The following is a 288,330-nucleotide window of genomic DNA, read 5'->3' as shown; positions in this document are numbered from 1 at the left end:
AGTTAAGGTGTATAAGACAATAAGAGGGATAGAGTGGGTAGCCACTAACTTTTTCAGGGTGGAAATTACTCATATAATGGGGCATAATTTTAAGGTATCTGCTCAAGCTTCCTGTCAGCTTGAACCAGTTTGGCCATCTCCTCTGATCTTTGTCAACAACAAAGAGTTTTCACCCAATGAACTGACGCCCACTGGCTGCTTTTTTTCCCCATCACCTTTCTTTGTTATTTGTAGAGACCAGTTTCTGAGACACAAGTTATCAGCAGTTTCTGAGATACTCAAACCACCCAGTCTGGCACCAAAAAAACATTCCACAATCAAAGTCACTTAGATCACAATCTTTCCCCATTCTGATATTTAGTCCGAACACACAACTAAACCTTTTCATCATGTCTGCATGCTTTTATACATTGAGTTGCAGCCACATGATTGACCGATAAAATATTTGCATAGAAGAACAGGTGTACAGTGACCACTGAGAAGGCTCTTTGTTCAAGCCATCAGGATAACCCTCTTTCAGCAGCAGAGGGCACCACTGAGACAGCCATGATTCATCAAGGGATTGAGATGAGGATCTGCAAAATAATAAAACCCTGGTTAAACCACACTTGCAGTATTATACACAAAATGCTGGAGATACTCAGCAGGCCAGGCAGCATCTATGGAACAAAAGTACAGTCGACATTTTGGGCCAAGACCCTTCGTCAGGACTACGTTCAGTATTGTGTTCAGTTCTGGTTGCCTCATCAATTTGTTTTGTCAGTGATGAGCCATGGCAGTCTGTCTGCTGAAGGTCCCCCATGGTGTTGATGGAGTAGAAATTCCAGGGTTAAGTCAAGATGTCAAAGGACCAGTGAAACTGAGCAACACACACAAAACACTGGTGGAACTCAGCAGGTCAGGCAGTATCTATGGAAATGAATAAACAGTCAGATGAGAGACGGATAGGAAGGTGGAAGACTGCAGAAGAAGAAAGTGGGGGTGGGGAAGTGACATTTGAAGCCCAGTGGCTGTGGGAGGGAGGATGAAGCAAGCAGCTGGGATGTAATGGGTGCAAAAGGGAAAGGGCCAGAGATGAAGGAATCTGACAGGAGAGGAGAGTGGACCATGAGATGAAGTGAATGAGTAGGGGCACCAGGAGGATGATAAACAGGTGAAGAGAAGTGGTAAGAGGAGAGTTGAGAATTGAAGAGGGGAGGGTGAGCAGGAATAATTACCGGAAGTAATGAATTCCACTGAAAGGTCTCTGCTTAAAATTATTTGTTATACAGTATTTCTAAGTGCAAAACAAAGTTCTTGGCTTATGTCAGTGACAATAATCTCAATTCTCATTGTGTGCTCCTGTACTTCCAGGTCAGGATATGTGACATGGAGGTGAGCTGGTTCCCATGTGCCTGCTGCCTTTGACTTCTACACGGGATGGACTTGGCTGCCACTGTTGGAGAAGACAGTGGGTGAAATGGCACCCTCCCTCCTGGCACACAGAGCAAAAGATACTGGTCCAGCAGCTCTCTCCCTTTCACAGGGTTGACCTGGGGCTGCTTGGAGCATCTTCTTGGTGCTGATGGTGAGACCAATGTTGTCACAAACAGTGGAAAACTTGTCAATCGTGTCCTGCACGTCGGACTGAGAGTGCAGTCATCAACGAATAGGAAGTCTTTCAGCACTGTCTCTTAGACGTTAGTAATGACCTGGAGCCTGCGCAGGTTGACCAGCTTGCCATCCATCCTGTATTTGATGTGGATTCCAGGATGCTGCCCTAAAATGCATCAATCAACATCACACTGAACATCTTGCTGACAAGTGTGGGCTCCAGCACACATCCCATTTGTGACTGAGAAAGCAACAGTACAGTCACCATCATCGGGTACATGGACTGTCGTGAAACTGCTCGACCATGGTGATGAAATTGCCAGGGCAACCAAACGTCGCCATAATCCCTCTCGGCTGACGGGGTCAAAGGCCTCGGTCAGATCGAAGGAAGTGGTGTCGAGCTGTCTGTTCTTCTCCTGGCATTTATGCTGTAGTTGTCTCATAGCAAAGATCAGATGGATAGTTCCTTTTCCTTTCCTTAAGCTGCGCTGCCTTTCTGGGAGATGACCTCACTCTAGATGAGCATTTATACTGTCTAGCAGGACTCCGGTTAAGATTTTCCTCGATACTGAGAGCTAACAGATGCCTCTGTGGTTGTCGCATACTTGGCAATTTTTCTTCATCTTTTACAGGTGTACAATGGACGCATCCTTCATTTCTTGCGGAATCTGAGCCTTCTCCGAGAAGGACTGGGGGAGCTCCGTCAGTTTGCAGGTGAAGAGTCAACCACCTGTTTTGCAGCCCTTCCTCTTTTTGGAAAAGAGTGCCCATCTCATGGTTGATGTCACCTTGATTGAGCCATGTTTATGGAGAATGGTCTGTTCCACACAGCTTCAAAAAGCTCTGCCCATCTGACCACAGTCTTGGCCTGCTCAGTGAAGAGTGTGGTGCCATTTGCACTTAGGAGTGGCGAGATCCAGGAAGGACAACAGCCATACAGTATTTTCATTGCATCGAAGAATCTCTTCGAGTCATGCCTTTTGCCGAAGACCTGAATCTTGTCAGCATCTTTGCACAGCCAAGTCTTGCAGCTTTCCGAATTTGACTTGAACTATTCTGCGCATATTGGCAAATGTTGTCTTCTTGGAGATGCAGGAAGGATCATTCTGATTGGCTTTGTGTAGCTTGTGCTTTTCCTGTAGGAGAGCTTTCACCTTTCTATCATTCTTGTCTAAACAGTCTTGGTTCTTCCTTGTTGTACGGCCAAAGACCTCGAAGGAGGCAGAGTGAACACGATTTCTGAAAGCAGCCCAGTCTTCTTCAATACATTCTCCAAGATGAACATTGGCGAGCTGTGACTGGAGGCTGTGAAGCAGGTGGTCTGCAGTAGTACCTGCTTTCAGCTTGCTGACATTGAGCTTACTGGCAAACTTCCTTGCCTGTGGACATCATTTGGGTTGGATGTGGATGTTAAGTTTGGAAAAAATTGGACGGTGGTCTGTCCAGCATTCTGCGCCACACAAGGCTTTCGTCACTCCGACATCGTTTCTGTCACATCTTCTGGTGATGACATAGTCAATCAAATGCCAGTGAGGATGCATTCAAGAGGTTTGGCAGGTGGAAGACTGTGTTGTCGATTAACAGGTCGTGTATGACACAACTTTTCAGAAGAAGCAGGCTGTTGCTGCTGCATTTGCCTGCCCCATTGTGCCCTTGGACTCCATCCCAGGTTATCGTGGTCTCTTCCCACTCGACCAATGAAATCGCCAAGGACAAGAAGCTTGGTACAGTTGCATTCAGGGGATCAAGCTCTCCACAGAACTTGTCTTTGGGTTGGTCATCGTCAGGCTGCAGACGCTGATCAGTGTGACATTGTGTTTCTTCCTCAGGGTCGGACTGGGATGTAATGGGTGCAAAAGGTAAAGGGCCAGAGATGAAGGAATCTGATAGGAGAGGAGAGTGGACCATGAGATGAAGTGAATGAGTAGGGGCACCAGGAGGATGATAAACAGGTGAAGAGAAGTGGTAAGAGGAGAGTTGGGAATTGAAGAGGGGAGGGTGAGCAGGAATAATTACCGGAAGTAATGAATTCCATCCCATTATCATCCTCAGGAGGTCGTTGCATTCTTTTGGCAGACCGGTAAGCTGGTGGACAAGGTGGTTCTTGATAAGAATTCCGACCTCTGCTTCATGACGTTCGGCGCTGCTGTGTCCACTCCAGAAGAATATGTAGACACGGGAGACTTCCGGTAAGATGGCGATTGTTTAGCTGCTCCGAACTTTTGTTCCATTACTGTCACTACCTTTGCACTAAATGTCTCCATTTTTTAAACCTTAGTTAGGAATTATTTCGGTATCTCTTACTTGCCTGTGAATATATCTAACTTACAATGTCTAGCAAGAGTTCTAAACCCGGGAGAAAAGAAGCTATGACCCCGTCGGACGAGACGCTGGTTGCGCTGGGAAAGCTCCGAGACGAAATCTTAAAGGAATTTAAAACCGCTTTCAAACAGTTAGAAGACAAACTGGATCGGATCAACGATAAAGTGGACAAACATGCTGAACACTTATCTCGCATCGATTCGACTTCTGAAGATTTAGAAAGTCGTGTTCGATACTTGGAGATTCTTTGTTCCAGCTTAGAGGAAAAATCTAATAAACTTCTTTCCAAAATGGTGGATCTCGAAAATCGTAGCAGACGCTGCAACATCAGAATTCTGAGATTACCAGAGGCGACTGAAAAGGGACCAACCGCGAAGTTTTTCGCCGAGTTTCTCTGTGAGTTATTTGGGAAAGATTTGCTTCCGAAGCCGCCCGAGCTCGAACGGGCCCACAGGGTTTATGTTCCCCCCGGAATTCTGGGTTCCCGTCCGCGACCAGTAGTCTTGTGTTTCCATCAATACCAGGTAAAACACAGTCTGATTGTGGAGGCACGTCGCAGAGGCTCTTTTTCTTTCCAGGATACAACCATTCGCTTTGTGGAAGATTTTTCACCCCAGACCTTAAAGATGCGCGCTGAGTTTAAAGGCGCAATGAAAGTGCTTTTTGATCGTGGTTTCAAACCTTCCCTTTGTAACCCTGCTGATCTACAAATCAAGCTTAATACCGGGGAATTCAAGTGGTTCAAATCAGCAAAGGAAGCTGAAGCGTTTGTGGCAAGTCTTCCGGCTATCCAGTCATCTTCGGAATCTGATCAGACCTCCTAAAATGGTGGATAAGTACTCCTCGTAGTAAAATTACTTTCTCTGGACTCGGAATTCACTTGAATCACTCAGACATTATTTATTGAAACTTTAAGGGCTGTTGACAATCTCTCCCGGGATTTGGTGTGTGTGTAACCTATCTTCATTCTTGTATAACTTTACCTACAGAGTTCTACAACTAATTCTAACTTGTTTTGGAGGTTCGAAGTCTTTAGTGAAGGCCTCCCTGTTTGTCGGTTCACAGTTCAACTGCTGATTTATTTTTCCTTTGCTTTAAATATTTATCTATTTTATCTTTTTCTTTTCTTCACCCCTTTTTTCTAATCTCTGAACTTTTCTCTCCCTTCTCTGTAAATGGTTGATAAATACTCGTCTTGAATTTATAATTTTCCCCTTCCCCTTTTTTCTTTTTCCTTCTTACCTTTTTTTCCCCTTTCTCTTACTTTATTCTTCTATAATTTTTCGCGGGTAGGTTAGTTTTGGTTTTCTTCCGATTTTCTCTGTATTAAGTTGTATATTTCTGCAGAAGGTGTTCTAATCTGTAGTTATGTTTTCTAGTGCATAAACTAGTTATTATTTGCTATAGTATTTATACGGAACTGTTGTTAATGACACAGATCTGGAAGTTGTATTTGGGTTAATTTTTTTGGTAGAGCTAGCTACTTGTTTTGGTAGCCGTCTAGTTTTAGGTTGTGCGGGTGGGGTGATTCTTCCAGTTCCAACATCTCTTTATTGCTTAGGACATGTTTATATTTTGACCTTATGAATCTATGTTTACATCTCTGCTCCCAGACTGCTATTGTACTGCTTGACTTTTTATATGCCTGCTGCCTTTTATGCATTAGTAATTGATAATGGCTAGTGCACTTAAATTCGTGAGCTGGAATGTAAAGGGACTGAACCACCCTGTTAAAAGGAGGAAGGTATTCTCACATATTAAACAACTCAAAGCTGACATTGCTTTCCTCCAAGAAACTCATATTCGTTGTTTTGATAACTCCCGGCTTCTGTCAAAGTGGGCGGGTCAGCATTTTCATTCATCCTTTGCCGCTAAAGCTAGGGGAGTTTCCATTCTTATTAACTCAAATATTCCTTTTGAACTCCATAATAAAATATCTGATACAAATGGCCATTTTATTATTGTTTCTGGTAAACTATATAACACTAAAGTTGCACTAGCAAACCTGTATGCCCCCAACTTTGATGATGTTAACTTTTTTGAACGGTTTTTTTCCTCACTACCAGACTTAAACTCATACTCTCTTATATTGGGTGGTGACTTCAACTGTTGGTTGGATCCAAAACTGGACCGATCGTCCTCTGTTACCAGATCACCTACTAAATCTGCCTTAGCTATTCAATCGTTTCTCTCTAATTTTGGTATCTCTGATATATGGCGTTTCCTCCATCCTACGGAGAGAGATTATTCTTTTTTCTCACATGTTCACCATACCTTCACTAGAATTGACTATTTCTTACTCGATAACCAACTTATCCCATTTGCCCACTCTTGTGACTATCAGAGTATACTGATCTCTGACCATGCCCCAATTACCCTCTCTCAGCTTTCCTGGTCTCCCTCAGAGGAACAAACACTGGTGGTTCGATTCAACTTTACTATCGGATGATGATTTCGTAAAATTTATTAAGGACCAGATAACCTTTTATTTTAACACTAATACATCACCTGAAGTGCCATCCCAGATTGTCTGGGATGCCATGAAAGCATATCTGAGGGGTCAAATAATCTCTTACACAGCAAATCTCAATAGAAGATCCCGTGCAGTTCGAGCAGACCTCATTAACCAGATTAAAGATTTGGATCAAATATATGCCCAAACTAAGAACCCTGAATTATACAAGAAGCGCGTTGAGCTCCAAACTAAATTTAACCTTCTGTCTACTCAACCTGTCGAACGCCAACTTCTCGAAAGCAAGAGCCGCTTTTACATTCATGGGGATAAGTCTGGTAAATTCCTAGCCAATCAGCTGAGGCGTTCCAAAGCCAAACAACATATTACAAAGATCCGGAAGGAGAACGGAGACTTTACATCGGATCATTTAGAAATTAATGACGCATTTAAAAATTTTTATTCTCGGCTTTATTCCTCTGAATCCCTGAATGACAATATCTCTGTGGATCAATTTTTACAGAATCTGAATATCCCCTCACTTTCATCTGATTTCAAAGCCAAACTCAATGCGCCTATATCACCAGAAGAAATATCTTTTGCAATTTCTGCACTGTCCTCAGGGAAATCTCCTGGACCTGATGGGTTCCCTGCGGAATTTTATAAATCATTCTCCTCACTTCTTTCTCCTCAGTTACTTTCAGTATTATCTGACTCGTTTAATTACGGCAAATTGCCACCCTCTTTCAATGAGGCATCTATTATTCTTCTTTTAAAAAAGGGCAAAGACCCAACAGAGTGTTCCTCGTACAGGCCGATCTCTCTGCTCAATGTTGATGTAAAGATCTTAGCTAAAGTGTTGGCTCATAGATTAGAAACCGTTATTCCCTCCATTATCTCTGATGACCAAACAGGCTTTATTAAAAACCGTCTCCCTTTTTTTAACATTCGGCGTCTATTTAATATTTTATACTCAGTTCCAACTGGGACTCCTGAATGTGTTATCTCCCTTGATGCGGAGAAAGCATTTGACCGTATAGAGTGGAACTACCTTTTTGCAGTCTTAGAAAAATTTGACCTCGGCCAAAGTTTCATCTCTTGGATCCAATTGCTGTACCTGTGTCCTACTGCTTCTGTTCTAACTAATTTTCAGAAATCCCAAGTATTTAATCTCAAACGTGGCACCCGTCAGAGATGCCCCTTAAGTCCCTTTCTCTTTGATTTGGCTATAGAACCTCTGGCGATAGCATTTCGGAATTGTCCTGAATTGACCGGGATTTGGAGAGGGGGTGTTGAGCATAAAGTTTCTCTCTATGCTGATGACTTATTACTCTTTCTCTCAAATCCATCTACATCCTTACCTCTAATATTTTCACTTCTTGACCAGTTTAGCCAGATCTCTGGCTATAAACTCAACTTACATAAGAGTGAACTTTTCCCAATTAATAAAGAAGCACAAGAACTAATATTTCGTGATCTCCCTTTTAAGGTAGTCCATAATCAATTTACTTATCTTGGAATTACAGTCACAAGGAAGTTTAAAGATCTCTTTCGCGAAAACTTTGTCAATCTTTCATATGCTATAAAACAGAGTCTGGTACAATGGTCACCTCTATCTATGTCCTTGGTAGGTTGTATTAATGTTGTTAAAATGTATGTTCTCCCCAAATTTTTATACTTATTTCAATCTATCCCAATTTTTATTCCTAAATCTTTTTTTGATTCCTTAGACTCTATTATTTTGTCATATCTGTGGCAGAATAAGTGCTCTAGAATTAATAAAATCCACCTCCAAAAATCTAAAAAAGAGGGTGGCTTATAACTTTCGCTTATATTACTGGGCAGCTAATATACGTTGTGCTGCCTTCTGGTCTTCCTTCCACGGTCAACCCGAGTGCCCTAACTGGGTGGCAATGGAGTTGAGCTCCACTAAAGAATTATCTATATCTGCACTTCTTGGCTCTGCACTCCCTAGCAGTCTGCGCAGATCAATAGCTAATCCTCTGGTCAGACACACTTTGTGTATATGGGCTCAGTTCAGGAAATGCTATGGTTTCCAGGGGTTTTCCGTTTCTAGCCCTGTCGCACATAATCACCTTTTTTTACCTACTACGTACGATTCAGCATTCCATGTTTGGTACAGGAAGGGCATTAGACATTTTGAAGATCTCTTCATTAATAATCGCTTCGCTTCTTTTCAGCAGCTCTCCGTTAAGTTCAACCTGCCTAACGCTCACTTTTTCAGATATCTCCAAATCCGACACTTTACTGCTCCTTTAATTCCTAACTTTCCTGAAATGCCTGCGAAAAATGCTATGGACCTATTTCTTTCCATTAATCCACTAGGTAAAGGTTTAATTTCAATTATCCGAGATAAACTAGCAGCCTTACGACGGGCCCCTGTGGATAAAATTAAAATGGCCTGGGAGCAGGATTTAAATATCTCCTTATCCGAGGAGAGCTGGGACTCAGTTCTCAAATCGGTCAACTCAACCTCCCTTTGTGCTCGCCATTGCCTCTTACAGTTTAAGATTGTTCATAGAGCCCATATGTCTAAATCTAAACTATCTCGATTCTACCCTGGCATTAGTCCGCTCTGTGATAAATGCAAGAGGGGCGTGGCCTCTCTCATCCACATGTACTGGTTCTGTCCTAGCTTGGAGAAATTCTGGAAAGATGTCTTCACTACATTATCGGGTATTCTGAATCAGCACCTAGAACCTAACCCCTAATTGCTCTGTTCGGTTTTTGGGGCGAGACAGATTTATGTCTGGGTCCGACCAAATGCCGAATACTATCCTTTGCCTCTCTCCTGGCTAGACGCTTGATCCTCCTTAGATGGAGAGATGTTGCCCCGCCCACACATGCGCAATGGCTTAACGACATTATGGCCTGCTTGGACCTCGAAAAAATTCATTATTCAGTTCTTAATTCGGATCTAAAGTTCCATAAGGTCTGGGGACCTTTTATCGAGTACTTTCATAACCTTCCTCTTGACTAGGGTTTTTTTTTTCCTTTTTTTTTCTTCTTTTCGGTCCCTTGCTTTCAGCTCCCTTTTTTTTCCTGGTAGTAGGCATTATTATCCTCTGTTACTAAGCGTATTCACAGTCTGGGAGTTTGACTGTCCTGACTTATACTCTCTATATTGTGTGGTGGTTGGTCTGGAGTTGTTGTTGTTTTCTTGTGTTGTGGGGATTGGGGAGGACACTAAGCTCACTTGTCGTTAATTTAGGTGCTTTTTTGTTAAATTCTCTTCGTTTGTAGCATATTGTTATTGTATGCATAATCTTGCACTGTATTAATGCTCCCCACTGGGAGTTGGGGTTTTTAATTTTGTAAAATGTTTTGAAAAACTAATAAAAAAAATTTTAAAAAAAGAATATGTAGCCACCACCTGCTTCTGTCAGTTGGCCTTCGTCGGCCAGGTGAGTCTCTGAGAAAGCTGCGATGTTCATTTTGTACCTCTCCAGTTCTCTTGCCACCAAAGCTTCTCTCAGGGTTGTCACCCCTGCTGCTTCTACCAGATCAAGTAGCTTCACCATGGTGTTGAACCATGAACCGAGGTCTAATCACTGCCATTGGATTCTCTGACTATTTTATTTTCACCATGCATCTCCAGCCCCTACACACCTCCAACCCCACCAGGAAGGCCTCAAAGCTCCTTGTTTCTTTCCGGACCCCAGGCCCAACCAGTTCACCTCCAACACCACTCTCCTCCATCTGGTGGAACTTGTTCTCACTCTTAATAATTTCTCCTTTGGCTCCTCCCACTTTCTTCAAACAAAATGTGTAGCCACGGATACTCGCATGGGTCCCAGCTATGCCTGCTTTTCTCTCAGCAATGTGGAACAGTCCATGTTATCAGCCTACACTGGTGTCGCTCGCTGACTTTTCCTGCACTACATCGACGTGCTGCTTCGTGCACCCATGCCGAGCACGTCAACACCATCAACTATGCCTCCAACTTAAACCCTGCCCTCAAATTCGCCTAGTCCATTTCTGACACTTCCCTCCCCTTTCTCAATCTCTCTGTGTCTATCTCTATCTCTGGTGCCTCTAAATGACTCTCAATTGTACCTCTCCCCACCCTATTACTCGTAAAAATGCAATCCCCTTCTTTTACTTCCTCTGACTCCGACTGATCTGCTCTCAAGCTGAGGCTTTTCATTCCAGAACGACAGACATGTCCTCCTTGTTCTGGGAGGGAGGTTTGCAAATGCATTTGTGGAGGGTTTGAACTGGATTTGCAGGGGGGTGGGAACCGAAGCGAAGAGGCAGAGGATGGGGCAGTTGGCACACAAGTAGAGACAGTTTGTGGGGAGCTTTTGAGGAAGGATAAGCTGATCCTGGAGCAAAGACGCACTCAACCAGATGGTTTGAGATGTGTTTATTTCAATACAAAGAGTATCAGAAACAAGGCAGATGAACTTAGAACTTATGATGTTGTGACTATTACACAGACTCAGATATCTCAGGAGCAAGAATTACCGCTGAGCTGAATGGGCTTCACACATTTCAAAAGACAGGTGGAGGAGTCCATTGATAATCAGTGATAGTTTTTTATAAACCACTCAATAGTAACAGGGACATCAAGGAGCAGATAGGGTGACAGATTCTGGAAAGGAGTAATAATAACGGGGATGTTGCGGTGAGAGATTTTAATTACCCAAATATTGATTGGCATCTCCCTAGAGTGGGGGGTTTAGATGGGGTAGATTTGTTAGGTGTGTTCAGGAAGGTTTCTTGACACAATATCTAGATAGGCCTACAAGAGGAGAGGCTGTACTTGATCTGGTATTGGGAAATGAACCTGGTCAGGTGTCAGGTCTCTCAATGGGAGAGCATTTTGGAGCTAGTGATCATAATTCTATCTCCTTTACCATAGCGCTGGAGAGGGATAGGAACAGACAAGTTAGGGAAACACTTAATTGGAGTAAGGGGAAATATGAGGCTAGCAGGCAGGAACTTGTAAGCATAAATTGGAATCAGATGTTCTCAGCGAAACGTATGCAAGAAATGTGGTAAATGTTCAGGGGATATTTGCGTGGAGTTCTGAGTAGGTACATTCCAATGAGACATGGAAAGGATGGTAGGGTACAAGATATGTGGTATACAAAGGCTGTTGTACATATAGTCAAGAAGAAAGAGCTTACAAAAGGTTCAAAAAACTAGGTAATGATATGAATCTAGAAGATTAGAAGGCTAGCAGGAAGGAGCTTAAGAATTAATTTAGGAGAGCCAGAAGGGGCCATGAGAAGGCCTTGGTGGACAGGATTAAGGAAAACCCCAAGACATTCTACAAGTATGTGAAGACCAAGAGGATAAGACCTGTGAGGATAGGACCGATCAAATGTGACAGTGGAAAAGTGTATATGGAACCGGAGGAAATAGCGGAGGTACTTAATGAATACTTTACTTCAGTATTCACTATGGAAAAGGATCTTGGCGATTGTAGGGATGACTTACAGTGGCTTGAAAAGCTTCAGAATGTAGATATTAAGAAAGGGAATGTGCTGGAGCTTTTAGAAAGCATCAAATTGGATATGTTCCTGGGATTGGATAGGAAGTACCCCAGGATACGTTACTGGGATTGGATAGGAAGTACCCCAGGCTACTGTGGGAAGCAAGGGAGGAGATTGCTGAGCCTCTGGCAATGATCTTTGCATCATCAATGGGGACAGGAGAGGTTCCAGAGGATTGGAGGGTTGCGGATGTTGTTCCCTTATTCAAGAAAAGGAGCAGAGATAGCCCAGGAAATTATAGACCAGTGAGTCTTACTTCAGTGGCTGGTAAGTTGATGGAGAAGATGCTGAAAAGCAGGATTTATTAACATTTGGAAAGGCATAATATGATTAGGAATAGTCAGCATGGCTTTGTCAAAGGCAGATCATGCCTTATGAGCCTGATTGAATTTTCTGAGGATGTTTCTAAACGCATTGATGAAGGAAGAGCAGTAGATGTAGTGTATATGGATTTAAGCAACACATTTGATAAGGTACTCCATGCAAGGCTTACTGAGAAAGTAAGGAGGCATTGGATCCAAGGGGGTATTGCTTTATGGATCCAGAACTGAAGGCAAAGAGCGGTTGTGTACGGGTCATATTCTGCATGGGTCGGTCACCAGTGGAGTGCCTCAGGGATCTGTTCTGGGACTTTGTGATTTTTATAAATGACCTGGATGAGGAAGTGGAGGGATGGGTTAGTAAATTTGCTGATGACACAAAGGTTGGGTGTGTTGTGGATGGTGTGGAGGGCTGTCAGAGGTTACAGCGGGACATTGATAAGGTGCAAAACTGGGCTGAGAAGTGGCAGATGGAGTTCAGCCCAGATAAGTGTGAGGTGGTTCATTTTGGTAGGTCAAATATGTTACATTGGTAAGGATGATACCTCTTACGACCTGCTTTGACTGAGCTGTTCTTAGCGGCCGTGAGACAGCGAGGTAGCGGGTGAAGCTTATCAGCGACAAGAAGCAGAGACTGGCAAGACTGGCATGGCAAGACTGGCATTTCCAGGAATGGGGCGAAAGGGCCTGGTGAGAGGTGAACCCTTGACCACAGAATTGAGAAGATCCTCCTCTCCGCATTCCGGCATGGCCAGAAACGCTGAACCACTGGTTTAACACATCTGCCTCCAGAGGACTGTGCTTTCGGCGTGATCGCTCCTCTGAGCTCGGGAGCGGGGCCTCGTTGGAGGGGTTGGTCAGCGAACCGTCCGAAGCCATCGTCCTTTCCCAGCTACTATAGGCTCCTTTTTAACCAATCACATGTAAGGGACACGCGGGAGGGCTTCCATTTTTTATCCAACGCCCTTGTGTGTGACACACTGTCACAAGACTTCTTAAGTCTACTCTGCCATTCAGTGTCAGGGCACATTAGTGCTGCCGCCACTTAGCTCCAGCTATACAAGTTCAATCCTACACTGGGGTTACCAGTGAGAAGTTGGCATGTCCTACCTGAGACAGTGGTTCTCCGCCATTTGCTCTGGCTTCCTCCCACTTCCCAATCCAGGCTTCAGGTTAACTGAGCCTCAGTAAATTGCCCCTCCATTTATAGTCGTAGAAAAGCACAGAAACAGGGTCTTCAGCCCATCTAGTCCGTGCTGGACTATTACCCTGCCTAGTCCCATCAACTTGCACTAGGAGCATGGCCCTCCATACCCCCACCATCCATGTACCTATCCAAATTTCTCTGAAATGTTGGAATCAGTCCCACATCCACCAGTTGTGCTGGAAGCTCGTTTCATGCTCTCATCACCCTGTGAGAGAAAAAGTTCCTTTCTTGTTCGTCTTAAATATTTCATCTTTCAACCTTAACTCGCAACCTCTAATTCTAGTCTTACCCAACCTGGCTGGAAAAACCAGCTTGTATTTAATTTATCTATACCCCTCATAATTTTGTCTGCTTGCTTAAGCCCATCACCCACACTGTGCCATAGGATGCTCACGTTGATCAAATCTCTCCTCATTCTCCTTTACACCAAGAACAATGCCTTAACGTATTCAAACTTTCCCTGCAACTCAGGTCCTCAATCCTGCCAACAACATTTTAATTTTTCTCTGCATTATTTCAATCTTATTGATATATTTTCTGTAGGTAGGTGACCAGAACTGAGCACAACACTGCAAATTAGGAAGGTAGAAAAGAGCAACAGAATTAACAGCACAGATATGGTTCCTTCAGCCCACCATGTAGTCTATGCCACTAATCCCACTTACCCTCACTATCTTTCTATGGGTGTGTCTAAGTGCCTCTCCAACATGATTCCACCACCAGCTCCTCTGGCAGTGAGTCCCAGAGATCAACCACCCAATGTAAATTACCTTCCCATCTGATCTCATTTAAGATCTTATCTCTCACTTTAAACTCTTGTCCTCTTATTTTGATACCCCTGCAATAGAAGGAATAATTTGTCTAACTGCTCTCTCTCTCTCTGCATCTTATAATCTTCATACCTCCTTCAGTCACCCATTAGCCTCCTTTGCTCTGGGGAAAATGAGCCCGGCCTATCCAATCTCTGCCCAGAACTGAAGCCCTCCAATCCAGGCAACATCCTGGTGAATCCCTTCTGCATCTTCTCGAGTGCTACCACATCCTTTCTAAGGTGTGGTGACCAGAAACTGCACACAATGCTCCAAGTGCGTGCTAACCCATGCTTTGTAAAGTTGCAACACAATGCCCAACACTTACATTCTTTCCCCCAACCAATCTACTACAAATCTAAGAATCTACTAAAGCAGTTTTATTAAGGTGGTAATCAGCAGTTATATACTCAGTGGCCACTTAATCAGGTATAGAAGTGTCCCTACTGAAGTGGACACCGAAGGGAAACCCAGTGTGCTCTTCTACTGCTGTTGCCCATCCACTTCAAGGTTTGACATGACCTGCATTCAGAGATGCTCTTCTGCACACCACTGTTGCCACACCTGGGTACTTGAGTTAGTGATGCCTTCTCGTCAGCTTGAACCAGTCTGGCCGTTCTGCTCTAACCTCTCTCACTATCTAGGCGTTCTTGCTCACAGTGCTGGATGATTCTTTTCGTTTCTTGCACCATTCTCTGTAAAGGAGTTTCTGAGATGCATAAACCACTTCAACTGTTCCTAACAATCATACCATGGTCAAAATCACTTAGATTACATTTCTTTCAAATTCTGGTGTTTGGTCTTAACTGAGCCTGGTGACTCTGTCTGCATGCCTTTATGTATTGAGTTGCTGCAATATGATTGACTGATTACATATATATAGCAATGAAGAGTACAGACATACCTAATAAACTGGCCACAGAGTGTGATTCCCTCTGGTCTGTATTGTGGACCTACAACAGCTAAAATTCAATAGTTATCATTTTCAATCAACAAACAAAAAACTCTTCAGCAACTTCTAACAGAAACGGCTTCTTCTCTGGATTCATACTTACAATGGAATTGGAATTGAATTGGTTTATTACTGTCACATGTTCTGAGGTATAGTAAGAAGCTCAAATTGCAAACTGTTCATGCAGATCAAATCATTCCCTGTACATTGTGGTAGTACAAGGTTAGGCGATAATTGTGAGCAAAAAGGTCATACAGCTACAGAGAAAGTGCACTGCAGGTCGCGATAAGGTGCAAGATCGTAACAAGGTAGGTCGTGAGGTCAAGAGTCCACCTTATCGTACCAGAAAACCATTCCATAATCTTATAACAGAGTGACCTGAGCTTGGTGGTGTGTGCTTTCAAACTTCTGTATGTTCTGCCTCACGGAAGAGGGGAGTAGAGGGAAGTAGGGTACTTGCTTTACAGGGGCAGCAAGTATAGACCGAGTCTGTGCATGATGTGTTGAACTGTGACCACAAATCTCTGCAGGGTCGGGAACTTTGTTGGATGCTGCCACCAGACGGGAGGTACAGACCATGAAAACTAACATTTCAAAGTTCAACGCAACTTCTTGCTTTTGCTATCAGGTTCTTGAACTGACCGGAGAAACCCTGAGACTACCTCAAACCATATTTATTTTTCACTATCCCAACCTTGCACTACATAGAACATGCAACCATACAGCACAGGAACAGGCCGTTAGGGCCACAAAGGACATACTAAGCAGTGTCATTGGACTGAGGAAACTCACATGTTGACAGGGAAAACGTAGAAAGTCCTTACAGATGGCACAGGAATTGAACTCCAATTTCTGGAATGCCCCAAGCCACACTAACAGCCATCCTTCAATGGCCAATATATCCTAGATTGTGGTGGGGGCAGCCCACAAGTGTTACCATGCTTCTGTCTCCAACAGTTCACTCTCCCTAACTAAACATCTCTGGAATGTGTGAGACCCTGAGGAATCCCACACGGTCACGGGCAGTACATACAGTGGCTATAAAAAGTATTCACTTCCCTTGGAAGTTTTCACGTTTTATTATTTCACAACAAAGGTTCAAAGGTACAATTTACTGTCAGAAAAAATGTATAGAATATACATCCTGAAATGCTTTTTCTTCACAACCATCCATGAAGACAGAGGAGTGCCCCAAAAATGAACACTGAATTACAGTGGATTTAATTTGGCTTTTTTGATACAGATCAACAGAAAATGATTCTTTTGTGACAAAGTGAAATCAGATCTCTACAGAGTGATCTAAATTACCATTGTCCCCGTGCCAAAGAAGTCTTCAGTGTCCTGCCTCAATGACCACCATCCCGTTGTATCATGAAGTGCTTCGAGAGGCTCGTCATCAGGCACATCAAGACCCTGCTGCCCCCTCACTAGACCCACTGCAGTTTGCGTACCGTCCCAACTGCTCAACAGACGACGCCATTGCCATCACCCTCCACCTGGCCCTCACCCACCTGGACAAAAAAGACACATACGTTTGAAAGCTGTTCATAGACTTCAGTTCAGCATTCATCACAATCATCCCTCAGAAACTGATTGGAAAGCTGAGCCTACTGGGCCTGAACACCTCCCTCTGCAACTGGATCCTAGACTTCCTGACTGGGAGACCTCATTCAGTCCGGATCGGGAGCAGCATTTCCAACACCATCACACTGAGCACGGGGGCCCCTCAGGGCTGTGTGCTCAGTCCACTGCTGTTCACTCTGCTGACCCACGACTGTGCTGCAACACACAGCTCGAACCACATCATCAAGTTCGCAGATGACACAACCGTGGTGGGTCTCATCAGCAAGAACGACGAGTCAGCTTACAGAGAGGAGGTGCAGCGGCTAATGGACTGGTGCAGAGCCAACAACCTGTCTCTGAATGTGAACAAAACAAAAGAGATGGTTGTTGACTTCAGGAGGGCACGGAGCAACCACTCCCCGCTGAACATCGACGGCTCCTCAGTAGAGATCGTTAAGAGCACCAAATTTCTTGGTGTTCACCTGGCGAAGAATCTCACCTAGTCCCTCAACACCAGCTCCATAGCCAAGAAATCCCAGCAGCATCTCTACTTTCTGCAAAGGCTGAGGAAAATCCATCTCCCCCCCACCCCCCCCATCCTCATCACATTCTACAGGGGTTGTATTGAGAGCATCCTGAGCAGCCGCATCACTGTCTGGTTCAGAAATTGCACTGTCTTGGATCGTAAGATCCTGCAGTGGATAGTGAGGTCAGCTGAGAAGATCATCGGGGTCTCTCTTCTTGCCATTACAGACATTTACACTACACGCTGCATCCGCAAGGACCCCACACACCCCTCATTAAAACTCTTCTTCCTCCTGCCATCTGGGAAAAGGCACCGAAGCATTCAGGCTCTCACGACCAGACTATGTAACAGTTTCTTCCCCCAAGCTATCAGACTCCTCAATACCCACAGTCTAGTTTGACACCACACACACACACACACACACACACACACACACACACACACACACACACACACACACACACACACACACACACACACACACACACACACACACACACACACACACACACACACACACACACACACCCCCCCCCCCCCCCCCCCGAACACCACTCCAGTCCCTTCGTAATTTTTGCTCATTCCTTTCTCAATTCCTGCTAAAACATTGTTTACATTTACATCATTTATGATTATATTGTAATTTTCCCTTTACTGTGCCTATTGTCTTGTTTATTAATTATTGTACTGTCTTGCACTGTTTTGTGCACTTTATGTAATCCCGTGTAAGTCTGAAGTCTAATGTAGTTTTGTGTTGTTTCATGTAGCTCCATGGTCCTGGATGAAGGTCGTTTCATTTTTACTGTGTACTGTACCAGCAGTTATGGTTGAAATGACAATAAAAGTGACTTAAACTTACTTACTCAAATTTAAACATTTAATTCCAAATATAAAGCACAAAATAATTGATTGCTTAAGTGTTCACCCCCTTTCTAAATACCACTTCAAATACTTCTCAAATATTGCTATGGAATGTGCCTCCACAAGCTCCGTATTAGCTATTCACCGTCCTCTCGGGAAAAAACTTTCTCCTCAGACCCGCTTTACATTTCTCCCTCTTTCACTTAACCCTGTGCCCCTCTGGTTTGAGATTCCCAATCCAGGATACAAAAAAATTATGTTCATCTTTGCCTCCCAGCGAATTTTGTGAGCCTCTATAAACCAGTTTTTGAGTAAAAACATGCTTCCCCTTTTGTAAATACGTCTTAAGAAATGGTGCGCATTACGAAGTTCTTTAGTGCTTAAAGCAGTGGTTCCCAACCTTTTCTATGCCCCACACCCCTAGGAAATGTTTGATTAGTGTTCGCACCCCCTACAAAAGTAATAACACATTTGAAGATGAAGAAGTCTAATGTCTAATTTTTGAACCACAAATTGAACCACATGCAATATTGCGGGTGAACAAATTGAACTTAAAAAAAAAGCTTTTAACTCAGTGCATAAAATGCAAATATAAATTGAGCAATTAGATTCTAATTTATTCAGAAAAAATTGTGAACAGTAAAATCAATCCCAATTGTGAACATAAAATTCAATGACTTCTTTGCTCCTGCTTCTCATTCATGATTTTGTCAAAACGTGGAACTTTCTTGCTGACTCCGATCTGCAGGTCTGCCTGTGGATTCTGGCGATTCCTAGATTTTGTCTTGATTGACCAAAGAGAACTGAATCCAGATTCACACAAGTATGTTGTTGCAAATGGAATGAGGACATGGAATGCTTTTCCACCAAGTCTTGGGAACATATCCAGTGCTGCACACCAAAACCCCTCCAAAGTCTTGCTTTCAGATTGCATTTCAAGAGCTCGATTTGTCTGCAAATCAATAAGATCTTCCTTCAGTTCTTCATCATCTGACATTTTCTCCAAATTGTAGGAATATGGATTCATGATCCATTCTTCTGAAATCTTCAGGTCTCCAGCAGCAAAATATCCATCAAACGATTCTGACAGCATTTCCAAATGAGCCACAATTTCTTCACGCACAGTAGGAGTTATGGATCCAGCATCATCAGCCATCTCTTCTAGTGAAGGAAAATTTGAGAGACTGCCTCTTTCCATCCTTCGACGCCAAAGACGTAACTTTTCTTTGAAGGCATTCAACTTTTCACAAGCCTTCAATATGTTTATCCCTTTTCCTTGTAGAGAAACACTCAGGTCATTCATCCGAGTGAAAATGTCAGCTAAGTAAGCCAGCATTTGGGTGAATTCTTGTGATTCCATTGCCCCAACCAGATCACAATCACACTTCTTCAGAAAAACTTCGATTTCTTCCCTCAGTTCAAAGAAGCGGGTTAAAGCTTGTCCTCTTGACAACCAACAGACTTCTGTGTGGAAAAGCAAAACTGAATGCTCACTTCCCAGATGTGATGGTTCAAAGCATGCCCCCTGATCCAGTTGATGATCTTCACACAAGTATCAAGGACTTTCTTCAAATTTGGAGGCAAAGTTTTTGATGCCAAAGCACGCTGATGAAGAAAACAATGGGTAACTTACAAGTCTGGAATCTCCTTTTTCATCAATGCAGAAAAGCCAGATTTATTTCCAAGCATTGCAGGTGCCCCGTCAGTGCACACAGAACCAATGACTTTGATATCTAAATCATGTTTGGCAAAGAAGTCTTTCACCAGCTGCATCACATCCTTTGTAGTTGTGTTTGTTTTCAGATCTTTACAAAACAGGAAGTCTTCCTTCACAGCACCATCATTGACATACCTCACTAATGTGATGAGTTGACTACAACTGGAGACATCAGTTGACTCATCCAACTGAATAGAGATTTTAAGAGGACTAGCTCTGACATCTGAGATGACTTGGTCCAAAATATCTTCACTCCAATCATTGATTCGGTTGTGAATGACATTATTTGATAGGGGCACCTGTTCAAATTTTTTTCTTGCTTCTTTGCCTTGGATAATTGTTGCCATTTCCAGTGCACATGGCTTGATGAGATCTTCCGCAATTGTATGGGGCTTCTTGGATTTGGCCACTTTACATGCCACTTGGTATGAAGCAAGAAGTAGTAGTTTTTCAACAGAAACAAAACCAAATTTTGGAAGAGTTCCTTGTGAATCAAAATGAGCTCTTTTGATTTTCAATGACCCAACATCATGTCCTTCAACATCAGCTCCACCATGCTTGTTCTTGAAGTGCTCTTGAAGCTTGGATGGCTTCAGATTTGAGTTGGAAAACACAACGCTACAAAGAATGCACTGGGGTTTTTGCAAGTCATCGTTTCCTGTTGTGCAAGTGAAACCAAAGCACACATAGTCATCATTCCATTTCCCTCTGTTTGACATGATGAAGGGTTAATGAAGGGTAAAGGGAAAAATATGAGCTAATATGGGAAAAACTATCTAAGTCGGGGATAACCGCTTTACTCAACCAGACACGCCTATAGCAAAGCATCGCGAGAAATACGCTTTTGAATATTATATTACGATATTATCTGCGGTTACGGCAAGATAAATTGTCAGGTGGAAATGCTAAAGGGACGCGACGCTCTACTGAATTTACACACCTATTCCCGATGATTACCGGAGATATGAACTCCATCAAAGTCCTCGGTGCCAACCATGATAGCTCCTCAACTAACACAATACAAAATTATCAACGGTTCAAGAAGAAAAACCTTTTAAGAGAAAAAAACCTTTGAAATTCAAAAACTTCTTTAATGCATTGAGACAAATACGAATGAATGACTTCAGCTGCTTTTTATCAAAATGCGGCTTTTTAAAATTTTATAATTGAATAATTTACCTACTGTCTGCGGGTATGGTTGATTCGGGATGTATAAAGACTTTGGCATTATGAGATGATTTTTAACTCTGAGATGTAACCTTCTAGCTAACATTGATGAGACTCCTCAACTCTGAGGTGTAAATCCCAGGTAACACTGATGAGAATCCTCAACGCTGACTCGGGCAGCGGGAGACTGGAGTGTGCTTGGGACAAACGTTACTACCACTTCTCAAGGCACACTGGCAGCTGGCCGAGTGATGACTCATGACTCGTCACTCAAGGACAAAAGCCACTCTTTGTCGCACCCCCTGAGATTCCATCTCGCACCCCAGGTTGGGAACCCCTGGCTTAAAGGAAGATGATCGATTTTAAAACGTCGACTGTACTTCTTCCTATGGATGCTGCCTAGCTGGCATTTTGTGTATGTCATTTGATTGTTATTGAAGTTATACAGGAATCTATTGTAAACAACAGTTTAACAGTAAACACAAAGTACACTGCAGATGCTGTGGTCAAAGCAACACGTACAAACAAGCTGGATGAACTCAGCAGGTGGGGCAGCATCCGTTGAAAGGAGCAGGCGACGTTTCGGGCCGAGACCCTTCGTCAGGACACAGGGTCTCGGCCCGAAACATTGACTGCTCCTTTCAACGGATGCTGCCCCACCTGCTGAGTTCATCCAGCTTGTTTGTACGTGTTTAGTTTAACAGTAAAAGGCTATGCAATCAAACGAAGTGATAGGCTCTGGTGAAAATTATATGGAAGTGTGTTAACCCGGACTTCGAACAGTCGGTACACCGGTTGCATTCAAACAAGCCGTTGTGTTTTTTGTACAACGAGGGAAGTTACTCGTGGTTATGTTACGAACGTGCCACAACTCTGAGGGGCCGAAGGGTACAAAGTAGCCCCCTCCTTTTTGAGAATCGCAAGATCGCTATTAATGCGGGTCTGGGACCCAGGAAATGAGAGGAGACACGCAGATTCCTCAAGGTTTGGAATGTGTCCTGGGCCTCCGAGAGACAAAGCCACGGATAACGGCCATTGTCTCTTGGAGACGGAATTGTGTATTGAGTACTGTACTATTCATTGAAGCCCTCAGGGAATGACCAGAGTGGGCTGGTTGAGGGATTGCATCATCCCAACCTGATTGACATCTGAGACCCCGTGAGGAAGGATAAAAGACGGTCTGGGGAACAACCCCTTTAGACGCACCAGGAGAAACGCTAGAAATCCAGTGACAGCGTTTAATAGCGACAGCTGGTGGGGCCCGTGTGCGTCCTTTTCCTTGGCCTAGGAATTGGCGGGCTTCCACGGAACGGCTTAGCTAAAAGGACCGACTACAAAAAACGGAACTCTCGAAGGATCGACATCATAAAAAGGACAAGCTGGCAAGTTCAAAAATCTCTCTCTTGGCTCCAATCAACGGCTGCAGCCTGAATGAGCTAGTGACTTTTATATTTCCATCGGACAATACATTTCCCCTAGACAACGATAGAGCTTATTTCTTATTGATTATTATTATACCCGCACTTTTAGAGTTAGTATTGACGACGTATATTATCTGTATGTTTGCATTGATATTATTTTTGTGTATGTTTACCAATAAATATTGTTAAAAATAGTACCATCAGACTTCAACGGACCTCTCTATCTTTACTGGTAAGTGACCCACTTACGGAGTTCGTAACAGTTATAATACAAATCACCTGGAATATACAAACAATGCCTTTACACCGAATTCGGATACTGCGATCAACTATGAATGGTTAAGAGAGAGATTTCTGCAGGAGTGGATTTAAGCACACTTTGTACAACAAGGGCGTTGGATAAAAAATGGAAGCCCTCCCGCGTGTCCCTTACATGTGATTGGTTAAAAAGGAGCCTATAGTAGCTGGGAAAGGACGATGGCTTCGGACGGTTCGCTGACCAACCCCTCCAACGAGGCCCCGCTCCCGAGCTCAGAGGGGCGATCACGCCGAAAGCACAGTCCTCTGGAGGCAGATGTGTTAAACCCGTGGTTCAGCGTTTCTGGCCATGCCGGAATGCGGAGAGGAGGATCTTCTCAATTCTGTGGTCAAGGGTTCACCTCTCACCAGGCCCTTTCGCCCCATTCCTGGAAATGCCGGTCTCGCCATGCGTGAAGCTTGGTTCTGACTGAAGCGTGAGAAATTTCAACCTCCCTCCCGATCAAAGAGGAGGGAAACTGAAGGGAGGAGCGAAAAGAAGCAGAACAGTTAACGCCCTCCGAGTCCGCAGCAGATTCAGTTCCTGTTGCTAAGACACTTCGCACTCGGTATTAGGACTGCGAGATATTATTAACCGTCAGCTCCAGTCCTAGAAGTAATCGAAAAAACGAGACTTTCTCCATCCGGAGTGAAGCTAAGAGAAGGAGGGAAGTTGGAAGGGTTTGAGACCGAACTTGCTTGGACATTAACAATCAAGCATTCACATTCTAGAAGAGCAGCAGCACCTGGGAGTTGTTCAAGAAACTGCGGAGTAAAAAGTAGATCAGCAGCCACCTCGCACAAGGGCAGAGAGGTGATCGTGGATTTACCACAGCTTCACTGCGCGTCTTTCCTCGGCTGAGCGGCGGCAAAAATGAACTGCACGGAAGACAAATTCTACGATTCGTCCGCATTTACGTCCACATATTTCGTTGTGATTTACAGTCTTCTCTTTATTATAGGGCTTCCGGAAAACATCGCAGCATGCTTTTATTTACTATACAACACAGCCAATAAAGGACTGACTGAAGTCAAAATCTACATGATCAATTTGACACTGGCAGACCTGATGTTCATCGTGTTTCTTCCATTCTGGGTCGATTATTACAACAACGGAAGAAACTGGAGATTATCCGACAGCGCGTGCGGTTTCTTGGGGTCTCTGTTTTACATCAACACCTACAGCACTCTCTGCTTCTTGACGCTGATAAGCTTCACCCGCTACCTCGCTGTCTCACGGCCGCTGAAAACAGCTCAGTCGAAGCAGGTCGTAAGAGGTATCATTGTTACCGCTGTAATATGGACAGGAACTGTCGGTTCTTCTATAAATACTTTGATCACCAGCAGTAACCACACCAATAGAAGAACTAACAACAACATAAGCTGTTTCGAACATTACTGCAGCAAGAATGAGTCGGTGCGAATAGGTTTATTGGCCATTCACTCGATTATGGTGCTGACTTTCGCTGCCCTCTTCGGTGTGGTGATTGCAAATTACATCCTCATCCTTCGAAAACTTTTGATTGAGAAGGTAGCGTTGAGATTGCCTCAAGGCAAGCTGAAGAAACGGGCTTCCCGAATGGTGCTGATGGTTCTAGTGATCTACATCCTTTGTTTTCTGCCATACCACTTGACCCAGCTGCCTTGGGTGCTTTTAGTTCTCAACTTCTGGAAATCCGACAATTTCAGCTTCAGGAAGGGATTCAATGACCTTCACCACGTTACTCTGGGTCTAATGTCCATGAACTGCGTTCTGGATCCTATTGTTTACTGTTTCCTGACCGAAGATTTCAAGCAATACCTGAGCGAGTTGATGGGCTGCCTCAGGAATATCTGTGTTCTGAAGAACAGGCAAAAATCTCAAACCATGCACAGTTGATCGCAGTATCCGAATTAGGTGTGAATGTATTGGTTGTATATTCTCAGTGATTTGTATTATATTGTTTTGCAAGTGACGACGAGTAACTTTCCTCGTTGTACAAAAAAAAACACAACGGCTTGTTTGCTTAATACCAGAGTGTACCGACCAGCTCGGGGGAAATCTGTACGAAGTACGGGTTAACACACTGTTTCATGTATTTTTTTTACCAGAGCCTATCACTTCCTTCGATCCCATGGCTTTTTACAGTTAATCTGCTGTTTACAATTGCTCTTTTTACATTCCTGTTTAACTTCAATAACAATGAAATAACATACTAGATTTTTTTGAAACCGATAGTCTTCCTTCAAGCACTAACAGACTTTGTAATGCATACAGTTCATAAAACGTACTTACGAAAGGGGAAGGGGTATGATTACTCAAAAGCGTTTTGTAGAGGCTTACGAAATTCTGGGGGGTGGGCAAAGATAAATATAGATAGATTTTGTTTAATCTCCTGGACTGGGGAATCTCGAACCAGAGGGGCACGGAGTTAAGGTGAAAGAGGGAGAAATGTAAAGCGGGTCTGAGGAGAAAGTTTTTTTTTCCCGAGAGGACGGAGAATAGCTAATACGGAGCTCGTGGAGGCACATTCCATAGCAATATTTGACTGGAACTTAGATAGGGAAATAGTCGCGGTAAACGGGCCTAATACAGATAATGGCAGACTAGACAGGCATTGTAGCTGGCACAGGTGAAGTTGTCCAAAGGGTCTGTTTCGCTGCCGTGTATTATATGAAACACAGCAGGATTACAGTCTGATGAGTGTGCCGACAGTGGTAGGGAAGTTATTGGAAAACCTCTGATTTTCTGCAATGGAGAGGCAGGAACTGAGCAGAGATAGACAGCATGGAGAGGAGAAAATCGGCAGATGCTGTTTGGATAGACAGCACGGTCTTGTTGTGTACGGGGGGGGGGGGGGTACTGCTTCCAAGTGTATCAGTCAGTTGCTCTCTGGCCATTGTCATGGTCAGTTGGTCTCAGTCAGTAGCAGTTGGGAATTTCTGTGTCTTTGAGCTATGGACACAGTATAGTCCACCCTTTTTTGATTTTGATTAACCCATGCCCATGGGAAACAGAACTAATGAGGAGAGCCATCTTACCCCAATGGAGTAGGATGATCATTCCAATAGTAAAGGAAAAGATCCATCCAGTGGCTTTTCCCCAGGAGCTCCAGATCCCACCCACTTTCAAAAGATGTACTAGTTGATAAGTTAACTGGCCTGTGTAAATTCTCTCCAGTAACAAGCTGCACCCTGTTCTGACCCGGAAATAATTCCTCAATGGCTCTACATCCTAGATTTCACTCCTTAGCAGCATCGTGGGATCCCCTGCCCCAAAGGACTGCAACTGGTCAAGAGGACAGCCCATCACCATTTTTTCCTAGGCAATAATGTTGGTCACGAATAATATTTAACAAATTTCTTCAGTTTTCACACAGATTAAAAGAACACAATGCTCCAAACTATACGAAATGAATATGTCTCATAATGAATGGGAAAAATTGTTAAAGCTTGCAATTTTCACAAGATTGGCAGAACATTTTGTCACAGACTTATTGCTGTTTAATGAAGAGCTGTGTGGCTCCAATTAAATATATCAATAGTTGTGAGTTATTTCAGGGTCAGGCACATTGCCTAATGAAGGCAAAAGATATAGAACTTTTGGCTCTTTCTTGTGTAATTTCTCCAGAGTTCCAGTATGTTAAAAGTTGGAAATTGCTGGCCAGCACTCTGACTATGTATGTGAGACATTACAATTACATTTTCTAAATATTTCTGACACTAATGAATTGTGACAAAACTTATTAATAATATTTTGATGTAAATAATAGCAATGTTATTTTTCTGCTCTTCAGGCTGAAAATAAATGTGGTGGAATTTATTTTAGTCTGCTAGTTTGAATCTTCTAGTGTCATTATTATTGGTAATAATTGCCTTCAGTCTATCTTACCTTCTTTACGTTCGGTGTCCACTTCATTAGACCATAAGATATAGGAGCAGAAGCATCAATCATGGGCTGATCTACTTCATCCAGTCATCCCCACACCCCTGCTTTCACCCCATATCCTTTGACACCCTCTTGTACCTAATTAAATGGCCACTGGGTGTATCTTCATGACGTTCTGCTGCTATAGCCCATCTACTTCAAGGTTTGACGTGATGTGCATTCAGAGATGCTCCTGCACATCACCGTTGTTACGCATCATTATCTTAGTTACTGTCACCTTCCTGTCAGCTTGAACCAGCCGTACCATTCTCTGTAAACTCTGCAGACTGTTGTGCATGAAAACCCCAGAAGATCTGCAGTTTCTGAGATACTCAAACCATTGGCGCCACAGTTGAAATCACTTGGTTCACATTTCTTCAACATTCTGGTGTTTGGTCTGAACAACAACTGAACCTCTTGACCATGTATGCATGCCTTTATGCATTGAGTTGCTGCCACATGATTGGCTGAATAGATACTTGCATTAACGAGCAAGTGTACTGATGCAGCTAATAAAATGGCCACAGGGTATACAACATTTATTTATTTCATGTCCTTGCCTTGCAACATTTCTTGTAGAATTCTGTATCTTGCTTGGCTGATTGTGTCTGATGTGTCTGTATCACTTCTCTGCTTGGCAGGTTATTTCCTTTGGTTCCTTTGCTGCTCAGTCCTGTTCTGGTAAAGTTAATAACCTCAAAGTGTCACTTTGAAACTTTTTTTAAAGGGTTCAAATGGAAAATAGTCTTGTTCCTCTCGCTGCGGATTGTAAGCTATCTGGAGCCCTCTCAAAATTAAGACATTACTCAATACTTAAACTCATACCCATTGACGGTGCTTTCTTCCAAGTTCACTGCTGAATGCATGCTGCTGTTATCATGAAAAGCTGTTTGCATCAACAGGAATCAATATCCCGAGAGCCATTACAGTTCTTAAAAATGGCCAGCAGCTTCCAGAGGGAGCGTGGGTTTATAGAATTGGGAAAATGTTCTTCAAGTTCACCTGAGGTAGGACGGAATACAGAATAGCTAATAAGATCACAAGTCACAGGAGTAAAATTTGGCCATTGGACTCATAGAGACTGCTCCACCATGCAGGCTTCATCTGCCTTCTAACCGTATACTTTCATTCCCTGACTAACTAAGAAGCTATCAACCTCTGCCTTAAATACAGCCGGTGAACTGGCCTCTACAACTACCAATGAACTGCACAGATTCACCACCCGCTGGCTCAAGAGATTCATCTTCATTTCTGTTTTAAGTAGATGTCCCTTTACTTTGAGACCGTATCTTTTGATCCTAGACTCCCTCCCCAAAGGATACATCCTCTTCACATCCACTCTATCTCGACATTTCAACATTTGATAATTTCAGTGAGATCCCCCACCCTTCATTCTTCTAAAATTCCAGCGAGTACAGGCCCAGACTGGGCAGAGGTCATGGTCGGATGGAAGGTGAGGGGCAGAAAATTCTGCAGATACGAGTGACTTTGAAGAGAGAGAGTACAGAAAGCAATGAAGGAGAATTGCATGAACACAGAGCAGGAGGAAGCTTAATGGCTAGTCAAATTCATGATATCCCACCAACCCAGTTGCACCTCAACAACCAGCAACCACTATTAATCATTCTTGATCGTACATTTGCCTCTTCTCACCTTCACGCATCTCCGCTTGTGTCATGCATAATTTGCTAGCTCTTAGACCCACCAACCCCTTAGCTTCTGAATTGCTGAGTGGAAGGTCTATATCCACAGATGAACTTTTAACTATTTTTTTGGCCAAAAAATCAACCCACTCATTCCCCTCAACACCTCTATGTGCAGGGACCTATAAGAAGCTGATATGAGCACCAATACTTTGAATGTGAAGTAAAGTTTGAAGAACTTCCAGCAGTAAATCTGGTCAACTGCTGGAATGACTTGTTTTATGACTACTTAAAACTGAAGAAGAATCTGAACAAATTATAACTTTGCAAGGACAGTATTCCTCCACCCACTGTAAGCCTGAAATGACGACAACCAGCTCTGCAATATATGCTGATAAATGGTTTGTAAGATGTTTCTTTATTGTTACCTGTAGTTCAGGCACGTAAACAGCCACACTGATATTTTCTGTTAAATTATCTTTTCATCCATCCATAAAATGGTTAACATATCACAATAATTTTCCTTAACATATTGATGAACCAACAGACTCTCAGGAATATCTCAATCCTTGAACTTCATTAAATCATGGAACCTGAAATCAACTGAAGACATTGGGAAAAAAACATGGTAGGGTTACCGAGAAAACTACAGTGGGCCATATTGCATAATCGAGCAAACCCATATTCCTAGTGTGAAAGAACACAGCCAGCCAAAACTAAAAACATTCTTCTTCTGATGTCCCAACAGTCTTCCAACACACTTATAACAGGGTGATCATTCTCTGCCCCTCAATTTAATCCAGTATGTTAACATCAACTTCAAACTCCACAACAGTAAGGGTAATTGTCCCAGTTCAACCAGTAAATCCAAAACAGGAAACGACCTTACTGCACACAACACAGTCTTAAAGCCTGTGCTTGTATCACATCCAAACATTTTAAAGGTAAAACTGAAGCTGATCCATAAGGCACACAACCATAATCAAATACAGATCTAATTAAACAAATATGATTGGTCAACAGAGATTTTCCTGCAGCACTCCAGGAATACGCATGTAGACACCTTAAGGATATTTAGTGTCCCTTTACATTTTTCAATTATCTTACTGATATGATGCTTCCATGTCAGCTTATTATCCAGCCACATGCCCAGAAACCTTACCAATGACACTTCTTCCAGAGTCTGACTATCTAACTTAAAATGAAGTGCAGGTCAATTGATCCTCTTTGTAAAACATACAACTTGTGTTTCAGCTACAGAAAGCTTAAAACCCCTCAGTTCAACCTTATTAACCACTAATTGCATCCTACATACAGTTTAATTGAAATTTCTACCTCTGATCCATAAAGCACCATCATCTGCCAAAAGTGATTTACCAACCCCAGTACCTATCTCGGAGAAAATATCATTAATCATAATATTAAATAACAGAGGACTACAAATACTGCCTTGTGGGTTCCCATTCTCTATCTCATAGAAGCTCGAATGTACCTTACCTACCCTTATTTGAAGACTGTCCCAATAAAAAACCTAAAGAATTATATAGCCTTCCTCACTCCTAATTTCCATAGTTTAATCAAAAGACTTGCCTCCATAACATATCATATGTTTTTTCTATATTAAAACGTACTGCTGTTACAATTTCTTTATTTACCTGTGTGTTTCTGATGTCATCTTCCAAACGTAAAACTGAATCCAATGTCATTCTACTCTTCTGAAATCTGCTCTGATAAAATGCTTTATCACCTCTGTATTCCAAAGTATAACTCAACCACTCTATTACCATACATTCCATAAGTTTACACAAATGGGACATTATTGGTCACAACTAGAAGATCCAATGGGGGTGGGGGTTCAGGCTTTAGAACAGGCACTTCCTCTGTCATTTTCCATGAGGAGAGAAGATGGTCTAAACTCCAAATATGATCCAAAAATTTTAATATCATCTCAAGAGAGATGTCAATCATATGTTTGAACATACAATAACATATTTCCTTTCGTTTCCTGAAGCAGCTTGACTTGTACTATTAACAGCTTTCTGAAATTCACACAAAGAAAACTCTACGTTACTAATACTATGATTGCTATAGCTAGCTTCCAACACATCAGGGTATTCACTTAGAACCTTAGCCCTACATTGTTTAGCCTCTTCACTTAAACTATCTTGATTATAAATTGCAGCAAATGACCGAGCCACCAACTCAACCTTCTCTATTTCAGTAATAATCATATTACCTTCTTTAATCAATACTGGAATGTCCTTAGCCCTATGAATTCCACCCCCACCCCCATATTTTAATCATTCCCCAAGTTCTCCAAATTTAGTATCCCTTCCAATTCCATCACAATTTTTCACAACCTTCACTACTTTCCTCACCGCGGCTTCTGCTCTTTTACACTGAATAAGGTCACTCGGAGACTGACTTCCCTAAACGCCTTATTTCTCTCCCCAATTGCCTCTGCACACTCCTAAGTCCACCATGGTACAACCTTTCTCCTATTAATGCCCCTTTTAAAAAGAATCACTTCCGCCGCAGTTTGCATAACATTTCATTCCACATCATCCTCAACATTCAGCCGACAGACTTTATCACATAAAGCCTTAAACTTCTCCACATTTGCTTTACCAAAATTCCACATCTTAAAGGTGCCCTTCTGTCACTAATACAAATCCACTCCCAAGCTTATAAATATAGGAAAATACTCACTCCCCAATGTTTCATCTCCCATGACATCTCACTCACTCACTCCAGCCAGAATGTTAGAAACTTAAGTTAAATCTATGGTAGTTTAAGGACAATTATGAACATTAAATCTTGTACCCCTCTCATCATTAAGACACACAAGATGTGAAATATCCAACATTTCTTCTACAATCAAACCATTACGATCATTCTGTGAACAACCCCATAGTGAACTATGTGCATTAAAATCCCCACACCATACGACCCTTAGTGAGCTAAAGCTACATATACTTTCCAACAAATCAATCGAAGGCTTTCCACAAGGGTTGTAATAACTTACCACTTTAATACCCCTACCTGTTGAAACAAATACTTCCAATACTCGTGTACTTCATTTACATCCACAACTCTAGGTCCTATCCCTTTCCTTATAAAATTTACAACACCACCCCTTCTACCAACTAATCTATCGTGCCTAATTACAGTATAACCTTACAAAGAAAAACTTAAATGTGTTAACAAGGATTAGTCAACACATTGTGGTGAACTACATATACCTGTCTGGACACGCCCCCCTGATGACTGCTCCTGTGGCTCCTCCCACTGACTGTGGCTCCTCCCACAGACCCCGGTATAAAGGCAATTGAGGCCTGAGCCCTGCCCTCTGTCTCCAGGATGTAGCATGGTGGTCAATTACTGCTTGTTCTTTCTTCCAGTCAATAAAAGCCGATATCTCGCCTCCCGTCTCAGAGAGTTATTGATGGTGCATCAATTTTATTGACTGGAAGTTTTAAAACATAGAAAGTATTTTATGTCCGGAAAAATTAGATTTGGACCCCCAAACTCCAGAAGCAGCTCTTGCCTTTGAACTCTGGCTTGCATGCTTCCAATCATACTTGGAGGAGGATTGTGCGACTGAGCCCGCTGTTATGCACAGAATTCTCCTCTCGAGGGTCACCCCGAAAGTTTACTCACTTATCAGGGACCTGCTGACCTACCAAGAGGCACTGGACGCCCTCAAAAGATAGTACCTGCGGCCGGTGAACACTGTCTACGCAAGATATCGCTTAGCGACGAGGTGGCAGTGACCCGACGAGACGAGCCCGGCATTTCTCCAAGCCCTCAGACGGTGCCTGGGCTTCCTTTCCTATTACGCCCAATGGGTCCCCCATTATGCAGACAAGGCCCACCCCCTGGTCAAGTCCACCGCATTTCCCCTCTCTGCCGAGGCCTGCACGGCCTTCAGCTGCATTAAAGGGGACATTGCCAAAGCAACGATGCATGTGGTGGACGAGACCATTCCCTTCCAAGTACAGAGTGACGCCTCTGATTTCGCGCTGGCTGCTACCCTCAATCAGGCAGGAAGGCTGTAAGTATTCTTTTCTCATACCCTTCAAGGCCCTGAAATTCAGCACTCCGCGGTGGAGAAAGAAGCCCAGGCCATAGTGGAAGCTATTAGGCACTGGAGGCACTATCTCGCCGGGAAAAGGTTCACCTTGCTGACTGACCAGCGCTCAGTTGCGTTCATGTTCAGCAACCAACAGTGGGGCAAAATCAAAAATGATAGAATTTTGCGGTGGAGAATAGAACTCTCCACCTACAACTATGATATTCTGTACCGGCCTGGAAGGCTCAATGAGCCCCCTGATGCCCTATCCCGGGGAGCATGTGCCAGCGCGCAGCTCGACCGGCTATACGCCCTCCATGCACATCTTTGCCACTCGGGGGTCACCCGATTTTACCGTTTCATGAAAGCCGGGAACCTGTCGTACTCCCTTGAGGACATCAGGACGATGACCAGGGACTGCCAAGTCTGCGCTGAGTGCAAACCGCACTTCTACCATCCTGAAAAGGCGCAACTTATCAAGGCCACCCGCCCCTTTGGGTGACTGAGTGTTGACTTTAAGGGCCCCCTTCCCTCCACCGACCGCAATGTCTACTTTCTCAACATTATCGACGAGTACTCGCGGTTCCCCTTTGCCATCCCCTGCCCCGACACCACTGCCACGTCCGTCATAAAAGCCCTGCACCAGCTCTTCACTCTGTTCGGATATCCCTGCTATATCCACAGTGATAGAGGGTCCTCCTTTATGAGTGATGAGCTGCGCCAGTACCTGCTGGCTAGGGGTATTGCTACTAGTAGGACCACGAGCTATAATCCCCGGGGAATTGGACAGGTGGAGAGGGAGAATGCCACGGTGTGGAAGGCCACACTTTTAGCCCTTAAGTCGAAAGGGTTGCCGGTCTCTCGATGGCAGGAGGTCCTCCCTGAGGCACTCCACTCTATCCGCTCCCTGTTATGTACGTCCACCAATGCCACCCCTCACGAGCGCCTATTCTCTTTTCCCAGGAAGTCTGCCACTGGGACCACCCTACCAGCTTGGCTGACATCCCCAGGGCCAGTGCTGCTCCGGAAACATGTGAGGAGAAATAAATACTCCCCGCTGGTCGAGAGGGTTCACCTTCTACATGCGAACCCCCAGTATGCCTACGTGGTCTTACCTGATGAGCAGGAGGACACGGTCTCCTTCCGCGACCTGGCGCCCGCAGGAGCAGCAGACCACTACCCTGAACACTCCACGGTAACTATGAACCCTGTACCCGAGGTGACACTGCGCACACCGAGCCCTACACAGACTCCTCACGACACTCCTATACCGGGCGTCTTGCACGCGCATATACCAGGCGCCTCGCACAAGCATGAGGGATCACTGACGCCTAGTGGGCTGACACCTCCAGTTAGGCCGGAACCAGCACAACCACCGTCTCTGGTGCAATCACAGCCGGTGCTACGTAGATCGCAGTGACAGATTCGACCACCTGATAGACTTAACCTGTAAATATACTTGTAAGAAACTTCGCCACATGGGGACTCTCTTTTAAAACAAAGGGGGCGGGGTGAATGTGGTGAACTACATATACCTGTCTGGACACGCCCCCCTGCTGACTGCTCCTGTGGCTCCTCCCACAGATCCCGGTATAAAGGCGATTGGGGCCTGAGCCCTGCCCTCAGTCTCCAGGATGTAGTATGGTGGTCAATTACTGCTTGTTCTTTCTTCCAGTCAATAAAAGCCGATATCTCGTCTCCCGTCTCAGAGAGTTATTGATGGTGCATCACACATATAACACCAGGTGGAGTTGATAAATCTGAGATAAAGTTCTCACGGTCTTGACCATTAGAAATCAGGCTTCTTGCATTCCACTGCAATATTCTTATGGCCATTGTGTTCCTTCATAAAGAGACTGAAATACAGATTCCCCACCCATCAGAGCTTCACTTACAGCTTCCCACATCACACCAGCTACACCAAGACACTTTTCAGCAGCTTTCACAATCATTGTAATTCTCTCAGTACAAGTAGATGTTTGAGCAGTACTATTTACCACATCTGTTATGAACATCACAAACTTCATTTTATCAACTAGTAAAGTATCTTTAGTGAGAGAAATTTGATGCCAACTGTTACGTACCCCGTAACAAACCAGCAGAAATGGAACACTCGTTGGAGTCTGTAATTACTAGAAACTAATAAAGTTTATTAGTAAATTAAGTAATACAGTACAGTAAATGCAAGGATATAAATGTAACAGGTTAGCAATGATAATATACTCATATACACAGAAATATGGGAATAGGAATCAGCCAAGCTCTATCGAAGTCTAGGGGCAAATGATCAGTCTTCAAGTGAAGCAGAGTTCAGTTCAGTTTAGTGTAGTTCAAGATAGTTGTTGTGGTACCGTTGGAGAGAGAGAGTGAGAGATACAGCTGAAATTTCAAGCAAACTTTCCGTTGTCTTCTTGTCCCGTTGTGGTCACCGACTGGGACCCCTCTGTTCCAGATGCGACCGTTCTTCCGTGGTGAACCTGTCACCCAGCCAAGGGTGGACACACACCGTGAGCCTCTGGCCGATTCCCACGAATCGGTCATCCAAACTCCCACCAACTTGTGGGGGCACAATGCTCTCTCCAGGGTCTCGTGGCGTGTCTGCCTGTGTCTTAGCAAACCCGCTATTTTATTCCCCTCCTGATGGGGTATCACCTGTCCATCAAACTTCACCACTTCTTGTTGTCTCAGCAGGAGTGTTAACGAGCAGTTCATGTTCAAAGCAAAATGTCCGTGGCAGTAGCAGTACAGATGCCAAAATACTGAATTATGTGTGTCTCTCTCTCTCTTATCTCTCTCTCTCTCTCTCTCTCTCTCGCTCTCTCTCGCGCGCTCTCTCTCGTTATCTCTCTCTCATTAGCATTTTGAATAGCTCTCCCTTATCTCTCTCTCTCATTAGCATTTTGGATGGCTCTCCCTTATCTCTCTCTTATTAGCAGCATCTGTTCTGCAGCTCTGCTTGGCTTCACACATAACACAACATATAGCCCCTGACTTCACATTCTGTTATTTGACTGGTACTTTGCAAAAATTTTGGTTTAACTTTTTGCAAGATACTCCTAACTGTACGTTAAACATCAGCTGTCTTCTTAAGCACTTCACATCCTGTATAAGGTGCACCATGTTCTCCTCCGCAGTTACAACCTTTCACAACCTTCATACTTACCTTCCCCACCACACTGACTACGTCTTAATCTCCCATGAAATACTGCTGCCACATGCCCAAACCTCTGACATTTGTAGCATCGAAGTGGGGTTGGAATACAAGCTCGTACATTATAACTAACATAATCCAAAGTAACTCTATCAGAGAGCTTTATTTCATCAAAACATATCAATACAGATTAACTATCCATCCTTACCCCATTTCTGACGACTTGCAATCTCTTTACCTCATTAACCTCGCCTCCCAATAAATTAGATTTAACCTCTTCTATTGAAATCTCCACTGGGCCATCCATTGTAACACCTCTATTTTCATGATGCAACAGAGACGCTAACGTTTTGCCAAGCAGAGTCTTCAATCATAATGCCTTCTCACACTATTAACACATTACCTCCTCTTAAAGTACAAGCACAATCTATATTCCCTATTTTAGCTCTGTAGTTATTGAATGAGATTGATAGAAGGAGGCTGTTTCAGGTCAGATTTAAACAATACCCTGAAAACTCACCCAAAATCCCACTCCACCCTTCCTTTCCATCACTTGAAATCATTCTAATACTATGATTTGACATGATTTGAGAGTTAGGGGGCAAAAGTTTAAGGGAAACACGAGGGGGTATTTCTTTACTCAGAGAGTGATAGCTGTGTGGAATGAGCTTCCTGTAGAAGTAGTAGAGGCCAGTTCAGTTGTGTCATTTAAGGTAAAATTGGATAGGTATATGGACAGGAAAGGAGTGGAGGGTTATGAGCTGAGTGCGGGTAGGTGGGACTAGGTGAGATTAAGAGTTCGGCACGGACTAGGAGGGCCGGAATGGCCTGTTTCCGTGCTGTGATTGTTATATGTTATATGGTTATGTTTCTTTATCTGTTTTCCAGATCTACATTCGACTTCATTCCAACTTCCTTCCACCAATCCACACTCACCAAGACCACCATTTCCAGTTCCTTTCCACACCCTCCCCCTACATGAACCTACACTATTTCCGAACATCACCATGCCATTCACAGCCAGCGCCACCAGCCTCCATTCCTCCAAGCCAACTTCACTACCACCCTGAATCCTTGATCCATGGCGGGTAATTTTCCAGCCTATAAACTGTTTAAAGGTATAGCAATCACACTAAGGTTGTTAAGTCATAGAGCTGATAAGAGTGTCATTCATCTTATCTTTGCAAGACTGGAGGTGAGAACTGCTGTGGAGATGCTGGGTTGGAAATGTTCGGATTGCATTGTAAGTAGCTGATAGGTGGAGGCATACCCCACCCTTTCTCTTAACCTCCTCCACACCAGTCTCTCCTCATTACTGAAACCTTCCTCAGGAAACATCCTGGTGTCGCTCCCCTGCACCCTCTCCTGACCAGGAATGCATGTGGTAATCCAGTCAACATCTGACCAATGTTCCATAAAGTTGGAACATATCCTGCCCGTTCACCTACTCAATGGCTCCACTAATGTGGGCCAGCTTCCCATAATCCTTGTTATAAAGTTATCTGCTTCACCACCATGTTCAAGGATCTTTGGACTAGAACGCCAAAGTCCCTCTGTTGCCGATAGTCTTAGGGCCCTACTATTTACGGTGTACATCCTAGTTTCATCAGCATCCCTAAAGTACACCGCTTTACATTTGTTCAATTAAACTCCATCTGTCATTTTTAGTCCATTTCAACAATACATTAATATCCTCCTGTAGCTTAAGATTCCAGCGAACACTGTCAACAACTCCACCAAAGCTCTACAGCATCTGTAAACTTACTGATCATGCCTCCTACACCTAAACCCAACTCATTATTTTGCCCAAAGCACCAGCAAGGGGCCCAGTACCAACCCTTGTGGGTCAATACTAGCCACAATAACAGCCCAGCCTTCCATGAAGTTTTCCTCAGAGCCTTCGATCTAGATATTCCTGCCTCTGCACCTTCTGCTAATGGAGGCAGTTTCTCTCTATTCACTCTCTCTTTCTGAGCTAAATCTGAAACTCTGAACCAATTCCACTACCACTGAACTAACTTTCAGGTAGTCTACAACTCATGTTCTCAAAATTTATTTATCTTTTAGTTATTTACTTTTCTCTGTGTTTATTTATTTATAAATGTGTCTGTGGCTGAGGGTGGGGTGGGGGGGGGGGGGTGGTCATACAGGTGCAGACACAGCCAGCCCTGAGACACCAGGCAAGGTCATTTGATTCCAAACAAATAGTTTATTGATCATTTCAGAATGCTTTCCACTTCATTCCCCTTTTCCTAACCATGATTCCCCTCTCCCTGCCCCTCCCCCACACACACATATATATATATATATATATATATATATATATGAGTGTGTGTGCCTCAGACTGTTGCATACCTTTTTATATCTTTTTCAAGCCATACCTGTTTTTATTCCTGTCTTTTTTTGATTCTTTAGATTCGATTTTTTCTTCCTATATATGGAAGAACAGAAAATCCCAATTAAATAAAGCCCACTTTCAAAAAACTAAAAATAATGGGGGCCTTGCTCTACCCAATTTTAGGTTATATTATTGGGCAATTAACATACAAAATCTTACATTCTGGTTATATTATATTAATCGTGAGAATTGCCCAATATGGGTCTTTTTGGAAGACAACTCTGTTACGAAATTTTCTGTTATTTCTCTTCTTGAATCCTCTCTTCCTTTATCTTTAAATAAATTAACTGACAGTTTGGTGGTTAAACACACTTTGAAGATCTGGTTACAGTTTAGAAGACATCTCAGTTTATTGAAATTTTCCCTTTCTAGTCCTATTTTTTCTAATTTCTTTTTTAAAGCATCTATGACTGATCTGTTTTTTAGAGAATGGGATAGATTAGGCATTAAACAATTTCAGGATTTGTTTGTTGGAGGGAATCTTTCGTCTTTTGAGCAGCTCTCGGTGAAATATAACCTATCAAATACCCACTTTTTTCGATATCTACAGATTAGAGATTTTTAAAGATCTAAACTACCGTACATATATTTCCTACCAGTCTGGATAAGAACACAATAGATGTAATTTTTAATTTAAAACCTTTTGATAATGGTTCAATATCTTATATTTATGGTCTGTTGTTGGGATTGAGAACGGCTCCTTTAGACAAAATTAAAAAAAGATTGGGAAAAGGATTTACAGACTTCATTATCTGATGAGACTTGGAGGGCTATTTTCAAAATGGTTAATTCTTCATCCTTAATGTGCTCGTTATTCCCTCCTACAATTTAAAGTGGTACATAGGGCTCATATGTCTAAAGTCAAGCTCTCTCATTTTTTTTGCAGATATATCTCCTTATTGTGACAAATGTAATAATGGAGAGGCTTCATTAATTCATATGTTTTGGTCATGTTCGAGCCTTGAAAAATATTGGAAAAGTATATTCCAAACTTTTTCTGTATTTTTTAAAGTTAATTTTAAGCCCAATCCTTTCACTGCCTTATTTGGTATCGTTGAGGAAAGAGCTATAATTTTGGAGCCTTCTCATTTGCAGGTACTGGCTTTTATTTCTCTTAAGGCTAGGAGGGCGATTTTGCTTAAATGGAAGGAGGTTGCCCCCCCCCCCCCCCACACACGCTCAATGGTTATGCGATATTATGTCATGTTTAAATTTAGAGAAGATTTGTTGTTTGATTTCTGATTCTAACCAAGATTTTCAAATGCTATGGAGACCCTTTCTATTTTAAAAATCTTTGAATTGTTATTGTTATTAAAAGATAGACCTGGGCTATTATAATAAAACACTATATGGTAAAGTACACTTTTTTTCTTTTGTTTTTTTTTACCAACCAGCTTTGTCTTGGTAGTGGGTGTAGATTTTTTATAATATGATTAACCGTATTATTGTATTTCATAATTCAATTTATTTTATTTGATTGATCATGGATAAGGGATATGTATCAGTGTGATTTATATATAGTGCATTTTGTGCTATCTTATCTTGATTTATAATAAGTATCCTTATGAATTCTGTATTTGTGGATATGAAATTTAATAAAAATATTGGAAAAAGAAAGAAAAGATCATTTCAGAATGCTTTCCACTCCCTTCCCCTTTCCCAACCATGATTCCTCTCCCTGCCCCTCCCCACCCTCCCCCACATGTATGTGCGTGACTCAGACTTTTACACAGTACTGTATATCATTTGTTCACACTGTATGAAAATTGTGCAAGTTTGCGCAAGTCTGTTAAGCCAAAAACTATGCCAACAGCAAAGAAAGTACGGAAAGCCATCCTTTAAGACTTGTAGAATGTGAACTGTAGAAAGCAGGTGGAGGCACTGCAGCAGCACACAAGCACAGTGGTTAGAATTGTGCTTTACAGGACCAGCGACCATCGATCGGAGTCCATTTCCTAACATGGACCCTACGGAGTTTGTACAATTCCTATAGAAATGTATTCACATCTCTTGGAAGTTTTCATGTTTTATAACATTGATTCACAGAGGATTTAATTTGGCTTTTTATTGCCACTGATCAGCAGAAAAAAACTCTTTCCTGTCAAAATAAAAGCCGATCTCTACAAAGTAAATTAATTACAAAATAAAACACAAAATAATAGATTGCATATTTACTCACACTCTTCAGTCAGTATTTAGAAGATGCACATTTGGGAGCAATTACAGCCTTGAGTCTGTGTGGATAGGTCTCTTATCAGCTTTGCACATCTGGACACTGCAATGTTCTCCCATTTTTCTTTATAAAACTACTCAAACTCCGTCAGATTAAATGGGGATCATGAGTAAACAGCCCTTTTCATCCAGCCACAAATTTCTCAATGGGATTGAGGCCTGGACTCTGACTTGGCCACTCTAGGACATTAACTTTGTTGTTTTTAAATCATTCCTGTGTAGCTTTGGCTTTATGCTTGGGTTCATTGTCTTGCTGGAAAACAAGTCTTCTCGCAAGTCATGGTTTTCTCGCAGACTGCATCAGGTTTTCTTCTGGATTTCCCTGTGTTTTGCTGCATTCATTTGTTACGTTCCCCAGTAACCGGGTAGTTTTCCAGCAAAGATAGATGGATCCACCGAAGCCTGATGCTACTATTTTCAAATGTTTTTATTTATAAAGGGGCACAAACGTATGGTTAATACAAAACATTCAGATCATATACGTCGTCACAACTCAATCTAAAGCATAGGTATAGTAATAATCAATCAGAAATAAGCTCTACAGTTGTCTAGGGGTAATGTAGATATATATTGTTTACTGGATATTCAAAAGTCTTTTTGCGGTCACTGCAGTTCCACCCGCTGCCGTTGTCGTGATGTCGCGTTGGTGCACTTTTGTTAGAAAGAGAGAGAGAGAATGAAACATTTACCCATCAGTTTTTCCAACCTGTAGGAGGTAGTCGGAAGTCTCGTTGGGGAATGGACTCTCATCTGTGGCTTCCCCTGTAGCTAGGCCGTTCTTCCCTGGTGATGTCGCCAATCCCAGGCAAGGGAAGGACGCACACGAACCCCACCACCGGCTGTCGCTCTCTAAACGCAGTCGCAGGAATTCTCGCGTATCTTCTGGTGCGTCTGGCGCCCCGCCTCAGCAGCCCACCTTTTATCTGGACTGGCAGGGTTGTAGATGTCCATCAGGGTGGGGGGCGAGGCAATCCTTCCCCCATCACCCATCTCACATTGCCCTGAGATTTTGCACGTAGGCCAGTTCCTTATCTCACAAAGGTGTCTCCCAAGACAATGGCTATGTCCGAGGTTTTTGTCTTGTTGAGCGACCAGCCCACTTCGCCCGAGGGCTTTACACGTGGTCTTCATGAGACAATAGTCAAAGAGTCGCTTTATTCTGCTTCCCGGGGAAACGTGGTCTTCAGCACGTCTCCCTCTCTCTCTTGGGTCATTTGACCCCCCCCCCTTGTCTAGGGCTCTTGCGAATCTCACAAAGGAGGGGGCTGGGGTCATAACACATTTTACACTATACTTTCACAAGCCTTCCAGGGCCTGCTGCAGTGAAACATCCCCACAGCATGATGCAGCCACCACCATGCTTCACTGTAGGGATGTTGTGTTTTTGATGATGTGCAGAGTTTGACTTATGCCAAACATAGCGTTTAGTTTGATGGCTAAAAAGTTCAATTTTGGTTTCATCAGACTATAGAACCTTCTTCCAGCTGACTTTAGAGTCTCCACATGCCTTCTGGCAAACTCCAGCCAAGATTTCATCTGAGTTTTTTCAACAGAGGCTTTCTCTTTGCCACACTCCTGTTAAGCTGTGACTGGTGAAGCACCCAGATAACAGTTGTTGTATGCACGGTCTCTCCCATCGCAGCCACTGAAGCTTGTAACCCCTCCAGAGTTGTCACAGGGCTCTTGGTGGCCTCCCTCACTAGACCCCTTCTTGCACGGTCACTCAGTTTTTGAGGACGGCCTGCTCTAGGCAGATTTACAGCTGTGCCATATTCTTTCCATTTCTTGATGATTGACTTACCTGTAATCCAAGGGATTCTCAGTGTCTTGGAAATTTTTTTGTAACCATCTCCTGACTTGTGCTTTTCAATAACCTCTTCATGGAGTCGCTTGGAGTGTACTTTCGTCTTCATGGTGTAGTTTTTGCCAGTGATGCACCATCAATAACTCTCGGAGACGGGAGGCGAACAACAGGCTTTTATTAGCTGCAAGAAACCACCACACAACATCCTGGAGACTGAGGGAGGAGCAGTGCCTTCAATCACCTTTATACAGGGGTCCGTGGGAGGAGCCACAGGAGCAGTCAGCAGAGGGGCGTGTCCAGACAGGTATACATTGTTCACCACAGCCAGGATACTGACTCACCAGCAGTTGTACCTTCCAAATATAGGTGTATTTAGATAGATAGATACTTTATTCATCCCCATGGGGAAATTCAACTTTTTTTCCAATGTCCCATACACTTGTTGTAGCAAAACTAATTACATACAATACTTAACTCAGTAAAAAAATATGATATGCATCTAAATCACTATCTCAAAAAGCATTAATAATAGCTTTTAAAAAGTTCTTAAGTCCTGGCAGTTGAATTGTAAAGCCTAATGGCATTGGGGAGTATTGACCTCTTCATCCTGTCTGAGGAGCATTGCATCGATAGTAACCTGTCACGTTGCCGCGGTTTTTACTACAACCGATTGAAACACCTTGACTGCACACAGGTCTCCAAAAAACAGATCTCCATTTAATTAATTATGTGGTTTCTCAAACCTATTGGCTGCATCAGTGATGATTTGGTGCGTCACATGAAGGGGGGTGGATATTTAAGCAATCTTTTTTTGTGCTTTATATTTGTAATTAATTAGGTTACTTTGTACAGATCTGCTTTCACTTTGACACAAAAGAATCTTTTACTGTTGATCTGTGTCAAAAAAGCCAAATTAAAGCCACTGTGATTCAATGTTGTAAAACAAAATATAAAACTTCTGGGGGGTGGGGGGGGGGGAGAGAGAATACTTTTTATAGCCACTGTACGTACTGCCCGCGACCATGTGGGATTCCTCAGGGTCTCCTCTCTATCACACATTCCAGAGACGTATAGTGAATTGTGGGCCTACTATGTTGATGCCAGAAGCATGGTAACACTTGTGGGAGGTCTTGGCTGTTGAGGGATGGCTGTTAGTGTGGCACTGTTATGGCTTGGGGCATTCCAGAGGTCGGAGTTCAATTCCCATGCCATCTGTAAGGAGTTTGTACGTTCTCCTTGTCAACAGGTGGGTTTCCTCAGGGTGCTCTGGTTTCCTCCCACAGTCCAAAGATACTGGTTAGTATGTTCATTTGTCATTGTAAAATGACACTAGCATGTCATCGGGAAACCTTGTCCTCTGGGTTTCTGCTGCAGCGACCTTCTCCCCCTCTACAGCCTGTTAACTGGAGCTTTGCTTCCAACTTCTCTCTTTCTAATGCCATACTTTAGAAGATTTCCCTTTTCGGACTCTGCGATGGGCTCACTGAACGGCCCTGATCATTCACTCTGCTGTGTCACTCACACAAACCCTATGTTCAGTGTCAAGTGAGGCTTCTCCATCCCAATATGAAGGAGCTGAGAGTCTTGGCTTCATGAAATCTCAGATTCTGACTTGCACTTCAGGGAAGCGTTTCGAATTGATTTCTCTCCTTCCCTCTTCTTCCATTCCTCACTCTGGCATCACCCACCTTACCTCTTCTCTTCTTCTCCTCACCAGCCTATCACCTTCCCTTTCTCCCATGGTCCACTCTTCCCTCCCAATCACATTCTGTCTTGTTCATCTTTTACCTTTCCCATTTATCATGTCCCAGGTTCTTCCTTCACTGCCCCCTCCCATCCATCTGGCTTTACCTATCACCTCCTAGCTTGAAATCCTCTCTCCTTCCCCCACCTTCATGTTCTGGTTCCTTTCCAGCCCTGAGGAAGGGTCTTCGCCTGAAGCATCAACTGCTTATTCATTTCCATAGACGCTGCTGGACTCGTTGAGTCCCTCCAGCATTCTGCGTGTGTTCATCCTGTTTGTGGCTTCATGTCTGAACTTGACATAGGGTAACTAAGGAAATGAGAACGTGGAACGCTGAGGTTAGCAGAAAACTAATCTGCAGCAGCCAGGAAGGCTGGATGCTTTTTACGTACAGACACTCTCCAGGTCACACAAGGGTTCCAAGAACTGACCATAACCTGAAGCTTCTGCAAATCGATTAAGGTTACAAAAGTTTCACTGCAAGTTCATTAGCTACAGACAAGAACAGATCTTCAGTTAAGCAGAGAAGGTTTGTAAGGATGTTGCTGGGACTAGAACATCTGGATTACAGGAAAAGGTTGACTGGGTTAGGTCCTTGTTCCTCAGAGCATAGAAGAATGAGTGGCAACCTTATAAAAAATGTTTAAAATTATAAGAGCCATAGCTAAGGTGGATGGTAAGAGTCTTTTCTTCAGGACAGGGGAGTCCAAAACTAGGGGCAGAGGTTTAAAGTGGAAGGGAAAAGATTTGAAAGGGACCTAAGAGACAACTTTTTCTTGCAGAGTACAGTACTGTACAACGGTCTTAGACACACATATGTAGCTAGGGCACCGAAGACTTTTGCATAGTAGTGTTGTAATTTTATGTATTGCATTGTACTGTTGCCGCAAAATAAAACAGATTTCATGACATATGAGTGATGATAAACCTGAGTCTGATATGGGTCTCTATTGTGGACTGAGAGTGGAAAGGGGACAGGGAGAGGGGAATCATGGTTGGGAAAAGGGGAAGGGAGAGGGCAGAGAGACATATATAGGCCTAAGACTTTTGCACGGGGCTGTACATGGAAAGAACTGCCAGAGAAAATGGTCGAGGCAGGTACACTAGTATCAGTTAAGAAGAATTAGGATAGGTACATGGAGGGGAGGGGCTTAGAGAGATATGGGCCAACTGCAGGATATTGGGACTAAATGGGATAGGCTGGATGGGCTGCAAGGCTTGCATCTGTGCTGTATTGCTCTATGACTCTAATCATAGACTGTAGCTAGAATTAATTGGTACAGACCTGTACTACAGATGCAAAATATACTGGACTCTGGAGGTCACTAGCCCAGAGGGTTTCAACATGTACAAGACTGGCAGGAGGGAAAACATAGGATCCCTTCCTAGGCAGCGTAGCTATATCCATTAACCCCTGCCCAGGGATATGGAGATCAGGGAAACATTGTGTGCAAACTACTTTGAACTACTGATGGAAGAGGAGGCTGAGCTTGTTTATAGTCTTAGGGCAGCATGGTAGCTTTACAATGCCAGTGGCTGGGGTTCAAGTCCTGCCACTGTCTGGAAGGAGTCTATACTTTCTCCCTGCGACCATGTGAGTTTCCTCTGGGTGCTCCGCTTTGCTCCCACATTTCACAGAGTCAGCGAGTTATGGGCGTGCTGGAAGCGTGGCTGCCCCCAGCACTTCATCAGTCTGTGTTGCTTGTTAATGCAAAATGGCACATTTCACTGTATGTCTCCATGCACATGTGACAAAAAAGCCAATCTCTATCTTTAGCTATGCTCTGGAAAGTACATCATGTACAAAATTCTTGCAACTATATCGTGCCTTTCTCATTTCCTTTAGGATACCTGACAAGTGATTAAAGATGTTCAAAGTGATGCCAGCACTGTCACGGATAAGACATGGCAACCAACCTGTACACAGAAAGATCCCACAGATAATGATGCTGCTGCCTCTGAATATCCTGTTCTGTGGTGATGACAGCTGCGCTTTGGAGAACTCCCTTTAACAGCTTTTCGCGAGAGGAAATAGGGAACATCTCATCTGACTGACCAAGTTTCTTAAGAGTCAGGCCGCGGTTTTCTGCGTCACTCCTTCTGGCACACTCTAAAGTGTTCTGCATTTCAAGATTCACACTGTTCGAGGAGAGCACACTGCACCCTCTTGAAGTTCAAAGCTCAGAGTAAATTTATTATCAAAGTGCATATTTGTTACCATATACTACCCGGAAATTCATTTTCTTGTAGGCATTCACAGTAAAACCAGGAAATATAATAGAACCAATAGAAAACAACACACAAAGACGGACAAACAACCATTGTGCAAAAGACAAACTGTACAAATATAAATAAGTAAATAAATATTACCGAGAACATGAGTTCTAGAGTCCTTGAAAGTGAGTCTCTAGGTTGTAGAATCAGTTCAGAGTTGAGGTGAGTTAAGCAGTTCACACTGGTTCAGGAGCCTGATGGTCGAAGGGTAGTAACTGTATCTGAACTTGCTAGTGTGGGACCCAAGGCTCTGATAACAAGGCCATTAAGACAACAGAAAAGACAAGACATCGAGAGGTGAAAGGAGGAGGTGGTGATCCACAATATTGAATGCAGAGCAGATACACAGCATCAGGCAAAGCTGGACAACAGTGAGCAGGATATATGATGGTCACATCATGGTCTTTGATGGCAATAACCATCATGGGCACCAGCCTACTTGCTACACACAGAAAGGTGCCAGAAAAAAAGATCAAGAAGGGTCCCACCCACCCTGGTTATGAACTCTTTGTCCCACTCTCATCAGGTAATGCTACACAACATCCACACCAGGGCCACTAGACTCAAAAACAGTTAGTTCCCCCAAGCTGCTCGACATCTCCTCCCACTAACTCACCCAACCACCCCTCACCACCACTACATGCATCAGCCATCTGATATATCAAACATCTGGGATTTAAACATGATATGATCAGGCACATAACGTGCAGTGGCATCAGAACTGGACTTCATGGCAGACGGTCCACAGTTCGAATCCGGCCGGGTCCCAAACTGAGCAGCAGCAGTATCTGTGTGGAAGGAAGGCCTGGCAATCTACTTCTGTATCTCGCCGCGAAAACCCTGTGGGCAACTGCTCTATCCACAGGGTCGCCATAAATCAATGGCAACTTGACTAGGGTGCTTAAGACTTTTGCACAGTACTGGGTTTGTCAATGTAGAGTTTATAAATCTGGCTGGAGCAGGAAGCAAAGGATATTGGGAATAGCGAGGGTGGAGCACCACGGGAGGGGTGGGGGATAGGCGGAAGAGGAGGAATGCCAGGCAAGGTCATTTGATTCCAAACAAATGGTTTATTGATCATTGCAGAATATCCTTCTGGTGCTTCCTGCTTCCTCCCAACTATGATTCCCCTCTCCCTGTCCCCTCCCTACACTCAATAGACCTATATCACAATCAAGTTTATCACTCACAGATGTCACTTTTTTTGTGGCAGAAGTGTAGTGCATACATAAAATGACTTAAGTGCTGTGCAGAAGTCTAAGGCACCCTAGCTCCATTTACATGCCCAAGACTTTTACACAGTTTACTGGGCTGATATTTACATTATTGTGTTTTTATGCTGCATCAAGCCCGGAATAACAATCATTTTGTTCTCCTTTGCACTTGTGTGCTGAGGACTGACATGAAACTATCCTGAATCTCTCTGGGGGCTTAGCAACACTGCCGTTCAAAATCATCATTGATCATATGCTGGGAAGGCACATTTGTATGGTATCTTTCTTGACAATGGAAGGTCCCAATATACTTTATTACTAAACAAACACTTCTGCGGTTTCCCCTCACATCACAGTGATCTAACAGCCTGCTTCAGTGCTTTCGGCACAGGCTCAACTTTGGGACAGTGTGTCTGTTCATGTCTTTACACAGAAAACAGATAACTGCACTTCACTGCATATGTTTATAAAACAAAGTTCTGCTCTCATTCAAAAACCAATGGACAAAAATCACTTTGTATTTCGTTGCCCCATTGTGCAGTTTAAAGGGCATATCCAGGTCATTTGGACAAAAGCCCTGAGATTACATGGCCTCAGCAACACTGTCTAACACTTAAAGACCATAGTTAGTATTCACGAAACCAATGTCTCAGCTTTAAACTCCTGATGAGAGCTGCAGTTAGTAGACTGAACAACATCAGAGCATGTAAACAGTTTGGAGCTAAAAACAGAAAGATGTTTGGCCTAACTTATGAACTTCTTAGCTTGTTCTTAGATGGTCTCACAAGGTGGGGGGCCATGCCAGCTTGTTCTACTACTTACTTCCTTGTAACGCATTCCCCCACCCCACATCATCATTAGCTCTCCCCCCACTGCAGACAATTCACCTTGTCTATTTAACCTACAAACATCGATGAGACATGGGAGGAAACCGGACAGATGGGGAGAACCTGCGCAGTATGGAGAGAACGTGCAGACTCCACACCAACAGCAGTGGAGCTCAGGATTGAACCTGGTTCATTGGAGCTGTAAGTGTGGCTACTTGCTGCCCGTAGTGTTGCCTTGAAAGGGCATTGGGCGGTAGAGGGGTTGAACTGAATAAACAAGGAATAGTAGAATCCAAACAAACTGTGAAAATATTTAGCATAGCCCATGATAGTCAAGGCAGATGACAATCTATAAACAAAAAAAACATGTTAAGCTAAAATGTTACTTAAGTTAAACAGCTGATAATTAAACCCAACTCAATTAATTCCATACAAACAACATCTTCATCATCTTGGACTTCTGCCTTCAAGGACTGACAATTCACATAACAAGTCTAGGCAGGCACAAGTTCGGCAAAGTAATATCCCTCCTGTCCTGGAAATGTGTCATCACTACATACAGTTAGAAACATCAAGAATTTTGTTATGATAACAAGGGGGGTTGATGGGAGCTCAGTATTTGATGTCACAGAAACATAGAAAACCTACAGCACAATACAGGCCCTTCGGCCCACAAAGCTGTGCTGAACATGTCAGTACCTTAGAACTACCTAGGCTTTACACATAGCCCTCTATTTTTCCAAGCTCCATGTAGCCATCTAGGAGTCTGTTAAAGGACCCTATCGTTTCCACCTCCACCACCATTGCAGTCCATTCCAGACACTCACCACTCTCTGCGTAAAAAACGTACCCCTGACATCTCCTCTGTACCTACTTCCAAGCACCTTAAAACTGTGGCCTCTCATGTTACCCACTTCAGCCCTAAGGAAAAGCCTCTGACTATCCACACAACCAATGCCTCTCATTATCTTGTACACCTCTATCAAGTCACCTCTCATCCTCCGTTGCTTCAGGAAGAAAAGGCCGAGTTCACTCAACTTGTTCTCATAAGGCATGCTCCCCAATCCAGGCAACATCCTCGTAAATCTCCTCTGCACCCTTTCTATGGCTTCCACATCCTTCCTGTAGTGAGGCGACCAGAACTGAGCACAGTACTCCAAGTGGGGTCTGACCAGGGTCCCATATAGCTGCAACATTACCTCTCGGCTCCTAAATTCAGTCCCACGATTGATAAAGGCCAATACACCGTATGCCTTCTTAACCACAGAGTCAACCTGCGTAACAGCTTTGAGTGTCCTATGGATTCAGACCCCCAAGATCCCTCTGATCCTCCACACTGCCCAGAGTCTTACCATTAATGCTATATTCTGCCATCATATTTGACCTACCAAAATGAACCACCTCACACTTATCTGCATTGAACTCCATTTGCCACTTCTCAGCCCAGTTTTGCATCCTATCACTGTCCCGCTGTAACCTCCGACAGCCCTCCACGTGATCCACAACACCTTCAACCTTTGTGTCATCAGCAAATTTACTAACCCATCCCTCCACTTCCTCATCCCACAGGGTTCTATACAGTCATCTATTCAGAGATTAACACCATAAGACATAGGAGCAGAATTAGGCCATTCAGCCCATCATGTCTGCTCTGCCATTCTATCATAGCTGATTTATTATCCAACCTTACCTCATTCTCCTACCTTCTCCCCATAACCTTTGATCCTTTAACTAATCAAGAACCTGTTAACCTCTGCAATGACTTGGCTTCACAATCATCTGTGGCAATCATTATCTCTGGCTAAGGAAATTCTTCCTCAATCTCTGTTCCAAATGGACGTCCTTCTATTCTGAGGCTGTACCCTCTGTGATTAACAGAATTTCTGCCATATAGATGGTGCATGCTCTGACAGCCCACTTTATCACTTGTCTGCCTTTGTTATCAACCTGTCTGATTTATTTCATTCATGTGGACCACTCTGCAACATAGAAATCTTGGTGAAAGACTCTGGAATAAATTATGCTGAACAGAACCAGAAAATCCACCATGTCACATTTCAGCTGATTCAGAGAGCTTTCTCCTGTAAACAAGTCCTCTGTTGGAACATGCCCAATCCTAAGAGTTCTGTCTCCTCATTCTTTAAGTAATATACTCCAGGTCTTGTCACAGTGTGAAGAAATATTTCTTTATTTCTTGCTCATCTTTTGAAAGTTTCTCTAAGCTTGTAACCATTTGCCACTGACCCACTTGGAGGAGAAAATGATTTCTCCCTATAGCACATTAAATCTTCTGTTAAATTCAGTGCTTTAAGGTAATACACCTAAGCTTCTCAACTCAACATGTAATTGAACCTACAGTCAGTGGCGACTCTATTAGGTACCTCTCTGTACCTAATAAAATGGGCACTGAGTGTATGTTCATGGTCTTCTGCTGCTGTAGCCCATCCAAGATTCAACATGCTGTGCATCCAGAGATGCTCTTCTGCACACCGCTGTTGTAACACATGGTTATTTGAGTTACTGTTGCCCTCCTGTCAGCTTGAACCAGTCTGGCCGATCTCCCCTGACCTCTCTCTTTAACGAGGCCTTTTTGCCCTCAGAACCGCAGCTCGCTGGATGTTTCTTTGTTTTTCACACCATTCTCTATAACTCGAGAGACTGATGTGTGTGAAAATCCCAGGAGATCAGCAGTTTCGGAGATACTCAAACCACCCAGTCTGGCACCAAAAAAACATTCCACGGTCAACGTTACTTAGATCACATTTCCTTCCCAACCTAATGTTTGGCCTGAAAACAACTGAACCTCTTGACCTGGTCTGCATCTTGAGTCACTGCCACATTGGATATCTGCATCAATGGGCAGGTGTACAGGTGTGCCACTGATCACGTGGTCTAAATCCTGAAACTCCTGTCCATACGTAAATGGGAAAGTCAGGAGAGTTGGGTCCTGCTTGCATGCCCAGAGCTTTGAAACAACATGTTTTGATAGTGAGACTGATCTATTGGGACTTGTGAACGGCTTGTGAAGAACGTAGTCTGAGTGCAGGTGTGGATCATGGACCCCGATGGGTTCCCTGGCACCTTGAAAGGGGTGAAAGAGACATGAGAACAGTCATTTTAAACTGTGTCGCAGAGGAACTGGCGGAAGTCGCCCAGGTCCGCAAAAGTCTCGGGCGCAATCTTGAGCTCCTCCCACTCCAGACTTAACACGATTTCTCATCAACACTCCTGTCTCACTCGGAATCAAAGGTTAATCTGCTTAGCACAGATCATGGAGCAGCTGCCAGATAAAACCTGACCCAGCTGAATGCTCTTTTGTATCTTTAAATGCCTTTGCTTTTAGTACACCTAATTGACAGAATGTTTTGATGGAAACACCAACCACCAGGTACAGAAAGGTCTCCAGAAAGTGGTGGATATGGCTCAGTCCATCACAGGTACAGCCCTCTGCATCAGTCAACACATTTACAAAGAGCGCTGCCACAGGAAAGCAGCACCCATCATCGTGGAGCAGTGCTCCCCCTGCCATTCAGACCAGGCTCTCTTCTCACTACTACTACTACACATCACCAAGCGCAGGGACTGTTAGGACCACCAGGCTGTTGAATTGACGTGGATAACATCACTCAGCTCAACTCTGAACTGACTTCGCTTTCAGGGACCCCACTACCCGTTTTCTCAGTATTATTCAATTATTTATTTAGGATTGGAACAACTTGTCTTCTTGTCGTTGCTTGTCAGTCTTTGTTTCCATACAGATTTTTTCTATAAATTCTATCGTATTTCTTTATTTAACTGTAGATACCTGCAACAAGATTAATCTCAAGCTAGTCATGGTGTCATACTGTATACGCACTTCAATTATAAATTTACTTTGAAGAGTTAAACATTCCACAAGATAAGATTGCTTAGTTTTAAGTCAAGACATCTTCCAGTCTGATGCAGACAACAGTTGGTGTGGGACTACCAAGAAGGGCCAAGTCAGGTCTGCAGATTAACAGGGTTGCAGTGTGAGAAACAGATGCAGAAAGTCTGCAAATACTCAGCGGGTCAGGCAGCACCTCTGGAGAGAGACAGATAATGTTTCCAGTCAACCCTGGCTGTAATTCTGAGTTGCAGCAAGTATGGGATAGAGAGAGAGATGATGAGGATTAATCTAAGGGAATTGGGGTGCAGGAATTCACATTAAAAGGGTTACTGGGCATGCTGAGAGAGCACAGGTACTTTTAGCTTTCTTAAGGGATACAGGGTTTTTTTTTATAGGTTATGCTGCATAAGCAGGAATAGGATGGCCAAAGAAGAAAGGAGAAAGTGTAGATTGGTGTGTGTGTGTGTGTGTGTGTGTGTGTGTGTGTGTGTGTGTGTGTGTGTGTGTGTGTGTGTGTGTGTGTGTGTGTGTGTGTGTGTGTGTGTGTGTGTGTGTGTGTGTGAGTGAGTGAGTGAGTGAGTGTGAGTGAGAGAGAGAGAGAGAGAGAGAGAGAGAGAGAGAGAGAGAGAGAGAGAGAGAGAGAGAGAGAGAGAGAGAGAGTGAGTGTGCGGGAGGGGGAGGCAGAGGGAGAGGGAGAGAATGGGTGAGTGAGTGAATGGGTGAAGGGATTTAGAATGTAAGTCTATGGTCTGATCCACACTCCGGAGCAGAACGTGGCGGTAATGCACCATTAAGCTGGGTGCCAACCGCCATAAAACAAGAAAGGAAGGAAGGAACCCTGGCTGTAGATAGGTGGCGAGAAGAGCAGAGTTGGTACTGGAGGAGCAGCCAGAGAAACACAGAAAACCTACAGCACCATACAGGCCCTATGGCCCACAAAGCTGTGGAGAACATGTCCTTACCTGAGAAATTACCTACGGTTACCCATAGCCCCCTATTTTTCTGAGCTCCATGTACTGTTATGCCTGCAGCCCCCTCCTCTGTGAGAATCGCAAGATCACTATTGGGTTGGGTCAGGGGACCCCAGAAATGAGAGAGAGATGTGCAGAATGCCTCGTTCCCCGGCAATTCAAAGCCACGGGACATGGCCATTGTCTCTTGGAGACACATTTGTGGATTGAGATGCTATGCTACGTGAATGCCCTCAGGCAAAAGTGGGCTGGGTGAGAAAGAGATTGCATCACCCCAACCTGATTGACATCTACAACCCTGCAAGTCAGGATAAAAGAGGGACTGTAGGAACAGCCCCTCAGACGCACCAGAAGAAACGCTAGCGATCCCGTAATAGCGGGAAGCCATTTGAAGGAGGCCACGTGCGTTCAGTTCCATTGCTTGGGACTGGTGGCTGGAACTACGGAAAACGGTTTTTAGCTAGCAACGGGGAAATCAACTCCCCCGACTCAAAGGACTGGCATCATAAAAGACCTGGGCAAGTTTAAAACCATCTCTCTTAAACCCAAAGAGCTGCAGCTTGAATGACAGTGACTTTTACATTTCCATCGGACAATACATTATCCCCTAGACAACGATAGAGCTATTTCTTATTGATTATTATTATACCCGCACTTTTAGAGTTAGTATTGACGAAGTATATTATCTGTATGTTTGCATTATTATGTTGTGTCTTTTTATCAATAAATACTGTTAAAAAAATAGTACCATCAGACTTCAACGGACCTCTCTATTTTTGCTGGTAAGTGACCCGGTTACGGGGTACGTAACAGTACCTATCCAGGAGTCTCTTAGAAGACCCTATCACATCTGACTCCACCACCATTGGTGGCATCCCATTCCATGTACTTACCACTCTCTGCGTAAAAAACTTGCCCCTGATATCTCCTCTGTACCTACTTCCAAGCACCTTAAAACTGTGGCCTCTCGTGCTAGCCATTTCAGCCCTGGGTAAAAGCCTCTGACTATCCACACAATCAATGCCTCTCATCATCTTGTACACCTCTATCAGGTCACCTCTCATCCTCCGTCGCTCCAAGGAAAAGAGGCCAAGTTCACTCAACCTATTCTCATAAGTTGTGCTCCACAATCCAGGCAACATCCTTGTAAATCTCCTCTGCACCCTTTCTATAGGTTCCACATCCTTCCTGTGGCGAGGCGACCAGAACTGAGCACAGTACTTCAAGTGGTGTCTGACCAAGGTTCTATATAGCTGTAACATTACCTCTTGGCTCCTAAACTCATCCCGCGACTGATGAAGGCCAATGCACCGTACGTCTTCTTAACCACAGAGTGCACAATGTGTGCAGGATAGTTTTTTTGCAACAATACATAGAAGTACCGACTAGAGATGGGGCAGTGTTGGATCTCCTGTTAGGGAATGCGATAGGTCAACTGACAGATGTATGTGTTGGGGAGCACTTCGGGTCCAGTGATCACAATAGCATTAGCTTCAATATAATTATGGAGAAGGACAGGACTGGACCTAGAGTTGAGATTTTTGATTGGAGAAAGGCTAACTTTGAGGAGATGCGAAGGGATTTAGAGAGAGTGGATTGGGTCAAGTTGTTTTATGGGAAGGATGTAATAGAGAAATGGAGGTCATTTAAGGGTGAAATTATGAGGGTACAGAATCTTTATGTTCCTGTTAGGTTGAAAGGAAAGGTTAAAGGTTTGAAAGCGCCATGGTTTTCAAGGGATATTAGAAACTTGGTTCGGAAAAAGAGGGATGTCTACAATAGATATAGGCAGCATGGAGTAAAGGAATTGCTCGAGGAATATAAAGAATGTAAAAGGAATCTTAAGAAAGAGATTAGAAAAGCTAAAAGAAGATACGAGTTTGGTTTGGCAAATAAGGTGGAAGTAAATCCGAAAGGTTTCTACAGTTATATTAAAAGCAAGAGGATAGTGAGGGATAAAATTGGTCCCTTAGAGAATCAGGGTGGTCAGCTATGTGTGGAGTCGAGGGAGATGGGAGAGATTTTGAACGATTTCTTCTCTTCGGTATTCACTAAGGAGAAGGATATTGAATTGTGTAAGGTGTGGGAAACAAGTAAGGAAGTTATGGAACCTATGACAATTAAAGAGGTGGAAGTACTGGCGCTTTTAAGAAATTTAAAAGTGGATAAATCTCCGGGTCCTGACAGGATATTCCCCAGGACCTTGAGGGAAGTTTGTGTAGAGATAGCAGGAGCTCTGACGGAGATCTTTCAGATGTCATTAGAAACGGGGATTGTGCCGGAGGATTGGCGTATTGCTCATGTGGTTCCATTGTTTAAAAAGGGTTCTAGAAGTAAGCCTAGCAATTATAGACCTGTCAGTTTGACATCAGTGGTGGGTAAATTAATGAAAAGTATTCTTAGAGATAGTATTTATAATTATCTGGATAGACAGGATCTGATTAGGAGTAGCCAGCATGGATTTGTGCGTGGAAGGTCATGTTTGACAAACCTTATTGAATTTTTTGAAGAAGTTACGAGGGAAAGGCAGTGGATGTAGTCTATATGGATTTCAGCAAGGCCTTTGACAAAGTTCCACATGGAAGGTTAGTTAAGAAGGTTCAGTCATTAGGTATTAATGCTGGAGTAATAAAATGGATTCAACAGTGGCTAGATGGGAGATGCCAGAGAGTAGTGGTGGATAATTGTTTATCGGGATGGAGGCCGGTGACTAGCGGGGTGCCTCAGGGATCTGTTTTGGGCCCAATGTTGTTTGTAATATACATAAATGATCTGGATGATGGGGTGGTAAATTGGATTAGTAAGTATGCCGATGATACTAAGGTAGGAGGTGTTGTGGATAATGAGGTGGGTTTTCAAAGCTTGCAGGGAGATTTATGCCTGTTAGAAGAATGGGCTGAACGTTGGCAGATGAAGTTTAATGCTGAGAAGTGTGAGGTTCTACATTTTGGCAGGAATAATCCAAATAGAACATACAGGGTAAATGGTAGGGCATTGAGGAATGCAGTGGAACAGAGAGATCTAGGAATAACAGTGCAGAGTTCCCTGAAGGTGGAGTCTCATGTAGATAGGGTGGTGAAGAAGGCTTTTGGAATGCTGGCCTTTATAAATCAGAGCATTGAGTACAGAAGTTGGGATGTAATGTTAAAATTGTACAAGGCATTGGTAAGGCCAAATTTGGAATATTGTGTACAGTATTGGTCACCGAATTATAGGAAAGATATCAATAAATTAGAGAGAGTACAGAGATGATTTACTAGGATGTTACCTGGGTTTCAGCACTTAAGTTACAGAGAAAGGCTGAACAAGTTAGGTCTCTATTCATTGGAGCGTAGAAGGTTGAGGGGGGATTTGATCGAGGTATTTAAAATTTTGAGAGGGATAGATAGAGTTGACGTGAATAGGCTGTTTCCATTGAGAGTAGGGGAGATTCAAACGAGAGGACATGATTTGAGAGTTAGGGGGCAAAAGTTTAAGGGAAACACGAGGTGGTATTTCTTTACTCAGAGAGTGATAGCTGTGTGGAATGAGCTTCCTGTAGAAGTAGTAGAGGCCAGTTCAGTTGTGTCATTTAAGGTAAAATTGGATAGGTATATGGACAGGAAAGGAGTGGAGGGTTATGGGCTGAGTGCGGGTAGGTGGGACTAGGTGAGATTAAGAGTTCGGCACGGACTAGGAGGGCCGAGATGGCCTGTTTCCGTGCTGTGATTGTTATATGGTTATATGGTTATACTCTATTCCTCTAGAAATGAATGCCAACATTGCATTCGCCTTCTTCACCACCGACTCAACCTGGAGGTTAACCTTAAGGGTATCCTGCACGAGGACTCCCAAGTCCCGTTGCATCTCAGAACTTTGAATTCTCTCCCCATTTAAATAATAGTCTGCCCGTTTATTTCTTCTACCAAAGTGCATGACCGTACACTTTCCGACATTGTAATTCATTTCGCACTTCTTTGCCCATTCCCCCAATCTATCCAAGTCTCTCTGCAGACTCTCTGTTTCCTCAGCACTACCGGCCCCTCCACCTATCTTGTATCATCAGCAAACTTAGCCACAAAGCCATCTATTCCATAATCCAAATCGTTGATATACAACGTAAAAAGAAGCGGCCCCAACACGGACCCCTGTGGAACACCACTGGTAACTGGCAGCCAACTAGAATGGGATCCCTTTATTCATGCTCTCTGTTTCCTGCCAATTAACCAATGCTCTACCCACGTATGTAACTTTCCTGTAATTCCATGGGCTCTTATCTTGTTTAGCAGCCTCATGTGCGGCACCTTGTCAAAGGTCTTCTGAAAATCCAAATACACAACATCCACTGCATCTCCCTTGTCTAGCCTACTTGTAATTTCCTCAAAAAATTGCACTAGGTTTGTCAGGCAGGATTTTCCTTTAAGGAAACCATGCTCAGTTCTGCCATCTTGTCATATGCCTCCAGGTACTCCGTAACCTCATCCTTGACAATCAACTCCAACAACTTCCCAACCACCGATGTCAAGCTAACAGATCTATAATTTCCTTTTTGCTTCCTTGCCCCCTTAAATAGCAGTGACATTTGCAATCTTTCAGTCCTCCGGAACCAGGCCAGAATCTATCGACTTTTGAAAGACCATTGCTAATGCCTCCGCAATCTTCACTTCTACTTCCTTCAGAACACGAGGGAGCATTTCATCTGGTCCAGGAGATTTATCTACCCTTAGACTATTCAGCTTCATGGGTACTTTCTCTGTCGTAATTGTGACTGTGCATATTTCTCTTCCCTGACACCCTTGAATGTCTGGTATATTGCTGATGTCTTCCTCAGTGAAGACAGATGCAAAATACTCATTTAGTTCCTCTGCCATCTCCTTATCTCCCATTACAATTTCTCCAGCATCATTTTCTATAGGTCATATATCTTTATATACTTGAAAAAGCTTTTAGCATCCTCTTTGCTAGCTTCCTTTCATAGTTCATCTTTTCCCTCTTAATGACCTTCTTAGTTTCCTTTTGTAAGCTTTTAAAAGCTTCCCAATCATCTGTCTTCCCACTAATTTTTGCTTCCTTGTATGCCCTCTGCTTTGCTTTTACTTTGGCTTTGATTTCTCGTCAGTCACGGTTGCATCCTTTTTCCATTCAAAAATTTCTTCTTCTTTGGAATATATCTGTCTTGCACCTTCCTCACTTCTCGCATAAACTCCAGCCACTGCTGCTCTGCTGTCCCTCCCGCTAGTGCCCCTTTCCAGTCAACCTTGGCCAGTTCCTCTCTCATGCCACTGTAATTTCCTTTACTCCACTGAAATACCGACACATCGGATTTCAGCTTCTCTTTCTCAAATTTCACAGTGAACTCAATCATGTTATGATCATTGCCTCCTAAGGGTTCCTTCACTTCCATCTCTCTAATCACCTCTGGTTCATTACACAATACCCAATCCAGTACAGCCGATCCCCTAGTGGGCTCAACAACAAGCTGTTCTAAAAAGCCATCTCGTAGACATTCTACAAATTCTCTCTCTTGAGATCCAGTGCTGATCTGATTTTCCCAATCCACTCGTATGTTAAAATCCCCTACAATTATCATAACACTGCCCTTCTGGCAAGCCTTTTCTATTTCCTGTTGTAATTTGTAGTCCACATCACTGCAGCTGTTTGGAGGCCTGTAGTTAACTGCCATCAGGGTCCTTTTACCCCTGCGATTTCTTAGCTCAACCCATAAAGATTCTGTACCTTCCGATCCTATGTCAACTCTTTCCAATGATTTCATTTCATTTCTTACCATTAAAGCCACGCCACTCTCTCTACCTACCTGCCTATCCTTCCAATACACCGTGTATCCTTGGACATTCAGCTCCCAGAGACATGCATCCTTTAGCCTCGTCTCAGTGATGGCCACAATATCATACCTGCCAATCTGTAACTGTACAACAAGATCATCCACCTTATTCCTTATGCTGTGTGCATTTAAGTATAACACCTTAAGTCCAGTATTTGGTACTTTTTGCATTGATTGTTCTGCAACTCATCCCAAAGACTGCAAATTTGCTCCATCATCTGCCTGTCCTTCCTGACATCCTTACTGCTCACTACCTTAGATCTGTTTCTGTTTTCCATCTCCTCTGCTCCATCATTCTGGTTCCCATCTCCCTGCTAAATTAGTTTAATCCCTCCCTAACAGCTCTATTAAACCTTCCCGCCAGGATATTGGTCCTCCTAGGATTCAAGTGTAACCCGTCCTTTTTGTACAGGTCACACCTGGCCCAAAAGAGGTCCCAATGATCCAGGACCTTGAATCCCTGCCCCCTGCTCCAATCCCTCAGCCACACATTTATCCTCCACCTCATTCCATTCCTACTCTCACTGTCACGTGGCACAGGCAGTAATCCTGAGATTACTACCTTTGCTGTCTTTCTTCTCAACTGCCTTCCAAACTCCCTATATTCTCCTTTCAGGACCTCTTCCCTTTTCCTACCAATGTCATTGGTACCTATATGTACCACGACCTCTGGCTCCTCACCCTCCCACTTCAGGATATCTTGGACGCGATCAGAAACATCCCGAACCCTGGCACCAGGGAGGCAAACTACCATCCGGGTCTCCTGATAGCGTCCACAGAATCGTCTATCTGACCCCCTAACTATCGAGTCCCCTATTACTACTGCCTTCCTCTTTCTTTCCCTACCCTTCTGAGCTACAAGGCCAGACTCTGTGCCGGAGGCACAGCCACTGTTGCTTTCCCCAGGTAGGCTGTTCCCCCCCCCCCCCCCCCAACAGTACTCAAACAGGAGTACTTATTGTCAAGGGGTACAGCCACTGGGGTACTCTTTAGTACCTGACTCTTCCCCTTCCCCCTCCTAACTGTGACCCAGTTGTCTGCCTCCCGTGGTCCCGGTGTGACCACCTGCCTGTAATTCCTCTGTCAACTCCTCACTCTCCCTGACCAGACGAAGGTCATCGAGCTGCAGCTCCAGTTCCCTAACACGGTCCCTTAGGAGCTGCAGCTCGGCGCACCTGGCGCAGATATGGACGTCCGGGAGGCTAGGAAACTCCAGGACCTCCCACATCCGACATCGAGAACAACAAGCTTCCCTCACACTCATACTTCCCCTTTCCTCAAATAACAGGAAAAATTGAAAACTAAACCTACCTTGCCTCGCCCGTTTCCACCTAAGCCTGTTGAGCCCAAGCCCTTAAGCCTTCACTCTGCTCCCCCCACTCCACTGCCTGCAAACGACACTGCCCGCTGTATAAGGCTGTGTCCTTTTAAAATCTTCCCCGCATCACTGCCCGCCGTCACACGCCTGCGCAGTCCTTCCTCTCTTAACTCCAATGAACATAAGAAAAAATCAAAATGGTTCCCGCCGCAATCCCGTTCTGATCCTCCGACTTCCTTCTCCTCCCTCTCACACTGTCTCCAAGCTTTCTATATTTGTGAGCCAACCGCCTCTTCCTCCGTCTCTTCAGTTCGGTTCCCACCCCCCCATCAATTCTAGTTTAAACTCTTCCCAATAGCCTTTGCAAACCTCTGAGGCAAGATATTGGTCCCCCTGGGATTCAAGTGCAACTCATCCTTTCAGTACAAGTTTCTCCTGCCCCAAAAGAGGTCCCAATGATCCAGAAATCTGAATCCCTGCCCCCTGCTCCAATCCCTCAGCCAAGCATTTATCCTCCACCTCATTCCATTCCTATACTCACTGTTGGTACATCTCATAAGGACTGGTGTGGAAGAATCACCAGCGGAATAGAATGGATATAGCCCAGGAACATAGAACAGTACAGCACATTACAGGCCCTTTGGCCCACAATGTTGTGCTGAATGTCAAAACCTGCCTCCCATATAACCCCCCACCTTAAATTCCTCCATATACCTGTCTAGTAGTCTCTTATATTTCACTAGTGTATCTGTCTCTACCACTGACTCAGGCAGTGCATTCCACGCACCAACCACTCTCTGAGTAAAAAACCTTCCTCTAATATCCCCCTTGAACTTCCCACCCCTTACCTTAAAGCCATGTCCTCTTGTACTGAGAAGTGGTGCCCTGGGGAAGAGGCGCTAGCTGTCCACTCTGTTTATTCCTCTTAATATCTTGTATACCTCTATCATGTCTCCTGTCATCCTCCTTCTCTCCAAAGAGTAAAGCCCCAGCTCCCTTAATCTTTGATCATAGTCTATGCTCTCTAAACCAGACAGCACCCTGGGTAAATGTCCTCTGTACCCTTTCCAATGCTTCCACATCCTTCCTATAGTGAGGCGACTAGAACTAGACACAGTACTCCAAGTGTGGCCTAACCAGAGTTTTATAGAGCTGCATCATTACCCTGTGACTCTTAAACTTTATCCCTCGACTTATGAAAGCTAACACTCCATAAGCTTTCTTAACTACCCTATCTACCTGTGAGGCAACTTTCAGGGATCTGTGGACAAATACCCCCAGATCCCTCTGCTTCTCCACACTACCAAGTATCCTGGCATTTACTTTGTACTTTGCCTTGGAGTTTCTCCTTCCAAAATGTACCACCTCACACTTCTCCGGGTTGAACTCCATCTGCCACTTCTCAGCCCACTTCTGCATCCTATCAATGTCTCTCTGCAATCTTCGACAATCCTCTACAATATCTACAACACCACCAACCTTTGTGTCATCTGCAAACTTGCCAACCCACCCTCCTACCCCCACATTCAGGTTGTTAATAAAAATCACGAAAAGTAGAGGTCCCAGAACAGATCCTTGTGGGACACCACTAGTCACAACCCTCCAATCTGAATGTACTCCCTCCACCATGACCCTCTGCCTTCTGCAGGCAAGCCAATTCTGAATCTACCTGGCCAAACTTCCCTGGATCCCATGCCTTCTGACTTTCTGAATAAGCTTACCATGTGGAATCTTGTCAAATGCCTTACTAAAATCCATGTAGATCACATCCACTGCACTACCCTCATCTATATGCCTGGTCACCTCCTCAAAGAACTCTATCAGGCTTGTTAGGCACGATCTGCCCTTCACAAAGCCATGCTGACTGTCCCTGATCAGACCATGATTCTCTAAATGCCCGTAGATCCTATCTCTAAGAATCTTTTCCAACAGCTTTCCCATCACAGATGTAAGACTCACTGGTCTATAATTACCTGGACTATCCCTACTACCTTTTTTGAACAAGGGGACAACATTCGCCTACGTCCAATCCACCAGTACCATTCCCATGGACAATGAGGACATAAAGATCCTAGCCAGAGGCTCAGCAATCTCTTCCCTCGCCTCGTGGAGCAGCCTGGGGAATATTCCATCAGGCCCCGGAGACTTATCCATCCTAATGTATTTTAACAACTCCAACACCTCCTCTCCCTTAATATCAACATGCTCCAGAACATCAACCTCACTCATATTGTCCTCACCGTCATCAAGTTCCCTCTCAGTGGTGAATACCAAAGAGAAGTGTTCATTGAGGACCTCGCTCACTTCCTCAGCCTCCAGGCACATCTTCCCACCTTTATCTCTAATCGGTCCTACCTTCACTCCTGTCATCCTTTTGTTCTTCACATAATTGTAGAATGCCTTGGGGTTTTCCTTTACCCTACTCGCCAAGGCCTTCTCATGCCCCCTTCTTGCTCTTCTCAGCCCCTTCTTAAGCTACCCAATATTCCTCAATAGACCCATCTGATCCTTGCTTCCTAAACCTCATGTATGCTGCCTTCTTCCACCTGACTAGATTTTCCACCTCACTTGTCACCCATGGTTCCTTCACCCTACCATTCTTTATCATCCTCACCGGGACAAATTTATCCCTAACATCCTGCAAGAGATCCCTAAACATCGACCACATGTCCATAGTACATTTCCCTGCAAAAACATCATCCCAAATCACATGCACAAGTTCTAGCCTTATAGCCTCATAATTTGCCCTTCCCCAATTAAAAATTTTCCTGTCCTCTCTAATTCTATCTTTTTCCATGATAATGCTAAAGGCCAGGGAGCGGTGATCACTGACTTCCAGATGCTCACCCACTGACAGAACTGTGACCTGACCCAGTTTGTTACCTAATACTAGATCTAGTATGGCATTCCCCTAGTTGGCCTGTCAACATACTGTGACAGGAATCCATCCTGGACACACTTAACAAAGTCTGCCCCATCTAAAACCCTGGAACTAATCAAGTGCCAATCAATATTAGGGAAGTTAAAGTCACCCATGATAACAACCCTGTTATTTTTGCACCTTTCCAAAATCTGCCTCCCAATCTGCTCCTCGGTATCTCTGCTGCTACCACCAGGGGGCCTATAGAATACCCCCAGTAGAGTAACTGCTCCTTTTCTGTTCCTGACTTCCACCCATACTAACTCAAAAGAGGATCCTGCTACATTACCCACTCTTTTCAGTAGCTGTAATAGTATCCCTGACCAGTAATGCCACCCCTCCTCCCCTTTTCCCCCCTCTCTATCCAGGAATATTGAGAATCCATTCCGGCCCTGGTGCCAGCCAAGTCTCCGTAATTGCCACTACATCATAATTCCATGTATGTATCCAAGCTCTCAGTTCATCACCTTTGTTCCTAATGCTTCTTGCATTGAAGTACACACACTTTAGCCCTTCTACCTTACTACCTTTACACCCTTTATTCTGCTTCTCTTTCCTCAAAGCCTCTCTATATGTTAGATCTGGCTTTACTCCATGCACTTCTTTCACTGCTCTATCGCTCTGGGTCCCATCCCCCTTGCAAATTAGTTTAAACCCTCCTGAACCATGCTAGCAAACCTACCTGCAAGGATATTGCTCCCCCTCGAGTTCAGGTGCAACCCATCTAATCTATCAGGTCCCACCTTCCCCAGAAGAGATCCCAATGATCCAAAAATCTAAAACTCTGTCCCCTGCACCAACTCCTCAGCCACACATTCAACTGCCATCTCCTCCAATTCTTACCATCACTATCACGTAGCACTGGCAGCAGAGTGGGAAGAGCTGTGTAGTGTGTCGGTGAATGGGCTTGGAGATGTAATGGATTTTGCTCTCTGGAGAAAGGAATCGGTCAGATTTCCATCATATACAACTGCACTCACTCAGAAGACTTGTTAATTGCAACCAGAAAACAAGTGGAGAATTGAGAACAGAGAAGTAACCCAAAGGATGAGGGGAAGGAGAGGGAGGGAGGGGGAGAGAGATATAATATTTCAGAAATATTGTAAATCTGTTTCATTAATAGATTTAATGAATCTGTTTGGTTATATAATTCATTGAAGGTTATATGTAAAAGTGTGTGAATGGCATACATCATTACACCGTGTCATATTTGAGTACTGCACGAAAGGAAAAATGTCAGGTTGCTGGAACAGGGATCCAACCGCAGACCCAGTACCGTGCACACAGTGATATTAACTGAGTAACAAATCCCGAGGTGCAAACAAAGTCGGCTTCAAAGTTCAGGCAGAGATCAAAACATTCAGAGAAATCCAAAAACCGGAATCAGGAAACAGGCAGAGTCGATGTTCAGAGACACAGAGTACAGATACAAATGCTGGCCAGGCTCAGAAAAATTCACTGGCACAATCTGGCAACAAACAGGTGAAAACACAGGACTGAAATACACGGAGCAATAAACAGAGAGGCAGATGATAGGTGGAACACAAGGAGACACAGGAGGCAGCAATACAGGTAATAATGAGAAACAGGTGAGGGACGGAGTACTCAGTGATACAGGGGCCGGAGTAGAGCAGGAACGGGGACAGGACCACATGGCAATACAAAACCACACACTGACAGCCAGGGGGAAACACACAAAAAGACAAAATTCAACTGGAGGTACTGACAGTACCACCCCCCCCCACCCCCCATGGACGCCTCCTGGTGGCATGGCAGGTAGAGCTGGGTGCTGGTGATGAAAGTCCCTGATGAGAGAGGGGTCCAGGATGTTACAGGCGGGGATCCAGCACGTCTCCTCAGGACAGTTCAAGGTATTGAAGGCCACGGCCCTGGCGATGAATGTCCAGCAGTCGATGCATCGTGAAGGCCTCTGACCCATCGATGAGCCGTGGGGGGGTGGGTTTGGGGACAGGGCTCGGTGTGGCACATGGAAGGTGGGATGAATGCGGCGGAGAGTGGAGGGGAGCTTGAGACAGGCGGCAGCAGGGCTGACGACTTTAGCGATGGGAAAGGAGCCGATGAAGTGGGGGGGGGGGGCAAGCTCGCAGTGATCCACCGTGTCAGGCAGGTCTCGGGTTGAAAGCCACACACGCTGTCCCTGGGCAGGAAACAGTGGAGGTTGGTAGCCAAGGCAGCACTTGAAGGTGGACAGACCAATGGATGAGGACGGATGAGAGTTTATGGCCCTGGGTAGCCAACATTCCTCCTTTCATAGGAACGTTGAGTGTGGGGCTAGTACCCCCATCAAGTAAAAACCCAGAGTTACAGGAACACCTTTGGAGAGGAAGAGTCAAAGATGGGCTCCACCTGAGGACAACTTGAAAGACTGGCCCAGGTCAGACTACTCTGGTGAGCTGTTGTCAGTAGTCTTTGCCTTCCACATTTGCTGATCCTATCTACCATATTATCATCCAGATCATTGATATAGATGACAAACAACAAAGGACACTGTGGGATCAGGTGGGACACTGTAGAGACAGTTGATACTGACCAGCAGAGTTTGGCTTTAAAAGATTGTCTCTCAGCTGTGGAATTACTGCAGGAAGGTCCTTTGGAAACTGACCACTGAGTACACGGGGTTAAGCTTGTCACGAAGGGTATTGGAGCTGGCAGTGTCAGCATTTAGTATGATACATCTCCATTCACAGGCTCTGTTCCAACTGTTTCGTCCCCAAGTCTTGTAAGGGAGATACAAATCCCGCAGAAACTTCCTACTTTTCAACATCAAGTACAACGTTAGATAGTCTGGCATTTGCCAGGTTTGAAATCTTTTTGCAACCAACTCAGCAGGTCATGCAGTATCTTTGGGAGGAAAGGAATTGTCAGGACTAATGTAGAGTTTCAGGCTGCAACAGATTGTGGGTACTGCTGAGGGAATCATCACAGTCCGTCCAGGACATATACAAGAAGCACAGAGTCCTCAGCATTATCAAGGACCCTTTCCATCCGTCACACAATCTCTTTGGTCACCTACCGTCAAGCAGAAGGAACCATTGTACAAGAACAGTTACACTGGCTTCTTTTCCACCAGGCTGTGAGACTTCTGAACACACTGCTGCCATTCAGTGCACATTATTTATGACAACGTCAATGACAGTACTACTCAAAGGTTTCAAAAGTACATTTAATGTCAGAGAAATGTATACAATATACATCCTGAAATTCTTCTTCTTTGCAACCACCCACGAAAACAGAGTACCCCAAAGAATGAACGACAGTTAAATGTTAGAACCCTAAAGCCCCCCCAGCTCCCCCCTCCCACATGTAAACAGCAGCAAAGCGATGACCCCCCCCCTCCCTCACCAGCAAAAAAAGAGCTTTGGCCGCCCCCCCACCGAGCACTCAAGCATGCAGCAAAGCGTCAATAAAGACACGAACTTGCAGTACCCCAAAGACTACTCGTTCAACATACCACAGGCTCTCTCTCTCCCTAATAAGGGAAAAAGAGGTGTCCCCGTTTCACAACGAGAGGGGAGACATAACAAACAACTCACTGATTTACGATGTTAAAAGTCTGTTGCGTCGCATTTTTCGAGCTCTGTGCCCAAAGAACTCGGGTCTCTGGGCACACAGCCGGCAGCCAGTTCGCTGCTTTCCATCTTCCGTCTCCCACGACATACGAGGCAGCAGCACCGACCTAGAGTCTCCCCGCCTCCAGAGCTGTGAAATCCCGAAAGCAGGCTAATCTTCTAGGCCGCGTCTTTGGTAATATTAAATAGCGGCCAGCCGTGAGACCCCGAGAGCAGGTCCCACTCCCAGAAAGAACTGAAGTTAGTGTGCAACTCCAGGTCAGGATCTTCAAAAGAATCCTGAAAGGGAAAAATAGAGATCTTAAAGATAGAAATAGAGCTGTTTCTGAAGAAGACGCAAATGAGTCGCCATTAAGCACCATCTCCTAAGCTCCTAATATATTGTATATTTAACTATATGTTATAAATGCAATTGTTATCAACTTGTACATTGACATAATAATTTTATTATCTGTTAATATTATTTTACATGCTCTACATAACTAACAAACTTACTTCCTTAAGCCCGTCACCCCTGATCTTTATGCATGCTACCATCTGTCTTTCACCCCCACCGAATCAGAATTATTATTACTGACATATGCCGTAACATCTGTTGTTCTGTGACAGCAGTAAGGTGCAAGACATGAAATAACCATCAGTTATAAAAGTAAACAATGCAAGTAATGAAGCTATTCAGGTTGAAGTAATAAATTGGATTAGACTTTGGCTTTGTGGGAGAAGCCAGAGAGGTCGCCTCTCTGACTGTAGGCCTGCGACTCGTGGTGGGCCAAAGGGATCAGTGCTGGGTCCTTTGTTGTTTGTCATCTATATCAATGATCTGGATGATAATGTGGTAGATAGGATCAGCAAATATGCAGCTGACACTGTAAAGGGAGGTTTCTTCTTTTTCTTTGTTACTGCGTAAGTTAATCAAAATGGCTTCTTTGTTTCGTTAAAAGTAGGACTGCTTCTTTGTTGCAAGAGAGTGCTGGAAGCTTGTTTGGGTTAAAATTTACTGATAACGAGAATTGTATTCCTTTGTTAATCAATTGGGATTATTGTTGTTCTTTCTTCTGAGTGTAAGCTATTGTTGGCGGGCTTCTGGGGAGATCAGTGCGAGGGGGTGAGAGAGAGAGAGGATGTGATGCTGTAAACTGGGCGAGGAACGGACCCCAAGCGGTGGTCCAAGGCCAGGAGGTACCCCGAGGAGAGGAGACGAAGATAGATGTGCTTGGTTGACCACCTCGGGTCAAAAATGAGAGGTGGAGTGGACAGTGAGGAAGGCTGTCAAAGTTTGTAGCAGAATCTGAACCTGCTGGAAAATACAGACAAGACTGAAATGTACCTCAGGAAGACACACCCGGGTAGAAGCAACTTTGTGAGTGTTAGGGCACAGTAGAGTGCGATTGAACAGAGGGATCTGGGAATACAGATCCATAATTGCTTGAAAGTGGCAGCGCAAGTAGATAGGATCGTAAAGGGAGCTTTTGGCTCATTGGCCTTCTTAAATCAAAGAATTGAGTACAGGAGTTGGGAATTGTATAAGACCGGATTCTTATACAATTTGGAATATTGTGTGCAGTTCAGGTCACCTACCTGTATAGGAAAGACATCAATAAGATTGAAAGAGTGCAAAGGAAGTTCCCAAGAAGGTTGTTGAGGACCTGTGCTACCTGGAAAGGCTGAAAAGGTGAAGACTTTCTCCGTGGAGCATAGGAAAATGAGAGGAGATTTGACAGAGGTATACAAAATTACGAGGGGTATAGATAGGGTAAATGCCAGCAGGCTTTTTCCACTGAGAATGTGTGAGGAAGAACTATAAGTCATGGGTTCAGGGTGAAATGTGAAACTTTTAAGGGGAAACATGAAGGGAACTTCTTCACTCAGAGGGTGGTGAGAGTACGGAATGAATTGCCAGTGGAAGTGGTGAATATGGGTTTGATGTCAACACTTAAGAGAAATTTGGATAGGTACTTGGATGGGATGGGTATGGAGGGTTGTGTGAGTAGGCAGCATAATAGTTCATCTCAGATTATATGAGCCAAAGTGTCTGACTCTGATATTCTGTGACTCCAGTTAGCATTCATGGGTTCGTTGTTCAGAAATCTGATGGCGGAGTGGAAGAATATGTTCCTTAAATCTTTATGACAGTGTGTCTTCAGGCTCTTGTATTGCCTCCCTGGGGTCAGTAATGAGAAGCCATCACGTTCTGGATGGTGAGGGTCTTTAATAACGGAAGCTGTCTGATTCAGGCACCGCTTCTTGTAGATGTCTTGATGCTAGACAGTGTTGTGGTCGTGATGGAGGTGGCTCAGTCTACAACCCTCTGTGGCCTCTTGTGATCCTGTTTATTGGAACCTCCGTACTGGGCTGTGAAATGTACATCTGCAGCAACTTGCTAGAGTCTTTGGTGACATAGCAAATCTTCTCAAACACCCAATGAAGTTTAGCCTTCTCCGTGATTGCATCCCTCTGCATCTTCACATTCGATGTAAAGTTTATTGTCATACAACCATCCACGTGTATACAGTGAAATGAAACAGCATTCCTCGAGGCCAAAGGTGCAAAACACAGTACATACTATATGGTGCCACACAGCACAGTCACAATCCAGCCCAAAGAGTCACAAAATAATATTAGCACAAATCCCCGAGTGGCATAGTCTAGAGACTGACAGAGTGCGAGGTGCATGTTTATGTAAGACAGTGTAATGTTACTATTATAACCAGCAGTCGTATGAAGTAAACGATGCACAGTGACCCATACAGGATGACAGTGTGTCTGAGAGTTGGGATGTGGGGGGAGGGGGTGACCGAGCAAGTGTTCTGGAACACCAGTCCGTGAGAAGAGGCTTCTCAACACATCAACAGTGTGTGAGGCTGTTGGGAACACTTCTGGCCAATTTGTAGCTGCGTCCTCTACTACCAAGAAAGTTGTGCCCATGAACGGTCCGGCAAAATCCACACGAATCCTCTGCCTGGGCAATGCGGGCCATTCCCAGGGATGGAGAGACGCCGCTCTCAGCGTCCTGAACAAAGTTTCAAGACAATGCTTTCATTTTGATCACGGACAGACGACCAGCAGGTATTGCACCTCCTCCAACGTTTCAGCTCTTGGCTTGGATGGTACAACTCTCATTCCCCACATAAGCCAAACCCTGTCAAGGGCAAGTTCAGCCTGGTGCTGGTAAAAATGGGGAACTGGAGTTTCTGCTGCGCTTTCCAGCCATTATGTAAACCTGAGACAGCATGGGATCTTTTCTGGATTCCCTGCGGATCATCTCTGCTGTAATAGGGATTGATATTCAGGGGAACACATCAAGAACACTGTCCTTTTTTAAATAAATTTTTCAGCTATTTTTCCATTCCAAGGGTAAACGGGACAATCCATCAGCATTTCAATGATTAGCTGTCCTCTGGAATTCCATCTTGTAACTGTCCTCCAGGAAAGAGAGCCCATCTCTGCATTTGTGCTGCTGCTCTTCGGGGGAATGAAAATGGACACCAGTGGCTGATGGAATGAGGGTAAACTCTCGACCGTACAAGTACTGGTTAAAACATTTTACCTTTCAAACCAGACTCAAGGTCTATCTATCAATCGTGCTTAACTTTTCTCTGCAGCAGTCAGGGAACGTGATGCAAAAGCTATGATGAGACGGAGTACAGGAGCGGGATATACCAGCCAGTGGAGTGGTGTCGTAGTGACTGCCTTGCTCTCAACGTCAGTAAGACCAAAGAACTCTTTGTGGACTTCAGAAAAGGTAAGATATAGGAACAAACACCAATCCTCATAGAGGGCTCAGAAGTGGAGAGAGTGAGCAATTTTAAGTTCCTGGGTGTCGAGTTGGATATGTTACCGGGATTGGATGAGATGTACCCCAGGCTGCTATGAGAGGTGAGGGGGGAGATTGCTGAGCCTCTGGCAATGATCTTTGCATCATCAATGGTGACGGGAGAAGTTCCGGAGGATTGGAGGGTTGCAGATGTTGTTCCTTTATTCAAGAAAGGGAGTAGAGATAGGCCAGGAAATTATAGACCAGTGAGTCTTACTTCAGTGGTTGGTAAGTTGATGGAGAAGATCCTGAGAGGCAGGATTTATGAACATTTGGAGAGGCATAATATGAATAGGAATAGTCAGCATGGCTTTGTCAAAGGCAGGTTATGACTTACTGAGTTTTTTGAGGATGTGACTAAACATTGATGAAGGTAGAGCAGTAGATGTAGTGTATATGGATTTTAACAAGGCATTTGATAAGGTACCCCATGCAAGGGTTATTGAGAAAGTAAGGAGGCATGGGATCCAAAGGGACCTTGCTTTGTGTACCCACAATTGGCTTGCCCACAGAAGGCAAAGAGTGGTTGTAGACGGGTCATATTCTGCATGGAGGTCAGTGACCAGTGGTGTGCCTCAGGGATCTGTTCTGGGACCTCTTTTCTCTGTGATTTTATAAATGACCTGGATGAGGAAGTAGAGGGATGGGTTAGTAAATTTGCTGGAGACACAAAGGTTGGAGGTGTTGTGGATAGTGTGGAGGGCTGTCAGAGGTTACAGCGAGACATTGATTGGATGCAAAACTGGGCTGAGAAGTGACATATGGAGTTCAACCCAGATAAGTGTGAGGTGGTTCATTTTGATAGGTCAAATATGATGGCAGAATATAGTATTAATGGTAAGACTCTTGGCAGTGTGGAGGATCAGAGGGATCTTGGGGTCCGACTCCATAGAACACTGAAAGCTGCTACGCAGGTTGACTCTGTAGTTAAGAAGGCATACGATGCATTGGCCTTCATCAACCGTGGGATTGAGTTCAAGAACCAAGAGGTAATGTTACAGCTATATAGGACCCTGGTCAGACCTCACTTGGAATACTGTGCTCAGTTCTGGTTACCTCACTATAAGAAGGATGTGGAATGTGGAAACCATAGAAAGGGTGCAGAGGAGATTTACAAGGACATTGCCTGGATTGGGGAGCATGCCTAATGAGAATAGGTTGAGTGAACTCGGCCTTTTCTCCTTGAAGCGATGGAGGATGAGAGGTGACCTGATAGAGGTGTATAAGATGATGAGAGGCATTGATTGTGAGGATAGTCAAAGGCTTTTTCCCAGGGCTGGAATGGCTAGCACAAGAGGGCACAGTTTTAAGGTGCTTGGAAGTAGGTACAGGAGAGGTGTCAGGGCAAGTTTTTTTTAAAAAACGCAGAGAGTGGTGAGTGTGTGGAATGGGCTGCCAGCAACAGTGGTGGAGGCGGATACAGTTGGGGCTTTTAAGAGACTTCTGGATAGGTATATGGAGCTTAGAAAAATAGAGGGCTATGTGTAACCCTAGGCAATTTCTGAAGTACATGTACGGCACAACATTGTGGGCTGAAGGGACTGTATTGTGCTGTCTATTTTCTTTGTTTCTATCTATGTTTATTAGGAGTTTGAGGAGATTTGGTATATCACCTAAAACACTTGCAAATTTCAATAGATGTATTGTGGAGAGCATTCTAATCGGCTGCATCACCATCTGGGCTACTGCATAGGACCGAAGTAAGCTGCAGAGAGTTGTAAACTTAGTCAGCTCCATCATGGGCACTAGCATCTGTAGCATCCAAGACATCTTCAAGAAGCAATGTCTCAGAAAGGCAGCATCCATTATTAAGGACCCCCATTGCCCAGGACATGCCCTCTTCTCATTGCTACTATCAGGAAGGAGGTACAGAAGCCTGAAGGCACACACTCAATGATTTAGGAACAGTTTCTTCCCTCCAGTTATCCAATTTCTGAATGGATATTTTACGATAATTCAGATTTTTTCTCTATTACGACGTATTGCATCGTATTGTTGCCACCCGGTTAACAAATTTCACAACATATCCCGGTGTTATGCTGATTCTCGGCCATTCACTTCCATCACTCATAACCTGTGACGTGACTGCACCTCTACCATCAGGTGAGGTGTCACAGGTAAGCTTCACTGGACAATAGGGATCCTAATGTGTCAGTCTGACATCACCATCTCCTCTATCTTTTGGAAAGCCAGCTCGGACTGTTCTGTCCATTGCCATTTCTTTCCAATCTGCAGTAATGAGCTCAAGGGGTGGACCACAGTAGCCAGGTTTGGCAGGAACTTGTTATAGCAATTGACAAATTTTTAAAAAAGGAGCACAACTGTGACATGCCCTTTGGCCTTGGGGCATTCACCACTACGTGAATTTTCTCAGCACACTTGTGTGTCAATGGTGTGACCATAGTAAGTAATGCTTAGTTTAAATAATTCACACTTGTGTCACGCTCTAACCTCATAATCTTCTAAACTTTTTAAGTGTCTTTTGATTTTGGAGATGTTTTCCAGGTAACACTGAGTGTCTGGGTAACTTTGCGTGTCTGGTCCATGGCTTTCTGCCAGAGTGCAGGTATAGACACTACTCCAAAGATAGGCTTATTATAATGAAAAAGCCCTTTGTGAGTGTTTGACTTTGTCTACCTCCATATGCAGGCAAGCCTCAACTTAGCCCACTTTGCTGAAGTGTTTTCCCCCAGGAAGGTTTGCAAAGGTATGGTCTATCCTGGGCAGAGGGTACTGACATTCTGTATCACTTATTGCATTAAATTGCTGCTGCTAAGTTAACAAATTTCACGACACATGCCAGTGTGAATAAATTTGATTCTGATTTACTTTCAATACTGGGTTGATGGTGACTTTAAAATCACCACAGGTCGTAGCACACCTATTCTTCTTGGCTACTGGGACCACTGGCTTGCCCATGGGCTCCCCCCAACCCTGGAAATAATTCCTTCAGCCTCCATTTGATCTAGCTTACTGGCTACTTTAACACAGATGGGCTCTGCAAAACTTCGGTGTGGCGTTTCCCTTTAATATTATTTTATCTTTGATATGTTTGAGTTTTCAACACCATAATTGAACACTGCTGTGGTATCATCCAGTGCCTTTCTTAATTTGCTTTCAATTGGATGCATTTCCAATCAAGCTGCCATTGTCTCAGCCAATCACAGACCCACAATGCTGGCCCTCCTGTGTTTACCACATACAAGCCCAATCTAGTTGTTACAAATGTCATTCCCACAGGAGTAATCATTTCACCAGTATAAGTTCTTAGTTGGATATCTGCAGGTTTCAGTTGTGTACATGCATCTACTGATGCTTCTAGACACATCTTCAGTGATGTTCCTGGAATCATCGGGTGTTTTGGGTCTTTCAACATCATACATCCTCCTCCAGGTGACCCAGCCGGGGCTGATCAGACCCCAGCTTGTGTCCAGATGGCTAGCTACTTATGACTCCATGGCTCCCCTCTCTTGAGCTACAGCCACCTTGAGGCCCTCTCTGCTGCATCGGTGGTACTGCGGATGGCTCTCCTCTTCCTCTCTCCCTCAATGCCCAAATTGCTTAAGGCTCTGGCTAACGAACGGGCTGCGAATCCCCTACAACCAACTTCCACTGGGAGACACCTCGCTCTCCATCCAGCCTGCTGGCAGTTGCTTAGTACCTTTGAAATGCTAATCAAATTCATTTTGTGTGATGACTGAAACAGCCAAACCATGTCCAATTCCATTTCAATTAATTTGCCATTTGCTTCTGGTGTAAGCCATATTGCTTGTCTCGTTAGTTTTCACATTATGAGTCTCAAGGCTACACAGTCTTGTCTCACTCTCATCACTATCAGATTTTTCATCAACACCATGTAGATTAATGCTCTTTTGAAACTGCAACTTGACTTTTTAAAAATCTGATTGTCTCTCCTGTGCAGTCCATTTATTTTTGTCAGCTAAACATGCCCTTTGAATGTGTCCTGCTGTGTTGCATTTTCTGCAAGTTTTGCCTATAAACCTCGTGTATGTGAGCCCTGCCACAATTTGTCCGGCCACGCAGGTTTCCGTTTAGACATTGCAATTTTCAGTATGGTCACTTTCATTCCCAACTGCTTCTCAATTGAGCCCTGCCCGGCGACCAACCCGGATATCGCAAGTTTGAGAGAATGGGATTTCAATCAGGTCCACTGACCAAGTAGGAAAAGGCAGAAGCGCATTGCGACAGCGTAATTGAGCTCTGATGCACGGCTAATTTGCATTTGGGATTGATCAGCAAGAGCAAATTAAAGGCAGGCGGAACAAGTGCAAAGGCCATTGTTGCCGTGGCTATCGTCTGAGTTAAGTGGTGATCTTGAGGATTTAGCTCTTCGAGGCTTCAGTCAGAGAAAGCAGTTTTTTCTCCTTCCCTTCTTTATATCTGCTCAGCTAGGACAGTAGAGATGCCAGGCAGGATAGCTGAATGACCCTGTTGTGGGATGTGGGAAGTCACGGAGACCTTCAGTGTCCCCAAGGACTACAACTGTGAGAAATGCATCCAGCTGCAGCTTCTAACGATCTGTGTTAAGGAGTTGGATGAGCCCTGGATCATTTGGGAGGCTGAGAGGGGTGATAGGACATACAGAGAAGTAGTTACACCCAAGGTGCCAGACACAGGAAGCTGGGTGACAGACAGGAAGAGGAAAGGGGTTAAGGAGCCAGTGCAGAGTACCACTGTGGCAATTCCCCTGAACACCTGCTATTCTACTTTGGATACTGCTGGGGGAGGGGGGGGGTTTGACCTAACAGAGGAGTCATAGTGGCCGGGTCCCTGGCACTAAGTCTCAGAAGGGAAGGGGGAAGAAGAGGTAAGCTGTGGTGATAGGGGATTTGTTAGTTAGGGGAACAGACAGGAGGTTCTGTGGGTGAGAATGAGATTCACGGATGGTATGTTGCCTCTGGGACTTCTCAGTTCCAGTCCTCAGCATTCTTAAGTGGGAGAGTGAACAGCTGGAGGCCATGGTCCATGTAGGTACCAATGTAGGACAAGTGAGAAGTTCTGCACTGGGAGTTCAGGGAGTTAGGTACTAAGTTAAAGGGTTGTGATCTCAGGGTTGCTACCTGTGCCACATACTAGTGAGGCCAGAAACAGGAAGATTATACAGTTTAGCACGTGGCTAAGCAGTTGGTGGAGGAGGGAGGGTATAAGATCTTTGGGTCATTGGGCTCTCTCCAGGGAAGGTGGGACCTGTACAGAATGGACATTTTGCACATGAACTGGAGGGGGACTAATACCCTAGCGAAAAGGTTTGTTAAAGCTACACATTAGGGTTTAAACTGGAGTTGCAGGGGGATGGGAACCAGAGTGTCAGAACAGTTAGTGGAGATGTTGGTAAGATCTCAGATAAAGTCAGGAATCCAAAGGTTGCGTATGGTGCGACTAATGTCCTGAGCTGTATATTTCAATGCAAGAAATATCATAGGAAAGACAGATGAGCTCAGGGTATGGATCAACACCTGGAATTATGATGTTGTAGCCATTAGTGAGACTTGGTTGCAGAAGAGATATGCCTGGCAACTCAAATCCTGGGTTTCTATTGTTTTCAACGTGACTGTAAGAAGAAAAGGTAAAGAGATGTGTGTAGTGAGCCTTGGTTTTCAAGAGATATTGAGGCAGTGGTTAAGAGGAAAAAAAGAGGTGCATTGCAGGTATGGGCAAGTAGGAACAAATGAGGTGTTTATAGAGTATAAGAAATGCAAGAGAGCACTTAGGAAAGCCACCAGGAGGGCTGCAAGAAGGCATGAAGTTGCTCTAGCAGACAAGGTGAAGGAGAATCCTACGGATTCTATAGGCAAGTTAAGAGCAGAAGGATTGCAAGGGACAAAATTGGTCCTCTGACAGACCAGAATGGTCATCCATGTGTGGAGCCAAAACAGATGGACGAGATCTTAAATGAATTCTTTGCATCTGTATTTACTCAGAAGACAGACACACAGTCGATAGAAGTGAGGCAAAGTGGTTTCAACTTCACGGACCCTCTGCAAATTAGAGGAGCTAGTTAGTGTTTGCTACGTTGAGGCAAATCAGGGTTCTGAGACGGGGTGGTCCCTCAGTCCCTACAGGAGACAAATGCAGAAATTGCCGGAACCCTAGCAGAGATACTTAAGTCTTCCTTAGCAACAGAAGAAGACTGGAGGATAGCCAATGTTGTTTCGCTGTTTAAAAAGGGCTCTAAAAATAAACCAGGAAATTGTGGGCTGGTGAGCCTGACTCCAGCCGTGGGAAAGTGATTGGATGGGATATACAAGTATTTGGATACGCATAGACTGATGAAGGGTGGCCAGCGTGGTATGTCATGTCTGACCAATCTTGTAGAGCTTTTGGAGGATGTTACCAAGAAAGTGGATGAAGTCACAGCAATCGATGTTACCTACATGAACTTTAGTAAGACACTTGACAAAGTCAAATGGGAAGCTGTTTCAAGAAGATTGGGCGTTCAGGATGAAGTAGTAAACTGAATTAGGCGTCGGCTTTGTAGAAGCCCGAGAATGGCCATAGAGGTTTGCATCTGGCTGGAGGCCTGTGACTATTGGAGTGCCGCAGGGATTTGTGCTGGGTCTGTTGTTATCTATATTCAATGATTTGGATGAAAATGTGGTTAACTGGATCGGCAATTTGCAGATGACACCAAGACTGGGGGTGTAATGGACAGTGAGAAAGGCTATCTGGCTTAAAGAGGGATCTGCATCAGCTGGAAAAATGGGCTGAGAAATGGTGGACGGAATTTAATGCAGACAAGTGAGAGGTTTTTTACTTTACTAGGACCAATCAGTGTAGGTCTTACACTGTGAACAGAGGGATCTGGGAACACAGGTACATAATTCATTGAAAGTGGTGTCACAGGTGGACAGGGTCACAAAGAAAGCTTTTGCCACTTTGTCCTTCATAAGTCAGACACTCAGCAGGCCAGGCAGCATCTTTGGGAAAGAGTAAACATTTGCTGTTTCGGGCCAAGACACTTCATTGGGACCGGAGAAAAAAGATGAGAAGTCAGATGAAGAAGGTGGGGGTGGGGGGGGAGGGGGAGGAGAGGAAGAAATACAAGGTAGTTGGGGGGGGGGGGAGAGACAATTACCATAAACTTGATGTTCATGCCAACAAGTTGGAGGCTTCCCAGACAGAGTACAAGATGTTGCTCCTCCAACCTGAGTGTGGCCTCATCATGGCAGTAGAGGCCATGGACTGGCATGTTGGGATGGGAATGGGAAATGGAATTGAAATGGGTGGGCACCAGGAGATGCCTCTTTTTCCAGTAGACGGAGGTAGGTGCTCAGCAAAGCAGTCTCCCAATCTATGTCAGGTCTCACTGACACACAGGAGGCTACACTGGGAGCACCGGACACAGAAGATGGGAGGTGGGACTTCACTTGCGTGTCTGTTGGGAGGTAACACTGTACCGGGGTGGTGGGGGGGAATGTGTCTCCACTTTGTATTTTACTGTTAGTGAGGTGTGCACATGTGACGTGGTAGAGTAATGATGTATGCCATTGACCTGCTTTTACAAATCATACAACCTGTAATGAGTTACATAACAGCAGAGGATGCTTAGTCAAGCAATATACTTACAGTATTACTTCAATGTTACTGCACAATTAAATACACAATACCCTCCCCTCCACCTCCATCCACATGCCTTCCCCCTACTCGCCCTCTTTCCTCACACCTACCCCCCCCCCCCCCCCATGTCGGCAGGTTCCCAATGCCAACCTCCGGTGATCTGTCGTAGTTTGTCACAGAATGGAGTTCGGTCATGTGATCCGGTTCCAGGCGGCCTTGTGGTCAGGTGACGCTCTGTCCCTCGTGGTTGAGTTCCTGTCTGCTCCACCATCACGTGACGCCCACTGTTGTCAGGTGCCGCGGATTTAGAGTCAGTTCCGTCACGTGATTGCATGGCTCTTTCGGCCCGTGGAGGGGAGGAGCAAGGGCACAGGCCTGTCATGTGACATGATCGTTCTGCAGTCATGTGACGTGATTTAGGGCCTCTGGTTCAGTCATGTGACGTGGACGGAGTGGAGGCCGTTGCGGAAGAGCTGCTGCGCTGTTGACGTGCGCTTTCTATTAATTGTGCCTACCGAACGGAGCTCCGGCTCTGACGGACGAGCATGTGGCGGCGAGCGGTTTGCCTGGGCTGGGCGGTCTTGCTGTGGCTGGCCCCGTGGATCGGCGTGCGGGCCGAGAGCTCCTTCACCTACCCGGAGCTGTGCGGGTGAGTGCGGCAGAGGCCGGCTCGGATCCCTCCCTCAGGCCCGGCAGGTCCGGGCAGGATGGGGAGCGAGTTGGCTTCGGGCAGCGGTGCTGCTTTCGCCAGCAGGATCGGTCGCGGGAAATGCCCCCCTCCATCACTCTCGGAGTGCACTCCTGTCAACAGGCCAGCGATACAGGGCAGAGAGACATCGCAATGCCCTCTCGAGAAGCAAGGGGGTTGAGGGTGATGGGAGGAGGAGATGCTGATGGTGTACTAGTGATGAGGTGATAGTAAGTTGTGGTTGGAGTTGCTTGGGGTAGGGTCTGAGGTGGAGAAGGTAACTCTGTTTAGGTGAAAAATACACAACTTCTGCTCCCCGAGCATCCAAAGTAACTAGAGTCCATTCTTGGGTAAAGAGGAGAAGGGCAGGTGGGGTGTGCAATCTGTGCTAGGAGACTGAGATGGACGCTAACGTGGATACCCTTGTAACCTGCTGCCTATATGAAGCAAAGCAGGCAGTAGGTTAGTAAAGGTAGACTGACAAAGTCACAGAGCAGTAAAAGCATTAAAAATACACTTATTGCAAAAAATATGCCTTTGCCCAGATTGCAGTGATTAATTTCAGTTATCAAGTTACAGAGTGTGTGTGATGGTATTGAGTATTTAAATGTCGTTCATGAGCTTGCCAATTTGGAGGATTGCTGGTTTGGAAGATTAGTTATGAAGAAAGACCTGACTTTTCTATTTTATGTGAAACTAGAATGTGAAGGAAGACTTAATTGTGTACGTTCAATTAGGAAGGTGAGACAAAGTGAAAGCTGAAGGGTCAAATCATCCACTGTTTATTCATTTCCATAGATGCTGCCTGACTTGAGTTCCTCCAGCATTTTTTTTTTGTGTTGGTCTGCATTTCCAGCATCTGCAGAATCTCTCGTGTTAGTCCTTTTTACTGTAATATAAAAAGTTGGTAACTAATGAGGTTTAAGATAGTCGGGAACAAGGGAATTTAGAATTACGTTGCAGAATGATGTGGGTCTGAGATCCTCCATAAGGATGGGTGGTGAGCAGAAAGCTTTCTGAAAACTTTCAGATGAGAATGTTACGCGCGTTGTAGATGGAATGAAATGAGCTGTTTTTGCACCTGCTGTGTATGTATCAGGCTCAATGGCTTCCTGGTATGATTCAATGCATTAATGGTGCATTGTAAAAGCTTGTTTTTTCTAATTGATCTTCCAACATTATGGCAGTACAAATCTTGTTGGCTGCAAAACCCTTTGGGTTGCCCTGAGTGTGGTATAAATTTCACACTTGATCATGTGCTTTCTACCTTCAAACTGCCTTGGCCTCCATTTCTGGGTCGTTCCTGCAAGGTGTTCCACTCAGTGCATGGCATCCATTTCTGGATGTGCATCTGCTTTACTGCACTTCTGATGTTGTACTATAGTGCACAAAACTTCAGGAGCATCAAGGGCAATGGTGTACGTTTCTCAGCTGGCTGGGCGAGTACCTGTGAAAGAATGCTCAGGTTGACCTCCAATCAAACCACATTTACTCAGGAGGCCCCGTGCCTGGGTGCTGCCTGACTTCAGCATTTCCACCATTCATTTTGAGTTTTTTCCTTCTGCAGTATTTTACTGGGAAGAAACTTTCTAAAATGCTAAACTCCCATGATCTACAAATTTTGGCCTATTCATGTTTTTCTGTTAAGATTAGGAATTTGAGGCTATTTTTATTTCCACAGTCTCTGGAAGCTTGTAGCATTGGCTTCAATACTGGCGTGCTTTAGTGTAAAATGGCCTTTTCAAGATTAGTTGACACTAAGTACACTGCAGATGCTGTAGTCAAAGCACCATGTACAAACAAGCTGAAGGAACTCAGCAGGTTGGGCAGCATCCGTGGAAAGATCAGTTGAGTCTTGTTTATAATCCTGTATTTTTCTAGAGTGCATCTCAATTTTATTTCCAGTGTTTTCCTAGTTGGGTGATCTGCATTGTGGAGTTTAGGATGCTAATGAGTTTATCTTTTCTTTAAAAACAATAAAGTCCAGTAAACAAAGAGCACCACAGAGTTATAATCTGAGCCAGGTTAATATTTAAGCAGAACACAATTGCTCACGCTGCAGTTGATTTCTTTTTGGGGAGTGACGTGCGTATTGAGTTCTCTCCACTTTCCTCCCTGATCCCTATAACCTGGTTGTCCAAATGGCAGGTTCCGTCTTGGACTCGAACGTTCGAGGCTGAGATTGCATTAAGACAACTCCTGCATTGTCCCTGGTAGTTTTTGTATTAGTAACATCTGAGTGTAGTTGCTGTTTCCTCATTTACAAAGTTCTGTGTCTTGTTAGTGTTATTGTTCCAATGGGTTTCGTGTTCCAGAGCTTCGATCTCTGTCCTTTGAGAAACTGACTGTCTGTGTCGGGAAGATCACCGAATGTTCATTGACAGGTTCAATATGCAAGTGTTGCTTGTACAAGTGGCTAAAAGCTTTGTTGGACACTCTTTGAGGAGTATTTTAAAGTTTGGAACTGTGTGAGAGGTTGGTGCTTGAGTTTCAGAAGACACTGCTTCCCTTGGTAGGTAGGACACTGACAGGTTACTTGAGAGGCCACAGCTGGAGGGGCGGGAAGGCAAACTGAAATCTTTCATTAGAAAATCGGTACAGGTTAACAAAGGGTGAGTGGGATATGGGCACGCTCACATTATGAAAGGTTGAGCGTAGGAAATGATACAAAATTGGGAGGCAGTATGGATGTGGAATAACTGGGGGGTGCCTCAGGTATGTGGGTGAGGACAGCAGAGATGAACCCTGTAGGAAGGAGAGCCATTGCTGATGACTCTCAGACCAGTTTCTTCAGCATGTATTGATCAGAAAGCCATTCCACCCTGCTGGAGAGTGAAGAGGTACTGGAGGATGCACACTCAAGCCTGCAGGCACGGTGGTGCCGCTAGAAAAAGCTGTGGCCTTGTCTAAGGTGCTCCTGGTTCAGCCCTGACTTCTGGCAGTCTCTGTGTGGAGTTTGCACATTCTCCTTCCACATCTCTGAACAGTATCGGATCTATTGCAGAAATATGACAAGTGTGCACGTGGCCGATGGCTACTGAATCCACTGGGCCTCCTATACGGGGGAGGCATTCTCTTTCATAGGTTCCAATGAAATTCCACCCCCCTCTGTTTTTCTAATTGTCAGTGAGTACAGGCCCAGAGTCATCAAATGCTCCTCATATGTCAACCTTTCATTCCCACGATCAATTACCTGAACCTTCTCTGGACTCTCTCCCTTTGACCAGTTGGGTGTCCTCCCACATTTCAAAGACGTACTGGTTAGTTGGTGAGTTGTGATTTGCTACGTTGACACAGGAAGTGTGGCGACACTTGGGGACTACGCAGCAAAATCCTTTTATTTGATGCGAAGCTGTATCTTTTGATGTACACGTGAGAAATAACGATTATCTTTAATAATTTTATTCCTGGTGGGGGAGGAACGTGGCCTGGGGGGGATTGTGAAAGACGGCTGCTGCCAGGCTGATCACCAGACAAGTCTAAAGACAATACCGAGAGGTCAAGGTGCATCTGCAATCCCACAATGCCTCCAAGCCTCTCCTTGCAGCGAGCTCTCTCAAGCTTTACTGATGAGGTTCTCCTGCAGTGCCAAACATTATTTTTTTAAAGGGTTGAAAGCAGGATCAGCTTTATTATCACAAGTATGTTGCAAAATTTGTTTTGGAGCAGCAGGGCAATGCAGAAAACACACTATAAATTATAATGCGAAAGAGTGGCTTATGGTTAATTGAGACACATTGGGACCAGTATGCTTTAGTTCAATAAAGCAGCTGAATGCTTGAAACCTCAGTAAGCAAAATAGCTCAGTCATCTTATTGCTTATTTCTCACCAATTATCAGTGACAAAAATCACTGCGCAAACACACAAGTGACGCTATTTAAAAAAAGGTTTCCTCTAAGCACGATGTGGCGTCTCGATGTCCACACAAGTACACGCGACTGACGGTAGTTAGAAACAATTTGGCAGCGGTCTCCTGTCCCAATTAAGTGGCAAGTAAGCGAAGGAAATCCCAGCTATTTTCATGATTTGATTTTGTTCTTTAAGAGCTGTCCCAAATAAGCAGCTACCCCTATTAACTAGAATCCACTGTATATCTAAAAACAATATTGTGCAAAAATAGAGCAAAATAGTAAGGTAGCAATCGTGGGTTTATTGTCCGTTCAGAAACTTGATGGGGGAAAGGAGGAAGCTGTTCCTAAACTTTGTGAGTGTTATTAGGCTCCTGTACCTCCTGGTAGCAATGAGAAGAGGGCTTGTCATGGGTGCTTGGGGCCCATGATGCAGCTGCCGCTTGTGGACCTCCGATGAGACTCAGCAGTGTATGATGAAACACTTGGCGGGTTCAGTCTCGAAAGGAGCTCTGTTTGATGGAGCACTTCACTGTAATTATCAGTATTGAACATCGAAGTAAATGGTGCGATGCAGTAAGTGCATATTACTGGGCTGCAGATTTCTGGGTCTAATATCAAGGAGCGTCGCGTACCTGTTACATGATATTTCCTGCTATTAGACCCAGATATCTGCAGTCCTGTGGTGTGCACTGCCCCCATCACATCATTTACTCTATTCAACACGTAAAGAACAATTGGATCTGCTGAGTGTCATGTGCAAATAGATAAGTGATGAGATACTGCCACGTGGTGCGAGGTCAAAGTAAATTTAATATGGTGGAGCATCTATGTCAACATTTCCTTGCAGGCATTACAACGAATACAAAGAAACAATAGAATCAGTGAAAAGCTGCACGCTAACAGAGATGGGCAAATAACCAATGTGAAAAAGACAACAAATTGGGCAAATACAAAAAGAAAAACAAAAGAATAATAAATAAGTAATTAATCATATTGAGAATGATTTATGTTGGAAGTGAGTCTATTGGTTGCAGAATCTTCTCAGTGTTGGGGTGAGTGACGTTATCCACTCTGGTTCAGGAGCCTGTTGGTTGAGGGTTAATAACTGTTCCTGAACCTGGTGGTGTGTGACTGACGGCTCCTGTGCTCTGTGTTGGCAGGAGCAATGCTATCAGGTTGTGATGTGTTGGGCAATTGTTATCGCACGTACAAGTACACGTACAGTGTGAGGTACAATTTAGAGCATTGTTGTAGTTTAGTACTGCAGTCTCAAAGATCTATCTTAATGAACTAGAATTCACCAGTTGCCTGTTTCCATAATGGATGCCCATGACATGCTTTTTCATATTTCGGTAGATTGTTGGAAGTTTTGTATTATATAAAGTAATGAGCTATTAAAGAATAGTATTGGGAGATCAGTAATAGTAGGTGATCATTTCTGTAATTGGGTCTCAGTCAGCTAACAGTCCTTTAATTTTTTTTCTCTCTGATATTTGTGACTAAGTACAGCGTTTTCTGAAGCATTTCTCAAATAATGAGTACAAACGTATCATGAACTTGTGTGGTTTATGAGTAGGTGTCAAGAGCGAGCAGTGGTTGTGACCAGTTCCTCTCTTATCATCATCGTGACTGAAACAGGCCCCTCGACCAAACTGAACTATTATTCTGCCTTGTCCCGTTGACTCACACGTAGACTCCAGCCCTCCGTCCCCCTTCCACCCATTTACTTAAACTTCTCTTAAATGTTGAAATTGAACCTGCATCCTCCACTTCCACCAACAGCTCCCTCTCTCATTCCACTTTTCACTCTTAACCCGTGACCTTACCCAACCTCAGTGGAAAAACCCTGCTTGCATTTACCCCTCATAATTTTTACTCTTCTATCAGATCTCCCCCCAATCTTCTACAATCTAGGGAATAAAGTTTCAACCTATTCAACCTTTCCCTGTAACCTAGATGTTCAAGTCCCGGCAACATCTTTATATTTTCTCTGTACTCTTTCAACTTAGAAAGCGCAAGTTTAAGTTTTAGTACATGCAGAATGCATGTGCTCCGCTCAGTGGTCTGGATGCAATCCCACAAGTAAAATTGCTAATGGAATCTGTGCTAAAGAGAGTTACAGCATTGTGTATAGTCAGACAGCTAAACTGGTAGGGTGCGTGGCAGCTTCCATTACATAAAGCAGGTTGTGCCGAGGGAGGTTACCTGATCTGTCGACGTGTGGAGAAGCTGCTGTCAGTGCCCAGTCAGAGTGTTAGATACGCTGCAGCCCAAACCCTGCATTTCAGTGCTGGCCCTCCGCACTGCTCGCCCAAGCCTCGTGGACGACCAGCTGCAGTTGGGGGGGGGGGTGAAGGTTCATTGTTGGGGAGGAACCCCTGGTGGAGGGTGGGTGTTGGTGCCTGATGTGGAGGTGTCATACAGCACTTGGGCTCTTCAGCCTACAGTTCCATGCCAGCCCATTGTCACCAATACAACTGGGATCATATGTGGGAAAGAAATGTGTAAAGCAAGCTGGACAGAGCAAGGGAAGATTTCTGCTTTTGTGCATCTACTGTCTATGCCCACCCTCCGATGGGCAGTGGTAAATCAGCTAAAATTTTAGAATAATTTTATCAGCTGCCAGAGGGTGGTGAATCTGTGGAATTCATTGCCACACACAGCTGTGAAAAGAGAGAAGGCAGGAGAAAGGAATTGAGAGAGAATAATAAATTGACCATGATGGAATGGCAGAGCAGACCCAATGTGCTGAATAGCTTAACGTTGCTGCTATGCCTTGTGGTTTGTCTATGCTTCGTTTAACGAGCTGTCTAATGCCCTGTAAATGTGGTTATCGCAATGCCTCTGGAAGTGAGTTCTATGCGAACTGGTTGCCGTTTCTTGTCTAACCAGTTCCACTTCCAACTCAGTTAACCACCTGTGTTGTATTGTCTTGTAGTTATGAGGAATTGAATGCTCGAGTCCTGTCGTAGTGTGATTGGCTGCTTCAGGAACTGTTAAATTCAGGGTCTGGAAACCTGCTGTTAATGTTGCATTGTCAGCTAAATACATTAGAAATAAGCAGAGTAAAGTTTAAACATTTTTAAAGAATATGTACCTTTGGCTCTTAGAGCCACACATCCCCCATCCCCCACAAACCATTAATCCCAGGATTTAACCTCAGCCTAATCACAGGACAATTTACAATTAACCTATCATCCAGTATGTCTTTGGACTGTGGGAGGAAACCAGAGCACCCAGAGGTGCCCTTGGCTAGCACGAGAAGGTACAGGTTTAAGGTGCTTGGAAGTGGGTACAGAGGAGATGTCAGTTTTTTATGCAGAGAGTGGTCAGCGTGTGGAATGGGCTGCCGGCGATGGTGGTGGAGGCGGATACGATAGGTACATGCAGCTTAGAAAAATAGAGGGCTATGGGTAACCCTAGGTAATTTCTCAGGTAAGTACATATTTGGCACAGCTTTGTGGGCCGAAGGGCCTGTATTGTGCTGTAGGTTTTCTATGTTTCTGTAAAACCCATGGGATCACAGAGAATGTACAGACAGTGGCGAGAATTGAACCGTGGTCACTGGTACTAATCACTACATTACTGTGCCGTCCAACTTTAGTACTGGCGAAAAGGGCCAAGTACTAGTTTGATAACTATTCCCATTGTTCTCTCTGCCTCCTTTGTAGTTAAAACAAAAAAGGGAAAGCCACTGACCTCAGCTATAAGTGGTTTCTGTCTCCAGTGTGGCTGTGCTGGAAGTAATGGAAGGTGAACACTCGAAGGCAAAGGCATTGTTGGCATTTATTTCAAGAAGACTTGAATATAATGGCTGAACAGTCAAAGCTTGAATATAAAAGCAAGATTGTAATGCTGTGGTCAGGTGTTGGTCAGATGCAGTTTCTGGGCCCTGCATCTAAAGAAAGTTTGTGCTGGCATTGGAGAGGGTCCAGAGGAGTTTCACAGGAATGAACTTGGAATGAAAGGGTTAATGTCTAATGAGCATTTCATTGCTCTGGGCTTGTACTTGCTGGAGTTTAGAAGAATCGTGGTTGGGGAGGGGGGGCTATCTCAATATTGAAAGAGTGAATATGGTGAGGATGTTTCATATTGTGGAGACATCTGGGACCAGAGGGCACAACCTCAAAAGAGGAGGAAATACCTTCAGAACAGAGGTGAGGAATTTCTTTTGACAGGGTGGTGAATCTGGGATTTATTGCCATGGATGGCTGTGGAGGCCTGGTCTTTGGGTATATTTGAAGTGGAGGTTGATAAGTTCTTGGTTAGACAAAGCTCCTGGGGAGAAGACAGGACAGTGGGGTTGAGAGGGTTAATAAATTGGTTATGATTGAATGGTGGAGCAGACTTGATGGACTGAATGAGCTAATTCTGTTCTTATGGATGTAAAAGTACTTCATGATTGATACATTTTTGAAGTGTAGCTGTTTTTTTTCTGTAAACAAATGCAGCAGCCAATTTCTGTCCTGCTAAGTCTCAAACAGATGTATTTGGTGGCGAGAATTAGTGGTGGATGCTTCTGTGGAGATCAAGACAAATCACACCCCAACTGTGCCAGGGAATTCTATCAGGTTAATCATTTACTACACTAAATGGTAAATCACCATGTGGAGATCAATGCTTAAGTCAACGAATCATGTTGATATTTGAAGTGTATAGGAAGAGTCACAAAGTGAACAGTTGACATTGAGTTTAACTCTAACGTAAGCCTTCTCCAACACCGTATTGAACTGATGGTTACCGTTGTCACTCCTGCTGAGGTGAGATGTTTGGAAGATGTAGCGCAATTGTGCAAAGCTGAAAGAAGGATTTTTGCATTTGTTCAGATCAGCTTGTTTTGCTGTAATTGCATTCTTTTAAAAAAAAAAAAAAGTTGATGTTTTCAATTTCTTTTTTGGTACGGGTGAACCTGAGATGACATGGAGAAATTGTGCATTATCATTGTTTTCTCTGTTTCAGGCATACCTGGGAGGCAGTTGACATGGAGAATGGAACATCTTACAAAATAAACCTCTGTAGCCCGTTACAATGTGGGCAGCCTAGTGCCATCTGTGCTTACAGTTCCTCAGAGAAAAGCAACTATTCAGTGGGTGAGTGTATCAGATGTACTTGGGCATTTTATCGCTACTTGTTGGTCTCCTTTTGTACAGATGCTCTTGTACAGCATCATTTCGCGTGCATACAATTCGTCTATGTATGTATAAAAGATAATCTTGTGTATATAGGGCCAGACTCAATAAGTGGTACATTGTTTTATAGGATTGGTTTTATAATTATATTTACTGTGTTTTTATTGTGTTTGTTTTTTGCTACACCAGACCTTGAGTAACAATCATTTCATTCTCTACACGTGTACCCTGGGCTTCTGCCTTGAAAATTCCAAGTGCAAAATAACTTACTTGCAATGTTTCTGGTCATGCAGGCATTGAAGTGAAGAACCAATATTTGTGCTTGGTGGTTTAATGCTAATTGATGTTGGAGAAATCGATTAAGGAATGGAAAATTGAATTACCAGTCAGATGAGTGACACATTAGGCTCCAGAGCGAGTGGTTGCTCCCGACCACTTCTGTTGTATCAGGTTACGTAGTGACTATGGCAATATGTCTGCCTGTCAGTTCCAAAGAGTTTTGAAATGGACTAGTTGGTAGTATTGTAAATTGAAATACAGGCTGTCTTGGGTTATGAATACCCAACTTCTGGACATTTGTACATATGAACATGCTCTTATGGTGTTAAGTTCAAAAGTCTGTATCAGTCTATGATGGGTTGGTCATTATTCAGTGCTATATACCTGTATACCTCGTTAATGAAAATATCTAACCAGCCAATCAACTAAGCACCAGAGCTAAGTGCCTTTGGAGCAACTCGTGTTGTGCTTTGTTCTGTTTGAACATTGAATACTGGGATTGCGGCAAGGTAAGTGCCTCAACAGATAATTGACAGGTATGAACTTGGTGATAAAGTGACCAAGTTTTTCAGTCTTCAGAAATCAATGAAGTTTTGTTGGACATTGGTAATATACAGTACAGTGTGTCTGATTCGTTGGTGAGTTCGATGAGCTGTGTGGCGACGGTTGTGTTGCAGAGCAGGCCCTCATTCATGCCTCGATTGCCTATTGTGGTCACCGAGGAAGGAGACTTCAGCTGGCTGTGTGCTGCTGGATTCCACGCTGGGTCCACACTAGAGGCTGGCTACTCCCATCAGTGCTGCCCTCCAGTATTTGCTCAGTGGGAGACGAGCTAAGTTGCATTCTGTGGCTGCACTGCACGATATGAGGAACTGCTACGGGTTTGATCTGCAGAAGTGTGCCTCCAGGACAACATCCATACACCATCAATCTACGGGCCATGACACTCAAAGACTTGGGCTAGATTATTACTTTCAAAATATTTTTGTAACTGTTTTTATATGTGCTGTGTATGACTGTTGGTTTTGTGTTTTTTTTTCCCCTTGACCCCAGAGGAATCGTTTTGTTTGGCTGTATTTATGTGTATGTTGAATGACAAGTAAACTTAATGTTGCAATTCTTAAGCTTGCATATGTTTCAAATTAACAAGTGGCTTTGGCTACAAAACTTTAAAAATTTCCTTTAAAAATGTTTTAATATGGTGAGTTACTTATGTCTGGCAGATTGAGTGGAAATCTCTTGCCTTAAGAGGAATAGATAGAGTGGACAGCCAACGCCTCTTCCCCAGGGCACCACTGTTCAATACAAGAGGACATGGCTTTAAGTTAAGGGGTGGGAAATTCAAGGGGGTTATTAGAGGAAGGTTTTTTTTTTTTAAGAGTGGTTGGTGCGTGGAATGCACTACCTGAGTCAGTGGTGGAGGCAGATACACTAGTGAAATTTAAGAGATTATTAGGTATATGGAGGAATTTGAGGTGGAGGATTATATAGGAGGCAGGGTTTAAGGGTTGGCACAACATTGTGGGCTGAAGGGCCTGTACTGTGCACTGGAGAGAGGCAGGCAAGAGTCTCCACAGTTACCTGTAGATTCCAGTTGGGCCATCAGTTAACCGGGGCAGCCATTTACTTGGACCAACTCTTAAAGAACACAAACTAATTGAGAAAATAGCTGGGATTCTTTTGGTTTATTTGGGACACTGTCACTTAATTGGAATGGGAGAATGTTGCTAACTAGTGCCAGTCTCATGCATATCATATAGCCATTAGATACTACACCAAGCTTAGTGAAGAGATTTTTAATTAGCGTCACTTGCGTGTGTTTGTGTTAAAAATCAGTGAATTTTTGTCACTGATAATTGGTGAGAAGTAGTAGTAAGACAATTCAGATCTGTTTTGCTCACTGTGGTTTCAAGCATTCAGGCTTGGAGTTGCCAGAAACAGCCGGGTGGGAAAATGAAATGATTTCACTAATTCAGTTAGTATATATGTAGGATTTGAAAGTATCAGCAATCATCCTGAATGTTCCAGTGAAAATGAGGATGTGATCATCAATAACATTGTATGAAGGCAGTTCATTAACTGCATTAGTTTTGTTCACTTAGTCAGTCAAAAGGACAAGTCAACGTAAACTGGTTAAATTCCTGTCGATAAGTTTTAGTGTTCTAATTTGTTCTGTATTTCATTTTATTACTTGATATGTTACTCAGTTTGCCTTTTATTTCCATAAAACTTCGGATTGGTACATCTACTTGATCAGCACCAGTGCATTTTGGTCCAATGTGTCCCAATTAACTGGAATCCTGTGTATTTATTTGAATTTTCTGCAGCAATATCATTGTTGCTTTGAGGCATTACCACTCCATTGTTCCAGGATTTGCCAAACATTTGACGTGGTATTTAAGATAATTTCTTGCCAGCGTCCAGCCTTGCCAGCCTACCCCACTTTAATGGCCACCCCCAGATAATGAACTTGCAGATCATGAATTGACTTTGTTCAATATTTAGAAAGCACATTCTGACAGCCATACCTCCACAGTATTGTAATGAGTAAAGCAAGGCAGCACTAATGAGCACGAGCACTTACTAAAGGATATCAGTGGTGAATAAGTTACTGGAGTGGTAAATCAAGATGTTTGAAGAGGTAACCAGGAAGATAGACAAGCGTGGGGTGCTGGGTGCTTTCCAGGTGGATTTTTAGCAAGGCCTTTGGCAAGGTGCTGCATAGCAAGCAAGTCTAGAAGATTATGTCCAATTGGATCCAAGGAGAGATGACTAAATGGGTTTGGTTATATTGGCTCAATGGTAGGAGGCAGAAGTGATGGTTGAAGATGGTTTGAGGTGTTGGTGCTGGGAACTTTGTTCATAATTTATATAAAAGATCTGGATCATAAAACATAGCAGAATTAGGCCATTTGGCCCATTGAGCCCGGTCTGACATTTGATCGTGTCTGATTTATTTTCCCCCTCAACCCCGCTCTCCTGTCTTCTCTCCACAACTTTTGATGTCCTTCCTACTCAAGAACCTATCAATCTCTGCTTTAAATATACCCAATGACTTGGTCTCAACAGTTGTCTGTGGTAATGAATTCCACGGATACATTATCCTCTGGCTAAAGAAATTCCTCCTCGGCTCTGTTGATCCTGAGGATGTGCCCTCTGCTCCAGCACTCCTTCACTAAAGGAAACATTCTCTGCTCATCCGTTCTCTCTAGGTCTTCCAATTTCCAATAGGTTTTAATGAAATCCCCCCCATTCTTCTAAACTGCAGTGCGTACAGGCCCAGAGCTGTTAAATGCTCCTCATACATTGACCCTTTGAGTAATGGAATCAGGTGACGCAGTTGGTTATTTCGTTTATAAGTGTGAGCTGAGTGGAACATTTGTCTGGACTGAAATTGGTTAAGGGTGCTTGTGGTAAGAATACATAAATGAGTTGACTGCTGTGTAGTGCTAACCAAAATTAATTATACCATCCCCTTCACAGAAAAAAGACCGCCTCAAAAGCAGTGATGTGACTGAGAGATGACTCAAAGGAAATCCAGTTTACCACAAAGATTAAGTTGCATCTGTTGTAAATTGCTTTTCGTTGAATTTATAGACTGAAATATAAAGCTCAAATGCTCAATAAAATTGGTTAAAACTACCTTAGAAATGCGTTCACTGTTGTAAAATAAAAGGTTAACTTGTACCCTGCTAAATGTCAGATTCTAGATAATCTCCATCTAGTAATGGTGATTGAAGGTATCACTGGTAAAATCAGCATTTGTGGCCATTCTGTACATATCCTTCATGAACAAGGCAACTCGAGTGAATCTGCAGATGCCGGAAATAAATAAAAAACACAAAATGCTGGCAGAATTCAGCAGGCCAGACAGCATCAGAGGAGGTAGTAATGATGTTTCGGGCCGAAAGCATTAATCAGAAGTGAAGTAACATGGGATGGTCGAGGGGGGATAAGAAGTGGGGGGAGGGATGAAGTAGAGAGCTGGGAAGTGATGGGCTGGAGGGAAATGGGCTAGGGGGAAGGTGGAGAATTATGGGAAATAAAAGAGAAAGAAAGGTAGGGCTGGGGGGAGATTATAGTGGGGGGGAGAAGAGAGAAAGAGAAACAGACTAAAATTATAGATAGGGATGGGGTGGGGGGGGCAGGGGTATCAACAGAGGTCTGTGAGTCGGATGTTCATGCCGGCAGGTAGGAGGCTACCTAGGCGGGAGATAAGGTATTGCTCCATCGACCTGTGTGTGGCCTCATCTTGACGGTAGAGGGAGGCCATGGACAGACATGTCGGAGTGGGAGTGGTCTGTGGAATTGAAGTGTGTGGCCACAGGGAGATCCCGCCACTACTGGAGGACTGAGCGCCGGTGTTCGGCGAAACGGTCTCCCAGTCTGCGGCGGGTCTCCCCAATGTATAAACGGCCACATTGGGAGCACCGGATACAGTATATCAGCCCAGTTGACTCGCAGGTGAAGTGGTGCCTCACCTGAAAGGACTGTCTGGGAACTAGGATGGTGGTGAGGGAGGAAGTGTGGGGGCAGGTGTAGCACTTCTTCTGTTTGCAGGGATAAGTGCTTAGAGGGCGGTCGGTGGGGAGGGATGGGGGGGATGAATGGATAAGGGAGTCGTGTAGGGAGCGATCCCTGCGTAAAGCCGAGAGTGGGGGGGAGGGGAAGATGTGGCTGTTGGTGGGATCCCGTAGGAGGTGGCGAAGTTGCGGAGGATTATATGTTGGATCTGTAGGCTGGTAGGGTGATAGGTGAGGAACGTTGGATCTGTAGGCTGATAGAGTGATAGGTGAGGAACGTTGGATCTGTAGGGTGATAGGTGAGGAACGTTGGATCTGTAGGCTGATAGAGTGATAGGTGAGGAATGTTGGATCTGTAGGCTGGTAGGGTGATAGGTGAGGAACGTTGGATCTGTAGGCTGGTAGGGTGATAGGTGAGGAACGTTGGATCTGTAGGCTGATAGAGTGATAGGTGAGGAACGTTGGATCTGTAGGCTGGTAGGGTGATAGGTGAGGAACGTTGGATCTGTAGGGTTGGATCCTCACCTATCCTCACCTTAAAATGAGTGGATGTTGGACTTTACCCTGAGGAGGGAGGAATGTCCTTGGATAGAGATATTAATTGTTAGCAGCCACAGACATCTTCCTTTATGCAAGGTATTACTCCAGTTATTAACTGATATCAGGTTTCCCTTCTCCCACCGTCAGTGCTGCCCTCACCCCGTTATTCTGCTCTCCTAACAGGGAATAGGGTTCCCTTCTCCTTGGTGTTATCCCACAAACTTCTGTATCGAGCGCATTATTCTCTCTAACTTCCATCATCTTCAACGGATCCTTCCACTGAATACATCTTTCCCTTCACTCCCCCATTTTTTCCATAGGGTTCTCTCTCTATGTGACACTCTTGCACCATTATTGTGCTTCGTCCTATCAACCTGCACCTGTACCATAGCCCTCCATACCCTTCCCAGTAATGTACCTATCCAAATTTCTCCGCATCTATTACATGCACTGGCAGCTCATTCCACACTCACCACTGAGAGTGAAGGAGTTCACACTCATGTTCCCCTTAAAGATTTCACTTTAACCCATGATGCTACTTTCAAGGAATTATGAATTTATAAGTCTTCTGTTCTACCACATCCTCCGTGCCCTACCTTTTCACTGTGCAAGTCCTACCCTGGTTGGTCCCCTCAAAGTGCAACATCTCACACTTGTCTGCATTAAATTCCACCTGTCATTTTCCAGCCCATTTTCCAGATGGCCCAGACATGCTGCAAGCTTTGATGGTCTTCCTTGCTTTTCACTACGCCCCCCAAACTTGCTGATCCAGTTTACCACATTATCATCCAGATTGTTGATGTAGATGACAAACAATAACAGACGCAGCATTGATCTTTGTGGTGTGCCTGTAGTCACATGCTTACAGTCAGAGAGGCGATCATCTATAACCATTCTCCAACTTCTGTGAAGTCAACATATAATCCAATTTACTACCTCATCTCGAATGCCAACTGATTGAATGTTTTCAGCCAATCTCCCACGCAAGAGCTTGCTAAAGGCCTTACTAAAGTCCACGTAGACAACATCCATTGACTTGCCTCCGTCAACTTTCCTGGCAACATGACTTACCACACACAAAGCCATGTTGACTATCCCTAATCAATCCCTGTCTATCCAAATTCTTGTATATTGATCCCTTGGAATACCTCCCTGTAATTTTCCCACTACTTCATGTTAGGATCACTGGCCTATAATTTCCTGACTTATTCTTGGAGCTTTTCTGAAACAACGGAACAAGATCAGCGATCCTTCAATCCTACCCCAATCGTAGCAAAGGATGTTTTAAATATCTCTGCTAGGGCCTCTGCATTTTCTGGACTAGCCTCCCACAGGGTTTGAGGGAACAAATTGTCAGACCCTGGGGATTTATCCACCCTAATTTGCCACAAGACACCAAACACCACCACTTCTGTAATCTGTATGGGGTCCACATCCCCCCCCCCCCCCGCTACATTGCCTCACATTTGTAGACTCTGTCTCCTGAGTGGATGCAAAAAAATCATTTAAGGTCTTCCCCATCTCTTTCAGCTCCATGCTTAGATGACCACTCTGATCTTCCAGATGACCAATTGTTGCCCCTTGCTATTCTTTTGCTCTTCATATATCTGTAGAAGCCCTGAGGCTTCTTCTTCACCTTGTCTGCTAGAGCAACCTTGTGTCTTTTAGCACTCCTGAGTTCCTTAAGCATTCTCTTGTATTTCTTGTTCTAAGTATCTCATTTGTTCCCCCTTTTGACCAGGGCTTTGATATTGCTGAAAAACCCAAATTCGTTACCTTTACCTGTTACATATTCTGGCAGGAACATACGGGTCCTGTACTCTCAAAAATTTCACTCTTGAAGGCTTTCCACTTCCTGAGTACACCTTTTCCAGAAAACAGCCTGTCCCAATCCCCACTTGCCAGATCCTTTCTGACACAATCAAAACTGGCCTTACTCCAGTTTTAAAATTTTAACCGGAGAACCAGACCTGTCCTTTTCTATAACCAACATGAAATTAATGGTATTATGATAACTAGATGCAAAGTGTTCCCCTACACAAACGTCACCTGCCTTGTCTCATTCCTTAGTAGTTCTAGTATCACACACTGTCCTGTTGGGATTTCTATGTACTGACTAAGAAAACTTTACTGAATGCATGAACAAACTCTTTCCCATCCAGCCCTTTTACAGTATGGGAGCCCTACTCAATATGTGGAAAGTTATAATGGCCTACAACCATTCAACCTTGTGTTTATTGCGACAGTCTGTGATCTCTCTACAAATTTGCTTCTCTGAATCCCATGGACTGTTGGGTGGTCTATAATGTAATCCCATTAACATGGTCATACCTTTCTTAATCCTCGCCTATGGAGCCACACTAGATGATCTGTATTTTCCCTTTAATCACTTTTGCTCGGTCATGTCTAAGACAATGGAACCCTGGACATTGAGATGCCAGTCCAGCCTTTCCTGCAACTAAGTCTCACTAATGGCTACAGCGTAAAAATTCAACGTGTTGATCCATGCCCGAAGCTCATTTTGTGTATTAAATAAGTGACAATGCCATTTGTTTTTTCCAAAGCTGTCACCAGCTCTTGCTTTACTAGTTTTCTCTTGCAGCAAGTAAATTATCTGCTCATCGTTGACCCTCTGAGTTAATTGTTCGTTATAAGACATAGCGGAAAGGTGCTCGATACCTCACCCAACTCCCTGAACTTGCTCTGCAGTAACTCATTATCCTTCCTAATCATGTCATTGGTACCAATGTCGGCCACAGCCTCTGGCTGCTCACCCTCCCACTTAAGAATGCTGTGTTCTCGACCTGAGATGTCCCTGACCCTGGCACACGAGAGGCGACAACCTTCCAGGAATCTCGTACTCATCCACACAACCTCCTTTCTGTTCCCAAACCAATAAATCCCCTGTGACTACAGCTTGCCTCTTCACCTTTCCTTTCTGAGCCATAGAGTCAGACTCAGTGCTGGAGATGTGACCGCTGTGGCTTCAGTCTGCTCGGTATTTTCCCAGCAGTATGCCTGCTGCTGAGGGGAATGGCCACAGGTGTACTCTGCACTGTTCCCCCTTTTTCCCCCTCCCAGTTACCTGTGCCTGACACCATGGTGTAGCTATCTGTATATCCTGTCTATCAAACCCTCAGCCTCCTGAATGGTCTGGAGTTTTTCCAGTTCCAGCTCCTACTCCTTTACACGGTCTGTTAAGCTGCAACTGGATGCAGTTGTAGCCAGGGACACTGGAGGTCTCCCTGCCTTCCCATATCCTGCAAGATGAGCATTCCAGTATCCTGCCTGGCATCTCCTCTGCTCTAAATATGCAATAAGAAATAAATAATGACAAATCTACCTGCAGCCTAGGCTCTCCTTGCAAAAGCATTGATAAGTCAAATCCTCAACTCCCACTCCAACACTGGCCCACTCACGCAATGGCCACTCCACTTAACCTAACTAATTTTACTGCCAAGTACCTAATTATGCACGGTCTGCCGTCTCCCCGGGTTGTGACGAGCTATCTTAAATTATTGCAAACAACCTGGAAAAGGTGCTGCCTCTGATTGAAGTAGTGGCTCCAAAGGTCTGGTGGTAGTTGAAGTCAGAGTGGTGTGCTGTGGGGAAATTGCAAGTAACAGTGTTCCCGTGTGCCGGCTGATGCCACCCTCGGTTAAGTAGGTAGTTTTGAAGAGGCCCTCTGAGTGATCACAATGCATTTTGCAGATGGTGCACGATGTCATTGCAGTAAGATGAACTTTAGTCTGACATCAATGAAATGGTCTGTTCTGTCTGAATTTGTTTCTGCTGTAAGGTTTGGCTGTGATAATGCCATTAAAAGTCAAAGGTAGGTGGTTAGATTGTAAACTTTATCCATGCCTTTGACTTTCAGGTCTGCTTACTTTGCCAAAATCTCCACCCCGTCCAAGATCCATGCAAGTCCAGCTCTGCAGTTGAGCATTCGGATTTTCATTCCTTTATCTTCATTGATTTTTCATTAGCATTAGAATTATTAACAATATTTTTGGAGAACTTTTAGAATTTAATTTTCATTGAAAATGTTAATGAAATGTAGCTTCAAAACTGTAATCTGCCACAGACCAGGAGTCACATCTTTATTGAAACGCTACACCAGGTACTTTGAGGAATGCCACAATACAGTGGATCGATTCGCAGCCGTTTCCACCTTCAGTCACAACCTGCCATTTACAATCAGTCCACGGTAGTGAAGCAAAATCTCGTCGAGCAGTTACCCTTCATAACCTCGTCCAGTCGTCCTGCTTAAGTGATTAGTTTACCCCCACCCCCCGCACAATCAATACAGCTAATCAGTCTAACTTATTTCAGGCCATCATAGTAGTTGTTCGGTGGCCTTTATCAAGAGTAGTGGTCACCAACCTTTTTAAGCCCAAGGTCCCCTGCCTTGGCCTTAGTGAAAGGCAAGATCGTCCCTACTAAATCAATTAGTTACACATGTGCACCAGGCAGAAAAGACTGGAAGTGAAACCCCGCAACCCAGAAGTAGAAATAACGTATGTACACCAGGGGTCACCACCCTTTCTCGCACCACGGACTGGTTTAATATAGACAGTATTCTTGTGGACCGGCTGCCGGGGGGCGAGGGGGGGTAGTGTTAAACACGACTGGATTACAGCGATACTCGAAGCAGGTTCCTTACGTCCAGTGTATTCCACAATTTAGTTTATGTGGCTATCAGCACTTAGCTTCTGTCCTGCTTGCTCATGTTTTTTTCTCTTTAAAAAAAACTCAGCGGGTTTGTCTTTAAGCTCAGGGTGCTGAAGCAGTTTTGAGGGCTTCATTTCCTCATTAGACAGTCTCCCGCCTGCCGCCAGACGCCTTGGCCAGGTTTGGCTGGTCGTGGGTGGGGTGAAAGGACAAGGTAAGGGCTGGCGGTCGCAGTCTGGGGAGACCGATTGACCGAGCGAGGAGTGCGACAGGGTGTGTGCCCGCACCCCCCCCCCCCCCCCAGTAGGATCTATTGGCCGACAAAAGTTTGGCTCGAGGGATGACTTTCAGTAGATCGCAGTGAGGTAGCTGCTCTGCTACTTACGAAACCCTGAGCCCGAATTAGGTTGTCTGTGAATATTTTAGCACCCGGTTCCCCACAAACATTGTGTGCTAAACAGGTTTAGAGGCAACGCCCATCTGTCCGTGCTCCAGGCCAGTAGCTACAGCACTTCTCGCCGGCCGCATGAGGTGGCCGATTACCCGAGGCCAACCAGTGATTGCTGGCTCAAGGGTATCACTGCATTTAGGCAACTGATGACCTCGAGTGCGTTCAAGTTCAACAGTGGGCGTAACAGAGAATGAGGAAAGGTGCAGCTGACATATCGTTTCCTCGCGTTGGGGACCACTGAAGTACACTGCGTAGTGTGTGGTGGGGGAGCTACACAAATGCGCGCTGGGCAGAAAGACCCCGCAACCCGGAAACCATCTCTCTACAGTATTTGTGTATTTATTTTTTCATTTTTTTGGTATCTACTGGGAAAGCCTCAAAGATTGACCAGTCGATCGCGATTAACGGGTTGGCGACCACTAATCTAGAGCTCCTTACACTAGAGTGCAATTGCATGTTCATTGTGTGCTGCACTAGTAGACCTCCTGGGCTTGAAGTATTCCAGTCGTGTGGAATCAAATTTCCTATAAAAAGCACAGAATTAATTTAATGCTCTGTTGATCCTGCCTGAGACTCTAACAAATCTCTTCAGATGTACTGTGGAGAACATTCTAGCTGGTTGCATCACTAACATTGATGGGCCACTGCACAGGATCGGAAAAAAGCTGCAGTGGGTTGCAAACTCAGCCAGCTTTGGGTGTGAGCCTTCCCACCTTTGAGGACATCTTCAAAAGGCAGCATCCATCATTCAGGACCCCCACCGTCCGGAGCGTTCCCTCTTCTCTCTACCACCAGCAGTGAGGTACAGGAGCCTAAAGACACACTCTGATTCAGTCAGCTTCTCCTCCTCCACTGTCAGTTTTCTGAATAGACATTGAGCCAATACATGAAAACTTACTCATTTTTTTCTCTCATTTTGCACCACTTATTTAGATTCTACTTTACATTGGAATTTACAGTATTTTATGTATTGCGGTGTATTGCCACAGAACAACAAATTTCATGTCAGTTTGTCTGTGATATGTAAACCTGTTTCTGATTCTGAGCAAGGGCCTGAACCCACTGTAATCTGCCTAACGCCGGAGCAGACACAATCTCACTGGCTCTGCACTCTGCTTTGGAGCACTTAGACAGTAGCAGTATGTATGTCAAACTACCGTTTGCTGCTTGGCTTTTAATTTAATCCCCTCAGTAATAATCATTAGGCTTGTAAAATGGGGCTCTACCTCTGATGTAGTGTTCACAGATTTGTACTGGGAGTGGTCTCCCAGTGAGGAAATTGAGGATCCAGTTATTGTTTTTATTTAGAGATACCGTGCAGAATAGACCCTTCGAAGTTTACAGTAAATTTATTATCAAAGTATATATATATATATGTCACCTTGTACTAAGATTTATCTTCTTACAGACATCCATAGTAAATATAAAGAAGCACAATAGAGTCGATGAAAAACCACATGGTAAAGACGTGCAAACAACCAATGTGCAAAAAACCCCCACCATCAAACTGCAAATACAAAGAGAAGAAAAAACAAAATAATAGTAAATAAGCCATAAATACTGAGAGCATGAGATGAGACCTTGTGGGATCAGTGTTGGGGTGAGTGAAGTTATCCCCTCTGGTTCATGAGCCTGATGATTGAGGAAGAATAATGTTCCTGAACCTGGTGGTGTGGGTCTTGAGGCTCCTGTACCACCTTCCTGATGGAGGCCCAATGATCTGCACTGCCCAGCAACCCACCTATTTAACACTAGGCTAATCACAAGGCAATTTACAATAATTGGTTAACTTACTGATTGGACCGTGGGAGGAAATCAGAGCACCCTGAGGAAACCCATGCAGACCGGTGGGGAGAACATACAAACTTACAGTGCTGGAATTGTCTCTGCAATGCCCTGAGTTGTAATAGTGTCGCACTACTGTGGCATTCCAGTTGTGGAGGGAGGTACAGAGGCCTAGGCTCAATATTGAGGGGAAGATATTGAACACTGAGCTGCAAATTGATAAACAGTATCTTGATACATATTTTATTTTCTACATGCTTTAATGCAGAGTGGAGAACCAGTGAGATTGTCATCACCTCATCAACAATTAACACTGGTCCACCTCGGATGCACACTTAGCTCACTGCTCTAATCACTTTTATTATTCCTATCTCTTCCCTCCCCTTCAGTCAGGGCCCCAAACAGTCCTTCCAGGTGATGCAACACCTCACCTGCGAATCTGTCTATTGTGTCGGGTGCTTTCTCTATATTGGTGAGACCCGTTGCAAATTGGGGGATCGCTTTGTTGAGCACCTCCGCTCCATCTGCCAAAAGCAGAACTTCTCGGTGGCCAAACATTTCAATTCCGACTCCCGTTCTGCCACGTCGGTCCACAGCCACCTCTTGTGCCACGATGAGGGCACCCTCGGGGTGGAGGAACAACACCTTGTATTCAGTCTGGGCAGCCTCCAACCTGATAGCATGAATATTGAGTTCTCATTTTCATTTAAAAAAAAAATCCCTCTCCCGTCCCCTAATGTTCTTGACTCTAGCCTCTTCTCACCTGCCTATCACCTCACCCTGGGTCCTCCCTCCTTCCCTTCCTGCTCTCCTCTCCAGCCCTTTACCTATCCAACCCACCTGCCCTCACCCATCACCTTCTTTCCCCTCCCCCTACTTTTTATTCTGGCATCTTTCCTCTTCCCTTTTCAGTCCCGAGGAAGGGTTTTGGTCTGAAACGTCAACTGTTTATTCATCTCTATAGATGCTGAAATCTTTCAGCATTTTGTGTGTGATGCTCGTGCAGGAGCCTGAAGAAACTTTACTTTCCCTCTGCCATCAGATTTCTGAACACTCCATGAACAACTACTTTGTTATTTCTATATTTTGTACTAATTACTCTGTAATTGATGCTTTTTTTTGTCTCTGCCCTGATGTGCTGCCACGGAACAGCAAATTTCACCCCAGTGGTAATAGACCTGATTCTGATCCTTTGTAGGTAACTTTGTACTAAAGACTGGGCTTGTGCATCACTTTGAGTACAACACTACCCAGAAGTGTTCTGAAAACAAGACTATCCAAAGCAGCATCAGTTTCCTATGTGGGAAGACCCTGGTGAGTATGTCATTTTCTTTGTCATCAGCTGTATAGTAACTTAAAACGAGTCAGTTTTTAAGCAGGAAGTTGCCAGTGACTTGAGCTTGAGGGTTTTAAAAGATTATGGGAATTGGCACATTTTGTAGTTGTTCTGGCAGAATCCATCCTTAAAAGTAACTATAGTATCAAATTGATTAAAACAAATCATAAGCATGAAATACTGTAGATGCTGGAAATCAAATTAACACAAGCAAAATGCTGGAGAGTTGATGTTTTGGACTGAGACCGTTTCAGTCCTGATGAAGGGCTCTGGCCTTCACTTAATTGTTCCTCTCCATAGATACTGCCTGACCTGCTGAGTTTCTCCAGCATTTTGTGTGTGTTTTAATGAAAGTACTTTTTTTTTCATTGAAGTGTTTCAGCTTGCTTCCCCCATTACTTCAGATGATTAGTTTGCCTGCATATTATCCAGGTGATCTGGAGACATTGCTGCTGTTTTGAGGTCATTTTCTTTAGGGTGTGGCATCTCTAGATATTCAATGACTTCCCTGAATTCTTTGAGAAACTGGGCAGGCTCTGTCACTTCACTGCTGTTGTGGTGATGGTGATTCTCAGACAGCCGTTGGATAAAGGGTTCTAGGATTTTGAATCTGTGACCTTGGCAGTGGTTTGTGTGTCAGGATGGTGTATAAACTGGAGGGGGAGCTTGCAGGTGAGAGAAACTGAGGGTCAGGAGGGTGCTGCTGCGTTTCTGAGTGTCTCTTGTAGATGGCATAGCCTACAGGTGTGGTTAAGAGGGGGATTTTGGTGTGGATAGGTGCTGATAAGGCAAGCTACTTTGACCTGCGCAGTGTTAGTATTCCTGAAGTTGCACTTCACAGGAAGTGGAGAGTCAAACGTTCTGCCTTTGGGTGGGTACAAAGGTGGAAAGTCCTCAGTGTAACATAGTGGCCTGGTCACTGTTTAAAGACCCAACTCGTGTCTGTATGAAGCTTCTGGTCAGCAGTGATCGCCAGGCTTGATGGAGTAAGAAATTTTTTTTAAAAAGCTGGAAACTAGAACTAAAAGCTGAAAATACTCAACTTTCAGTATCTGTGGGCAGAAACAACTAGTGTTTCAGGTTGAGCCTTGATGAAGGCAAAGATTATGTTTTTCTTCCCACTGACACCGCCTGGCCTATTGAGTATTTCTGGCATTTTCTGATTTTTATTTCGGCCTGCTGTGGTAGCGTAGTGTTTGGCGCAGTGCTGTTACAGCTCAGGGTGTCAGTTCCAGCGTTCTCTCTAAGAGTTCTGTATGTGTGTGGGTTTTAGATAGATAGATAGATAGATAGATACTTTATTCATCCCCATGGGGAAATTCAACATTTTTTTCCAATGTCCCATACACTTGTTGTAGCAAAAACTCATTACATACAATACTTAACTCAGTAATAATATGATATGCATCTAAATCACTAACTCAAAAAGCATTAATAATAGCTTTAAAAAAAGTTCTTAAGTCCTGGCAGTTGAATTGTAAAGCCTAATGGCATTGGGGAGTATTGACCTCTTCATCCTGTCTGAGGAGCATTGCATCGACAGTAACCTGTCGCTGAAACTGCTTCTCTGTCTCTGGATGGTGCTATGTAGAGGATGTTCAGGGTTTTCCATAATTGACCGTAGCCTACTCAGCGCCCTTCGCTCAGCTACCGATGTTAAACTCTCCAGTACTTTGCCCACGACAGAGCCCGCCTTCCTTATCAGCTTATTAAGACGTGAGGCTTATTAAGAGGTGAGAACCCCAGGTTCTCCGGTTTCTTCCCACAGTCCAAAGGTGTCCTGGTTGGTCATTGTAAATTGTCCTATGACTAGGCTGGGGTTAAATAGGTGGATTGTTGGCCGATGCAGCTCGTTGGGTGGCAAGGGTCTGTTCTGCAGTGTATCTCTAAGTCAATAATTTAATAAATTCACTATTGCTGGTTGTGCACTTGGCCATTCAATTGCCTGTACTCTTTCGAGGGCAAATGGAATTCCCAAGGCCCGAGTTGCCCAGACCTTTACTCACAAAGATATTATAGGTACTTCATTAGCTGATAATATGAAAAAAAATTTAAATTCCAAGTTGTTATATCCATTAGTGGCAGGCATTCTAATGTGCTTTATGAGGGATGGTTCACCTGATGAAGGGGATTTTCCATTTTCATCCATTGTTTGAAAAAAAAAGTCTTACATAGCAGTGAAGTTAAGAAAATTTTAGATAAATGATTATCTTTATTTTGGTTTCTAATTTATAACTTGTATATGATAAATTTTCTAGCTTTTGTTTTCAGCAGCCATTATGAAATATAAAGTGAGGGTTGTGTTAGCAATAATTTCAGTCAGGGCAATTTCTTTTCAATATAAGAGATCCACTTGGAATAGTTTGATTCAATTGGTAACGGATCCATTGTACAAGATCAGAAGATTAGCTGTTAGCTTTATTTGTCACGAGTATATTGAAACCTACAGTGATGTGTCATTTGCATCAAATCGAATGAATGAGTATTGCCCGCAAGTGTTGCTGTGCTTCCGGCACCAATGTAGCACACCCACAACTCATTAACCCCATCTTTGGAATGTGGGAGGAAACCAGAGCACCCAGAGGAAACCCACATGATCCCCGGGGGAATGTGCAGACTCCTTATAGACAGCAGTAGGAATCAAATCCCCGTTGGCAGTCACTGCCACTGTAAAGCAATAGCACTAACCACCACTGCTGTGCTGCCCTGCACGATTATCTGCAAAGGATATTGAATTGGTTTGTTCAGGGAAGATGAAAGCTACCATCCTATTCAGTACAGAGGGCTGGACTGGACTGGAGAGCCTTGGCAGAACATGAGTCCTCCCAATACCAAGCTACTTTTGGAAGATCAGTATTTGCCAAATTAGCATGAAGCAAATGATTTGATCTTGAAATAGCCACTTGTTATTTTGATGATGCCCAAGAGTTTAGCAGAAGAGAAGAGATGGGTAATTTCTTTAGCCAGAGAGTGGTGAATGTGTAGAGTTCTTTGTCACAGGCAGCTGTGGAGGCCGAGTCTTTGTGTATATTTAAGGCAGAGTTTGGTGATTCTTGATTGGTCAGGGCGTGAAGGTGTATGGGGAAAAAGGCAGGAGATTGGAGCTGAGAGGAAAAGTGAATCAGCGGCAATGAAACGGCAGAGCAGATTTCTTCTCCTGTATATTGTATTCTTATGGAATGGGTCATAACTAGGTGGAGGAAGGACTTTAATTCCCTAGGGACAGAGGCTTTTGCGGTGGAATGGAAGAGGTAATAAATTTAAGAACTCAAGGCAGAAGTAGGTTTGCTGGGTACTCTACTATCCAGCTGATGGTGGAGAGGTGGAGATGCGTCCCTACCAAAGGGGGTGTAAGGCACTCCTTCCCTCCACAAGCCTGGAGGTCACCCTTAGATAAGATGTGGCACGTGCTTCGTTTCTCCCCCCCCCCCACCATGATCAACCTCACACGAAGACAAGGGAGCAGGTGGTGGACATCACAAATCCACCACACAGACAATCTCTGAAGAGTATTGATAATGACTGGGGTCACCCGTCTTGTAAAGACACCGCCCAGAAGAAGGCTGTGGCAAGCCACTTGTGTAGGAAAAAATTTGCCAAGACTAATCATGGTCAAAAACTATGACCATCCATGTTACACAGCAAGGCACATAATGCGGCTGGACTCATCCCTGAGAGAGCTTGTGACCTTTGTCGTGCTTTCCTATCGTATGTGTCAGTAATAGTAGAGGCAGATATGGTACAATTTACAAGACTAGGGAAAAGGTGCAGGCTATTGAGAGATGTAGATCATGTGTAGATAGGAGGAATTAGGACTCATTAACTTGGAATGTGGAATGCTCTGCCCCTGAAGGCAGTGGAGGCCAAGTCTCTGGATGCATTCAAGAGAGAGTTAGATAGAGCTCTTATAGATAGCGGGGTCAAGGGATATGGGGAGAGGGCAGGAACGGGGTACTGATTGTGTATGATCAGCCATGATCACAGTGAATGGCGGTGCTGGCTAGAAGGGCCGAATGGACTACTGCACCTACTGTCTACTGTCTATTATTGTCTATTAATAAGGTTGGCACAACATGGTGTGCTGAAGGGTCTGTTCCTATGCCATACTGTCCTGTGTTCTATGTTGGGGGGAGTTTTATTTTAAAAAAAAAAGCAAATTTCTTTCCCAAAGTTTCTTTTGTAGGTATTAAGTCTACAACTATTACCTTTTTATGATGGCATCAATTTATGTTTTAGTTTCTAAGTAAAGAGCTGCTGGGTTATATAAATGTTCTGTCAGTGAGGATACTTGTAATTTTTTTTTAATGCATTGTCTCATTGAAACAGGGCAGCCCTGAATTTGTGACAACTTCTGAATGTGTGCACTACTTCGAATGGAAGAGTTTTGCAGCTTGTAAAAAGAGCATTTTCCACCCCAGAAAAGAGGTATGTTCAGCTTCTCTGCATTGGTCGTTCATTAATGAATGCTACAAGCTTAAATCTTCAAAGGGCCTACCATGGAAAAAATGGCACATTTTCTGAACAGTCCACAAACACTACCTTCTTTCTTTTTTGCGCTAATGCAAATACACAATTAAGTCCTAATGCAGGGTTTTGACACATAACATCGACAGTGTCTTTCCTCTCCCGGATGCTGCTTGACCTGCTGAATTCCTCCACTATGTCGTTGCCCAAATTAATGATGTATACTTTAATCTGAACATTAACATAGTTTGTGTTTAACTTGTGAAACATATTTGATTTCTCACAATAATTGTGACTTGCATTTGGAAGGTGTAAGAAATGAAAGTGTTTTGAAAGGGGTTTAAATCACCTTCAAAAGGAAGTTGTGTAGATGTTAGTATGTATCTTAATATTAACTTGTTAGCATTTTCTGAACCATTTCCTATGTCTGTCAATTCTGTAGTTGAAAAATAGCCCTGATTATTAGACCCAAGGATGAACTAATGATGGGTGTTGGCCCAAAACGTCAACTGTTTATTTCTCTCCATAGATGCTGCCCTACTTCTGAGTTCCTCTAGTATTTTGTGTGTTGCACTGGATTTCCAGCATCTGCAGATGTGTTCCAGTGTCCCTCAAGACCTGCTGACTTTAAGAACAGTCCTGCAGTCAGAAGTTTCTGTCCCTTGTGTGCTGATCTAATTATTCTTGGCCACTTTCGTCACAGCGAGTGTTCTGTTCACATTCCGAATGTGTGGAATCCAGCAACATGAGAACTTCCTTTCTGTTCTGGTCAAATCGTTGCACTGTTCTTTTAGCTGTTAAGGCCAGCATATAAGTGAGGATTTTAAAGAATTCTCACTCTTCAGGATTATCCAACTGCTTAACCAGTTTACTTCACCATTGATCAAGCCTAAACAATGTCTAAACAAGGGATTCTGCAGATGCTGGAACTCCAAAGTAACATACAGGGAGACATAGTGACAAGATGTTTGAAGGGTCTGAAACACGGCTCTTTACTCCTCTCCTAGACAATGTCTTTGTGATCTGGGCTGTGCCCTCGAGTGGCTTAATCCATTGTTAAATTTGTCCTCCCCAATATCTAACTGGCCTGGGAGGTCTTTGTTCCAGATGGTCTCGAGTGCTGTTGTTATTCAAAGCAAATGTGTTTGCATGTTAGAGCATCCGTAGCCACAGCTAACTTCCATGCACTGACAGGTCCAGATGGCAAAGCTTTCATGGCTTTCCTGCTTAGCCTTCTGACCTTGAATGTGGAGTACAATATATATTGTACATTAAAAGTTCAAAGTAAATTTATTATCAAAGTTCATATATATCACCATATACAATCCTGAGATTCATTTTCTCATGGGCATACTCAAAAAAGCCATAATAGAATAACAACTATAATAGAGTCAGTGAAAGCTGGCACCAATTTGTGTTCAATCAGTGTGCAAAAGATAACAAACTGTTCAAATACAAAAGTATATAATAAATAAGCAAAAAATATCGGTAACATGAGATGAAGAGTCCTGGAAACTGAGTCCATAGGTTGTGCGAACACTTCAATGATGATGTGAGTGAAGTTATCCCCTTGGGTTCAAGAGCTTGTTGGTTGAGGGGTAATGACTGTAATAACATGTACCTGGTTGTGTGGGTCCTGAGGCTCTTGTACCTTCTTGGACCACTGGACCATTGCTACACCACCATCAAGAATGCCTACCGTGCTATTCCACGCCCTCACTTCGGGAAGTCTGATCACCTGGCTGTACTTCTACCCCCTGAGTACAGGCAGAGACTGAAGACTGCAACACCAGCAGTGAGGACCAAGAAGGTTTGGACAAGGGAAGCACAGAAGCACCTACAGAACTGCTTTGAATCAGTGGACTGGACTGTATTCATGGATTCATCTTTGAACCTGGATGAGTATGCTGCAGTTGTTACTGACTTCATTAAAACCTGTGTGGATGAGTGTGTACCCACAAAGTCTTACTGTACATTCCCATGCCAGAAGCTGTAGATGAACCAGGAGGTACGTCGCCTGCGGAAGGCTAGATCTGTGGCATTCAAGTCCGGTGACCCAGGCCTGCACTAGAAAGCCAGGTATGATTTGCGGAGGGCTATTTCAAGGGCGAAGAGACAATTTCAAACGAGATTGGAGGTGACATCAGATACACGGCAATTCTGACAGAGTCTGCAAGGCATTACTTCCTGCAAAGCGAAACCCAATAGCATGAATGGCAGCGATGCTTCACTACCAGATGAACTCAATGCCTTCTATGCCCGCTTTGAAAGGGAGAACACAACTACAGCTGTGAAGATCCCTGCTTCACCTGATGATCCTGTAATCTCTGTCTCAGAGGCTGATGTTAGGCTGTCTTTAAAGAGGGTGAACTCTCGAAAGGTGGAAGATCCTGATGGAGTACCTGGTAAGGCTCTGAAAACCTGTGCCAACCAACTGGCGGGAGTATTCAAGGACATTTTCAACCTCTTACTGCTACGGGCCGAAGTTCAAAAAAGCAACAATTATACCAGTGCCTAAGAAGAATAATGTGAACTGTCTTAATGACTATCACCTGGTAGCACTCACATCTACAGTGATGAAATGCTTTGAGAGTTTGGTCATGACTAGACTGAACTCCTGCCTCAGCAAGGACCTGGACCCATTGCAATTTGCCTGTCACCACAATAGGTCAATGGCAGATGCAATCTCAATGGCTCTCCACACGGCTTTAGACCACCTGGACGACACAAACACCTATGTCAGGATGCTGCTTATTGACTATAGCTCAGCATTTAATACCGTCACTCCCACAATCTTGATTGAGAAGTTGCAGAACCTGGGCCTCTGTACCTTCCTCTGCATTTGATCCTCGACTTCCTAACCAGAAGACCACAGTCTGTGCAGATTGATGATAATTTATCTTCCTCGCTGACAATGAACACTGGCACACCTCAGAGGTGTGTGCTTAGTGCACTGCTGTACTCTCAATATACACATGACATGTTGAATTTCCCCATGGGGATGAATAAAGTATCTATCTATCTATCTATGACTGTGTGTCTAGGCATAGCTCAAATACCGTCTACAAATTTGCTGACAATACAACCACTGTTGGTAGAACCTCAGGTGGTGACGAGAGGGCGAACAAGAGTGAGATATGCCAGCTAGTGGAATGGTGCTGCAGCAACAACCTGGCACTCAACGTCAGTAAGACGAAAGAGCTGATTGTGGACTTCAGGAAGGGTAAGATGAAGGAACACAAACCAATCCTCATAGAGGGATCAGAAGTGAAGGGAGTGAGCAGTTTCAAATTCCTGGGTGTCAAGATCTCTAAGGATCTAACCTGGTCCCAACATATCGATGCAGTTATAAAGAAGGCAAGACAGCGGCTATACTTCATTAGGAGTTTGAAGAGATTTTTTTTAATGTCAACCGGTACACTCAGAAACTTCTATAGTTGTACCATGGAGAGCATTCTGATGGGTTGATGGGATGGAGGAGTTACTGCATAGGACCAAAAGAAGCTGCAGAAGGTTGTAAATCTAGTCAGCTCCATCTTGGGTACTATCCTACAAAGTACCCAGGCCATCTTCAGTGAGTGGTGTCTCAGAAGGCAGCGTCTGTTATTAAGGACCTCCAGCACCCAGGGCATGCCCTTTTCTCACTGTTACCATCAGGTAGGAGGTACAGAAGCCTGAAGACACACTCAGTGATTCAGGAACAGCCGATTCCTACCATTTATTTCCTAAATGGACATTGAATCTTTGGACACTACCTTACTTTTTTTTTTTTAATATACAGTACTGTATTTCTGTTTTTGCACGTTTTTTAATCTACTCTATACGTAATTGATTTACTTAATTTTTATTTTGTTATTTTTTTTCTCTCTTCTATATCATATACTGCATTGAACTGCTGCTGCTAAGTTAACAAACTTCATGACACATGCCGGTGATAGTAAACTTGATTCTGATTCTTCTTGAAGGTAGCAGCAAGACGAGAGCTTGTCCTATGTGGTGGGGTCCCTATGATGGATGCCGCTTTCCAGCTGCAGCATTTTGTGTAGATGTGCTCAATAGTGGGGAGAGTTTTACCCATGATGGAATGGGCTGTATCCACCACTACTTTTTGTTGGACTTGGCATTTGAGGGCATTGGTGTTTCCATACCAGGCTAAGATAAAACCAGTTAATATCTGGTTAATCCAAAATGGCACTTTCAAGCAAAATTAGCAATTACCCATGAAGCCTGAAATCAAAGTGCCCGTGGGAAGGCCTTTCAAATTAATGCGAATGTAACGTGACTGCTCTATTGGAATGGGGATTAAGGAAGACTTGAATATTATTGGACAGAAATAAACTCCACTACGCATTTAAAACTTTTGTCAAATTCTATACAGTGGCATGCAAAAGTTTGGGCACCCCAGTCAAAATTTCTGTTACTGTGAATAGCTAAGCAAGTAAAAGATGACCTGATTTCCAAAAGGCATGAAGTTAAAGATGACACATTTCTTTAATATTTTAAGCAAGACTACTTCTTTATTTCCATCTTTTAGTTTCAAAATTACAAAAAAGGAAAAGGCCCTGAAGCAAAAGTTTGGGCACCCTACATGGTCAGTACTTAGTAACACCCTCTTTGGCAAGTATCATAGCTTTTAAATGCTTTCTGTAGCCAGCTAAGAGTCTTTCAATTTTGTTTGGGGTATTTTTGCCCATTCTTCCTTGCAAAAGGCTTCTAGTTCTGTGAGATTCTTGGGCCGTCTTGCATGCACTGCTCTTTTGAGGTCTATCCACAGATTCTCGATGATGTTTAGGTCGGGGGACTGTGAGGGCTATGGCAAAACCTTCAGCTTGTGCCTCTTGAGGTAGTCCATTGTGGATTTTGAGGTGTGTTTAGGATCATTATCCTGTTGTAGAAGCCATCCTCTTTTCATTGTCAGCTTTTTTACAGACGGTGTGATGTTTGCTTCCAGAAGTTGCTGGTATTTAATTGAATTCATTCTTCCCTCTACCAGTGAAATGTTCCCCGTGCCACTGGCTGCAACACAAGCCCAAAGCATGATCGATCCACCCCTGTGTTTAACAGTTGGAGAGGTGTTCTTTTCATGAAATTCTGCACCCTTTTTTCTCCAAACATACCTTTGCTCATTGTGGCCAAAAAGTTCACAAGATCACAAGACAATGAGCAGAAGTAGGCCATTCTGTCCATCAAGTCTGCTCCCCCACTCCACCATCAGCTAAAATATTCTCCCATCTAGTTTCAATCTCCTCCTTAAACACCCTCAATGATTGGGCCTCCACAGCTGTATGTGGCAACGAATTCCATAAATCCACGACCCTCTGGCTGAAAAAATTTCTCCTCATCTCTGCTTTAAATGGGTACCGTCTAATTCTAAGACTGTGACCTCTTGTCCTGGACTTGCCTACTAAGGGAAATAGCCTTTCCACATCTACTCTGTCCAATCCTTTCAACATGCGAAATGTTTCTGAGGTCCCCTCTCATTCTTCTATACTTTAATGAACACAGTCCAAGATCCGACAAACACTCCTTATACGTTAGCCCCTGCATTCTGGGAATTATCCTCATAAATCTTCTCTGAACTCTCTCCAACATCAGTACATCCTTTCTTAGATGAGGGGCCCAAAACTGCACACAGTATTTCAAATGAGGTCTCACCAGTGCCCCATAGAACCTCATCAACACCTCCTTACTCTTATACACTCCTCCTCTTGAAATGAATGCTAACATAGCATTCGCTTTCCTTACTGCCGATCCAACCTGGTGGTTAACCTTCAGGGTATCCTGCACGAGGACCCTCAAGTCCCTTTGCACTTCCGATTTTTGAATTTTCTCCCTATCTAAATAATAATCTGCCCGATATTATTTCTTCTTCCAACATGTACAACCATACATTTTTCGACATTGTATCTCATCTGCCATTTCTTTGCCCACTCTCCTAAACTGACCAGATCTCTCTGCAACCTTTCCATTTCTTCAACACTTCCTGCTCCTCCACCTATCTTGGTATCATCTGCAAACTTAACCACAAAACCATTTAATCCATAATCTAAATCATCGATATACAGTTTAAAAAGAAGTGGCCCCAACACTGATCCCTGTGGAACACCACTGGTAACCGGCAACCAACCAGAATAGGATTCCTTGATTCCCACCCTTTGCTTTCTGTCTATCAGCCAATGCTCCACCCATTCCAATATCTTTCCTGTAATTCCATGGGCTCTCATCTTATTAAGCAGCCTCTTATGTGGCATTTTATCGATGGCCTTTTGAAAATCCAAATACACAACATCGACAGCCTCTCCCTTGTCAATCTTATTTGAGATTACCTCAAAAAATTCCAATTGGTTGGTGAGGCAGGATCTTCCCTTCATGCTGGCTTGGGCCTATCTTGTCATGCACCTCGAGGTATTTCATAATCTCGTCCTTGAGGATCAACTCCAATAACTTTCCAACTACCGATATCAGACTAATAGGTCCGTAATTTTCTCTTCGCTGCCTCCCTCCTTTCTTAAAACAGCAGAACTACATTTGCAACCTTCCAGTCCTCCGGAACTATGCCAAAGTCTATTGTTTCCTGGAAGATAATTTCCAATGTCTCCACAATCTCCAAAGCCACCTCCTTCAGAACCTGTGGGTGCACTTCATCCGGTCCGGGAGACTTATCTATCCTTAGTCCATTTAGCTTCCCAAGCACTTTCTCTCTAGAAATCTTGACTGTACCTAATTCTATTCCCTGAGACCTCTGGCTATCAGGTATGTTGCTGATGTCTTCCACTGTGAAGTCTGATGCAAAATACTCATTTAGTACCTTTGCCATCTTTGTTACCCATTATAATTTCTCTGGCATCATTTTCAATCGGTCCTATATCTACTCGTGTCACTCTTTTACTCTTTATATATTTAAAAAAACTTAGTATCCTTTTTTATAATAATTGCCAATTTCCTTTCATAATTCATCTTTCCTAATGACTTTCTTAGTTTCCTTCTGTAAGTTTTTAAAAGTCATCTTGTAAAAAAGCTGATGATGAAAAGAGGGTGGCTTCTACAACAGGATAATGCTCCTAAACACACCTCAAAATCCACAATGGACTACCTCAAGAGGCGCAAACTGAAGGTTTTGCCATGGCCCTCGCATTCCCCTGACCTAAACGTCATTGAAAATCTGTGGATAGACCTCAAAAGAACCAGTGCATGCAAGACGGCCCAAGAATCTCACAGAACCAGAAGCCTTTTGCAAGGAAGAATGGGCAAAAATACCCCAAACAAGAAATGAAAGACTCTTAAGGCCAATTTATATGCATCGAATCTATGCTATAGGTACAGTGTAGCCTGACATGCACCTCCCCAAAAACGTAACTGTGTCACGGCGACGCAGACTGCAACAACTGTGATTGGTCCACTTGGTAACATCGCATTTCCTCCTGCGCATTTCTGGTTGCTTTTGAGCGATGAACTAAGTTGTCAAATCTACCTGCCGACATCCGAAAATATTTGAAATGCATCTCCTTGTCCGTGTCAGTGGGTGGACAAGCACAGAAAATTCACCCTTCTCTGCCTCGATCCGTTCAATGGTCGTACACACCATCTCCTCCGACATCTCTCTTTTCTGCGTTGCAGTAATTTCAATAAAAGTAACTCTCGTTCAACGTTTATTAGCTCCAACTCCAATACGATGCACTCAGTTTCAGTCGCCATTGTTTGAAGAACATAAAGAAACTCAACACTGTGGCATTGAAACCCCGCTGCCAAATAGCGTTTTGGCGGTGAATTGCAGAGCGACACGGACACCAACGCACAAGTATAAATGCTCACAACGGTGTAGGCCTCTTGTGTAGGCTATGGTGTAGAGCCAACAAAGAAGTATAAATCAGCCTTTTGCTGGCTACAAAAAGCATTTACAAGCTGTGATACTTGCCAAAGCAGGGGGGTTACTAAGTACTGACTGTGCAGGGTGCCCAAACTTTTGCTTCAGGCCCTTTTCCTTTATTGTTATTTTGAAACTGTGAAAGATGGAAATAAAAAGTAATCTTGCTTAAAATATTAAAGAAATGGGTCATCTTTAACTTCATGCCTTTTGGAAATCAGGTCATCTTTTACTCGCTTAGCTATTCACAGGAACAGAAATTTTGACCAGGGGTGCCCAAACTTTTGCGTGCCACTGGACGTATATCTTTGCCAACTCCTTAGGGGTGCTGCAATTCTTACTTTGTAAATGCACCTGCATGCAGGTCCTCTGAAGTAATAACACCAAGGAATTTAAAGTTGCTGACCCATTCCACCTCCGATTCTCCAGTGAGGAATGGCTCACGGACCTCTGGTTTCCTTCTGGAGTCAATAATCAGCTCCTTGGTCTTGCTGACGTTGAGGGAGAGGTTGTTGTTATGGAACCACTCAGCCAGATTCTCATGCTCCCTCCCTAATGCTGATTTGTCACCACCTTTTCTTTGGCCTATGACAGTGGTGTCATCAGCACACTTGAAAATGGCATTGAAGCTGTGCTTAGCCTCACAGTCATAAGTAGAGCTGGGGGCTAAGCAGACAGCCTTGCATTGCATCTGTTGCTGATGGAGATTTTCAAGGAGAGGTTGCAGTGTAGATAATGTAATTTCCTTACATTTGGGAACGTAGTAATGCCTCATTTGACTAAAGCTGTTTCATTCTGTCAGTCACAGTAATGATTTAGTCGCCACTTACCTTTCCAATGGGAAACCAAGCATTAAGGAGGTAGGAAGGGCTGATTAAATACAGAAGTGATTGCACTTGTGGCTTCTGCCAATTAATACAATGGTGTCTGGCTTTTCTTGAAGTACAGAGATTATAAATTCACCTTTATCTTCTGCTCTGTACTTTGTTTCCACCACAGTAAGTGGGAAGCAACATTTTTACGTGTTGCTTTAAAAAAAAATCCGTAATGGGTATCTGTTTCTCCTATTTATTTATGTCCAATCATATTCAACTCTTCTTCAATCCCCATTCCAATACAGTAATCACATTACATTCACATTAATTTGAAGGGACTTCCCATGGGCACTTTGTTTCAGGCAGCATTGGTAATTGCTAATTTTGCTTGAAAGTGCGTTTTTGAGTTAAATGGTTATGTTCCTTTTAATTTAATGAACCATTTGCTCATACAAACAGGTGGCAGCATTTTTCATTTGTTTCAGCTCTAAGATTCCCCCCCCCAGTTTGTTTAGGTGTTAGGCAGGTGAGAAGAGTTAAGGGGCCAGAGGGGGGAATAGAATAAGAGGGGAGGGAGAGGGATTGTTTTTAATCGATATTCATGCCATCAGGTTGGAAGCTACCCAGGATATAAGGTGTTGCTCCTCCACCCTGAGAGTGGTCTCATTTTGGCACGAGGTAGGTCCATTCTTGAGCTGTGTGGACCTTTGTATGTGCCTTTTCTGATCAACTCTTACAAATGAAACATTTGATGAAAGACATTGCTGAGAAAAATGATATTCTGCAGATGCTGGAAATCCATAGTAAAACACAAAATGCTGGAGGAGCTCAGTAGGCCAGGCAGCATTTATAGGGAAGAATTTAGAGCTGACATTTCTGGCCAAAACCCTTAATAAAGCTGGGCTTTTCCCTCCCATTGCTTTATTCAGCCAGTACTTGGAATGTAGTTGACAAACTTGTAACTATGTGTGCTTTAAGTTGTCAGAAATTTAATATTTTCACTATGGAATTCTAATTTTTCAGCACATTCAGCATTTTTGAATACTGTAAGCACTCTTGTGTGAATTAAGCAAATTGTTGGTAATGGCCTTGACTTCAGCACTCAATATTGGAATCAAACGCTTGTCATTATTTATGGCAGTTCTGGGATTGACATCACTTAAACACTTGCTATTTGTTTATTCATGAGACAGGCATTTAAAATTTGCATCAGTGCTGACGATGCAGGTTTGATCTGTAAGATGTTTTGCAGCAGGTATTTGGGTAATCGTGTGCTCTATTGGAAGAGGGCTGCTCAGTATAGTCAATACTAATGGGCCTTTTAATGGTTTGCAAATCCCTAGATGTTATGCTTAATTGCATTGACTATTTTTTCCATTTTCCATTTTTAAAAATGTATGTATTCTTTAGGAATGAATACACTTCTCTCGAATTGCCACCCATTGATGAAAGGTTGCAGGAACCAGTGTGTTTAGCAGGTGGATGAAATATTTGTGAGAATGGGTATTTAACTGGCAATTTGTATAATTGACTACTGTTTGCTTGCTATCTATAATTCCATAGCTTTTCTAATCTTGTCTTCATTTTGATTATTAACTATTGCATTAAAATTTAAGGTTCCCTGTTACGTGTTTGATGAAGATGGAAAGAAACGGGATTTGACTCCACTGATAAAGCTCTCAGGAGGCTATTTGGTCGATTCTCCTGATGATGATGAAGATCTCTATATTAATATTTGTAGAGATATAAGTAAGTTTTCATGCCAGCTAATGAGCATGTATGTAATTAGCAATAATTTTGTGATGTTTTTGTATTGTCCCCAATTTCTAGGTGATGGGTTTACAATGGTCTCCCTTTTACTATTCCAAATCAATTAAGTTGGAAGGGTGGGCAGTATAAAGTGGGGGAGTGGTGGTCAGTGTGATTTTGGGAGTTGCTGTCAGAAAAGTAGTGAGATTTGTAGGCTAGAACATAGAAGAGTCCAACACAGGCCCTTTGGCCCACAGCTAAAACGCAAATCAAATGCACCCAAACACTAATCACTCCTACAGTGATTTGTGAACCCTGTAGAAGTTCCTCTTTTAGCAAAAATATGACTTAAAATGTGATCAGATCTTCATGTAAGCCCTAAAACTAGACAGAGAACCCAATTAAATAAATGACACAAAAATATACTTATTGAGAAAAATAATCCACTTTTACATGTTTTTGTTGGAAAAAGTATGTGAACCTCTGGGGTAACGCCTTCTACAAAAGCTATTTGGAGTCAGGTATTCTAATCAATGAGATGAAATTGGAGATGTGTGTTGTAGAGGTGCCCTGCTCTATATATAAAAAAAAGACACACAAGGTCAGGTTACTGACGGAACCTCCTCTTCTCAAGAAAGATCTGTTACGTGCACCATTTATTGATCGAAACAACTTTTGGAGGACCCTAGAAGAAGAATGGTAGAGATGCATGAAGCTGGAAAAGGCTAGAATAGCATTTCTAAAGACCTGAGTGTTCGTCAGTCCACAGCAGAGAAATTGTCTACAAATGGAGACAACTCAATACTGTTGCTACTCTCCCTAGGAGTGGGTATCCTGCAAAGATCACACCAAGAGCAGAACATGCAATGCTGAAAGAGGTGATAACCCAAGGACCTGCAGAAATCTATAGCACTTACTAAAGTCTCGGTTCATGTGTCTGCTAAAAGAAAAACACTGAACAAGAATGGTGTTCATGGAAGGACACTGTTAAGTACTCCCCGGCTTTGTTAGCATATGTTTAGTGTTTCAGTTTTTGTTTGTGTTCAATAAAAGTTAAAAAAAGCTTTTTTGAAAAAAAAGTACTCTTCGGGTTCGTGTTTTCTGGGGACTGTCATTTTAAAACGCCAGGAGAATGAGTCTGACTTTTGGATTTCTACTGACTGCAGAATTGCTTGGTTGCTATGATGAGCAGCTTGTGTTTACATCTACTCAACAGCGTGTTTTGAATAAGCAAAGTCAGGTGATTCTCTTAGAGTCAAGATGGATTTGGTCAATGGAAGACACCAGTGAGTCGGTCGCTGGTTTAAACTTTCAGTAGCCCAAAAGGGGTGAGTTAAGATCGATCCAGAGTATTGATAAATGACACTCACCAAGTTTTCTGCAACTAGAACAAGTTTGCAGGGAGAGAAGAGAAAGGTTTGGAACAGAAGAAACCTAGTTCCTAGTTGGAACAAAGAGATCACTGTTTGGACTCTCTAAGTAGCCCGTAAGGGTGAGTTGGTTTCCATTTGGCTACGGAAGTGTGATTGTCACTTAGTCAATCCACAGGAGTGGATTTCACCAAGTTTTCTGCAACTAGAACAAGTTTGCAGGAAGAGAAGAGAGAAGAGGAAGGTTTGGAACAGAAGAAACCTAGTTCCTAGTTGGAACAAAGAGATCACTGTTTGGACTCTCTCTTTAAGTACCCTGTAAGGGTAGTTTCCATTCAGCTATGGAAGTGTGATTGTCACTTAGTCAATCCACAGGAGTGGGTTCTCTGGTGAGGGGAAAACCTTTGTGATTACCACATGTGTGTTACTCTTTGTCTGGGTGTGGTAGTTCACTGAAGAAAGGCACCCCTCTGGCAAATCACTGTTGGAGTTATTTTGTATGTCGTGGAACTGGATAAGTGGCTATCACGTTGTGTGATTGGGGTAACCTTGTGGAATCTACCAGTGTGTTGACCCTTGCCTGGTGGTGGTTCCCTTGAAGATGGTCCCCTTTTTGTGATAAGCTACTGTTGGTGATAATCCATATGTGGATTCTGTTTGAGTATCCTGTGGCCACCACTTTGAGATGTCCCGTAGCTGAATTTGGGTGTGGTATCACTTGTGTTGAAAGGATATTCGTTGAAGATCACTGTCGGTGATACTTCGTGTGTGGAGTGGAACAACTTCGGAGATAAAACCTACTGCTATTGTTATTTTGCATTGCTGTCGTGGAATCTGTGGAATATCGATGTAATTGCCTTCTCACGACATACGCCTTTGGATTACAAATCACTCTCTTACCAACAACAGCAACCTTGTGCATTGAACTGAACTTTCTCACATACCATCATAAGACTGTATCATTTACCAGCTAAGCTTGAATGAGTTTTGGGAAACATATACACACCTATATATGCTTATATATGCCTAACATTGTTAATCCTTGGTATATCTGGTTTTAAGTTTACTATTATTGGTAGATACTAATAAATAGTGTTTTGCTTATATCAAAACCAGACTCCAGGTGTGTTCCATTTCTGCTGGTTCTTTTAACCCACCGTGGAGCAAACCACTGCTCTCCAAAAGAAAACCTTGCTGCACACCTCAAGTTTGCAAAAGGCCAGCGGGATGTCCTACAACGCTTCTGGGACAAAGTTCTTTGGACAGATGAGACAAAAGTTGAACTTTTTGGCAGAAATGCACATGCTCTGTTTGGAGAGAAAAGGGCACCGCACACCAACACCAATACAAACCTCATCCCATCTGTGAAGCATCATGGTTTGGGGCTGCTTTGCTGTCTCTGCCTCAGGGCCTGGACAGCTTGCAATCGTTGAGGGAACAATGAATTCAAAATTGTATCAAGTTATTTTACAGGAGAATATTTGGGTAGCAGTCTATCACCTGAAGCTTAATAGAAGACACTGATCCAAAAGATGAGAGTAAATCAACAACAGAATGGTTTAAAAAGAAGAAAATTTGTGTTTTGAAATGGTCATGTCGAAATCCTGACCTTAATCCTATAGAAATGTTGTGGAAGGACCTGAAGCAAGCAATTCATGCAAGGAAGCCCGCCAGCATCCCAGAGTTGAAGCAGTTTTGTAAGGAAGCATGGCCTAAAATTCCTCCAAGCTGATCTGTAGAACTGATCAACAGTCGCTGGAAATGTTTGGTTGAGGTTATTGCTGTACAAAGGGGTCACACCAGTTACTGAAAGCAAAGGTTTGCACACTTTTTTCCAACAAATACATGCACTATTGATCATTTTTTCAATAAATAAATGAACAAGTATGTATTTTTTTGTTTAATTGGGTTCTCTTTATCTAGTTTTAGGACTTGTGTTGAAGATCTGATCACATTTTGGGTCATACTTATGCAGAAATAGAGAATGTTCTACAGAGTTTACAAACTATCTAGCACCACAGTACCTACACAATGTCCATATCCCACTAATTTCCTCATGTCTATGTGCTTATCCAGATGTCTCTTAAAAGCCTCTAATGCAGTGGTCCCCAACCACTGCAGTGCAGCTGACTCGTATCGCTTCATACCGCCAAATCATACTGTTCCTTCGCGGCCCGGTGGTTGGGGACCACTGCTCTAATGTATTTGCCTCTACCACTGTACCAGATAGTGCATTCCAGGTGTCCACCTTACTCCTCACATTCCCCTTGAACCTAATCCCTCTCACATTTAGTACATGCCCTCTGCTATCAGACATCTTAACCCCTTCAGGTTCTGGCATTCCAGAGAAAACCCCAGTTACTGGAAGGTTGTCTGGCCTCTCATGATAACACATGCCTTCTAAATCAGGCAGCATTGTGGTAAAACTCTTCTGCACCCTCTCCAAAGCCTCAATATCTTTCCTACAGGGAGGCAACCAGAACTGACAGCTACAAGGGATGAGCCAAGATCAACACAATCTGGCAGAATTGAATAGAGAGTAAGAGGTTAAGGAATAGTGATGTGACCCAGTGAACAACGTTAGGAGCATTGTTTAATATTTACATAAAATAATGTAATTCAAAATTTTGTATTTTCAATGCCTGAATTAGGAAATGTAGTCGGTACTGAACATCGATTTACAACCCCATCCTATTACCACAATTTTTGGTTTACCGATGATGGACTCACTCCATTTATCTCCTTCCATCTGTCAAATGATTGCTTTTCTCACTTTGATGGCTAGAAGATCTATTTTGTTGAATTGGAAGGAAATTAATCCTCCCACGGTATTTCATTGGCTTTCTCAAACTATGTTATGTCTAAATTTAGAAAAAATTAGAAGGGCTATATTCGATACTTCTATTAAATTTGAAAAGATATGGAGACCATTTATTCAATATTTTCATATGATGTAATATGGCCCTGTGCCAAGCTTATTGGTTTTTTCAGCTTTAATCGTATGTATGTTGAGAGGATCGGAGTTGACAACATTGATGTTTATGTTTTCTCGTGAGAAACAGCCCTTTTTTTTTCTCTTTTTTTAAAGTTTTTTTTTGCTTTCTTTTTTTTCCTTAGATATTAGATTAGTAGGTTAGTAACTTTGCATATATTTTTTTTCTTTTTTTTATATATTATATATTATGAAATATCTAGATTTACCTTGTTCATATATATACTATATGGTTCATGTTTTGGGAAAACTTATTTATACTGTATTCATTGCTTATGTATTCCTTCATGTGTAATGGGAATTTGTATGTTTGTAATCCCTTTATTAATATATTAACTGTATTTTGTTCATAATATTTTTAATACTAATAAAAAGATTGAAAAAGAAAGAAAGGAAATGTAGTTAACAGTGGGGTTTGCAACAAAGGCAGTCATTACTAAACTTCCAGCATAAATGTATGATGGTAATTGAGTTTCGGGGGAAAGTGGGAAACAGAGTAACATGTAAAATGCTGGAGGAGCTCAGCAGACAACTGGTACCTATGGAGGGGAATAATCAGTTTTGGGTCGAGATCCTCCTTCAGGACTGGAAAGGAAGGAGAAAGAAGCCAGATTTACAAAAGTGGGGGAAGACAAAGGAGTACAAGCTGGCAGGTGATAGGTAAGACGAGGAGGGAGGGGCATGGAGTCAGAAGCTGGGGGTGATGGGTGGTAAAGGGCTGAAGAAAGAGGATAGTGAAGTGTGGAAGAAGGGGAAGGAGGGGGGTAACTGGCCGGTGGTGGGATAGGCAGGTGAGAAAAGGGATAAGAGGGGAGTAAGAATTGGGAATGGTAGAAAATGCATAAAAAAACTAATAAAAAAAATTGGGAATGGAAAAAGGGAGAAGAGGGAGGGGGAAGAAATTTCATTTTGGTGGAAGAATGAAACAGCATGCTTCATGTATGGAAAAGAGTGAGGAATCTGGGTGTACAGGAATAAATACACAAACACAAATAACAAAACTCTTTATGGACAACTTGAAGGAAAATAAAGCTGAGATGTTAGACATACAAAGTGCATTGATTAGATGTGGATACTGCTAACAGCCCTGATTTCTATACAGAGGCACGGAGCAGGTGCAGAGAAAAGTAAAATCATTATCGAAGTTCATACAGGTCACCATACACTACCTAGATTCTTGCAGTAAGGCAAAGAAATACAATAAAGCCAATGGAAAAACTACACACAAAGACCGACAAATGACCAAAGTACAAAAGACAAGCTCTGCAAATAAAATAAATGTATAACTGACACTGAGAACATGGGTTGTAGGGCCATTGAAAGTGAATCCATGGATTGTGGAAACAGTTCAGTGTTGAAGTGGGTGAAGTTATCCCTTCTGTTGAAGAGTAATAAAAGTGAAGGATACAGCCCAGTCCATCACAGTTCTATTTAAAAAGGAGTTCCCAACCTGCACCCCTTGCTTACTGGTATTGGTCCATGGCATAAGAAAGGTTAGGAACCTCTGATTTAGATGATACTATTGTATCTGCCTCGACTAGGTCCACTTACCGCCCTTTGCATGGGGAAAATGTTGCCTTTTAAATTCTCCCTCTCGCCCTCTGTGAAGCTTAATTAATGCATTGAGGGATATTGGTTGAGGCTAGTTGTAAGTGAGGAGATCTGTGGAGTATGATCAGGGGCTTGGGCCAGTTGCCTGAGTGTCCAGTTTCAATGCTGTCCTCACTTCAATACTTGGTAATATCTTGGAATTCTTTTTAATTGCCAGGGCCTTTGTCGGAGACTTCTGCGTGTGAACTAGGCAGTAGTGCCTGCTTATTGAAAGGATCTACTGCATTTGACGTTGGCCACCCAACAGATGCTTTGAAACTTGCTGGTAAAGACAGGTACGCAATATGACTTTAGAGTTCCCATTGTAACCCTGACTCCTTACTTTACAGCGCTTGCTTTAAAAAATATATTATTTTAAAGTACCACAAATTACAATTGTTTTCAAAATTATTCTTGAACCGTGTAAACATTTGTGCCCCAGTGAAATGCCTTGGAATGCTTCTCAAGCTCTTAAGTTATAAAGTTAGTCGGGAGTTGAAGGAAGTGGGAAGCATTTGAAGCTTTGGTCAGTATCTTATACAGGCAGTCATCAGGTTATGAACGAGTTCCATTCCAGAGTCCGTCTTTAAGTCGGACTTGTACGTAAGTCGGAACAAATACATCTGGTATTATTTAGCGTCAGTTAATCAAACGTTTGTCTTAGTATATAAGTATATATTTTACCTTTCTATGCATATAAAACACTTAAGAAACGTATGTATTCCAATAATTAAACCACTGCGTTGTTTAGTAATAATTGTAGCTTTCATCGGGGCAGGGCCTTTCACATGCTCTATTATTCTCACTTTATCCGTTAAAATTATTCCGATCATTGACCGACTGTAGCCTAAAGCTTTTCTAATGACTGATGACATTTCACCTCTTTCCAAATGCTTTATTATTTCCACTTTATTTTCAATCGCGATCGCTTCCCATCAACGGAACAGAAACACTACGGGCGGCGGGTCCCATCCTCCGCGGCTCCCGAGGTCTGCTGGGTCCTAAGGACCACCTCACTGATTTCCCCGGGTGCTAAACTGCACCGTACTGAGTCAGGTTAAATGGGACAAGTGGGGGCTGTGCTGGGTTTGGGTATTTGATCCTCCACAATATTCTGGGTGGGTATTTAAAGGCAGTGTTTTTTTTACGAGGTCGAGTTACGCACTCGACATCAACCCAGCACGGATGGTACAGGAGTCACTGGATGGACATCAACCTGGCATGGGAGCAGTCTGTTACTGGATCGAACTCGGGAACCTCCGTTCTCGAGCCCACTCCGATCTCACTGCGCCACCAGTCAACCCGAACGGAAGTGGGGGGGCGGGGGGGAGTCAGGGCGAATCTTGCTAAGACAAATTTAAGCCAAATACAAAGTTACACACTCGACACAGTGTCAACGGCAATGACTTAAAATGGCTGACGGCGTCGTGATCCGACGTAAAATGGCGGATGGCATTCTCCTTCCTCGGTTGGTAAGTATGAGTTGTCAGTAAGTCAGACATTCGTAACTCAGGGACTGCCTGTATTTTAAAACCTAAAGTACCACAAATTACAACCGTTTTCAAAATTCTTCTTGAACTGTGTAAACATTTGTGTCCCTGTGAAGTGCCTTGGAATGCTTCTCAAGCTCTTAAGTTGTAAAGTTAGTCGGGAGTTAAAGGAAGTGGGAAGCATTTGAAGCTTTGGTCAGTATCTTACATTTTAAAACCTAATGCTTTTAAATTTATCCAATGAGTTACTGACCTATTTAGACAGGAAGGGTTTCAGATTAAGTACTGAGACTACTATTGATCTGAATAAGCAAGTACAGGAATTTTGTTACGCTATCCAGTAGGGAGTATACTCAATTGCCCAACTCACTGGGCATCAAGCAACTCTGATGCGAGGTGTGCCTGCCCATCTGCTGCTCAGAGTTCATAGGTGTGAGGATTAGTGCAATGTCACCTGTATAAAAAGAAGCCTAACAATGCTTGCTGTGAAGCATTACTCTTCCATGAGCCTGATGTTGGAGAGATGGTGCCGACGTACTATATACCAGGAAAGTGTTGGTACCCAACAGGTTGAGAATTAGTGAAACGAGAGAGAAAATGCAAATTGAACCAAGTTGGATTAAAATCATTGGCTAATCTTTAAAGTCATGAGCCCTATGTCTAAATCTTTAAATTTTCAAGACATTTCTCCATGTACAAGCATAGTTCAAAAGGGTTGTAATGTTGTTCAATTTGTTTTTCAGGCTAGTACTTCATTATTCCAGAAGTTATTCTGGAGGTGAGAAGCCGCCAGAGTTTTGTGGAGAACATGAGCCAGCGGTGACCATTACTTTTATCTGTCCTCCTGGCAGAAGAGAGGTTAGTAAACAGGCTCAAATCTTTTTGTATCAAAAGAGAAATGAGCATCTTTCCATGGTGGGGAGATAAAAGAAAAAGAAGCTGCTTTCCTCCTGATCGCTGGGTTAATTGAAATAATTAATTATAGTGTTGCTGCCAGCTTATTGATTTTTGTTTGATTTTGGGCTCATTTCTTACCATTATAGTCTTTATCAGTAAAAAGTTTAATATCAGGTGAATTGAGGATACTGGATATTCTCACAATACCATCCATACAGATAATTTCATAACAAGTACATTGAGATAGTATAAGAAGAAAAGTAATAGACATAGAATATGCTGCTACAGTTGCAGAGAAAGTAGACAAGTTGCAAGGGCTATGATGAGGTCGATTGAGGTTAAGAATTCGTTCTTGAATTTTGATTCAGATTCTTTATCATAGAAGAGTCCATTCAAGAGTCATCAAAGCAGTCTGTGAGCTCGGTAGTGAATGCTCTGTAGCTTTTGTAACTTTTATCTGATGGAAAATAGGGGCGTGAGGGTGAGAAGAAAGAACATCCAGAATGGAAAGTCTTGTATGATGTTGGCTGCTTTTGGGGGTAGAGTTCATAGGGGAGGCTGGTTCTTGTGATGGACTAAGCTGTGCCCACAACTCTGCCATTCCATATGGTCCTAGGCAGATCAAAGGCTGTGGCAAGCTATGTTGTACCTGAGTAAATGTGCGTATTAAATCCTTGCTATTGGAAATGCCAAAGTTTGTGCATTTGAAACGATTACTGGAAAATCCAAAATCCACTTCTGCTTCAGTTCATGAGACAAACTGCCAGATTCTCAAAGAATTTTCCTCCTTGTGTTTTTGTGGTCTAATGGTTACATTTTTAAGGACGGCTGTAGCATAGGTGGAGCAAAGCCATTCTGAGAGTCGTGTGTATTTCTGTTGTCCTCCAGTTGTTCCCTTGGTCTTCTCACCCAGAAGCCTAGAGTGAGGGGATTGGTTTTGGTATAAGTAGCCAACCATTTCTTTTCACAGTGATCTAAATCTTTGTATTGCTTTTTCCCCACCAGGCAGTGGAATAGGCAATAAGATGCAAGAGCAGAATTAAACCATTCAGCCCATCGATTCTGCTCCACCTATCATGGCTGATTTATTACCCCTCTCAGTCCCATTCTCCTGCCTTCTCCTTGTAAATTCAACACCCAAACTTCAGACAGAACAAAAAGTATCTGGAGGACACTTTCCGCAGAGTTTTTAAAATTCTGATTCACTTAAGGTCATTAAGAATATTCAAGTCAGACATAGACTTTTGAAAGTTGAAGATTGAGCCATAGAATCAGTAATGATATTGAATGAGGAGAGGTTCATGGGCTTTGTGGCCTAGTGTTGTAATAGTTTGTCTATTCACAGGGGTTGTGGGGCCAGCAAGCTGGCTTTAATCACTAAAAATAATCAAGGGATGGTTATTCTTTCTTCCAGAAGAAGAATGTTGTACTTCAATTATGACAAAAATTAACTGAATATGTTGAATCCTAATGCCAATTTAACATTAACAAGAGATGATATTGGAACTGTAGACGAAGGCCAAACACCACATGGAAGAACTTCAACTATCTTCCACTTCATAGCTTTCAGGAAAGTAAAGATTAGCTTTATCTGTCATATGTAGGTCGGAACCTACAGTGAAATGTGTCGTTTTGCATCAATGGCCTATGCAGTCTGAAGATTGTGCTGGGGCAGCCCATGAGTCTGGCACCAACGTAGCGTGCCCACAATCTACTAACCCTCATCCGTACAAGCCAGAGCTATCTGCTGGAAACACATGCCACCATGAGGAGAATGGATATTATAGGCAGTGTCAGAAATTCAAAGTTTAAAGTAAATTTTATTAACGAGGTACACGTTTGTCACCATGTAAGCACTGAGATTCATTTTCCTGCGGGCATACTCAGCAAATCTATAGTAACGATAACAGGATCAATGAAAGATCAACCAAAATGCAAAAGATAACATACTGTGCAAATACAAATATAAATAAATAGCAATCGATAATGAGAGCCTGAGATAATGAGCTAGTCCTTAAAGTGAGGTCATTGGTTGTGGGATCACCTCAATGGATGGGCAAATGAGTGTAGTTACCCCATTTTGTTCAAGAGCCTGATGGTTGAGGATAGTAACTGTTCTGAACCTGGTGGTGTGAGTCCTGAGGCTCCTGTACCTTCTACCTGGTGGCAGTAACGAGAAGAGAGCATGACCTGGGTGGTGGGGATCCACAGAAGGTCGCTGATGATCGCCAACGCCATCTTAAAATGAGCCCCAATCAGTGGAGTAATTGTACTCGAGGTCAATGATAGAAAATGACGTAGTGGATGGGTGTGTGGAGGGGTGGGTCGGAGGGTGGGGGTGTGAAGGGGCGGGTCGGTGGGTGGGGAAATTAAAGGTTTTGAGTCTGCTGGTCTGGGTGTGGATGCTATGTAGCCTCCTCCATGATGGGAGTGGGACAAACAGTCTATGAGCAGGGTGGATGGGATCCTTCGTGATGTTACTGGTTCTTTTCTGGCACCTTGCTGTGTATATGTCCTTGATGCATAAGCTTAAGATTATTTAATTTAGGTACCAAGGTAGGCCCTTCCGGACCTGGAAGCCACACCACCCAGCAATTCTGATTTAAACCTAGCCCAATCCCAGGACAGTTTCCAGTGGCCATTTAACCGACTAGCCAGTACACATTTGGACTGTGGGAGGAAACCCACACATTCCATGGGGAAGACGTACAGAGACTCCTTACAGATGAGGCCAGAATTGATCTTTGTACTCTGATGTCTCAAGCCGTAACAGCGTTGTGTTAACCGCAACACTGTGCCCAAAGCGCTGCAAGCCAATGGGTGTTAAAAAGCAAATAGAAAGAGCGGAAAAAAAACCTAAGGAAAAGAGCATCGAGTTTTCTTACTCCAGACCAGTAATAACATTGACAACATTAACCAATCAGGTAGCCAAATTTAAGTAATATTATACCTGCCACTGGAAGATTTTCCTTGGAAAAGGGATTTTCACTGGGAGAACTCCCTGAACAATCACATGTTAAAAGTGTTTATGCAAAAAATGCAAACAAGTGCAGGAATGTTAAACTACAATAAAAATATCAATTCTGCGGCCCAATCCAATGGTATGGAGGATGTACTGTAGAATTTTATTTAAGCTTTATTCTAACAAAAATATGCTCTTATCTTAACAGGGTACAAGCCCCAAGATGATTTCCAGTGTTAACTGTCGCTATGAAATTGAATGGATGACAGAATACGTTTGCCCTACAGATTACCTGATAAGCCAGAATTGCAAGCTTAACAGTAACCAACATGACATCTCCATTGACCTGACTCCCCTTGCCAAACCTGGTGAGAAGATTGCCTGAGATAAATGTTTTTGTATTTTCACTCCCTGAGCATCAGAAATGATAGCATGTCCATGGATGTCCAGGATAGTTAAATACAAGTACACTCCGTGGCCACTTTTATAAGCTGCACCTGCTGGTTGCTGCAGATATCTAATCAGCCAATCATGTGGCAGCAACTCAGTGCATGAAAGCATGCAGACACGGTCAAGAGGTTCAGCTGTTGTTCAGGCCAAACATCAGAATGAGGAAGAAATGCGATTTAAGTGACTTTGATCAAGGAATAATTGTTGGTGGGGTGGTTTGAGTACCTGAGAAACTGCTGATCCCCTGGGATTTTCACAAAACAGTCTCTAGAGTTTACAGAGAATGGTGCGAGAAACAAAAAAACACCCGGTGAGTGGCAGTTCTGTAGGCGAAATCGCCTTGTTAACGAGAGAGGTCAGATAAGAATGGGCAGACTGCCTCAAGCTGACAGGAAAGTGACAATAACTCAATGACTACGTTACAACAGTGGTGCACAGAAGAGCACGGGCTACAGCAGAAGACCACAAACATCCACTCACTGGCCAGTTTATTAGGTACAAAGTGGCCACGGAGTGTATGCTCATTTATTGGTTGTTCTATAAAGAATGTTAAATAATTAAAAGAAATCCAACTACCAGAGGTTTCATCCGGAATGCTGTTGAAGTCGTTCTGCTGCTGTTTAATAATGCAGAATATTTGGTTAGATTAGCCCGTACTTAAGCATGAGGGAGGGGAAGATTTGAAAGAGCTTGTTAGTGTTGGTTGTGTATAATGAGCTTATGGGAATTGAAATGTACGAGCTCTGCTTGCCCAGGGAGGTTGTTACGTCTGTTTCGGTTCGCACTAATATCAGTCAGGTAGAGTTTATTATCACATGGGTGAGGTACAGGTGCAGAGAAAACCTGTGGCATTCTAACAGGCATGTAGATTCAGGCAACTCGAGTTGTATAAGATGATGAAGAAAAATTTATGTAAAACATGACATCAGTGCAAATAAACACAAGCAGGGCCAGTTATGTGTTCTCTTTTGAAGCCTAACAAATATTGATAGCCTGGATAGAGTGTACATGGGGAGGGTGCTTCCTTTCGTGGGGGAGTGTGGGACTAGAGTCTGGTGAATCTGTAGAACTTATTGCCACAAACGTCTTGGGAGGCCAATTCATTAGCTACACTTTTAAAGTAAAGGTTGATAGGTTCGTGATTAATCAGAGTTTGAGGAGGATAATAAAACTGCCTTGATGCTGTGGTGGAGCAGACTCGATGGGCTGAATGGCCTAATTCTGATCCAATGTCTTACTGTTTTTGCCCCATTTAGATGTGTATTTCCTGCCATCTGTGGGGGTGAATCACAGCTCAATATTTTCTGTTTTGCAAACAACATGGCTTTCTTTTTGTATGGGTTCACTTCGAATTGAACCCGAAAGAGTCTGATTAAGTCGTATGTTAAACTAAAATAGAATGAATCTTTCAATTAAAAGTTTGAGAGAGAAGCTAAAACACACAAAATGCTGATGGAACTTTGCAGGTCGTGTAGCGTCTATGGAAAAGATAAAGAGCCTCCTGTCCAGCTGAGATGCTTGAGCCTGATGAAGGATCTTGGCCCAAATTGTCACCTCTTTATTCCTTTCCATAGATGCTACCTGACCACACCCCCTTTCTCAACACGAGATTCTGCCGATGTGAACTCCAGCATTTTGTGTGTGTGTTGCTCTGGATTTCCAGCATCTGCCGAATCTCTTGTGTTGAGAAAGGGAGTGTGGTGTTTAACAGCAGAACAAAACTATGATAGAATAGCAGGTGGCACTGCTGCCTCTCAGTTTCTGGGACCTAAGTTCAATCCGAACTTCAAATCAGATTTAACGATGTTGTCCGTGTGAAGAATGCCATGTTAGTTTTCCCTATCCCTGATTTCATCCCTTGGTCAAGGTATATATTGATAGGTTTATTTGCTGCTGTAAATTGCCTCGCAGTGCAGGTGGCGTGAAGGTTTGTAGGTTAGTCATATAAAAGATGATTGCTTTCAGGAAGCTAAGAGAGGAAAATGGAACTAATAGTATGACTTTTCTGAAAGGCAGGACCGACCGGCAGGGGTCTCACTGTTGTTGGACAAACATGATTATCTTGGGAGCTGTCCATTGGGGTGGGGACGCCCCAGCAGAAAGGGTTCATACTGGTATGAGGGCGAAGTGGGTTTTAAAATAATTGACTAACTCTATGTATGAAGAAAATAGGGAAGGAAAGCATTACTTGGACTAAGCTAAGAATAGAGGTGGATCACCTGCAAATGGACAGGAATGGAAATGGATAGCTAAATAATGGCGGGGGGGGGGAATCTGTATTAAAACAGAGTGCAATGTTTATAATGGGGACCCAATACAACTGGGAATGGAGTTGTTGTCAGCCTTCTGTCCCCTTCCTTTCCAGTTTTGTTGTAGGTTCTTGATTAGTAACTGCATCAAAAGTTATGGGGAGAAGGCAGGAGTATGCAGTTGAGGGATAGTAAATCAGCCATGATGGAGCAGACATGATGGGCTGAATGGCCTAATTCTGCTCCTAAGTCTTATAGCTATGTGGATTGCTGTTAAAACTTGTCGTCGTAACTTAACTTTTTGCATGGTAATTGGCATTAAGGGAAAGAAATTTGTATCAGGACTCCAACGGTCATACAGCACAGTTAAAGGTCCTTTTGCCTGATTTGTCAGCACTGATGAAGCTGTCTTACTGAGCTGGACCCTGACCCACTTGCCTGCCTTCGGCCCATAAACCTTTCCCGCCCATTTACCTGTGTAAATATCTCTACCCACTTCTATAGCATCCTGTGGTAGCTTCTTCCATATTCAGTACTGTGCAAAAGTTTTAGGTGCGTGTGTATGTATATTTTGCACAGTACTGTAGTAATTTTATGTATTGCACTGACCGGCAGCCACAAATTTCATGACACGTGACTGATGATAAACCTGATTCTGATATGGTTCTCTAATGTGGACTGAGTGGGAAGGGGCAGGGAGAGGGGAATCATGGTTAGGAAAAGGGGAAGGGAGAGGAAGGGAGTGGGAAGCACCAGAGAGACATTCTGTAATGATCAATAAACCAATTAAATGGCCTAGCCTGGTGTCTTGGGGCTGGGTGTGTTTGCACTTGTGCCACCCTCTGCTCCAGCCTCCTTCTGTGCTACCTGCCCCACACCTTCCTGCGGTGCTCCACCCTTGCCATTCCCAACATACTTTTGCCGCCAGAATTACAGACTCTTTCTCTGCTTCAGTAGTACTGTGCAGAAGTCTTGGACACATATATAGCTAGGGTGCCTAAGACTTTTGCATAGTACCACTCACCTTCCCTCTCTGAAACCTGTGCCCTTGAATTCTGGACATCACTACCCTGGGAGAAAGACTGATTGTTCATTCTGTCTCTGCCCCTCTTTGTCTCATACATTCATGTGTAGTCCCGGTACAATCTTCTGCTGCTGTAGCCCATCAGCTTCAAAGTTTGATGTACACTTCTGTCCACTGCTGTTGTGTTGTGTGGTTATTTGAGTTGCTGTCACTGTCCTGTCAGCTTGAACCAGTCTGGCCATTCTCCTCTGACCTCTCATTATCAAGGTGTTTTCACCCACAGAACTGCCACTCACTGGGTTTTTTTTTGTTTTTTCAACCGTTCTCTGTAAACTCTGGAGACTGTTTTGCGTGAAAATCACAGGTTATAAGATACTCAAGCCACCCATTCTGTCACCAACAATAATTCTACAGTCAAAGTCACTTATATCACATTTCTTCCGCATTCTGATGTTTGATCTGCTCCTTTTGACCGTGCCTGCATGCTTTATGCATTGAGTTGCTGCCACTTAATTGGCTGATTAGATGTTTGCATTAACGAGCAGGCGTGCCTCATAAAGTGGCCATTGGCAGTATGCCCCTATCATGTCAGCTATGTTTCCTATACTTCCAGGGAAACACCCATGGGGTAACTTAAGCTCTATGTAGTCCCTGGGTTGGGCATCTCCTGCCTCCCCTTATCCTTTGCCTGTTCACTACACTCCCAACCCGTCACTTCCGTGTTGAAAGCCACAACTTATTGACAACTGATTTGCTACTTGCTTGAATAATTTTAAAGCTGTTACTTTAAATATTGCTCTTCCTGTGTTGGTTTTTTTTAGAATTTGGTTCGTATCTTGTTGTCCCCAAGAAGAGAGAGGGTGCCACTGAGGAATACCTCTATTACCTGAACGTGTGTGGAGAGACCAAGTCTGGAGGTTGTAGTGATGACAAGGGTTATATAGCATCTTGTCAATCCAAGAGAGATGGCAGTTTCCATAAGGTTGCTGGGCGTCTCAAACATCAGACACTTCGGTATGTATTTGTACTGTTTTATTAAATTGCTAGCTCATGCTGCACTTTAGGGTGTCAAACTGAATTCAGTACTTAACATTTCACAAGTAGTAAAGGGATGCTTCCATATTGATAAGTAACACCGTACTAGATTTCATTTTCTGTGCTGTTGCTGACTTTTCCTGAAGCGTTTTGCCCATGGAAAAATCATAAGAGTACAAAATAAAATCTAGTGTTGTGCATATGAGGCACCTTTAATGACTTAAGAACTTCTGAGATGCCTCGTACATACAGTGGCCGCTTCAGCGAGTTGTACAGGTGTACCTAATTTAAACATCTAATCTGCCAATCCTGTGGCAGCAACTCAATGCATAAAAGCATGCAGGCATGGTCTGGAGCGTCAGTTGTTGTGCAGACCAGATAACAGAATCGGAAAGAAACGTGACCTAAGTGACTGTGACTCTGGAGTAATTGTTGGTACCAGGTGCGGTGGTTTGAGCATCTCAAACTGCCCCTCCTGAGATTTTCACACAAAACAGTCTCCAGAGCAGGGGTTTGCAACTTTTTATTTTGCCGTGAACCCCAGGTTGCGAATCCCTGGTCTCTAGTTTACAGAGATTGATGAGGAGAAACAAACATCCATTGAGCGGCAATATTGAGGGTAAAAATGCCTTGTTGATGAATGAGGTCGGAGGATACTGGTTCAAGCTGACAGGAAAGTGGCAGGAACTCAAATAGCCATGCATTACAACAGAAGAGCATCTCTGAACACAACACGGCAAACCTTGAAGTGGATAGGCTACAGCAGCAGAAGACCATGAAAATCCCATCAGTGGCCTCTTTATTTGGTACAGGAAGCATTTAAGAAAGTGGCTGTATGTTCAATTTCGTCTTGCTGCTGGTAGTCATCAGCACTAAGCTTGAAACATTATGTCAACAATTGGGGCACGTGCTGAGACTAATTAAGCTCTTAAAGTTAGAATAGGTGGTTTAGATGTGTTGACAATGAAACATTGGGAGCCATATCTGTGGGTGTGCCTTGAACAAAACCTTGCAAGCAGTGTTTCGTGGGCATCCACTGTTCTTGATAGGTACTGCAGTTCAGTTACAGCGATCTGCAGGCTGTACCCTTATTACACCGGAAGTGTGTAACGAGAGGCAGTACCAGATGAAGTGTGTGAATGGATAACCAAAGTTTTAGGAAAGGTGAGGAAATAGCATTTAAAGAGAAGTAGAGCAGTCCAGGGAGGGAAGTTCAGACCTTGTTGCTTGACGTGGTTAAAAGCATACTCTATTTGCCATCAAATATGTATCAGTCATCTATCTGTTACGTTAAACTCGTCGTGTTTTTTTTTCTCACTCCTTTCTTGGAGAGGGGAGGACATTGTCCAGCCTGATTTGCTGAGCTTGGCCTTTGCATTTTTTTGTAGCTCACTCTCTGACTGAACCCAATCACTCAACTGAGCTGCTAACCTGAATTACAGCTCATCTCCATGGTGTCGGATTCTGGTGTTTTAATCTGAGGTTCTTTTCAAAATCATAAAACTTGTTACTTCATGATAATTTTATTAAGAGTTGATAGAACCATGAACAGTGGCAGTGACTGCTACTAGAAGAAGAGAGGATCTAAAGATGGTGCCTAGCATAAAACAGCTACTTCTATACCCAAAATAAGAAAATACTTATTCAATGCTGCAGTAAAATGGACCAATGAGAAAATACTCATTTACTTAATGAAAGAACATTGCTTCCAGAATTATACATTGTAAAATTTATTTGTATAAGGACTACTTAAAATACAAGCAGATATTTGTTAAACTGCAAAGAAAATGACAATTAAAATGAAACAGAGAGGTCCAACAGTGGTCACCCTGGTTTTACTCTGACAGAGGCATCATCCTCCTTACGCTTATAAGCTTTGGTCTCTTTTTGAGCTAACCTAAACCATTATCACAGCTTCTCTTCCCATAGATACAGTCTGACCTTAGAATTTCCAGGACTTTAAGATTTCCTGTGTTTTCCTTTAATTTTTCACTGACTCATTTCTGAAGTTTTCCATGTCTAGTTGCTTGACGTGACTGTGAAACAGTTGTTAGGGTAATTACCAGTGCTTGCCATTCTGGTCTTGCAGAGTGCATTGGATATAGGAGTAGAATCAGGCCATTCAGCCCATCAATCTGCTCCGCAACTCAACCATGGCTGATTTATTATCCCTCTCAGCCTCATTCTCCTGTCTTCTCCCCATAACCTTTGACACCCTGTCTAATCAAGAATCTGTTAACCGCTGCTTTAAATATATCCATTGACTTGGCCTCAGCAGCTGCTTGTGGCAATGATTTCCAAAGATTCTCCAAGCTCTGGCTAATGAAGTTCCTCCTCACCTCTGTTCTAAAGGGTCATCCCTCTACTCGGAGGCTGTGCCCTCTGGTCCCAGACTCCCCTGCCCATAGGAAATGCTCTCTCATGTCCGCTGTATCTCAGCCTTTAAGTTCCAATGAGATCCTCCCTCATTTTAAACTCCTGCGAGTGCAGGCGCCGACCTTTCAGAAGCTCCTCATACGTTAACCCTTTCATTTTTGGGATCATCGTGAACACTTTGGACCTTCGCCAGCATGTCCTTTCTTAGATATGGGGTGCAGAATTGCTGACATACATCAAATGTAGTCTGACCTTCGCCTCAGCATTACATCCTTTGCTATTCTAGTCCCCTCAAAATGAATGCCAATGTTTCAGTTTATTGCCCACCACTCTGGCATTTGTACGCAGACTCCCAGCTACTGCCCAGAGTGCAATCTCTTCTCTTAGGCTGTGCATGAATTTTGGGGGCCATTGGCTGCTGTTAGGCGTTTGTTTTCAGTTGAACATTAGTATTTGCTCAGATTACATCAGTTGCATCAAATTCAAATTGGAAAAGAAACAAATGACTGTCTTGAAATTGGCTGCTTATTTTCTCTGAATCCCCTTTCTTCCATTCAAGTAGTTTGTTTGGTTTGAATCTATCTTAGTCGTGTCACTTGTTGGCAGTATTGAAGTCCTTAACCTCACATGTTTGACATTTTGGCTATCCTTGCCCTCAACTGTTAATTTTTGCCCTGATGTTGGTACCTTCTTTTCTTGCAAAGTTCTGCAATTCTGCTGGGTACACTAAGTGTATCTCCTTCAATGGCTTCAAACACCCCACATTTTCTTTCTCTTAAGACTCAGCAAAGCAGAAATCACTCTTGACTGTGACCCTTAGACAGGCTAAGCTTGGGATATTTCCTGATTTCCCCACTTTGCAGTAAGACCAGGGCCTGCACCAGCTGAGCTACCTATCAGATAACATCGTAGATATTTTGCATCTTCTCCAGCAGCTTGAACCGAATGAAATTGAGAAGTCGTGGCATCCTGTTTACTGCACTTCTCATTTCTGCGCTTCTGAAGTCTGTGTTTGGGTTGCCTCTACTTCTAATCAGTGCATCATTCTTTGCTGTTGAGCGTAGTTCCTCCACAGAGTTTAGCATCTACTTGGACATCTCTCAAATAAGATCGAGGGACTGAGTGTATTAAATTTAAGCATTTTCAGAGCTTCATATTTCTCTGAGTTCAGTTCCGAAGCCACCTGAAAGAAGTTTGTACTTTCCTTGGCATGTGGGTTTCCTTCGGGTGCCTCAGTTTGCACCCACAGTCCAAAGACATTTCGCTTAGGTTAATTGGTTATTGTAAATTGTCTTGCGATTAGACTAAGGGTTAAGTAGGGGGATGGGCTGTGCATTGAGGCTCAATGGGCTGGTAGGGCATATTCTGCTCTATCTCTAAATAAATAAAAAAAACTTCAACCCTTTTCCCCCACCTGCCAATGTTAATTTTGATAATACGTTAAACACCATCAAAGAGTGGTTGAATCATTGAACATAGGGGATCAAATCTGGAGCTCTTTCCTAACCCTATCCTTCCCTCCTGTAAATCATCCCTCTAGTTTTGGGTGTGCCTCATTATAGTCCCAGGTGCAGGTCGAAGGGATTAGGCAGAATAACAGTGCTGGAAATAGATGCTAAATACATCACTACCTAATTTCTAGCCACAACATTCAAATCCCCTGAGTCAGAAGACTACAGCACGGAGCAGATGGGCTGAAAGGCTTGCTTCTGTGCTGTAATGCTCTGACTTTGGAGATTTGAATGTTGACTGGAAATAAGGCAGTGATGTACTTCACATCTGTTTACAGAGTGGTGCTTGGGAAAGGGTGCTCTATTGATGGAGACTGGTAGTTTGCTGTGAACTTGTAGAGCAGGAGAATGCATTCCATGTCACTGTTCACTTGTTGGGAAATAATTTCTCCGGAAATGGGCTATCTTCTGCTTCCTGGAAAATAGCCCAGTGTATTTGTACTTTGTCATCAATTTGGCAGGAAAGGTCATGAAGAAGTATCTCTAATGTCAATGGCCTATTTAAATTAGCAAATTAATTGGCAAACTTAATGTTGACTGAACTTAAAACTAGTGAAAATTGTCGTGAGAAATTATTGTCATTGGCAACATTTGTCACACCAATTAGTTTAAAGTATGCTCCAATTTGCCCATAAATGTGCAAGCGAGAGCCGTTGAGAAGATGGATTGAGAGAGTACGTTACTAATTTTGGTGCAGGCAGTTATGCTTGCTGAAGTTTGCTTAGACCTCACAGTTAATGATGCTGCACTTGAAATTAATAGTCCAAATTGAACTATGGGTGATTTGAGTGCCTCAGTCTCTTCACTCGGCTAAGAAGTCCTGTGATATTGTGGAGTGGTTACTACAATGCTGTGGCTTCTCGGGCACTTGGAGATAATAATCAGCTGATGCTAACTGGAGTTCAATTCCATATTTGATCAACGGGCCAATGTTTATCTTGGAACATCGCAATATTCTGCTAATTTTCATCATGATGTAGGAATTTGTAAACCAATTTACTACTGCCTTTCATACTTCTCAACAGTGGGAGATGTTTTTTTAATCTGTGCCAGAGGCTTATTTTTAAGCTGGTATGTAGCCTTTTGAATTTACCAAAGTCCCAAGTGTTTTTTAAGCAAAGTTTTACTGTGGCTGGTCACTAGTCCTTCTGGGCTTTTCTACCCATAACCTCCTCTTCTGTTCTTTCATTGTTGGGCCTCGGCCTTCGGCTGACTATAGAGCTTTTTATCCATTTCCTCAGGGGAGGATTAAGTTTTTAATTCAAGTGTCTATTTGTGTTTAATTTGAGTCCAACCGCAGTAGATTTTAGAACATAGAAGGTCACAGCACAGTAAAGGCCTTGCAGCCCATGATGTTCCGACCTTATAACCTACTCCAAGGTCAATCTAACCCATCCTTATGACATAGCCCTCCCATTTTTCCATCATTTGTGTGATTATCTAAGAGTCTCTTGTATGTCTCTAATGTAATTTCCTCTGGCTGAGTGTTCCACACACCCAGCCATTCCATTTATATATTTAAAAAAAACTTGCCTCTGACATCCTGTTTCATCTCCCCCCCCCCCCCCCCCGACCCACCATACCTCAGCCACCAGACTCATTATAATTATTAACCATCTCGTGTTATCTTTGAATGTAATGTGGAACATTTGATACGGTTTGTTGTTTTGTGCTTGTTACAAGTGTATCTCTGTATAAAACAGGTATTCAGATGGTGACCTGACATTGACGTTACCTGATGGGAATTCTTGTAGTTCAGGATTTCGGCGGATGACGATCATAAACTTCCACTGTAATGAATCAGCTGGTAAGGTTAATAATTTGTGTGGCGTTATAAACTTAAGAGAAAGCTACATCTAGCTCAAATTTGTACTAAGAGGGGTGGGGGTGTTGGTACCGGTCTTGTCCCGAAGCTACCACGTCCTAAATGAATTTCCAGTTTCAGTGATCGAACCGTGGAGAGCTGGCACAGTATCGCTGGCTTGCCTCAGCGCCAGAGACCGGCTTCAGCCCTGAACTCCCGTGCTGTTTTTGTGAAGTTTGCACGTGTTTCCTTTGGATGCTTTGTTGTCTCCTGTGTCACACAGATGTGCAATTCAGTAGATGAATTGGCCACTGTAAATTGTCCCTAGTGTGTAGGCAAGAGCAAGGAGCTGGAAGAATTGATGAAAATGTGGAGGTAATACAAACTGCAGAATGAACATAGGGCAGGTGATTGAAGATCAGCATGGACTTGTATCGTAATGTATCTTGACTCATTGTCTTGTGAAATTGATAATTATCAGTCGCTGCCTTCAACACTTTATTCTTAGCAACACGCTGGAGGAACTCAGCAGGTCGGGCAGCATCCGTGGAAACGAGCAGTCAACGTTTTGGGCCGAGACCCTTCATCAGGACTGAAGAAGGAGGGGGCAGGAGCCCTATAAAGAAGGTGGGAAGGAGAAGGCTGGTCGGTGCCAGGTGAAAAACCAGTAAGGGGGAGGGGATAGGCAGGAAAGGTGAAGGAGGAATGTAAGGGGAAAGCACTATGGGTAGTAGAAAGAGGCAGAACCATGAGGGAGGTGATAGGCAGCTGGAGGAGGAGGCAGAGTGAAACTGGGATGTGCTTTCCCCTTAAATTCCTTCACCTTTCCTGCCTATCCCCTCCCCCACCCCTTGATCTTTCCCCTTACTGGTTTTTCACCTGGCACCTACCAGCCTTCTTCCCACCCTCCCCCAACCTTCTTTATAGGGCCCCTGCCCCCTCCCTCTTCAGTCCTGACGAAGGGTCTCAGCCCGAAACATTGACTGCTCATTTCCACGGATGCTGCCCGACCCGCTGAATTCCTCCAGCGTGTTGTGCGTGTTGCTTTGACCCCAGCATCTGCAGTGTACTTTGTGTTAACAGTTTATTCTTACCAGCATCCACTTCGTTCTGACTAACCTGATCCTTATGCCAGTGATCTTACGACTGACTAATTTTGCGGAATCGGTTGAGTGAATTGAATTGCAGAATTAACACTGTGAAACCAAGGCATTTGGCATAACTGATCTCCAGCTGTCAAATTTTGATCTTTTTTTCCTCCAACTAAGTCTCCAAAAACTTCCGATACCTTTTCTCTCACGGATGTGTAATTTTCCCCACATTATGTTGGTGTTCTCTGCTTCAGCCACTAGTTGGCAGCACCTTCCATACTCTCATAACTAAAAGGCTAGTATTAGTGTTTTCAAAATATTTAAGACTAAGAGATAGGAGCAGAAATAAGTGACAAAAAAGTGGGAAAAGTAATGCTCTTGACCTAGTGTAGTGGAATAAACTCCATTCTGGCCGCATCTCTTCAGGTGATATATAATGGTGAATAGTTTGCTCTTTTGTGTAAGAAATCCGTTAATCTATTCCTTGTCTTGCAGCAATATTTAGTTCAGTATTGGGCTGATTGCGGAAAGCTTTGTTCATTATGATGCAAAGAAACAGAAGCAGTAATATCTGGGTAGAGGATTGGCTGACAGGCAGAAGGCAAAGAGTGGGAATGAAGGGCTCTTCTGGCTGGCTGTTGGTGTCTAGTGTTCCACAAGGGTTGGTGTTCGGTCTGCTATTGTTCGCATTATGTGTTAATGATCTGGATGACAGAATGATGACTTTTATTGTGGCCAAGGTTGTGGACGATACAATTTTAGGTGGAGAAGCAGGTAGTGATGAGATAGAGAGTCTGCAGAAGGACTTGGACTGATTGGGAGAATGGGCAAAGAAGTGGTGGATGGAATATAGTGTAGGGAAGTGTGTGGTGCTGCATTTTGGTAGAGGGATCGAGCGTAGACTGCTTTCTAAATGGGGAGAAAATTCAGTAATCAGGTGCAAAGGGATTTGTGAGAGCTTGTGCAGGATTCCCTTAAGGTCAACTTGCAGGTTGAGTTGGTGGTGAGGAAGGCAAATGCAATGTAGTCATTCATTTCAAGAGGTCCAGAATTCAAAAGCAAGAATGTAACGCTGAGGTTTTATAAAGCTTTGGTCAAACTGCATTTGGAGTATCTTCAGCAGTTTTTGGCCTTGTATATAAGAAAAGATCTGCTGCCATTAAAGGGGGTCCAGAGGTGGTTTACAAGCAATGAAAGAGTTCCAGATTCCAGCTTGAAACGTACAGTGAAATGCAATGTTTGCGTTAACAATCAACGCATCTGGGGAAGTTCTGAGGGCAGCCTGTAACAGTCACCCCACATTCTGGTGCCAACATAGCTTGCCCACGATGTTTGACAGAACAACACAAGCACAACAAAACAAGGCCAGTTCCTCCCTGCCACCTACGCACATACACAGTCCCCTAACCCTGAGACTCTGTGTATTACTTGGCCACTAGTCGAGCCAGATTTAGACACAGGCTCGCCGACGTTGACTACTGCAGGGAATCTCAGATGCTGGGTCAGGCGAATAGGCGTTGACTTCTGGGCATCCAGTTCAACCCTCAGGTTTTGATTCTTGCTATTGACCCAGGACCCACTGGTCACTGTACACCAGCCCTGGAACACTGGTCCCACCAATGATGGGACCCCAAGCTAAGCCTTGAACTCCGTCCTTACCGATTCACGAACCCGGGAGGGGGGGTGGTGGACATCAGATCTTGCTCCTCCCCCCTGCATGGAGCTCCCAGCCCAGAGCTCATTAACCTTGGGGAAGCCACCAGACTTTGTCCATGATCATTTGTAGGCCGTATGTCGTGGCCAGGTCCATGGATAACCCACAGTCATGCCTCTGTCCTTTGAGCACGGAATGAAGACTTAAGGTGTTGTCCAGTCCTTAATTTCCCCACAACCTTTTCCCTGAAACACTAATTTGACTCCTATATCTCATGTTTGTCCCCAAAACAATCCCTAGAATCCCAGAAAAACTTAAAGGATGTGTACTTGCTGGAGTTTAGAAGAATGAGGGGGCGGCTTCATTGAAACCCATTGAATATTGAAAGAGCTAAATTGAGTAGAGGTATGGAAGATGCTTCCAATTGTGGAATATTGGGTATACTTAAAATGAGATTGGTAGGTTTTTGACTAGTAAAGGCATCAAAGTTTACATGGAGAAGGGATTGAGAAGGAAAATAACTCACCTATGATTGAATGGTGGAGCAGACTTGACGAGCCAAAAGGCCTAATTCTGTTCCTATGTCTTATCGTCTGGTAGTCACGTTTAGGCCTTAAAGTATCATAGAAACATAGAAAACCTACTGCATAATACAGGCCCTTCGGCCCACAAAGTTGTGCCAAACCTGTCCCTACCTTAGAAATTACTAGGGTTACTCATAGCCCTTTATTTTACTAAGCTCCATGTACCTATCTAAAAGTCTCTTAAAAGACCCTATCGTATCCGCCTCCACCACCGTTGCCAGCAGCCCATTCCACGCACTCACCACTCTGAGTAAAAAAACTTACCCCGACATCTCCTCTCTACCTACTCCCCAGCACCTTAAACCTGTGTCCTCTTGTTGCAACCATTTCAGCCCTGAGAAAAAGCCTCTGACTATCCACACGATCAATGCCTCTCATCATCTTATACACCTCATTCAGGTCACCTCTCATCCTCCTTCGCTCCAAGGAGAAAAGACCAAGTTCACTCTACCTATTCTCATAAGGCATGCTCCCCAAACCAGGCAACATCCTTGTAAATCTCCTCTGCACTCTTTCTATGGTTTCCATATCCTTCCTATAGTGAGGCGACCAGAACTGAGCACAGTATTCCAAGTGGGGTCTGACCAGGGTCCTATATTAGCTGCAACATTACCTCTCGGCTCCTAAATTCAATTCCACGATTGATGAAGGCCGATACACCATACACCGCCTTAACCACAGAGTCAACCTGCGCAGCTGCTTTGAGCGTCCTATGGACTCGGACCCCAAGATCCCTCTGATCCTCCACACTGCCAAGAGTCTTACCATTAATACTATATTCTGCCATCATATTTGACCTACCAAAATGAACTACCTCACACTTACCTAGGTTGAACTCCATCTGCCACTTCTTACCCCAGTTTTGCATCCTATCAATGTCCTGCTGTAATCTTTGACAGCCCTCCACGCTATCCATAATACCTCCAACCTGTGTGTCATCAGCAAATTTACTTACCCATCCCTCCACTTTCTCCTCCAGGTCATTTATAAAAATCACAAAGAGTAAGGGTCCCAGAACAGATCCCTAAGGCACTCCACTGGTGAGCAACCTCCATGCAGAATATGACCTGTCTACAACCACGCCTTGCCTTCTGTGGGCAAGCCAGTTCTGAATCCACAAAGCAATGTCGCCTTGGATCCCATGACTCCTTACTTTCTCAATAAGCCTTGCATGGGGTACCTTATCAAATGCCTTTATCATTTTGTTGTACAACCTGACGATGAGTTTGGATGTTTTTAAATTGCAAGTTTAGATAATGATTTGTAAAGATATTGAGAACAAACTAAGCTTGAGCAGGGTTATCACTGATGTAAGCTTAACACCCTCTTGACTGTACACTGTGACTTTACTATCCTAGGTCCATTTTCCTATTATCAAAAGTAATTTTGTATGTAAATATCAATGCACTCCTTCAGACTTGTCATTGCACTGAACTTCTGTCAGCTGGAAATCTGCGGACTACTGGATTCAAAGTAAAACTATTGTGATTTGAAGTTTGTGTAGCTGTTCATTTGCAAATCTGTTATGTGGATCAATGTTTGCCGCCTCTATATATAATGCTGTTCATTCTCTTTCAAAGCTAATGAAGGAAGGGGTAATCCAGAATTTGTTGCTGAAGTTGACTGCACGTATATCTTTGACTGGGGTACGAAGTATGCTTGTGTGAAAGAAAAATACATTCCCTGTCAGATCTCTGATAGAAAGAAGCAATATGACCTCTCACTGTTGACTCAATATGCAGGTAAGGCTTCCTACTTCTAGATGTTTTGAAGTTAATAACACTGGCAAAGATCCAGTTGTCCGTAATACTTGTTTCTCGTGTGTAACTCAGACTTGGATGAGCCACAAGTCCTGTTCTTGTGGTAGCTGAGTACTCCCATCAAACCCATTCTTGTAGCCACTCGTCTGTAACCTCTTTTCTCACGTCCATCAACAGACCCTAATTCCCCTTCCATCTTCCTACACTGGTGCAGTTTGCAGTGTACCTACATTCAGGTTCTTGACAACGTTTGCATCATGATTTGTTTAATATAAGGAAGGTAATTGATGTCTCTACATTCTGATTTGACATTTCAGAGCTAAAAAGGGAAAATGTTCTAGAAGAAATTGCAATGGATAAAGTCTATTAGATGTTCTAGGTTAGTTAATGTATCATGTAGTCGGTGACACCATTTTCAGTACAAATATTTGAAAGGAAATGTCACGTGATAATTAAATTTTAAATTGACCAAGTAACCTACTAGAAGGCTAAGTTTGGTCTAAGTAACCCATGAAATGCTGGTGGAACTCAGTGGAGAGGAATCAACAGTGGACATTTTGGACCTCATCCACTCTATTCCTTTCCATAGATGCTGTCTGAACTGCTGGGTTCCACCAGCATTTTGCGTGTGTTACTCTCCATTCCCAGCATCTATAGAGTACATTTGTGTTTATACCTCATGGTAGCATAGTGGTTAGCACAACGTTTTACAGTGTCAGCGAACCAGGTTGAATTCCTGCTGCTGTCTATAATGAGTGTGGGCATTCTCCCTGTGACTGCGTGGGTTTCCTCCTGCTTCTCCAGTTTCTTCCTACAGTCCAAAGATGTGTCAGTTGGGAGGTTAATTGGTCATTGTAAATTGTCCTGTGATTAGGCTAGAGCTAGTGTTAAATCCTGGGTGGGGGGTCGCTGGGTAATGCAGCTCGATGGGCCTGCTGCACGTTGCATCTTAATAAGTAAATGAAGTTGGGTCTGAGCTTTGTTCCAGGTCATCTACCCAAAACAACTGAAGCTGTTGGGCAGTCCTTTGGTTAAGGATGACTTCCTCTCAGCCTCTGATGTGGTCTGAGAGCTATGGGAACTGCACCCTGGTCAGCAGCTGGGGAGGAAGTGATTGGTTTGTGCAGGACTTCAGAGTACTATGTGACGCATTGGACTTGAGGTACTCAGCACTGACACGAATATACCTTCTCTGACTGGAGAGCTCATGGAGGGGACTTCACCGCCCACTGGCTAAATAAATTCCTCATCTCTTCTGAAGGGTGGCCTTCAATTCTGAGGCTGTGCCGAGCGGTGGCGTGGATATGCAGCTCTAGCAAAGGAGGAGTAAGGCACTCCTTCCCTCCACTAGCCTGCAGGTCATCCTTAGGCAAGGTGTCACACTAGCTTCGCCCCCCTGGATCAGGGTCACGTGAAGCCATGGGAGCAGGTGCGTACCACAAGTCGTGGATACGTGCCCACTGATGCAAGGCAGGCAAAGTCGGAAGAGTGGTATTGGCTGGCAAAGACACTGCCCAGAAGGTAACGGCGAACCACTTCTGTAGAAACATTTGCCAAGAGCGATCATTGTCATGTGACCATGATTGCCCACGTCACATGGCACAACACATGATGATGATGATGATGCCCTCCATTCCTGGACTCTTCCACTACAGCAAACATCATCTGCACTCCCACTGTATCTAGACATTTCAATTTGGATAGGTTTCAAGAATATCCAAGATATTTCTGTTCTCCCCCCCCCCCCGTCTCTACCCAGTTACCAGGATCTTGCAGTAGTTTGCTTTCAGTACGTTGTTGGCCGTAGAACTGACTGTGCCTCAATGGTAGGGATGTTGTTCTGAGGCAGATTTTCATCTGGCACTGGCTCAGTTGACGAGTTTGTGCCCTCTGCATTGCTCTGAAGTGCCTGCTGTAGGTAAGAACAGCTGGCTAGGCTGAGATTACTGCTGCCCAGATTTGTACTGGGGCACTGCTAGTGCAATCTCCCACTGCTGATAACTCCTGGGATTTGTGGTGCTTCATGCAGAGTGGAGATTGGCTGAAGACCCTAGGGCCAGGAGTTACAGTCCCTGAATAATGGGGTAGGCTGGTCAGGGCCGAGATGGGTGGCATTGTAGTGTGGTGGTTAGCACAGCACTTTACAGTACAGGTAACCCAGGTTCAATTCCCACTGTTGCCTGTAAGGAGTCTGTATGTTCTCCCAGTTATTTAGTGGGTTTCTTCCCACAGTCTAAAGATGATGGCTAGGCTAGTTGGTCATTGTAAATTAGGCTCTGATTAAATCGGGGGATTGCTGGGTGGCGTGGCTTGAAGGGGTCGGAAGGGCCTGTTCCATACAGCTTGGCAATAAGTAAATAAATGAATTTTCTTCAACATGAGAGATTCTGCAGATGCTGGAAATCCAGAGTAATACCTACAAAATGCTAGTGGAACTGAGCATGCCAGGCAGCATCTATGGGAGGGAATTAAACGGGGAGTATTTCAGGCCAAGACCTTTCCCTCTTATTTCCAGCCCTGATAAAGGGTCTGAGCCTAAAATGTTGAATGTTTATTCCCCTCCGCTGATGCTACCTGACCTACAGAGTTCCTCCAGTGTTTTGTTTTCATGCAGGATTGCGAATTTTTGAAATCCTGCATGGAAGCTTGTTGTTTGACTTTGTTCTATTTCGTAATGGATGGATTTCTGGATATAAAGGGAATTGAAGGTTTGGGATTATCCAGGAAACTAGTTATGTCGATCGGTCTTGATACTGAGTGAAGGAGCAGGTTTGCCGGGCCGCATGGCCAGGCATTGCTATTTCTGATGTGTTTGATCACCTGAAGTGGTCCAACAGAGGCAAGTTGATGGCATCTTCATGCAGATACTGAGTGGAACCTCGGTGACTTGGAACTCTGTTTCTGCACGCGTGAGTGTTGTCTGTGCACTATGGCTCAATGGGGGGTGGGGGAGACCGTGCTTCTGGGGTGCAGGTGACGAGGTGAGAGCAAGATGTTCGTTTGTGCAATGCCGGTCCCTTCCACCTGTACAGTGTGAGACCATGAGGCACTGGAGCAGCAAAAGCCAGGCTTTAGCTACCGCACTGCAGGCTGACTTGTATTTGTAAAAGTGGCAAGTAATGTATGTTTTTTAAAGAGCTGTTGGAAATTCATGTGCAGCAAGTGACATTCCTGAGTCGGACAACACACGAAACTGGGAGGTGCTGGACAGCAACTGGAGGTCTGGCCGGACGCAGATTTACATTAATGTGTGCCACAATGTACTGAAGGATAATCGGACAAGAGGATGTCCTGACGATGCAGCGATCTGTTCTGTAGGTGAGTGAAGGTTCTATCTTCTGTGAATTTCATTACACAGGTGCAAAAGGACTTCTGAAACCCTTGAAGACTCTGGGAAGCAATTATGAAGATGAATAAGATACAAGAATGGTCTATAACCCCGTTAGGTCTGGTCTGTCATAAAGGCATGGGATTGCAGGTGCTCAGACAATCTGCTGGAGAAAACTCAGTGGGAATAGCAGAAACGATCTGTAGACATCTGACACTGGCAATTCCTTTCCCTTTATAGACTGGTTTTAAATCTCAAATCCATTTCTCAGGATCCCTACATGCCAATATTGTCAAAAAAAATTGTGGAAAAACTCAAATGTTCTTCTGAACATTAGAGTTTTCTCCCAGTCAGCTGTCAGGGATTTACTATAAGAAGATGTCAGGCACTTCCTGAGTCTTTCAAAATCTCCCTAAATACTCTGTTCTGGAATGCTGTCCCAGTTGGATCACCACAATGTCTGTGATTCAGCTAACGTTATAAGTGTTTTCTGTCATTTCATTAATTCGTTCCCAAAGAAACTATTTGCACAAGAGGTCTCTCACCAACCCTATGCAATTGGACACAAGATATGGCAGCCGAATTAGACCATTTGGCCCATCATGTCTGCTCCACCATTTATTTTCCTATCTTTGCCCCAAATCTTTGATGCCATCATTAATCAAGAACTTATCCTCCACTTTAAATATACCCAATGACATTTCCTCCACATGACTTTCCACAGATTTACCCTGAAAGACATTCCTCTGCATTTTTCTTCCACAGGGGTGTTCCTCTATGCCTGCTGATCCTAGACTCCCCCTTTATAGGAAACATTCTTTCCACATCCTCTCTATCTGGGTCTTTCAGTAGTTGATAGGCTTCAGCGAGATCACCCTTCATTCTTCCTAACTTGAAGGAATAGGGGTCTAGAGCCATCAAGTGCTCCTGGTGCATTAACCCTTTCATTCCCAGGATTATTCTCCTGGAGATGCTCTCCAATCGACAACCCCATTAAAAACGGGAGTACGTGCCAGTGTGAACTCCACTGCACTGAAGACTGAACTCCAAAAGGGAGAAATGTTAGAAATAAACAGCCTGTCCTTCCAAGAGATGGAGGACAGGCTATGGTGGGACACCAGAAAACAATGTAAAGGAATGTCATGGTGTTGAGTTATATTTAGTTATTAGGTAAACTGCAAGCCACTAAGATTGGTTAGATCAAAAATGAAAATTGGTTGTAAAGGCAATATGTTTCTCGGTTCTATCAGTAATCATGGAGAATACAAACTCCTTATCAATCAGTCACTTAAGGACTTGATAATCTGTGTATCCAAAATGTTTTAAATTTATGTTGGATTTTCTTTCATGGAATTGAGGAAAAATATCGTGCAGCACGTGATATTTTACTGTACTAATAAAGATTTAGGATTAGTTTTATTTCTGATGGATACATCAAAACATGCAGTGAAATACGTTGTTCTGCGTCAATAACCAACGCAGTCTGAGGATGTGCTGGGGCCACCATGCTTCCAGCGCCAACGTGGCATGCCCAAAGCTTGGCCTAACCCGTACGTAGTTTGGAAATCAGGAGGAAAGCAGAGTGCCTGGAGGGATTGCACGTTGTCATGGGAGAACGTACAGACTTCTTGCAGTGGGTTTCTCTGCCACTCCTGACATGCCAACGATTCCTCATGAATCTCATCCTCTTTCCCATAGATCGACCGTTATCAGTCGTCCCTTCTCTGCATAGTCATGTGCCTGTCTAGGAGTGCCTTACTTTCTTGTATGTTCACCTCCCCTGGTAGTGTATTCCAGGCACCCACTACTCTGTGTAATGAAACCAAAAACTGCCGTGCACACCTCCCGTACTTTCCTCCTCTCATCTTGAATATGTGCCCTCGACTACTCGACATTTCAATTCTGAGAAAGATGCTGGTTGTCTACTGTCTTCACGTAATTTATAAACTTCAATAATGTCTCCGCACTAACCTCTACTACTCTGGAGAAAACATCCCCAGTTTGTCCAAACTCTCCTCACTCATAGTACGCCCTCCAAAGCTAGGCAGCATCCTTGTAAACCACCTCTGCATCTGCTCTTAAAACCTCCAAATCCTCCCTGTAATGAGGTGACCAGTAATATCTTAAATGTGACCTAACCAGAGTTTTATAAAGCTGTAACTTCCTGGCTGTTCAATTCAGGGCTATAACTAGAAAAGCCAAGCATGCCATGTGCTGCCTTTATCCCTCTGTGCAGCCAGGAAGGATGGATGCCACGTACCTGAACTCCAAGGTCCCTCTGTTCATCAGCATAACTGTCTACGGTTCCTTTATTGGATCTCTCAAAATGTAACACTTTGCACTTGCCCAGATTAAACTCAAACTGCTACCTCTGCCCAAATCTGTATCCCGTGGCATTCTTTGGCTACCCTCAATGCCATCCAGAGCACCAATCTTTGTCTTCAAACCCACACACCACATTTTCATCTGAATCGAAGGATCCTTGCAAAACACCACTAGTCAGAGTTCCATCCAGGATAAAACCGAATCACCACTGTCCTCTGTCTTAAAGTAGAGAAAGGTTGATGGTGAAGAGCAGGGTTTGATCAATGCAGTTTGTGCAGTGGATTCTATAGAGGATGGTGAAGAGCAGGGTTTGATCAATGCAGTTTGTGCAGTGGATTCTATAGAGGATGGTGAAGAGCAGGGTTTGATCAATGCAGTTTGTGCAGTGGATTCTATAGAGGATGGTGAAGAGCAGGGTTTGATCAATGCAGTTTGTGCAGTGGATTCCATAGAGGATGGTGAAGAGCAGGGTTTGATCAATGCAGTTTGTGCAGTGGATTCTATAGAGGATGGTGAAGAGCAGGGTTTGATCAATGCAGTTTGTGCAGTGGATTCTACAGAGGATGGTGCAGAGCAGGGTTTGATCAATGCAGTTTGTGCAGTGGATTCTACAGAGGATGGTGCAGAGCAGGGTTTGATCAATGCAGTTTGTGCAGTGGGTTCTATAGAGGATGGTGCAGAGCAGGGTTTGATCAATGCAGTTTGTGCAGTGGATTCCATAGAGGATGGTGCAGAGCAGGGTTTGATCAATGCAGTTTGTGCAGTGGATTCTATAGAGGATGGTGCAGAGCAGGGTTTGATCAATGCAGTTTGTGCAGTGGATTCTATAGAGGATGGTGCAGAGCAGGGTTTGATCAATACAGTTTGTGCAGTGGATTCTATAGAGGATGGTGCAGAGCAGGGTTTGATCAATGCAGTTTGTGCAGTGGATTCTATAGAGGATGGTGCAGAGCAGGGTTTGATCAATGCAGTTTGTGAAATGGATTCTACAGAGGATGGTGCAGAGCAGGGTTTGATCAATGCAGTTTGTGCAGTGTATTCCATAGAGGATGGCGAAGAGCAGGGTTTGATCAATGCAGTTTGTGCAGTGGATTCCATAGAGGATGGTGAAGAGCAGGGTTTGATCAATGCAGTTTGTGCAGTGGATTCTATAGAGGATGGTGAAGAGCAGGGTTTGATCAATGCAGTTTGTGCAGTGGATTCCATAGAGGATGGTGCAGAGCAGGGTTTGATCAATGCAGTTTGTGCAGTGGATTCCATAGAGGATGGCGAAGAGCAGGGTTTGATCAATGCAGTTTGTGCAGTGGATTCCATAGAGGATGGTGCAGAGCAGGGTTTGATCAATGCAGTTTGTGCAGTGGATTCTATAGAGGATGGTGAAGAGCAGGGTTTGATCAATGCAGTTTGTGCAGTGGATTCTACAGAGGATGGTGCAGAGCAGGGTTTGATCAATGCAGTTTGTGCAGTGGATTCTATAGAGGATGGTGCAGAGCAGGGTTTGATCAATGCAGTTTGTGCAGTGGATTCTATAGAGGATGGTGCAGAGCAGGGTTTGATCAATGCAGTTTGTGCAGTGGATTCAAAAGAAGATGGTGCAGAGCAGGGTTTGATCAATGCAGTTTGTGCAGTGGATTCTATAGAGGAAGGTGAAGAGCAGGGTTTGATCAATGCAGTTTGTGCAGTGGATTCCATAGAGGATGGTGCAGAGCAGGGTTTGATCAATGCAGTTTGTGCAGTGGATTCCACAGAGGATGGTGCAGAGCAGGGTTTGATCAATGCAGTTTGTGAAGTGGATTCCATAGAGGATGGTGCAGAGCAGGGTTTGATCAATACAGTTTGTGCAGTGGATTCCACAGAGGATGGTGCAGAGCAGGGTTTGATCAATGCAGTTTGTGCAGTGGATTCCATAGAGGATGGTGCAGAGCAGGGTTTGATCAATGCAGTTTGTGCAGTGGATTCTATAGAGGATGGTGCAGAGCAGGGTTTGATCAATGCAGTTTGTGCAGTGGATTCTACAGAGGATGGTGCAGAGCAGGATTTGATCAATGCAGTTTGTGCGGTGGATTCCATAGAGGATGGCGAAGAGCAGGGTTTGATCAATGCAGTTTGTGCAGTGGATTCCATAGAGGATGGTGAAGAGCAGGGTTTGATCAATGCAGTTTGTGCAGTGGATTCTACAGAGGATGGTGCAGAGCAGGGTTTGATCAATGCAGTTTGTGCAGTGGATTCCATAGAGGATGGCGAAGAGCAGGGTTTGATCAATGCAGTTTGTGCAGTGGATTCCATAGAGGATGGTGAAGAGCAGGGTTTGATCAATGCAGTTTGTGCAGTGGATTCTATAGAGGATGGTGCAGAGCAGGGTTTGATCAATGCAGTTTGTGCAGTGGATTCCATAGAGGATGGTGCAGAGCAGGGTTTGATCAATGCAGTTTGTGCAGTGGATTCTATAGAGGATGGTGAAGAGCAGGGTTTGATCAATGCAGTTTGTGCAGTGGATTCCATAGAGGATGGTGCAGAGCAGGGTTTGATCAATGCAGTTTGTGCAGTGGATTCTATAGAGGATGGTGAAGAGCAGGGTTTGATCAATGCAGTTTGTGCAGTGGGTTCTATAGAGGATGGTGCAGAGCAGGGTTTGATCAATGCAGTTTGTGCAGTGGATTCCATAGAGGATGGTGAAGAGCAGGGTTTGATCAATGCAGTTTGTGCAGTGGATTCTATAGAGGATGGTGCAGAGCAGGGTTTGATCAATGCAGTTTGTGCAGTGGATTCTATAGTGGATGGCGCAGAGCAGGGTTTGATCAATGCAGTTTGTGCAGTGGATTCTATAGAGGATGGTGCAGAGCAGGGTTTGATCAATGCAGTTTGTGCAGTGGATTCTATAGAGGATGGTGCAGAGCAGGGTTTGATCAATGCAGTTTGTGCAGTGGATTCTACAGAGGATGGTGCAGAGCAGGGTTTGATCAATGCAGTTTGTGCAGTGGGTTCTATAGAGGATGGTGCAGAGCAGGGTTTGATCAATGCAGTTTGTGAAGTGGATTCCACAGAGGATGGTGCAGAGCAGGGTTTGATCAATGCAGTTTGTGCAGTGGATTCTATAGAGGATGGTGCAGAGCAGGGTTTGATCAATGCAGTTTGTGCAGTGGATTCCATAGAGGATGGTGCAGAGCAGGGTTTGATCAATGCAGTTTGTGCAGTGGATTCTATAGAGGATGGTGCAGAGCAGGGTTTGATCAATGCAGTTTGTGCAGTGGATTCTATAGAGGATGGTGCAGAGCAGGGTTTGATCAATGCAGTTTGTGCAGTGGATTCTATAGAGGATGGTGAAGAGCAGGGTTTGATCAATGCAGTTTGTGCAGTGGATTCTATAGAGGATGGTGCAGAGCAGGGTTTGATCAATGCAGTTTGTGCAGTGGATTCTATAGAGGATGGTGCAGAGCAGGGTTTGATCAATGCAGTTTGTGCAGTGGATTCTATAGAGGATGGTGCAGAGCAGGGTTTGATCAATGCAGTTTGTGCAGTGGATTCTATAGAGGATGGTGCAGAGCAGGGTTTGATCAATGCAGTTTGTGAAATGGATTCTACAGAGGATGGTGCAGAGCAGGGTTTGATCAATGCAGTTTGTGCAGTGGATTCTATAGAGGATGGTGCAGAGCAGGGTTTGATCAATGCAGTTTGTGCAGTGGATTCAAAAGAAGATGGTGCAGAGCAGGGTTTGATCAATGCAGTTTGTGCAGTGGATTCTATAGAGGATGGTGAAGAGCAGGGTTTGATCAATGCAGTTTGTGCAGTGGGTTCTATAGAGGATGGTGCAGAGCAGGGTTTGATCAATGCAGGTTGTGCAGTGGATTCCATAGAGGATGGTGCAGAGCAGGGTTTGATCAATGCAGTTTGTGCAGTGGATTCCATAGAGGATGGTGCAGAGAAGGGTTTGATCAATACAGTTTGTGCAGTGGATTCTATAGAGGATGGTGCAGAGCAGGGTTTGATCAATGCAGTTTGTGCAGTGGATTCCCCAGAGGATGGTGCAGAGCAGGGTTTGATCAATGCAGTTTGTGCAGTGGATTCTATAGAGGATGGTGCAGAGCAGGGTTTGATCAATGCAGTTTGTGAAGTGGATTCCCCAGAGGATGGTGCAGAGCAGGGTTTGATCAATGCAGTTTGTGAAGTGGATTCCATAGAGGATGGTGCAGAGCAGGGTTTGATCAATACAGTTTGTGCAGTGGATTCCACAGAGGATGGTGCAGAGCAGGGTTTGATCAATGCAGTTTGTGCAGTGGATTCCATAGAGGATGGTGCAGAGCAGGGTTTGATCAATGCAGTTTGTGCAGTGGATTCTATAGAGGATGGTGCAGAGCAGGGTTTGATCAATGCAGTTTGTGCAGTGGATTCCATAGAGGATGGTGCAGAGCAGGGTTTGATCAATGCAGTTTGTGCAGTGGATTCTATAGAGGATGGTGCAGAGCAGGGTTTGATCAATGCAGTTTGTGCAGTGGATTCTACAGAGGATGGTGCAGAGCAGGGTTTGATCAATGCAGTTTGTGCAGTGGATTCCATGGAGGATGGCGAAGAGCAGGGTTTGATCAATGCAGTTTGTGCAGTGGATTCCATAGAGGATGGTGAAGAGCAGGGTTTGATCAATGCAGTTTGTGCAGTGGATTCCATAGAGGATGGTGCAGAGCAGGGTTTGATCAATGCAGTTTGTGCAGTGGATTCTATAGAGGATGGTGAAGAGCAGGGTTTGATCAATGCAGTTTGTGCAGTGGGTTCTATAGAGGATGGTGCAGAGCAGGGTTTGATCAATGCAGTTTGTGCGGTGGATTCCATAGAGGATGGTGAAGAGCAGGGTTTGATCAATGCAGTTTGTGCAGTGGATTCTATAGAGGATGGTGCAGAGCAGGGTTTGATCAATGCAGTTTGTGCAGTGGATTCTATAGTGGATGGCGCAGAGCAGGGTTTGATCAATGCAGTTTGTGCAGTGGATTCTATAGAGGATGGTGCAGAGCAGGGTTTGATCAATGCAGTTTGTGCAGTGGATTCTATAGAGGATGGTGCAGAGCAGGGTTTGGTCAATGCAGTTTGTGCAGTGGATTCCATAGAGGATGGTGCAGAGCAGGGTTTGATCAATGCAGTTTGTGCAGTGGATTCTACAGAGGATGGTGCAGAGCAGGGTTTGATCAATGCAGTTTGTGCAGTGGGTTCTATAGAGGATGGTGCAGAGCAGGGTTTGATCAATGCAGTTTGTGAAGTGGATTCCACAGAGGATGGTGCAGAGCAGGGTTTGATCAATGCAGTTTGTGAAGTGGATTCTATAGAGGATGGTGCAGAGCAGGGTTTGATCAATGCAGTTTGTGCAGTGGATTCCATAGAGGATGGTGCAGAGCAGGGTTTGATCAATACAGTTTGTGCAGTGGATTCTATAGAGGATGGTGCAGAGCAGGGTTTGATCAATGCAGTTTGTGCAGTGGATTCTATAGAGGATGGTGCAGAGCAGGGTTTGATCAATGCAGTTTGTGAAATGGATTCCACAGAGGATGGTGCAGAGCAGGGTTTGATCAATGCAGTTTGTGAAGTGGATTCCATAGAGGATGGTGCAGAGCAGGGTTTGATCAATGCAGTTTGTGAAATGGATTCCACAGAGGATGGTGCAGAGCAGGGTTTGATCAATGCAGTTTGTGAAGTGGATTCTATAGAGGATGGTGCAGAGCAGGGTTTGATCAATGCAGTTTGTGCAGTGGATTCCATAGAGGATGGTGCAGAGCAGGGTTTGATCAATACAGTTTGTGCAGTGGATTCTATAGAGGATGGTGCAGAGCAGGGTTTGATCAATGCAGTTTGTGCAGTGGATTCTATAGAGGATGGTGCAGAGCAGGGTTTGATCAATGCAGTTTGTGAAATGGATTCCACAGAGGATGGTGCAGAGCAGGGTTTGATCAATGCAGTTTGTGAAGTGGATTCCATAGAGGATGGTGCAGAGCAGGGTTTGATCAATGCAGTTTGTGAAGTGGATTCCATAGAGGATGGTGCAGAGCAGGGTTTGATCAATACAGTTTGTGCAGTGGATGGTGCAGAGCAGGGTTTGATCAATGCAGTTTGTGCAGTGGATTCCATAGAGGATGGTGCAGAGCAGGGTTTGATCAATGCAGTTTGTGCAGTGGATTCTATAGAGGATGGTGCAGAGCAGGGTTTGATCAATGCAGTTTGTGCAGTGGATTCTACAGAGGATGGCGAAGAGCAGGGTTTGATCAATGCAGTTTGTGCAGTGGATTCCATAGAGGATGGTGCAGAGCAGGGTTTGATCAATGCAGTTTGTGCAGTGGATTCCATAGAGGATGGTGCAGAGCAGGGTTTGATCAATGCAGTTTGTGCAGTGGATTCCATAGAGGATGGTGCAGAGAAGGGTTTGATCAATACAGTTTGTGCAGTGGATTCTATAGAGGATGGTGCAGAGCAGGGTTTGATCAATGCAGTTTGTGCAGTGGATTCCCCAGAGGATGGTGCAGAGCAGGGTTTGATCAATGCAGTTTGTGCAGTGGATTCTATAGAGGATGGTGCAGAGCAGGGTTTGATCAATGCAGTTTGTGAAGTGGATTCCCCAGAGGATGGTGCAGAGCAGGGTTTGATCAATGCAGTTTGTGAAGTGGATTCCATAGAGGATGGTGCAGAGCAGGGTTTGATCAATACAGTTTGTGCAGTGGATTCCACAGAGGATGGTGCAGAGCAGGGTTTGATCAATGCAGTTTGTGCAGTGGATTCCATAGAGGATGGTGCAGAGCAGGGTTTGATCAATGCAGTTTGTGCAGTGGATTCTATAGAGGATGGTGCAGAGCAGGGTTTGATCAATGCAGTTTGTGCAGTGGATTCTACAGAGGATGGTGCAGAGCAGGGTTTGATCAATGCAGTTTGTGCAGTGGATTCCATAGAGGATGGCGAAGAGCAGGGTTTGATCAATGCAGTTTGTGCAGTGGATTCTATAGAGGATGGTGAAGAGCAGGGTTTGATCAATGCAGTTTGTGCAGTGGATTCTATAGAGGATGGTGCAGAGCAGGGTTTGATCAATGCAGTTTGTGCAGTGGATTCTATAGAGGATGGTGCAGAGCAGGGTTTGATCAATGCAGTTTGTGCAGTGGATTCTATAGAGGATGGTGCAGAGCAGGGTTTGATCAATGCAGTTTGTGCAGTGGATTCTATAGAGGATGGTGAAGAGCAGGGTTTGATCAATGCAGTTTGTGCAGTGGATTCTATAGAGGATGGTGCAGAGCAGGGTTTGATCAATGCAGGTTGTGCAGTGGATTCCATAGAGGATGGTGCAGAGCAGGGTTTGATCAATGCAGTTTGTGCAGTGGATTCTATAGAGGATGGTGCAGAGCAGGGTTTGATCAATGCAGTTTGTGCAGTGGATTCTATAGAGGATGGTGCAGAGCAGGGTTTGATCAATGCAGGTTGTGCAGTGGATTCCATAGAGGATGGTGCAGAGCAGGGTTTGATCAATGCAGTTTGTGCAGTGGATTCCATAGAGGATGGTGCAGAGAAGGGTTTGATCAATACAGTTTGTGCAGTGGATTCTATAGAGGATGGTGCAGAGCAGGGTTTGATCAATGCAGTTTGTGCAGTGGATTCCCCAGAGGATGGTGCAGAGCAGGGTTTGATCAATGCAGTTTGTGCAGTGGATTCTATAGAGGATGGTGCAGAGCAGGGTTTGATCAATGCAGTTTGTGAAGTGGATTCCCCAGAGGATGGTGCAGAGCAGGGTTTGATCAATGCAGTTTGTGAAGTGGATTCCATAGAGGATGGTGCAGAGCAGGGTTTGATCAATACAGTTTGTGCAGTGGATTCCACAGAGGATGGTGCAGAGCAGGGTTTGATCAATGCAGTTTGTGCAGTGGATTCTATAGAGGATGGTGCAGAGCAGGGTTTGATCAATGCAGTTTGTGCAGTGGATTCTACAGAGGATGGTGCAGAGCAGGGTTTGATCAATGCAGTTTGTGCAGTGGATTCCATAGAGGATGGCGAAGAGCAGGGTTTGATCAATGCAGTTTGTGCAGTGGATTCCATAGAGGATGGTGAAGAGCAGGGTTTGATCAATGCAGTTTGTGCAGTGGATTCCATAGAGGATGGCGAAGAGCAGGGTTTGATCAATGCAGTTTGTGCAGTGGATTCCATAGAGGATGGTGAAGAGCAGGGTTTGATCAATGCAGTTTGTGCAGTGGATTCCATAGAGGATGGTGCAGAGCAGGGTTTGATCAATACAGTTTGTGCAGTGGATTCCACAGAGGATGGTGCAGAGCAGGGTTTGATCAATGCAGTTTGTGCAGTGGATTCTATAGAGGATGGTGCAGAGCAGGGTTTGATCAATGCAGTTTGTGCAGTGGATTCTACAGAGGATGGTGCAGAGCAGGGTTTGATCAATGCAGTTTGTGCAGTGGATTCCATAGAGGATGGCGAAGAGCAGGGTTTGATCAATGCAGTTTGTGCAGTGGATTCCATAGAGGATGGTGAAGAGCAGGGTTTGATCAATGCAGTTTGTGCAGTGGATTCCATGGAGGATGGTGCAGAGCAGGGTTTGATCAATGCAGTTTGTGCAGTGGATTCTATAGAGGATGGTGAAGAGCAGGGTTTGATCAATGCAGTTTGTGCAGTGGGTTCTATAGAGGATGGTGCAGAGCAGGGTTTGATCAATGCAGTTTGTGCGGTGGATTCCATAGAGGATGGTGAAGAGCAGGGTTTGATCAATGCAGTTTGTGCAGTGGATTCTATAGAGGATGGTGCAGAGCAGGGTTTGATCAATGCAGTTTGTGCAGTGGATTCTATAGAGGATGGTGCAGAGCAGGGTTTGATCAATGCAGTTTGTGCAGTGGATTCTATAGTGGATGGCGCAGAGCAGGGTTTGATCAATGCAGTTTGTGCAGTGGATTCTATAGAGGATGGTGCAGAGCAGGGTTTGATCAATGCAGTTTGTGCAGTGGATTCTATAGAGGATGGTGCAGAGCAGGGTTTGATCAATGCAGTTTGTGCAGTGGGTTCCATAGAGGATGGTGCAGAGCAGGGTTTGATCAATGCAGTTTGTGCAGTGGATTCTACAGAGGATGGTGCAGAGCAGGGTTTGATCAATGCAGTTTGTGCAGTGGATTCTACAGAGGATGGTGAAGAGCAGGGTTTGATCAATACAGTTTGTGCAGTGGATTCTATAGAGGATGGTGCAGAGCAGGGTTTGATCAATGCAGTTTGTGCAGTGGGTTCTATAGAGGATGGTGCAGAGCAGGGTTTGATCAATGCAGTTTGTGCAGTGGATTCCATAGAGGATGGTGCAGAGCAGGGTTTGATCAATACAGTTTGTGCAGTGGATTCTTTAGAGGATGGTGCAGAGCAGGGTTTGATCAATGCAGTTTGTGCAGTGGATTCTATAGAGGATGGTGCAGAGCAGGGTTTGATCAATGCAGTTTGTGAAATGGATTCCACAGAGGATGGTGCAGAGCAGGGTTTGATCAATGCAGTTTGTGAAGTGGATTCCATAGAGGATGGTGCAGAGCAGGGTTTGATCAATACAGTTTGTGCAGTGGATGGTGCAGAGCAGGGTTTGATCAATGCAGTTTGTGCAGTGGATTCCATAGAGGATGGTGCAGAGCAGGGTTTGATCAATGCAGTTTGTGCAGTGGATTCTATAGAGGATGGTGCAGAGCAGGGTTTGATCAATGCAGTTTGTGCAGTGGATTCTACAGAGGATGGCGAAGAGCAGGGTTTGATCAATGCAGTTTGTGCAGTGGATTCCATAGAGGATGGTGCAGAGCAGGGTTTGATCAATGCAGTTTGTGCAGTGGATTCTACAGAGGATGGCGAAGAGCAGGGTTTGATCAATGCAGTTTGTGCAGTGGATTCCATAGAGGATGGTGCAGAGCAGGGTTTGATCAATGCAGTTTGTGCAGTGGATTCCATAGAGGATGGTGCAGAGCAGGGTTTGATCAATGCAGTTTGTGCAGTGGATTCCATAGAGGATGGTGCAGAGCAGGGTTTGATCAATGCAGTTTGTGCAGTGGATTCCATAGAGGATTGCGAAGAGCAGGGTTTGATCAATGCAGTTTGTGCAGTGGATTCCATAGAGGATGGTGAAGAGCAGGGTTTGATCAATGCAGTTTGTGCAGTGGATTCCATAGAGGATGGTGCAGAGCAGGGTTTGATCAATGCAGTTTGTGCAGTGGATTCTATAGAGGATGGTGAAGAGCAGGGTTTGATCAATGCAGTTTGTGCAGTGGATTCTATAGAGGATGGTGCAGAGCAGGGTTTGATCAATGCAGTTTGTGCAGTGGATTCTATAGAGGATGGTGCAGAGCAGGGTTTGATCAATGCAGTTTGTGCAGTGGATTCTATAGAGGATGGTGCAGAGCAGGGTTTGATCAATGCAGTTTGTGCAGTGGATTCTATAGAGGATGGTGAAGAGCAGGGTTTGATCAATGCAGTTTGTGCAGTGGATTCTATAGAGGATGGTGCAGAGCAGGGTTTGATCAATGCAGGTTGTGCAGTGGATTCTATAGAGGATGGTGCAGAGCAGGGTTTGATCAATGCAGTTTGTGCAGTGGATTCTATAGAGGATGGTGAAGAGCAGGGTTTGATCAATGCAGTTTGTGCAGTGGATTCTATAGAGGATGGTGCAGAGCAGGGTTTGATCAATGCAGGTTGTGCAGTGGATTCCATAGAGGATGGTGCAGAGCAGGGTTTGATCAATGCAGTTTGTGCAGTGGATTCTATAGAGGATGGTGCAGAGCAGGGTTTGATCAATGCAGTTTGTGCAGTGGATTCTATAGAGGATGGTGCAGCGCAGGGTTTGATCAATGCAGGTTGTGCAGTGGATTCCATAGAGGATGGTGCAGAGCAGGGTTTGATCAATGCAGTTTGTGCAGTGGATTCTATAGATGATGGTGCAGAGCAGGGTTTGATCAATGCAGTTTGTGCAGTGGATTCCATAGAGGATGGTGCAGAGCAGGGTTTGATCAATGCAGTTTGTGCAGTGGATTCTATAGAGGATGGTGAAGAGCAGGGTTTGATCAATGCAGTTTGTGCAGTGGATTCCGTAGAGGATGGTGCAGAGCAGGGTTTGATCAATGCAGTTTGTGCAGTGGATTCCGTAGAGGATGGTGCAGAGCAGGGTTTGATCAATGCAGTTTGTGCAGTGGATTCTATAGAGGATGGTGAAGAGCAGGGTTTGATCAATGCAGTTTGTGCAGTGGGTTCTATAGAGGATGGTGCAGAGCAGGGTTTGATCAATGCAGTTTGTGAAGTGGATTCCATAGAGGATGGTGCAGAGCAGGGTTTGATCAATGCAGTTTGTGCAGTGGATTCTACAGAGGATGGTGCAGAGCAGGGTTTGATCAATGCAGTTTGTGCAGTGGATTCTGCAGAGGATGGTGCAGAGCAGGGTTTGATCAATGCAGTTTGTGAAGTGGATTCCATAGAGGATGGTGCAGAGCAGGGTTTGATCAATGCAGTTTGTGCAGTGGATTCTATAGAGGATGGTGCAGAGCAGGGTTTGATCAATGCAGTTTGTGAAGTGGATTCTACAGAGGATGGTGCAGAGCAGGGTTTGATCAATGCAGTTTGTGCAGTGGATTCTACAGAGGATGGTGCAGAGCAGGGTTTGATCAATGCAGTTTGTTCAGTGGATTCTATAGAGGATGGTGCAGAGCAGGGTTTGATCAATGCAGTTTGTGAAGTGGATTCCATAGAGGATGGTGCAGAGCAGGGTTTGATCAATGCAGTTTGTGCAGTGGATTCTATAGAGGATGGTGCAGAGCAGGGTTTGATCAATGCAGTTTGTGCAGTGGATTCTATAGAGGATGGTGCAGAGCAGGGTTTGATCAATGCAGTTTGTGCAGTGGATTCTATAGAGGATGGTGCAGAGCAGGGTTTGATCAATGCAGTTTGTGCAGTGGATTCTATAGAGGATGGTGCAGAGCAGGGTTTGATCAATGCAGTTTGTGAAGTGGATTCCATAGAGGATGGTGCAGAGCAGGGTTTGATCAATGCAGTTTGTGCAGTGGATTCTATAGAGGATGGTGCAGAGCAGGGTTTGATCAATGCAGTTTGTGCAGTGGATTCTATAGAGGATGGTGCAGAGCAGGGTTTGATCAATGCAGTTTGTGCAGTGGATTCTATAGAGGATGGTGCAGAGCAGGGTTTGATCAATGCAGTTTGTGCAGTGGATTCCATAGAGGATGGTGCAGAGCAGGGTTTGATCAATGCAGTTTGTGAAGTGGATTCTACAGAGGATGGTGCAGAGCAGGGTTTGATCAATGCAGTTTGTGCAGTGGATTCTATAGAGGATGGTGCAGAGCAGGGTTTGATCAATGCAGTTTGTGCAGTGGATTCTATAGAGGATGGTGCAGAGCAGGGTTTGATCAATGCAGTTTGGGAAGTGGATTCTACAGAGGATGGTGCAGAGCAGGGTTTGATCAATGCAGTTTGTGCAGTGGATTCCATAGAGGATGGTGCAGAGCAGGGTTTGATCAATGCAGTTTGTGCAGTGGATTCTATAGAGGATGGTGAAGAGCAGGGTTTGATCAATGCAGTTTGTGCAGTGGATTCTATAGAGGATGGTGAAGAGCAGGGTTTGATCAATGCAGTTTGTGCAGTGGATTCCATAGAGGATGGTGCAGAGCAGTGTTTGATCAATGCAGTTTGTGCAGTGGATTCCATAGAGGATGGTGCAGAGCAGGGTTTGATCAATGCAGTTTGTGCAGTGGATTCCATAGAGGATGGTGCAGAGCAGGGTTTGATCAATGCAGTTTGTGCAGTGGATTCCATAGAGGATGGTGCAGAGCAGTGTTTGATCAATGCAGTTTGTGCAGTGGATTCCATAGAGGATGGTGCAGAGCAGGGTTTGATCAATGCAGTTTGTGCAGTGGATTCCATAGAGGATGGTGCAGAGCAGGGTTTGATCAATGCAGTTTGTGCAGTGGATTCTATAGAGGATGGTGAAGAGCAGGGTTTGATCAATGCAGTTTGTGCAGTGGATTCTATAGAGGATGGTGAAGAGCAGGGTTTGATCAATGCAGTTTGTGCAGTGGATTCCATAGAGGATGGTGCAGAGCAGTGTTTGATCAATGCAGTTTGTGCAGTGGATTCCATAGAGGATGGTGCAGAGCAGGGTTTGATCAATGCAGTTTGTGCAGTGGATTCCATAGAGGATGGTGCAGAGCAGGGTTTGATCAATGCAGTTTGTGCAGTGGATTCCATAGAGGATGGTGCAGAGCAGTGTTTGATCAATGCAGTTTGTGCAGTGGATTCCATAGAGGATGGTGCAGAGCAGGGTTTGATCAATGCAGTTTGTGCAGTGGATTCCGTAGAGGATGGTGCAGAGCAGGGTTTGATCAATGCAGTTTGTGCAGTGGATTCCATAGAGGATGGCGCAGAGCAGGGTTTGATCAATGCAGTTTGTGCAGTGGATTCCATAGAGGATGGTGCAGAGCAGGGTTTGATCAATGCAGTTTGTGCAGTGGATTCTACAGAGGATGGTGCAGAGCAGGGTTTGATCAATGCAGTTTGTGCAGTGGATTCTATAGAGGATGGTGCAGAGCAGGGTTTGATCAATGCAGTTTGTGCAGTGGATTCTACAGAGGATGGTGCAGAGCAGGGTTTGATCAATGCAGTTTGTGCAGTGGATTCCATAGAGGATGGTGCAGAGCAGGGTTTGATCAATGCAGTTTGTGCAGTGGATTCTATAGAGGATGGTGAAGAGCAGGGTTTGATCAATGCAGTTTGTGCAGTGGATTCTACAGAGGATGGTGCAGAGCAGGGTTTGATCAATGCAGTTTGTGCAGTGGATTCCATAGAGGATGGTGAAGAGCAGGGTTTGATCAATGCAGTTTGTGCAGTGGATTCCATAGAGGATGGTGCAGAGCAGGGTTTGATCAATGCAGTTTGTGCAGTGGATTCTACAGAGGATGGTGCAGAGCAGGGTTTGATCAATGCAGTTTGTGCAGTGGATTCTATAGAGGATGGTGCAGAGCAGGGTTTGATCAATGCAGTTTGTGCAGTGGATTCTATAGAGGATGGTGCAGAGCAGGGTTTGATCAATGCAGTTTGTGCAGTGGATTCCGTAGAGGATGGTGCAGAGCAGGGTTTGATCAATGCAGTTTGTGCAGTGGATTCCATAGAGGATGGTGCAGAGCAGGGTTTGATCAATGCAGTTTGTGCAGTGGATTCTATAGAGGATGGTGCAGAGCAGGGTTTGATCAATGCAGTTTGTGCAGTGGATTCTATAGAGGATGGTGCAGAGCAGGGTTTGATCAATGCAGTTTGTGCAGTGGATTCTATAGAGGATGGTGCAGAGCAGGGTTTGATCAATGCAGTTTGTGCAGTGGATTCTATAGCTCATGTTATGGTGTGTTTCTGGTCTTTTGGGCGATATTGAATCAGCGCAGCCTTCAGGTATGAATGCCGAACTGAATGTGGCTGGACTCTTTCGTGGATTATATTGTGTTTTTCTTTCTTTTTACTGCAGTTCGCAGGATTTGGAGGTGGGTTGATTTCCTTTGAATAGCCTCCATGGTTTTTCTTTGTTTTGTGGCTGTTGGTGGCCAAGAATCTTGGTTGTATACTTCATACATTCTTTGATAATAACCATAACCATATGACAATTACATCACGGAAACAGACCATCTCATCCCTTCTAGTCCGTGCCGAACGGTTGCTCTCCCCTAGTCCCATTGACCCGCACTCAGCCCATAACCCTCCATTCCTTTCCTGTCCATATACCTATCCAATTTTACTTTCAGTGATAATATCAAACCTGCCTCTACCACTTCTCCTGGAAGCTCATTCCACACAGCTACCACTCTCTGAGTAAAGAAATTTCCCCTCATGTTACCCTTCAACTTTTGCCCCCTAAGTCTCAACTCATGTCCTCTTGTTTGAATCTCCCCTGCTCTCAATGGAAAAACCCATCCATGTCAACTCTGTCTATACCCTGCATAATTTTAAATACCTCTATCAAGTCCCCCCTCAACCTTCTATGCTCGAAAGAATAAAGACCTAACTTGTTCAGTCTTTCCCTGTAGCTTAGGTGCTGAAACCCAGGTAACATTCTAGTAAATCTTCTCTCTACTTTCTGTATTTTGTTGACATCTTTCCTATAATTCAGTGACCAGAACTGTACACAATACTCCAAATTCGGTTTTACCAATGCCTTGTACAACTTTAACATTACATCCCAACTCCTATACTCAATGCTCTGATTTATAAAGGCCAGCATACCAAAATCTTTCTTCACCACCCTATCCACATGAGATTCCATCTTTAGGGAACTATGCACCATTATTCCTAGATCACTCTGTTCTACTGCATTCTTCAATACCCTACCATTTACCATGTATGTCCTATTTGGATTATTCCTACCAAAATGTAGCACCTCACACTTATCAGCATTAAACTCCATCTGCCATTGCTCAGCGCACTCTTCTAACTGGCCTAAATCTCTCTGCAAGCTTTGAAAACCTACTTCATTATCCACAATAAGTGTACTTTGAATCTTCGAAATCCCCAGCAAGCAGGATTTCTGATTGTAGGTCCAGTATCTGGAGATACAGTTATACCCTGTTTCTTGGGAGTAGAGGGGAAGAGTTTCTCTTAAATGTTTGGTAGTCCAGAGATACAATAATTTTGAAGGATGAATACTGGAAATTGCTTTTAACCACAGCTAAGTTGTCTAATTTTGTCCTCTTCAAGGTCAACAAGGAGCTAAGTCTCTTGGGAAATTTGTTACATCACCTAAAAAAGAAGGCAACAACATTCAGCTTGTATATTCAGATGGTGACTTGTGTGACACAAGTAAACGAAGCAAAACTATCATTACTTTTGTATGTAATCCTGGTAAGTTCATGCCCATATCTCCGTTCACTATTTTATCAGCTCTGGGTCTAAGTGTTCACTGTGCAGTGTGGATGGTTGACAAAGCCAACTTTCATTGCTGGTCAGTAATTGCTTCAAGTTAGCTGGTTTGCTGGGTTACTTGAAGAGCCATTAACAGTTGGTGAAATTCAGCCTCAAACTGCATGTGTGCCAGTCTGGGTAAAATTGCCTCCTTTGCCTTCTAAAGAATATATCGGCCATCGGGAGGAGTCTGTAATCGGGGGAATTAGACAGCTTTACATCTAGGGTGCAATGATATTTAATAGAGGATCCTGTTACATGAAGGTAAAGGTTAGCCAAGCTCGGGAACAGCACTCAAAAACCTGCCATTTTAAGGGTGTGTTGTTGTTAGAAAGGGAACGATGCTTGGAGATGAGATCAAGCCACCCGTAACACCAATCCTGAACCAGCTGGTGGTTGCTTCCATCCCAATCCACTTGCAGCTCGTTTGGTTTTAGATCTGTTTCCACCAAAGCTGCTTTCCTTGTGACTTGTTCTCTGTTTCATAAATCAGATATGTAAACTTGTGGATTAAAGTTAATTAATGCGGATTTGCGGACTGGAGAACACCGTTTATTGATTGCTGAAGAGTAGGGTGAATCACAGTAAACTTTAATTTCCACAAACAAAACCCATTTCAGCAATAATGGTTTACCCAATTTCCAACTCTAATCCCTCTACCAGTTGCCTGAAAGCAGAAGAAATGAAGTATTTAACGGCACTGGAAAAAGATATTGGAGTCATTCAATGGATTGGGGTGGGGTGAACTTACGGTTCGTCGGCTGGTTGTGGGGTATTTGTACACTGTCTTTTGGAGCTCACTACATGCATTAGAGTGTGAGTAAAATTGATCATCTGGCCTTACAAATTAAGCCAGAAGTAAAGAATTTTGGTGTCAATGACTCTGAGCTAAATTTCAAATCACATATTCACCATATTACTAAAACTGCGTTCTTTCATGTAAGGAACATTGCAAGAGTTTGATTTCTTATAACATTTCAAGATGCAGAAATATGTTTGTTTTTAGGCAATTAGACTACTGCAGTGCACACTTTTCAGGACTGCCTGAGGAAAGATATAAATTGTCTGCAGCTTGTTCAAACTGCATCAGCAAGAATCTTAATGAAAAAAAAATCTGAGCAGATTTCACCAGTTATGACATCATTACATTGACTGCCCGTGTCCTTTAGGATAAATTTTAAAATACTTCTAATTGTATACATGGCTCTGAATAATTGAGCTCCTCTGTGTATTTTGTAGTGTCTCTCCCCTTACATCCCTAATTGTAATCTTAGACCTGTGAATACTGGTCTGATTAGTCTTTCTAGAGCGCAGCGTAGAAGAACTGCAGATATGCGGCCTTTTGCTATTTAGCACCAAAAATCTAGAATACTCTACTGACTGAGATGTGCCAGGCCAGTATTGCGGAACATTTCAAAACACTTCTAAAAAGCTACTTCTAATTTAGCCTATTTAGAGGGCTGCTTAATACCTGTTGATTTGATGTATATAATTTGGTCTGTTTGATTACATTTCATTCTATATAATTGTCTTTATTGTTTATTTTTAATTTTGTATGTGTAATTTTATGTCTATTGACTTATCTTTACAATGTATGTAAAGCACTTTGGGCCTGCAACTTAATGTATGAAAGCATCAATGTAAATGAAATTTTTATTGAAAATTTTGTAGTTGGATAGAAGCATAATTGGGTCATTTTCTAGTTGGCTGGTTTCTTCCTTATTAAAAGTTTTTACATTCATCGGTGCCTGAAGGTGGCTAAATGTGTTTTTAAATACCTCTGCCAGGGTCCCTGCAATTTCTGCACTAGAGACCTTGTCAGGCCCTGGGGATTTATCCACCCTACTTTTGCCCAAGACAGCAAACGCCCCTTTCTTTGTAATCTGTGTAAATGGGCTGTTTCGGTGTGGTACTACTCTAAAATCTAGGAAGGCTGTATTTTTCTGCATGACCTCAGTTGTTTAGAACATGGAATGGTGCAGTGTAGGAACAGACCCTTCGGCTGCTGAACCAATTTAACCAGTGCCGAACTAAACTTAATTCCTTCTGCATGCTTAATGACTCAATATCTCTCTATTCGGTACACATTCATGTGTGTAAGGCCTCTTAACCCCTTAGTCGTATTTGCCTCCATCACCTCTGGCTTTACATTCTAAGTGGCCACCACTCTGTAAGACCAACTCTTAGCCCTGCACATGTCCTTTGGACTTACCCTTTTCACCTTGCATGCTTTTGTGACTGGTGCAGATCCTTCATGTATGTGACAGTATGAAGTATCAGGTTCAAAGTAAATTTATTATCAAAGTAGGTATTTGTCACCATGTACTCCCCTGAGACTAATTTTCTTGCGGGCATTCACAGTAGAATCGAAATAATTAGAAGTGCAATGGAAAAGCTACACATGACTGATAAAGAGCCAATGTGCAAATACAAAAAAAAAGCAGTACTGAGAATGTACCATAAATTGTCACTGTTAATTTTCTATTTCATGTTGAGTTCTGCATTAAAAGGCAGTATTCTGCCCAGTCTGCTGCATTTACTGTGTTCTGCTCTCTCTCAGGGGATCTGGCGAGTCCTCCTATCCTGAAGACTGGCCTCGATGAGTGCTTACATGAAATTGAATGGCGCACGGCTGCTGCTTGCACTTTATCAAAAGCTCAGGGCGACCACTGCGTGGTTTCCGATCCAGAAGCCGGTAAGCACCTGACCTCTTGATTCTAGTCTGCGTGAAACTTTGCACTGGCCAACTTGTGCAGAACTCCTAATTCTGAGTTTTACTTCAGACAGTTGGAATGTCGGTGTTAGTTCATGCTTTTTACTGATGTCATGAGTTGTGGATTGCACAGAATCAGTGTACCACTTAACCACTGTATTGGAGTGCTTTGAGAGGTCGGTCATGAAGAATGTTAACTCCTGCCTGCGGAGTGACATGGATGCACTCCAGTTTTACTACTGTCCCACCAGGTCGACAGCAGATGCCATTTCATTTGCTCTTCACTCAAAACTGGAACATCTGGAGAGTGAAGGTGTATACATCATGATTACAATGATTACAGCTTAGCATTCAATACTATCAGCCCCTCAGAACTAATCAATAAGCTACAAGACCTGGGCCTCAAAACCTCCTTGTGCAACTGGATCCTCAATTTTCTCACTCCAATCACTTCAAATTGGCAACAACATCTCCCTCACAATCTCCATCAGCACAGCTACACCACAAAGCTGTGCTTAGCCCCCTACTCTATTTGCTTTATACCTATCATTGTGTGGAGAAGTACAGCTCCAATACCATATTTAAGTTTGCTGGTGCCACCGCTGTCATTGGCTGAATCAAAGGTGGTGACAAATGAGTGTATATGAGGGAGACTGAAAATCTGGTTGAATGGTGCCGTAATAACAAGCTCTCATTGTCAGCTGATTATTGACGACGGGGAAGAAATTGGAGATCCACGAGGTGGTCCTCATTGGGAGATTGGGGGTGGGGAGGGTCAGGAACTTTAATTTCCTTGGCATTGTCATATCAGAGATGCATCCTGGGGCCAGCAAGCAAGTGCCACCACAAAGAAAGCATGACAGTGCTTCTAGTTTGCATAATTTTAGCATGTCATCTGAAACTTTGACAGACTTCTATAGATGCATGGCAGCGGGTATCCAGACTAGTATGGAAACATCAACGCCCAGGAATGGAAACCTCTACAAAGTGGTGTACTCAGCTCAGTCCATCACAGGCAAAGCCCTCCAGTGTTGAGCACACTTATAGTGAGCACTGCCTCAAGAAAGCAGCATCCACTCTCGAGGACCCCCATCGTGCTCTGTCACTACCACCCTTGGCATTGGGTCCTACACCACCAGGTTCCGGAGCAGTTCGTACCTTTCAACAGGTTCCCAACCCGGGGTCCACGGACCCCTTGCTTAATAGCATTGGTCCATGGCATTAAGATGGGGAACACTTGCCCTACAACCAGCATGGATAACTTCACTTTCCTCAACTCTGAAATGACCCCACAACTTGTACACCCACTTTCAAGTTGTGACTTAAAGGACAAGCTGTCATGTTGCCAAATGAATGAAAAGCATTGAACCAAAACTGCCCCACAAACCTACCAATGACACTCCATTCTTCACTGAAATCCTTTCCTTTTTTAATATTAATAGTGGAATTTGTTTCCACCATTTAAACAGGGTGTTTTTATATAATAAAAGTGCGTCTGCCTGTACTATTCAGCCTCTGTACTGACTGACTCTGGTCAAACGTTGTTTCTGCTTGTGTACTTCAATCAAAACCCCTGTTTTGTTTCTACTTAGTTGTTTTTTTAAACTCTCCATTCATTTTATGGACTTTTGTTTCTGTTAAGACTAGTTTGAGGTGTGACTATTTAAAGTAGTTCTCTGTAATGCACAACATTCCAGTTGGAAAGCATTTCTTGAAGCTGCCAACCAGCAGAGTGTGAGGGATAATGTTTTTGCTGTATGAAGCAATTTGTAAGATCAAAATATTTCATGGCAATGAAGAACGTAAGAGCCGTAAAGCTCTCGCATGCCCTCAGACCAGAGCAAATGATCACATTTAGTGTCGTCAGAAATGTTCTGATCTGTTAAAAACCACGTGGTGGCTGCTCATGCATCAGCCTCTGCATGTTAAACAGTATCATGGACAAGGCATTCTCCTTTGAGGGGATCCACCGTATATTCTGGATAAGCGAGTGTTGCGGGCAGGATTATGGACCTTGGATCAACTGCTACGGCCACCTGATGACCCACCGATAGACGACTCTTTCAGAGAACATATTCAACTCCAGTGATCATACTACCGTTAGTAGTTCTACATTTATCAACCAAATGAGTGTTTTGGGAATTCCCTGTTTGCTTGGATTTATACACTGAATTTGGTGTGTTGAGTGCTTTAATTGGACTTAACTTCCTTCCCCCTGACCAACAGTAAAGCTGATGAATCTAAATGCAAGTTGTTCTGTTAGTTAATGAAAAGATGCTCAGTAGTTTTCTTGTCTATTTTCTAGAATCTTTTTGTTGGCCAAGTGCATTGATGTTTGCAAGTCAAACTGATTAAACTACTCTATTGATACAAAATGCTGGAGGATCTCAGCAGGTCAGGCAGCATCTATAGAAAGGAATAAAGAGTTGTCATTTTGGGTTAAGACTCTTCTTCAGGACTGATGAAGGGTCTCGGCCCTAATGTCGTCTGTTTATTCATTTCCATAGTTGCTGCCTGACCTGCTGAGCTCCTCCAGTGTTTTGTGTGTGTTGCTCTGGATGTCCAGCGTCTGCAGAATCCCCGTTCTATTTTCCTTGCTGTCCAGAACCCTGCCTTGTTAATCCCTCATCCGAGAGGAGCTGGACTTGGGCATTAATGTGTGATTCTGGTTACTGCTTAATCAGTTATCCATTTCCTTTGGGGAGAAGGAAGCTTTCAGATTAAAAAAAAATGCAGTTTGCTTGTATGTAAGGGCTGTTGAAACTAGCTGTTGTTTAATTCATAGGCTACTACTTCGACCTTTCATCGCTGACCAAGCAGAATGGCAGATATGAAATTAAAACTGAGAAGTATAACTTTTATATCAACATCTGTGGCAATGTGTCCCAAGAGCTCTGTCAACCAAATTCAGGTGCCTGTCAGGTTGCTCTCGAGTAAGTATCACTGTAACTTGATGTAAACGTGGTTTTGCAGCAACTTATCATTAAATGTCTTGCATTGCTCTTTGTAAATAGTGTTATGCATCTTACTGCAGATATCTTTTCCATCAACTGGCACTTCTTGCTATTATAGAGTTATTACCACTTGTATTTTTCCTGTTACTTAAAAAAATGTTTTTTTAATACACCTACTATCTTTCTAAAGGCCTAGAACAAAATTTCTCATTTGTAGGTGTCCTGTACATTTTTGGGAGATCCCTCTGTGCAGTTGATTGCAGTGCACGTTTAACAAAATGTAGTGTTTGCCAGTCTTCCTAATATTTTTTATTGCAAAGTATTTATTTGTGGCCATTCTACCTAACAAGACTATACTCTGGTTCAGAAAGGAAAAGGATTTAAAACTGTTGCTTATGTAGAAGTTCTGACTTTTATTGTAATTGTCCCTTATCCTTAGCAAAAAGGCTTGGAGCCTAGGAGTATCCAACTCCAGACTGTCGTATTATAATGGGATCATTCACCTGACCTATACAAATGGGACACCCTACAACAATGAACACCACACACAGCGATCTGCGCGAATTATGTTCCTGTGTGATCAAGATGCAGGCGTAGGACATCCAGAATTTGAGGTCAGTTATTAGACTCAGTTGAAAGTTCACGGTGTTGTAACTACAGATTCCTTTTGCTTTTTTTAATGTGTTGCTGATGATAGATAGATAGATAGATAGATACTTTATTCATCCCCATGGGGAAATTCAACATTTTTTCCAATGTCCCATACACTTGTTGTAGCAAAAACTCATTACATACAATACTTAACTCAGTAATAATATGATATGCATCTAAATCACTAACTCAAAAAGCATTAATAATAGCTTTAAAAAAAAAAGTTCTTAAGTCCTGGCAGTTGAATTGTAAAGCCTAATGGCATTGGGGAGTATTGACCTCTTCATCCTGTCTGAGGAGCATTGCATCGACAGTAACCTTTCGCTGAAACTGCTTCTCTGTCTCTGGATGGTGCTATGTAGAGGATGTTCAGGGTTTTCCATAATTGACCGTAGCCTACTCAGCGCCCTTCGCTCAGCTACCGATGTTAAACTCTCCAGTACTTTGCCCACGACAGAGCCCGCCTTCCTTATCAGCTTATTAAGACGTGAGGCGTCCTTCTTCTTAATGCTTCCTCCCCAACACGCCACCACAAAGAAGAGGGCGCTCTCAACAACTGACCTATAGAACATCTTCAGCATCTCACTGCAGACATTGAATGACGCCAACCTTCTAAGGAAGTACAGTCGACTCTGTGCCTTCCTGCACAAGGCATCTGTGTTGGCAGTCCAGTCTAGCTTCTCGTCCAACTGTACTCCCAGATACTTGTAGGTCTTAACCTGCTCCACACATTCTCCATTAATGATCACTGGCTCCATATGAGGCCTAGATCTCCTAAAGTCCACCACCATCTCCTTGGTCTTGGTGACATTGAGACGCAGGTAGTTTGAGTTGCACCATATCACAAAGTCCTGTATCAGTTTCCTATATTCCTCCTCCTGTCCATTCCTGACACACCCCACTATGGCCGTGTCATCAGCGAACTTCTGCACATGGCAGGACTCCGAGTTATATTGGAAGTCAGATTCTTCCTCTTAGGATCTTGGGTAATAATGTGCGATTCTGTATTCCTTTGAAGCATTCCAGACAGATTGCTAAGTCCTATTAATGAAAGAATTTAAGCTGAAAAGGAAGACCCAAGTTCTAAGCTAGATTTAGATTTAGTTCCTTTAATATCAGAGAATGTATACAGCCTGAAATTTGTATTCTTCACAGACATCCATGAAACAAGAGACCTCATAAAATGAACGATACTCAGGAGCCCTGAAACCACCCTTGCTTGCCCCCCACCCTCCGCATCAAGTTACCCCCCTCCTACTCGCACCAGCAAAAGTACTGAGCCCTCTCATTCCACCCCCACCATGCAAACAACAACAAAATTCCCAACAGAGACCATGATCTACAGATGTCAGTACTGGGGCAGGGGTTAAAGAACAATTCTGCTTTTATTATTGGGTGCTCCATCCGTGCGTGTGCGTGTGTGTATTATATATGAGAATACGATGTTAAAAATCATTTGTGTTTCTAAAATCACTGTAGGAGGAAGATGAACACACTTATAACTTCAAGTGGTACACTGAATTTGCATGTCCTGAAGTGCCATTGGAGTGTCTAGTGACTGATCCAGTCACAGAGCAGCAGTACGACTTGTCAAGGTAAGAATCAATCGTTTTTCATATTTGTATTTGAATTCAAAGATCAGATTTCAAATGCATCTTCAAAGATGGATGTTTCTAAGGAATCTTTGCTGGGTAGTAAATGTGAGAATGGAGTCTGCCCATCATCTGGTTTTGTACAAGTTCTTCCTTCCAAATAAATGCAAGAACAATCTCTATTATTGGAGCTTAGTTGTAGCTGCTGGTTTTAGGCCTAATGGCTCCTGTTTTTCAAATCTATAATTTTGATGTCACAGTATAGACAGCTGCCAGCTAGGTCAATATGGAGTCCGTTGTCAGAATCTGTCGTGGCTGTCCCTCTTGATGGGTGTGGAACAGACCCGATAGGCCAAATGACATAATTCTGTTCCAAGTTTATTTTCTTAATAACTCTACCCCACCTGCTTTCTAAAACCCATGAACACTATCTCAATGTTTTTTATTTCTGTTGTTGCGCTACTTATTTTTAACTTAACTATTTAATACACATTGCTGTAATTCAGTTCTTCCTATATTTATCATGTATTTTATTGTACTGCTGCAAAGTTAACAAATTTCACAACATGCTGATGATATTAAACCTGATTCTGCTTCTCCTCACCCGCCCATCATCTCCCTCTGGTGCCCCTTCTTCCCTTTGTCCTGTAATCCACTTTCCACTCCGATCAGATTCCTCCTCCTTCAGCCCTTTTCCCAGCATGCCACTTTGTGCCCCCAGAGCGGTTGCTCTGTCCTGTCAGTGCTGCAAGGTTGAACTGGCTCTAAAGGCTCACTGAGGGCCCCTGGTGGAACTGCATGCACTAGCAGTCTGGTTTGACTCGCGGCATCATCGAGACGGTCAATGCCATTTTGCACTTCAGAGCTTTTTTTTCCCCTCTCATTCACCTTGACATCACCTGCAAGACCACATTCACTACTAATTCAGCAATACCTTTTAGAAAGTGTGGGTGAGGGTTGAATACTGTCCAACTTTTTATGCTTCCCTTCAGAGTTCAGAATCGGATGAAGTGCATTGAAATCACAGTTGCAGTGTTTGGTTTTCAGTTTTAAACTCCAGAAAGCATTCTCGTCTGGTTACACAAGCACTGAGTCACTGTACTCAAGCTTGAGGTCTGTGGTTTTGTTTGTGAGCAGATGTTTATTTTTTGAACTGAATTTATGTTCACTAGTATTTTCATCAAATGAGATGGGCAAGATTTGAAGTTCAGCCATTTGCAAACAAAAACAGGCTGTAGGCAAGGGATTACAGCTGTAAATTTCTTTGCAATTTTAAATGTTAAAGATGATGCAAGCTGCGGTTTATTGTCTTCTGTGTCCTTAACAAAATATATCCTCCGCTGTTCAGCTTATCAAAGTTTGAAGACAGTGATGAAAGCAACTGGTTCACCATGGACTTGTCAACGAGTGAGCGTAGGAAGTATTACATCAACGTCTGCCGGCCACTGAAACCGGTCCAAGGGTGTGATCGCTATGCTGCGGTGTGCCAGACAAAATATGAGAGAGATTTAACGGTACGTGTCAAACATAACTGTAAGACAGTCAAGCTCCTTGTAAAATAGAAATAAGCCAGACAAGTGAACGGGATCAAAAAGTTCTACCAAATTTAATCTCTATATTCAAGTTGAGCAAGATTAGTTTGTATAGTAGGGCAATACTCATGGACGTGCATACTTGTATTGGAGTCTTTCTAGTAGTAGATCCAACAGAAAAACCTACGTGTGATTACAGAATTAGAGCTTAAATATTTTTAAAGAATTCACACTGGGGATGCGCATTCAGTGGCTGCTTTCTTGGGTAACTTTGGTACCTAATGAAGTGGCCACCGAGTGCATGTTCGCTGTCTTCTGCTGCTGCAGCCCATTCACTTCAAGGTTCGACGTGTCGTGCATTCAGAGATGCTCTTCTGCACGCTGTTGTAATGTGTGGTTATTTGAGTTACTGTCACCTTCCTGTCAGCTTGAACCAGTCTGGCTGATCTCCTCTGACCTCTCATTAACACAGAACTGCTGCTGACTGAATTTTTTTTTGTTTGATTTACAAGCTGTTCTCTAAACTCTAGAGACTGTTGTGCATGAAAATCTAAGAGCAATTTCTGAGATAATCAAGCCACCCCACCTGGCAATAGTAATCATCCATGGTCTAAGTCACTAGGATCACATTTCTTCTCCATTCTGATACTTAGTCTGAGCAACAATTGAACCTCTTGACCATGCTTTTGTGTATTGAGTTGCTGCCAAATGATTGGCTGCTTAGATATTTGCATAAATGAGCAGGTGTACCTAATAAAGTGCCATTGAGTGTGTAATCAGTAGGAAATTATACAAGCTTACATAAAATAGTGATCAAAGCAGGATAAAATTGGATTCGGGTTGTGCACTGTCTTGCCAGCTGTAAGAGCAAAAGTTAGCTGGTGACAAGTCAAACTTAACTTGAATCCATTCTGCAGGTCAGCACAACATCACCTGCGGCTGACTTTGGTGTGTGCAAAGCCAGTACTAATTCGCAGTAAGACAATCTAGTAATATCTAGGGGCCTAACCAGTGTGTCTGGAATCCCAGCCCGTTTCAACAATTACATATGCCGCAAGGATACAGAATAACATTGTATCACAAACATGAGATTCTGTAGATGCTGGAAATCCAGAAAACACACAAAACGCTGGAGGAACTTTGTAGGTCATGCAGCATCTATGGAGGGAAATAATCAGTTGATATTTCGGGCCAAGACCCTTCATCAGGACTGGAAAAGCAGGGCGAGGAAGCCGGAGTAAAGAAGAGGTGAGGGAGGAGAGCAGACTGACAGATGATAGGTGAAACCAGGTGAGGGGGAAGGTGGGGGGGGGGGGGAATGGGATGAAGTGCAAAGCTGGGAGGTGATGGGTGGAAAAGATAACAGTTGAAGAAGGAATCTACTAGGAGAGGTGAATGGACCCTGGGAGAAAGAGGAGGAAGGGGAGCGGAGGGAGGTGATGGGCAGGTGAAGAGAGAGGGTGAAAGTGGAACTACAGTGGGGAATGAAAAGTAGAGAGATGGGGAAAGGGGAGAAATTTACGGTAAGTTAGAGGAATTGATGCCGTCAGGTTGGAGGCTACTCAGACTGAATGTGAGATGTTGCTCCTACAACCTGAGAGTGGCCAGGTAACAACATATCAAATACCAGTTCAAACCACCTTAATCCCAGTGTTATCTGTTACTGTGAAGTTAAATTCAGTTGAACAATGGATTCTGTGTGTTTTATAATTTAGCAGCATGTAGTTTAAACACAGTGGGGAAAGTTAGTTTCTTAATGTACACTTCTGGTTTTTGCATTCAGGGTGCTCTTCATGAAAAAGTATCCATCAGCAATCTAGGGAAGGCCAAAGGTGGACCCAAGCTGGAAAAAGATGGACAGATTATCTTGGAATATGTAGATGGTTCCCTGTGTACCAAATCTAATGGTACACAGACCACTTACACAACACGTATTCACCTGAGTTGTTCAACAGAATTGGTAAGGAAGTTTACCTTTGACTTGCATTCGCACTGTTAACAATTTAATATTTATTGAGATACAGCGTGAACAGGTCCTTCACGCCTCCCCGCCCAGCCCCCAGCCTAATCACGGGACAATTTACAATGACCAATCAGTCTGTCTTTGGACTACGGGAGGAAACCAGAGCACCCTGAGGAAACCCCATGGGTATGGGGTGTGGGGGGAATGTACAAACTCCTTACGGGCAGTGGCAGGAATTGAACCAGGGTGACTGGTTGCAAGTTGTGCCAACAAATCAGCAAGTCCTAATGTGTAAATGTATATAGCAAATAAAGTTGATCCTCGGTCCTTAATCAACCTAAATAAAAATTCTTTAGAGATCTCAGCAACTTATTAGAGTTATGATGAACTATTATGTAATCATAGCTGTCAGGGAAGTAATAGAAAAAGAAAGCCTCCATGAAGGAACGAGGCTGAAAGTCACTGTTTAAACATGAGACCCTGCAGATGCTGGAACTCCAGAGTAACAAGCAAAAAGATAATAGATAAAGCTGGGTGTGGGAGGGGGCATGAAGTAATAATCTGGGAGGTGATGGTGGAAAAATCAAAGGCTGGAGAAAAAGGAATCCACTCTCCTCTCCTATTAGGTTTCTTCTTCTCCAGCCTTTTGCCTTTTCCACCTATCACCTCCCCCACCCACCAGGCTTTATCACCGTCTAGCTTGTTCTCCTTGTCCTCCCCCCACCACCACCTCACTCTGGCTTCTCTCTTTCTTCCCCCTCTCTCCCCCCTCCAGCCCTGATGGAGGCTCTCGGCTCAAAACCTTGACTCTTCATTCATTTCCATACCTGCTCCAGCATTTTATGTGTGTTGTCTGAAAGTTACTCTTCTGATCTGTTTTAAGTACCAGTGTGTACGTTCCCTTATTGTTCATGAATTAATTTTGTTACTCCATGGCAAATTTGCACTTTATCAAGGTGATGTGCTGGGGCAGTGACATCAACACAGGTGATGCCAACAGGCTCAATAAACTGATTAGAAAGGCTGGCTCTGTTATAGGAGTCAAATTAGACACACTGGAGGCTGTGGTAGAACAAAGGACCCTACTGAAAATCCTGGCAACTCTGGACGTTGTTTCTCATCCTCTGCGTGCCACCTTGGCTGAACAGAGGAGCACTTTTAGTAATAGACTGAGACAACTGCACTGCTCCAAAGAGTGCAAAATGAGGTCATTCTTACCCTCGGCCATCAGACTCTATAATGTCACCCTTTAGCTGGGAAGTGGTGACTCCCTTCTATTAGACAGTTTGAGGTAACTTTTTTTATTCTTTCTTTCTTCTCTCCCAATATTTGTATATTTGTGCACTTGTAATGCTACTATGACACTAATTCCTTTGGGGTCAATAAAGTATCTGTCATTCCTTTCTCATCTCTAGTTTGTCCCATTGTGGTTTCTGAAGGCCAGCCATAAGATACAAAATTGGAGCTGAGTTAGGCCTTTCAGCCCATCGAGTCATGATCATTACTAGCTGCTAGATATACCTTGAGGTTCTGAAACAACAATATGACTATGGGTGTGGGTAGACTAGGACTGCAGGTTAAGACTGTCATTCATTGTTAATATACAACAGGAGGCCATTAGACTCAGGTTCTCCTGTGCAGAGCATCCCATCAATCCTACTCCCCTTCCCTTCGCATTTCCCTGTTCCCCCACAACATTCTCTCTGTCTGTGGCTCCCAGTTGAAACTCTTGCCACTTCATTGCACTAAGTGTATTTATTGTAACCCACGAGGCCATATCTGGATGTGGAACATAACTGGATCACTCGGTCGAAACGTGCGGTTTTGGGAGAGCATGACGACTTCACTCAGTGTGGGACATCATGAATGAATCCAGGTTTCTGCAGCCCTGAGGCAGTGGGAACTGCTGAACTTTTATTGTGACGGAGTAATACAGTGGTATCTCTTGCTTCAGTGAGTCATCGGTAGGAGCCTGTTTTTGTCATCTGCAGGTGCTTTTTCTGACAAAGCAGTGATACAGGAGTTAGGCACCAATGCACAAACCAAGGTTATTCTTTGTTCTAGAGTGTAATTTGGACTCTCAGATTTGATTTGAGATTGGTGAGCCAACAAGTTGCTCACTGAACCTGGAGAGGTGATTAACCTTTTCTCAATTTATCACGGATTGCACAATCAAATGGACCTGGACTGTGGTTCTGAGCCTTGTATTAATCACAAAATGCAACACTCATTGTCTTGGCCTAACCTTGTTTTCTCCACAAAGTTCTAAATGTGGTTTTCCATTTGAATTGAATTATAACATTCCTATTTGTATTCCATACAGTCTTCCTTGCAAGTTGTTTCCAGTTTTCACCTGAGTGAGCTCACGGTTACTAAGCACATGAAACACTTAAAATTCATAAATCAGGCTTGAATTAGATTAAGTTTCAGGTACCTGTCTGCATAAAATTTGCCTGGGGTAATTCATTTAAGTATTACAGCTTCAGTACATGTAGCTTCAATCAATAAGGATCTGACTGCCATTTTAAAAGGAGTTTGTACTTTTGTGCTCATTTTTTTGAGGGGTAATGCTTGAATTTTGTAACAGATCTTAAGTTTGATTTGGTGTAGCTAATGTCAGAAGTCAAATGAAAGCAGAGCAATGTGTACCCAGTGTTCAGGGACTTGGCCTCAAGGTCAGACTGCCCATCGGGATGCTCTCTCTTGAATCTGCCCTGGTGTAAATAGAAACGTGTTCTTCAGCATGACTGTATCCATAGAAATGGTGGTAAAAATCTACCTCTTGAGTGCTGATTGATCTTGTGCTTGTCTAGTCCACAGGTCCAAGGTTCGTTGACCAGAAGGACTGCGTGGTCACCTTCTTGTGGGAAACTGATGCAGCTTGTCCTGTCACCACAGCTGAAGACAAGGTAATAGAGGTTGTCAAGCACATTCATCTTCTATCATGGATTTCTGTATCAATCCTACCTTTACCTCCATAACAGGAGTTCCCAACTTTTTTATGCCATGGACCTATACCATTAAGCAAGGGGTCTGTGGACCTCAAGTTGGGAACACCTGGTTTAACATATAAAATTTAATCACACTCGTATGGTTTCAACTAAAAATGAATATATAAAAAAAAAGGAAACCATGCTGGGTCAGTTTGGAAATTCCTGTTCTAAAGGAGAAAAAAAACTGAAGACTTTAAAGCTTGCTTGTAATTACTCAGCTTATAACTTGGAGTTGAATCCCTGTTGAATTGATTATTGACCTGGTGTGAATATACTCAATCAATGTTTTAGGAACGGCTTCTTCCCCTCTGCCATCAGATTTCTGAATGGACAATGAACCAACCAATTGACACAACTTCTGTTTTTGCTCTTATTTAATATAGTCTGTGTATATTCCTCCAAGTGATTTATAGTACTTTTATCTGCTTCCACAAAACAGCAAACTTCGAGACATATGCCAGTGCTAGTAGGCCTGATTCTGATTCACATACATTACAATATTGGCCCTTGCTGTGGCTAAGTTCCATTCGGTTTCAAATCCCTCATAGTCTGGCCCCTTCCTATCTAATTACTGCAATCAGAATATGGTTTATTACCATGTAATCAGGTTTGTGACGTGAAATCTGTTAACTAAGTAGCAGCAGTTCAATGCAATACATAATATAGACGAAAAAATATATAATAATAAATCTTATTGGGTATACTTTATGTGTATATAGAATAGATTAAAATCGTGCAAAAAAAACAGAAATAGCAATCAGATGGCAAAGGTGAAGAAGCTGTTCCTGAATCGCTGAGTGTGTGCCTTCAGCCTCCTGTACCTCCTCCCTGATGGCTGCAGTGAGAAAAGGGTGCTGGAGGTTCTAATAATGCATGCTGCCTTTCTGAGACACCACTCTCTAAAGATGTCTTTGATACTTTGTAGGCTAGTATCCAACTGAATTTACAAACCACTGCAACTTCTTTTGGTTCTGTGCAGTAGCCCCTCCATACCAGACAGTGATGCAGCCTGTCAGAATGCTCTCCACGGTACAACTATAGAAGTTTTTGAGTGAACCTCAGCACCTCTCTCCTCTGTCTGGCTTAGCCTGTTCTTGCACTGAACAACTTCTCTTTTAATTGCACTCACTTCCTTCAGGCACAGCTTCAAGCCATACTCGCCGCTGTGGGATACGGGGAACAGTCCTTGTTACAGAGCTTTATAAGCTTCTGCTTATAATCAATGATACTTCAATTCTCACACAGAGCCCAAGCGACCTTACTGAAATCCATCGTCACCTGGGCCACCTGACCCATCACCTCCAATGCAGAATCAGGTTGAATATCACTGGCATATGTCGTAAAGTTTGTAGTTTTGCAGCAGCAGTGCAGTGCAATGCATTAAAAACTAACTAAGGGATATGTGTATGTGTAAGTAGTGCAACAAGAGAGCAAAGAAAAGTGAGTTGGTGTTCATGGGTTGGTTCAGAAACCTTATGGTGGAGGGGAAGAAGCTGTTCCTAAAACAATGAGTGTGTGTCATCAGGCCCCTGATGGTAGCAGTGGGAAGATGGCATGTCCTGGGTGGTGGGGGCCCTCAATGAAGGATGCTGCCCTTTTGAAGATGTCCTTGATGGTGTCCATGATGGAGCTGACTGAGTTTGTAACTTCCAGCTTTTTCCAATCTCGTGCAGTGGCTCCCCCACACCAGATGGTGATGCAGCCAGTTAGAATGCTCTGCATGGTACTTCTGTAGAAATTTGCTTAACTCCTGATTCCTGTTTTGGCAGATCAGGTATCAACCTGTATCTACCAAAAGCCTATGGTTAAGCCAACTCATCCACTCTGTTCATGCCTTTCAACATTTGAAATGTTTCTATGATGTCACCCTTCATTCTTCTAAACTCCAAGGAGTACAGTCCAAGAGCAGTCAAACATTCCTCATGTTAACCCTCTCATTCCCGGAATCATTCTAGTGAATCTTCTCTGAACCCTCTCCAACGTCAGCACATCACTTCTTAAATAAGGAGCCCAAAACTTCACACAGTACTCCAAGTGAGGTCTTACCAGTACCTTATAGAGCCTCAACATCACATCCGTGCTCCTATACTCTATTCCTCTAGAAATGAATGCCAACATTTCATTTGCCTTCTTCACCACCGACTCACCCTGGAGGTCTTGGCATCTTGGCCTCTTGCACATTCTGGGAGTTCTCCCCCTTCCTTAGTGGCCACACTGACTAGATCAAGTCAGGTAGGTCCAACCTGGGACTTTCTGAATTCTAATAGCTTTTGGACAGCATGCACCATCTGTGAATGCAGTGATGACATACCTGTTTTATTATTCCCTTTATTCCAGTGGCTTCCATGTGTGCTGGGAGACTTGTTTTCCATTCTGCTTCCACATGGAGTGGTAACTCCATCTGAACAAGTTTTTTCAAAACTTGGTACTTTTTCCAGGGTAGTTAACACGTAATTGGTTGGTGGCCTATCCGTATGTATCTTGGCTTCTTTAAAATAGCTTACAATTTACTGCACCAAAGATTTCTTTTAGTGCCACCATCACTTCCATTATGACCAAAGTCTGCTGGGAAGGAATTCACCAGTAAAATGCTGTAAGTATTGGTAAACGGAAAGTAGTGCTTCAGGCAGTGATTAAGTCGGGCAAAATGTAGAAAGAGGAAAAGGTCATCAGTTCGAAACGTGAACATTGTCTCTGAAGATTATGCATGACCTTCGTATCCACACTTTATCTTGTACGTGGGACCCAGCAGTGCATGCAATACTTGTGGCACTCTTCCGCCCATTCCAAGTAAGGAACTTGATTACAGCATTCCCTCAACCAGTGGGAATTTATCGGTTTGTTCCCGGAGTTAACGACATTTCCACATCGAGCTGCAAGTTGTAGTTCTGTATATTGGATTCAGTGGTAGATAATTCCGCACGTTCTGCATGCTGGCAACCCAACACCACGTGAAGGATCTCGACGTGTATATGCCGAGTGTCCGTTTCCCACTACAGTTGCTGCTTGACCCTAATCATTTACAGTCTCATCCTCCTGTTTCTTCATAGAATGAAGAAACTGTTTTTTTGGCGGCATGAAAAAAAATCATGCATTAGCCGCACCGTAGTAAAGGCCACAGTGTTCAAAGCTGTTCAAAATGTGGGAAAAAAGTAGCGGCTTATAATCCGACATCTACGGTAGTTATAAAGCATTTTATCTTGCTGCATTGAAGGTCTCATTGCAGTCCAAACTAATGATTTTACATTTTTAAACTCTGCACGTATTTAAAAGTCAATACAACAGTTTGTATTTCACAAGTGGCATCTCTTTTCGTACCATTTGCATTCTTTCTGCTTCCAGGTTAAAGTTTCTTTGCGGAGTAATACTGTTCCTGATGCTTTAACTGCGGTTGTTCTTTCCACTGTATGACTGCTTCAGAAGGGAAATCAGTTATTGTCAGGGTGTTCAGATCAGGTGACATCTGTGTGCAAATTGGCTAACGCTTCTGAATCATGTCTGTTTTCCTGGACAGTCTGCCTGAAATGAGTACATCTAGCACAGATTCTCAGCGTCTGAAAAGTTGTGCATATGAACTTGCCCCAGCATTGCATTCTGCTGTTGAATCAAAATAATTCCACCAGGTCTGTCAAATTTGTCCCAGGTCGTATGTTCCCTTTGACCCCCATTTTTGATGCATTGCAGAAACCCTCCTATATCCAGATGTATCCTGGCTTGGTATGGCAGCTGCTGTGCCCGGGACCACAAATTGCAGAGTATTGTGGCTACAACTCAGCATGTTACAGAAAGTGGCCTCCCCTCCGTGGGTTCGGTGCATTGATAAAGCAGCCAGTGCAATCGACAACCCCACCCACCCTGGATATTCTCCTTCTCCTCCCATGAGGCAGAGAGTAGAGAGGCCTGAAAATACGTATGTTTAGGCTCAAGGACAGCTCCTATTGAAAAACTATTGAACAGTTCTCTGTTGCTGGTGGAGCAGTGGCCGAGCCTCAAAACAGACACATGCTAAAGAAATGGCAAGGTTGTCACCTGATGTACCGAAAGAGGCACGGGGAGAAACTTTACATTTTTTTTTTACCTGGTATGATAAGATTAACCGTAGTAACGTAGCCTTGCACCTCACTGCGTGTCGGCATTGCATTTTTTTCCTGCAGCTGGAGCAATTTATTCTGCAACACACACAAAATATAGGAGGAACTCAGCAGGTCACACAGCATCTATGGAACTGAATAAGCAGGCCAAGACTTTTTATTAAAAAAAAAACACAAAATGCTGGCAGAACTCAGCAGGCCAGACAGCATCTATGGGAGGAGGTAGTGACAACGTTTCGGGCCGAAACCCTTCATCAGGAGTAAAGTAACTCCCCACTTCTTATCCCCCCTCGACCATCCCATGTTACTTTACTCCTCACACCACACAACGGTGGATGACCCAGGTGAAGTGTGGCCTCACCTGGAAGGGACTGTCTTGGGACCCTGAATGGAGGTGAGGGAGGTGGTGAATGTTTATGATTTACTTTTTTTTTCTGCATTCTATTATTGATTTCTCTTGTAATTCCTGAGTGGGCTGACGTGATGAAATGGTCTGTATGGATGGGATAAAAGCCCTTTTTCCACTGTCCATGTGACAATAATAAACCGTTCAGTTGGAATACAAGTCTATTTCATTCTAAATTTTCACCCTTGGTAATGGCGTCTGTCTGACACCATTAAAAGGCAATGAGTGGATTTACTCCTTTGGATCCCACTTTCCATTTCAGTTGGATTCTTTATAAAGGAACATCTCTCTGATCCATCAGCTGAATTTGTATCTCATTACAAGATTTGATTTGATATGGGGTTGATGCAAACTTTCATCAAATTAGTGACACTTGTGTTAGACCATAAGACATAGCAGCCATTCAGCTGATCAAGTCTGCTCTGCCATTCCACCATGGCTGATCGCAGATCCCACTCAACCCCATACACCTGTTTTCTCGCCGAACTGTTTGATTCCCTGACCGATCAGGAAACAATCAACTTCCGCCTTAAATATGCCCACGGACTTGGCCTCCACTGCAGTCTGTGGCAGAGCATTCTTCAGATTCACTACTCTCTGGCTAAAATAAATACTCCTTGCCTCTGTTCTAAAAGGTCATCCCTCAGTTTTGAGGCTGTGCTCTCTAGCTCTGTAACACCATAGAATTTTATCTTGTTAAGCAGCCTCATGTGTGGCACCTTATCAAATGCCTCCTGAAAATCCAAATAAATGACATCCACTGCCTCTCCTTTGTCCACCCTGCTTGTTACTTCCTCAAAGAACTCTTAACAGGTTTATCAGGCAAGATCCCTTTACAGAAACCATGCTGACTTTGACTTATTTTGTCATTGGTCTCCAAGTACCTCGAAAGCTTGTCCTTAATAATGGACTCCAATAATTCCTCTCTTCTTAAAGAATGGGGTGACATTTGCAACCTTCCAGTCCTCCAGGACCATGCCAGAATCAAGTGATTCTTGAAAGATCATGACCAATACATCCGTTATCTCTTCAGAAACCTTTCTCAGGACTCTGGGATGTAGTCCATCTGGTCCAAGTGACTGATCCACTTTAAGACCTTTGAGTTTGCCGAGCACCTTTTCAGTTGTTGGTGGCTAGTGGTGTTTCGTAGAAATTCTAACAAATCAGGAAGGACCTGTTGGAAATAGACTTGGCAGAAGTGCTCAACAGGTCAGGCAGCATCTGAAGAGTGAAAGTTAATGTTTTGTGTTGGCTACCCCTTCACCAGAATGATAGAAATGAGTAGACACGGGTTGTAGGGTGAGGGAGAGAAAAGGGGATCTCTGTAAAGGTGGAGACGGGAGGTTACCCAGGTGATTTTGCTTTCAAAGCTTATCCAATTAATAGATGAACAAGGCAATTACTTGAGCTCATCACCCCTACTGGGGGATATCAGCTACCCAAAATTCTATATCTTGGACCAGTCTTTCAAGTTGTCCCCAGGAGTTGCCCATCTTCCAAGTCATCTTCCTCTTCCAGAGATGGTATTTGTAGCTCCTGGTTTTTATGTCATGGGATTGCAACTCCATACCCAACCCCCCTCCTCTCGTGTCCGGGTTTGGGACTGGCCATGGCGGAATGAGGCGACTGGAGGATTGAAAATGGGAGAACCTGCGGGACTGAGACTTAAAATACGGCAATTGCAGGAATCCTGAAACAAAGCGAAATTGGTAAATGCCCATAAGGTCAGGCAGCATGTACAGCAAGAGAAATACTGAATTGAGGTGGAAAATCTTAACTTGTAACTGACCAGTTCTGACACAGATAGTAAGGGCTGGTTGTCTGAAATGGCTGAATTAATTTTTGAGCCTGAAAGGCTGCATTATATTCCCATGGAATGAGGTGGTGTTCCTTAATACTCTGTTCCACAGAAAATCAACATAGCTGACAAACAGCTGCATCGGCTGAAGAATTTAAGTGGGGTCTTGGGTTGCACAGCCTTATTTATGGATTGAAATGGTGTTGAATTGTATTGTGAAAAATTATTCCTTTTATAAAAAAAAATCTTTGTAAAATTAGTTGTTGTACTGAAATTTGTTTGTATTTCTTTCTAGGAATGCACATTTAAAGATCCCAACACTGGTTTTGTCTTCAACTTTCTGCCTCTGGCTTCAAGCAAGGGTTATACAGCGACTTGGAACCAAGTAACTTTTAAGGTTGGATTAATATAAATGGCACCTTTTCCTAAATATATACACTTTAATATGTGCTTCTGCATGCGTCGTAATTTCAAATATCTAATCAGCCAATGATGTGGCAGCAACTCAATGCATCAAAGCATGCAGACATGGTCAAGAGGTCCAGTTTTGTTCAGACAAAACACAGAATGGGGAAGACGTGATCTAAGTGACTTTGACCGGAGAATGATTGTTGGAGCCAGACAGGGTGGTTTAAGTATCTAAAGCTGCTAATCTCCTGGGAAATTCTGCACATGGTGCACATTTACAGCAAATGGTACAAAAAAAATCCAGTGAGTGGCAGTTCTGTGTGCAAAAAATGCCTTGCTAATGAGAGAGGTCGGTGGAGAATGGCCAGACTGATCCCAGCTGACAGGAAGGTGGCAGCATGTTCACCTGTTACAAAGTGGTGTGCAGAAAAGCATCTCTGAATTCACAGCGCCTCGAGTCTTGAAGTGGATGGGCTACAGCAGTAGAAGCCCGTGAACATACACTCAGTGGTTATTTAATTAGGTACAGAAAATGCAATGCCTAATAAAGTGGTCACTGAGTGTACTTAAGTGTGAATTGGTAAAGTGGAGTGATCCTTATAACATAGTGTAGACTCAAACTAATAGGTGCTCCCTGAGCTGTTGAGTTCATTCAGCATTGTGTGTGTTGCAACAAGTTTAGATATTCAGTTCAGGGAAACAAACTAGTTGAATGCTACAGCACTTTTAAGACCTTCTGCACCTAAACCTGGTCTCAGTTAAGAGGTTTGATTGTGAGTCTTCACAGCACAAAAATTCAGATAATTTTTTTCCCAATTTGCAAATGCACTGAGTTCAATTTGGCAAGTGTTAGATGGTCTGTTGATGTTTGCAATGAACATATCTCACGGCCAATGGTCATTGAGACACAGGACATTCAGTTGGGCTCTGACACCTGAGAATAGGAATAGATGATAGTTGGTTAAGCCGAGCAAAGAATTGTTAATAAACTGTGACACATCGGAACCATAATCTGGGTAGAATATTTAATTCTATATTGAATGTGGTCTAGGTATGAAATTTGCTCATAAGTGGATTGAAAGTCTTAAAATTGAAATATAAAACCAATAATTCAGATAACATTAATTTATAGTGCTAATGAGGCTTAAAAAGGAATTAAAACTTATGCTACAGCCAAGACAAACTTGATTCAACTGTTTATTACAGCAGAGATGGGGCAGAATATTTTATCTAATCCTTGGGCTTCAATGACATGCCCTTTGATACAAAAGGACTTGCTGAATGGCGATTTCCAGTTTACTCAACAGTCTCTGTTCATGAACACAAGAGATTCTGCAGATGCTGCAAATCCAGAGTAACACACGCAAAATGCTGGAGGAACTCAGCAGGTCAGGCAGCGTCTCTGGAAAGGACTAAGCAGTCGTCATTCCTGGCCAAGGTCCTTCATTAGGACTGGGACGGGGAAGGGGGAAGAAGCCAGAATAAGAAGATGGGGAAGGAGTACAAGCTGGCAAGTGATAGGTGAAGCCATAGATAGTGGGGAGTGGGGGAGATGGGACGAAGTGAGAAACTGGGAGGTGATAGGTGGAAACAATAAAGGGCTGAGGAAGGAGAATCTGATAGAAGAGTGGACCATGGGAAGAAGAAAGGACGGGGGGGGGGGGGGGGGGACCAGGTGAGTTCATGCACCCTTTTTCAAATGTATCCCTGAGTTTGTATTACTTCCTAACAAAATGTATGGCTTGACACTTGGCTTCAAAAAGAGAGCTCTATATTCCTGCTCGTTTCTGAACAGCTTTTCACAGACCACTGCTGACTAACTGGATTTAACCATTACATAGCCAAGCCTAGTTAACTAACAATCAAAGACAATTGGTCCTTATTTTTGATCTGGAGAAGACGACGATATACTCTCATACGTTAATTGGGTGAGAAAAACTGCCGTTAATCGCTACACTGTATCTTTCATTTGATTAAGCCAGGGTTTCTCCTTGTGGTCAAACCTAAAGTCTGATTCCAATTTCAAATGTATATTAAGGTTTTCATCTTTAGTGATTATAACTATCTTTCACTTTCACTTTTTTAAAGCTCAACATCTGTGATGGTCTAGCCGAATGTGGCAAAATAGGAAACAAGACAGCAACTGGCTGTGAAATAAGTGAACAGGGGGCAGTACATCTAGTCGGACAAGAAACTGCATTTCAGGTTTCTACTGACGGTCTCATAACGCTCACGTACAAAGGTGAAATGCTGATTGAGTCAGGTAAGGGCACGACCTAAGATGAGAATATTGTGCACTGCACTACAGAAATAGGCCATTCTGACAGCTTGCCCAAGGCAGTATTCAAACTCTAGTGTTTTCCTGTCAGGTAAGCTCAACCTGAATATGTTGGCAAGGAAAGCGGGCCACTGGAGGACCACATGGCATTTGTCTGGTTCCCCAGCGAGTGCTGTGCTGCCTTTTAAAGACTGAGTTTAGATCAGGTGGTCTTGAATTTAAAAAAAAAGTATAAAAATGTATGTATTGGAAATATTCAGCAGATTAGAAGATGGTCTCGCAGTTAACATTTCAGGTCCACAACCTTTCATCAGAACCAGAGCTTTATGACCATCAGCACTGGACCATTCCTCATTTCTCCACTGATATAATCATGGGGGGAACAGAAGTAGGCCATTCAGCCCCTTGAGTTTGCTGTTCAGTAGGGTCGTCAGGTCCACTTTCCTGCCCTTTTCCCTAACTTTACTGATTAGAAACCTGGTTGAACCTTAAACATCCTCAAAGACTGCCCCCCGCAGCTCTCTGTACAGAGAAATTGCAAAGCCTTGCAGACAATGAAAGAGATTCTTCCTCAGCTTAAGGTAGCCCTTTTTGTCTTAGCTTCTGGGAACTCGTATGAGAGGGGAACGTCCTCTCAGCTTTCACCTTGGTTCAGCTGCTGAATAATCTCTTACTTCAGTAAGATCATTCTTCTGAACACCACTGAGTGGAGTCCCAGCTGATTTAACGTTTGCTTAGAGACAATCTCTTGACACCCAGGATCGTAATGAGCCTCTGAACAGCCTCCAATGAAATGAGCCCAAATCTGTTGACTAATGTCGACGTGGCCTCATTGCAGTTCCTCGTGCAGTTGCAGAAAGGTCTCCCTACTTTCATACTCCAACCTCCTTGGCCATTTGCCTTCTCTATTTCCATTTGTAGCTGTGTACTATTTCTGACATGTACAGGCATCCTCAAAATCCTCTTGTGTTCAGGGAGGCACGGTCATGTAGTGGTTGGCGTAAGGCTTTATAGTGCCAGCAGCCCAGGTTCAATTCCTGTCACTGCCTGTAAAGGACATTGTCCCTGTGACCATGTGAGTTTCCTACGGGTGCTCTAGTTTCGTAGAATTCTCCAACTTCCAGTAATTTCCTCCCTCTCCTTTTCCCCATCCCAGTTTCACTCTGCCTTCTTTTCCAGCTGCCTATCAACACACATGATTCTGCCTTCTTCTACTACCCATAGTGCTTTCCCCTTACATTCCTTCTTCACCTTTCCTGCCTATCCCCTCCCTGCTTCCCCTCCCCCACCCCTTGATCTTTACTCTGTTTGGTTTTTCCTTCCCACCCTTCCCCACCTTCTTAAATAAGGCCCCTGCCCCCTCCCTCTTCAGTCCTGACGAAGGGTCTGGGCACGAAATGTTGACTGCTCGTTTCCACGGATGCTGCCCGACCTGCTGAGTTCCTCCAGGTTGTTGTACATGTTGCTTTGACCGCAGCATCTGCAGTGTGCAGTTGGCCCTCCTTATCCGTGAGGGACTGGTTCTGGGACCCCCGCAGATACCAAAAAACGTGAATGCTCAAGTCCCTTATTCAACCTGTTTCAATGCGGTGGACCTTAGGACCCAGCGGAACCCCAGACCTTATTTAACCTGTCTCAGTGCTGTGGATATTAGGACCCGGCGGCGGAGCTCTGAATCCGCAGTGTTTCTGTTCGCGAAAATAATCACAAACACGATTGAAAATAAAGTGGAAATAATAATGCGGTGAGAAAGAGGTGAAACACCATCGGTCATTGGAAAAGCATTAGGCTACAGTCGGTCAACGATCGAAGCAATTTTAAAGGATAAAGTGAGAAAGGCCTGCCCAGTGAAAGCTATAATTATTACTAAGCAACGCAGTGGTTTAATTTTTGGGTTTTTGATCCTCCAACGTCAACCACGTGGAGAGCGTGCTTGGAGGTGGTCTGTCACTGGATCGAACTTGGGAACATTCGTTCCCAAGCCCGGCCCTGAAACTTAAGTTCTGAAGTGTTTTATATGCATAGAAAGGTAAATTATATACTATGTACTAAGACAAACGTTTGACTAACTGACGCTAATTAATACCGGATGTACCTGTTCTAACTTACTTAGTAAGAGAACGTCAGTTTTTTTTTTGATCCCGATTCACGATAACCTACGCATATCCTCCCGTATACTTTAAATCATCTCTAGATTACTTATAATACCTAATACAATGTAAATGCTATGTAAAATAGTTGTTTAGGGAATAATGACAAGAAAAAAAGTCTGTACATGCTTGAACGAGTGCTGGAAGAGCACTTCAGGGTTTTCTCGATTCGCGGTTGGTTGAATTTGTGCATGCGGAACTCGCGGATAAGGAGGGCCGACTGTACTTTGTGTTTGCTTATAGTAGAATATGAACTTGGGCAAATAGGATTAGTGTAGATGGGTGAGAATGTTGGTATAGAGATGAATGGGATAAATGACCATTTTGTATGCTGTACAACTATGCATTGCGATTCTAAGCTTTATCTGTCTTGCAGTACAAATGTTTGCATAATTGTTTTGTTAATTAATGTGCAGGATTGTGGGATACATTTATTATCCGTTTTGTCTGTGACACTGATTCCTACCCTGGAAGGCTCGTCTTTCTGCGAGAAGAAATTGGGAGTGCAGCACACATTCACAACACCTTCTTTGAGTTTTATACATCATTGGCTTGTTTCTCTGCTCCAGTTGCTTGTCTTGTCAGTGGTAAGCAAGTGATATTCAACCCTTTTGTAATTGAAATCACTTCCTAATTGTAGATTATTTATGCTCAATTTTTTTTGTCAAGATGGTGGTGGGTGGAGCATTATAAACTTCTTGCATTGTTGAATTCTCAGTGCTCTTTGGGAAATCTCTGTCAATAAAATCTTCCCTTTGGGAAGTTTCTGTGCTGCATTTTAAATTAATAACTGATCTAAAGGGAGGTTGTTTCCCTCTGTGAACTACATGAGGTTTCCCACTCACTATAATAAAATTCAGCAATATATAAACTGTTTTTGCAGGCTGAATTTTGCTCCATGTAGCTTGTAAAGTCTTTTAAAATTGGCCTTGAGAAATGATCTCCAAAAGATCTTTTGAGTCATCAATACAATGGACACCGGATGTACTCTACGTGTTCCTTTTATGGAGTCAATATCATCTGGCCGAACAGAAACATCTTTATTCTGCTCTCTTGTAAGGTGTATAATGAAATTGCTATGTGTCTTTATATTCATTCATGACTTAAAATAGTACAACTGGTTATGTAAGAAAACTTTACAAGTAGATTTTGAAAGGAGTGACAATTGAGTCCTGTTATTTCATCGCACAGCAGAAGTCCGTGGAGCCTTATTAGGCAATTATGATAATAAAATTCCACTTCAAAACAATGCTTTTCCTGAAGAATAGGGAAAGCAAGCATGTTTCTTCAGTACAGGTTAAGTACCCCTTATCTGAAGTTCCAAAATCTGAATTTTTTTTTTGAGCACTGACATGAGATCAGAAAACAGAAAATTCCACAAGGTGCTGGATAGGTTCCCTGTTGGTGTGCAGGTCACTATGCGCCACAGGCAGTTCTCTCCTCAGAAAAACTCTGCAGAAGGCGAAAAATGATGATCTCGATCGCGTATCGTCAGTATCGACTTAACGGTTTGCTGATCCTGAAACAAGCAAAGACCTGTCAGGACAAACTGAAAATTGAAGGTAATTGTGAATATTCAGCAGGCAGGTTGCAGAAATTTAAGAAAAGGCATGGTATTAGATTCTTAAAGTGTCTGCTGATCAGAAAAGTCTAGCCCCATTACAAGTCTATAATGCTGATTGTTTCTATATCTTGCATAAAACCTAAAAAAAAAAGTAAAATACAAATACAGTGTATTGTAACCTTTTAATCAAAACATGGCATTGTAGGTGGAGACTGAAAGCCTGCAGTTGTGTTGTTGTTAACAGCTGATTCAGGTGTTCTCCCAATGCTGCTTTTCTACTTTTGTTACCCTACATACATTATATTTTCATCTTTAATGGTATCGAATAATTTTTACAGTACGTAAGTGTGATGAACAAGAGTAAGACAAAGATTGCTGACCAATAGCACATAAATTCTAACTTCTTATACCAAAATCCGAAACACTTCCAGCCCCAAGCATTTCAGATAGGGGGTACTCAACCTGTACTAAGATGTGAATAAAAGAAATAGAAAAGGGAAGAAAGGATTGAGAGATGAGATATTGAAAATACGGTTCCAGATAAACCCCGCGCTAAAAATGCAAAGGAATGAAGCTCTTGCTTGCAGCTTTTCAGTGGCTGAGCAGTTCCGATGGAGACAAAGACTTTACATGTTTTTTTAATAAGAAGTCATCGAAATGATTAGACCTCAACTTTTTGAGGTGTATTTCCTGGTTACCTAGTGATTAAATACAAGTGCATTCTGTGGAGTATTTTTGTGTGAAAGTTGACAAGCCAATAAACTTCATGATGTTTCTGTTTAATGTTTGTATTGGTGGGAACTGCTCTGATATACTCCAAAATAAAAGGGTCCAATTTTTTCATCTTCCAAAGTGGAGACTAGTGTATTAAAGCTGAATTGAGTTGAAGCTTTTTGTGTAAAAATAGGGTTTTTTTTGCTTGTAATTGGGGACCTTAATGCATTTGCCCAGTTGGTTCCTCCACAATTGAAATGTATAATAAATCCTCATTGCTGGATGGTTTCAGATGCAGCAGGCAATGAATATGACCTGAGTGAGCTCGCGAGGGATGAAGATCCTTGGATTGCAGTTGATACAGCCGAAGATGGAAAAAAACGCACATTTTATCTAAATGTCTGCAAGCCCTTGCCTCCAATTGAAGGTTGTCCAGGTGAGTGTAAATGTTAGGCTATGAAATCTTTGACTCAGTGTGAGTTGAGGAACTGCTGTATACTTGTTCTTACAGGAACGTGGCTCCAGGACAATATCCCATGCACCACCAATCTTTAAGCCATACTACTTGGAGACTTGTGTTAATATTACTTTGTGATTGTATGTGCTAGCATTGTTAAGTGTCGCATGTGACTATATATGTACCGTGGTTTTGCATCTTGGCTCTGGGAGGAACACTGTTTTGTTAAGCTATATACTTGTGTCTGGTTGAACTTGAACATGGATCTCCGTGAAGCTGGCGCAGAGCTTGACCTTGTATTTTCTGGGACTACAGTTGCTGAAATTGGTTTTCATGAAGATTAGCTCAATTCTTTGTTTGGGAAGGCACCCCAATCAGACTATCAGTGATCTTAAAACAAGTTTCTGCTGCTGTTTTATTGACCACGCAAGTGAGTACAGGTTCACTTCAGACTTTGAGGCAGCATCCATGTTCACATTCCACTTCCATTTATTCCTGGGAATTGTACGGTTTGTTTTGGGAATGAATTGCCTTGGTCTCAGTAATTCGAGATGCTGGTAGGAATGTAGTGAACTCGCCATTCCCCATGAATAATGGCAGCATTAAGCCTCATTGAACAAGCAAAGTACATCTTGTATATGGCTGGACATTCACATTTACAGAATAAGATTTTATTCAGCTCCATTAACTTTATCATTTCCTTTGGTTCAGAAAAATAACTAGATTTTTAAAAACATCCTTAACTAGATCCTAGGATTTGAAATGTAGACATTGGATCCATTGTGTAGGTCTCAGCTGTTTGTGGCAGTGGTCCCTTCTATAAGCAGGTTCTATAAACCCTGATTATAACTTGTCTGTACTTTTATATTTCAGCTCAGGGACTTGACTGAGATATTAAACAGCAAATCAGTTTGTACTCTAAAGCCAGGAGCAGTGGTCTTTAGAGTCATAGAGCAGGCTCTTTGGCTCATGTAGTTTGTACCGAACCATTAATGCCATCTACCTGGACCTTAGCCTTCTATACAACCCCCCCCCCCCCCCCCCCACCCCCCAAATCCAAATTTCTTAAATGTTGAAATCAAATCCACAGGCACCACTTCCCTGGCAGCTTGTTCCACACTCTCACCACCCTCTAAGTGAAGAAGTTTCCCCATTGTGTGTTTCCCAACCTATTTTAATGTCCTGGGACAACAGCATTAAGCAAGGGGTCCATGGACTTTCAGGTTGGGAATCCCAGCCTTAAATGTTTCACCTTTCACCCTTAACCTGTGGCCTCTAGTTGTAGTCTCAGTGGAAAAAGCCTGCTTGCATTTGCCTGATCTATACTCCTAATTTTGTATACCTCTATCAAATCTCCCCTCATTCCCTCAGTCAGGGAATAAAGTCCTAACCTATTCAACCTTTCCCTGTAAATTAGTTCCTCAAGTCCCAGCAATGTCCAGTTAAATTTTGTTTCGAATGGTGAGTGAACTTGCAGAATGAAATTACAGTATGTTTGCATATCCTGTGACTAGCATTACTTCAGTAGATAACCTTGTCTTTATTGGTTGTGAGGCCTTGTGTCAATATCTTGGCTTGCCACATCTATGTCCCAATATTGATAGCGTTAAGCTGCACAGCAAATGTATTTAATAGATAGTTTTGTACACTTTAATTTTAGTTTGTGAGCCACTGTTGAAGTGGCACATGGTTTTCCTGCATTGGATTCTTTAATTTCACTTTTGCTTCTGAAAGGCAGCTTTCCCCCTTAATCTTAACCCTCCTTAAAGGAAATGTTGCCCTTAATTATGGGTCAAAATTAAATAGAGTTGTATTCAGGGTGTTAGGACCCAAACCCAGTGCTGCTGTCCTCCAAGAGAACCACACCCTTGTCGTGGTTTGGAGGCTTGTGTGCCTCAGTGACCCGGAGAGCTGTGTTGGCTGGAGTCAGGGCTTTATGCTTTGGATCTTGGTAGGGTCACCCATGCCACACAGGTCAAAGGGTAGAGGGCAGACTAAGAGTGGTCCATCGGTCCTCCAGGTTCGGGAGTTCAGCTCAGGGCTAACAACCCTGACATGGTTAAACAAAACTGTGGCCAAAACAGCAATGAAAAATCCTTCTTTATCTGTGTGCGACTGTATGGTCAGACAGGTGGAGGATCTTCATTGTTGCCCTGAATGCCAGCAGTATTAATTACGGGTGGCAAGAGAAACCAGTGATGCGGTAATGAATCATTCCCCCCCCACCCCCCCCCCGAGGAACCCTTTGAATCGAGCTTGAAGTTCTATACGAGACCAGATGGTAAGTTCAAGTTGAAGTTTATTGTCAATTAACCATACACATGTATACAGCTAAACGAAGCAAGGTACAAAATGCAGTACCCATATTATTAATGTAATGTTAACAGATTTTTAAAAATTCTGTAGGCGTACAAGCTGACATAGTGGGTAGGTGACATATAGTTAAACATAATGCTACTGCTGCTGACATGAACACGGTGGCAGTGGGCCGTTGAGAAGTCTCACAGCCTGGGCGAAGAAGCTGTTAACCAGCCTACCAGTCCTCGTTCTTATACTGCGGTGCCTTCTGCCTGACGGTAGGAGATCAAAGAGGTTGTGGTACGGATGGGAGGGGGTCCTGTGGCAACACAGTGGTTCTGGTTTATCCCCTTGGTGGGGTGGGGCGGGAAGAGACCCTCACAATCTGTTGCAGGGACTTGCAGTCAGATGCTTTGTAACTGCCATACCAGATGGTGAAAGCCGGTCAGGGCACTCTCGATGGTTGAATGGGGGCAGGGAGCCTTGCTCGCCTCAATCTCCTGTTTACCCTGCTTGTTGCAACTTGAACTATCACCAAAATTCAAATTGCCAGATGAAATCCAGCTTTCTCTGCTGGGTCTCTGCTCTTGCCGTGATTACTTGCCATTCACAAGGTACTTGCTTTGTTTCACAATATCCATTTTGAAGCTGAATCCCAGCAATTTATCTGTCTTCCTCTCTTTTTATGAAAGCAGGACTTTTTTCCTCTCCTCTGCTCATTTGTAGAGATCCAAGCAGAAGTCTTTGATTAGTCTAACTGTGGCACCATACCTCACCATACCTAAGTGCTTTAATCTTTACTGTTCATCTTAATCCATTGTTTGTTTCTTTGCAAATATATGCTACCCCCCTGGCTTTGTGAAAAGGATTTTCCCAGAAGTCCCACAGCATCAGGTTTAAAATGAAGTTGGGTAATGTTCTTGTTCACGCTGGGTGATGTACAGGCAGGCGAAACCAGAACACCCTGTGCTTGTAATTGCCTCGTGACTCTGTGTAACAGTACTTGGCTGGAGTCTATACGAACAACAGCATGAATCAGAAGGATTTTAAGCAGTGAGAAGGTGGATTTTAAATGGCTTGGTTTTGCTCGCCAGGCGGTGCTGTAGGATCCTGTGTGCAAAATGAGGAGAAGGGTCTGAACTTGGGTTACGTTCAGATGAGTCCGCAGGCTGGGACTGACGGTTCCCTGAGCATTGTCTATCGGAACGGCGACAAGTGCAGAAGCAATCGGCGGTATTCCACGCGCATCCTCTTCCAGTGCGATGAAGTCCCAGTAAGTCTGTATTTTCCCAAGTGTTTTAGCGAATGTAATTCGTCAGAAATGTAGTAAGCTGTGTTAATGAGCAGGGAATGAGTTTAACATTTCAAAGCTTAGTTTCTAGGAAGACAATTGCACCAATGTGAAGTACTTTGACACCATCAGAAATCCATGAATCTAAATTTCTTGTAGTATTTTTCAGAAGCATTATCTATTGGCTCATTCGCCCAATCATTAGTGTGCCCTCTTTGCACCATGTTCAGCTTTAGTCACTGGTATGTGATTCCAACAGTATTATTAAAAATTAAACTAATTAAGACTGTAGATCACCAATTTAGCTAGTTTTTTTTTCCTTGCCATTGTTTTTCTGCGGTTCACTCTTCCTGTGCTCAATGAAGATGATGAACTGGCTTTGTGTTTACTTGATAGGACGCGCCCTCCTTTGTCTCGTTAACTTGAAGCTGTATGGCTGCAAAATTTATTTATTTACTGAAATACGGTGCGGAGTAGGCCCTTCAAGCCACCCCACTCATCAATCCCAGGACTTAATCCTAGCCTAACCAGAGGACAACTTGCAATGATGAATTAACCAGTCTTGGGCCTGTGGGAGGAAACCCATGTGGTGATGGGGAGAACGTACGAACTCCCTACAGGCAGTGGCGGGAGTTGAACCCAGGTTGCCTGTAGTGCGAAGCATTGTGCTAACCACTACGCTACCACACAAATGAAGCACGCCTTGAATGTTTCATGTGACATATTTGGTACAACAATGCAACATTGTCAACATGAACTAAGTACATAAGGGTGAAGAGCTAACTTCTGTCAAATGTAATTTGTTATTTGTAATGCAAGTTTCTGATTTTCCTTTGGGAGGGAAGAATTTTAATTGTCCTTCACTTTCATACAACACTTATCAAAGGGAGTCAGTTTAGGCCTGTGTGCTTCTTCTGGTGTTTTTAAATAATGCTTCCATGCTCCTCTCCATAGCCCTACAAATGTATTCTTCCAAAATATATACTGGTTTCCCTTTTTGGAAATCACTATTGTATGAGCCTTTCAGTCAGTGCTTTCTAGGTCACCAGCTGTGCTTGAGGAATAAAATTCAGTTCGCTGATCAAAACAATTTGCCTGTTTACACAAGTTCAAAATGGTGTCAGCAGATGGACTTCAACTGAGTGAAGAGCGGGGAAGCTAGGATTGTTCTCCTACAAGGAGATTTAAGAAGTACTCAAAGCCATGCAGCTTCTCTAGGTCATTAGATGAAGAGAGTAGCACTAGTTCTTTAGAAGTTTAATTAAAACCTGATTACCTTTTCTCCTGCAGAAGGGAAAATGTTAGGTGTGGCATGGTTGTGTAGTGGTTAGCAGGACTGGCGACCCAGGTAAAATTCCCACCGCTGTCTAAGGAGAGCACTTTCTCTGTCTGACCATGTGGGTTTCCTCCCTCAGTCCAAAGGCATCCAGTTGGTAGGTTAATTGGACGTTGCAGGCCAGCTGGGTCAGAAGTGCCTGTTAGAACTTAGAAACACAGAAAACATACAGCACAATACAGGCCCTTTGGCCCACAAAGTTGTGCCAAACATGTCCTTACCTTAGAACTACCCAGGCTTTACCCATAGCCCTCTATTTTTCCAAGCTCCATGTACCCATCCTGGAGTCTCTTAAAAGACCCTATCGTTTCCCGCCTCCACCACCGTCGCCGGCAGCCCATTCCACGCACTCGCCACTCTCTACTTAAAAAAAAAACAACAAACAACTTACCCCTGACATCTCCTCTGTACCTACTTCCAAGCATCTTTAAACTGTGCCCTCTCATGCTAGCCATTTCAGCCCTGGGGAAAAGCCACTGACTATCCACACGATCAATGCCTCTCATTATCTTGTACACCTCTATCAGATCACCTCTCATCCTCCATCATTCCAAGGACAAAAGGCTGAGTTCACTGAATCTATTCTCATAAGGCATGCTCCCCAATCCAGGCAACATCCTTGTAAATCTCCTCTGCACCCTTTCTATGGTTTTCACATCCTTCCTGTAGTGAGGCGACCAGAACTGAGCACAGTACTCCCAAGTGGGATCTGACCAGGGTCCTATATAGCTGCAACATTACCTCTCAGCTCTTAAACTCAATCTCACGATTGATGGCCAACACACCATATGCCTTCTTAACCACAGAGTCAACCTGCGTAGCAGCTTTGAGCGTCCTATGGACTCGGACCCCAAGATCCCTCTGATTCTCCACACTGCCAAGAGTCTTACCATTAACACTATATTCTGCCATCATTAACATGCTGTATTACTAAAATTTACAAAGTCAAATGTTTTATATTTAATGCACTATCAGAAATTTATGATTTTTAAGTGTTTCTTAAATTTGAGTACCCTGAAGGAGAACAACCCCATCTTCCCTCCTCTCCCCCCCTCCCCCCCCCCCCCCCCCCCCCATTGAAGCTGCTGTTGCCATTTTTGATCTCTTTCTAAGTTAGTAAATTTTGGTCTTGATCCAGGAACTGTTTCTAAAGGATGTTGTGCCTTTCTGAATTGCCTTGCCGTAAATTTGCTCTCTTCCACTGCAGGGCTCCCCTGTATTTGAAGGCACTGATGATTGCGAGTATCTTTTTGTGTGGCGTACTCCTGCTGCATGTCCGGTTCGCAGGGCCCAAGGTAAAAGTTTGTGGGTGTGACAGTATAACTAATTTATAAGTTAAGTCTTGTTCTTTGGTGAAGCCCGTTCATTTTTAGCCATTGGGCACCAGCTCCATAAAGAACTTCGGAAAACTGGTCAGGATTTATAAAAATTGATTACTCGGAATCAGGTTTAATATCACCAGCATATATCATCAAATTTGTTTTGTGACAGCAGTATATTCCAATATGTAAAACTAACTTAAATTACAGTAAGTATGTTTAAAAGTTAAATAAGTAATGCAAAAAGAGAAAACAAAAGTAGTGAGGGACGTTCATTCAGATATCTGATGGCGGGGGAGGAAGCTGTTTCTGAATGGTTGAGTGTGTCAGGTTCTCATTGATGGTAGCAATGAGAACAGGGCATGTCCTGGGTAATGTGGGGTCTTTAATTATGGATGCCATCTTTTTCAGGCACTCCTTGAAGATGTCTTGGATGCTGGGGAGGCTAGTAGCCATGACTGAGTTTACAATTTTAATTCCTTTATACTTAAAATTTGGTCCAGTTAATTTACAGATCATAGTTTATATTGTTCAGATCTTTTAATGCTGAGCTTTACCCTATCTTTCCTCGTTGTCGAGCCTTGGATAACTGGAAGTAGTCATATAGTTCTTTCGGACATGGTTCCCAGTACTGGGATGTTGTGGGAACTTGATTCAGTGCTTTGGTCAGTTCCATGAAGATTTCTGACTGTACTTGCAACAACTTTGCTAGCTGCAATGCCTGAAGTGTTCAGTTTGTTAAGACTTGGACTAGTTCGACATATTTCATTGACTCGGAGAGCCTGCCCAGATTCTTTTATGTAGAAATCAATAGTAGTAATGTGTTGGATAATTTTATGATATATACAAGATCTTTCTGGATTTGTGCATTGAAGAATTGACAAAAGATGAGTGTTTTATTATATTACACACAGTAGTGTGTAATGGAAGGGTTAATTGCTTTAAAGGACATTTCAGAAGTAGTTGAGTTAAAGGACGTTTAGGGAGTAACATTTAGAACGAGTGCTTAGTTAGAAATGAAATGACAGAATTAAGTCTGGATAATGCAAACCATACAGGTATGAAGCATAAAATGGAGACAATAAATTGTACAATGCAACATTAACAAGAATGTGTTTGCTCTTGCAGGTGAAAATTGCCAGGTTAAAGACCCCAAATATGGTTATGTACTTGATCTTCGCCCGCTGGCAAACAAAGAATATCAGATTAAAGTTGATGAATACACATACTACTTTGGAGTTTGTGACCAGTTGAGAGACTTCAAGTGTGGAAGTGACACAGGCAGTCAGGAAGATGCGGTTTCAGCATGTCAAGTGAAAGGACGTACTCACAAAGTTGCTGGTATGTTTTTCCTTTAATGTACTGATATATGCCAGCTGAGAATTTTCTAGGGAAGTTTTCTATTCTGGGAAGAGGAATAATATAAACAATGATTTTGTTGAAGGTCATTCCTTAATATTTATTCTCCCAAAAGAGAAATCTTGGCATTTGGTGTCCGCACAGTCCTGTATTTGTTAACATGGAGCCTAGAGCAAGTCTGTAAATCTGAAGGACGTTGGGAATGGTGAGGAAGGGTGTGGGGCAGGTGGCAGATGAGGCATGCTGGGAGAGGCACGGCTGCAGACACAGTCCTGAGGCACCAGGCAAGGTCATTTGATTACAAACAATTGGTTTATTGATCATTACAGAATGTCTTTCTAGTGCTTCCCACTCCCTCCTCTCTCTCCCCCTTTTCCAACCATGCTTCCTCTCTCCTTGCCCCCTCCCCTCTCAGTTCACAATGAAGACCCACGTCAGAATCAGGTTTATCATTTCTCGCATACGACGTGAGTTTTTTTTGAACAGCAGCAGTGCAGTGCAATACATAAAATTATTGCAGTAGTGTGCAAAACTCTTAGGCACTTAACTACATATTTGCTTAAGGCTTGCACAGTACTGTATCTTAATTTCAAAAGTTCAAAGTATATGTAGATGGCACCCTGAGAATCATTTCCATGCAGGCATTCACAACAGAACAAAGAAATACAATAGAATCAATGGAAAACTGCACAAAGACGAACAACCAATGTGCTAAAAAAGGTGAACTGTACAAATAAAGTAAATCAAATGGTAATAAGCAAATAATGCTAAGAACTTGAGTTAAAAGTCGTTGAAAGTGAGTCCATAGGTTGTGAAAACAGTTTGGTGTTGAGGTGAACACTGGTTCTGGAGCCAGATGGTTGGTATGGGTAGAAACTGTTCCTGAACCGGGTGGTGTGGGAGTGAAGGCTCCTGTGTGGCCGTCCTGCTGTGGAAGTGTGGGCTCCTTGATGATGAATGCTACTTTCTCCTGGTAACACTCTGTGTAGATATGCTTTTAATGCTCTGTCTTGATTAACCATTGAGAAACTTGACAGCTTCCTGTAGGCCAGGCATCAAGAATGGTGGGATCAGTCATGAAACATTTTCCTAGCGGGATACATAGGAAAATGCAGTCCAACATCTGCCCTCTTCCTAAGCTGAATCTGACCTCATTGCTGACTCTTCAGTGGAAAGCCATCCTTCCCAACAGATCTTAATATTCCACCCCCCCCCCCCACCCCCCACCTGGTCAGATGGAGGTTGCAATTTGCTCTGCTTCCTGCGGTCTTGGTCGTGGCTCTTTGTCAGCACTCCACAGGGAAGAGCTGAAACTCAGTTTTCTCGTGATACTGTGGTAGCAGCAGTGGCCTGCTCATTACCGTTGCCTGTTTAGATGACATTGCCCTGTGATTGCATCTGCTTTACAAAGACCCCATTCTGTAGGGGGTAACGGTTCACCAATGGAGGTGATGTACAGTGTAACCTGCTAGTTGCTATTTGTTACTTTAGAAATTGTTGCAGCTCTATAAAATTCTGGCTAGGCCATACTCAGAGTATTGTCACAAACACAAGAAAACCTGCAGATGCTGGAAATCAGAGTAACACATACAAAATACTAGAGGAACTCAGCAGGCCAGGCAGCATCTATGGAAAAGAGTAAACGACGTTTTGGGCTGAGACCCTTCATGAAGACTGGAAAATAAAAAGATGAGGTCTTTCTCATAGATGCTGCCAGTTCTTCTGAGTTCCTCCAGCATTTTGTGTATGCTACTTGGAGTATTGTGTTCAGTTCTGGTTGCCACGTTATGGGAAGGACTTCATTGAGATCTGTGTGGATAAGTGTGTGCCTTTGCGAACATACCAGATATATCCAAACCAAAAGCCATGGACGAACCAGGAGATTTGTAGTCTGCTGAGGGCTAGATCTGTGCATTCAAGACCGGTGATCTATAACTATACAGTAAATCAAGGTACAGCCTACAGAAGGCTAATTATAATTCTAGATCAAGCTAAATCACCTACACGGTCTACGGAAGGCTATTTTAAGAGTGAAACAACAATTCCGATTGAAGTTGGAAACAAAATCCAATGCATATCAGCTCTGACAATGTTTGCAGGGCATTACTTCCTACAAAGTGAAAGCTAACATCATGAATGGTTGTGATGCTTCACTCCCAGATGAGCTCAACACCTTTTATGCACACTTGAAAAGGGAGAATAAAACTACACTGCGAATCCCTGCAGCATCTGGTGATTCTGATGTGTGTTGGAGGCTGATGTCAGAACATCTTTCAAGAGGGTGAACCCATGTAAGGCATCGGGCCCTAGTGGTGTACCTGGTAAGGCTCTGAAAACCTGTGCCAACCAACTGGCAGGAGTGTTCAAAGTCATCTTCAGTGTCTCACAGCTGCAGGCAAAGGTTGCCAAGTGCTCTAAAAGGGTGACAATCATACCAGTGCCCAAGAAGAGCAGCGTGAGCTGCCTCAATAACATCTACTATGATGAAGCAAGGCTAGAATCAGCTCCCACCTATGTAAGGACCAAGACCCACTGCAACTTGCTTATCGCGTATGCAATCTCACTGGCTCTTCATTCATCCTTGGATCACCTGGATAATAGTGATACCTACGTCAGGCTGCTGTTTATTGAATACAGTTCAGCATTCAACAAAATCATACCTTCAGTACTACACAAGATCCAAAACCCAGGCATTGGATCCTTGACTTCCTCACTGGGAGACCAAAGTGTGGATTGGAAATAATATCTCCCTTTCACTGGTGCATCTCAAGGATTCATGCTTGGCCCACTGTTCTACTCTCTCTACACCCAAAACTGTGTGGCTAGACGCAGCTCAAAAATGATCTATTCCTTTGCGGATGACACAGCCATTGTTGGCAGGATTTCAGATGGTGACAAGTAGTGAGATAGATCACCTGGTTGAGTGATGTCACAGCAACTGTCTTACACTCACCATCAGAAAGACTAAAGAAATGATTGTGGACTTCAGGGGAAGGAAGTGGATGCAACACACACTAGTCCTCATCAGGGGGTCAGCAGTGGAAAGTTCCTGGGTGTTAACATCTCTGAAGATCTATCCTGGGTCCAGCGTATTGATACTATCACAAAGAAGGCACAACAGTGGCTATATTTCATTAGGAGTTTGAGGAGACTTGGTATGTCATCAAAGACCTTACAAATTTCTATAGATGTACCGTGAGGAGCATTCGGACCATTTGCATCGCCGTCTGGAATGGACGGGCCACGGGACACTATTGGAAAAAGCTGCAAGAAAGTTGCAAACCCAGCCAGCTTCATTATGGACACTCACCTCACCAGCATCGAGGACAACTTCAAAAGGCGATACCTCAAAACGGTGACTTCTATCATTAAAGACCCCCCTCACCCAGCACATGCCGTCTCAGTGTTTCGGGAACAGCTTCTTCCCCTCTGCCATCAGATTTCTGAATGGACAACAAACCCATGGACACTACCTCAGTATTGTTTTATTTTGCTTTTTTTTGCAATATAACTGCTGCAAAACAACAAATTTCACCTGACGTTAAACCTGATTCTGGGGAAGCTTTGGAGATGGCAGAAGAGATTTACTAGGATGGATTATGAATAAGCTGGGACTTTTCTCTCGAGAGAAGAGGAGTGAGAAGGTGATAAGAGGCGTAGATGGAGTGGACATCCGGAGATTTTTTCCCCGGCTGGAAATAGCTAATAGAAGGCGGCATAATTTTGAAGTGTTGGGGGAAAGTGTAGGGGGGATAACAGAGGTAAAGAGTGGTTACACAGTGGTTGAGTATGAAAACCTGTGCCAACCAACTGGCAGGAGTGTTCAAAGTCATCTTCAGTGTCTCATAGCTGCAGGCAAAGGTTGCCAAGCGCTCTAAAAGGGTGACAATCTTACTAGTGCCCACTGCCAGGGGTGGTGGTAGAGGCAGATACATAGGGATATTTAAGAAACTATTAAGTACATTGATGGAAGAAAAATAGTGGGGGGGGGGAGGATTAGATCTTGGAGTGGGTGAAAGGGTTGGCACAACATTATGAGATGAAGGTGCTGTACTGTCCCATGTACAGAGTTGACATTCTAAATAGTCTTAATTTCATTTAATTCCTTATTTCAAATTGTACAACTTTTATCTTTGGACATGCATTGGGCATGAGCTTGGGGTTGAAATTACAACTGGAAGGCCAACGTACCCACTTGTGACCAGTTTGTTGAATGATTAATTTGTGACCAGTTTGTTGAATGTTGTAATTTTGGTGCCACAAACATTCAGGGAGCTCGAAAGTCAAATTAATCTATCTGAAGAATCTTAAGCATTTGTATCTTAAAGTTATGACTCGCTCTGTGGAAAATGATGTTGGAAATTGTTTGTAGAGATATTAAGTTCAGGCCATTATTTAGAAACGTAGTGGAAATACAAAGCAGCAGATGCTGGAATTCTGAAAGCAAATGCTAAGAACATTCAGGAGGCCTGGCACATCTGCAGCAATAGTTATTATTTCATGTCTACTTTGTTACTGGAATGGCTATTTGTATTTTTATTCCACTTTTTAAAATTACTTGACAATCCAAATGACCTGGTTTCAAGTTATCTATCTTTGGCCATTTAAAGCAGTTCCTCTGACCTGATTATGGTGTATTTAATATTAACTTTATTTAAATAAGGACGACTTACTCAGAACCTAACCTACGAAGATGGATTGATAATGATCAACTATACCAGGGGAGACGTTTGCCACAAAATCTACAAACGATCGACAGCCATCCTGTTCTACTGTGACCACAGACAAACCCCAGTAAGTGAATTGCTATTTCATAGTGATTTGATGATGCAGTATTAATTATATATTGCATGAAATTTACAAAATCAACCCTAGACACGAACTGGCTTCAGTTTAAAATGTGAGATATCACTGTGTGCCTTACATTTTCAAGTTCTAGCTGGGAGTAACCTGCATACATTTGGAAGAGCAGTAAACCTGCATAAAAGAGGAAATGGATCAGCCGTGATGAAATGGCAGAACAAACTTGATGGGCCAAATGGCCTAATTCTGCTCCTATACCTTATAAATTTAGTACAAATTTCTTGAATTCCAGTGGCTGGTAGAGACTCTTGGACCCATGAATACTACCTTGTTCCTTTACTTCTGCACTTTTATTTTTTGTAATTTATAGTAATTTTTGTTTTTGCACTGTACTGCTGCTGCAAGCCAAATTTTACAACGCACTGTTGCAAGAAAAAGTTTGTGAACTCTTTGCAATTACTTGGTTTTCTGCATTAATTATTCATTAAATGTGGTCTGATCTTCATCTCAGCCACAATGATAGACCAACACAATCTAATAACACACAAACAGTTGTACTTTTCATGTCTTTATTGAACACATTCTTTAATCATTCACAGTGCAGGCTGAGAAAAGCAAGTGAATCCTTGCATTTAATAACTGAACCTCCTTTGGCAACAATAGTCTCCAAATGCTTCCTGTAGCCGCTGATCAGACTTGCACGTTAGCGAGGAAGAATTTTAGACCATTCCTCCATACAAAACTGTTGCAGTTCATCAATATTTCTGGGATACCTTGCATGAACAGCGCTCCTCAGGTCATGCCATAGATTCTCAATTGGGTGAAGGTCTGGACTCTGACTTGGCCATTCCAAAACACGAATTTCTTTTCAAACCATTCTGTTGTTGATTTACTCTTGCGTTTCAGGTCAATGTCTTACTGCCATCATCCAACTTCTATTAAGCTTCAGGTGATGGACCACTGTCCTGACATCCTCCTGTAAAATGTCTTGATACAATTTTGAATTCATTGTTCCCTCAACGATTGCAAGCTGTCCAGGCCCTGAGGCAGCAAAGCCGCCCAAACCATGGGGATGCTTCACAGTTGAGATGTGGTTTTGGTGTTGGTGTGCTTCTTTCCTCTAAACATACTGGTGTGCATTTCTGCCAAAGAAATTAAACTTTTGTGCCATCTATCCACAAAACATTGTCCCAGAAGCACTGTGGAATATCCAGGTGGTCTTTTGCAAACTTGAGACATGCAGCAACGTTTTTTATTTGGAGAGCAGTGGTTTCCTCTGTGGTGTCCTTCCAATGACACCATTCTTGTTCAGTGTTTGTTTTACAGTGGACTCATGAACAGAGACTTTAGCAAGTTCTAGAGATTTCCGCAGGTCTTTTGCTGCCCTGAGGTTCTTTTCCACCTCCTTCAGCATTGCACATCGTGCTCTTGGTGTGATCTTTGCAGGATGCTCCCTCCTACTGAATTTCCCCCATTTGCAGACAATTTCTCTTACTGTGGACTGATGTACACTCAGGATTTAGAAATGCTTTTCCAGCTTCATGCATCTCTACAATTCTGAGGACCTCTAACTTGTTTTGATCGAGGCATGGTGCACATAACCAGATCTTTTTTGAGAAGAGCAGTGTCTGTCAGTAATCTGACTTAGTGTGTCTTTTGTATCGGGCAGGGCACCTCTACAACCCACACATCCAATCTCATTGATTGCAGCACCTGACTCCAAATAGCTTTGGTAGAAGGCATTACCCCAGAGGGTAAAATACTTTTTTGAACCTAGACTGTGATTGTTTAAATAGTGTACTTGGTCTTGACGAGAAAAAGTACAGTTATGTGTTATTAGTTCAGGTAGATTGTGTTTGTCTATCATTGTGACTTAGATGAAGATCAGACCACATTTTGTGAGTAATTATGCAGAAAATCAGGTAATTGCAAAGGGTTCACAATCTTTTTCTTTGAACTGTAAGTCTGATTCCCAAATGTAGTTTTGGGGGACCTGGACTAGGTCTTCATTGGTTGGCACTGCCCTGACAAAACTGGAGCTGTGCTGACAACAGGTTCACATTGTGAAGCTGTTCAGAATCATTGACAAGCAACAAAAGTTCTGGATTAACTCAACGCATTAAAAATCCAGGACTGTAAATCCCAAATCCATCCCTCATGAGGTCCATAAAAATAAAGCAAAATCTTCAGATGCTGTAATTCTTAAATTTAAAAACAAACAAAAAATGTGAATACTTAATAGACCAGGCAGCATCAGTGGCAATGTACAGTTCACCTATCAGCTCAAATACTTTTCAACGTAACTGTTCAGATAAAAGTTTGTCAACTCTCTCCTGATTTGAGCCATCCTCTCCAGTAAAGTACTCTCTCCAAAGATGTGCCTGACCTGAATATTTCTGACGTTTTCAGTCCCTGTGCCAGTGTTTTTAAAAAAAAAAAAGACTTTGGCAGACACTGGATTGTTGTCATATCTGGAGAATTGCTCAGAGGTCATAGCAGACAGGCAAATATAACCATATAACAATTACAACACAGAAACCGGCCATCTCGGCCCTTCTAGTCTGTGCTGAACGCTTACTCTCACCTAGTCCCACTGACCCGCACTCAGCCCATAACCCTCCATTCCTTTCCTGTCCATATACCTATCCAATTTTACTTTAAATGTCAATACCGAACCTGCCTCTACCACTTCTACTGGAAGCTCATTCCACACAGCTACCACTCTCTGAGTAAAGAAGTTCCCCCTCGTATTACCCCTAAGCTTTTGCCCCCTAACTCTCAACTCGTGTCCTCTTGTTTGAATCTCCCCTACTCTCAATGGAAAAAGCCTATCCACGTCAACTCTATCTATCCCCCTCATAATTTTAAATACCTCTATCAAGTCCCCCCTCAACCTTCTACGCTCCAAAGAATAAAGACCTAACTTGTTCAACCTTTCCCTGTAACTTAGGTGCAGAAACCCAGGTAACATTCTAGTAAATCTCCTCTGTAATGATGATATCTTCCCACTTGTTTTGCCTTTATTGGATCTGACCCTCTTGTTTAGGGAATGGCTAAGTCTTTTAGAAACACACTCCCATATGCAGGAAGTATTTAGTAGGCATCCTGTTTGCTTTCATTGGCAGGCTCAATGAGATAATGTGTGTGCCTGTTGTAGAAACTCCTTTTATGGGATGTCTGTTTACTTGCAAAAGGAAGACAGACTAATGAAGTATAATGCATCTTTGCTATGAGCTTTCGTGACAGTCTCCAGCAGGCCGCATTTCTCATGTCATGAGAACTGTGTAACATTGTAAACTATATGCTTTCTCTTTAAAGTGCAGGAATTGACATTTTGTCCTTTTTGATCACAGGGCAAGCCAGTGTTTCTGAGAGAAACCCCAGACTGCACGTACCTCTTTGAATGGCACACATCATATGCTTGCCCACCTTTCCAATCCATTGAATGTACTGTAAGGTATGTTCTTCCAATAGATTTCTAAATAATATTAGGTGTTTAAATGCAATTGTTAAGATGAATAATGAATTGCAAATTGAACACATGCGAAGTGCTGGAGGAACTCAGCAGGTCAGACAGCATCATGGTGAGGAATAAACAGTTGATGTTTTGGGCCAAGACCTTTCATCAGGACTGGAAAGGAAGGAGGAAGAAGGCAGAATAAGAAGGTGGAGGAGAGGAAGATCTCTTTATTCCTCCCCCCCCCTTTCTGCTTTTCGCAGGGATCGCTCCCTACGCGACTCCCTTGCCCATTCATCCCCCCATCCCTTCCCACCGATCTCCCTCCTGGCACTTATCCTTGTAAACGGAATAAGTGCTACACCTACCCTTACACCTCCTCCCTCACCACCCTTCAGGGCCCCAGACGGTCCTTCCAGGTGAGGCGACACTTCACCTGTGAGTCAGCTGGTGTGGTATACTGCGTCCGGTGCTCCCGGTGTGGCCTTTTATATATTGGTGAGACCCGACGCAGACTGGGAGACCGTTTCGCTGAACGCCTATGCTCTGTCCATCAGAGAAAGCAGGATCTCCCAGTGGCCACACATTTTAATTCCATGTCCCATTCCCATTCTGATATGTCTATCCATGGCCTCCTCTACTGTCAAGATGAAGCCACACTCGGGTTGGAGGAACAACACCTTATATACCGGCAGGGTAGCCTCCAACCTGATGGCATGAACATTGACTTCTCTAACTTCCGTTAATGCCCCTCCTCCCCTCCTTACCCCATCCCTGACATATTTAGTTGTTTGCCTGTTCTCCATCTCCCTCTGGTGTTCCCCCCCCCCCCTTTTCTTTCTCCTGAGGCCTCCCGTCCCATGATCCTTTCCCTTCTCCAGCTCTGTATCACTTTCATCAATCACCTTTCTAGCTCTTAGCTTCATCCCACCCCCTCGTATCATTTTGCATTTCCCCCTCCCCCCCCACTACTTTCAAATCTCTTACTATCTTTCCTTTCAGTTAGTCCTGACGAAGGGTCTCGGCCTGAAACGTCGACAGCGCTTCTCCCTATAGATGCTGCCTGGCCTGCTGTGTTCCACCAGCACTTTGTGTTGTTGTTTGAATTTCCAGCATCTGCAGATTTCCTCGTGTTCTCTTTATTCCTGTCCACAGATGCTGCCTGACCTGAGTTCCTCCAGTATTTTTGTGTGTGGCTGTGGATTTACAACATCTGCAGAATCTTGTGTTTTTGAATTCTAGCGTTTTGTATTGGGGCATTGAGGGGCTGTCATAGCAGCAGGCTTTGCTGTTGGGCTGAAATGGGTATGTCTGGTGAACACTGCTGGTTCTGGAGCTGCTGCCCGTTACCTGTTGAAACAACAGTGGACATCACAGACTCTATCTGGCCAGTGCTATTGAGCACAGAGATCTAAGACTTGTAGGTTGAGTATTCTGAACCTGCCAGTGTGCGTTGTAGTGAAGCGGGAACTCTCCCTTGCATTTAAAAAGGTATTCTGTCCATATTTGGAGGTAATTTCAAGTTCGGGATCCAAAAATGGAAAGAGAAAGGGACATGTTGGAAATCTAAAATAAAATCAAAAAATGCTGGAAATACACACCTGTGGGAAGAGAAATGCAATTGAACTTCAAGCTCTTCCTTAGAATTACAAGGTGACACTTCGCCAGCGAATCTGTCAGGATCATCTGCTGTATCCAATGTTCCTGTGCGCCCTTTGCATCGGTTAGATCCAACGTAGATTTGGGGAGCCGTTCATCGAGCTCTCCGTCTACCACAAAAGGCGTAATTTCCCAGTGGCCACCCATTTTAATTCTGCTTCCCATTCCCAGTCTGGTATATCAGTCCATGGCAGTCATGATGAGGCCACTCTGTCTGGCTAACCTCCAATCTGGTGGCATGAACATGGACTTCTCTAACTTCCGGTAATTTTTCTGCTTCCCCTCCCATTTTCCATTCCCCTTTCTGGCTTCCCTCATGCCTTTCTCCCCACCTGCCCATCACCATCTTCTGGTGCCCTTCCTCCTTCCCTTTATTTCATGGTCCACTGTTCTCTCCCATCAGGTTCCTCTTTCAGTCCTTCACATCTTCTACTGATCCACCTTCCAGCTTTACACTTCATTCCCCTCCCCCACCTATCTTCCCCTTCACCTAGATTAGACCATAAGATCTTAACACCATAAGACACAGAAGCAGAAAAAGACCAGTCTGCTGCCATTCCATCATGGCTGATTTATTGTCCCTATCAACCCCATCCTCTTGCCTTCTTCCCGTAACCTTTGAAACCCTTGCTAGTCAAGAACCTGTCAACTTCCCCTTTAAAGATACTGAATGCCACAGATTCATTACCTTCTGGCTAAAGAAGTTACTACTCATCTCTGTGCCAAAGGGATGTCCTTGTATTCTGAGGCTGTGCCCTCTGGTCCTAGACTCCCCCACTATAGGAAACATCTTCTCCATGTATTCTATCTGGGCTTTTAAATATTCAAGTCAAGTCATTTTTTTATTGTCATTTCAACCATAACTGCGGGTACAGTACACAGTAAAAACAAGACAATGTTTTCATAGGTGCTACATGAAACAATACAAAAACTACACTAGACTACAGACCTACCCAGGACTGCATGAAGTGCACAAAACACTAGATATCCATGCTCATTCTTCTAAACTCCAGCAAGTACAGATGCAAAGCCATCAGACGCTCCTCATAGCCCTTTAATTCAGGATCATTCTCTGGACCCTCTCCAATGCCAGCACATCCTTTCTTAGATAGGCCCTTAATTCCATCATCCATTGATGTGCATCATAAAAAGCAGTCCCAACACCAACCCTTGTAAAAGTTCACTAGTCACCAGCAGGCAACCAGAAAAGACCCCCTTTATTCCCACTTTTTGCTTCCTGCCAGTCAGCCAGTCTTCTGTCCGTGCTAGTATCTTTCCTGTAATATCATAGGCTCTTATTTTCTCCAATCACTTGCCAGCTTGTACTCCTTTCTCCTACCTCCCCCCCCCCCCCCCCCCCACCGTATTCTGGCTTCTTCCCCCTTTTTCAGTCCCGATCAGGGGTCTTGGCCCAAAATTTTGACTGTTTTTCCCCTCCATAGATGCTGCCTGACCTGCTGAGTTCCTCCAGCGTTTTGTGTATGTGTTACTCTGGATTTCCAGCATCTGCAGAGTCTCTTGTGTTTAATATGAAGCATTAACTTTGTTTTGCTCTCCACTAAAGTGGCCTGACCTGAGTGTTTCCGGAATTTACTTTTTTATTATCTCTCAGATCTAAAGTTGTAGAGATAAGATGCAAAAGTTGAACCTATCCTTAAGTATTCATCTAGTTTATTGTTCGAGTGTTTTCAGTGCTTTTAGTTGTATTTTACACTTTTAAGTTAGTAAATGTCTAAACCATTTAAAATCTACTGCAAGACAGTTCTCTGTAGCAGACTAAACTGCTGGGGCTTTACCAGCAACACACACAAAATGCTGGTGGAACACAGCAGGCCAGCCAGCATCTATAGGGAGAAGCACTGTCGACGTTTCGGGCCGAGACCCTTCGTCAGGACTAACTGAAAGAAAAGATAGTAAGAGATTTGACTTTCAACTGTGCTTCTTCCTATAGATGCTGCCTGGCCTGCTGTGTTCCACCAGCATTTTGTGTGTGTTGCTTGAATTTCCAGCATCTGCAGATTTCCTCATGTTTGGGGCTTTACCAGATTTGGTTTCAAATGGGGTGTCTGTAGGGGGAATGTGGGCCAGGAGAATGGAGGATGCTCTCCCCACGCTTCCAGTTGTATTTAAGTTAAACTTCCCTATGCAGGGTAGGTCCTTCTCACCCTGAACGGTTAAGTGTGGATGTGAGCAGTGTATGAGTGATGAACCAGTTACCTAAACCTGAGTAACACACACAAAATTCTGGAGGAACTGCCCTGTGTCCTGATGAAGGGTCTTGGTCTGAAACATTAACTGCTTATTCCCTTCCATATAGACACTGCCGTTTTGTTCTGTTCCTGTAATACTCTGTAGCGCTCTGGATTTCCAGCATCTGCACAGTCTCGTGTGTTTACTTAAAACTTGACCAGTTGGATCAGCAATTGTGCCTTTCCAGGATTGGGGGATTTTTGATTTGAAATTTAAATGTGTAAAAAATACAGATCTTCCCCAGCTAACAAATGCCGGTATGAGTACAGGTGTACATATGATCAAGAGATGGGATGGATTTGCTGACTGCTACAGGGTTGCAGATGTCTTTTTCAAATTTGGAAATAGTGCATGGCAATAGCTTAGCATCTTGTGTATATATATTAAAAAAAAAAGCTTGTCTGAGCTTCACCTTCAGTGTTTCAGGAACAGCATCTACCCCTTCGCCTTCAGATTTGTGAATGAACAATGGACACCATCTCACTCGTTTTGTTCTCTTTTTGCACTTGTTGGTTAATTAAAAAATATAATTTTTTTTATTTCGAGGGCTAGACTATAAAAGCAAGGATGTTATTTATGTGTGTATACACACATACATATATTTACAATTTATACTGTTTTATGTATTGCACTGTACTGCTGCTGCAAAGCAACAAATTCCACGACATGCCAGTGATTACAAACCCGATTCTGATTCTGAAATGCCCTGATTTAACTACATGTTGCCCTTGTCTGGCCCGTGGTTTTATTTGAACATATTTCAGGGCAGCCACGTTCCTGGCTTGCAAACTGTTTGGTTTATGCACGGTTCCTGGAAATGGAACCTGTTGTAGCCTGTGCAGCACAGTGTCAAACCACACAAGGCAGCTGAAAAATGTGCCTGAATGGTGCTTGTGGAGAGAAGGTAAAGTGGGCCGGGTCAGATTGACAATACACAACTAGATGGTGTTAAAGGAAGGTGTCTCGGTAGTGATTTTCTTGATATGTGGGGAATATTAGTGGCCAATTGGTTAACTAGGCAGGTGGAATACAGTGTAGGGAAGTGTACGGTCATGCACTTTGGTAGAAGGAATAAAAGTGTAGACTGTGGAACAAATTCAGAAACCAGAGGTGCAGAGGGGCTTGGGAATCCTGGTGCAAAAGGTTAACTTGCAAGTTGAGTCAGAGATGAGGAAGGCAGATGCAATGTTAGCATTTAGTTCGCGAGGACTAGAATATAAAAGTAAGGATGTAAAGCTGAGGCATTAGAAGGCATTGGTCAGATCACGCTTGGAATATGATGAGCAGATTCGGGCCCTTTATCTAAGGAGAGATGTGCTGGCGTTGGAGAGGGGCCAGAGAAGGTTTGTGTGAATGATTCAGGGAATAAAAGGGTTAAAATATGAGGAGCGTTTGATGGCTTTGGTCCTGTACTCACTGGAGCTTAGAAGAATATAGGGGAATCTCATTGAAATCTATCGAATATTGAAAGGCACAGAGTGGATGTGGAGTGGATGCTTCTTTTAGTGCAGGATTCTGGGACCAGTGGGCACAGCCTTAAAATAGAGGGATATCCCTTTAGAACGGAGATGTGGAGAAACTTCGTTAGCTAGAGGGGTGGTGAATCTGTAAAATTCATTGTCACAGAAGGTGGTGGAGGCCAATTCTTTCTTTTCAAATCTTTTTATTATTATTATTATTATTATTATTATTATTATTATTATTATCCAAAATAACAAGAGTACATCGAAGTAAGTAACACAATGTCTCAAAAGGGAAAACAAAACAATATTAAGGATTGAAAAATATGGTGACAAAGAAAAGAGAAGAAAAGAAAAAAAAGCCCTACTAAAGCACGAAAAAAAGTGAGGAAAAAAGAGAACCCATTAAGTGTTCAACCCCAGAGCCATGCGTCGTACAAAAAGCTTTTAAAGATAAACATCAAACCGCCAGCAAAAAAAAATTATACCAAAATTTACAATTAGATTGTGGAGGAAATCTATCAATTAACTCAAATGGTAGTAACGAGCAAATGAATGCCATCTTTTCTCAAAATCAAACATAAGTTCGACTTCTAATTTTCTCCGAACTGAGACATAACATCACTTGAGAGAACCACTGTGACAGAGTGGGAGCCGACGTATCCTTCCACTTCAACAGAATGGCCCTCCTAGCTATCAATGTAACAAACGCAATAACATGTTGGTCAGACAAAGAAATACCACGGATATTTTGAGGTATTATTCCAAAGAGCACAGTTAATTTGTTAGGTTGTAAATTAATTTTAAGTGCTTTAGAAGTTGTAGAAAAAACTGACTTCCAAAACTGTTCCAGTATAGAACAAGACCGAAACGTGTGTGTCAGTGTAGCTGTCTCAGTTTTACATCTATCACAATAACTATCAACATCAGGAAAGATTTTAGACAATCTCTCCTTCGTCAAACAGTAATGATGTACAATTTAAAATTGAATCAATGAATGGCTAGCACAAATCGAGGAAGAGTTGACCAACTTCAAGATCCTCATCCAGTCCTCCGTTATAAAAGTCAAATTAAGTTCCTTTTCCTAATCTTGTTTAATCTTAAAGAAAGGGCACTTATCCCATTGTAATAATAAATTATAAATTCTTCCAATGGAACCCTTCATCACAGGGTGCATACTCATAATAGTATCTAACAGGTCGGCCTCTAATATGCAAGGAAAATTACTTAAATATTTCTGTAAGAAATGTCTAACTTGAAGGTATTGTAAGAAGTGTTGAATATGAAAGAGTATTTATCAACTAATTGTTCAAAAGACATCAGTCTATCTTCTTTAAATAGATCCAAAAAAGAATTAATACCTTTATTTTTCCAAAATAAAAAAAATTGGATCACTCAAAGAAGGCTTAAAAAAAGTTTCAATAAATTAAACTACAAAGTTTGAATTTTTTAAGATTTAAAAAAAATTACAGAACTGGAGCCAAATTTGTAAAGAATACTTAATCACAGGGTATAAATTTAAATTAGCAACTTCAGCTAATTGTATAGGTAGAGCAGCTCCCAATAACAAGGTTAAATAAAACTGTTTCACAGCTTTCAATTCCAAATCTACCCAAATTGGCCGTTCGTTCTTATCAACCCAGTGCAACCAAAAGGACATATATCGCACGTTAACAGCCCAGTAATACATTCTTAAATTAGGCAAAGCAAGACCTCCATCCTTTTTAAATTTTTGTAATTAACTCTTGGTCTTTTATCATTCCAAATAAAAGATGAGATAATAGAATCAATTCGATCAAAAAAACTTCTTAGTCAAAAAACAGGGATATTCTGAAATAAATATAAAAAATTTTGGTAAAATCATCATTCTGATTATATGGATGTGGCCAGCAAGTGAAAACGTAAGTGGGGTTCCATCTGCTAAATAAATACTTCACAGAATCTACCAAGGGAACAAAATTAGCTTTATAAAGATCCTTATATTTTTTAGTGATTATAACACCTAGATATCTAAAGGAATCCACAACTTTGAAAGGAGTATTATCATATATAGAAAAAGATTCATTTAAAGGAAACATTTCACTTTTATTAAAATTAATTTTATATCCTGAAAAATCTCCAAATTCACTAAATAATTTTAGCAAGATAGGAATAGATTCGTCAGGATTTGATTTTGTCATTTAAAGTAAAATTGGATAGGTATATGGACAGGAAAGGAATGGAGGGTTATGGGCTGAGTGCAGGTTGGTGGGACTAGGTGAGAGTAAGCTTTCGGCATGGACTAGAAGGGCTGAGATGGCGTGTTTCCGTGCTGTAATTGTTATATGGTTATTAGATATATAAATCAGTAAATTGTCAGCATAAAGAGAAATCTTAAGAATCCCATGAATATCTTTAACTTTATGAAGAGCAATAGCAGGGGGTTCTAATATTAAGTTAAATAACAAAGGACTTAATGAACAACCTTGTCTTGTTCCCCGTGAAAGCTGAAAAAAGGGATCTACAATTATTAGTAATAACAGTAGCAATAGGAGTTTTATATATCATTCTAATCCAATTATTAAAATTAACACCAAAACCAAATTTCTCTAAAACATTAAATAAATATTTCCATTCGACTCAATCAAACGCTTTTTCAGCATCCAAAGAGACGACACATTGTGGAGTTTTAAAAGAAGACAAATATATAATATTAAATAATATCCGAACATTTGAAAAGGAATAATGACTCTATAAATCATGTTTGATCTTTAAAAATAATTTTACCCAAAATATTTTTCAACCGATTGGCCATTATCTTTGACAGGATCTTAGCATCAACATTTAATAATGAAGTAGGTCTGTATGAGGCACAATCAGTAGGATCTTTATCCTTTTTAAGAATTAAAGAAATAGAAGCCTCATAAAAAGTAGAGGGTAAATCACCTTTCACAAAAGAGTCCTTAAACATTTTCAACATATACAGAGAAAGCAATTTTTCAAATTTTTTATAGAATTCTACAGGGTAGCCATCACGTCCAGGAGCCTTACCGGATTGCATTGAAAAAATAGCTTTATGAATTTTGGCTTCAGTAATTTGGGCATCAAGAGTTTTTTTGATCCTCAACAGAAATTTGAGGAAAAGCACTGGAAATTGAGATTCATAAAGTTCAGTATAAAAATCTTGAAAAATCTTATTAATTTCTTCATATTCCCAAGCCAGGGTGCTATCTTTCCTACGGATTTTCAAAATTTGCCTTTTGGCTCTGACCGTTTTTAATTGAGATGCAAGTAGTTTGTTATTTTTATCTCCAAACATATAAAGTTGACTTTTTAGCTTAAGCAAGTAGCCTTCAATAGGATGAGTTAATAATAAATTATATTGTGATTGAAGTTCCACCCTTTGTTTAAATAAAGCAATATTAGGGGAAATCGCATAAATATTATCTAAATCTTTAACTTGTTTTGAAATCTTATCTAATTCTACTTTAGTCTGTTTTTAAGCTTAGCTGAATAAGAAATGATCTGACTACGTAAAAATGCTTTAAATGTATCCCAGATGATCAATTTAGACATACCCCCTATATCATTAAAAAGAAAATTTTTTAAAATCTGGATTTCAATAAAACTAACAAAATCAGAATTTTGTAATAATGTCTTAGACTCCAAGGTGGGCGGGCATCATCGAATTCGAAAGAGAAACTCAAAGGCACGTGATCAGATATAGCAATAGCGTCATATTTGCAATTCTTAACACTAAGTAAGAGGCGAGGGTGGACTATAATATAATCGATCCTTGAATATTTTCTGTAAACGTGAGGAAAAAGAATATTCTCTGTCATCAGGGTGTAAATATCTCCAAAGTTCAATCAATCCAAAATCGGTCAAAAAGGAATTAATAATTGACACAGAACGATTTGGAAGTCGCTGATTGGTTGAGCTCTTGTCAATTAAGGGACTTAAACAACAGTTAAAATCCCTGCCCATTATCAACATATTCATTTAAATCAGGCAATGAAGCAAATACATTTTTAAAAAAGGATCATCTAAGTTAGGACCATACAAATTGACCAAAACAACTTTTCTATTACAAATTCATAGGGTGTGTTTAAAGCAGAGTTTGGTAGGTCCTTCAGTAGGAAGGATGTCTAAGGTTAACAGAGAAGGGGGGGAATGGGGTTGAGGGAGGTAACATTTTAGCCATGCTAAAATGTTGGAGCACACTTAATGGCTTAATTCGGCTCCTATGTCTTTACGGCTTTATAACTGCAAGGTTCTATATAGAGCAGTTAGATTTTAAAGCTTATAATCAGAGATTGCAGCTGCAAAACGAATTTCACTGCATATACAGCGATAATAACCCTAATTCTGATTCCCTTTTAGGGACAGCAATGGGAACTCCTATGACCTCTCTTCCCTATCACAGTCCCAAGTGAACTGGAAGATAGAGCAGCAAGCAGATGTCAAACAGAAGTACTACATCAATGTCTGCAAGTCATTGGTTCCACAAAATGGTGGGTACACAGGAGGATGAGCTTTGGTGGGCTAATGCCAAACCATTATTTGATTTATTTTTTGGAATAGTGGGGTTAGACAGGAGCAGGCCTTTCAGCCCATAGTGGCTAAGCCAGCCCTGATGCTGATGTAAGCACACCCCATCTGCCTGTATGTGGTCTCTGCCAAATATCGGTCTGTCCAAATGCCTCTTAGATGTTGTGATTCCATCTGTTTCAAAACAATCTCTGGCCTGTTCAAGGCACCTACCATTGATTTTATTTTAAAAGTCTCCTAAATCTTTTTCTTTCCCTTCTTGCCCTGTAACTCGGTTTTATTGCATCTTGTACTATACTGCTGCCACTGAACAACAATTTTGATGATATGCCAGTGATGTTTCATGTGATTCTGATTTGTGCTCTCTAATATTTGACATTTCCACCCTGGGAAGGAGAATCCAATACCTAACTTACCCCTGTGTATCGAGGAATGTGTGGGTGGGGGCAATGGTCTTGTGTAATTAGGACTCCATTCAGTAATGATGTATACTGGGCCTCCCAGGGCACTGTTTTCAATTCTACAATGTGGCCAATGCCTGCACCTCCTCCACTTTCCAAGCTGCATAGTACAGCAGTGATTATTTTGGCATCAGTCAGGTAACGTTCAGTTTGAAACGGTATTGGAGAAAGCTGGTGGTGCTGGGGCAGTGCCAGGAAAATACTGAGAATGTAAAACAGCATCGTGATCACTACCCACCTCGAGAAATTACATTAATCTGTACTCATTGTAATTTGTGAGAAAAGATTATAATAAGGCTTGTTTTGCTCTGAAATTTCCTTGGACAATAGAAGTAGAATTAGGCTATTTGGTCCATCGAGTCTGCTCTGCTATTCCATCACAGCTGACCTGCTGTCCCTCTCAACTCCAGACTCTTGCCGTTTTCCCTGAACCTTTGATGTCCTTACTAATCAAGAACCTATCAGCCTCTGCTTTAAGTATATCCAGTGATTTAACCTCCAAGCTGTGTGTGGTAATGAATTCTATAGATTCACCACCTTCTGGCTAAAGAAGTTCCTCCTCATCTGTTTCAAAGGGGCATCCTTCTATTCTGTTGTGTCCTCTCGTCCTACACTCCCTCACATAGGAAACGCCTTGAAACATCCTCTCCACGTCCAGTCTATCATTCAATATCCAATGGGTTTCAGTGAGATTGCTCTTCATTCTTCTAAACTCCAGCAAGTTAAGGACTAGAGCCTTAAAGGAAGAATGTTGAGGCCCTGAAGAGGGTACAGCAGAGGCTTACCACAGTGCTGCCTGGATTAGCGGGCATGTGCTATAATGAAAGGTTGGACAAACTTGGGCTGTTTTCTCTGGAATGGCGGCGGCTGAGGTGAGATGTTTGTAAGATTGAGAAATTTGCTTAGAATAGATAGACAGGGTTTTTTTTCTTGGGTTGAAATATCTAACACCAGAGGACAAACATTTAAGGTGAGAGGGGGTAATTTCTAAACAGATGTGAGGGGCAAATATTTTGCAGAGTGGTGGGTATTTGGAATGTGTTGCTTTGGGTGGTGATGGGGGCAGATACATTAGAGATATTTAAGAGGTGTTTAGACAGGCACATGAATGTGAGGGAAATGGAAGGATATGGACATTGTGCAGGCAGAGGGATTAGTTTAGTTAGCCATTTGGTTACTAGTTTAATTGGTTCAGCACAACATTGTGGGCCGAAGGGCCTGTTCTGAACTGTATTGTTGTATAATATAACAATTATATAACAATACAACTGTATTGTTGTATCTAGTAAACAATCCTCCTTTCCATAAAGGCTATGCCTTGAATTATTTCAGGACACATTCGTGTGTAGTTTGTGCGTTAACTGTAATGGAGAAAATTGAAAAGGTGTACGTGGACATGCTTCTGTTGTATATAGACACTGTTTTTGCCTTCTTTCTAATGTTGTCCCATGAATTCCCCAAGGCATACCCACTTTGAAGCAATTCCATCCCCCATCCCCCCCCCCCCCCCCACACCCATGTCATGCATGGTCTAGACCAGGGGTGTCAAACTCATACGCCATAGGCGCTTCGATTACTGGGGCCAGCTTTAATAGTAATTAGATATTATCTCACGGGCCAAAGATAATTCCACCGCGGGCCGGATTTTGCCACATATGGTCTAGACCTACAACAGCAACGAAACAACAAACCATTCGCCACCGTGGATGCTGTCTAACGTGCCGGGTTCTTGGCATTTTGTCGGGGCTGGTTTATGGAATGATTTTGAAGTTTGCAGATTGATTCCCAGAGGTTGTTTAAACCGGTTTCTCTCTGTCTGCAGGCAGCTGGGACTGTCCCCTCCGAGCGGCGGTCTGCCTGAAGGACGGCAGCAAGTACACCAGTTTGGGACAGGTGGCTGCTGGGCCCCGGTGGGAGGATTCTGGAGTGCTCATTCTGCAGTACAAGAATGGAGACCTATGTCCTGATGGAATTCGCAATAAAACAGCCACCATACGCTTCAAATGTGATGAAAATGCTATCGTAAGTCTATATTTTATTAAAACATGGGAAAACTACAGCACAGTACAGGCCTTTCAGCCCATGATGATGTGCTCACCTTTAATCTTTAATCTAATGCTACATAGTCTCCATTTTTCTATCATCCATGTGCCTATCTAAGAGTTTCTTAAATGCCCCTAACGTATCTGCCTCTATCACCACCCCTGCAGGATGTTCCACACACTCACCACTCTGTTTTTTTAAAAAAAACCTGTCCTATAATCCTCCCTATAATCATTAGCCTGTATATCATTAGATGTAACACTGAGTGTCATAGGAAGTCATTCCTACTTGTGGCCATCAAACTTTACAACTCCTCCCTCGGAGTGTCAGACACCCTGAGCCAATAGGCTGGTCCTGGACTTATTTCCACTTGGCATGATTAACTTATCATTATTTAATTATTTATGGTTTTATATTGCTATATTTCTTCACTATTCTTGGTTGGTGCGGCTGTAATGAAACCCAATTTCCCTCGGGATCAATAAAGTATGTCTGTCTGTCTGTAATTTCATCAGATAGGAACCTGCCTTATGTGGTGTACGTGTTGCAGTCAATGAGATACTGGCTAGCTACAACACAGAGCAGAGAACGTTACAGCTCCGTACAGGCCGCCTGGCCCACGATGTTGGGCCTATCTTTTAACCCACTCTAAGATCAATTAACCCTTCGCTCCATTTCCCTACATTGCCCTCCAGTTTCCTTTCATTCATGAGCCTAATGGAACTTAAGTTTTTGGGAGTAAAGTTATTTTTTTGTAATTAAATAGGAATTAAGTAGAATCAAATGCTTGTAGGAGACTCTAATTAGGAAACTTGCTTCCTGTAGTTATGTTTGGTCTAGTTTTCTTGATATCTGAAACCATGCTGTAGTAGTAATTTCTGGATGTGTCATGTGCTAGGAGGGTAAGAATAGGGTAATTTGGCAGATAAATGCTTGGCTGAGGAACTGATGCAGGGGGCAGGCTCCAGATTTCTGGATCATTGGGATCTCTTCGGGGGAAGGTATGACCTCTACAAAAGGGGTTGGTTGCACCTGGATCCGAGGTGAACCAATATCCCTGTGGGCAGGTTTGCTGGAGCTGTTGGAGGGTTTAAATGAATTTGGCAGTGGAATGGGAACCGGAGTGATAGGGCTGAGGGTGGGGCAGTGAGACTGTCAGGCAGGACAGGCAGATGATAAGGCACATTTGCAGTCACCGGGATGAGTTGCAGTGTAGCTTAGGGACAAAATCAAAAAGTGTGATGAAGGTGTTATCATGCAGTATACAGAGCAAGGTAGATTATTGTACTGCAGTTAGAGATCAGCAGGCATGACTTTGTGGGCATCACTGAGTAGTGGCTGAAAGAAAATCATAGTTGGGAGCTTAACATCCAAGGATACATATTATATTGAAAGGACAGGCAGGTAGGCAGAAGGGATGGGGTGGCTCGATTGGTTTAAAAAAAAATGAAATAAAATCCTTAGAAAGAGGTGACATAGGATCAGAAAATGTAGAATCCTTGTGGGTAGTATCAAGAAACTCCAAAGGTAAAAACTTTCCAATGGGAATTACATATAGGCTTTTGAACAGTAGCCAGGATGAGGGCTACAAATTACAACAGGAGATAGAAAAGGCATGTCAAAAAGGCAATGTTACGATAATAATGGGGGATGTCAATATGCAAATAGATCGGGGAAAATAAGGTTGGTGCTGAATCTCGAGAGAATTTGTAGAATGCCTTCAAAATGGCTTTTTACAGCAGCTTGTGATTGAGCCCACTAGTGGAAAGGCAATTCTGGATTGGGTGTTGTAAATGAACTGGATTCGATTAGGGAGCTTAAGGTAAAGGAACCCTTTGGAAGCAGTGATCATAACATGATGGAATTCACCCTGCAAATTGAGAGAGAGAAGCTGAAGTCAGATGTATCAGTATTACAGTGGAGTAAAGGGAATTAGAGGCATGAGAGAGGAGCTGGTCAAAGTTGATTGGAAGGTGACACTAGCGGAGATGACAGTAGAACAGCAATGGCTGGAGTTTCTGGGAGAATTTGGGAATTGCAGGATAGATGCCTCCCAAAGAAGATGAAGTATTCTAAAGGCAGGTGATATAACCGTGGGATGACAAGGGAAGTCGAAAATAATATGAAAGCAAAAGATAGCAGAACTTAATGAAAGTTAGAGGATGGGAGCTTTTAAAAACCAACAAGGCAGCTAAAAGAACAATAACAAGAGAAAAGATGAAATATGAAGGTAAACTCGCCAATAATATCAAATATTGATATTTCAGATATAAGACTTTTCAGATATATGAAGAAAAAGAGGGGTGAGAGTAGATATCAGAACACTGGAAAATGCTAGAAATGTAGTAATGGCGGACGAGCTAAATAAGTATCTTGCATCCGTCTTCACCGTGGAGGACACTAGCAGTATGGCAGAAGTTCAAGCGTCTGGTGGCAGAAATGAGTCTCGTTGCTGTTACGAAGGAGAAGGTGCTCAGGAAGCTGAAAGGTCTAAAAGTGGATAAGTCACCTGGATCAGATGGACTACACCCCAGGGTTCTAAAAGAAGTAGCTGAAGAGATTGTGGAGGCCTTCGTAGTGATCTTTCAAGAATCACTAGATTATGGCATGGTTCTGGAGGACCGGAAAATTGCAAATGTCACTCCACTCTTCAAGATGGGAGGGAGGCAGAAGAAAGGAAATTATAGGCCAGTTAGCCTGACTTCAGTAGTGGATGTTGGAGTCTGTTGTTAGGATGAAGTGTCAAGGTACCTGGAGACAAAGTCAGCTTGGGTTCCTCAAGTGAAAATCCTGCCTGACAAGTCTGTTGGAATTCTTTGAGGAAATAACAGGCAGGATAGAGAAAGGGTATTGTTTATTTGTATTTTCAGAAGGTCTTTGACAAGGTGCCACACATGGGTCTGGTTAACGAGATAAGAACCCATCTTAGTACAGGAATGATACCAGCATGGATAAAGCAGTGGCTGATTGGCAAAAGGCAAAAATTGGGAATAAAGGAAGCCTGTTTTGATTGGCTATCTGTAACTGGGGGTGATCCACAGGGGTCTGTATTGGATCGGTTCTTTTTGTGTTATATGTCAATGATTTGGATGATGGGATTGATGGTTTTGTGGCTAAGTTTGTGGATGATACGAAGACAGGTGGAAGGGCAGGTAATGTTGAGGAAGTAGGGAGGCTGCAAGAAGGACTTGGACAGGTTAGGAGAATGGGCAAAGATGGCAGGTGGAATATAGTGTAGGGAGATGTACAGTTATGCACTTTGACAGGAGGAATAAAGACATGGACTATTTTCTAAGTGGGCAGAAAAATTCAAAAACCCCAGGTGCAAAGGGACTTGGGAGTCCTCGTGCAGGATTCCCTAAGGCTAACTTACAGGTTGAGTTACTGGTGAAGGTGACAAATGCGATGTTGGCATTCATTTCAAGCAGATGAGAATATAAAAGCAGGGATGTAATGTTGAGGCTTTATAAGGCACTGATGAGGTCTCACTTGGAATATAGTGAGCTGTTTTGGGCCCCTTGTGTAAGAAGAGATGTGCTGACATTGGAGAGGGTTCAGAGGAGGTTCACAAGAATGAATCTAGGAATGAAAGGGTTATCAAATGAGGAGCGATTGATGGCTCCGGACCTGTACTGGCTGAAATTTAGAAGAATGAGGTCGGTGGGGGGGGGGGGGGGGGGGGTCTCATTGAAACCTATCAAATGTTGAAAGGCCTAGTAGTGGATGTGGAGATGATGTTTTCTGTAGTTGGAGGGTCTAGGACTGGAAGACACTCAATTTAGAACAGAGATGACAAATTTCTTTAGCCAGAGGGTGGTGAATCTGTGGAATTTATTGTCACAGGCGGCTGTGGAAGCCAATTCATTGGGCTGGAGTTTGATGGGTTCTTGATTAGTCGGGATGTGGAAGGTTGCGGGGGAAGGCACAAGAATGGCGTTGAAAGGGAACGTTGATCAGCCATGAAGAAATGACATACAGACTTGATGGGCTGCATGGCCTAATTCTGCTCTCTTCTCTTCTGGTCTATGGTAAATCTTGATCACAACGCCGATGTTGCCTTGACTGAGTTTATTAATGTCTGCAGTCAGGGCACAGTGATACAACATTTGGTGCCCTGCTCATTGATAGTTTAGAAAAGAACTGCAACTTGTCATCGCAACAGAAACCCAGTGCTTGAAGGAAGTGAAGTGAGTTATTGCCAAGTTGTAGGAATGTCAGCCGTTTAATTGCTTAGAGTATAAAATAATTCTGGGTATGGGTGATGCTGAGGAAAAATTCTTATCACCAAGACCTGTTGTCCTACATTGGTGTTGGACTGTCTACCCAGTGAAAGTAATCAAGAAGCCTGTTATGTCGAACTCTGAGATAACGTGTTCCCTGCTTTGTGGCAGAGAGAAGCTGTGAAAGTGAATTTGGTGAGTTGATGCTGTCCATTTCGGACGTTTCCACCTGCTGGCAGAAGGTGGCGCTCTCTTTCTCATGGACACCTGTCTCCGCAATAAATCTTCGATCTAACTACAGAACTTGCAGTCTGGTTGGATGCAAGTTGATGCTTTTGGGCTACTTTAGTCTATTAGTTTTTTTTAATTAATCTATCGTGGGTCAGTGTAACCTTGAAGAACTTTTACTTAGTAAAGAACTTAAAGGTAGCACCATAGCAGAGCAGTTAGCATAGTGCTATCACAGCACCAGCTGTAAGTTCAATGTGCGATTGCCACCGCTGTCTGTAAGGAGTTTGTACACGGGTCTCCTCCAGGTGCTCCGGTTTCCTTCCACGTTCTGGAGACGTCGATTAGGCTTAGTTGTGGGCATACTATGTTGGAACCAGTAGTGTGGCGACACTAGCAGGGTGCCTGGTTCAAAGGTCGAATTTAATGTCGGAGAAATGTATACAATACACATCCTGAAATGCTTTTCCCTCGCAAACATCCACGAAAGCAGAATTGCCCCAAAGTATGAACGACAGTTAAACGTGAGAACCCCAAACTCTATCCCAGCTCCCCCCCATGCGTAAGCGGCAGCGAGCAACGATCCCCCTCCCCCCAGCAGCAAAAACAAACGCGCATCGGTACCATCACTGAGCCCGTGTGTGCTAAGCAATAGCAAAGACACAGACCAAAGTTACCCCAAAGGCCTCACATTTCATCTGACATTTGACAAGCCACAGGTTCTCTCTCTCCCTGTCAAGGCAGAGGGAGGTGTCCCTATTTTCACAGCGAGCGGGACATATAACAACAACCCGCTGGTTTATGATGTTAAAAGTCCGTTTCGTCGCTTTTTCTGAGCTCTGTGTCTGAAGATCATGAAGACCTTGGGCCCACAGCGAAAGATTTTCTGGCCTCCCCGACAACACGAGTCTCCTGCCGTGACACCAACCCTCGGTCTGTCCGTCTCCAGAGCCCCTGAGATCTTAGGCTTCCAAACACGGTCGAGACTCTCAGACCAAACTGTTGGCATGTTGAATAACGGCCAGTCGTGGAACCCTGAGAGCAGGTCCCATTCCCGCAAAGAACTGAAGCCTGCGTGTAACTACAGGTCAGGGTCTTCAAAAGAACCCCGAAAGGGAAAAGTAAAGATATTAAAGGTAAAAAGAGAGCTGTTTCCGAAGATGCAAGCAAAGGAGTCGTCGTTCGTTCCTCCTAAGCTCCATTATTCAATCCTTGCTGATTTAATTTTACACAAACAGCACATTTGTATGTGGTATGTTTCAATGTGCATGTGACAAATAAACCTGAATTTAATCTTTAATGGAGAATTTACAGGCACATTCTCCTGTTCAGTATTTAAAACCTTGCTGTTAATTTCAGGTTGGCTTTATTATTCCCTTCTTTTAATTTAAAACCTTCACCAAATATGTGTTTGGAAGCTTGTATTGGAGAGGCTGCCATCTTGTCAGCTCTTTTGACCAATTTTTGCACAAAATTTTAGTCATGAAATACAGGTGGCTCCCACTTTTCGAACATTTGCTTTACAACAACTCGCTGTTATCTTTTATGAAAAAAAGACACCCGCTTTATATGTGTGTTTACCCCAAGAAAGACTACAATGACCGTGAAGCCTTGTGCGGGCAGTTGTTTGTGCATGTGTGTACGTATGCGTGTACATGCTGATTTTTTTTTCTCTCTCTCCAAATCGATTTTGGCTCACTGCCTTCCCGAGTTTGATAAGTGAAACTACACCGTACCTACAATATTTCTACTTTATGTAGGCTGTGTATTTATCATATCATTCCTGCTTTTACTATATGTTAGTGTTATTTTAGGGTTTATGTGTTATTTGGTTTGATTTGGTAGGTTATTTTTTTGGGTCTGGGAGCGCTCAAAAATGTTTCCCATATAAATTAATGGTGATTGCTTCTTCGCTTTACGACATTTCGGATTACAAACGGTTTCATAGGAACGCTCTACCTTCGGATTGCGGGGGAAACCTGTACTTAAATTTTGAAAATGCTCCTTTTTTTTTGTAGAACACAAAGCCATATTTGATCACTGCCATTCAAAATTGCAAGTATACGTTTTTGTGGTTTACTGCCGTAGCCTGTCCAGTGACCAAGAGCGTCCACAATCAGTGCATGGTGACTAACCCTGCTACAGGTCAGTGTGCATTTTGCAGTCCTTCCCAAGTACCCAGTTGGAGGCTGAAGTCGTTGTTATGATATGTCTGAATCTTAAAGCAGGAAGCCGCTTTTCCAGTTTCAGTCCTCCAGAGCCGTGCCAATTCTTTGCAGCATATCCGCTATCCCGGGTTTAGTCTATATTTGTAATGCTGATACTTTGCTTTGTTTACAGCTAAAATTATTTCTAGAGAAAGTTGTAGCTTCAAAATATTTTGTGTAGAAATCTTTAAATGTTTGTTTATTGAAATGTCATTGTTTATTATTTGTACTTATCTAATGATTCATACATGAAGTAATTTGGCTAAATTATGTTCTGGAGTATTTTTCCCCTTATTGTCTTTTTATGCACCCAGGGCATCTGTTTGACCTAAACTCACTGCGAACCAGTCAGGGTTATATTGTATATGACCCTAAGAGTAGAGACAGATTCATTCGCCTTAATGTTTGTGATCGTGTGGTGGGCGCTGGATGTTCGGGTGATAATGTTGGTATGTATTGAAAAGTTCGCTAACTTTGGTTAGTTTTCTGCATCATCGTGGTTTTGGAGTGAAACTGCACTGTTCTCTCCTGGAGACAGGGCTATACTTTATCAAATTTTTATCACAGCTGTATTGTATTTGGGATTACTATCCAGTGCATGGTAATTCAATGTATGACACCATTTGCTAATTATTAAAAGGGATTTGATGCTTTGACTAAAGGTTTCAAAGAGGAATAATACTTAAAACTGAGAGGGTGGTATAAGATGAAATATTGTTGAAGTGCTCTTCTTGGTACAATAAGACATAAGAAAATATTTATTCAAGCCTTAATGCTCTAAGCTGCATCCCTCCGCCATTCAGTCTCCTGCACTAATAGACTGGCTGCACGGCATGCATCCCAAAGCTTTTTACAAGTAGTTATTTTCCTTTCAATAAATTACTATCAAGTAAATAAATTATTATCCATCATCAAGAACACCCACCATGCTCGGCCATGCTCTCTTCTCGCTGCTGCCGTCAGGAAGGAGGTATCAGAGCCTCAAGACCCACACATCCAGGTTCAGGTTACCCTTCAACCATCAGGCTCCTGAACCAGCGTGGATAACTTCACTCCCCCAACACTGACCTGACTGCGCAGTCTATGGATTCACTTTCAAAGACTCAGCAGCCCAAGTTCCAATATTTTATTTTCTATTTATTAATTATTATTTTTTAAAATATTTGCACGATTTGTCTTTTGCACATTTTCTTTATTTGTCAGTCTTTGTCCGTAGTTTTTAATTGATTCTATTTAATTTCTTTGTTCTTCTGTGAATGTCCACAAAAACTGAATCTCAGGGTGACATTATGCAACCTTGAGATTTGTCTTCTGACATTTGCATACTTTGATAATAAATTTACTTTGAACTTAAGGAGAACAAGATGATTTTCACTCTGGGTCCCTTGCAGCATTCAAACAAAACTGAGCACTAATCTGTGAGAGAGAATGGGTTATGGTGAAATAAAGGGAGTGTTCTGAGAGCTAGCACTCACCCGATGGGCCAAGTGGAAGGAAGGGAATGAGCTCTTCCTTACTGTTTGGGATTGTTCATGGGGACCTTTTACCTGAGATTGCAGGTGGGGTTGTGAATTTAAGGCCTTGGTGCTCCAATGTGACATTTGAGATTGTGAGTTGCATTTCAAGGACAAACCTTGGCCTGTTTTTTTTGGGGGGCGTGAAGAGGGAGGAAGAAAGAGAAAGAGTCATAGAACACTACAGCACAGAAACAGGCCCATCAGCCTGAACTATTTGCTACCTAGTCCCATCAACCTGCACCTGGGCCATAGCCCACCACACCCCTCCCATCCATGTACCTATCCAAATTTCTCTTAAACATTGACATCAAACCTGCATTCATCACTTACGCTGACAGCTCGTTCCACACTCTCACCACCCTCTGAGTAAAAATGTTTCCCTTCATGTTCCCCCTAAACATTTCACTTTTCACCCAAAACACACAACCTCTATTTCCGGTCACACCCAAACTCAGTGGAAAAAGCCTGCTTGTTTTTACCCTATCTTTACCCAACATAATTTTGTGTATCTCTATCAAGTTCTCCTCTTGTTCTCCTAAGATCTAGGGAATAAATTCGTAACCTGTACAACTTTTCCCTACAAGTTGCAGAGCTATTTGATTGACCGGCTGAAGGTGCACGAGCTTGATCTGCTGTATTGGTTTCAGATGATTGTGATCAAGGCCAGTAGAGCAAAGGAGTCTGGTGGAGAAAGGAAGCTGACTATCATTTATTTCCATCACCATGATTAAGTTGGATAATTCAATTAATTTATCAGCTTTGTCAAAACCAGCTTGTATGTGATCCCCATTTCCTGAACTAGATGGATTGTAGTTCCTTAGCAAATCCAAATTCATGAGTATCCTTCCTGCCCTTGTACTTGGGGCTTTTTCAGATCTTCTAAGCATCCTGTATAACAACGTGGCGCAGTTCAGCTGAATGCAGTGAATATTGTGGTGTGGGAGCTATAGATGATTTCAAAGTCCTGGACAGACCTGGGTTCTAGTGACCCAGGCTGCTGCTTGTAAGGAGTTAGTACGTTCGCACCATGACCATGTGAGTTTCCTCCCACATTCCAGAGACAGGAGGTTAATTGAGTGGAGTGGGCTCATTCAGAAGGGTCTGTTGGTATGTTGTATCTCTAAATTTCATTCCAGAGCACTGGCAGTCACACTCTTGTTTTGTCGTGCAGGTGTGTGTATCACAGACAGTCAGAAGGTGACCAATGCAGGGCGCTTCAACAGCAGCCTGATGTACATTGATCGCGTTTTGAGGCTAACCTATGATGGGGGTGATGCCTGTGCCAGCAACCCCGCGCTTCATCACAGAAGTATCTTCAGTTTCGTTTGCGGCCCGCGCGCGGGCTCGGGTACCGGGCCGGTTCTAGTGGCTTCGGACGAGAAGACGTGCACTCATTATTTTTCTTGGCACACGCAGCTGGCCTGCGAACATGAGGTAATTCTGCAGGAGTTATACAATCTGCACTCTTTAAGAACTGGCATTTTATAATTATGAGACCGAGTTTATTTAAAAGAAACATTCAGTTTTCTTATTTCTGTAATTGTTAACTGGCATTTATTTTCTTCTGATTTGGTGTTTGTACAAGTAGTGAAAGTCATCTATCTCCTAAACCTACCTGTTTGCTTTCCTATTACTTAGTAACTTGTCATTTTCTTCTTCCTGATTTGCTTGCTAGGTGAGGTGCCTAGTGAGGAATGGCAGCTCAATCATTGACCTGAGTCCTCTGATGCAAGCGAGTGGTTATTACACTGCGGAGGATGAAGATCTGGCTGATGGCCAAGGCGATTCACCTGATTTTTACATTAGCCTTTGCCAGCCGTTGATGCCTCTGCCAGGGATTAACTGCCCCCCTGGTTCGGCTGTCTGTATGGATCCTGTGGATGGGCCGCCTGTGGTAAGTACATGCGAATACCCTTGCTGTGGAACCCGTGGATATACCTAGTGCTTGTATTGAATTGATGTCCTCTGGGTAAATATTGATGAGAAGTCCAAACCATTATTGGATGAGAAGGTGAGGAGTCCAGGCTTCTTTTCAAATGGCAGATAATTAGAAAGCCCATTTCCTTAGACGTGCCTCTGCACTTGTAGGTAGCACTTGCTTGAGTGGAGTTTAAGGCCAGCTTTGTGTGCCTCTGTTATGTTGTTATTCCTCTGGGGGGTGGAAGAAAGGGTGAACTGGGGAAGCTGGAAATGTTTTCCTTCAAACTGGGCAATTGACTCAAGCTTTCTGTTGACATAGTCAAGGAACGTCAAACAAGCAGTAGCCGCTTTATTAGTTAACTCCTGTACCTAATAAATTGACTATTGAGTGTATGTTCACAGTCTTCTGCTGTAGCCCATCTACAGGTTCAATGTGTTGTGCATTCAGCGATGCTCTTCTGCAAACCGCTGTTGTAACATATGGTTATTTGAGTTACTGTCACCTTCCTGTCAGCTTCAACCAATCCAGCTATTCTTCTCTGACCAAGGCATTTTTACCTGCAGAAATGCTGCTCACTGGATGTTTTTATTTCTTGCACTATTCTGTGTAAGCTCTCGAGATTGAGTGTGGAAACCCCAGAAGATCATCAGTTTCTGAGATGCTTGAACCACCCTGTGTGGCACCAACAATCTTTCTACAGTCAAAGGTTACATTTCTTCCCCGTTCTAATGTTTGCCTCGAACAACAGTTGAACCTCCTGACCATGCCTGTGTGTTTTTATGTATTGAGTTGCTGGCACATGATTGGCTGATGAGATATTTGCATTAATGAGTAGGTGCACCTAATAAAGTGGCTACTGAGCACATGTTGAGTAAGGCCCTGGAAGTAACATTTTCTCCTGCAAGGAGTGGTTGACAACCAGAATGCACTGAGGGAGGTGGTGGGTAGAGTTGTAAAGCCCTTTGGCCCATCTTGTCCATACTGATCTTTTTCCCTACCTGCACGAATCCATTGGGTCTTGTCCTCCTATGTCTGAAGGATCTGAATGCCTCTTCAATATATTTATTATATATGACTCCACCACTGTCTCTAGCAGTGTGCATAAGTTACCAACCAGCCTTTGTAGTATTCAAAAAGTAGTTGATTGAATGTTGAAACATTTGCAAGTGTGTAGGGAGAGGGCATAGTTGTTGGAGGCATTCAATGTACTGAATGGCTGCCTCCCACCTATCAAGCTGAATCATGAACAGTAGACACCTGGAACAACACCAGCTTTTGAGGATCCCTTGGAAGGGCAGACACACTAACACCAGTGGAGGAGGTCAACGTGAACAGTATGTCCACCACAATAAAGCAACACCAACTGTGATGGATAGTTCGTGTCATTTGGATGCCCCAGTGAGATCTTTTACTCCCAGTTGTAGGAAGATCAATGAGCCCCTGCTGGGTAAAGTTAACATCATAATGAGCCTGAAGAAATTTGACATTACATCAAAAAACTGGGAAGGCATTGCACTCAATAGATATACCGGCAGGAAATCTGTTTGGGAGAGAGCTGAGGGCCTTCTGAAACATGCCAAAGCAGCTGTATTTCATGAAGTTTGAGGAGATTTGCTATGTCACCAAAGGCTCCAGCAAATTTCTACAGCTATACAGTGGAGAGAATTCTAACTGGTTGTGTCACCGTCTGTCATGGAGGGCCACTGCACAGGATTGGAAAAAGGCTGCGACCCGGCCAGCTCTGTCATGGGTACTAGGAATCTTCAAAAGGCGATGCCTGAGAAAGGCAGTGCCCATTACTAAAGACCCCTATCACACACAACATTCTTATTACCACCGTCAGGGAGGAGGTGGGGGGGCCTGAAAACAGTCAACTTCTTCCCCTCCGCCATCAGATTTCTGAACAGACAATGAACACCACCTCACTATTTTTGCTTTTTTCGCATAACTAATTTAACTTTTATGTTTTTCTTGTAATTTATAGTATTTTTATGTATTGCACTGTACTGCTCCCACAAAACAATAGGTTTCATGACATCTATCAGTGATAATAAACCTGATTCTGATTTCTTCAAAAGGGAACTGTCCATAAACTCCTGATGTTCCTTGTTTCAAATCAATGGGTAGCCAATTTTGTTATCCTGGTGTACCTTGGACTCTTCAGTAAGTTGTATGTGTCAAACATTTAAAATATGTCCACTGTAGTTTGCCTTTCACCATATCTGTTGTATCCTCACAACAGAGGCTTGTCATGCAGTTGGCACTCCTCTGCCGAAGCCAGTCTTGTTTATGTGTTTGCACACCTGGGGTAACCAGAAACCCAGGTCAGTTCCTCTCAGCAGGAGGTGTCCCTCATCCAGTTGGGCAGGCAGTGAGCTTGTCCCACCATTCAATAAGACCATGCCTCGTCCTTTCTTTGACTCCACTCCTGCTTGATCCCCATAAGCTTCAAAGCGGTTAAGCTTCAAAATGGCTGTAAGTAAGAACACTAATACACTCAATGGCCACTTTATTAGATACATCTGTTCATTAATGCTAATATCTAATCAGCCGATTGTGTGTCGGTAACTCAGTGCATGAAAGCATGCAGACGTGGTCAAAAGGTTCACTTGGTGTTCAGACCGAACATCAGAATTGGGAAGAAATATGATCGAAGTGACTTTGACTGTGGAATGATTGATGGTGCCAGACGGGATAGTCTCTCAGAAACTGCTGGAATTTTCCCACGCCGGTCTCTCAGAGTTACAGAAAGACCAGTGAGCAGCACAACGGGTTGAACCTGGAACTGGCTGGGCGATAGCAGCAGCAGCTGAAGACCATACAAGGTTCCAGCCCTGTGACTACTCTCATACCGAATAACGTGGCCACTGAGTGTAAATACACGCTGAACAATCGGGGCCTGATTTTTGTGTCAAGTCAGTTGAAGGCAATGTGCAGGGGGAAAGTGACTGAGTATCACCTACCTGGGCGAAGGTGCGTGGCCTGAAAAGCCCAAGATGTTCTCCTTCTGCAAGCTCTTACAATGAGATGGTGCTACAGTATCCACTTCAGGTGCATCGTAGCTTGGTACGGCAGCTGCTACGGCCAAGAGCAGAGACTGCAGAGAGTGACAGACACAACTCAAAACTATCCTCCCCACCTTGGACACTACCCACTACCTCAGGAAAACAGCCAACCCACCCATCCTTTCCTCCTCCTGGTGGGCAGATGATACCGCAGACTGGAAGCACACACCACCAGGGTGAAGGACAGCCTCTACCCAGCTGTTGTAAGACTATTGAACTCTGCCCTAGACAGTAAAATGGATTCTTAACCTCACAATCTATCTTGCTCTAACCTTGCACCTTATTGTCTGCCTCCTCTACAATTGCTCTGTAACCCTAACACTGAACTCTGCATTGTTATTCTTTTCCCTTGTACAAAATCGTCAGTGTGGATGGCATGCAAAACCAAGTTTCCTACCTTATTTCCGTACTAGTTGGCAGAAGCATGGGTAAATGTGTGTTTCAGGTTGTGTGAGGTGGAACAGGCAAGGCAGTGGGACTGTGCGAACAGGTTTGGAGAGATGGATGCACCAGGGTTGAGGAGGCAGCAGACGCTCAGTAGTGTAGAGCAGGGGTTCCCAACCTTTACTCCATCAGTGAGCTTTACCATTAACTGTGCAATCCATGGACCCCTGCTTTAGAGAAACATCAGGAAAGGTGGACCAGCTATCAGACTAAACATTTTCTGTTAATGCCAGACCCATCTATCTCGGCTTGAATACCGGTTTCCCCCGCAATCCGAAGGCAGAGCGTTCCTGTGAAACTATTTGTAAACCGAATTGTCGTAAAGCGAAGAAGCAATCACCATTAATTTATATGGGAAAAATTTTTGAGCGTTCCCAGACCCAAAAAGTAACCTACCAAATCAAACCAAATAACACATAAAACCTAAAATAACATGAACATATAGTAAAAGCAGGAATGATATGATAAATATATCATATAAATATATATATATAGGATATAAATATATCCTATATAAAGTCAAAATATTGTATATACGGTGTAGCTTCACTTATCAAACTCTGGAAGACAGCGAGCCAAAATCAATTTGGAGAAAAAAAAATCGGCATGTACACGCCTATGCACGTACACACATACGTACACACACATATACGTACGCACATGCGTCTGCATGTACACACTTGCGCAAACAACTGTCCACACAAGGCTCCACGGTCATTGTAGTCTTTTCGGGGTAAACACACGTATAAAGCGGGCGTCTTTTTTTCGTAAAAGCGAAAATGCTCTTTGGTTAGCGAAAACCGGTACTAATGTAGGTCTTTCATAACAGTGAGTTGTCGTAAAGCGAACGTTCGGAAAATGGGGGCCACCTGTATACTGAGTGGCTCGGTGTGCACTGTTGTCAGGGTAGAGAATGACACACATTCCATTCTGAACCTTGGCTGGCTGATTTTTATACCTCTTGGTTGTAGTCCTACTACAGGGAAGCACCCGTAAAACTGCTGTGAAACTCCACGCCCCCCCATTAATCGTACTGCATCTCTGCAGTCAGCTCTCATTTCCCCACACTGAAGTGTGAAGGCTCAGTTGTTCCTGGAGTCAACCTAATCATCTTGGGAAGCTAGTCAGTGGATGCACAGTACTGGTTTAAAGGCAGTACGCTCTTCCTTAAATAAGGAAGCCAAACGACACAATAATCCAGAATCAGATGTAACAAGATTTCCCTACAATTGTACTCTCGTATCTTCACAGTAAAGGCCAGCATTTTCATTTGCCTCTCTGACCGTGATGTCTCTATCTGTTGTGCTTTTCATGCATGGTTAGTCTGATCTTCCTGAACGTCTGCGTTTAATAGATTTTCACACTTAATTTTCTCCTCTAACCTTTTCACTGCATTTCCATACATCTGCTGTGTTTCCAGCTGCGGTCATTTGTCCTTCTCTCAAGTCCCCAACAATCAGCAAACTTGATCCTTGCACTCTTTTCCAATGACTTAATATTGATTGGAAATATCTGAAGGCCCAACACTGATCCCGAAATACCCTGTGAGTGAAATCTTTCCCACCAGAATAATCCATTTGTACTATTTTCTAACAATTTCACCAATCCACATTACCCTCTTCCATGACCTCTTGTGCAGTAACCTTTTAAGTGGCATCTTGTTGAATGCCTTTTGGAAACTTCAAATGTGCTACAGATGCTGGTTCTTACGTCTACAGTACTGTGCAAAAAAATCTTAGGCACATCCATATAGCTAAGGTCCCTAAAACTTTACCACAGTAATTTTATGTATTGCACTGTACTGCTGCCACAATAGAAAACAAATTTCATGACAAATGTGAGTGATGATAAACCTGATTCTGATACAAGCTCTATCGTGGACTGAGAGTGGGAAGGGCAGGGAGGGGAAATCATGGTTGGGAAAAGGAGAGGGGAGGGAGCTGGAAACACCAGAGAGATATTCTGTACTGATCAATAAACCAATTGTTTGGAATCCGATAACCTTGTCTGGTGTGTCTGGGCTGGGTGTGCCTATACCCAGGCCACTCCACCCCTGGCACTCCTCCGCCACCAGTCCCACTCCCCTCCCACGAGACTCCACCCTAGCCATTCCCAACCTCCTCTGCTCCTGGATTTACAAACTCACTCTCAGCTTCACGTTGACCAATGGTTCTGAGCAGAAGTCTTGGGCACTGTACCTAGCTCTTTGATGCAGTGCTGTATGGACATTTTCAAAGAACTCTAATGCATTTGTCCAATAATTACCCTTTTATAAATCCATGGTATATGCCTGACCACATCCTGTGTAGATCCCAGATATCTGATTATTCCATCCATTGGTAGCTGCTCGTTTAGTTGGCCTGAGCTCGACCACGTGGGAACAATCAGAGCTTCTTCTGAAGCTCCTACAAACCGATATTTAAATATATTTTAAGTCACCTGCTCCATACGTTGTCACACAGTGACAGAGCTTCTACCTAGAACAAGGGTTCCCAACCTAGGTTCCACAGACCTCTTGCTTAATAGTATTGGTCCATGTCCTAGAAAAGGTTGGGAAGCCCTGATAGATAATGAAGGGGTTGTTTTGGTTTTGGCTGTAGAAATGAGGGCTACTGGTTCAACTGTGGGCAGTTAGCTGATTTCTATGAAGAAATGTTAGTGTCCATTATTCATTTTGGCCTGGTGTACCTAATAAAGTGGCCACTGAGTATTTCTGTATGTTCATGGTCTTCTGCTGCTGCAGCCCATCTGCCTCAAGGTTTGACACGTTGTATGTTCAGAGATGTCCTTCTGCACACTACTGTTACTTAAGTTACTGTCGTCTTCCTGTCAGCTTGAACCATTCTGGCCATTCTCCTCTGATCTCTCTCAGTAACAAAGTGTTTTTGTCCACAGAACTGCCACACACTTTTTTTTGTTTTTTTTTGCACTATTCTCTGTAAATTCTAAAGACTGTTCTGTATGAAAATCCCAGTCTCCTGAGATACTCAGACCACTCCGTCTGGCACCAGCAATCATTCCACAGTCAAAGTTGTTGAGATCACATTTCTTCCTTATTTTGAAGTTTAGTCTAAATAACAACTGAACCTCTCTACCATGTCTCCATGCTTTTATGCATTATTGCTGCCACATGATTGGCTGATTAGATGTTTGACTAATAAGTAGGTGTACCTAAATAAGTAGCCATTGAGTGTTTAAACTTTCCAAGTGTTTAGCATTCTTTAGAATTTCTGCACCAGCTTAGTTTTGGTTGTACTATTGGAAACAAATCCTTGTGACCTGGAATAAAATGTGTGAGGAGTTCCAACTGGTGTTTTTTGTTCCAATTTTAGACTATTGGCTATATCTCTGGACCTCCACAGATTAACTTGGTGACACAGGAGATCTACGTGTCCTTCACCAGCAACACCACTTGCCAAGTGAACAAGAAACTTACTTACGACTCTCTCATTGTGTTTCATTGTGTCAGAGATGTAAGCCTGGTAAGGAACATGCTTAGCTTCAACATTTGGGACTTTACGCTAACCTCAACACTAGGCATATAATCCCCAGCTACTGTTACTTACTGCCTGTTACGCTGTGCCCGTTTATGGCAGCAGTGAAGGTGTTCAGCGCTCCCTTCATCGTGTCAGTAGCTTCCTTCTCGGTTCTCACTGCTGTCAGTCAGGCAAGTCCCGGGTGGAGACTCAGGAATACCGTCGCACTCAGATGTAGAAGGATTCTTCACTGCTGTTTGTGTAACAGTTTTGTTTGACCAGTCAGGGTTGTTAGCCCTGAGCTGACCCACTGAACCTGCAGGACTGGTGGACCGCTCTTAGTGTGGCCTCTACCCTCTGATCCTACCAAGAGCCAAACCATTAAGCCCTGACTCCAGCCCTGGTTCACTGAGGCACACAAGCCAACCAGACCATGACAAGGTCGTGGTCCCCTTGGAGGATGTAATACCTAATTATCCCATGTAAGCTCAAAGGATATGCTGCCTTGATGCAAGTAATTATTTGAGATAGCCTGCCTGTTTAGTGACCGCCATGTTATTTTCCTCTCTCCAGGGAAGACCAAAGATGATAAGAAAATCAGACTGCAGTTATGTATTTGAATGGGCAACTCCTCTGGTTTGTCCAGATTCGGTGATTACATCGGGCTGCTCGCTAACTGAGCAGCAGTTGGATTACACATTCAATTTATCTCCTTTGTCAGGAGGAAGATATCAGGTAACTATTCAAATTATGGGAAGCTTTGTACAATCCTGATCCTCAAGCTTCAGGATACTGAATTCTGCAAGCACAAATCTGGAAATGTCTAACAGGAAAGGGTATTGTGTATCCTTGGGACAAGAACAACGACAGAGTACTTTAATTTTACTGAGTTATATTAGTCATTGTACACGCTGGGCATCTTGGCGTGGGAGCTATGGGAGCTTGTCACATTCTCACAATCAGTCTGAAATGGTACAGATGGCAAATGTATTCTAAAACCCAACACTAAAACCAAAATAAAGTTGCTTAGGAACGGAGAAGCTCTTTACCCATATTATCTGACCTTTTTAAAACTAGGGTGAGGTCTATAGAGCTGTTGCAACTTGACCTTTTTTTTTACATTGTTGAGTGTTCTAGAAGCTTTCAGCTCTTTTCTCCAGTGTTGGTGTTTTTAGAGCTGGTGATGGAACTCTGCATAGATATGAAAGTAGACAGATCTCCAAGGCCTGACCAGGTTATATCCAAGGACACTGAGAGGCTGGCAAAGAAATCATGGGAGTTCTGGCTGGGGTATTTGCATCACTATCAGCCTCGGATGAGGTGCGGAGGTGAGACTGGAGGATGGCAAATCTTGTGCCTTTAATAAGAGTGGTAAAGGAAATCCTGGGATTTATATATCACAAAAGCTAATATATGTGGCAGTTAAGTTGCTGGAGGGAATTCTGAGGGATAAGCTTTATGTGCAATTTGGAAAGGCTTTCTCTGTGACTGCTCGGGACCTATTACAGAACGAGTGCCCTCGGAGAACAATACGTGGCTTGCTGAGTGGAGTTACAGGTAGACAGGGTGCTGAAGGGACACTGGTCTTTGTCTGTTAGGGCTCTGAATGTTAGAAATTTGGAAGACGTGCAGGCTGCAGATGAGGCTGTACTTGCCGATTAATTCATCACGTGAACGTACAGTGAAGAGTCTCATTTGCACTTGGAACCAGCACACCCAGGGATGTGCCGGGGGCAGCCTGCAAATGTTGAGACAGCTGGCACCAACATTGCGTGCCCACAACGCTGGGCGGAACAACACAGAATACAGTAAGGTGGAGCATGCCAAGCGGCAACAGTGAAACATCCAGTTCCTCTCGCCCACCCCAGCACGTACCCAGTGCTCAAACCCAGGGTTTGCAGTTTCAGTTGTTCTGATGTTACGAAACTGGAGTTCAGCGAGACGTACAAGGATGTTGCCAGGACTAAGTTGTAGAGAGAGGATGGGAAGGCTGGGGCTTTATTCGTTGTAGTCTAGGAGACAGATGTGACATTATGTTGGTCTCCATTAGTCTCGATAGACCATGGATTTGCGCCTTGGAAAGTTTCCAGAGTGCAAGCCTGGGCAAGGTTTTTTTTTTTAATGGAAGACCGGCAGTTGCCCAAGCTGCAAGTCTCCCCTCTCCACGCCACCAATGTTGTCCAAGGGAAGGGCATTAGGACCCATACAGCTTGGCACCAGTGTCATCGCAGAGCAATGAGTAGTTAAGTGCCTTGCTCAAGGACACACACGCAGCCTCAGCCAAGGCTCGAACTAGCGACCTTCAGATCACTAGACGAACGCTTTAACCACTTGGCCACACGCCAACACTAGGATATGGTGTTATACAAGGGTTTAGAATCATGAGGGCCATAGATAGGGAATGCATTCCATCTTTCTTGTAGGACTGGAGAATAAAGAACTAGAAGCCATAGGTTTGGGTGAGAGGGCAAAATCTGAAGAGGAACTTGGGCAAATTTTTCTTTGCACAAGTGATGGTATGTGGAATGAGCTATCAGAGGAAGTAGCTGAGGCTGGCAGGTACAATTACAATTTTTAAAACAGGTATACTGATTGGAAAAGTTTGTAAGGTTCTGGGTGATGCACCAGCAAATGACTAGCTTGGATGGGGCATTTTGGCAGAAACAATAACTTTTAACATCCAGTTGGACAGGTACATGGTAAAAGTTTAAAGCAGAGGTTCCCAACCTGGAGTCCATGGACTCCTTGCTTAATGGTATTCGTCCATGGCATAGAAAAGGTTGGGAACCTCTGGGTTAGAGGGACATGGGCCAGATGCGGGCAAATGGGGCATCTTGGTCAGCATGGACCACTTGGGCAGAAGGGCCTATTTCTGTGCTGTATAAATAACACCATCAATAATACACAGCCTTGTTTTTGACAATTGTTGTTTCCTTCCTGTTACAATAGGGAAAGTGATGGTCTTGTCAGCTCAGTTTAATTAAGGTTGAAAAGAATTGTCAGTTATCCCCAGCTTCACATTTTATCTACATACAGCAACTGTGCAGTTATGGTTATTATTCTGCAGATTTATTGATTATGCCCACAAGAGAATGAATCTCAGGGTTGTATATGGTGACATGTACAGTAATGTACTTTCATAATAAGTTTAGTGTGAACTTTGAATATAATCACTGATTGATGGGACATGAAAGAAACCAGGTATTGGTAATGCTCAATGCATTGTGTGGATGTAAGGAATTAAATTCCTGTTTAGGAGCGGCTCTCAATAAAGATAAGTGCGTGATTTCTGGATTATACCTCAAAAAGAGCAGCGGGCAGTGATTTGCAGCCTGTTTTTGGAAAACCGAATCTTAATTATGTCAGGGAGTTGTTGGCTGCTTTGTTACAGAGTGTATGTAGTGGTGAGGTGATCACATTTCTGAAATCCAACCAAGCTGAGGGACGGTGGGCAGGAGAGAGCAGACATTACCTTGGGAGAGGCGGGAAAGCTGGAGAGCTCACTGATCGATTTGTATTCATAACTGGCCAGGGAGCAGTGGGGTTCAGCTGGGTTGGATATTGGATGGGATGTCGAGTGCTCAGACAATAAGGGAAAACTTTACAATGAATGGCCCTTTACAAAGGAGGTTAACTCGGTATGCCCAAAGAAGGCAGGAGAATGAGGTTGAGAGGGAAAGTCAGTCAGCCGTGATCAAACGGCAGAGCAGACTGGATAAAACAAATGACCATATTGTGTTCCTTTGTCTTAAAATACCCAGAGAGTCACCTATAAGGTGAACTCAAGTATCGGAATGGGACTATGATGCAGTGGCAGTAACTGAGACATGATAAAGTTGTGGGAAGATCTTGTATTGTTCAAAATTAGTTTGGTAATTAAGGGTCATTGGGTTTGCATCAGCAAATTTGTAAACCAGAGGACGGTCTAGAGTTGCTTGGCAGAAGGAAAATAAGTGACAAGGCAAATCTTTGTGCAAGCTGCTTGTATTGACAGGGTGGAAGAAGCTTCTGTAATCTAATTCAAAAGAAAATTTGGAACTCCAGAAGAGGAAATCTTTAAACTAAAGGGAAGGAGCATAGGAATGTGGGAATGAGTATATTCTGGCCTCGTGATCGGGTTTAACCTGTGTTGGGACCTCTCGTGTTGAACCATACCATACTGGCCCATTTCCAGGGAGTAAGTAAATAGTCCCATAGCACTGTTGTGAAGAAATGCAGTGACCTTCTCGCAGATATTTCTCTCTGTCAACATTACCCTTTTAAAAAAAATAATTACCCAGGCATTTTTTCATCGGGTTGAGAGCTTGTGTCCACTTTGGATTCTGTTTCCTCCACTACCCAGCAGCAGTCTTACTGCCTGGAAAAATACTTCCAGAAGTAATGAAGTTTTGAGTGGTCATAGAGCACTGCAGCACAGAGAGAGGCCTTTCAGCTCATCTGATCTGTCCCATTGACCCGCATCCCACCATAGCCCTCCCTACCCTTCCCAGCTCCTCTTAAATGTTGAAATCAAACTTCTGCTGGCAGCTCTTTCTACGCTCTCACCACCCTCTGAATAAAGAAGATTCCTCATCGTGCTCCCCTTAAAAGTTTCACCTTGCACCTTTAGCCCATGATCTCTGGTTCTAGTTTCACCCAACCTCAGTGGAACAAGTCTACTTACATTTACCCTATCTATACCCCCTTGTAATTTTGTTTATCTCTATCAAATCCCCCACCATTTTTCTCCGCTCTAATAAATAAAATCCTGGTGTTTCATCCCTTTTGCTGTCACTCAGGTCTCAAATTCTAGTAACATCTTTGTTTTAAAAAAAAATGTTTATCCTTCAGCTGAAACCAATTTGGGCAGATCTCCAACCTGGGTTTGGCGCCCACTGGGGAGGTTCCCAGCATTTCTTTTCCAGGATATTTCAGGCTTTAACACTTGGTTCATGCTCGGCTGCTGTTAAGCCATGGGCACTTTGAACCAGTGCTGAACACACATTAAAAATAGAATTAATATCATAAACAAACTCTGCAGATGCTGGAAACCCTCCAGCATTTTGTATGTGTTGCTGTGGAACACAGCAAGTCAGGCAGCATCTGTGGAAATGAATAAACAATTGATGTCAAGAGCCGAGACCCTACTGCAGGACCAAGGGAAGAAGATGCCAGAATGAAAAGGTGGGGGTCGGTGAAGGAGTCTATTTGGAAGGTGATGGGTGAAGTCAAGTGGATGGGAATGGAGGAATCTGAGGAGAGTACACCATAAGGGAAAGGGAAAGAGGAGGGGACCCAGAGGGAAGTGATAGGCAAGAAACAAGAGGTAAAAGATCAGAGCGAGGGACAGGGGGATTATTTTTCCCCAGAAGGAGAGATTGATACTCATGCCATCAACTTCGAGGCTACCCAAACGGAATATAAGATGTTGCTCCTCCACCCTGAGGGTCCGATTACTGCATTTCAACCTTGCTGTTTAATTGAGAAGATGTGTAATCAACACTGCTGGTATATTTAAGCATGAAACTAGTTCCTAATAATTAAGCATGTCATTGTGGAAATACATTATTGTAATGAGCAAGAAAATCAGTGTGCAAAATATCCCTTTGTGCTTCTGACAGATGTCACATTCCAAATAACTGACGCATTGATCCCTCAGGTTCGGTCTGGGCAGAGGACATATCACCTTGACGTATGTGCGGCTGTAACAGATGTCCCCAGCAATAAGTGTAAAGACAGTGCTGTCTGTTTGGTCTCAGGAACTGAAGCAGTTTCCTTCGGCAATCCAAAGGCAATGATGCTGGAGTACAAACACCAGGACCAAGCCTTAATTTTGCGCTATGGCAGTACAGAGCTGTGCCCTACAGGTAATAATGAGAGCTGTTAATTCAGCTGATCTACAACGCCTGTAAAAAGTATTCACCCCCCCCCCCCCCACCCGGCAGTTTTCATCTTTTATTGTTTTACAACATTTAATCACCGTAGATTTAATTTGGCCTTTTTTTTTTGACGCTGATCAACAGAAAAATACTCCTTCATGTCAGGGTGAAAACAGATCTCTACAAAGTGATCTAAATCAATTACAAATATAAAACACAAAATAATTGATTGCAAAAGTATTCATCCCCTTTAATATGACACACCAAATCATCACTGGTGCAGCCAATTGGTTTTAGAAACCACATGATTAGTTAAATGGAGATTCACCATGTGCAGTCAAGGTGTTTCAATTGATGGTAGTAAAAATACACCTGTATCTGGAAGATCCAATTGCTGGTGAGTCAGTATCCCGGCAAAAACTACACCTTGAAGACAAAACAACACTCCAAGCAACTCTGCAAAAAAGTTTTTGAAAAGGACAAGTTAGGAGATGTATACAAGCAAATTTCTAAGTCACTAAATACCCCTTTTCATTATCAAAAACACACCATCCCTACTGTGAAGCATGGTGGCTGCATCATGCTGTGGGGATGCTTCACTGCAACAGACCCTGGAGGGATTCTGAGGGTAAAGGGTAAAATGAATGCAGCAACATACGGGGAAATCCTGGAGGAAAACCTGATGCAGTCTGCAAGAGAACTGCGTCTTGGGAGAAGATTTGTTTTCCAGCAAGACAATGATCCCAAGCATAAAGCTAAAGCTACACAGGAATGGCTTAAAAATAACAAAGTTAATGTCCTGGAGTGGCCAAGTCAGAGTCCAGGCCTCAATCCCATTGAGAAATTTGTGGCTGGACTTGGAAAAAGGGCTGTTCAGTTATGATCCCCATGCAATCTGACAGAGATCGAGCAGTTTTGTAAAGAAAAATGGGGTAAATTCTCAGTGTCCAGATGTGCAAAGCTGATAGAGACCTGTCCACAGAGACTCAAGGCTGAAATTGTTGCCAAAGGTGCATCTACTAAATACTGACTTGAAGGGGGTGAGTGCAATCTGTTACTCTGTATTTAATAATTGTAATGAATTTAGACAATTTGTAGAAATCTGTTCACTTTGGTTTGACACAAGAGTCTTGTCTGTTGATCAGTGTCAAAAAAGCCAAATTAAATCCATTGTGATTCAATGTTGTAAAACAATAAACATAAAAATTTCTTGGGGGGGGGTGGAATACTACTTATAAGCACTGTAAGCTTATTGTGTGTTCTAAAGAAAATGCTAAGGATAACTTGTGCTTTGCTTCACAAATGCACCTTTGCCAGTTTTTTGGGAAAAAATGTGTCAGTTCATAGTTCATTCCCTGTTAAACGAGGGTAGGGTTCTCTTTTGAGGCGTTTGTTTCCAACGTCCTTTTAATTGTGAATTAGCTTAAGTTATTTGCACAGATTGTCTTTTGCACAGTGATTGGTTGTTAGCCTTGTGTGTAGTTTTTCATTAATTCTAGTATATCTGTTACAATGTCTTCAAGAAATTGAATCACAGGATAGTGTTTGGTGATATGTAGTTTGATAATAAATTTACTTTGAAGTTCTGAATTAGTTGACCTTGAACAGGACAGCCATGTGGTGTGCTGCATTATAACTCTGCTCGGCTGGGCAAGGGAGATAAATCTCAGATGATTCCTTCCTGGCTATCAGCTGTTGTTTGTAGCTGATGCCCAAGCCTGGATTTAAAGAGCCCGCCCTTGGAGGCAGTGACAAGTTGCCCGGAAAAGCAAGTGGGATTAGGAATAGGAGATCGGTATGATGAGTCCTGATAACTGCATGTTGCACTTCAGGTGACCTGTTCTGTTTTTCACTGTCTTTAACAGTCACTAAAACAGGAAAGCTGTGCGTGTTTCCTTTCACGGCTCTTGGAACATCTTACAATGAGTGTACTGCTGCGGGAAGAACTGATGGATTACTATGGTGTGCGACAACCAGTGACTTTACCAAGGATAAACAATGGGACTTCTGCAGCAATGGTACATAATGGGTACCAGTATGTTCTGTTTGAATGGGATGTGATAATTATTTGAATATCCACATTTAGGCTCAGAACAGTACAAATCAGGGACAGGCCCTTCACCCACTATCTGTGCCAGCCACAATGCCAAATTAAACCAGTCCCATTTGCCTGCTGATAATAGACAATAGACAGTAGGTGCAGGAGTAGACCATTCGACCCTTCTAGCCAGCACTGCCATTCATTGTGATCATGGTTGATCATACACAATCAGTACCCCGTTCCTGCCCTCTCCCTGTATCCCTTGACCCCGCTATCTATAAGAGCTCTATCTAACTCTCTCCTGAATGCATCCAGAGACTTGGCCTCCACTGCCTTCTGGGGCAGAGCATTCCACATACCCACCACTCTCTGGGTGAAAAAGTTTTTCCGCATCTTTGTTCTAAATGGCCTACCCCTTATTCTTAAACTGTGGCCTCTAGTTCTGGACTCGCCCATCAGCAGGAACATGCTTCCTGCCTCCATTGTGTCCAATCCCTTAATAATCTTATATGTTTCAATCTATGATATGATCTATATCCCACTGTTACCTCCCTGTTCATATCCAAATGCCCCTTTAGTGCCACAACCAATCAACAACCAACACGTAAGCACAAGAGATTCTGCAGATGCTGGAAGTCCTGAGGAACACTCACAAAATGCTGGAGGAACTCAGCAGGTCAGGCAGCATTTATGGAGAGGAATAGAGACAATAGTTTAGGCTGAGACCCTTCGTCAGGTGGGGGAGGAGAAGGAGTACAAGCTGGCAGGTGATATGTGAGGGGGGGTGTAGGTAGGTAGGTGGGTGGAGGAGGGGGGATGCTGTCACCCTAGCGATATATTTTGGGTACCTGCTATTCCCTGAGCATTTCCTTTGTTTCTTCCTCTTTCTCTTTTAAAGCTCTGCTCTCTAGTATTTGACATTTGTACCTGGGTTGGGGAGGGGGAGACCATCTCATCTGTGCCACTTACGATTTTATATTCCTGGGTCTCCCCTCAGCCCCTGACCCAGAGAAAACAGTCCAATTAGTAAAACACATTGTAATTTAATCAACCTAAATTCAATGATTTCAGCGACTGCAACTCGGAGATCAACGATCATTTTCAAATGTGATGACACTGCTGAAGTCGGGCATCCTGAGTTGTTGAGTGAGACCCTTGGCTGTTCGACAACATTTGAATGGAGGACGAGTGTCATTTGTCCACCTAAGCGGATGATGTGCAAGGTAGTTCACAGTCACAAGACCTATGATTTGAGAATGCTTTCTTCTCTCACCGGATCATGGAAGTTCTCCTCTCATGGTTATACGTAAGTACTAGCTGCTGTCAGTCTCTCTGTATGGTATTGTATTGTTTTGCAGGGGCTGTCAGGTTCCATGACTTGTCCGTGCTCCCTGGTACAACAGCAGAGCAGTTGGCACCAGCGGTCACCGGAGTTCGATTCTTGTCGCTTCTGTATCGAGTTTCTGCATTCTCCCCATGACCAGCGGGTGCTCCGGTTTCCTCTCGCAGTTAGGCTTAGTGAGTTGTAGGCCTGCTTTGTTAGTGCTGGAAATGTGCGACACTTGTACGCTGCCCCCAGTGCAATCGTTGGATGGTCGTTGACGCAAAATGGCACATTTCGAGGTATAATTTGGTGTTTAGATGTAGATGTGACAAATAAAGCTCATTTTTATCTTTAAAATCACTGAGGGCTGAGATTACTCTATGCTGGAAAGAACATGATCTCTTTGCTAATATGTATGTCTTTGAATTTCAATGTATTCAGCTAAGAACATTGTTATCGTCTGAACCCCTAGTGCCTAGGTGGCTCATGGGGCCTCAGCTAAGAGACAGAGTCAAATGAGCTGTGGGAACCCCAGTCCCTTAAGCATGTTCAACTCTGATCTCATTCCATCCCATCCACTTTCTGCCAAACACTTTATATTTCCGTATCCAAGTATGCTGATTTCAGTTTGGGGAAATTCTCCAACTGAGTATCCTCTGAATCCTGAGCAAGCGACGTCTGCTGTCGGCACGTTCCAATTTTTGCATCTGGATTTGCTCAAGAGACAGACGCAGTCTAGAGAACTGAGGCAAAACGGTTGAGGTCATGGACTATTCAGATTACAAAAGAGGAGTCGGGACCTGAGAAGGAATCCCCTTAGATCTTACAGGAGGCTGGTACTGAAATTGCAGGAGTCCTGGCAAAGATAGTCCTTAGCCACGGGTGAGGTGCTGGAGGATTGGAGGGTAGCAAATGTTGTTCCATTGTTTAAGAAAGTCTCATTAACATAAGCCAGGAAATTGTAGGCCAGTTAACCTGACATCAGTCATGAGTAAATTATTGGAAGGTATTATAAGGGCCAGGGTACATACGTAGTTGTATATTATAAACCCTGGTTGGTGAGTCAACATGGCTTTGTGTGTATTGTCTAACCAATCTTAAAATGGTTTTCAAGGAAATTAACAGGAAAGTTGATGAAGGAGAGGCAGTGGACATTGTCTACATGGACTACAGCAATTTACTGCCCATTACACGGCTGGCATTTAGGGCAGCAATGACGGTCCTCCATTCCTGGTGGTGTTCAAGGCTTTCTTCATGTCAGGAGCTTCCCCTCATTTTTCACTACTCTCAATCATGCAAGTCCCATGTGGAGAATTTGGAATACCATCACGCTCAGATGCAGAAGGAATCTTCACTGTTGATTCCATAATAATTTTGTTAGCCCTGAGCTGAATCCCCTGAACCTGGAGGACCAGTGGACCACTATCTGTCTAGCCTCTATCCTTTGACCTGTGTGGCATGGGTGACCTTACCAAGACCCAAAGCATAATGCCCTAACTCCAACCAACATAGCTCTTTGGGTCATTGAGGCACACAAGCCTCCAAACACTATGACAAAGTTATGGTCCTCTCCAGGGGACTTTAGCAAGGCCTTTGACAAATGCTGCACGGAAGGCTGGTCCAAAAGGTTAAGTTTCAGCATTGGCTTGGTGGTAGATGGTTGCCCTTCTGACTGGAGGCTTGTGTATGCCACAGCGATAGCTGCTGACCCCGTTGTTTGTCACCTATATCAATGATCTAGATGATAATATGGTAAACTGGATAAGCAAATTTGCAGGTAAAAGCAAGATTGGGGGTGGGGGGTAGTGGACTACAGGAAGGCTATCAAAGCTTGCATCATAATTGGATCATCCAGAAAACTGTGCTGAAAAAATAGCAGATAAAATGTCATGCAGACAAGTGTAGTGTTGCACTTAGTAAGGACAAACCAGGGCAGGACTTGCACACAGAATGGTTGGGCACTGAGGTGTGTGGTAGAACAAAGGATATGGGAACACAGACCCATAATTCCTTGAAAGTGACCTCACAGGTAGATGGGGTCATAAAGTAAGCTTCTGGAACACTGGCCTTCATAAATAAAAGTATTGAGTACAGGAGTTGGGATGTTATGTTAAAGTTGTATAAGCCATTGGTTTGGCTGAATTTGGATTACCGTAGATTCCGGATTATAAGCCGCTACTTTTTTCCCACATTTTGAACAGCTTTGAACTCTGCGGCCTATAATCCAGAGCGGCTAATACATGGTTTTTTTTTCATGCCGCCTCGTAAACATTTTGCCTCGTAACAGTAGACCAATAAAATTGATGAGTAGTTCACAGAGGTCCAATGAAATTGTACGATAAATCAAGCGCACTTTCACAATTAAATTATTGTAAATCAGTCATTTGTACTCACCCTCATCAACATGGAAAATACTCGAAGAAAAGCAAGACCCGAGCGCGTCAGACCCGATTAGACCCGATCGCACTGCGCAAGCGCGTCAGACCCGATTAGACCCGATCGCACTGCGCAAGCGCGTCAGACCCGATTAGACCCGATCGCAATGCGCAAGCGCGTCAGACCCGATTAGACCCGATCGCATTGCGCAAGCGCGTCAGACCCGATTAGACCCGATCACATTGCGCAAGCGCGTCAGACCCGATTAGACCCGAGCGAAAACACTGCTTTTAAGTTAAAGTCGATCAATAACTTTTCCTGGTAGGCTGCAGTATATATATTTTTACCAGTCGCTAGGAGATATTGGAATGTTGTTCGTGCTGTTCAGTAAAAAAGTATATGCAACGTAATTTGTGTTACCGATACGTATGTATATTTAAAAGTAGCGGTGCGGCCTAAAATCCGGTGCGGCCTTTACAATTAAAAAATTGATTTTATTTCTAAAATTAGAGCCTGCGGCTTTTAATCAGGTGCGCTCTGTAGTCCGGAATCTACGGTATTATGTGCAGTTCTTGTCACCTACCGACAGGAGAGATTTCAACAAACTTCAGAGTGCAGAGAAAATTGACAAATATGTTACCTGGACTTGAGTCATTAGGAAAGATTGTATAGGTTAGGGCCTTATTCCCTTGAATGTAGGAGAATGAGGGGAGATGTTATAGCGGTATACAAAATAGTGAGAGGTATAATCGGGTAAATACACGCAGAGTTGTTCCTCTGAGGTTGGGTGAGACTGGAACTAAAGGTCATAGGTTTGTGGTGAAAGGTGAAAGATTTAATGGGTACATGAGGGGGAATTTCACTCGGGGTGATGAGAGTGTGGAATGAGCTGTCAGTGGAAGTGGTGAATGCTGGTTCTCTTGCAACATTTAAGAGAAGTTTGGATAAGTACACAGATGGGAGGGTATTATCTGGGTGCTGGTTGATGGGACTAGGCAGTAAAACAGGTCAGTGTGGTCCGGGTGGGCTTGCAGGACTTGTTTCTCTGCTGCAGTGCTCTATTGGCCCCTTTAGTAGCGTAACAGAGTGGATGAATCGCACTGAGTGACAGTGTTAGTGTTACATTGCTAGTAATTTGCATTCCGTGAAGCACTGGCGAGTCTGCTGTTTTAATGGGACTTCCCTTTTGTTTCAGCTCAAATACAAGCTGAGAGAGAATGTAATCAACAGGCAGGTGGGCGTGCACAGGCAGCTCTAGGTTTTGGGGTTTTGTGCAGGTTGTAGCAGTTTGAAGCGCCTTCAAGGCAGTTCATGCCTCGAGATCTCTTCAAGGGCAGGGACCACTGGTGTCCATACACCGCAGGGACCACTGGTGTCCATACACCGCGCTCGGTCTTGATCTTCAAACGTTGTTTTTCTTAAGTGGCTAAGACTGCACTGAGAGTAAATGCCTGCCTATGTAGAGCAGTGGCTTCGGAGATATGAAAAGTGGCCTACATTATCCAAGGTGCATCCGTTACTCTATGAAGGTCGGTAGGTGACTTTTTTTGCATATGTGGAACATCAGGCCCTTTCCCTCGTGTGCTTTAGTGAAAAGATTGGTGTTGATTTGGTGCCTGGCTTCTCGCTGTGCATGAGGCAAGTATGGTCTGTATACTGTAATTTGACAGCTGAAGTTAGACTGACCCTGATTCTAGAGCAGATAGAATGGCTTCCCATTCATCCTTTTGATTAGCTCCATTTTCGCAGGAAGCTTTTTAATAGGGCACAGCATCGCAGTGAGAGAGAGTCCAGCTTTGTGTTGGTGTTACAGCTTTTGTGTCCAGCCTGGCCTGGTCTGAACTTGTGTTAGGCTGCAGAAGGTGCCTTCTTCCTGGGTGCTACCCAAAGCAAACACCTCAGAGATCAGCATTGATTGTTGCTCAGGCTGGACAGATCCTACAGCTTGTACGCTGCTCCAACACTAGATCCCACTGCCTTCAATGGAACGAGGGTGGGTGGTCAACACCATTCGTAACTGCAGTCCAAAACTCAATGTAGTTCACTCAATGTAGTTCAGTCTTGTGACTGAAAAGTGGTTCAATTAAGACTAAAGAGTCGACGTTTTGGGCTGTTGTCCTGATGAAGGATTTCGGGTCACAACATCGACTGTTTACTTGTTTCTATAGATGCTGCCTGACCTGCTGAGTTCCTCCAGCATTTCATAGAAAACCTACAGTGCAATACAGGCCCTTCAGCCCACAACATGTATTTACTTTAGAAATTACCCAGGGTTACCCATAGCCCTCTATTTTGTGTGTATTACTTTGATTTCCAGCATCTACAGGTTTTCTCTTGGTTGTGATTCAGTTAAGGTAGCATGGTTCATTTGGGTGTGTCTCTTTGGATAGTGTCTGGGGCGCTAGTGTTGAATCTACTGTTTTATTTTTCAGGTACTACATGAATCTCTGTGAAGGAGTTCATGAAGGACCCACTGGCTGCCCTCCATATGCCAGTGTGTGCAGGAAGGCTAAAAATGCTAGGACACAGATATTGGGACTTGTTCACAGCCAGAAAATAGATGTTCAAGGTACGAAGCCTTGTACCAATAGATGCACGAAGCACGTTGTTTGTATGGTAAAAATGTAACACAGGTAGACTGCTGTTTTTAACTCCATTGAGCTTTCTAGTGTACTTTAGTCTATCAGCTTCTTGTGAGCCTAGAATCTCCAACGAAGTGAAAAGAGTCATGAGTCATGTACCAGATCTGTAGATCATAGAACCTTACAAACTGTCTCTGCCCGCCTTGCGCTTGTCAACTGTGATACCGTTTTCCTGTATCAGATCTGTATCCCATAAGACTGTAACATATAGGAGCTGAATTAGGCTATTCTGTCCATCGAGTCAGCTCCACTAATCCATCATGGCTGATTCATTTTCCCTCTCAACCCCATTCTCCTATAACCTTTGGTGCCCTTTCTAATCGAGAACTTATCAACCTCTGCTTTAAGTGTACCCAATGAATTGGCCTCCACAGCAGTCTGTGGCAGTGAATTCCACAGATTCACCACCCTCTGGCTAAAGAAATTCCTCCTTATCTCTAAAGGGATGTCCCTCTATTCTGAGGCTGTGGCCTCTGGTTCTCTACTTGTCCACTATAGGAAACATCCTTTCCAAATCCACCCTATCCAGTCCTTTCAATATTAGATAGGTTTCAATGAGATTCTCCTTCATTCTTCTAAACTGCATTGAGTTTCCTATCCACGTACTTGTCCAAATGTCTTTTAAATATTATTATTTGCTTCTGCTGCCACCACTGGGTATCTTGTTCTAGATATTCACCACCCTCTGTGTGGGAAAGCTTTCCCCCGAGCTTTCCTTTAAATTTATCTCCTCTCACTGTAAACGTGTGCTCTGTAATTCTAGACTACTCTGGAAGTGAGCTCTGAGTATATTATCTATGCCCCTCATAATGTACTACAGAGGATCTATCTTTCTTCGATCTTTTGGCATAAGAGGGTGAATATAAACCAGAAAGCTTCAACCATTGATGTGTGCTGTGGTTGCTACTGTATGTGTTCTTTTTAATTTCAACCCTTTACTTCCAGACACGCACCTTTCTGTGACTTACTCAAGTGGCAATTTTAGCTGTAGTGCAGGCAAACGCTCAAGGACTGTTATACAACTGCAGTGTTCGTCAACAGGAGGGGCACCAAAGCTAACATGGTAAGGAGACCCTTATCTCTGCAAGTCTGTTGAGAGTCCTGCGGACTTCAGTTGTCTGGGATTTGTTTATCCAGGTGAATGGATCTGTCAGCTCCACTATTCCATCATGGAGCACAGCAGTGCAGAGGTTGGGTAGGATAACTGAAAATCAAGTTAATGTGGTTGTGCATTTAACATTACCTGGGAATAAAGTAACATTAGTGAAGTTCTGTGATCCTACCCAACCAACCTCAAAGCTGCATTGACAGTATTTCCATAGATGCTGCCTGACCTGCTGAGTTAGAAACATAGAAAACCTACAGCACAATACAGGCCCTTCGGCCCGCAAAGTTGTGCCGAACATGTCACTACCTTAGAAATTACTAGGCTTACCCATAGCCCTCTATTCTTCTAAGCTCCATATATCTATCCAGAAGTCTCTTAACAGACCCTATTGTATCTGCCTCCAACACCGTTGCCTGCCAGCAGCCCATTCCACGCTCAATATACACATGTTTCTCTAGCATTTTGTGTATGTTGCTCTGGATTTCTAGCATCTGCCGAGTTTCCTGTGTTGACACGGCTAATGGTTGCACAGTTATCCGATCACAATATTTCCAATAAATAATTAATAACCATATAACAATTACAGCACGGAAACAGGCCATCTCGGTCCTTCTAGTCCGTGCCGAATGCTTACTCTCACCTAGTCCCACCGACCTGCACTCAGCCCATAACCCTCCATTCCTTTCCTGTCCATATACCTATCCAATTTTTTTTTTAAATGACAATATCAAACCTGCCTCTACCACTTCTACTGGAAGCTCGTTCCACACAACTACCACTGTCTGAGTAAAGAAGTTCCCTGTCGTGTTACCCCTAAACTTTTGCCCCTTAACTCTCAACTCATGTCCTCTTGTTTGAATCTCCCCCACTCTCGATGGAAAAAGCCTATCCACATCAATTCTATCTATACCCCTCATAATTTTAAAAACCTCTATCAAGTTCCCCCTCAACCTTCTACACTCCAAAGAATAAAGACCTAACTTGTTCAACCTTTCTCTGTAACTTAGGTGCTGAAACCCAGGTAACATTCTAGTAAATCTCCTCTGTACTTTCTCTATTTTGGTGACGTTTTTCCTATAATTCGGTGACCAGAGCTGTACATAAGACTCCAAATTTAGCCTCACCAATGCCTTGTACAATTTTAACATTACATCCCAACTCCTATACTCAATGCTCTGATTTATAAAGGCCAGCATACCAAAAGCTTTCTTCACCACCCTATCCACATGAGATTCCACCTTCAGGGAACTGTACGCCATTATTCCTAGATCACTCTGTTCTACTGCATTCCTCAGTGCCCTACCATTTACCATTTATGTCCTATTTGGATTAGTCCTACCAAAATGTAGCACCTCACTCTTATCAGCATTAAACTCCATCTGCCATCTTTCAGCCCACTCTTCTAACTGGACTAAATCTCTCTGCAAGCTTTGAAAGCCTACTTCATTATCCACAACACCACCTATCTTAGTATCATCTACATACTTACTAATCCAATTTACCACCCCATCATCCAGATCATTAATGTATATGACAAACAACATTGGACCCAGTACAGATCCCTGAGGCACACCACTAGTCACCGGCCTCCAACCTGACAAACAGTTATCCACCACTACTCTTTGCATCTCCCATCCAGCCACTGTTGAATCCATTTTACTACTTCAATATTAATACCTAACAATTGAACCTTCCTAACTAACCTTCCGTGCAGAACTTTGTCAAAGGCCTTACTGAAGTCCATATAGACAACATCCACTGCTTTACCCTCGTCAACTTTCCTCGTAACCTCTTCAAAAATTCAATAAGATTTGTCAAAAATGACCTTCCACACACACATCCATGTTGACTGTTCCTGAGCAGACCCTGTCTAACCAGATAATTATATATGCTATCTCTAAGAATACTTTCCATTAATTTACCCACCACTGACGTCAAACTTACAGGCCTATAATTGGTAGGTTTAATCTTAGAAACCTTTTTAAACAATGGAACCACATGAGCAATACGCCAATCCTCCGGCACCATCCCCGTTTCTAATGACATTTGAAATATTTCTGTCAGAGCCCCTGCTATTTCTACACTAACTTCTCTCAAGGTCCTGTACTTCCTGTTATTTAATCATCATAGTTTCCATAACTACCCTACTTGTTTCCCTTACCTTACACAATTCCATATTCTTCTCCTTAGTGAATACCGAAGAAAAGAAATTGTTCAAAATCTCCCCCATCTCTTTTGGCCCCACACATAACTGTCCACTCTGATTCTCTAAGGGACCAATTTTATCCCTCACTATCCTTTTGCTATTAATATAACTGTAGAAACCCTTCGGATTTATTTTCAACTTACTTGCCAAAGCAACCTTGTATTTTCTTTTAGCTTTTCTAATTTCTTTCTTAAGATTCTTCTTACATTCTTTATATTCCTCGAGAACCTCATTTACTTCATGCCTCCTATATTTATTGTAGATCTCTCTTTTTCCAAACCAAGTTTCCAATATCCCTTGAAAACCATAGCTCTCTCAAACTTTTAACCTTTCCTTTCAACCTAACAGGAACATAAAGATTCTGTACTCTCAAAATTTCACCTTTAAATGACCTCCATTTCTCTATTACATCCTTCCCATAAAACTAATTGTCCCAATCCACTCCTTCTAAATCCTTTTGCATCTCCTCAAAGTTAGCCTTTCTCCAATCAACAATCTCAACCCTGGGTCCCATCCTATCCTTCTCCATAATTATATTGAAACTAATGACATTGTGATCACTGGAACCGAAGTGCTCCCCAACACATACCTCTGTCACCTGACCTATCTCATTCCCTAACAGAAGATCCAACACTGCCCCTTCTCTATTTGGTACTTCTATGTATTGCTGCAAAAAACTATCCTGCACACATTTTACAAACTCCAAACCATCCAGCCCATTTACAGAATGGGCTTACCAGTCTATGTGTGTAAAATTAAAATCTCCCACAATCACAACCTTGTGCTTATTACAAATATCTGCTATCTCCTTACAAATTTGCTCCTCCAATTCTCACTCCCCATTAGGCGGTCTATAATACACCCCTATAAGTGTTACTACACCTTTCCCATTCCTCAATTCCACCCAAATAGTCTCCCTAGATGAGCCCTCTAATCTATCCTGCCAAAACACCACTGTAATATTTTCTCTGACAAGCAATGCAACACCTCCCCCTCTTGCCCTTCCAATTCTATCAGACCTGAAGCAACAAAATCCAGGAATATTTAGTTGCCAATCACACCCCTCCTGCAACCATGTTTCACTAATAGCTACAACATTATATTTCCAGGTATCAATCCATGCTCTCAGCTCATCCACCTTCCTTACAATGCTCCTAGCATTAAAATAGATGCATTTAAGAAACTCTCCACCTCTTCCTCTCTGTTTATCCCTAACGGTGCAAACAAGTTTATTATCTTTTTCTTTCTTCTCCCCTACATTTTTGGTCTGAGCGCTCCCCTTCTCTATCATCTGCCTATCCTCCCTCACACACTGTCTACTAGCTTCCTCTATTTGTGAACTAACCTCCTCTCTCCTAGTCTCTTCAATTTGATCTCCACCCCCCCCCCCCAACCGTTCTAGTTTAGAGTCTCCCCAGTAGCCTTCGCAAATCTCCCCCGCCAGGATATTGGTCCCCCCCTAGGATTCAAGTGCAATCCATCCTTTTTGTACAGGTCACACCTGCCCCAAAAGAGGTCCCAATGATCTAGAAATCTGAATTCCTGCCCCCTGCTCCAATCTCTCAGCCACGCATTTATCCTCCACCTCATTCTATTCCTATGCTCACTGTCGTGTGGCACAGGCAGTAATCCTGAGATTACTACCTTTGCGGTCCTTCTTCTTAACTCCCTTAATGTTTTTTTGTGGTCAATAATTGGTGAATGTGCTTCTCTCGATGTTGAATATACCTACCGGCCTCCCAAGTCCCAACACTGGACTGTAACATCTTTGCCTTTTGCCAGCAGCTCAGAAGAGGGCACTGGGGAGGTGCTGGGTTGTAGGTGTTAGGGTATCTGATCTCACATTTTACTTCCACTCTTGGCCACAGAGAGCAGCATGCACTTTGCATCTGATTCCTTTGCTTCATGTTGGTCAATTCCAGCACACCTAATGGAAGGAGTCCATCAGATCGTCTTCTCTCCGCCCCTGCCCCCCCCCCCCCCCATGCTCTCGGGGCAAGCGGAGGCAGCAAGACACAGGGCTATTAAAAGTCAAGCATAATGCAAGTTCCACGACAAGCGCAAAGTATTAAATTATTAAAGTATTAATTTGTCAATGGGTGTGATTCCCCGGGTGTGGTGATGTGCAGCTTTGCTGAAAAGATAAAGGGAGAAATGGTTGGTGATGAACCCAGTCGTATATAGAGCTTCTAAAATCATCTCTCAACTTAACTCCACAGCACTTTCCATGTAAATATTGGTCAATCTTCTTCCCAAAGGTTTTATCACATTTTTACGCACACAGTTCCAGGCCAATATTTATTTTGTCCGTATTGTCTCTGGGACAAAGTTCTGCTGGAGAGGAGAAATGATTTTGTTTCAATACTCGAGCTGCGAAGTCCCTTGAAAATCTACCATTTCAAATTTGGGAGAGGGTTGAAATTTAAAGGCTGCCTTGTTTAAGGCATTTCTAAATTACGTTAATTTGATCTTTTAACAACACAGAGTGCTGAAGGAACTCAGTGGGGTCAGGCGACATCCAGGGAGGAAATGGACAGTTGATGACAAAGGCTGAGACCTTTGTTAAGGTTTTTAATGATCAGTAATTTGTTAATTGCATATTTCTGTAACCATATCCTGGCATTTTGTGTGGTTCTGTCTTTTCTTGGAACTCCTATGCCAAACCATTACATCCAGAATGTGCTTTTTTCTAGGTTTGATGAGAACAAGTGTGAATTTTTAATTTCTTGGGAGACCCGTGCAGCCTGTGCAATAAAGCCACAAGAGGTTCACATCGTGGGCACGACCATCAAAAACCCTGTAACTGGGAAAGCAGTGGATTTGGCACCGATTTATTCCGAGTATGTGTTCAGCATTTGGTTATTTTGAAAACCCCTCCGTTTGCTTTGCATGTGATTTTTATTTGTCTCTAATGGCTGCAGTTTGTTCAAAAGCCTTTGATTATGACAAATGTCATCTTTCTCTTTTTTACTAAATCTATCTGCACCCTTTCCTAGAGGGAAATGTGTCCTTCTCAGTGCATCTCTGCAATTCCCTAAATGGAAGGGGCTCTTATTTTCCCAATTCCATCCTATTTAGTCACAGCCAGGATCCTATTGTCACTTCTGCACAGTAGTCTGACTTCCCCAAGGTTCAGACTTCACTGCTTGTTGCTCCTGGACTTTAGCAGCAGATTAGTGATCTGTACTTGGGGTAATGTACTGATCGAGTTACTAAGGCAGTATCAGTAATCTGGTCTATCGGCAGCAAAAGACTACAGGCGTATACTTAGTGGCCACACTTTATTAGGTAGAGGAGGTGCCTTATAGACTGGCCATTGAGTGTATATTTAAAAAAAATATGTAGTGCAAAAGTAAGTGAGGTAGTGCTCATGGGTTCATTGGCCATTCAGAAATCCGGTGGAGGGGAAGGAAGTTATTCCTAAAAGATTGTGTGTTTCAGCTACAACTGTCCTGCTCAGGAATATTTGAAGATTACCTTTGCAGCGGCATAGAGGGAGTTGCCGCTGTCCAACGCTATCTAGAAATGAGTTCTGAAATCTGTAATGAGCCAAATTACACGTGACTGATCTACCTTATTTTTAATGTTGCTTTATTTTCCATCTGTTTTCCCTGCATTTTTCAGGTTCCATAGTGTGATCTATCATGTTCTCTCATTCTACGTATTATGGCAAGCGTCTTTCTGCATTGCAGGTTGTACAGAGCTTCTGGTGATATCAGGCCAAATGGTGATTCGTACGCATATGATATTCAGCTTTCGGGAATTGCTAACCCTAAGAATGTTCAGTGCCGAGGATCCAACATTTGCCAGGTCAAGGTGAACCAGCCTGCCTTCAGGCGTATAGGCATACCAGGCAATGCAAAGTACTACCTTGAAGGTGAGCCTTCTAAATTACTTTTGATTAATTTTCTCCATTGACTAGTTATTATGTTCTTAGAGTTGTATGAGTTGGGGATCTTACTTGATATCAACATCATTAGATGGCTGATGTAAATATTATAGGTAACCAAGAATTATTAAGCTATCCAAACTCACACAAAGTTAGTCAGACACTGCGTTGGAATGCTGCTATATTAAAGTTCAAAGTAAATTTGTCAAAGTACATATGTCACCCTGAAATTCATTTTCTTGCAGGCATTCTCAATAAATCCAGAATAGAATAATAACTATGATGCGATCAATGAAAGACAGCACCAACTTAGGTGTCCAACCAGTGTACATAGGACTACAAACTGCAAATACAAAAATAAATAATAATAATAATAAATAAGCAATGAATATCAAGAACATGAGACGAAGAGTCCTTGAAAGTGAGTCCATAGGTTGAGAGAACACTTCAATGATGGAACAAGTGAAGTTATCCCCACTGGTTCAAGAACCTGATGTTTGAGGGGTGATAACTGTTCCTGAACCTGGTGGTGGGTCCTGAGGCTCCTGTACCACTTTCCTGATGTCAGAAGTGAGAAGAGAACATGTCCTGGGTGGTGGGGGTCCCTGATAATGGATGCTGCTTTCCTACAAAGTTTCGTGTAGACGTGCTCAATGGTGAGGGAGGGCTTTACCTGTGATGGACTAGGTTATATCCACTACTTTTTGTAGGATTTTCGGTTCAAGAGCAGTGGTGTCTCTATACCAGGTCATGATGCAGCCGGTCAATACGCTCTCCACCACACATCTATAGAAGTTTGTCAAAGTCTTAGATGATGTGCCAAACCTCTGCCAACTCCTAAGGAAGTAGAGACACTGCCGTGCTTACTTCGAAATTGCACTTGCCTGCTGGGCCCAGGACAGGTCCTCTGAAATAATAACACTGAGTAATTTTTATCAGGAGATGCCACTTGATTGTGTTTTTGCAGGGTTTCTTATTTTTCTTTTTAGTATCTGCAGCTGTATTTGTATTTTAGTTTATCCAGGCCAGGCCCCTTTATCTTACTTAAGAGAGTCCTCCAATTGATTGCTTTTTGCGCTTTTCTCATACTGATCTAAACATGTACTGTGACATCTGTTGTTCTAGTGTTCCCCACTAACACTTGACCCACCTCGTTCTCCTAGAACTTCCTCCAGCATTTTGTGTGTGTGTGTGTTTGTATGTAGCAATGGATTTCCAGCATTTGCAGTATCTGTTGTGTTTGTTTTGAACCTTGTCACAGACTCATTTTTAATAATGATGGCTTGCCTTTTTTTTCTATTTTGCTATTAGATCAGCTTTTCCAATACCTTTAGTTATGATTTGCATTATCTATAATTACTTCTGATATGTGTGTATAAATTTGTCTCACTTCCCATGCAGATGCCTGAAAGTATGTTTAATTTATGCCTCTGGGATGTTGGGTTCATATAGAAAACCACAACTCATCCTGGCCATGTTGTATCACCCTCTCTCTCCACTGAGAAGCATAGATCGTGAAGGATCTCAGTCTAGTCTCCCCCAATCACTCAGTTCTTTCCAGGCATTAATCTCAATCTTTTCTATATTCATTTTTGTTTCTTTCCCCTTTGTTTCCAAACTCTTTCACGTCAAATACTTGAACCATATCGGACAGATTGTGAGCTACTCTTCTTTGCAATAGTGTCATTAGCAGTGTGATGTGCATTTCCACCCATTTCTTATTTCAGATGATGACCTGGATGTGGTTTTCACTTCGAACTCCGTATGCGGCCGCGATCCAACAAAGAACGTCTCTTCCACGGTACTGCTGCATTGCAGCCAGTTAGCAGGGAATGGGAAGCCAGATTTCCTACACGAGACGTCTGATTGCCAGTACCTGTTTACCTGGTACACCTCGATAATCTGTGACCTTGCGTGAGTTTCTCCAGCTATTTATAGACTTGAGCTGCAGAAAACCAATTCTCATTTTCTTTTATTTGGTACAATTTTTATCTCTTGTTGGAATGTTTAGATGTTAGTGGGCAAGAAATCAGATTTTTGATGTTGAATCTCTGCAGCACCGCTGTAGCTTGTTAAGTTTCTCATTATTATCTTACGGTCCAATTAAAACGTGAGTTTCAAGGAAAACTGGGTGAGAACTCGTGAAGAGACTGAAGCATCAACTGTTACTCTCTCCACAGATGCTGCCTGACCTACTGAGTGTTTCAGGATTACCCTTAAAAACACTCACTGTCTTGTCCACTTCATTAATTACTGGTTATTACATTAATGACCTGGCCATGAGTGGGTCCCGATCTGGTCAACTGCTGTTGTGGCCCATCTGCATCAAGGCTCAACATGGTTATTTGAGTTGGGCTCAGCTTGAACCATTTTCCTCAGACCTCTTTCATTGGCAAGGCATTTTCACTCACAGGACTTCCCACTTGCTGATTTTGTGTTTTTGCTCCATTCTCCAAGCTCTAGAGCAGGTGTTCCCAACCCCTCTTATGTCATGGACTAATACCATTAAGCAAGCGGCCTGTGGACCCTGGGCTGGGAACCCCTGCTCGAGAAACTGATGTGTGTGAAAATCCCAGGAGATCAGCAGTTTCCAAGAAACTCTAACCGACCCATCTGGCACCAACAACCAATCCGTGCTCAGTCATTTCTTCCCCATTATGATGTTTGGTCTGAACAGCAGTTGAACCTCTTGACCATGTATGCATGCTTTTATGCATTAAATTGCAGCCGCATGATTGGCTGATTAGATATTTGCATTAAAGAGCAGGTGTAACTAATAAAGTAGACACTGTCTCTAAGATTTCCAGCTTCTGCAGGCTATTTTTTTTTTAAATTTTGTGTTATCCAGAACATTTTTCTGACATTTTATAGATTAACTGAGTCAAAAGATTGAAGTCTAAAATTTAAATGTCTAAACTTTAGTGCGTGTATCAAAAACATTTTGCAAGCTGATGTTTCCAAACACAACCCAGAAAATAAGGATTTTCTCCTCTTGGAAGTCTTTGTCTACTTAGCCATGTATACCCCTTCAGAGAGACATGTACAGCTCTTGCATGCGGTGAAATAACAAGGTAGCAGTTTTAGTGGGAGGAGAAGTAATTACGGAGTTAATAACTCAATTATGCCAATGAAATCCAGGTCTGCAGTTGAAAGTTTCATAACCAAGTGACAGGCAAATTGATATCCTTGAGCCATAATGATAAAATCGTGTAGTAACTGTATGACCAACAAAATATGTTGCTTCCCTGTTAGAAAGAGCTTCTTGTTTTCAGTTTACTTCGGTGTCAATACTCCTGTCCTCGGCTGATGCTGTGAATGCGGTCTGGTGTTTATTCACTTGCTTTATTGTTTATTAGTTCAATCTCCCCACTGCCTGTTTTCCCTGTGACTGTGGGTTTTCTCTGGGTGCTCCAGTTTTGTCCCATGGTCCAAAGACATAGCGGCTGTTAGGTTATCTGTTCATTGTAAATTGTCCTGTGATTAGCCTAGGGTTAACTTGGGGGGTTGCTAGGCGACGTGGCTCGATAGGCCTGCTCTGCGTTGCATCTCAATAAATAGATATCTAGGAGTCTCTTAAATGCCCCTAACATATCTGCCAAACCAAGTGTGTTCCATGAACTTACCACTATCGATATATAAAAAAGAAAAAAATTCCTCTCTGACATTTTCCCCCACCACCCGTACCCCAGTCTCCTCAAAATTATGTCCTCCCACGTTAGCCATTATCGCCCTGGAAAAAAGTCTCTGGCTGTTTACTCTATCAATGCCTCTTTCTGATATTCCTCTATTATATCTCATCCTCCTTTGCTTCAAAGAGAAAGCCCTAGCTCACTCAACCTTTCCTCATAAGTCATGCTCTCTAATCCAGGCAGCATCTTGCTAAGTCTCCTCTGCACCCTCTCTGAAGCTTCCTCATCCTTTGTATAAAGAGGCGACCAGAACTGAACACAAAATTTCAAGTGTGGTCTAACCAGAATAAAGCTGCAACATTACCTCAGGTTTTTCAACTCAGACCCGATTAATGAGGGCCAACCCCTCGTGCGCTGCCTTGTCCATCCTATCAACTTGCACGGCAACCTTGAGGATCTATGGATGTGGACAGCAAGATCCTTCTGTTCCTCCACAGTGTTAAGAATGCTGCTATTAACCCTGTAATTTGCCTTTAGCTTCAACCTTCTGGTGAATCACTTCACACTTCTCTGAATTGAACTCCATCTGCCACTTCTCGGTTCAGCTCTGCATCCTGTCTATGTCCCTATGGCAGCCTTTTACACTATCCACAATATCACCAAGCTTCATGTCATCTGCAGCCTTACTAACCCACTCTCCCACTTCCCCATCCAAGTAACTAATAAAAGGCACAAAGAGTAGAGGTCCCAGAACAGATCCCTGTGGAACACCACTGGCACCAACTTCCAGGCAGAATATGCTCCATCTACACCACCCTTCTGTAGGCAAGACAGTTCTGTGTCCACACAGAAAGTTTCCCTGGATCCCGTGCCTCCTGACTTTCTGAACGGGCCTATCTTGAGGAATCTTGACAAACACTTATTAAAGTCCATATACACCACATCCACTGGTCTACCTTCATCAATTTGTTTTGTCACTTCCTTGAAGAATTCAGTCTGGTTTGTGTGGCATGATCTGCCCCTCAGAAAACCATGTTGACTATCCCTAGTTAGGTTATGCTTCTCAAAATGCTCCTAGTTCCTGTTTCTAAGAATTCTCTCTAATAACTTGTCCACCATTGATGTAAGATTCGCTGCTCTATAATTCCCAGGGGTATCCCTAACACCTTTCTCCAAAAAAAGGAATAGCATTTGCCACTCTCCAATCTTCTAATAGTACTCCTGTGGCCAGTGAGGATACATAGATAATTGCCAAAGACGCAGCTATCTTTTCCCTCACTCCCTGTAGTAACGTGGAGTGTATCCCATTTAGCATTAGGTAATAATCTATCCTAACGTTTTTCTAAAGTTTCAGCACATCCTCCTTCTTAACATTAACATGTTCCAGCCCTTTAGCTGGTTCTGCACTGACCTCACATTTGCCAAGGTCCCTCTCACCAGTGATTATTGAAGCAAAGTATTCATTAAGGACCTCCATTACCTCCTGGAGCCACATGTTTCCTCTTCTATCCCCAATGTCTTACCCTCACTGTAGTCATTGTCCTGTTCTTCACATACATGTAGAATTCCTTTGGGTTTTCCTTAATCCTTCTCACCAAGACCTTCTCATAGCCCTTTCTAAGTCCATTCTTTAGCTCCTTCATGGCTACCATGTGATTGCCTGGAGCCTGGCTTCCTAAACCTTAAGTAAGATTCCTCCTTCCTCTTGACTAGATGTTCCACTTCTCTTGTCAGCCATAGTTCCTTCACCCTGCTTTCTTCCCCTCCTTCAAAGGAAAGCTGAGCCCTATGCAACAGCTCCCTAAACAAACTCCATATTTCTATTGTAAATCAGAACTCTCTTTCTAGAGATCTTGTGCTACTTTTAGGATGAGATCTGGAGTCTGCCTTGGAGACCAGGGAATATTTCTCTCTTAATCACCACTGAGAAATTCAGTAATTGGTTAGTACTGTTATGCTGATTGCTAACATTTTGGTAGATTCTTTGTGTTACATTGATATCTGTAGTTTCAAGGTGAAACATGTTTTACATTGACTTGGAGAAGATCAGGGTTATAGGAGGAATCTGGTTTACAAGACTACTTGTGGTCTATACAAGTAGAAAGAATATGGAAGTTGGGATTGTAATGATTAGTAGAAATGCTTTGGGAAAATGTCTGCTCCTGGTGTGATTTGTCTGCCCTTTTTCTGTTTTGAACAGGCCAATCATTGATGTGATTCCTGGCACGACGGATCAGGGCCTGTCTGGAAGGAGCAGGGCTGTAGGCGCAATGCTGAGCGTATTGCTGATCGTTCTGACTGCCTGCCTGTTCATCCTGCTGTTCTACAAACAGGAGCGAAGGTATGAACAGAAATGATGGTAGCCATGAATTTTGTTCAGTGTCTTTAGACTGGGCAGTGCAGTCTCCCTCGCATCTGAAACTTGTAAGTGGACTGCTCGTTGCCTCCTTAACGTTCAGTCTAGGGTCAGCTGTCTTGGTGGAGAATTGCAAATATCTGCCAAACTCATACCCGTCCTAAATAACCTACCCTTAATCTGAGACTCTGTCCTCTGTGAGAGCAGGGGTTCCTAATCTTTTTATGCCATTGACCAGTACTGTTAAGCAAGGGATCTGTGGACCCCAGGTTGGGAACCCCTGATCTGGGACCAGGGGAAATCACCTTCCTTCAAACTGACGTTCTATCTGTCACGTTGCTGCTTCTGCATATCACTCTTGAATAACTTGAGAACACCAACATGATATAAACTGATTTATTGCTTTTAAACTACTCTGCAAGTTCAGCATCTCCAATTATAAGTTGGAGTGGGCTACACATTAAGTAGTAGTTTTCAATGAAGTTGGTGGTTGTGATTACTTAGACTTGTGATTAGGCTAGCCACCTATTGAGTAAAGACATGAATATTTGTATGTAATCTTGCCATTTGTGTATGGTATGGTTCTTTTCACTAAAATTAAACATTTGTCAGATCGTAAGACACAGCAGAATCTGGCCTCCGAGCCCATTGAGTTTGTTCCATCATGGCTGATCATTTTTTTCCAACCCCATTCTCCCCATAACTATTAACCCCCTTACCAGTTAGAGCCTACCAATCTCCCCAATAACCATATAACAATTACAGCACGGAAACAAGTCAACTCAGCCCTTCTGGTCCGTGCCGAATGCTTACTCTCACCTAGTCCCACTGACCTGCACTCAGCCCATAACCCTCCATCCCTTTCCTGACCATATACCTATCCAATTTTTTTTTTAATGGCAAAATCGAACCTGCCTCTACCACTTCTACTGGAAGCTCATTCCACACTGCTACCACTCTCTGAGTAAAGAAGTTCCCCCTCGTGTTTCCCCTAAACTTTTGCCCCTTAACTCTCAACTCATGTCCTCTTGTTTGAATCTCCCCTACTCTCAATGGAAAGAGCCTATCCACATCAACTCTATCTATCCCCCTCATAATTTTAAATACCTCTATCAAGTCCCCCTCAACCTTCTATGCTCCAAAGAGTAAAGAACTAACTTGTTCAACCTTTCTCTGTAACTTGGGTGCTGAAACTCATGTAACATTCTAGTAAATCTCATCTGTACTCTCTCTATTTTGTTGACATCTTTCCTATAATTCGGTGACCAGAACTGTACACAATACTCCAAATTTGGCCTCACCAATGCCTTGTACAATTTTAACATTACATCCCAACTCCTATACTCAATGTTCTGATTTATAAAGGCCAGCACACCAAAAGCTTGCTTCACCACCCTATCCACATGAGATTCTACCTTCAGGGAATTATGCACCATTATTCCTCAATCACTCTGTTCTACTGCATTCCTCAATGCCCTACCATTTACCATGTATGTCCTATTTGGGTTAGTCCTACCAAAATGTAGCACCTCACACTTATCAGCATTAAACTCCATCTGCCGTCTTTCAACCCACTCTTCTAACTGGCCTAAATCTGTCTGCAAGCTTTGAAAGCCAACTTCATTACCCACAGTGCCACCTATCTGCATACTTACTAATCCAATTTTACCACCCCATCATCCAGGTCATTAATGTATATGACAAACAACATTGGACTCAGTACAGATCCCTGAGGCACACCATTAGTCACCGACCTCCAACCTGACAAACAGTTATCCACCACTACTCTCTGGCATCTCCCATCCAGCCACTGTTGAATCCATTTTACTACTTCAATATTAATACCTAACGATTGAACCTTCCTATCTAACCTTCCATGTGGAACCTTGTCAAAGGCCTTACTGAACTCCATATAGACAACATCCACTGCTTTACCCTCGTCAACTTTCCTCGTAAACTCTTCAAAAAATTCAATAAGATTTGTCAGACATTACGTTCCATGCACAAATCTATGTTGACTGTTCCTAATCAGACCTTGTCTGTCCAGGTAATTATATAAACCATCTCTATGAATACTTTCCATTAATTTACCCACCACTGACATCAAACTGACAAGCCTATAATTGCTAGGTTTACTCTTAGAACCCTTTTTAAACAATGGAACCACATGAGCAATACACCAATCCTCTGGCACCATCCCCGTTTCTAATGACATTTGAAATATTTCTATCAGAGCCCCTGCTATTTCTACACTAACTTCCCTCAAGGTCCTAAGGAATATCCTGTCAGGATCCGGAGATTTATCCACTTTTATATTCCTTAAAAGTGCCGGTACTTCCTCCTGTTTAATCATCATAGTTTCCATAACTTCCCTACTCATTTCCCTTACCTTATACAATTCAATATCCTTAGTGAATACCGAAGAAAAGAAATTGTTCAAAATCTCCCCCATCTCTTTCGGTTCCACACATAGCTGTCCACTCTGATTCTCTAAGGGACCAATTTTATCCCTCACTATCCTTTTGCTATTAATGGAACTGTAGAAACCCTTTGGATTTACTTTCACCTTACTTGCCAAAAGCAGCCTCGTATCTGTTAGCTTTTCTAATTTCTTTGGCTTGGCTTTCGCAGCCCTGCGTGGCAATGAATTCCACAGATTCACCACCCCATGGCTGAAAAAATTCCTGCATCTCCATCTACACCATGATAGTGAGGCAATTAGAACTACTCTCCACCGTATTCAGTAAGTAATGCCCCAACCTACTAAACCGCTCTTCATGTGCCAGCCTCATCATCCCAGAAGTCTACCAAATGTACCTTTGCTGCAGTACCTCCAGAGCACGTAAAGGCACCGTGGTAGCATAGCAGTAAGTGTGATACGATTACAGCTCAGAACTTTCTGGAGTTCAGAGTTTGGAGTTCAATTCCAGCAGCATCTATATGGAGTTTCTACGTTCTCCCTATCACTGCATGGGTTTCCTCCAGGTGCTCTAGTTTCCTTCAACAGTCCAACAACATACCAGTTAGTAGGTTAGTTGGTCACTAAATTATCCTGTGGTTGGGCAAGTGTTAAATAGGTGAGTTACTGGGAGGTACGGTTCATTGGACCAGAAAGACCTGTTCTGTGTTGTATCTCTAAGTAAAAAAAATGAAATAAAATCTGTTCTTAAAAAGTTGTCCCTTTATTCTGAGCTGTGCCGTCAAATCCTGGACTCTCCGATTTATGGGAGCAATCTCTCCACATCCACTCTATAAGTATTTGTATAAATCTCTCAACACCTTCTCAATCTTGATTCCTTTACCTACAAACATAATAGTTGAAAAGTGTGATCTTTTCATAATTCTATAGCAAGTGGCAGTGCTTGGTATAAGAGAGCTAGAAAGGACCAGGACCTAATACAAACCCCGCAGTTCCAGGCAAGAGTTTGAAAAGAGAGGCTTCAACTTCTGTTCTACTTCAAGGCAATATTAAATTGGATTTTTTTTAAAGAGCCGCAGCGAGATTCAAGTTGTGCAGTTTAGTGGTGTTATGGGTGGTCCAATGTCTCCCAGCTCCTGAGACCCTGACCTCAGGCTTTTGACTTTGTGGAGTTTGCAGGCTCTCCCTATAACTGTGTGGCTTTCCATGGGTGCTATAAGTGTGGTGACAATTGATGCTGTGTGGTGCTGTTGTGCCCTGAGAAACAGACTTGTAACTCAGAGGCCAGACATCAGCTCTCAGACATGTCCTCTCACCTTCCTTTTGATCCTATTGGGCCACTGTCTCCCAAACAAGCATCAACCTCTCTTTTCTTCAGGAGATCCCAGCTTCCAGCCGTGTAGTGACCCCATCCCAATTCTATATCTGTTCGCCACCCACAATCCAGACAGTCACACCATTTCTCTCCAGAGCTATCATAAAAAGCCTACAATGATGTAAGGAAATATTTCAAACTATATTGAAAGCTCATTTGTGGTTCAGGATATTCCCCATTCATTAGTAATCTTGTCACACAAGCTTGTATTGCTGTATTGAGTAAAAGTCATGAAGTTATTTGCATCAAAAGAAATTTGCCACATTCTTGTGGACCCATGCCGGTTTTTATCCTATGTAGATGCCTTGCAGCTTGGTATAGCAACTGCTCTGCCCAATATGGGAAGAAAATGCAGAAAGTTGTGGACACAGCACAGCATATCACACAAACCAACCCCCCCCCCGTTGACTCTGTCTACACTTATAGCTACCTTGGTAATGCAGCTAACGTAATCAAAGACTTCACCCACCCTGGGCATAATCTCTTCCAAACCCGGCTCCCTAGATACAGAAGTCTAAAATCATGCTACAGCTTCTATCCCACGGATGCAAGGCTGTTACAAGAATGGTTCCCTAGTTTGATCAAAGGGGTGACCTCATTGAAACCTATTGAATGTTGAAAAGGCCTCGATAGAATGGCTGTGGAGAGGATGTTTCCTATGGAGGGAGAGTCTAGGGCACAGCTTCGGAATAGAGGGACGTACTTTTAGAACAGATGAGGAATTTCTCTAGCCAGAAAGTGGTGAATCTGGAACTCGCTGCCCTAGGCAGCTGTGAAGGCCAAGTCTTTATATTTAAGATGGCGATTGATCAACTTTTGACTGATCATAGCATGAAGGGATATGGGGAGAAGGCAGGAGATTGGGACTGAGGATTCAGCATGATGAAGTGGTGGAGCAGACTCAATGGGCCAAATGGCCTAATTCTTGTATCTAATGGTTTATCAGATGGACTTTGGACCTTTCTACCTCATTGTGGCCTTGCATATTACAATCTACCTGCAACTATAAACTTTATTCTGCTTTCTCTTACTGTTTTCCCTTATATTACCTCAATATATTTAAGTGAGGAAATATCTGAATGGCATGCAAAAGTTTTTTTTTCTCCACGTTGTGCACATGACATTAAACCAACTTATGATTAATATAATTTACAGTTTCACTCCTTTTCAGAGCACATTTTTTTATAACTCTCTGCACTTTTCCAGGGAAGCTATATTACAAAAAATGATGGGGTGTTGCCGGAGGAGAACGCGAGTAGCCTACAAGTACACAAAGGTGAGTGTTTCCTACATTGTCAGCAATCTTTTAAAGTTAGTTTGTCCTTAAGTAAAAGTATAAGAATACCTCGGTATGGGGTGGAGAGGCGTCTCTACCAAAGGAGATGTAAGGTGCTCCTTTCCTCCAGTAGCCTGCAGGTGACCTTTGGGCAAGGTGTATCACCTGCTTAGCCCCCCGATCATGGTCGCGTGAAGCCATGGGAGCAAGTGGTGGACGGTCGTATGAGCAGCTGGTACGGATCACAAGCCTTGGTTATGTGACTACTGACATCAGGCAGGCAGTCTCTGAAGAGTATTGATAATGGCTGGGGTCACCCATCTTGTAAAGACACTGCCCAGAAGAAGGCAACAGCAAACTACTTGTGTAGAAAAATTTGACAAGAGCAATCATGATCATAGAAAGACCATGATTGCCCACATTATACAACATGGCACATAGTGATGATGATGTAAGCACGTAATGTGAAGCAAGGTAAATAGAGCCAACTTTCACTCATCAGCCTCTATCCACTAAAGGAGAGTGGAATAAGAAAGTTAGTCCCAAGTTTTTCTGTATTATAGCAGCTGAATCTGTAGAAGTAGCAGAGGAATTGGGATCTGTCCTGCAATGTCGGCAGTTCTTCCCCCCCGGCTCACCAACCCTCGCTTTGACCAACCTCCTGCAGGTTGCCGTCAAGTTTCTACTGAACACCCTAAACTTCTGACACAGGAGATTCTTCAGATGCTGGAAATCCAGAGTAATGCACACATACACAATGCTGGAGGAGCTTAGCAGGTCAGGCGGCATCTATGGAAAGGAATAACCAGTCAATATTTCAAGCCAAAACATAATGCTTCCATTCTCCTCATGTTCGTGTATCTATCCAAAGAGCCTCTTGAGCACCCCTCTAGTGATTTACCAATGATTTTTGAAGGATATTGAAGGCTTACTCACGGAAAGGAAGTATATATCAGGAAATTGATACTGAATAAGTCCCTTATTAGAACAAGGAGTAACTTTGTTCACAATATACATTTACGTGTATATTTGCTGTAGTGTGTTGGCATGACATGCAACAAAAAATACAATAACATTCAACAATTATAAAGAATTATGTAGTTCGAGTTTGAAGTATGGATATGGAATAAAATTGCATAGATACTGAAATCCCAGCATGCATTTACAATGTAAACAGCATTATATAAAGTGGTTTAAAGTGTTCGCCATGCAGTGATGGGGGATAGTAGACAGAGGAGTTGGGGGGTACTCACTAGAATGATTAATTGGATTAACAGCCTGGGGGGGGGGGATAAAACTTTTAAAATGATGTGCAGTTTTTGTTTTAATAGTCCCAAGGGCTTTCCAGTGGGAGCTTTGGGAAAAGCCAGTTTGCAGGGTGGGTAGTGTCCACAATGATTCTTCCTGCCAGCTTTGAGCTGGGCTGGGCATTTTAAAAGTTCTGCAGTGATGGTAGACTGCAGCAAGTGACCTTGGGTGGGGGGGGGGGGGGTTGGATACAGGAGTGAAAAAAGAAATCAGGACAAAAAGGGGTTGTAAAATGATCTTGGCAAATGGGAGTAAGGAAGGGAAGTTCTAAAATCTGTACGAATATATCAGAAGTTAAAGGGTAACTAAGGAAAGAGAGGGCATCCTCAGGGACCAAAGAAAAATTTGTGTATGTAACCAGGTGAGAGGAGCAAGGTGAAATCATCCCTATATTCAGCCATAAATAATGAAGTGTATTCACCAGGGTGAAGGACATGGGGACTAGAGAGTTAAGGAATGGATTGTCTGTGTCAGAAAGGAGGAAGTGTTAGAACCTTGGAACTGAATAGGATCTATTCCAGGGTGCTGAGGGAAGCAAGGGAAGGGACTCTGGCAGGAATTTTTGCATAGATGAGATACCAGAGGTCTGGAGGATATTTACAGCTGGTCTGGCGATGGACTCGCCTTTCCCCCATAACCCTTAATTCCCCCACTGTGCAAAACTCTGTCCAACCTTGTCTTAAATATATTTACTGAGGTAACCTCCACTGCTTTGTTTGCTTGAAAAGACCAGGCCTGGTCAGCATCGTTCTGTGCATGGGGAGAATGTGTCTCTCAGATCTCACGTGTTACAGATGTAACTGAGAACATTAATGTGGTATATTTAGTTTACGTGGACTGTAGGCTTTTGATTAGGTCTGACCTGGTAAGCTGATTCAGAAGGGATCTGATGAGTACTGGCAAACTGCATCCAAAATTGGCTTAGTGATAGGCAGAGTGTAGTGGTTTGTGGGTGTAGGTCTAAATGATGTATTACAGGAATCTTTGCTGTTCATAATGTATGTAAATGATTGGGATGAGTTATCGAGTTCAAATTCAATTATCATTCAATCATGCACATGTATGCAGCTAAACAAAACAGTGTTTCTCTGGGCCCAAGCTGCAAGACAGTCCATACAGTCACACACATCGCAATAGCACATACAGTCACAGCAATAATAGCTCAGGTGCCAGAGAGGCATGGCTTGAAAGCTGATGAATGTCGGTGGGCACATTAGTAAGTTTGCAGACAAGAATCAGAATCAGGCTTAATATGACTGGCATCGGTCATGAAATGTGTTAACTTTGCGGCAGCAGTACGTAATAATGGCAGGGGAGGGGGGACTGGATTACAGTATGAATATGTACTGTATATTAAATAGTCAAATAAGTAGTGCTAAAAAGAAATAAAGTAGTGAGGTAGTGTTCATGGGTTCAATGTCCGTTCAGAAATCAGATGGAAGTAGGGAAGAAGCTATTCCTGAATCATTGAGTGCAAGCCTTCAGGCTTCTGTACCTCCTTCCTGATGGTAGCAATGAGAAGAGGGCATGTCCTGGGTGATGGGGTCCTTAATGATGGACGCCGCCTTTGCGAGTCACCTTGACGATGTCCTGGCTGCTACGAAGGCCAGTGCCCATGATTGATGGAGCTCACTAATTTTATAACTTGCAACTTTCTTCAATCCCATGGAAGTGTGAAGTAATGCATTCTGTGAAACCCATTTCTGGTAGAGGACACAGAGTAAATTGTAGCTACCTTGGAAGTGTTGATATACAAGTCCATACTGTATCTCCCCAAAAGTGGTGTTGCCAGAGGATAGGGTAGTGAAAAGAACATGTTATGTTGCCTTCATATGCTTCATGAGGCAGAGAGTGACAGAGTTGAGACATGTTTCTGACTGCATTTGAAGTATGTACAGTTCTGGTCGCCACAGTATGGAAGAGTAAAGAGAGTGGATGGGTTTCAGCAGGATGTTGACCAGAGGGCTCTGGGCCTATATTCACTGTAGTTTAAAGGAATGAGGGAGGATCTCATTGAAACCTATTGGATATTGAAAGGCCTAGATACATTGTCCATGGATGCTTTCAATAGGACTTGAGGGCACAACCTCAGAATACATACATGTCTCTTTAGAACAGAGGGGAGGAGGAAATTTTTTTTTAGCTGGAGGCTGGTGAAACTGTGGAATTCATTGCCACTGATGGCTGTGGGGCCAAGTCACTGGGTATATATAAAGTGGAGTTTGATAGGTTTTTGATCAGTAAGGTTATCAAAGATTATGGGGAGATGGCAGGGGAATGGGATAATAAATCAGCCATGATGGAATGGTGCAGCAGACTGTATAGGCTAGTTCTGTTCCTATCTCTTCTGGTCCATTGGAATGAGGACTGTAATTGTAAGGGGAAATTGGGTAGGCTTCCTAGGAGGTCAAAGGCTAAATTTATATAAAGGCTTACAACATTGAAGGGTATGAATAGACTATGTAGTTGGTCTTTGTCCCCCAGGCCAGGAGAGTCTAGAACTAAAGGCACAGGTTTAAGGTGAAGAAGATGGGAGGATTAAGTTTTTCCACCCAGAATGCGGTGAATAGTTTAAATGAGCTGCCAGAGGTGGTGGTGGAAGCAATGCTATTACATTGATCAAAAGGTGCATAGACTATGCGATGGGAAATATGTGAAGGATTACAGGCCTAACGCAGGTGAGTGTGGCTCACATAGCTATCAGTGGCGTGGTAAGGTGTGGGTAGATGGGTTTCACTGGCACGGTCAAGGTGTGGGTAGATGGGTGTCACTGGCACGGTCAAGGTGTGGGTAGACGGGTGTTACTGGCACGGTCAAGGTGTGGGTAGACAGGTGTCACTGGCACGGTCAAGGTGTGGGTAGATGGGTGTCACTGGCACGGTCAAGGTGTGGGTAGACGGGTGTCACTGGCACGGTCAAGGTGTGGGTAGACGGGTGTTACTGGCACGGTCAAGGTGTGGGTAGATGGGTGTCACTGGCACGGTCAAGGTGTGGGTAGATGGGTGTCACTGGCACGGTCAAGGTGTGGGTAGACGGTGTCACTAGCACGGTCAAGGTGTGGGTAGACGGGTGTCACTGTTGCTGTACTCCAGGTGCTGAGAGGGCCTGTATGATTCTGTGGTTATCTTTGAGCTTGTAAGTTAATAACATGGTTTGAGAGACCAGCTGTGATGAAAGTGGAAATAAGTGTGTTCTTCAATCCTGGGATTTGCCGAGAGGTTGCCCTCCAGGTGCTGGAGCTGCATGGAGATTTGAGTAGTTTCAAAGTTCAGAGTAAGTTTATTATCTATGTACTATATACAACCCTGAGATCCACTTTCTTGTGGCATTCACAGTAAATACAAAGGAACAAACAGAAGTAATGAAAATTACACACAAGTGAAGTTGGACCAAAAGGCGACCTAGTGGAAATACGAAACAGAAAATTTATCAAAATAACAAATGAATATTATCGAGTATGAGTTGTAGAATCCTTGAGTGTGGCGTATTGATTGGGGTGAATGAAGTTATCCACGTTGGTTCAGGAGCCTAACAATTGTAACTGGGACCCAAGGCAGCAGTGAGAAGAGAGCTTGGCCTGGAAAGTGGCTGTTTTTGACGATAGATGCTGCTTTCCTGTGACACCAGTCTGTGTAGATGTACACAGTGGTGGGGAGGGTTTTACCTGTGATGAACTGGGCAGTATCCATGACTTTTTGTTGGATTTTCCAATCAAGGGCATTGGTGTTTGTGTAGCCTGGTCTCACTGTCAGGCTGAGGGCTGCTGTCAGGCCCTCTGCCACCTTGTAATAATTAAAAGTTGGTGTTTTCCCATATCAGGCAGGTATGACACGGCAGTGATTCTGGGTTAAGTTTCAGTTGTCAGACTAGTGAACAGAGTACAAATCAATCGAGGGAAGAACAGGTTCAATCTTCGATTAATTTGCTCTGTCACTCAATGCTTGGGGTGTCTTAATCCTCAAACCAAAGCTGAATTGTTCAAGTAGCAGACATTGAGGTGGAGAATTATTATTTTTCTTGTAATTCAATCTTGTGCTTGTCTGTATTTTTATATAATCACCTACACCCAGTGGCCACTTTATTAGGTACCTCCTATATCGGATAAAGCAGCACCTGAGCAAATGTTCATGATCTTCTGCTGCTGAAGTTCACCCACTTCAGTGTTCGACGTGTTGTGCATTCAGGGATGCTCTTCTGCACACCACTGTTGTAACACGTGGTTATCTGAGTTACTGTCACCTTCCTGTCAGCTTAAACCAGTCTGGCCATTCTCCACTGTCCTCTCTCATTAAAATGTGTTTTCATCCACAGAACTGGTGCTCACTGGATTTTTTTGTTGCACTGTTCTCTGTACACTGTAGAGACTTGTGTGTGAAAATCCAGGAGATCAGCAGTTTCTGAGATACTCAAACTACCCCGTCTGTCGCCAAGAATCGTTCCACTGTCAAAGTCACTTACATCACATTTCTTTCCCATTCGATGCTTGGTCAAAACAACAATCAAACCTCTTGACCATGTCTGCATGCTTTTATGCACTGAATTGTTGCTACATGATTGGCTGATGAGATATTTGCATTAATGAGCAGGTAAACCTAATAAAGTGACCACTGAGTGTATAATAGTGGCAGTGTTGATATTTTTCTTGGAATTTAACTTAAGCTTGTTTGTATATTTTAGTTAACTGTATACAGTTAATTGTTCCGGTACAGTTGCCTCTACATTTTTAAGCTTGTTTTTTTTATAGTATTTTAAAAATTGAACAATTACCTGTATGTAGGTGACTAAAAAATACTGAGTTTTCCATGGGTTACAGTTGCCTGTTTTTGTGCAAATTTCTTGGTCTCAGTGGCGGGTGTCACATTACTTGATTTTGACTATCTCTTTGGTTAATAGTTATCAATTGAAATTTTGCTATCAGAGACCGCTTTATGACTACTTTTGGTTTTATTCTTTTTCTATGTTTCTTCCTCTGCTCATGTAACACTCAATAAAACAGTCACAAGCTGCACTGCTTGGATTGCAAAAGCATCTGGATCCAACAGCAGGCTGAGAAACATGGCCTTCTGCTCAATTGTTCGTGACTTCATCTCTGCACACCTGACCAAATGTGCTGCCCTGTCAGCATGGTGATGGACAACTTGTTCATTTCTCACTTGTTGCCATTTTACTTGTCTCAAACAGTTAGGTGTCAGTAAAATGAGCTTTACCTGAAACTGTTACGCTGGAATTGTAAAAAGGCAGACTGTTGAAATACATACCTGGCATGCAAACCATTGACTCATTCGAAGGCTAGCTTTATTTGTCATATATACATTGAAACCTACAATGGAATACATCATTTGTGTCAAATCAAATCAGCGAGAAGTCCGCAAATGTCACCATACTGAAGGTGCTTAGATAACTTGCCCAGGGCTCTAAAACCTTAACCGTAGGTATTTGGAACGTGTGTGGAAACCCACTGGGCGAACATACAGACGGCAGCAGAAATCGCACCCTCAGCTTACAGGTGGCACTGTAAGTCGGGCCAGCATCACGTTGAAATAAAAGTGAGAAATAATTCCATTTTGTTTTCTCTCCCTATCAGATTAACGGTGAAGAGGAGGGTGATGAACATGAGACGGAATGGTTGATGGAAGAAGTCTCATCGGCTGACGAGAGTTGTCCAAATCAAGGGAGAAAGTGCCAGGAAAATGGTCTGAACCATGTCGTCACCCGTGCCGTGAACCCGGACATCCTCAGCTCGTTCCCACTGGACGATCAGGACAGTGAGGATGAAGTGTTGATGGTGCCCGACGTGAAAGTCAGCTCCAGTCGGACACGTGAGCCCACTTTGGGGGCCAGGGGGAAGCAGTGGCAGCAGCACGAACACTTACACGGCGGAAGTGGTGAGGGTTTGTTCAGCGTGCAAAAAGGGAGCAAGGGGCACTCGAACTCAAAGCCTCGAGTGAAGCGGGATAGGCCAGCACAAGGCTCCCAAAGCATGACATTTCACGACGACAGTGATGAGGACATGCTGAAAGTTTAACCATCGTGCCTGTCTTCTGACGAATCTGATAGGACAGCCACTGCCAGACGTGGTTGTGAGGAACCTGTCTGAACCTTATTCTGCTGATAATTTAAGGAACCTTGCTGATCTGCAAATTCTAGTGGAGGGGAACTGCATAAACAATCCTGACTGTTTACAATGACGTATAAAAAGAAAATAATTTCAATTCCTAGCTATTGCCTATTTATACTTTAAATAAAACTAAAGCTTGTGCTGACAGCTGTTACGGGGGTATTGTTCCCAAGTATTGCAGAGTTCTACAGTGCTTTAACTTCGATTGACTTTTTTTTAAACAAAAAGCCAGGAGGAACAGAGTAAAAGAATGTCTGTAGTTCAGTATTTTTGATTAGCTTCCATGAAGCACTCCCTTTTTCTTGCATAATATCTTTTGGAAGTTGTGGAAAAGTAGCAAGGCTCTGTGGATACCGGTACTTTAATCTTGCTCCCAAACAACAAAAAGGGATGCAAGGGTGTTGGAGGAATTCACCTTTTTTTTTTTGGTTTTGATTGACATCAAGAAAGGTTGTGTTGGAGAAAGGGGAAACTGTAGTATTGTGAAATTATGGTGGTACATTCGGGAATGTAGGATGGCAGGCAAATCATTTTGATCTTATTGCATGTCCCTCCTGTGTACCCTACATAATCATTGTCCACATGGTACCAAAGTGCAACAGTGTATTTGGGCAAGTGTTTTCTTTTCCCCATCTAATTCAGGTTTGGGTTCAAAGACTTTTATTTAGCAATCAAAGCTATGTGATTTGTTTTCTTATGGGAAGTTTGATAATTTTGTTGTAATATGAATCACACCACTCATTACAATAAAAGATGGAAATTCCCAATCTGGTTATGCTTCTATTTGAGACTATCTTTTCATGATAGAAAAATCAAAGTACAAAACTTGAAATGTGAATTTTATTTTCAATTGCATGTCACTTCAGTGTTGTGTAGCTTGATGGGCCTTTGTGTTAGTGGTTTGGTACAGAAAAAGTTACACTTATTCTTAAGGAGACAGCGTGCAATTTTCAGATGACTGTCAACCAGTGGGTTTCAAGTTGCTGATGTACTCTGGACCTCATGAAATGTAACGAACGTTTTCATTCTGCATTCACAGCTTTAAGCACTCCTTACACCAAACCAAATGATTGTACTTGCTGTGTTCTAAACCACATTATCAGGCAGGCGAGTTCGAATGCTTTACATTACTTTTAGTTACTTTATGCTCTCTCCCATTTTTCTTGCAGAGTAAAGCACTAAAGCTGCCTGTTAATTTGAACTTTGATTCTGGGTTTGCTCCCTGTTACATTGTGTAATCTTTTAATCTTTCACCCAGCAGTTGTTTGCTCCCCATTTTCATTTTTCTAATATCTGCTTGCATCTTATAGTCAGGCTCCTATGCTGGGGTGCACAGACCCCTTGTTTAATGGTATTAGTCCATGGCATAAAAAAGGTTGGGAACTCCTGCCTTTCAGTCAATTCCATTCTGTGGGCCTTGTTCCTTCTACAAGGTTCCGTCCTTAGCCACGGGAAAGGGATACAGAGTGCCCATTAGCAGGGGTGACAGAGTGTGGGAGATTTAATACACCCAGTGGCCACATTATTAATACCTCTGTACCTATAAAGTGGCCTTCAAGTGTACGTTCGTGGTCTTCTGCTGGTGCATTTCATCCACTTCAAGGTTCGGCATGTTCTGCATTAAGAGATGGTCTCTGCACGCCACTATTGTAAGATTTGGTTATTAGAGTTACTGTTACCTTCCTGTCGGCTTGAAGTAGTCTGGCCATTCTCCAATGCCCTTTCTCATTAACAGGTCTGAACCTCTTGACCGTGTCGGCGTGCTTTTATGCATTGAGTTGCAGCCACATGATTGGCTGATTAGATATTTGCATTAAAGAGCAAGTGTACAGGTGTACCTAATAAAGTGGCCACTGTGTATAAGTTGAGGGGTATAGATGGGATAAATGCAACAGGCTTTTTCCAGAGCTTGGGTAAAACTAGAACTAGAGGTCAAAGGTTAAGAGTGAGAGGTAGGGGGAACACGAGGAGCTTCCCTCCGAAGGTGCGGAATGAGCTGCCGGGGGAAGTGGAGGATGTAGGGTTGATTGCAACACATGAAGTTTGCATAGGTACACGGGTGGTACGGGTATGAGGGCCATGATCCAGGGCAGGGCTGATGGGACTTGGCAGAATAACAGTTTGCCGTGGATGAGATGAGCTGAAGGGCTTGTTTCTGACTATAAAATGGATGGTCAGTATTGAAGGGGATTCAACATGTCCCACACACTTGCAGCAAAGTGTACGTTTATAATTCAGGAGACAAACACAAAGTTGGGAGGAGATATTAAATGGAAGAGTTAAACTTGATTTGTACAAAAGGGAAGTGTTTGCATCCAATTTATCAATGAGAATGGGAGGCAATGGGATTATTGAACTGTTTCCTTGTGATGGAGTTGTCTTCATGGGGATGTGGCAATCTAGCCTCCACAATAACCCACTATATATTGGTAATAAGTTAAAGTGCACACACACTCAAAATGCATCTCCACTGTTAGTGGAATTCTACCTCATGAGTGTTTTGAAGTCTGATGTTACATGATGGTGAATTGCCCTTCCTAAATCTTAAAGCTACACGTAAAGCTCTTGAAATGTCAGCATCAAGACTCCCCTCTGCCTAAGTAAGGTTTGCTCTGGGTCTCCATTCAGAGAGCATGCCTGACCTTGATGAGCTACTAGTCCACAATATTGACTTGTTATTGAGGATGGGCTAAACTTTAAAGCTGCTGGGAAAGCTTCCTGCATGTAAAGGTCAAGTTCGCTGGTTCAGATGGAGTGCATCTGTAAATGCTGAGAGAAGTGCAGAGGCCCAGCTTCTAAATCTTTAGATGTCTATAGATTTGGGGTTGTACCTGAAGGCTAAAAAAGAGAAATACACCCAGTGGCCACTTTATTAAATACCACCTGCACCTGATAAAATGGCCGTGGAGTGTATGTTTTATGGTCTGCTGCTGCAGCCCATCCACTTCGATGTGTTGTGCATTCAGAGATGCTCTTCTGCACACCATGCTGTAATGTACGGTTATCAGCTTGAACCAGTCTGGTCATTCTCCTTTGACCCCACTCATTAACAAGGCACTTTTGCCCATGGAACTGCGGGTCACGGGATGGGTTTCTGTTTCTCACACCATTCTCTATAGAGTTTAGAGACTGGCAGGTTTGTGGGCTCTTGGATAGGAAGTAGAAACGGAAGGTGCAGGGTGAGGGAACTATGAGGTTATGGCAGTGGATGGGAGATCCTCAGAGTTAAGTTTGGTAATGGTGTGGGAGACAATGCCCGGTGCTGCTTAGTGGGGTCCTGTTTGAGAGGTAAGTAAGAATAGTTGCCTTGATAGTTGTCACCTGGCCTCAGCAAGGTTGGTGTCAGTATACCAAACTACTACAGCGCCCCCCTTGTATGTGAGTTTGATGGTGAGGTTAGCATTAGACCTGTCCTTTCCAAGTAGACCCGTTGTTTCTGTTTGTTCCTGCCCCACCCCACCAAACCTGTTTCTGCATACCTCAACTCAGTTTTAACACCCCCCCTCACCCCCCGTTCGGTCCCTTCCTATCTTCATTCACAACACAGTACAGTGATTTCACGTTCCCTAGCCCCGATTACCTTATTTTCACCATGGATGTCTAGTCCTTACACACCCCATCCCCCATGAAGAAGGCCTCAAAGCTCTCTGTTTCTTTCTGGACACCAGGCACAACTAGTTTCCCTCCACCACCACTCTCCTCTGTCTGGTGGAACTGGTCTTCACTCTCAGTAATTTCTCCTTCAGCCCCTCCCATTTTCTCCAAGCAAAAGGTGTAGCCATGGGTACTGGCATGGGTCCCAGCTATGCCTGTTTGTTTGACAGCTGCGTGGAACAGCCTATGATCAAAGCCTACACTGGTATCACTCCCCAACTTTTCCTATGCTACATCGATGACCGCATTGGTGCTGCTTTCTGCACCCATGCGGAGCTCATCAACTTAATCAACCTTGCCTCCAACTTCCACCTGCCTTCAAATTTACCTAGTCCATTTCCAACACCATCCCCCCATTCTCAGTCTCTCTGTCTGTCTTTGGAGACAGCTTATCGACTGACATCTTTTATAAACACACTGATTCTCACAGTACCTGGGCTGTACCTCTTCCCACTCTCAACACGTACAAAAGCTGGATGAACTTAGCGGGTCGGGCAGCATCCGTTGAAATGAGCAGTCAATGTTTCGGGCCGAGACCTTCGAAACGTTAACTGCTCATTTCAACGGATGCTGCCCGACCTGCTGAGTTCATCCAGCTTGTTTGTACGTGTTGATTTGACCACAGCATCTGCAGTGTACTTTGTTTTCTCTTCCCACTCTGTTACTTGTAAAAAATGCCATTCCATTCTCTTAATTCGTCCGTCTCTGCTGCATCTGCTCTCGTGATGAGGCTTTTAATTCCAGAGCTAAGGAGATGTTGGAGAAGATCCTGAGAGGCAGGATTTATGAGCATTTGGAGAGATGTAATCTGATTAGTGATAGTCAGCATGGCTTTGTTATTGGCCTGATTGAGTTATTTGAGGATGTGATGAAAGTAGAACAATGGATGTACTGTATATGGATTTCAGTAAGGCATGCAAAGCTCACTCAGAAACTAAGGAGGCATGGTATCCAAGGAGACCTTACTTTGTGGATCCAGAATCGGCCTGCCCACAGAAGGCAAAGGGTGGTTGTAGATGGTTCATATTCTGCATGGAAGTCAGTGACCAGTGGTGTTCTGCAGGGATCTGTCCTGGGACCCCTCCTCTTTGTCATTTTATAAATGATCTGGGTGAAGTAGAAGGGTGGATTAATAAACTTGCTGACAACACAAACTTACTACTGTGTTGAGGATAGTCTGAAGTGTTGTCAGAGGTTACAACGGGACATCAATAGGGTGCAGAACCGGGCTGAGAAGTGGCAGATGGAGTTCAACCCAGGTAATTGTGAGGTGGTTCATTTTGGTAGATCAAATTTGAATACAGAATTATAATATTAATGGTAAGACTCTTCGCAGTGTGGAGGATCAGAGAGGTCTTGGGGTCCAAGTCCATAGGACACTCAAAGCTGCTGCACAGGTTGCTGTGTTGTTAAGGAGGCGTATGGTGTGTTGGCATTCATCAGCTGTGGGATTGAGTTTAGGAGCTGAGAGGTAATGTTGCAGTTATGTAGGACCCTGGTCAGACCCCACTTGGAGTACTGTGTTCAGTTCTGGTCACCTCACTACAGGAAGGATGTGGATACTATAGAGAGAGTGCAGAGGAGATTTACAAGGATGTTGCCTGGATTGGAGAGCATGCCTCATGAGAATAGGTTGCTTGAGCTTGGCTTTTTCCCTTGGAGTGACAGAGGATGAGAGGTGACCTAATCGAGGTGAATAAGACGATGAGGGGCATTGATCGTGTGGATAGTCAGAGGCTTTTTCCCAAGGCTGAAATCGCTAACACGAGTGGGCATGGTTTTAAGGTGCTTGGAAGAAGGTACAGAGTAGATGTCTGGGGTAAGTTTTTCACACAGAGAGTGGTGGTTGTGTGGAATGCACTGCCAGCGACGGTGGTGGAGGGGGATACAATAGGGTCTTTTAAGAGACTCTTAGATAGGTACACGGAGCTTAGAAAAATAGATGGATATGTGGTAGGGTAATTCTAGGCAGTTTCTAGAATAGGTTAATGGTCGGCTCAACACTGGGCTGAAGGGCCTGTAATGTCCTGTAGATTTCTATTTTCTATATTGTCTTCCTTCATCATCAACGCTACCCTCACCCTCATCTCTTTCATTTCACACATGTCTACCCTCACCCCATCCTCCTGCCACCCCACCAGGGATAGATAGGGTTCCTTTTACCCTCACCTGCCACCGCTCCAGTCTCCTCATCCAGCACATCATTCTCTGTAACTCCCGCTATCTTCCAAAGGGATCCCACCAACAAGCACATCACTCCCTATGTGAACCTTCTACCTGATGGCAGCAGGGAGAAGAGAGCATGACCTGGGTGGTGGGATCCCTGATGATGGATGCCGCTTTCCTCAACAGTGTTTCATGTAGATGTGCTCAATGGTTAGGATAGCTTTACTGTGCCTGTGATGAATCCACTACCTTTTGTGCAATTTTCTGTTCAAAGGCATTGGTATTTTCATACCAGGGCATGATCCAGCCAATCAATATGCTCTGCGCTACACAGCTATGGAAGTTTGTCAAAGTTTTAGATGTCATGTCAAATCTCCATAGACTCTGAAGGAAGTAGGCTTGCTGCATGCAGTGCTTTCTTCACAATTGCACTGGCGTTACTGGGTCCAGGACGGATCCTCTGAAATAGTGACACCCAGCAATTTAAAATCATAAAAGGTAAGGGCAGAAAAGATAGAGCGAAACTGTTCTCATTGATGGAGGTGTGAAGAACCAGGATCATGGGACGTAGGTGGCTGGCAAAAGCTGGAATGAGATGAGGAACCCATTCCTCGCATGTGAATGGTCAGAGCTTGGAATGCGCAGGTGTGCATTCAAGGGTACTCAAAGGGAAAGGATTTTCTGAGCTCACAGGGAGGGGGTGATATGGATTGCTCCTATCAAGAGTTGCTATGGCTCTGACAGGCCAATAACAACCTGTGCTATGATCCATTGATACCCTGCAACTTGGGGAATTGTATTAGAAAAACCTATCTGCTAACAAAGGTAAATGCAAAAACTGTTGTCTAACTTTCCAGTTCCGGTGATGTCAGCAATCCTGACGCTTGATCTGAGCCATGGCCTGAATGTAGAAAAGTTAGGTTAGTCATAATTCCTGGGTTTGATTTGCATGATTTTTAAGATGACACTAGCTTGTTGCTGATCATTTTCAGCTGATAATGGTGCACTTCACACAGCTTCAGATCTTGCACAAAAAATAGTGAATATTTGAAGAGACTTCTCGAGTCCAAAGATTGAGCAAATTGGAGCTCATTCTTAGGTTGAGGTGCAGATTGGATCCATTTCCATCTGAAGCTGTTATCTTGCTGGATTTTCCACTGCCAAACCTTTTCCACATATTTTCCGCTGTTAATTCTGGGAAGAAAGTTGTGATGTTATGCCACGTGTTTTGAGTTGGAAAATGTTACCTGGGTGACTATGTCAGCCGAGCTTAGTGTAGCCCAGTCGATGGGATGATGATCTGTGAAACTGAAGTGAAAGTGTGTGTTACAGCTCAGATGTTGTTCTCCCAAGCCAACAGCTCGGAGTCAGCAGGAGCAGCCCTGGGAATTGTAACCTGAAACTTCTGAGTTCAGAAGCACAACAGATAGCTGGTCTGTTCCTCCAGAGCACGTTCAAATTGTTTTCATGACCTGTGATGGTTCCTCATTATGCTGCAATTAAGTTAAATATTATAAGGATCCCTTTTTGGGTCACAAAATATTTGACTCTTTGCCAGCGTTGGAATGAATGAAAGCACTGAGTACCTTCCAAGTCAAAGTTTACCTAGGACTGAGGACTTGATCCTTTGTCACAATGAACACTGCCAGCGCTGGTGTATTGAAGGCAGTCGCAAATTTCCTTTCACTGCCTGCCTTTGCCTAAGTGGTGGCTCCCGGGATATGGGAAGTGGTCCGTGTTATCCGGCCTCCCGCCGTTCACCTCTATTACCGGAGTGCAGCAGGGACAGCTTGGTAGAGCAACTTAATTTATTTTGTATATTAAGGTGCAAAGCCCATCCTTCGTATGCCACAGTGAAAGAGTTATCAATGTCTTGGATCTCAGCTGCTGAGTGTCTGGGAGCGGACCAGTGCATTTTCTTCCTGGTGATGTTTGGGCTATCTTGGTTCTGCAGTGTACTTGCGGTTTAACAGCTTCCTACTTACACTTTGTATTTTTTAAAACTGTTTTAGTAATTCTCCTTTAGACTTTTCCCCTCTCATCTTAAATCTATCCCCTGAAGTATTTGACATTTTCACCCTGGGGGGGAAAAATAATCTACCTACCAAACATATGCCTCTCATAAGACTATAAGATATAGGAGCAGAATTAGGCCAATTGGCCCATTGGGTGCTTTGCCATTTCATAATGGCTGATTCATTCTTCCTCTGCCCCAATCTCCTGCTATCCCTTCCCCCATATCCCTTCTTGCCCTGTCCAATCTAGAACCTATCAACCTCTGCCTTAAATACACATAAAGACTTGACCTCCTCAGCTGCCTGTGGCAATGAATTACTCTCTGGCTAAAGAAATTCCTCCTCATCTCTATTCTAAAAGGACGCCCCTCTACTCTAAGGCTGTACCCTCTGGTCTTAGACTCTCCAACCAGAGGAAACACCCTTTCCACATCCACTCTATCAAGGCTTTTCACTATTCAATAGGTTTCAATTAAGGTCATCCCTTATTCTTCCGAATTCCAGTGAATACAGGCCCAGAGCCATCAAACAATCTTCATACAACAAGCCATTTAATCTTGGAATTATTTTCACGAACCTCCTTTGAACCCTCTCTAGTTTCAGCGCATCCCTTCTAAGATAAGGGACCCAAAACTGTTTGCAGTACTCCGTGAGGCCTCACCAGTGCTTTATAAAGTCTCAACATTACATCCTTGCTTTTATATTCTAGTCCTCTTGAAATGAATGCCAACATTGCATTTGCCTTCCTCACCACAGACTCAACTTCTAGGGAATCCTGCACGAGGACTCCCAAGCTCCTTTGCACCTGAATTTTTTTGTTTTTCTCATTTAGCAAATAGTCAGTCTTTGCATTTCTTCTACCAAAGTGCATAACCATACACTTCCTGACACTGTATTCCATCTGCTGTTTCTTTGCCCATTCTCATAATCTGTCTAGGTCCTTCCGTAGTCTCCCTATTTCCTGAAAAATACCTGCCCCCCCACTTATCTTCCTATTGTCCGCAAACTTTGCAACAACGCCGTCAATTCCATGATCCAAATCATTGACGTACAACGTAAAAAGAATCAGTCCCAACACAAACCCTTGTGAAACACCGTTAGTCACTGGCATCCAGTCAGAAAAGTCCCCCTTTATTCTCACTCCTTGCCTCCTGCCAATCAACCACTGTTTTATCCATGCTGTATCGTTCCTGCATTAAACTTCTATCAGGTCATCCTCGGCCTCGGAATCTCTAGACAAAATAAAGTTCAAAGTAAAGTTCGTAGACTCCTGAGGCTTGCTGCTGTGCTTTCTTCAAAATTGCACTTGCATGCTGGGTCCAGGACAGGTCCTCCGAAATAGTAACACCCAGGAATTTCAAGCTGCTGACCCTTCCACCTCCGATGAGGACTGGCTGATGGACCTCTAGTTTTCCTCTCCTGAAGTCTATAATCAGTCCCTTGGCCTTGCTGGCATTGAGAGGTTGTTGTTATGACATTCCTCAGCCAAATTTTCAATCTCCCTCCAGTAAGCTGATTCATCCCCACACAAATTTATCCGCTCTTTCTAATTCAAAGTGCATTTATTATCAAAGAATGTATGAATTGCACACCCTTGAGGTTTGTTTGCTTACAGACTGTCGCAAAGAAAGGAACCAGAAAGAACCCGATTTTAAAAAAAAATTAAGACCAACCCCCAGTGCCCACAGAGGAAAAAGAAAAGAAATCATGCAAACAACATCGAGCAGCGACAACAGCATTCTGAAGCAAACTGAGTCCTTTGATCCAGATCTCCAGAGCAGAGCAGCCTGTAGTAGGTGCACAGCCTCTATTCAGTTCATTGTCTTAGTGAGGCAAATCACCACAAGCTTTGCAGATACAGAGCACAGCAGCTGGGGGCAGTCTCAGAGCCTTTACGTCATGGAGAGGGGAGCCCCCAGTCATCTGGGCCAGCATTTTAATCATCTGAACCTCACACTAGGGCCCGGCCCCGCTGTGACAAACCGTCTTGGGCCTAGATTTCAACAACTTTCTGCTGAACCTCCTCTGCACCCTTTGCAATGTCAATGGATTTTACTGTATGTTTTGATGTACATGTGATAAATAAATCTGAGTAATGTGTCACCCAGAGCAGCACGTACCTGTACACTCAGTCTGTGGTACGGGGTGGAACCCCCCCCCCCCCCCCCCCGTGTGGTCTTCTGCTGCTGCAGCCCATCCACATCAAGGTTTGACGTGTTGTGCATTCAGAGATGCTCTTCTGCACGCCGCTGTTGTAATGCACGGTCATCTGAGTTGCTGCCGTCTTCCTGTCAGCTTGAACCAGTCTGGCCATGCCCCTCTGCCCTCTCTCATTAACAAGTCATTTTTGCCAACAGATCTGCTGTTCACTGGATGTTTTTTTGTTTCTCGCACCATTTTCTATAAACTCCAGAGACTGTTGTGCATGTAGGTCCCAGGAGATCAGCAGTTTCTGAGATACTCAAACCACCCTGTCTGACACCAGAAATTTTGAAGTCCAGAACAGCGATAACCTAACCCTTGCTATATAG

At 43.4% G+C, this 288,330-nt stretch overlaps 2 protein-coding genes across 2 annotated transcripts; both read left to right on the top strand.

Moving 5' to 3' along the window:
* The first annotated feature begins 23,313 nt into the window (after positions 1-23,313).
* On the top strand, positions 23,314-26,516 carry LOC140730766 (platelet-activating factor receptor-like). Its single transcript, XM_073051628.1, has one exon. It carries the CDS (start codon positions 23,604-23,606, stop codon positions 24,606-24,608), a length of 1,005 nt encoding a protein of 334 aa, XP_072907729.1. The 5' UTR covers positions 23,314-23,603; the 3' UTR covers positions 24,609-26,516.
* Positions 26,517-78,291: 51,775 nt separating this feature from the next.
* Positions 78,292-278,735, top strand: igf2r (insulin-like growth factor 2 receptor). Its single transcript, XM_073051626.1, has 48 exons — positions 78,292-78,524; positions 87,375-87,505; positions 100,992-101,107; positions 105,456-105,554; positions 115,889-116,021; positions 122,152-122,269; positions 124,207-124,321; positions 127,531-127,690; positions 131,867-132,059; positions 137,671-137,774; positions 142,681-142,842; positions 146,020-146,178; positions 164,228-164,371; positions 166,992-167,126; positions 169,930-170,077; positions 170,538-170,712; positions 172,229-172,344; positions 173,690-173,855; positions 175,657-175,833; positions 178,650-178,745; positions 185,420-185,521; positions 187,621-187,795; positions 190,377-190,547; positions 192,531-192,674; positions 196,088-196,266; positions 198,828-198,915; positions 200,068-200,280; positions 204,962-205,092; positions 208,455-208,558; positions 218,290-218,420; positions 220,741-220,940; positions 227,428-227,554; positions 227,931-228,065; positions 230,305-230,567; positions 230,809-231,027; positions 237,896-238,045; positions 238,613-238,774; positions 243,678-243,885; positions 245,763-245,915; positions 247,010-247,244; positions 252,071-252,207; positions 253,226-253,343; positions 258,288-258,434; positions 259,287-259,471; positions 261,211-261,397; positions 265,313-265,453; positions 270,469-270,538; positions 277,431-278,735. The coding sequence occupies exons 1-48, from the start codon at positions 78,421-78,423 to the stop codon at positions 277,869-277,871; spliced, it is 7,467 nt and encodes a 2,488-aa protein (XP_072907727.1). The 5' UTR covers positions 78,292-78,420; the 3' UTR covers positions 277,872-278,735.
* The last annotated feature ends 9,595 nt before the right edge of the window (positions 278,736-288,330 follow it).

The sequence above is a fragment of the Hemitrygon akajei genome, chromosome 7 (genome assembly GCF_048418815.1).
Source record: "Hemitrygon akajei chromosome 7, sHemAka1.3, whole genome shotgun sequence".
Taxonomy (NCBI): Eukaryota; Metazoa; Chordata; class Chondrichthyes; order Myliobatiformes; family Dasyatidae; genus Hemitrygon; species Hemitrygon akajei.
Note: the sequence above shows the minus strand (reverse complement) of the source record. Positions and strands in the feature narration are given on the sequence as shown.

Bases quoted from the DNA above. Each gene is read 5' to 3' on its own strand.
- igf2r (XM_073051626.1), top strand. From the start codon at position 78,421: ATGTGGCGGCGAGCGGTTTGCCTGGGCTGGGCGGTCTTGCTGTGGCTG. The intron at 185,522-187,620 runs GTTGGATTAATA...ACTTTTTTAAAG, and splicing joins GGAACCAAGTAACTTTTAAG to CTCAACATCTGTGATGGTCT. The intron at 230,568-230,808 runs GTAATTCTGCAG...TTTGCTTGCTAG, and splicing joins AGCTGGCCTGCGAACATGAG to GTGAGGTGCCTAGTGAGGAA.
- LOC140730766 (XM_073051628.1), top strand. From the start codon at position 23,604: ATGAACTGCACGGAAGACAAATTCTACGATTCGTCCGCATTTACGTCC.